The sequence below is a fragment of the Rhinolophus sinicus genome, linkage group LG06, assembly GCF_036562045.2.
Source record: "Rhinolophus sinicus isolate RSC01 linkage group LG06, ASM3656204v1, whole genome shotgun sequence".
NCBI lineage: Eukaryota > Metazoa > Chordata > Mammalia > Chiroptera > Rhinolophidae > Rhinolophus > Rhinolophus sinicus.
In genome coordinates this window covers 73,544,439-73,832,796 of record NC_133756.1, presented here as the reverse complement: position 1 = coordinate 73,832,796, position 288,358 = coordinate 73,544,439, and the positions used below count along the sequence as shown (strand labels likewise).

Genomic DNA, 288,358 nt, shown 5'->3' with positions numbered 1-288,358 from the left:
CATCAGACTATACATTCTTTTCTAGTGTACACGGAACATTCTCAAGGATAGACCATATATTGGGACATAAAATCAGCCTCAGCAAATTTAAGAAGATTGAAATCATACCAAGCATATTCTCTGATCACAAGGCTTTGAAATGGATATCAACTGCAAAAAAAAGTGGGAAAAAACACAAATACATGGAGATTAAACAACATACTTTTAAAGAATGACTGGGTCAAAGAAGAAGTTAGAGGAGAGATCAAAAGACACATAGAAACAAATGACAATGAAACTACATCCTACCAAAATTTTTGGGATGCAGCAAAAGCAGTTTTAAGAGGGAAATTTATCTCATTACAGGCCTATCTCAAGAAACAAGGAAACTCCCAAATAACTAACCTCACGTTACACCTTAAAGAACTAGAAAAAGAACAAGTAAAACCCAAGGTCAGCAGAAGAAAGGAAATAACAAAAATTAGAGCAGAACTAAATGAAATAGAGAACAAAAAGACAATAGAAAAAATTAATGTGACAAAGAGCTGGTTCTTTGAAAAGATTAACAAAATTGACAAACCCTTGGCTAGACTTACTAAGATAAAAAGAGAGAAGACACTGATTAACAAAATCAGAAACGAAAAAGGGGAAGTTATCACGGACACCACAGAAATACAAAGGATCATCCAAGAATACTATGAAGGACTATATGCCACCAAATTCAACAACCTAGAAGAAATGGACAAGTTCTTAGAAACATATAGCCTTCCAAGGCTGAACCATGAAGAACTGGAAAATCTAAACAGACTGATCACCAGTAACGAAATTGAATCAGTCATCCAAAACCTTCCCAAAAGCAAAAGTCCGGGACCAGATGGCTTCACTAGTGAATTCTACCAAACCTTCAAAGAGGATCTAATACCAATCCTGCACAAACTCTTCCAAAAAATTGAAGAAGAGACAGTACTCCCTAACTCATTTTATGAGGCCAACATTACCCTGATACCAAAACCTGGTAAGGACAGCACAAAAAAAGAAAACTACAGACCAATATCTCTGATGAATACAGATGCAAAAATCCTAAATAAAATTCTAGCAAATCGAATACAACAATGCATTAAAAAGATTATTCATCACGACCAAGTGGGGTTCATCCCCGGGGCACAAGGATGGTTCAACATCCACAAATCCATCAATGTGATACATCACATAAACAAAATAAAGGACAAAAATCATATGATTATATCAATTGATGCAGAAAAAGCATTTGACAAGATACAGCATCCATTTATGATTAAAACACTTAATAAAATAGGTATAGAAGGAAAATACCTTAACATAATAAAGGCCATATATGACAAGCCCTCTGCTAATCTCATAATTAATGGAGAAAAACTGAAGCCATCTGCTCTATGTTCAGGAACACGACAGGGCTGTCCCCTATCACCTCTGCTTTTCAACATAGTGTTGGAAGTCCTTGCCAGAGCAATCAGGCAAGAGAAATAAATAAGAGGCATCCAAATTAGGAATGAAGAAATTAAATTATCACTCTTTGCAGATGACATGATGCTATATATAGAAAATCCGAAAGACTCCACCAAAAAGCTATTAGAAACAATCAACGAATACAGTAAAGTTGCTGGCTACAAAATCAACGTACAAAAGTCCATTGCCTTCCTATATACTAACAATGAAATCTCAGAAAAAGAAATACAAAAAACAATTTCTTTTGCAATTGCAACAAAAAGAATAAAATACCTAGGAATAAACTTAACCAAGGATGTGAAAGACCTATATGCTGAAAACTATAAGACATTTTTGAAAGAAATTGAAGAAGACACAAAGAAATGGAAAGACATTCCGTGCTCATGGATTGGAAGAATCAACATAGTTAAAATGGCCATATTACCCAAAGCAATACACAGATTTAATGCAATCCCCATCAAAATCCCAATGGCATATTTTAAAGAAATAGAACAAAAAATCATCAGATTTGTTTGGAACCACAAAAGACCCCGAATAGCCAAAGCAATCTTAAGAAAAAAGAACAATAATGGAGGTATCACACTTCCTGACTTTGGCTTGTACTACAGGGCTACAATAATCAAAACAGCATGGTATTGGCAGAAAAACAGACACATAGACCAATGGAATAGAATTGAGAACCCAGAAATAAAACCACATAAATATGGACAGATAATTTTTGACAAAGAAGCAAAAAACATACAATGGAGCAAAGACAGCCTCTTCAATAAATGGTGCTGGGAGAATTGGATAGCCACGTGCAAAAGAATGAAACTGGACTGCTATTTGTCACCATGTACCAAAGTTAATTCAAAATGGATCAAAGACTTAAGCATAAGACCTGACACAATAAACTGCATAGAAGAAAACATAGGTACTAAACTTATGGACCTTGGGTTCAAAGAGCATTTTATGAACTTGACTCCAAAGGCAATGGAAGTAAAAGCTAAAATAAACGAATGGGACTATATGAAACTTAAAAGCTTCTGCACAGCAAAAGAAACCATTGACAAAATAAAGAGGCCACCAACTGAATGGGAGAAGATTTTTGCAAACAGTGCCTCTGATAAGGGCATAATATCCAAAATATACAAGGAACTCATGCAACTCAACCACAAAAAACAAACAACGCAATTGAAAAATGGGCAGAGGACCTGAAGAGACATTTCTTCTAAGAGGACACACAAATGGCAAATAGACATATGAAAAAATGCTCAACATCACTAATCATCAGAGAAATGCAAATCAAAACCACAATGAGATATCACCTTACCCCAGTTAGAATGGCTCTCATCAACAAGACAAATAGTAACAAGTGTTGGAGAGGCTGTGGAGAAAAAGGAACCCTCATACACTGTTGGTGGGAATGCAGACTGGTGCAGCCACTATGGAAGGCAGTGTGGAGGTTCCTCAAAAAATGAAGCATAGAATTACCATATGACCCAGAAATCCCTCTCCTGGGTATCTACCCAAAAAATCTGAAAACATTTATCCATAAAGACATGTGTGCTCCAATGTTCATTGCAGCTTTGTTTACGGTGGCCAAGACATGGAAACAACCAAAATGTCCTTCGATAGATGAATGGATAAAGAAGTTGTGGTATATATACACAATGGAATACTATTCGGCGGTAAGAAAAGATGATATAGGAACATTTGTGACAACATGGATGGATCTTGAGAGTGTAATGCTGAGCGAAGTAAGTCAGACAGATAAAGTAGAGAACCATGTGATTTCACTGATATGTGGTATATAAACCAAAAACAACAAAAGAACAAGACAAACAAGTGAGAAACAGAAACTCATAGACACAGACAATAGTTTAGTGGTTACCAGAGGGTAAGGGGGGTGGTGGGTGGTGGGTGGGAGATGAGGGTAAGGGAGATCGAATATATGGTGATGGAAGGAGAACTGACTCTGGGTGATGAACACACAATGGGATTTATAGATGATGTAATACAGAATTGTACACCTGAAATCTATGTAATTTTACTAACAATTGTCACCCCAATAAATTTAATTAAAAAAAATGCCATCACAGCAACATCTAGACTGGTGTCTGACCAAACAACTAGATACTGTAGTCTGGCCAAGTTGACATGAAATTAACCATCACAGCCTACTGACATAGAAAAGTCCTTATCATTAAATAGATTATTGTTAAGCCCTTAATTGTGAGCACTGAAAGGAATACAAATCCTTGAGGATCTTGGTTGAAATTCCATCTATATAAACCTCTTCATGAGTTTATATAAACCCTATCTTCAGCTTTAAATTCTTTAGGGCAACTAAATAAGAAGTTTATAAACCTGACAGAATTCATGGAATAATGATGTTTTTTTAAATACCATTTTATTGAGGAAATTTTAAACTTATACAGAAGAGACTAGTATGAAGAATCCCCTTGTATCCAATTTTAACAACCATTAACTTACCACCTTATTGTTTTATCTCACCCCTCTCCACAAATATACATAGACACTTTCCTCTGGAGCTAAAAACAAATGTCAGCCATCATATCACTTCACCCATAAATATTTCAGTATGTATCGCTAACAGATAGGACTTTAAAAATGTAACTGTAACACCACTGCCCCACCCAACAAAACTAGTATCATCTAATATGTAGTCCATGTTAGGTTTTGCTCAATTGTCTCAAAAATATCCTTTTCCAGTTGGTGGCTGATACTCAAAGGAGTATTGCTATTCTGGAGAATCAAAGTACAGAAACAAAAGGGATTTTGCCTTTGGACTTCTCAGCTGGAATGTCCCTTCCTCCCTACCTCTACCTCACCTGTCATTCTCTAAGCGGAGCCCGGGGTCAAGGGGATACTTTCAGAGTGCTGGTGAGGCAGGTGTCCTAGAGCTGGGAGGTAGGACTTAGGGATGCATGGTCCTGACACCAGTTTCTCCTCCAGGAGATCCCTTCCTCATCAGAAAAGCAGCCCTTTCTACATCTGCATTCCACATAGGGCTAAGAGGCCAGAGAGAACATCTTCACTGAAGAGCCAGCAACACCTACTGTGGACCCTCCGTGACTCTAAGTGGGCCACAAAGTGCAGGATCTTAGGACATCCTTAGGATGGGCTCCCTGAAGAACTTGGGTGGAGGGAAGAGTCACACTCGGTTATTTACATATGCAAATACATAATACCTTACTCTGAAACACTTAGAGGGCTATGTGTATGTAAAATTATTCATGTATGTGTCATCAAGTAGAAGTCATGGGGAGACACCCCCACCCTGCCCAAGACATTGGGACTTTCCTGCAACAAATCAAGTCTAAGTATGACAGAGCCTACCCAACTTCCTTCCTAGAGTTCTGCACACTCAGTAATAGAATCTGTGTTCATGCTGCAGGTATTAATAGAAATAACATCATGTGTTAATTACAGGTTTAAATTGTAAAAAAGAAAAAATTTTGTTTACATCTGATCAGCACTGTTGATCAAAATAGCTTTTAACACTTTTAGTAAACTCAGTTTCCAGCATGTGTTTGCTTCCCCATGTATGAGAAGGTAACTCATCTGCTTACAGATATTGCAGGAATCCCTCCCCATTTTTATAAAATAAGTTCTCAATTCCAGAGGAATAGATCCTGAAGGCAGTATCATTGGGGACTAAAATCAAAGCTTCTGGAATCAGACTCCACACTTGAATTAATAGTTGTTTGACCTTGGACAAACTAATTAGCCTCTTTGATGTCGTTTCCTGACCTACAAACTCCAGAATATCTCTGTCACAGGGCCATTATAAAGGTGCAACAAGATAACATATTCCCATTCAGCAAACATTTATTGAGTGCCAGCACTATTCTAGGTGTCAAAGATACAACTGTAAACAAGTCCTATGAGGTTCTTGCTCTCTCAGAGTTTTTGTTCTGGTTGGTAAAGCAAAAATCAACAGTAAAAGGAAATATCAGATAGGAATGTGTTCTATTCTGAGTATTTGTTAAAACACTGTGCAATAGAGAAGGTCTAGGTAACTCCAGGGATGCTCCTTCAAGTAGTGGGTAATTAAGTGGAGGCCTGAATGATGAGGAGCCAGCTGTGCAAAGGTCTTGGAGGAAAAGCATTTTGGGTAGAGGGAACAGCAAATGCCACAATTCAAGGGCAGGTACAAATGTGGGGTCTGAGAGGCAGAAAATAAAGAGGAAGGGCGTATAAAATGTGGACAGTGAGGCAGGCGAAGCCTGAGTATGAAGCTTATAGGACTTGAGAAGGAGTTTGGATTCATTCTAATTGTAATCCAAAGCCACCTGAAGGTTTTAAGCACAGTGTATGCTGCTCTGAGTTATATTAACATTTCAAAGTGATCGCTCTGTCCACTTTGCAGAAACATGATTAGAAAAGGATAAGAGGAGGAGTGGGGGAGGGGGTCAGTTAGGAGACGTAGAGTGGCCCAGGGGAGAGAGGACAGTGGCATAGACTAGGATTTGAATGTTGACAATGGGTAAAGGTAGTGAGATTACATTTGGAATATATTTTCAAAACAAGTCTGCCAAGTCTAGGTGGATGAATGTAAGGAGCAAAAGAAAGATATATGGAGAATAACTCCTATGTTTGAGGTCCCAGAGAGTGGGTAAGATGGTGGTGCCACTTACTGAGACAGAAAAGACTTGGGAGAAGATGCCATCAGGAGGTAGAAAAGTAAGAGTCCTGTTTTGAGCACCTAAGTCTGAGATGCTTAATAAATATCTAAGCAGAGATGGCAGCTGAGCAGTTGGGTTTAGGAATCTAGAGACCCATGAGGAAATCAAGCTATTGGGAGTTTTCAGTATATACTAGATGGTATTGAAAGCCAAGGGTGCAAATGGGATCATTAGGGAGAAAATAGGGGAAAGGGAGGAATCCAGAGCTCAGTCTTAGAACATTCCAGCATCTAGAGGTCAGATATAGGTAGCAGATACGGAGAAGGAGCAGCTGGTGTGGTAGCAGGAAAACCAAAAGAATGAAATGGAATGAAAGCTCAGAGAAATGTCACCATAAGGGAAGGAGTGGTCGACTTTGCCAAATGTTGCTGAAAGGCACAGTAAAAGGAGGACAGCAGTGGACCATGGCACCTGGCAAGACAGAGGTCTTTGTTGACCTTGGTAGCAACAGTTTCAGTGGTATGGTGGGACTGAAAGCATGACTAAAAGGATTCAGGAGAGAAGGAAATGTGGAAAAGTGGAGCAGACAATATGGTATCGTTTTTCTAGGAAGGAGAATGGAAAAATGAATTAGTAACTAGATAGGCACAGAGCACAAACAAGTGTCAAGGACATTTCATTGTGCCCTTTGGAAGAATGGGGTAGAGAGGGAGAAATTGATAATGCTGAACAGAAAGGTGATCTCTGTAAAAGTTCTCTTTTTGTTAATTCGTGTGTATGTGCATTTATTTATATTGTTTATTTCAGATAGGGATTCTTTAGCTTAGAGAATCTTTATTTCTCTGGTACTAAAATAGTATCAAAGATATATTAAAAGCTTAGACTTTTTAATAGGAATAATATCTAATCCTCCATTTGTGAGAAAATGTCCCAAAGGGCTGGTTTATTTGGATATATGAGATCCTTTGACATGCAAATTCTCATGGCCTTAAAATTATTCATTTCCAGGGTTCTCTATGTACACCAGATAACACGCGGTCACTCACGTTTACAACCTCAGCTCCTGCCAAGCTGAATTACTCACAGTTCCCCAAAGGCCACATTGTTTCAGGCAGATGGACCTTGTACCCTCACATCACCCCCAATATGTCTCCCTGCCATGTTCTCTGGGAAGCCTCCTTCTCTTGGGTATGCACTAGCCTCTGTAGGTTTCTTCTCCTTGTTTTCTTTTTATAAAGGTAATGTGGAACCCAAGAGAGTGTTATGAACCAAGGATTAGAGTGAAGTCAACTCTGAAACTGAAGTCCACTTAACAGAAACAATAATGATTTAAAAAAAAATAATAATAATGTTTATGCTTGTAGAAAATACAAGCAATACAGAAAAGAATACAGAAGAAATCAAAATTCAACTAAAATCACGGCCCGAGAAACAACCACCATTACCATTTTGTTCAATGTCCACCATGCTCTCTATAATCCTGACTTCCTGTGTCAAAGAGACCTGTCCTAGGATAGCAGAATTACTCCCCAACAACTCTGGTGTGGGTTTACTACAGAAACTATCACAGGGGCTTGCCTTATTATCTTTTGTATTTCTATGTTTAGCACAAACATTGGCACTGTAGAGGACCCATTTATGTCTGTGAAATTAATGAATAGGGGCATATCTGGCTGAAAAACAGTAACAGGAAGAGTAACGCAGTTCCCTGAAATCACTGGTGGATGAAGAAATTGAGATGCGAAGGAAAGACAAACCTGTTCTGAAGAGGGAGCCTGCAGTACTGGAAGGTTCATGGTCTTTGCTCTAAAACAGATCCAATAGAAGCAACATTTCAAATCAATGCGAAAATATGTTTTAAATGAATATTGCTGAGATAATTGGTGAATAATATAAGGAAAATAAAGTTAGAGCCGTATTTCATTCTTAATGAAACCATATAAGAACTAGAAGACTATGTTGGTAAGCATAGTCCTGAAATAAGAACAGCACAACAAATCCATGGGTATAAAATGAAGGATAAATTGCTTGACTACACAAAATGAAAAAGATCGTCAAAAAATTGAAAGTCAAATGGAAAGTTATTTTGGATAACCTTAAGTTCTTATGAATCAATATGAATCAATTCAAAATAGGCAAATAAGACATTTTTACTTTTTGCTTACAAGGTTGGCAAAAGATTATAAAGGATACTAACCATTGTTTATGACAATATAAAAAATAGGTTTTCTTGACTATGGGTGGTGAACACACAATGTGTTATATAGATGATGTATTATAGAATTGTACACATGAAACCTATATAATTTTACTAATCATTGTCACCCCAATAAATTTAATAAAGACAAAAAATAAAATAAAATGTATTAGAAAGAAAACAACAAGTATACTACAATGGTGTATACTTGTCATTATACAAATGTCTCCATAGAATGTACAACACCAAGAGTGAACCATAACGTAAGCTATGGACTTTGGGTGATAATGATGTGTCAGTGCAGGTTCAACAATTGTTTAACAAATGTGGCACTTTGGTGGGGGGATGTTGATAGTAGGGGAGGTTGTGTATATGTGGTGACTGGGGGTATAAAGGAGCTCTTTGTACTTTCTGCCCAATTTTGCTATGAACCTAAAACTACTCTAAAAAAATTAAGTTTATTAATATATTAGTTACCATATTTTACCATGTATAATGTGCACTTTTTTGTGCAAATTTGTGAGGGAAAAATAAGGATGCACATTATACATGGGTAGTGCTAATTTCGTATCTATATAAATGTTTTTAATTCTTTTATTTATGCTTATGAGTTAAAAGTATAACTCTAAAAATCACTACTGATATCTGTATGCAAAATAATAGCCTGGAATATGATAATTGGTTTTGTTGAACTTACAACGAGCTTGCAGCAACAAAGAGTTCTTGGCCTTCTATGATGCGTAAATATCGTACATTTTTTACCGGTACATAAAATTTCTTGTACCTTGTATCTGTTCTTGTGTTTTGTAATTATTTGTTACATAAAATTTATTGTACCATCATATGTTAAAAAATAAATGCTAAAATTTCTTTATAATACAAAAAACAAGTACCTAAGTGTGAACAAATACAAATTTGAATTAAAAAGTTAAAACGAAAGATTTTTCCCCTAAAAGTTTGGGGCAAAAACGTGGGTGCACATTATACACAAGAGTGCATTATACACGGCAAAATATGGTAATTAATTTAAAAAACAGATGTTCTACACTGCTGGTTGAATTATATATGGTAGTAACTCTTCTATGGATCAACTTGGCAACATATGTAAAAAATATTCAAAATGTGCATGCTCTCTCTTTGCGGCATCTACTGTGAGAATGAAGATCATTCTCAGCATTCAGACTTCGGACATTCCAGAAAACGTGGACGTCACTCTGAAGGGACCACAGTTATTGTGAAGGGCCCCAGAGGCACCCTGCGGAATGACTTCAATCACATCTGTGTAGAGCCCAATCCCCTTGGGAGGAAAAAGAAGAGGCTCCAGGCTGACAAATGGTGGGGAAGTAGAAAGGAACGGGCCACTCTTTGCACTGTCTGTAGTCAAGTACAGAACATGATCAAGGGGGTTACCCTGGGCTTCTGTTACAAGATGAGGTCTGTGAGTGCTCACTTCCCCATCAACGTTCAGGAGAATGGTTCTCTTGTTGAAATTCGAAATTTCTTGAGTGAAAAATACATCCACAGGGTTCAGATGAGGTCAGGTATTGCTTGTTCAGTATCCCAAGCCCAGAAAGATGGTTAATTCTTGAAGAAAATGATATTGAACTTGTATCAAATTCAGCTGCTTTGATTCAATAAGCCATGACAGTTAAAAACAAGGCTACCAGAAAATTTTGGGATGGTAACTATGTTTCTGAAAAAGGAACAGTTCAGCAGGCTGATGAATAAGATCTAAATTGTCCAACCACCACAACAGCAAGATGTCAGATGATTCCTCAGACTTATTTGTGATTTTAAAGATGCAATGAAAGTCATGTGTTGGGAAAAAACTGTTCATGCTAGTTTACTCATAATTTCCAAAATTAAGAATTTATCACAAAGAAGTATTTAGACTTATGTGCAGATGTTAACTGTGATAATTTCTGGTGATATGATTATGAGTTATGATTTTCCTTTGTACTTTTCATTATTTGCCAAGTGTTCTGAATTAAATTCAGATCTTTTAATTAGAGATAAATAATAAGTGAGGACCTTCCATTAAAGATGGCAGATTGAACATCAATACTTACCTTTATTTCCTTCCCAAACCAAACTAAAGCAATAATAAAATGATTTTTACAACACAGACCCAAAACAACAGTGAGAATGGGAAAAGAAAATTTTGGAACTAGAAAGTAAAGGAAGAGAAACAACTGATTTAGCAAAACTGAACCCAAAGTAAGGAAAGCCAAGATGCAACCTGATTCACATCATAGACTTTCAAAGGTCTCCAGAGTTTTTACCACCAGATTCCTTTGACAGTGGAGAAAAAGATGGGGCTGAAAACAGAAGATTTCGTTAACAGTTTGTTTGAAAAGCAGACCTTTCCTTCCCAACTCCACAAAGGAAAGAAGCCTGGAGGTTTTTACCCCCACTGGAGAGGGATAACACAATATCTCTGGACTAGATAACAGGGAGGGCAGGAGTACTGTATGAAGAGAAGGACGAAGGAGAAGTATACACATTGATTATCTGGGTCCCCAGCTTTCCTTCCCGTCCTGACTCTAAGAAGGCTGGTAGCCAGGTTCACATCCTCCGGGAATAGGATTCAAAAATTTTTCTCTTGAGACTCCAACCATCCCAAGAGAAAATAATCATCACAGGGTTACCTAATGAAACAGTCAAGTCAAATCACCTTACAACAAAGTCTACTGTCAGTAAAGCCTTCCACCCACCACCACCACCATCATACAGAGAGAGCTTCAGATTTTCAGTATACAACTCTTAAACTATGAGCAGAGTGGTAAGGATGTTTGAAGATGTTAGAATAAAATATTTACCTGTTTCACTGATCCTAAGATACAAGTGTCTGATATCTTTGAATGAACATTTCTGAAATCCAGATATACCTTACAACTGTATGATATTGTAAAATCATTTTCAACCAGGAGACATTACAACACAGCTGTGCCAAGTAATTCATAGAGACCTTCTTATAAGGTCAAGAAAGCACTAATGTCAAAGTGTTTTTGAGTCCATAAAATACATTAATTTGAAAACCAAAGACCAAAACAAACTGGAAAAAGATGTACGAAAGAGAAAACATTCTCCCAAACCATCATTAATGTCCTTAGAGAGGTAATAGAAGACATTACATTCAGTTTTTTTTATCTATGAAACAAAAACGTTCAAATAATTCTTGGGAATTAAAATAAAATAGCTTAAAATAGAAGATTAGGTTGATAAAATTTCTCAGACAGAAGAACAAAAGGACAAAGAAATAGAAAATAGAGAAGAAAAAAATATATAGCATTGGTCCAACAGTTTCATAAAAACAAAACAGAGAAGTTATTAGCAAAATAATTAGCACTTTTCAGATGATGTTATAAGAATGATGGTGTGAGGTGAGCCTCTTGAAATCTCCCCTGGAATTTACAACAAGTTGAACAACTATAGCTCCACAAAGGACTCCCTGCACAGCAGACAGGCAAGACTAAGAGGCGCACTACTGAAAGGTGGGCAAACTGTGTGAGCGGGGGAGGAGGGACGGGAGAAGTGCGGAGACAGAGCCACGCAGGTGCAGGATGCAAACCTAGCTCAGTGCTCCAAAGTCGCTGCATCCCGGAACTACCGCAGCTGCGGGAGAGGGAAGAACTCGGACTGCTAGGGCTCCGCTTACAGCCCACAGGGCTGAGGGGGCAGCATATAACACGGCTGAACCCAACGCTCACGGCAGAGACCTCAGAGAAAAGACTGAGGGAAGAAGGCTGAAAACGGTGGTTTAAGCCCTCACTGCCGAGCAGAGAATGGAATCCTTAGGCACAGAGCCTCGCCATGCCCTCCTTACCCTCCCAGAGCTTGCCCCGCCCCCAACTCCCAAGTGCTAGAAGCAGAAAAATAGCAGTGTCAAATTAAAAGAACAGAATATTTGCAGTTCTGAAAACTGTGTTCTGCAGACACGGACTTGCAGCCCAACTAGTTCCCGCAAAGGGAAGGGAGCTATGGAAGCAGGACTGGCTGTGGTGGTGGTCACCGCCATTGCTGTGGGTCACCTCTCACAACACACCCCGCCCCGTACCCAACTATCTGGGCAGCTTCCTGCAGGAGTAAACAGAGATGCTGAAACACACTGGCTCTGAATCTGATGCAGGAAGAGCTTTGGAACTTCAAAAACTCTCAGGATCCCCACACGGATGCAGTGTCCTATGACCAGGGGAACTATTAACAAAGGAGAGCCTGCTTTCCAGGGAATCTCCCCATTGTGTGAGAAGCTGGAATAGTGCAGACAAAACATAACACTACAGTGTGAGACAGGAAAAAAAGGGTGCAGTCAGACAGAAAATAAAATATTCTACAAACACGTACTGTGAAACAAAAGAAAGACCTCTTTCTATCAACCTCTTGCAGAAGCCACTCCTGTAGATGTCTAGGAAGAGAAATAATAAGTCAGTAATTGCCATGAATAACCAAGGCAACAAGACAGCTCAGAAAGAAAGTGAAAAGTCTCCAGAAAAGGAACTTAAAGATATGGAAATATGTGACTTAAATGACAGAGAATTCAAGATTGCAGTTCTGAAAAAACCCAACGAGATGCAAGAAAACACAAAAGGCAGTGTAATGAACTCAAAAACACAATCAAAGAAAAATACGAACATATTACGAAACAGATTAAAATTTTAAAAAAGAACCAAATAGAATTTCTGGAGATTAAGAACTCAATAGAAGAAATTAAGAATGGAATAGCCAGTTTAGGTAGTAGAGTTGACCAGATGAAGGAAAGAATCAGTGACATTGAAGATAGAAACCTGGAAATTACACGGATGGAAGAAGAAAGAGACTTGAGAATTAAAACAAATGAAAGAACTTATGAGAACTTTCTGACTCCATCAGAAAGAGCAATATAAGAATAATGGCATACCAGAAGGAGAAGAAAGAGAGAAAGGAACAGAGACTATATTCTCACAAATAGTTGATGAGAACTTCCCAAACTTGTGGAAAGAACTGGATCCTAGAATCCAAGAAGCAAACAGAACACCTAATTACCTAAACATCAAAAGGCCTTCTTCAAGGCACATTGTATTGAAGCTGTCTAAAATCGATGACAAAGAAAGAATCCTCAAGGCAGCAGGGAAACGAAGACTGTAACCTACAAAGGAAAGCCCATTAGAATAGCATCAGATTTCTTAGCAGAAACGCTACAAGCCAGGAGTGAATGGAAACAAATATTCAAACTATTTAAGGAGAGAAATTATGAGCCAACAATAATATACCCAGCAAAGATATCCTTCAGATATGAAGGAGGAATAAAGACCTTTCCAGACATACAGAAGCTGAGGGAATTTTATAATACATGACCTGCACTACAAGAAATACTAAAGGAGGCTATTCGACCACCATCAACAGGGACAATTTGTGGCAACCAAAACATAAAAAGGGGGAGAGTAAAGGCCTGAACTGGAATATGGGAATGGAGAAAGTAGGAATGCTGAAGAAAACGGAATACTCTAAGTATCAAACTTTCTTTTACATAAACTTAAGGGTAACCACTCAAAAAAAATCCAGAACTGAAATATATACTGAAATAAAAAAAGAAACAGAGGGAAACATCATAGAATACCACCACACAGAAATAATAGACAACAACAAAAAGGCAAAGAAACAATGGAGACACAGCCTTACCAGAAAACTAAAGATAGAATGACAGGAAATCCTCACATATCAATAATCACCCTAAATGTAAATGGACTGAACTCACCAATAAAAAGGCACAGAGTAGCAGATTGGATCAAAAAACTAAACCCAACCATATGCTGTCTCCAAGAGACACATCTCAGCTACAAGGACAAGCATAGACTCAAAGTGAAAGGGTGGAAATTGACACTCCAAGCAAATGGTACCCAGAGAAAATCAGGTGTAGCCATAATGATATCAGATGAAACAGACTTCAAGGTGAAAAAGATAACAAGAGACAAAGATGGACATTTCATAATGGTGAAGATGGACTGCACAACAAGAAGACATAACAGTCATCAATATTTATGCCCCCAATCAGGGAGCACCAAAATACACCAAGCAACTACTAACAGAACTAAAGGGAGAAATTGACCAAAACACAATTATACTAGGGGACTTAAATACATCATTGACAGCTATGGATAGATCATCCAAACAGAAAATAAATAACGAAATAGTAGCCCTAAATGACACATTAGATGAAATGGACATAATTGACATTTATAGAGCACTTCATCCTAAAACATCAGACTATACATTCTTTTCTAGTGTACATGGAACATTCTCAAGGATAGACCATATATTGGGACATAAAATCAGTCTCAACAAATTTAAGAAGATTGAAATCATACCATGCATATTCTCTGATCACAAGGCTTTGAAATTGGATATCAACTGTAAAAAGAAAACCGGAAAAACTACAAATACATGGAGATTAAACAACATACTTTTAAAGAAGGACTGGGTCAAAGAAGAAATTAGAGGAGAGATCAAAAGATACATAGAAACAAATGACAATGAAAATACATCCTACCAAAATTTTTGGGATGCAGCGAAAGCAGTTTTAAGAGCGAAATTTATCTCATTACAGGCCTATCTCAAGAAACAAGAAAACTCCCAAATAAATAACCTCATGTTACACCTTAAAGAACTAGAAAAAGAAGAACAAGTAAAACCCAAGGTCAGCAGAAGAAAGGAAATAACAAAAATTAGAGCAGAACTAAATGAAATAGAGAACAAAAAGACAATAGAAAAAATTAATGTGACAAAGAGCTGGTTCTTTGAAAAGATTAACAAAATTGACAAACCCTTGGCTAGACTTACTAAGATAAAAAGAGAGAAGACACTGATTAACAAAATCAGAAACGTAAAAGGGGAAGTTATCACGGACACCACAGAAATACAAAGGATCATCCAAGAATACTATGAAGGACTATATGCCACCAAATTCAACAACCTAGAAGAAATGGACAAGTTCTTAGAAACATATAGCCTTCCAAGGCTGAACCATGAAGAACTGGAAAATCTAAACAGACCGATCACCAGTAACGAAATTGAATCAGTCATCCAAAACCTTCCCAAAAGCAAAAGTCCGGGACCAGATGGCTTCACTAGTGAATTCTACCAAACCTTCAAAGAGGATCTAATACCAATTCTGCACAAACTCTTCCAAAAAATTGAAGAAGAGACAGTACTCCCTAACTCATTTTATGAGGCCAACATTACCCTGATACCAAAACCTGGTAAGGACAGCACAAAAAAAGAAAACTACAGACCAATATCTCTGATGAATACCGATGCAAAAATCCTAAATAAAATTCTAGCAAATCGAATACAACAATGCATTAAAAGATTATTCATCACGACCAAGTGGGGTTCATCCCCGGGGCACAAGGATGGTTCAACATACACAAATCCATCAATGTGATACATCACATAAACAAAATAAAGGACAAAAATCATATGATTATATCAATTGATGCAGAAAAAGCATTTGACAAGATACAACATCCATTTATGATTAAAACACTTAATAAAATGGGTATAGAAGGAAAATACCTTAACATAATAAAGGCCATATATGACAAGCCCTCTGCTAATCTCATAATTAATGGAGAAAAACTGAAGCCCTTTGCTCTACGTTCAGGAACACGACAGGGATGTCCCCTATCACCTCTGCTTTTCAACATCGTGTTGGAATTCCTTGCCAGAGCAATCAGGCAAGAGAAAGAAATAAAAGGCATCCAAATTGGGAATGAAGAAGTTGAATTATCACTCTTTGCAGATGACATGATGCTATATATAGAAAATCCGAAAGACTCCACCAAAAAGCTATTAGAAACAATCAACGAATACAGTAAAGTTGCTGGCTACAAAATGAACGCACAAAAGTCCATTGCCTTCCTATATACTAACAATGAAATCTCAGAAAAAGAAATACAAAAAACAATTCCTTTCGCAATTGCAACAAAAAGAATAAAATACCTAGGAATAAACTTAACCAAGGATGTGAAAGACCTGTATGCTGAAAACTATAAGACATTTTTGAAAGAAATTGAAGAAGACACAAAGAAATGGAAAGACATTCCGTGCTCATGGATTGGAAGAATCAACATAGTTAAAATGGCCATATTACCCAAAGCAATATACAGATTCAATGCAATCCCCATCAAAATACCAATGGCATATTTTAAAGAAATAGAACAAAAAATCATCAGATTTGTTTGGAACCACAAAAGACCCGAATAGCCAAAGCAATCTTAAGGAAAAAGAACAATAATGGAGGTATCACACTTCCTGACTTTGGCTTGTACTACAGGGCTACAATAATCAAAACAGCATGGTATTGGCAGAAAAACAGACACATAGACCAATGGAATAGAATTGAGAACCCAGAAATAAAACCACATAAATATGGACAGATAATTTTTGACAAAGAAGCTAAAAACATACAATGGAGCAAAGACAGCCTCTTCAATAAATGGTGCTGGGAGAATTGGATAGCCACATGCAAAAGAATGAAACTGGACTGCTATTTGTCACCATGTACCAAAGTTAATTCAAAATGGATCAAAGACTTAAGCATAAGACCTGACACAATAAACTGCATAGAAGAAAACATAGGTACTAAACTTATGGACCTTGGGTTCAAAGAGCATTTTATGAATTTGACTCCAAAGGCAATGGAAGTAAAAGCTAAAATAAACGAATGGGACTATATGAAACTTAAAAGCTTCTGCACAGCAAAAGAAACCATTGACAAAATAAAGAGGCCACCAACTGAATGGGAGAAGATTTTCGCAAACAGTGCCTCTGATAAGGGGCTATTATCCAAAATATCCAAGGAACTCATGCAACTCAACCACAAAAAACAAACAACCCAATTGAAAAATAGGCAGAGGACCTGAAGAGACATTTCTTGAAAGAGGACATACAAATGGCAAATAGACATATGAAAAAATGCTCAACATCACTAATCATCAGAGAAATGCAAATCAAAACCACAATGAGATATCACCTCACCCCAGTCAGAATGGCTATCATCAACAAGACAAATAGTAACAAATGTTGGAGAGGCTGTGGAGAAAAAGGAACCCTCATACACTGTTGGTGGGAATGCAGACTGGTGCAGCCGTTATGGAAGGCAGTGTGGAGGTTCCTCAAAAAATTACGAATAGAATTGCCATATGACCCAGCAATCCCTCTCCTGGGTATCTACCCAAAAATCTGAAAACATTTAGAGATAAAGACACGTGTGCTCCAATGTTCATTGCAGCTTTGTTTACTGTGGCCAAGACATGGAAACAACCAAAATGTCCTTCGATAGATGAATGGATAAAGAAGTTGTGGTATATATACACAATGGAATACTATTCGCAGTAAGAAAAGATGATATAGGAACATTTGTGACAACATGGATGGATCTTGAGAGTGTAATGCTGAGCGAAATAAATCAGACAGAAAAAGCAGAGAACCATGTGATTTCACTGATATGTGGTATATAAACCAAAAACAACAAACGAACAAGACAAACAAATGAGAAACAGAAACTCATAGACACAGACAATAGTTTAGTGGTTACCAGAGGGTAAGGGCGGTGGGGGGTGGGGGGTGAGAGATGAAGGTAAGGGGGATCAAATATATGGTGATGGAAGGAGAACTGACTCTGGGTGATGAACACACAATGAGATTTATAGATGATGTAATACAGAATTGTACACCTGAAATCTATGTAATTTTACTAACAATTGTCACCCCAATAAATTTAATAAATAAAAGAAATAGATAAAAATAAATAAATAAATAAAGGTAAGTATTTGCAATATGCTGTTCCTCTTCTGAAGCCATTCTTTCTGCTGGTTTTTATTTTGTTTTGTTTTGAGGGTTTTCTTCTCCTTCAAGAACCTGGGTTAGTTAACTTAGGGTCTCATTTTCTTCTCTAGTTTTGCAATTGGTTTTCACTGAACACATATTTATATTATCTTAATATTATAAATTCTGGATACTGGCTTTCACTTTTTAGAATCAACCTATAGGCAAAGAATGAAGAACATATATGGTTATAGAACAGAATATATTTTATAAATCAAGACTTTGAAATGTGACAATATGGATGGCAGGAGTTAGGAGATAGATTGAGATGGAACAGTGAAGGGAAATGTAGAGGAACCAATTCCCTCATTTTACATAATGAGAGTTCAAAGGAAACTCTAAAATTAATAGGTCAAGATATAAAAGTTCAAAAATATTATTTAAAGTTATAGTGGTAACCTAGAGAGGAATTAAAAATAAAATGTGACTAGCAGAAAACAAAGAGGAGTAAAGAAAAGAAAGATAAATTCATCATTGTTTGGAGGGGAAATGAAAAAACATATAGATCAAGGAATGAAGTTCAATTCATATCATTTAGAATCATGGCACTATCAGAAAGACTGAAAAAGATTTTTTAAAGTTATCTCTAAGAGAATCCATTGAGGTAGCTAGGGAAGAAGGAAAACTGATTTTTTATTAATAAAAATTCATTCATTTTCTCATACGAGTATCATTTAAAATATTTCTTGTACCATTACCCTGAAAATGTATTATTTTTATAATTTAAAACACACGTGCAAAAATTAACATTTAAAATAAGATCATAAATCCCTAAATATAGGTTAAATACCTTCTTGGCTGAAGTCCCCCATTGATTAGATGATCTGTGAGACCTCTGCAGTCTAACATTCAATGATTCAGTAACCTGGGCACCCTCCAAGGCTCTGACAGAAAGACTACATATTCTCTGACGCCAAGCTTATAAGCAGAGGAAGTCTCCAAGAGCATTTCTGCTCCTTTCATCTGAAATACAATATCAGAGATAGAAAGTGTGTTGAAAACAATCGAGAGGACAATGTTTTCCCTAAGACCTGCTTTGACAGAGATTATCTTTCTTATAGGATTTATACCGCACTTTTACATAAAGTATCCCATTTAATGTTCACAGTACTGCAACGCCCTTCGAGATGAGAAGAGCATGTATTACTACTCCCATTTAACTGAAGAGAAAACTGAGTCCCAGAAATGTAAGTTTGACAGCTCAGAGCTCAAACATGTCTCTTACCCCAAGGACTGGTCTCTCCACTAACCTGGCTGCCTCCAGTATCTGTAAAAACTCAATGCTTCAACCTTCTACAGACTTTTTAGAGAACAGAAAAAGAAAGAACACTTATCAGACTCATTTTATGATCTATTGTAAGTTTGGTACAAAAACTGAGACAATATTAGAAAGGAAAATTAAAGATCAATCTCATTCATGAACATGAGTATAGCAATCCCAAACAAAACATTCGCAAAGTGAATCCAGAAATTTAAAACAAAACAAAAAACATCATGACCTAATTGGGTTTATTCTAGGAATGAAGGTTAAGTTAACATTAGAACACATGGTAATGTAATTTAGATTATTATTGGTAGGAGAAAAAATTTTGTTGTGATCTAAATTGATGTAGGTAAGCATTTTGATAAAATTCTAAGGAGTATTTATGAGACAAAAAACAAAACAAAAAATTTTAAAAATTTTTTTACAAACTGGAAAGAGAAAGAAATGTCCTTAATATGATAAAGGGTATCTTCAAACTAACAAGAGCAAACCTTCTTCTCAATTGTGAAATATTAACACAGCCTCTTTAAAATCAGGAAATAAAAAGTTACACACTATGCCCACTTCTACTCAGCACTGTAGTTGAATCCCACCTATAAGACAAGAAATAAGAAAAAGGATGAGGATTTTTTTAAAAACCACAAAATCAAACTGTCATTATTTGCAGATATTATGTTCTCCATAGAAAACTTCCAATTACCTAAAAATTCTTAGAATTAATAAAATAATTTAGTAAAACCAACGCATGAGTCAACTGTATTTCTATATACCAGCAAAAATAAAATTTAAAAATGCAATTTAAAAAAATATTGTTTACAGTAGCAACAACAAAATAAGGTACAAGGAATAAGTCCAACAAAAGATGTGCAAGACCTTTTGGGAGAAAGTTATAAAACTTTGCTGAAAGATATTAAATAAGACCTAAATAAACAGAATGACATAATTTGTCCATGGATACAAAGATTGAATATCTTAAAGATCTCATTTCTCTCCAAACTGTTCTATAGATTCAGTAAAAACCGCAATAAGATGTTTTATGGAACTTGATAACCTAAGGGTCAAGAAGAGCTGAGACAGGCGAATGTGTTCTACCAGAATGAAGACATATTACAAAGCTTCAGTAATTAGGATATGTTATTAACATGAGGATGAAAAACACGCCAATGGAACAAAAAGAGAACCTAGAAACTGATCCACACTTAAATCAAAACAGGATATATAATAGATATGGCCTTTCAGATCAGAGAGGTTATCCATATAGAAAAAAATTATACATAAAAACCAAACCCAGGTAGATCAGGAACTAAACAAGGAAAGTAAGACTTTAAAACTTTTTTAAAAAAAAATACCAAAGAATATTCTAATGATCTGTGGATAGGGAAAGATTTTTAAACAAGCAAGAAAAGCACATACTATAAAGAAAAAATTAATAAAATTGACTAATAATAAAGACTTCTGTTCAATAAAATCACCACCTGGAAAGTGAAAAGACAAGTTTCAATCTGAGAAGATATGTGTAAAATATAAACAACAAAGAATCATTACACACAATATGTGGAGCATACCAGTGAATAAGAAAGAAAAAGAACAGGAATTATACAGAAGACAGAATATGGATCCTTTTTCTGGTTGGATCCTTTTCTCCTTGTCCGAGGAAAGGAAATATGAATGGCCGCTATATAGGCATATGTATATAAAGATACAGTCAACATCATCGTTAATTATAGAATTGCAAATTAAGATGACAACAAAATAGCTTTTCAAAAACAGAAACTCAACAAAACCCAGCATTGGCAAGGGTATAGAACCACAAATTCTCATTCACTGCTGGCAGGAGTACAGACGTTGGCTCAACCACATTAGAAAGCAATTTGACATTACTGTGAACTGGTATGCTGAGCTTTTATTGCAAACTCCTTCTAGTGTGCCATCCTATATTTCAAAAGGCAGAAAACTAATACATTTCCAAGACATCCCTATAGCTAGGGTTCTGGATGTGATTAAGGGTTGACCTGTCCAATGCACTCAGTGAGTCTTGAACTGAGTTAAGTAGGGAGAGAGGCAGGGCTCAGAGCATTCACTTTGTTGACAGAGATTGTAATGGTGGCTTCCCAGTTTTAAAAGGTGGTTTCAGAGCAGAGGCAGTTTGGTTCTGGAGCCAGCAGGTCTAACAGTGGCTTCCTGATTTAGCTGAAGTGGCTTCCTAATTGTACCTAACACTGTGTGGTTTTGGCGCCAGAACTGTATTGGCAGCTTTCCAGTTCAAAACACAGCGTCATGATAAAGGGAAAAGTGGTAGCTTTCTTGGTGGCCTCATCCTTTGGTGTGGCTTGAGAATCATTCTTAGAGTCATTCTCAGCCTAAAGTCTGTGCCTTCAACCCTCCCAACAATTCTGTAGAGAAGTGATAGCCTATGATAAATCCCTTTCTGCTTTAATGAGCTAAGATGTATTGCATTCTTTGTAACTGCACCTTGATTGCACCTAGCAAAGTTGCACTTGCATATCCCATACCTCCCTGCAATTACATTCCTAGCTATCTTCCCTAGAGAAACTCTTAGATATGTAGACCACAAATATATACAAGGGTATCACAGCACTGTTCGTAATAACAGAACACTGGAAGCAACCCCATGTCTACCAAGCATAGAATGGATAGCTAAGTCATGGTCAATGCAAGAGAATACTATACAGATATGAAAATGAATGACCTCAAGTTTCACATATCAACAAGGATAAATTGCAAAAATAGTGTTGAGTGAAAATAACTCACTAAATAATACATAAAATATGATTTCATTCACACAGTTTAAAACTAAGAAATATATTATTTGCAGATTATTATCACAGGTAAGTGAGAAAATTGTCAAGAAAATACAGGAGCCTCTGGTAGGAATAGGCTGGGGCATTATCAGAAAGGGACACCCCGGAGGCTCCCAGTAACACACTGGGGATGTGTTATACTAAAGCGAGGAACAATGTCAATGTGAAGTGTTCTTGCTAAATATGTCTCATTGAAATCTAATCAAGCATTTAGTTCTTTCTAATTCCCAGATACAGGAAATAAAGAGGACAGAGGAACAAGCCAAGCAATACTATAAGGACTATCAGACAAATCCAGAATCCAGAAGTGGCCCAGGCACTTCAACAAGTCAGTATCATTGGAAGATGGGGAAGGGAAGGAACAGTTAGTCTCAAAAAAGAGGGATGTTCTTGGTTGGATCCTGTTTTGAACAAACCAGATATATAAGATATTTGGGGATAATTGAAGAAATTTAAATATAAACTGGAGAACTGTTAGTTTAGTGGTGTGATATTGGTGTTGTGGTATTGGTAAAATGACATGTGTAGGAGAATGTCATTTTTAGAGAGGTATTGCTGAAGTATTTAGAGGTGAAGCTTCTGGATTATGTAATTTAACTTTTAAATAGTTTAGAAAATATTCTACAAATACATATATATAATTACATGTGAAGCAAATATGACAGAATATTAAAACTGGTAAATTTTGGCATAGGCTTCATGTGTCCTCGTTGTACTCTTTTTTCTACTTTTCTGTATTATTGTGGTATTGGTAAAATGTATTATTTGAAATTTTTGTAATAAAAGACAAAATCAAAAACAAAGAGTACGAATGCAAAAACAAAATAATCAGAATGCTAAATAACACAATCAACAATTGTTCAATTCAACCACTATTGACACATACAGGTACACAGTATTTTCAATGTGAAAATAGAATTTGTCCTAGAAAGAGGGTTCTCAGAATAAATATATGTACTAACTAAAGAAAGAAAGGGAAAATAGCAGGGTATCAACAGATGTTAGAAAATGGCATCAACTCCTAAACAGATCTGTTTTCACATTTCCATCACAGAGCTGCCTCACTCGGAAACCATTGTTTCTAGCCTTTCTAGACCAGATTCTGAGCTTCCTGAACGCTCCTTCTGCCAGAAAGCATACATTGAATGAGATGGCACTTTAAAGATAGCTGTTCAAAGGTTCAGTAGTAAATTCCTCATGATAATTTAGGATTCTGAATATCAATTACATACAAGGGTTTAAAAGGTTGAAAAAATATTTTCTTCAAGGTAAAATCTTTCCCCAAAGAGGGAGCTAAGTTTCACCTTTAAAGGATCTCAACTCTCAGAATTACAACTCCATAATAATCAGTGTTTCTGGGTTTAATCAATCTTTGTTGGATAATTGGATTCCTTCAAAAATATTTTCTTTATAAAACAAGAGTAGGACTGTGGTCAGGAGGCTTTTAGATTGAAATTATCTCTAAGGAGTCCCTGGAGAGAAAAGAGGACCTCTCATTTGCCATTCAGGTCTCAGGCCCATGAAAAACAAATCTCCACCCGCCCCCAACACACATACCCCTACAAAAATTGCAAGGTAATCCTGAATTCCAAAGTCACTGGCCTTTTCCGACCTTTTATCCTCCTCGGTAACTGCAGTGAATGATATTAGCCCTGTTGACCATCCTCTCCATCCTTCTTAAAACACTTCCCTCCCTGGACAATGAGACTGCTCTTGAGCTTCTGCTAGTTTCTGGCTACATCGGCCATCTCCTGTACTCTACTTTCTTCCTCTGAAGACTAAATGTAGGCATTTCACAAAGACTCACTCTTCTCTCATCCTTAAAAATTCACTCCCTTTCACAGCTTCAACTATCTCCTCCATACAGATGACTCTCAAACTTACATCAGTCTGACCCTAACTTCACTCTTGAGTCCCAGACCCAAATTTCCAACTACCTGTGGGAAATCTGTACTCGTCGAACCATAAGTATTTCAAATTCCATCTGCTCAAAATTGAAAGCAAGGGGATCCCCTGCAAACCTACTTCTTCTTTTGAACTTTCAAGTCTTCTGTTTCCTCATGAGAAAAATAAAATATTGTAAATTATGATATCCACATAGAGCACTATCATATTATTATTATTGAGTATCGCTATCCTTTCAGCTCCCCTGGAGCTCAACTTAATATCTCCATCCTCCTTTAACTGTTTCATAGTCCTCATTTTCCTAGCTCTGAACTCAGAGGGCTATTTCATACACACAAGTTCCAGAGCCCCATCCTCAGCTTTGAAAACCACTGCTCTGGCCATAACATTTTCTACACCAAATCAGACTGAGGGGGGACACTGGACAGCCCTGAAAAACTGCTTTTGCTGTGTTGTGATTTATTGTGATGCCCTTAGTTTCTCAGAGGTGCTCCATGAAGCAATACCATTAACCACAAGATTGCCACAGGGATATGAAGTACAGTTTGTGGAATATAATCAATAATGTTGTAAAGATTATGTAGGGTGCCAGATGGGCACTGGATTTATCAGGAAGACCACTTCCTGGATGGTGTAGATGCCTGACCACCACAGTGTATACCTGAAGCTGAAGCTGAATAATGAAATGTCTTAGCCCATTTGGGCGCTATAACAGAATACCATAGACTGGGTGGTTTAAACAACAAGTGTTTATTATTATAGTCACAGGATATATATAATTATATATATGTATATATATACATATATATACATATATGTATATAGTCACAGGATGTGGAGTACAGCATAGGGAATACAGTCAATGGAATTGTAACAGCTATATACGATGTCAGAGGGGTAATAGATTGGAGGAGCAGGGTTATCACCTTGTGAGGGGTGTAAATGTCTAACTATTACATTTGTTTTGTACACCTAAAACTAAGAAGAGGAAGAAGGAGAAGGAGGAGAGGAGAAGGAGAAGAGCAGCACCATTAAAAGTGCTGATTACTTACCACAGAGGTGTGGTAAGGATGATGCCATTACATCACAGAGGGGGCCTATTATGAGTCAGAGTCCCTGCGTGTTGAGGTAACAACCTGAGGAGAGGCAGACCAGAGGCCCCCCTGGAGGGAAGCACAGATTGGGGTTAATGACTCACTTGTTCCTTGAAGAGAACACTTATTTTTACCTGAGGACATTCCTGGAGGCCGATGGATCTCAAACAACATTCTGAAGAGTCTCATCTCAGGCAACAGAGCAGGTAGGGGTGGAAAGGAGGCACTAGGAAGGGAGAGGAAATCAATCCCTACCCTGCCTCAACCAAAAACTCCTCTCTTATATGCTTTTCTTAAGAAGTTGCCATGTTTTATCACAAAAGATTCCATTTGAACAAAGCATTCTGTATCTTTAAGAGAGTTTTAAAACTACTATGAGAGGGGAGCCGAGACTGACAAAGTAGATTGGAGACAAACTGCAAAAGGCCTTGAATTCTAAATCAAGGCATTCAGATTTTCAATTCAGATCAGTGAGGAATCACTGCAAGCCTTAGTGGAAGGAAGAGAATGATGGAAGCAATATTTGAGAGAGACCGACTTGGTTACAGTGTCCAGGATGGAGACCAAAGTTGGGAGATAAAATGTAGGCACCAACTGCCAGGTATTTTATATAATAAGCACCTGAATTATAATAAATAGGAAAAAAAGATGCAAGAGACATTTCAAAAGGAGAAAATTCTGGACTTTGTGATTAATTAGACTTGGGTATAAAAGAAAATCCAAAATTATGTCCAGATTTTGGATGCAATGACTGCAAAATGATTGTATCATTAACAGATATAGGCCATGTCTTAGCCCATTTTGGCGCTATAACAGAATACCATAGACTGGGTGGTTTAAAGAACAAGTGTTTATTTTCACAGTGCCAGAGACTGGGAAGTCCAAATCAAGGCACCAGCAGATAGCTTTACTCTGCTTTCTCTTCAGATCTCATAAACCTTTTGCCTTTTACTAATGTATAACAACTCTAATCATGCTGTTCCCTGCCATGGCCCCCATACACCATGACCCCACATGACCCCACATGACCCCCATGACCCCACATACACCAATGATTCAAAATTTTAGCTCTACATCAGAACTACCTAGGGTGGTTTTCAAACATGCAGAGACGATGGTCCCACCCTTGAAGATTCTGATGAGTAAAATGGAAAGTGAATTAATACCACTTATTTTTGTATTATGTTCCAAGCATTTTATGTATAATATTTTATCCTTTTCACGTGCCCTTTGGGGTATAGTCCTATCACCATTGAAGATGAGGAAATGAGTCCCTTAGACTCAAGTAATTTGTCGAAGGCCACATAATTAGCATATGATGGAACTGTAATCAATACCAAGCCTGTTTAACCTTTACTACAGCACATGACTTCTGGCTATCAAAATCCCATACCTAGGCATTAAAAAAATCTACCTTCCAAATGGGTGCATTTTCCTGTACACAAACAATAACTTAATTTAAAAGTTAACATTATCCTCACAACACTTATTATTTGCCTTTTTTTTATAGTAGTTGTTCTAATGGGTGTGAAGTCGTATCATTTTGGCAGCTCATTTGTTTTTAACATTTGTTTTCTTATTCATTAGTGTATTTAAAGTTATAAGTTTGCCTTTAAGTACTGCTTTAGCTGTATTTCACAAATTCTATCATGGAGTGTTTTATTTAGCTCTAAATATTTATATTTTTAAACCAACTGTTATTTAATAATGTTATCTAGTTGCTAAATATGTGGGATTTTATTTTAGCTATCTTTTTAAAAACATTAATTCCATGATTGCATTGTAGTTGGAAAAAATTGAATGGAATTCATTCTTTGGAATTTAGTGAAGCTTCTTTTATGGCCTAATAAATGGTCTATTATCGTAAATGTTTCATGTATGTTCAAAAAGAATGTCATTTTGTTCATTTTGGATCTACATGTTCTACATGTTTTCCGTAAATTGTATTTTCAGCTCATTCATATCCATACTATTTTTATCTCTGTTTGATCTACAGTTCTTAGTGATGTGTGTTAAAACATTTCCAACTACAATTGCTGATTCGTGTATTTTTTTCCTATTTACTTATTAGATGTAGTTCAATGTTATATTGTCAGGTATATGTATATTATAATGATTATATCAATTTTGTACTGTTCTTTAAACATTTTAAAGCTATAAAATAATATACATACAGAAAGTTGATAAGCTTATATGTGTATTTAAAGAAATACTTATAAAGTGAAGACTCATAGAACTGCTACTAAGGTCAAGAAATAAAACACTGCCAACAATTAAAAAACAAAAAATAACATTTAAAAACAAAAGAGGAAACCTCTGACTTCAATTCACCTTTCTAGCCTTTTCTAATAGTAACCTGCCTTCCCCACCAAGCCTTTCATATAGCACATGCTTCTTAGGGATCCGGCTGCTCAGCGCCCTGTGTTAACTCTGCCATTCATTACACCTGCCATCTCTACACTTCTTCTTTCACTGTGGTTCCCACTGGAGGACCCCTTCCCCCATTCTCACCTGGTGAAAACCTGCCAAGGCTTCAAAGTGCCACAAAAACGATACCTCTGTGGAGCTTTCCTGCATTCTATCCATAAGAAGGAATCTCTGCCCCTCTCCTCTTCTTATCTCTACAAGTTAAAAAAAATTGCCCTCAGCCAGTTCCCACATTCTCCTTGTGTTGTAGTTACTTTCTCTGTCATCTACTAGACATAGGCTCCTTGAAGGCAGGATGTGGGTCTTGCAATCTAAATTTCTCACAGCTTCTGATTCAGCATGAGGCATGTGATAAGTGCTCAACAAATATTTCTGCATGCTTTACTCTTAAATCTCCTCAGCCAAAGACTCTAGATGACTTACATGATAAATAATCAGAACTAGATGAATAAATGAATGACTGAAGAAAGGAAGGAATCAAATAGCTTTCAAGGCTTGCATAATGGGCCCCATCTGGATAACATATTCAGCTACTTCTTCTAACAGGCATCTCTGCTCCACTTCAAAGGGTCCCTTCCCTGGTGTGTCTCTCTCTCTCTCTCTCTCTCTCTCTCTCTCTCTCTCTCTCACACACACACACACACACACACACACACACACACACACACACTGTGCTCCAGTCTTTAGTCTTTGTTCCTCTCACCTGGAAGATTCCTTTCTCCCTTCTTCTACTTATCTCTTACATCCTAACCATCCTTCGAGGGCTTTCCCATGTTTTACCTCCTCCACAAGGCTTCCCAGACTTCTTCACTCAAGTGTCCTGAGCCTCTTAGCTCTTATTGTCTGGTCGCTTAATCATGGCTGTCTGATTATCTTGACTATCCTCATGAGTTCTTTCATACCCTGTGTCTGTCACACTGGGATAGCCTCAGATTTCTGTCCTCAATGGGAGAAGAACCTCTCCTCACCTCTCTGATTTTGCCCCCTGAGCTATATCTTTCTCAGTGATAGGTCACTCACCTGGTGTATTTGGTGACAGAGTCTAGAGAACAGAACTGATCCACAGTGCTCTGGGTAAATCAGATATTGAGGGTGCTTTCTGAAAATCATCCATGAATAACCATTCTTTGTGTGGATATGAGTTTGTCATCTGGGTTGGACAGAGGAAGTATGTATCAAAATTGGCCAGTGAGAGGCTTCTACTGAGGATACAGGAGGGCAGGCCATCACTGCAATGTAAAAGAAAAAATAACAGCTATGTGGAAGCAGACCCTGCTGCCACCAATTTGAGGAGTGTCAGGTTAGGTGCACGTGGCAGCAAGAGAATCAGAATTCTGCACTCAAGCAGTGATGACTGTTACCCCAAGTCATGGGCAGACACTGAAGTAACTCATTCCTGTGGGTGGAGAAGTGTCAGAAATTCCCCTAAATGTCTTCCAGAGCAAGGCTATCGGCAGGGTCTCAAGTGAAGGTAGAAGTGGTGACCAAGGCAAGAAGAATGAAGCAGACAGAAAGGACTGGGCCCATCAAGGTGGTTGCTATCTCCATTCCTAGCAATTGTGTCTTTGACTAGAAGCCCAGGATGGGCCACCCTCACAAGTACAGCTGAAGGTCACTTGTGACCAGGACAGCTGCTGACACTGGGTTCTCTCAAGCCGTGTGTCCTGTCACACTGGGATCCTCCAAGCCAGGGTAGAAAGAGGCTTTACTCCCTTTATTTATACTCATTGGCGACTAGAAAAGCTCTGCTAGTCTCCCAAGAGGGAGAAGATTTAGAATGTTAGAGCCAGAGAATTTTAGAGCTTAAATGGCTCCCATTTATGGGAAATTGGATGTGAGAGAAAAGAAAAGCATTCACAACACATTTGTTACAGATATCCAAGCCACGAGAACTGATGGAGAAAGTTTCTTTCTAGTCTTAGATCTACAACTTACTAAGTATGTGACCTTGGGAAATGCACTTAGTGCAGATGTGGTTCATCATTTCTGCATCTAACAAGTGAGAGGGTTGAGTGAAACGGCCCTGAAAAAGGGCCTGACAATTCAACCCCTTATTCTACTACAATCAGGAAGTGAGGGCTAAGATCATACAGCCAATTAGGGGCAGAGCAGGTGTCATGCAGGGCAGCCTGTGGGGTCTCAGCTCCTGCTCCCCACATAAGAATGCAGGACATGGTGAGGCCAAAAAGGAACACCCACGGAGCCATAGATGGGGGAGTCATACTACTATATTCTCGCTGTCGGCACTATAGTCTCACTGGAGGCTGGATCCACACTGTCCGCAACCCGCCTTCCTAACTGCAATCTGTGCTTGCCAGCCACCATCTTCTTGCTAGCCTCCACCTTCTGCTAGCGTAGCCACAGCAGTTGTATTCGTGGCCAATGGCTCACTGGTTACAGCTGACGACCAACTAGCCACAGCTGATGGCCATCCAATCACAGTTGATGGCCATTTACTAGCTGAGCCAGCACCTTTCTATGTGAGGCCAAGAGCCTGGAAACTGCTCTCTGGGGCTCTGTCCCCAAAGCAGGGCTGTAACCTGTCTCCCCAAATCCGGTGCTTCTCTGCCTACCAGGCACCTCCATCCCTTGCAATCATGATTCCCAGCCCTGCTTTTAATAGGAGCAGTGAGAGGAGGATCCTTGAGCTAAAAGGCTAGAAGAAAACTGGCCCCCAAGATGGCAGCCTGCATGGTGTCACTTTCAGATGCCAAGAAAGGACCTCTCTGCTCCTTTAATGGGGCTCCCTCACAGATTGACAATGAGTCAAATTCCACAAAGTGGGTGATTAAAGGCAACTTGGCTATCTGTACTGATTGAGCTTCTTACAATCAAATAGGCATTCATGGGTTACTTAATTAAAAATTTATTGAGTATAGATTCCTAAAGATTCTACCATTAGATTCATTTATTTTGACTTAACTACTTGATTGATAAAATGCAAAGATCCCAGTGGTAGAGAGTTCACACCTAACTCCTATGGATAACAATAACAGCTAACATTTACTGAGAGGGTTGTATTGTCTGTCATTTCATTTTACATTCAAGACAATCTACGAGGTACGTATGTGTGGTATGTGTACCAGCATCTTATAGATGCGGACCCTGCAGGTTGGAGAGTTAGGTCATTTGTATGGTCATAGAGAGAAGGTATGAAGCCAGTATGCAAACTCATGTCAGACTGAGTAAGCGGTCCACATCCCTAACCCCTACACCCTACTGCCTCTCTGAATATTTATACCTGCCATCGATTTATCTCTAATGCCTTTTCTGAAGTCAGGTTGTGACTGCGAAAAAGGGGATAAGAGAGTAAGAAAGTCAGAGTGCCTGGGTTCAAGTCCCAGCTTCACCACTTACTGGCATTACTTTGGGGAAATTCTATGAACTACGATTCCTCATCAGTCAAATAAGAATTATGGAATCTTGCCCAGAGCATTCTTGTGAAGATCCAATTAGAGAATACATGTACCAATCTGAGTGCAATGCCTGGTGTATAACAAGCGCTCAATAAACATAAGATATTGTCGCTATGGTTCAGAGGGACAAAGGCCAACCCAGGCCCCTTCAGAGCACTGCTGCTGGTCAGCCCCTGGGTGAAGGGGCCGTGCTCCCCCAGCTGCTGCAGCTTTCAGCTACCTGAACATTCCCTGACTTAAAGCAGGAAGGCAGCTTCCAACAAAAGCACATTTGGTCTCAAATTAAACTATGAGATCTGTTGCTATTCATAAAGAGCCCAGTGAGGACACATGGACAAGTGAGGGGTTGTTATCAGCCCTTTGGGGTCATATCACACGTCCCCCACCAAACTCCATAGCAGTCAGGAAAGCTGTCCTATGCCAACTACCAGAATTCCATACTGATCTGACTGGGTCAGAGAGACCTCAGTTCTCCCAGGGCCCTGTGTTGACAACAGTGACCTTGAAGTGCCATGCGAGTTAGGGTTCTGCTTAGCTCATGCATGAGTTAAGTTCTCGAGACAAGTGTCTTAAAACCAAGGGAAACGACCTCAGTGTTTTTATTCATCCAAAATGAATTCCAAAATGTATAGGCTTTCTGGCACCATTTCCGACTCCGTATTTCTATGAACCCTCTGGCACAGTCATGCCCATCCACTCCCTGATCTGAAGACACCCCCATGACCAGGCCTTTGTGCATTGGTTCCCACTCTCCTTCGCTCAGAATGAATCATTCCCTAGTCTCTGTTTGAGTGCCTCGTGACATTTTCCTCATTTTTAGACTTTCTGTATAAGATGCTGTCATGCGTTTGTCTCCCTACTAGACTGCAGGTCACTCGAGGACAAGGACCATCTCCTTGTCATCTTTCCATCGGCCAGTCGATTAGAAAAGGCAGAGAGGAACTGAGTTGGTCCTTAAGGCGTGATGCAAACACGTTTTTAGGACCTCAAATGGCAGCCTTCCAACCCTCAAGATATTTATGTGGCCTACTTACTCTTTAACATACTGTAATACTTTGTTATACATTGCAGGGGAGCAAGAGATTGACATCTATTGTGGTGAGGGAAAGTAAGTTTGACAACTTTAAAAATTGTTTTTTATTCCTTATCATTTTAAATGTGTTGCCACTTTTGATGCAGTGCTTGATGATACTTTTTGCTGGCTCACTCTCAGACTCAGTATGGACTTGGAAATTAGTTAAACGCTGAGTCTTCTTTTTTCCATTTACTTTATTAAATTTCTCTTGCTGGGGTTGTAATTGCAGGTAAACGCAGAGACCAGAGAAGAATTTCATGGCATTCCACGCCGGCCGTGGACCAGGCTGAGGAAAAAGCAGGAATAAGAACTGGCAATACAGGGAGTACTACCGGAAGTTATTTCTGAAGAGAAATAATGGTGAGACCCTCCAGCACCTAAATTGGTTCTGATGTAGTAAGGGTAGGATCTTTAGAGAGATGCCTTTTACTTAAAAATAATGCTTTCACTGCTATGCGTTCATAAATTGTTCTACATAAGCATTCTGGCATTCCACAGTCATCACGCTGTAGCTGTTCTGACACTTTCTGTCTTGCAAGCTCTCCTCTCCTTCCATTTTCTTTAAATCTTCTCTCATCTGGGTTCTCTAAATTAATATTTTTGTAGCCAGAGCTTTCGTTTTATTGCAATGATTACTTTCGTGTCTCTTACTGCTTTCTTTAATAACTTTTAATGACCTAAGAAATAGTTGGCTGAGTTCCATTTTCCACTTCCTCCAAGTCAAATGATAGCACACCCTCCACCCTGTGTTTACAAATATCAGAGGACAGAACTAATTCTTTCTGCCTTATCTTCACTGAGGCATTGGATCCCTGACAGGGCAAAATGGAATGGGAAGGTGGTTTTTCACATTGCTAAGAAACTACAACAAGAAAGTCCAGATGTCATGAGAGCTACACCTACAGAACTCATCTGTCTGTCCTTTCGTTTATTTATTATATATGTTTTTAGGTGTCTCCTCTAAAAAAAGCACAGGGCTAGGTGCTTCGGGGTACTTAAAAGACAGGATAGCCATGAGTGAGACAAAGACTGCCTCAAGAAGCTTCTACTCTGCAAGGGAAATAAGACAGGTGTTCAAATCAACATGATCCAGGTATCAGGAGAAAGGTGGCTCAAGAGAAGCACGAAGAGCTATGGAAGCTCAGTGTGATGCAAACACGAGGGAAAGATGACATCCCATCAGGAAGGACTTGGTGGAAGTCCGAGTCAGTTTTGGGAATGAGTTTGAAATCAGTGAGGTGTTCAAGTGTAAGTGCTAGCGGGCAGTGTGAACTTGGGACAAAAATTGGGATGAGCAGGGGAGTACTGAGTTCAAAGTCATGTTTCAAAGAGTTTGTGCTCAGTCCCCTGACTGTGTTTGGACTACTGAGATGCTTTCACTGCTACACCTTCCAGAGCCAATGTGCAGCTGGGGCTTTTAATTTCCCAGCGAAGACACTTCCTGCTGCAGCTGAGACATCCAGGATCAATGGTCAAGGACTTCTGCTCAGGCAAAGTTTCATTTCAGGTCTTCAAATGAAAGGGGTTTTTTGTTTTGGTCACTTTTCTGATTTTTAAGGTAATACCGATACATACTGTTTTTTATCTTAAAAGTATTAAAAAGTTTTTTAAAAATCATCCATATTCCTACTACCCAGAGATGATATACTTTATAGTGCCACACTTCTCAATTTAATGCAATTCATGCAAATTGATATCTGCATATTTATTTATTTACTTGCATATTTTAAAAAAACAAAAAGTGGATGATGTTAAATGCAACTTTTGGTATTAATCTCTCTTTAACTATAAATAATATGTCGGCTTTTTCAACATACACATCTACGTCATCATTTTGGGTTCCTACAGAAATATTCCATTCCTTATTGACAGATATTCAGGTTACTTCCATTTTTGTACTGCTTTTATATAACACTGTGATCAGTATTCTTGTATGTATAACCTTGTGCATATAGCCTGGGTTCTTTCCTTTATACATATACCTTTATACATTTCATATATATATATATATATATATATATATATATATATACACACATATATATATATATGTGTGTGTGTGTGTGTGTGTGTGTGTGTGTGTATGTATATTTTAGAAGTGGAATTACAGAGCCAAAAGATGTGTTTAACTGTTTTAATCCATATTGTTTGCCTTTAGACAAAATTAACATCAAGTGGTTTAAACTTTGGCCTCATCTTACCTGTCATTTAAGTACTTCTCACCTGTCATGTGATACTCCCTCTCCATCCATACACCTGTCGACCCTCATTCTTGCAGAGCCTGAGCTAAGTAGTGGTTAATCACTTTAATCAATAAGATATTCACTTTTCAAGACCCTTTATTATGAACATTAATATGACTTCTAGAGCCAAATGACTGAAGGTATAATGAAGACCGTAAAGACAGAACTATTATGAGGCGACTCTTGAATGACGTACCTCAAAGCAGACAATTACTGAGGAGGCATTTTGAGTTAAAATCAGATAATCTGTCCATTTGCAATGTGAAATTTCCTTGATCTTTAATAGCACAATCTCTTCACTAAAATGATCACCAGAATTTTCATTTTGAAGATCTCCTGCCACTTTCCCCAATATATCTTTTATTGCCATTACGGAGAAAGAAAATGGTCTCTGCTACCAAGGAAAACTTAGATTTGGACCAAATCCTCCCCTCTGTATTCAACAGAGTCAGAGATGCTTTGGCCTCTGTATTCCTTTCTGCACTCCATTGCAATGGTAATAGCAACTCAGGATTATGACCCAGTAATTACTAAATCCATTAAACTTAAAGTCTACTGCATTTTCCATCACAAATGTCACATCTAAACTTGCAAAGTACATCTGTGGGAAAGCCACAGAAGCCAGGGACTTTTACTGTGGGGCTCTAGGATCTTATCTTTGTTATTGTCTATTATTTCTGTGTGGTGGTATTCTACGATGTTTCCCTCTGTTTCTTCTTTTATTACAGTAAATATTTCAGTTCTGGTTTTTTTTTTGAGTGGTTACCCTTAAGTTTATGTAAAAGAAAGTTTGATATTTAGAGTATTCCATTTTCTTCAGCGCACTTACTTTCTCCATTGCCATATTCCAGTTCAGGCCTTTACTCTCCCCTTTTTATGTTTTGCTTGCCATAAATTGTCCCTGTTGATGGTGGTCGAATAGCCTCCTTTAGTATTTCTTGTAGTGCAGGTCGTGTATTAGAAAATTCCCTCAGCTTCTGTATGTCTGGAAAGGTCTTTATTCCTCCTTCATATCTAAAGATATCTTTGCTGGATATATTATTCTTGGCTCATGATTTCTCTCTTTCAATAGTTTGAATATTTGGTTCCACTCCCTCCTGGCTTGTAGAGTTTCTGCTGAAAAATCTGATGATAATCTAATGGGCTTTCCTTTGTAGGTTACCATCTTCTTTTACCTGGCTGCCTTGAGGATTCTTTCTTTGTCGTTGATTTTAGACAGCTTCAATACAATGTGCCTTGGAGAAGGTCTGTTGGGATTGAGGTAATTATGTGTTCTGTTTGCTTCTTGGATTCGAGGATCCAGTTCTATCCACAAGTTTGGGAAGTTCTCATCGACAATTTGTTTGCATATATTCTCTGTTCCCTTCTCCTTTCTTCTCCTTCTTGTATGCCCATTATTCTTATGTTGCTCTTTCTGATGGAGTCAGAAAGTTCTTGTAGAGTTCTTTCATTTCTTTTAAGTCTGAAGACTGTTTCTTCTTCCATCTGTGTCATTTCCACGTTTCTATCTTCAATGTCACTGATTCTTTCCTCCATCTGGTCAATTCTACTTCCTAAGCTGGTTATTTCATTCTTAGTTTCTTCTATTAAGTTCTTAATCTCCAGAAATTCTATTTGGTTCTTTTTTAAAATTTCAATCTCTTTCATAAAATGCTCGTGTTGTTCTTTGATTGTTTTTCTGAGTTCATTAAACTGCCTTTTGTGTTTTCTTGCATCTCGTTGAGTTTTTTCAGAACTGCAATCTTGAATTCTCTGTCATTTAAGTCACATATTTCCATATCTTTAAGTTCCTTTTCTGGAGACTTTTCACTTTCTTTCTGAGCTGTCTTGTTGCCTTGGTTATTCATGGCAATTACCGATTTACTATTTCTCTTCCTAGACATCTACTGGAGTGGCTTCTGCAACAGGTTGATCGGAAGAGGTCTTTCTTTTGGTTTCCAGTACTTGTTGGTATAATGTTTTATTTTCTCTCTGGCTGCAGCCTTTTTTCTCTCTCACACAGTAGTGCTATGTTTTCTCTGCACTATTCCCGCTTCTCACACAATGGGGGGATTCCCTGGGAGACGGGCTTCTCCTCTGTTAATAGTTCGCCTGGGTCACAGGGCGCAGTGTCCGTGTGGGTATGCAGAGAGCTTTTGTAGTTCCAAAGCTCTTCCTGCCCCAGATTCAGAGCCCATGTGTTTCTGCAGTTCTGTTTACTCCTGCAGGGATCCGCCCAGATAGGTGGGGCCAAGGGCGGGGTGAGTTGTGAGAGGCGGCCCATAGCAATGGTGGCTACCACCACCACAGCCGGGCCTGCTTCCACAGCTCCCTCCCATTTGCCGGAACTAGTTGGGTTGCAAATCTGTGCCTGCGGTCCACAGTTCTCAGAACAGCAAATATGCTGTTCTTTTGATCTTACACTGGTACTGTTCCACTTCTAGCACCGGGCAGTTGGGAGCGGGTCAAGCTCTGGGAGGGAGGGGGCGGCTAGTGTCAGTGCCTAAGGTTCTCTGCTCTGCAGTGAAGGCTGAAACCACCGTTTTCTGCTCTGCTCGGCAGTTCTTTGCTCGGCAGTGAGGGCTTAAACCACCGTTTTCAGCCTTCTTCGCTCAGTCTTTTCTCCGAGGTCTCTGCCGTGAGCGTTGGGTTCAGTCGTGTTATATTCTGCTCCCTCAGCCCTGTGGGCCATAAACGGAGCCCTAGCAGTCAGAGTTCTTCCCTCTCCCGCAGCTGTGGTAGTTCCGGGATGCAGTGAGCTCGGAGCACTGAGCTAGGTCTGTGTCCTGTGCCCGCGTGGCTTCCTCTCTGCACTTCTCCCTTCCCTCCTCCCCCGCTCGCGCGATTCGCCCACCTTTAGGTGAATTCAGTAGTGGGCCTCTTCGTCTTGCCTGTCTGCTGTGCATGGAGTCCTTTGTGGTGTTATTGTTGTTCGATTAGTTGTAAATTCCAGGGAAGCTTTACAGAGGCTCACTTCATGCCGCCATTTTGATGATGTCCTTGGAAAATAATATTAACAACAGCTATTTCAGTGTAGGGATATTACCAAACGGAGCTTTCTTGAGATACCTGAGGTGAGTTATTAAATTCTAATTTAACCACAGTCAATATTACCAACTTGTTTTAAATAATTTGTCCAACTCTTAGAAGTAGTCTTACTTCTACTTACAGAAGTAAATCAAGAAAATTGGCATTGAATGGCAGGGGTACAGGGATACATATTTGAAATTTTGGCTTCCTGCAATGTATAGTCAAAAGCTCTCCTACTAGAAAATATTATCTTGAATTGAAAAACATTCAGATCATGGTAGATTTCTAACCGAATTAAATTTTCCCCTCCCAGGTAGCCTATTTACTAAAACAGTATTATAACTGTTAATATTGTCATTTAATAAACATCTCTAAAGGAAAAAATAAAATAATCAAACTGCATTCCAACATGTAAAAGAAGAAGTCTTCTCAAAATGTTAGCTATGTTTGAGGTTGTTGCTTTTCTGTTCCAACTGATCTATCTCTTACAAATTAAAATATACCAATACATGTGATTGGTAACACAAAGTAATAAAATATTTATAATATATAATATTTTTCATAATATGTAAATATTTCCCCATATTCTCAGGATAACAGCACACTGGAAAGACAGGAAAATGCCTAGAAGTGTTTTGTAAAATCAGGAACCATATTCAAGCAGCCTCATTTTTCACTGCGATGCACTTTGTCATTCTATTCGTTCGAAAATTCCTCATATGCACTTACATCGCTTTTTGAAGTCTTACAAGTTCCTTGGGTTACTACCCCTGGAGAGTAGATTTGAACAAACAAAACACAATAATGCATGCACTGTTCACATTACAACAATTTGCCTCAAGAAAAGTATTTCAGACACAGATTTTCTCATGTGGGAAATATTCTATTGTTTAATAAAACAACTTTAGCTTAAATATGATCATAGAAATCTTTTGAAAGATAACGTTCTTCAAAAATCATTTAAAAATTTTTGAAAGTACATGCTATAGTGACCAACTCATCTGGTTTGCCCAAAACTGTCCTGATTTTAAGACTAAAAGTCCTGAGCTCTGGGAACTGCCCTCAAATCCAAACAAATGGGGACAACTTGTTACCCTAGTATAAGCAATTTTTGAATGGAAATATTAGAATGGTCTGACTACTCTGTTTAATTGAATTTAAAAGGCTTTTATTGAATGCCCTGCTATGCATAAAGCATTGTGCTGAACAGGAATCAGTCAGGGTCCAAGCAGGAGACAGATGGCACAGCCAAACTGCGTAATTTGAGGAGTGTCCCAAACAGCCTATTTACAGAGATGTGGGTAGAGTTATGGAAAACCAACAAGATGTTGTTCAGTATCCTAGGCTAGCAGCAATGGTGAAACACTGCTACCTGAAGATATAGGGGAGGGAAAGACTATTGGAACCTAGAGAAGGCAACTGTTCAATCCGGGGGGGGGGGGGGGGGCGGGACGGGGGGGGCACTTGAATTTACCACAACCGGTCAGGGAGGTAGCCCAGACTTCCCTCTCCTCCCACCCTCCAGCCTGAATCCAACTGGAAGGCAGAGGAAGGGAGCCTGTTGATGGAATCCTCATCTGTCAGCATCCTAGACCATAAAGCAGAGCAGAGTGGGTCTGACAGACCCAAAGAGACTCAAGCCTGGTCTCTGCTCTTAGCAATTTAAAATACAGGAGAAATTTTAAAGCATTATTTTAGGCACATACATACAATTTTCCTGGGACAACTTGTTAGTACCAAACACTGAGTGTTGAAATCTAACTAGTCCTTTCAAAAGTAACTAGAAATCAAGTTATTAGTTCTTGATGCCTCCTGACTTGTCTATATTTAGTTACTTTAAAATGAATAAACCACGAGGATTAAAAAGATATTTGTGTAAATATGAAATTATTTACCTACACTAATTTCACGATTGAGCCTTAGCTTGAGTCCTACACCTATTCCCTCCCTTTGTAATTCCAACAAAATAATTTGAGAGGATCTTTAGTTTACCCTACAGTATTTTGCCAACATTTTACCCTGAAGCAGCCTGCTCTTATTGAAGGTGAGCATCTGCATGCTTTTCCAAAGTGTATCCACTCTTGTCAAAGCCAGAAACAAATGAGCAAATTGCCAATTAATGCAACTAACCGTATGTATGTACTGTCGACAATTTCTGATTTGCTAAGTGGCAATTTCAGTTTACAGAAGAAAAATTATAGGAATTCATCACTGATATGAACCCCAGAATGGTTTCCAATTTAGCCCAATGGTTTCCACTATTAGTCCAATTTTTAGAGGGTCCAATAAATGTATCATAAAATTAGGTTTCATTTTCGTAGCATTCATACTGCTGAAATTCCTCACACAATCACAGTATCATGGCAGCTAATGTCAAAAAAATCACAAGTTTTCATTTGAAAGGTGCTCATTATCTTTAGAGTGATTTTTGAATGAGTTACTCTGAGACTCCATTTTTCTTTGTAAAATTAAGGAAATGGTGGATAACTCACCATTTCTAAGGATTGCTCTAAGGATTGAATAATATAATTTTGAAACAATACCTGACACTAAGTAGGCCCTAAATTAATGTTGTTTTGCACCCTTGTACTCCACCTTACCCTAGTATATACAGGCATACCTTGGAGATATTCCAGGTTCGGTTCCAGACCACCAAAATAAAGCAAGTCACATGAATTTTATGGTTTTCCAGTGCCTATAAAAGTTAGGCTTACACTATAGTAAAATCTATTAAGTGTGTAATAGCATTATGTCTTAAAAAACAATGTACATACCTTAATTAAAACATATTTTATTGCTAAAAATGTTAACCATAATCTGAGCCTTCAACGAGTCATAATCTTTTTGCAATAAAGCGAAACACAACCAGGTATGACTGTATACATTTAGATAACTCAGTTTTAGTAACTTTATATTTTAGTAACTTAAGAAATGTGTGTCACAGAATCTCTAAACGTATCTGCTCATCTCTGCTCCTTGACACAGAGTAGTCATTCACAGGTATGTGGAACGAGGTGAGACAGATACAACACTGCATTGAACAAAGGGGTTTCCAGAAGGGTGCGAATTTCCTCTGTTTGAACCCACTTGATGTAATCCAAATCAATAAGTAATGAAGTTTATCTCAGTGACACACATCCAAGTGAGGGAAAAAGTTAGATGTCTTGCATACTTCTGGGAGCGGGGAACTTAAGGGCTCCTCTGAGACACATCAGAAAGAACTTTGTGTCCATATGCAGGGTAGACTGGCAATGCACAGCCCTTCATATGCTCAAGCCCACCTGTTGTGAGACGCATGAATTAGTAGAGAACACGACTTGGGAAATGATCAAGTCATTCCCTCTTTGCACAATTCGAACCAAGTATTATTTGCTTTTTTAGAGCCTAGTGTTTCTTTTCTCCTCCCCTCTCTCCAGTCCATCCTTATCCCCCACCCCCACCAAAAGAAATGAAAAATCTCAAGTACCTCTATTTGATATTATGTTTAACATAGGCCTTGAGTAGTCCTGGTTTCTCTTTCTAGAATGCTCGCTGACAAACTGCTTCCAGCTGCCCTCTGGGTGGGACACCACCACAATAAAATGCAGTGTTTGCTGAGGATTTCAGCTGCCACCTGGGGGCTCAGTGTATTCAATGAATGCTATTTAGCAAAGCTAGTGGCGAAATAGTGACAAATGGTATATTGACTTTTTTCTGGTGTTTGTGGTTTAGGACTAGTTGGTTTCAATCTTGCTGGCTCTTTTTTTCTGTGTTAACAACCTTTTCCACATTTAAAATGTTACTGCCTCTCTTTCAGGGTTATGGCAACAAGCTTTGCATTGTTGATAGAAGCCACTTTTTGGTTAGAAGTTTCATATTTTAGACTGCTGGCAAATACTGATTTTCTAGTTAGTCCATACGTCAGAATTTGGTTATTTTTTAAAGTATTTTTTTCAACTAACTAAACAATTTTTCTTTAGTTGAGTTATCACTCCACTCACATGAAATGACCTAGACTGTTACTTCTTTTATCTCTGGTCACACCCGGTAAAATTAGGCTTGTTTGCATATGATTAGCCATAAACTGGCCCACATCTGAACCAGTTTGCACTCCAAACCTCTCTGGTGACGCTGCTGGTTAGTCAGACCTTGCCTCTGGCTCAGCCCCTGACATGTCACCTTTTCCATTCCTGGAGTCCCTTCCCTTTCCTTGGCTCTGGCTTTCACAGGCTCTCGTCTTCACATAGGTCTCATTAGTCTCAGCTTCCTCCCGTCCACTTCCCTCTTTTCGCAGTGTCTTCCTCCTCTATCCCTCTTGTTTCTAGAACACTTCCAATTATTTCTGCTTCACGGTCCTAAGCTGACTACTGGTTGAACTAAAAAAAATGGAAAAGATGAAGAGAGCTGAGCAGAGAGGCCGTTTAATTATTTGTCCAAACGTCCTGAGAAAGGACAGTTTCCACTCCACTTGGACTCCTGCTTAGTGAAGGGAAAGGAAGTAAATTTCACCAAGGAATTGTCAAGGAATTCTAGCAAGCCCTTGGACAGAAGGCTTTGTCTTCTGGGATAGCTTTTTGCTTCCAGCTGTAGAAATCTGAGACTATTTCTCCTTTAAAGAGACACCATGTGTTCAGGGCCCTTTCCATGCACTTTATATATGGCCCACTTCAGTACAACAAGGTCAGGTGGCCATTTGAAGTAGAAAAATAATTTTTCTACAATCCAAAGCAAGCTTGGGGTACAATCCATAGGCAACTTCAACTATTTCCACAGTTCCACACTATCCCATTAATTTAGAACAAAGATGCATGTACCCAGGCTTTGACTTGGTCTCAGTTCTATTTTCCAAGCCCAATTCCAGTACTGTACCTTCTCAGAGCTTTTATTTCCTCCTAAGTTCTAATTTACATCTTAGTATCAAATAAATTCAAATTAAACTTCAATGTCTTTTGTGTGCCTACTCAGACCACCATGGTAGTCAGCCACATAAACGCATAAATTACAACACAGAGTGATCAGGACAACTGCAGTGGGATAAAATTCCCTCCACTCCAAACACATGATCCCTACCTCCGCAGCATGCTTGTGCAAGCAAGCACACACGCGCACACGCGCGCACACACACACACACACACACACCCTAGAATCAACAAGTTGTTATTTACAATAAATAATAATTTCCAAGTCATGGAAGTGTTCATCAATGGCTCAATGGATTGATGATGTATATATGTGTGCATATATATATATATATATATATTTCATGACAAACAAGGAAATCCTGCTTTTTGACAACATGGATAGACCTTGAGGGCATTACGCTAAGTGAAATAAGTCAGACAAAGACAAATACTGTATGTACTCACTTATATGTGGAGTCTATAGAAACAGATAACAGATTGGTGATTGCTGTAGGCGGTGAGTGGGAGGTGAGCAAAATGGGTGAAGGTAGTCAAAGGTACGAACTTCCAGTTATAAAATAAATAAGTCCTGGGGATGTAATGCACAGCATGGTGACTATAGTTAATAATACAGTATTGTATATTTGAAACTTGCTAACAGAGTAGATCTTAAAAATTATTATCACAAGAAAAAAATTGTAACTCTGCATGATGAGGGATGTTAACTAGACTTATTGGGGTGATCATTTCTCAATATATACGTATACTGAATTATTACATTGTACACCTGAAACAATATTATATGTCAATTATATCTCAATTTTTTAAGAAAAGTCATGTCACACCTGTATTTCCAGACCATTTTACCTTCTCAGACCTCTTGCATATCCAAAGCTCAGACATGTTGGGATTACTGCCAGGTTACTCACTGTTATAAAAAAGGTGACACACCTTGACATGGATCTGACATGTCCTCTAGGTCTACATGGAGAAAGCTCAGTCCCTAAGTAATTATGAATTCATGACCAAAAAAAGTGAGTGCCCCAAGCTTCTTTCAATTATTAGGATTGTTAAAGAATAAAATTTAAAAAGTAAATTTGAAGATCTAATTGAAATTATTAAGCAATTCATGAATCGGGCAGCATCCCACCTAGCAACTAGCAGGGAGTTCTGATGAATTAGAAAGATTTTGTAGGCAAAATGGAAAGATTTTATAGGCAAAAAGAGGGTGGGACTAAGAAGTTAAAAGACTGGATCATTTCAGGCAAGGTTGCCTTCCCGAGGGAAGACAGGAGGTCTTATCAGCCAGATGACCTCACTAGTGCTGACCAAAAAATTCCAGACTGAGTGGTTTAAAATTCCACTCCTAGGAGAGAGGCTGGAACTGCAATTAGTTTAGTTATTAAGTTTTGGTTTAGTGACTTGGCTCAGCAAAAATGACTCCATTTTGGCCTGTTTTTTGTTTGTTTGTTTTGTTTTTGTTTTAAACAAGATCAAAGGGTGGAGACAGTAGTGCAGGTAACTTGAAACACTCAAAAAATCTAAAAGCTTTTCTAATCTGAGAGCATCAGGTGATTTTCTTCCCCCAAAATATATTTTCCTGATGATGGTTTGAGTGAGATGTTATTAGAATAAGTATCTGCAACCACTGGTAGTCTGGAAAATGGATCATAGTAGTTCTGGGTGGTACAGTGAAACCAGCCTGAGAAAAAAGCATCAGCTGAAGGTAAACTGAAGAACTGCTAATGGAGACTTAATTCTGTGTTTTTCTGAGATTCTATGACCCAATAACGTAACTTACATGCTCCCAAGTGAGGGAAGGAAGTTCTTTGGTAGACAAAGCTTAATGGCTTCAGTAGTGGCACCAAGTGTCTTCTTGCTTAGCAAGTCAATTTTAAAATCTTCTTCATGAACTAAACTGGATTGGATACAGGGGCAAAAGTGAAGAATCAATGAAACATCTAGATCATATGTATTTTATAGGCACTTTTCTGTAACAGGTAATCACATCAGCCAACACGCATTTATAGTGTCTGTTCTGAAATGGAGAAAGGTTACCAAAAAAACAGACTCAGGCTCCCTAACCTCAAGCAGCTAGACAGATGTGTAAATCTAATACCTTCATTGAAACAGACTTCTGGGAGAGTGCAGAGAAAAGATTGATCAACTGAGCCAGAGGACTGTGGGAAGGAAGGTTCCACAGAGGCAGTATCATTTGAATGTTGAAGAATGAAAAAAAAACAAAAACAATTCAGTAGAGAAAGAATGCAAGGAAAGTTAGTCTAGTCACAGGGCGCTCGCTGTAAGGGCAAGAACTGTGAAATGCACGCTCCACAGAGCGGAAGAAAAGTAGGCTCTGTCATTGGGCTCCTGTGCGCCTGAGACGTCACCGGAGTCATTGGGCTCCTGTGTGCATGAAATGTCACCGGAGTTGAGGCGAGAATGAAACCTGATACCAGGCCAGGCAGGACTTCTCATGCCATGCTAAGAAATTTAATTGTTTTCCTGAGGACAATGAAACCACCACCTGTTCTTCAGGAGAATGACATGATTCAATCTGCTTCAGGAAGAAAAACCTGGTGATGGTATCACAAAAGGATGGGACTGGAGAAGTGCTAAAAGTGAGGAGACCACTCTGAACACAGGACTTAGGCAAAGTCCAGGGAATGTAGGCACACAACTTTCAGCCTCCTTCCCTCTGAAAGCACACAGAGGGTTGAGCTCCCTCCCTAATAAGCCCTCCCTGACACCCTCACCCCACACCCTACTCCAGTTGTGTTTCCCTGTGTGTTGTTGCCCCTCGTAATTATTCGCTCCTAGTATTTGGTACACATACTGGAAGGACATATATTTCAAAAATGAGTTACATGTGTTTATTTGAAGCAGTGCCATTACTGGTTACACGTGTATATTCTTCCTCATTGTGTTGTCAATATTTAGGCATTGGCCAAATGTTACTTTGGTAATTTCATCATGATGTTTAACGTTGCGTATGCTATTCTGGCCAGAGTGTGACAATGCATTGCTGGTATCCTTGTGTTTGGAACACTGCACTTTTGGTAATACAATCAATGATGTGCTCATCTTTCAAAGCCACTTAACACTTTTGTCTTAGATCAGTCTTGCAGTTAAAAACAGCCTGAGGTCTTTCTAACATGAAGTGCTGCTAAATCATGAATCTCCTATCCTAACTTCATCTTTATGAGTCATTAAGATGTAAATCCTTTCTACGGCTAGTACAGAGTGCTAGTATACTAGACTGCTTAACTAACCAGCATGCTTTTTAAAGGGGGTGGTCACGATCTCATGCAAATCTGGGAATCCTAGAGACTGTGCCGAGGCACCTGATTTGTGAGCAGAAGGAGCCTTTGACCCCGGCCCCTTTTCCCTCCCACTCTTCCACCACGAATCTACAAAATGTTTCATGGAATATTTCCTCCTGCAAAAATTAATCTGTAAGAAGACTCAAGATAGTATAACCTGTGGAAGGAAGGGGAGGAGCTGGTAATGTTTCTTTCTTTTGGGTGTCACATACAAGGGAATCATTTTGTTTTGTATCCTCTTATGTGTATGAAGTTACATAATAAAAATTGAAAATATATAATAATGTTTCAAGTAATATGTAGGGTTGGTTTAAAGTGGGAAGAAAAGTCTCAGTATTCCTTGAGTTTTGAGTAAAAAAAAAGGTAATGGAGAAAAATGAGAAGAAAGAAGGCATTAAATAAGCAAAATGAAAGGAAGGAAAAAAGATTTAAGATGGAAAAGGAAAATGAAAGAATGAAAGTAAGAAAAAAGATATAGGCCAAGATGATGGGCAGGAAAAGTGGGCTTAGAAGGAGGATTTGGTTGGCTGGGGAGTGCAGACTTAGGCAGGAGATGGTACATTCCCACAGCACTGCAGAGTGAGGGGAAGATGGAAAGTTGCCTCCTACCCTCCAAAAGGTCTCAACAGATTCATCCTGTTCTTTGGCCATCTGCCTCAGCACTGACACCAGCATCCCTGGTATGTGTCCCGGCAGGCATTCTCGCACAGCTTTGGTCCAGATTCTCCGTAAACATTAGGTGTCTCCCCTGTGACTCAGCGAGCTGTTCTTCCTTCCTTCCTCCAGGGCCTGAGCAGCAGCCTGCCTAACTCTGATCAACAAGAGCCCCACAAGCCTCAGGGGGAATGGCCACAGCTTTCCCATGAAAACTTGCAGGTAGGTGTGCAGTGCCATCCAGGGCCTTCTGGGTCACACTGGGTCCTAACTGCAAGGTAAAAGTCATGTTGCCCTCTCCCACCACTCAGCACGGCAAAATTCCACTTTGGTGAAAGAGTTACATGGTTTTAAAAAACAAAATTTTAAAAATATGCGTGACAGATAAGTACAGTAAAAATAAGTAAGTTGTATTTGAGGGGGAGAAAGGAGAACAAAAGGATAAACAAGGACAGAAGACCAGTATAATGGATGGTGTAAACTGCGTGGCACCCACCACGCAAAGGATTTACCTTTTCTTCAACTTCTGCCTTCAAATCTTCTTTCCAGTCTTTTCTAGATTCCTTGGGCTGAACACACAGCTCTTAGTCACTCAGTTTTAGAGCAGCCTCATTCTGGCCGTTAAGATTCCACTTCAGGTATTAAGGAGTCAGGCCAAGCTAGCAAAGATTAGTTTCACATCTATTCAGAGACTTTTCCTCTCCCTCCATCTCAGGCAGGACATATGACCCGTGGGTCCGTTTGGGAAGGAGGGGGCAGTGCTCCTTTTGCATGGTGCTCCTCTTCTCCCTCTCTTTGTGCTGCTTCTAACCCTTCCAAGTCCAGGGGAATGAGGGCAAAATCAATAGGGCAAAAGTACTTTTACTTAAGTCCTGCAGCCTAGTCCTCCTATCTCAGCCAGGCACCTCAAAGGTCCACATATGTGGGTTCTTTCAGAGACCTTCGGAGTGTCAACATGGCACTGTTCTCTGCTCCAGGAGATGCACTCGGGGTAATCTCTTCTCACAAGCCCCTCCCAGCTACGCCCATCACAGCCTGAGGGTGGGGGAGAGGGGACCTCCTCACCAACCAGCAAGATGGCAAGACTCCATGACAACCTTGGAGCCCCTCATTTGGCTGTGAGGGGCCAGTAGGAGAAGCACTCTAAACCACACACTCCCTCTAGATTTTTCTTATACGTGGATCCCTTTGGCAGTCTGGCAAAATTTAAGGACCCCCCCTCTCAGAATAATATTTTTAAATTTATAAAATAAAATATGCAGTCCTACAAAGAAAACTAATTATTTTAAAATGCAGGTATCAAAAACATTTTTTGAATTTTGTATTCTAGCATACGTGCTGCTTTAGTGACACATTATATTACAACTTCTAGGAGTAATTTCTAAGTAGTGGCGAGTATAAACGCTATTGTGAGATACCTTCACCAACTGTATGTGATGTGAAAACATCTGTGGTTTCTATTGGTGACAAAATTACAGTTGTTGCTAATACTGCTGTGCTTTGTTCCCTACATTTATAATGGAAGGAAATGCTAAGTTTCAGCTAGAAGATACTGAAAATAAGGATGGACTATTTTTGTCATACATGTTCATGGACCCCCTCAATTCTATCCACAAATCCCTGAGGACTCTAGATCAAGAACCCTTACCGTAGATTGAGGATCCCCTGATGCATGGAACCCTCCTCCCACAGCTTTCCTGCTTCTGCTTATATAGGTCAGCAAGGGCACAGGAGGTGGCTGCAGGTCCAGTTTGGTGGCCTCTTGTGAGGCTTCCTGTAAGACTGGAGAGAAATTAAAGCTAATATTCCTCAGCTTTAGGACATGCAAGTCTGAGACACAGAAAGTCCACTAAATGACATGTTGCTGCGAATTCAGTTTATGATCTAGATTCATGAAAATATTCTAGGATTGATACCCAAAAAACTCTTAGCAGTGATTAATTCTGGGGAGTGGAGATACGGTGGATGGGATGAGTGGAAGGGAATTACTTTTCATTTGAAACTCCTTCTACTGTCTGAAAAAAATTAATTTAAAAAGAGTATTTTGTTTATGTGATGAAAAATTAGTTTTAAAAAACATTTCTAAAGTTTTTCTAAAGGAAACTGTATGTGACTTTAACTGATCTACCATAAGGCTGGTAAGGGCTCTCTAAGCATAAAGGTAGCAGAAGAAATGATGGGGGAAATTGATAGATTTGATTACACAAAAAGATATGTCAAAACATAATTATATCACAGAAAAACACTAAAAAGAAAAATAATAAACTTGAAGAAATATTTTCAGCAAAAATTACAGAAAAGGAGCCAATAGTCTTCTATTACGAAGCAACGAGAAAAAATAGTAATGTGCTATAAATAGCTGGTTTGGACTCCTCGGTACCTTTCCTTTTTCTTGGTGCCCTGATTCCACCATATTTTCCTCCAGAGAACAGTAGAGCAGCAAAAGAAAGAGAATCCTAAACATGTTTAATCCCAGGAATCAGTGGTGGATTATGCCACACCCACTCCTCTTTTATTCCCAGTGAGCTGTAAGATTCAGTTACTGACCACTGGTGCTTCAAGCCAGATAAGGCGTGAACTTCTACACTGGAAGGAAAATGAATTAACCTCAGAATCTCCATTCTAGGATATACAAAATTAAGTGATATGTTCACAATAAGGATGCAAGGAAATTTCTTTAGAAATAACATATTATGTTCATTTGTACCTGGCCTTGTGGAACAGTGTCATGCCATATGGAGGATAGCAAAGACTTTGGAAACCAAATAAACTGAGAGTCAAGTCCTGGCTCTGCTGCCTTTTACTATCTGTGAAACTTGAGCAAGTCGCTTATCCAAATCGTGGTTTTCCTATCTGTGAAATGGGAATAATGCCTTCCTCATAGAGTTGTTGTGAGGTTGAGAGATAATATATAAGATCCTTACCTCACACCATACACACAAAAACACTCCAGAAGGTTTAAAGAAATAAATGCTTAAATAAAATATTACAACTATTAGAAATATAACATAATATCTTTATGACCTCAGAGTAGGAAAGAATTTCTTGAATAAGGCCCAAAAAGGATAAATGGTAAAAGAAAACATATATGAATTAGAAAAAGTGGAGACAAACAAAAACCTGGAAGAAGATATTTGTACTATATAAAATAAACAAAACAAGTTTACGGAACGTACTAAAATTCTTTTAAACAAAATTTTTAAAGAAAAACCCATAGAAAAATTAATAAAGGATATGAACAATAAATCACTGAAAAAAATCGCTACAACCAACACATCTAGGAAAGATGTTCAACTTCACTAAAAACATGGAAATGCAAATAAATTCAGAGTGAGACATTCCACTCCCATAAGATTAGAAAAACTTTAAATTTCTGATAAAACCAAGTGTTGGAGAGGATTGTGGGCAATCCAGGAATTCTCATGTGCTCTAATGGGACTATAAACTGATTCAGTCACCTAGGAGAACAATTTGGCATTCTCCAGGAAAGTTAAAAATAGGCACAGCCTCTGATCCAACGACTCTACTTCTGAAGAAATGCTTGTAATGTATGTACAAAGAGACATATAAAAATGTTTACTGTAGTGTTGTTTTATAATGGAGATTAACTGGAACCAACACAAATGTTCACCTGTAAGAGGATAAACAAACTGCAGCACATTCATGCAACAGAATACTATGCACACATTAAAGTGAATTAACCAGGTTTATATGTAACAACGTGGAAGAACCACAAAAACATAACTTTAAGTTAAAAACTGAGGTTAATAGTTTCACATACTATGATACCATGTATGTAAATAAACCTAAATACCCAAAGCAACACTGTATATTATTTACAGAGGTATATCTATGTAGTAAACGTGTAAAACATGGCTGGATACATACCTTATTTCTGATGGGAAGGAAATATAGGAGAATTGTTATTATACTTTCCTATACTTTTAGAAAACTTTTTCCCAAACAGTGGTAAATATGAAGTACTGAGGAGAGTCCATGACCTTTATCAGCTACTTATTAAAGTATAGTGGTTTTGTAAACTTTCCTATCAAATATAGGTAACTAACATGTACTTAGGTCCTGTGTACCAGCTACAGCAAATTGGTAGCTTCTCCCCGCCCAGCACATCAGCTAACGGCAGATTCTACATATTGTAGAACAACAAAAATTACTGTCGAGCATCAGGTTAAGTCAATGGTCCTCAATGGGGGCAATTTTGACCCCCAAGGGACACCTGGTGATGTCTGGAGACATGTTGGCTGTCACACCTGGGAGGGGGTGTTGCTACTAGAATGTAAAGCTTGGAGAAGCCAGGCAGGGATCTGGTGGCCATCCTATAATGCACAGGACAACCCCCACAAAGACGAATTACCTGGTACAAACTACCAGTCATGCTGATGTTGAGAAACCCTATGTGCACTCATAGTAGTAAAATAAATATCCATTGAACTGAATTTAATATACTAAACTTGACTGCTTTTCTAATGAGTCCTTTCTCTAAATTACCAGACAAATAAAACCACCCTTTCTTTCTAACACCAGGTACTGAAGCTAGATCAGAGACTGTGGGTGACAGAGCTGCCCCACCCAAACCATTCTTTCTCTATATCACAGCTTGCAGGATGCTATCTGCCAGAGAAAGTGCACACTCTATAATCATTTCAGTTGGGCAAAACATTATGGAATTTTTCCAATCCTGAAAGTGTATCAGGCTTGCATCTTAGTTCAGTCTAATGCTGGCTGTTTCCAAAGCTAGAGGAGGCAACATAGGTATTTCTTTTCAACCACCCAGGAAATAATAGCTCAGCTGTTCAGTGAACCAGATCTCAAATCCACACCACTAAATCAACTGCTTCATATTCTTAAAGTTCAATTGGCCAAATCGTGCATAGAGAATCTATCAATCATGATTAGATTCAGTTTCATATCACAAAACCCCAAAACACAGTGGCTTAAGTAAGATAGCACTTCATTGCTTTCTCAGTTAAAAGTAATCTAGAGATAGGCAATCATGGCTGGTTTGGTAGCTCCATGACGTCATCACACTTCTTTGCGCTCTCCGTGTCCCTCATTCTCATAGTCTAAGATGGCGGCTAAAGTTCCAACTAGAACATCCATGTTCAAATCAGCAGGAGGGAGGAGGACGAAGAAGGGCATGGCTTTGCCCTTTTAAGGTGACTTCCAGGATGTTTCTTGCAACACAATAGAATTGCCTGGTCATACCTAAATGGTAAGGGAGGCAGGGAAATACAGATTTCTAGCTGGGCAACAATGTCCCTGCATAAAAATCAAGATTCTTTTATTAAAAGAGAAGAGAAGAGGGATTTTGGGAAGGCACCTAGCAGTTTCTGCTTTAGTCTGTCCCTTTAGCTCCCCCAAATGTCTATGCATACCCTTTTACCCCCTACAGAGACCCATGCACTTCACACTGCAAAGATGACGACCCCAAATCTCATTCAGTTATTGCATCTCACTCAAAGTCCAGTATCTCTAGGTGATGTGCAGCCATTTCCTTCATATCCAGATGTGGCTTCCCATGGTCTGGTCATTTATACACCAAAAATGATTTATCTGCGTTTGTATGCAATATAATTGCTGGAGTAGGAACAGAATAACCACAACAAAAACTTCCATCAGGAAAGGGAGGGAGGGAAAGGAAATACTGCCGGTCTGGAACTGTAGCAGTTATCAAGTCCTGCTGGATAGCACTGGCAAAGACTCCCTTTCCTGGCAGTGGAGTCTATTCCCCTATTGACCCCTCTGGCTGCTGCTTCCTTGGAGGAACTCCTTTGTCCATTGTCCCCTATCCCTTCTGGCTTTGCCCTCTAGAAGTTTCTTCCTTGCTGTCCATTTCCTCTATGGCTATATCTGAGCCATGCAGATCTGAAGATAGGATCTTCTTGGGAGCTGCATCATTTCCACAGCCAACTTCTTGCTTGCACAGGTGCAAGGACCCAGGGATTCTTTGGAGAGTCGAATAATCAGAAGTTTTTGTAGGCCAAGCTGGAGATTTCTGTCCAAATGTATTAAGCTTCCAAGGTATTTACTTCTAGTCAGTCCCAAGTGTGAGTTACCACAGCCTAAAACCCTACAAACACTCTTTAAGCCTGAAGACTGATATTTTCTTTATAGCTCTTAATGCTCTGCCCCTCCTTTCATTATTGGCTATTCTTGAGATCATTTGAAACAAAGAAAGTTGGGTGGGATAGTAACGCCCTTCATCTGATTTTTACAGCTGAGCTTGTTTCCGTTGTCTGGCAGTGGATACCTAGGGAAGATGCTTAAAAAGGACTTGCAACCACATTCTTATCTCCTTCCAAGGCTGGATGGCCTTGCAGTCACTCTTACTACTGCTTCAGTCTGGGTAAAGAAGTAGTTGGATTTTTCACCCCTGCAAGACTCCCAATTATAGGACCCATAGTTGATATACATCACAGGCAGAGACAATCTGTAGCAAAGCTGTGTTCCCTTCCATCGCTGCTGGCAGCTGGATAGCTCCAGCCCAAGTTCATATCTTTATACTAGTACTTGACTACAAGCCCCAAGAAATAACCAATACACACCATACTTTTACATTTCTTAGCTTTTCCCCCTAGCTATGCCCTCAGTTTGCATATGAGTCTTGACATGATTCAGTAAGTGACAGTTGGATCAAATATTTTGCTACAGCCTAACAAGGGTCACTAACTCTCCAACCAACAATATCTATTTCACCACTGCTCAATACCTGACCTCCACTGAGCCAAGGACAATATTGGATTCTATTATTTATTTCACCCAACTCCCAGGGGTCAAATTTCATATTGATAAGGATGAGGTTTAGCTGCATAAAACATGAAAATGCAAAATAATAATGGTTTAAACACAGAACAAGGTGCTACACCCAATGATGTGACTAGTCAGATGTAGACTATAAGAAACATATTTGTTTAATTCTAAGAGTTCCTAGTAATAACGTAAACCTGAGAGTTTATGACTTAGATAAAACACCCATGAGTGAGTGCGATAACAGCTCATTTTCCTGTATAGTTTGTAAGTCTTTTCTCAAATTGGAACTGGATTTGAGGTTATGTTTTTCATAAGGAGAGCTTTACAATTACATCGAATAATTCCTGACTCAGAAGAACAGTAGAGGTTGGCGACAGGGGTGTACGGGTGTATGTTGGAGGGGGGGTGTTAATCACCACTGAGCAGGACACAGATCAATGGGAGTTGGGAAGGAGAACATGAAGGGGAAAGGAAAGAGGTGGCTGGGGCCCATCAGTCCAGAATCTAACTGCAAATTGCTAAATTGTGAGGAAAAGAGGAAGAGAGATGCATGCTGAAATCAGAGTTGTCCAGAGTCCTGCTGCCACTTATTATAATAATCAACATTTCTGACACTAAGTACTAAATGGCAATGTACTAAATTCTTTGCATACTAAGTCAATCTTCAAAAACCTTATGAGGTAGATACCACTATCATTACCATTTTACAGATAAAGAAACTGAGATTTAAAGAGGTTAAATAATTTACCCAAGGTCATATAGCAAGTGGCAGAGTCAAGATGTGAACTCAGGTCTCTCAGAGACGAAAGCTAATCTCTTAACCACTTGTTCATGATTGATTTCTGGGTTTTGTTTTTTCCTCAGAGGAATGACTCATCATCAGGTTAACTATTCGGTATTAACCAACCATGCATCACCTGCATAATCAGTCTGGTTTCATCAAAAGGAAAGTCACTCCAGCTGTAGATTATTGATTGATAGTTTTAAACCATTTATTTTGGTCTTTAATGAGCAGAAGGGGAGGAAGGAAGAGATTAGCGTTTAGAAAAATGAGTGAACAGACCAAGTATGATTTGAAGACCTTGCATCCTACTCTTAGAAACCCTTTTCCTTTTCTCACTTCTTCCTTCTTTCATCAAATACAGGGTACCCACTCTCTGCCAGTTACTGCACTCATAACTGGAAATGTCACAAGGCTCAAAGCTCAGGTCTGTACTCAAAGAACAGGATGTGACGTGCTAGTCGGGATAAGGCCAGGTGCTGTGTAAGCACCTAACAGGCATGTCGCACCCAGTCTTGTGAGGAAATGAGATAGAAAAGGCTGCCTTTAGGACTTGATGCCCAAGCAGAGACCTAGAAGGATAAACAGAGGTTAGCCAAGCATAGGCAGGAAGGCCACCTTGGCAGAGGAGACAAAATGTGCAAAAGCCTAGAAGCAAGAGAAAGCCAACATTCAGGGGACTGACAAGGTAGAACTGTAATTTGAGGGCCACAGGTAGGGGCGCAAGAGTCAGTCTAAAGGCTGGGTTCAAACTCTGAAGGTTCTGGCACACCACACTAACCCATTTGGATTTTATCCTAAGGATAATGGGTGTTAAACACAAGAGGGACACATCAGGTTTGTGCTTTAGAGAGTTTACTTTAGCTTCAGGGTAGAGGACGGTCTGAAAGATGCCTTTAAACGGAGAAAGCATTGTGTAGTCTGTCTAGTTGATGCAGTCTCGACATGGCAATAGCCAGAACTCAGGTGCAACAACCAGAATGACAGACCGGAATGCCACTGATTGGGTGGAGACGGCAGGACTTGGCGCTTAAGATGGCAGATGGGAGAAGGATGAGTCAAGCTCAACACTGGTTTCTGCTTTACAAAATTAGGTGAGTGGGGAATTAGGAAGAGAGGAGCAGGTTTGGGAACAGGTTGATATCAAACAGAGGTCATAAGAGTCTAGAGTTCACCAGAGATGTAGCCTAGAAAAGAAGGTGTGCCGTTGTTGGCATACAGAGTAGTTGGAGCCAGGGAAAGGATGAGATTATCCAGAGAGAAAGTTGACCTTTGTCCCTTCACAAATGTTCCAGGCCTTCCTCATCCTCGTGCTGTACTTATGCTGGCCAGGTCTTCCCACTGTCGTGGACCCTAACCCAGTCCACTCTCTGGGGTCTTACCCCATGCTAGGAGACTTGTCCTGGTCTCCATCTAAAATTAGGATTCAAATCCATAGGCATATCAGAAGATTTTTCTTTCTTTCTTCCTGTCTTCCTTCTTTCCTCCCTTCCTGTCTCCATCCGTCCATCACTCCCTCCCTCCCTTCTTTCCTTCCTTTCTGGATAGGTGGTTATTACAGAGGTAAACTGCCCCTCAGGACTCCACCCCTAACACTATAACTCAAATTTCCTCAACCATGGACTTCCCAAAAATTGAGTATTTAGTTTTTAGCTTTGGAAACACAGGTATAAGTTACCTTTCTGAATCCTGACCCTCTGGGTCAGAGAGAACCTGTACAAGCTACTTTCATGTCTGACACAAGACGTTTTGAATTCGAACATGTGTCTTTTTCCCAACAATGTAAGGCGCCTAAGTTAGGGACACCTGGCTGAGGGTGGCAAAGAAGTCGCTGTGGTTTGGAAGTCAAACGTCAATACTTCAGGGAAGACTTTGCACAGGAGCCATTAGGGGCTTCTCCCCCGTGCGCCGATAGCAGTACGGTGTTTGTCATACCGCATCATAATTCTTTTGTTCACAAGTTCTGCCTTTCCTCCCTCCTATATTTTAAGTTCTAAGAAGAGAAATATCATATCTTATCTATCTTTTTATTCCTTGTCCCTGTGTCTTGACACAAGGCTGGGTAGAGCAGGTGTTTAATAAACATCGGTTGAGCAAATGAATAAATCAATCTGTAGAGATTCATACCATTCACAGATCAGGTCATGTAACTTCTTGATACACCAAGTCACATGGGCATATTTTCCAGGAGATAGAAAATTTCTACTACTCCATCTTCTGCCAGGAAAAAAGCATAAAGAATATGTATTAACACAGGCTATGTGGCAAATGTCTAATTGACTTCTGGTGGAGTGTAAGAAAGAGAATTTTGAATGAATAAAAATGCAAATGGAGGGGTGGATGAGTGGCTCGGTTGGTTAGAGCGTGAGCTCTGGGCAATGGGGCTGCCAGTTCGATTCCCACATGGGCCAGCAAGCTGTGCTCTCCTCAACTAGAACGATGTCAATGAGCTGCCACTTAGCTCCTGGGGGGCCAGATGGCTCAGTTGGTTGGAACGCGGGCTCTGAACCACAAGGTTGCTGGATTCGACTCCCCGACTCCCGCAAGGGATGGTGGGCTGAGCCGCCCGCCCCCATCCCCCACAACTAAGATTGAACACAGCACCTTGAGCTGAGCTGACACTGAGCTCCCAGATGGCTCAGTTGGTCTGAGCTGCGCTCTCCACAACAAAGATTGAAAGGACAACAACTTGATTTGGAAAAGTCCTGGCCCCAATAAAAAAATCTTAAAATAAAAATGCAAATGGATAGCAAGATTTGAGATAGGGGCAAAAGTGAAGCACTGGGAGAAGAGAGGGAAGAAAGTCAAAGGATACATGGAACCATGAGGAGGGAACCAGGAAAGGAAGAAGTGTCTGATTGGATGGAGAAATTGATGGCAAAGACATGGAAAGCAAATTTTAATGAAAGAAAAACTAAAGAACAGAAGTCTTGGTAAACTGTAAAACTGATGATGGAGGAAAGAAATATAAAAACAGAAAATGTTCCAAAAGCCTAGGAGTCTCTTGGTTTATAATTAACCATCCCAGAAGTCTTCTACAATCTTATTCCCTCTGCTATTCAAAGCTTTCCTAAAATTTTTCTCTTCCTAGAAGTTTCACAGGAGAGAAGAAACATCTTAATTCCTATCATAGAAATGTAAGACTAGAAGGAATCTTAACAATCATCGAGCTCCTTCATTTTACAGATGAGGAGGTCAAGGCCCAGAGGATGGAAGCTACTTCCCTGTAGACACATGGGGAGATGATTTTGGAGCCTGACCCCAAATCATGGTCTCTATATTTCCAGACTCGTGTTCATTCCAATAGATAGTTACTCCCTGCTCCTATTTCTCTGTACAGATGATGTCTCTGTCATCTGAGTAAACTGAAAAACAAAAGTTGTGTTTTGTTTTTTTTAATGAGCCAATAAATGTTTTGATGTGAAGCAAGAGGCCTAGGAAACAGAGGTTGGTCTTTGATTGTTGTCATAGTGCTAGGACCTAGCACAGCATCTGGCACACAGCGGTTTACAATAAGGTTTTGTTTGTTTGTTTGGATGGATGGATGGATGGATGTGCTCTACCAGGGCTGCCACTGCTACTCAGATATTGATTGAATAGACTTACATTTTTTGACTTATGTTTAGATGTTTTCTGATAAGAGCTATCTGAATCCAACTTGCAATTTCATATGGACAGTGATCCCAGATTGTTGAAAGAACACTTAGTAGATATTGACCAAATGAATGAATGAGATTATTGACATCCTAAAACAAGTTATAATCTCATTGGAAACCTAGGACATGGACACAAGCAGAAATAATTAGCAATACAGGACAACAATGTATTAAATGACCATACAGTCAGTATGGGGTATATGGAAAGTGATCCTATGATTTCTTTTCTAAACTGGGACCCCTTTGAGAGTGAAAGCATACCTTATTAACAAGTAAATTATAAAGGCTAGAGAAAGAAAAGGAGATTATGTACATGCTGTAAGTATGTAGAGATGAGTTTGCTATCTCATAAAAAAAATCAGACATGTCTTTCTAGACTTTTTAATTACAGATATTTGGCTTTGAGCAAAATGTGTTTTTAATGGTCTGATGAGGGTAGCCCAGAAATTTTTTTTCTAATGATGGGAATGTTGCAAATAAGGTCAGGTTTATACCCTTCCTGTGTAAAGTGTGGTCCATGGACTAGCAACATCAGTCTCACCTGGTAATGCAGACAGGCCAGCAGAGTCAGAATCTGCGTTCATGAGGTCCTGGGGTGAGCTCTAGGCACTTTAACATTGAAGAAGCATTGGTCTATACCGCATTAATTATTCCAAAAAAGTAACGTTTATTTAAACATTTAAATATGCTTTTTCTACTTTGCTTCTGCTCCCCTTTATAAAATGCATTCAAAGTTTGCATGCTTTTGATTTTAAGCCATTTCAGTATCTAGAACTTCAATGACGATAGCGAAGACTGTTTTACAAAGACAACAGTGAAAATAGGGATGAAATACCCTATATTCCCACAATGCACTCTCCATTCATGGGTAAGGATGGAAAACAAACTCAAAGTCACATGACAAGCTGCTCCACTCTGGCACAGACCAGTTTTAACTGTACCCAACCAAGTTTGGTTTTAAAACTTCTTTTGGTGGGAGGAAAACAAATGATAGAAGAAATCATACTTGAAAATGCAAACTAATCCAGGAAACCTTCACTTTCACTTTACATTTCATTGTAAATGCTTAACAAAAGGCTTTATCTTTTACAAGTTGAAGGAATATTAACATGCTATGGGGGTGCCTTACTCATCTTTCCCGCAACTTATTTGCTGGCTCCAGGCCAGCATGAATTTGGTAAAACTGGGCAAGGTCACAGTGTGGAATATCTGTTTTTGCAGCCATTAAATAGCTTTTCCAATCTCCAGCATGTGTTGCTGCTCATGTGACCTGATGAGTCCCCTGTAGAACGAAGCAACAATATGTGTGGGACGATTAGCCGGGAACACCACCAGGGCTTCCCAGCAGCCTCTCACCATGTTAATAGTTGCAACACATCCTGGGTACTCCTGGGAATTCTGCTAATGCCCCTTACCATCCCTGAGGCCGAGAATCCTGAGGATAGAGATCGTTCCCTTCCTTCCCAAGAAGCATGTTGTGAAGGGCAATGAGGGGATTGTGAGTGCCACCAAATAAAGCTCTTTTATGGCTCTCTCAAAGCTGTACGTCATTCGGGCATAGTTTCTTTTGCCTGCTGGCATGACAACTTGAAAAATTTACACTTCTGAACTTGTGGTTTAATAGGCTTTCATTCAAACTTCCGGCAAGAAAAATTAGAACAGGGAAGATCTAAGTGCGCAGCGTGGCTGGAATCAGGATAATATTGACTAAGCACCCTGATGGTGCTCTCCTAACATAAACCATTACCGGCCTCCGAGGATTTTACATTCCAAAAGCATAGGTGAATGCCAAAGCAATCGAGGCTGTGTTCCTGAAAGACCACGTAGACAAGATATTTCATAGGGAAAATCATGGAATCTTAGCCCTCAAAGAGATCTTTAGATCTCTGTCACGCAGGGCCGGCATGCAGGTTCTGTGGTCCCGCTCCCCACATAAGAACGCAGGACATGGTGAGGCCAAAAAGGAACACCCACAGAGCCATAGATAAGGAAGCCATACCACTATAGTCTCGCTGGCGGCTGGGTTGAAGACACAGGAAGCAGGAGACAAGCGATGCACAAACTGCCGTCCACTTCTCTCTGCCAACCCACCTCACTTGCTAGCTGCAACCCGCCGTGCTAACTGCAATCCGCTCTTGCTAACTCAGCCCCCATCTTCTTGCAAGCCACAACAGTTATATTAGTGGCCAATGTCTCACTGGTTACAGCTGACGGCCAACAAGCTACAGCTGATGGCCATTCAATCACAGTTGATGGCCATTTGCTACCTGAGCCGGCACCTTTCCACGTGAGGCTGAGAGCTTGGAAACTGCACTCCTAGCTCTGTCTTCCTTTTTGGGTTATTGTCTATAAAATGAGGATTATAGCTGCCATGCTTCATCATATTGCAGTAAGGACCAAATCAGACAATATGAGAGAGATTGTATTTGAAACTCTGCAAACCAAACTAACATATATTTTGAATTATCTTCATTATTATTTTAAACTGAGAAAATGCTCAGAGGTGTCAAATGGTGACTTGTTCACACCTGACTGTGAGTGCCCTATGAGGTGATTGCCCATGTGTGAGCTCAGCTGAATTAGGTCATTTTTACAAACACACCTTATTCTCCTCCCTGCTCTGCCAGGGGTCCCTGTGCCCTCGATCATACAGAACACCTGCACTCCAGGTTCTCAATTCAGAATACAAACTTGAACACCCTGCTGTCCAGACCTTTGGCAAATACTGATTTTTGAGAAATAACATTTGTGGGAATTCCCTGAAGGGTATGCAAATAAATTATCCATTCTGCTAGATACCTTAAAATTTACCTTTGGATCAAACCTGATCATCACGGCACTGTGTGTTTAGATCACAGGTATATGTCCTTTTAGAACAAACTTGACTAACTTGTGCGTACATAGAGGGGTGCTGTCAGATCTAACCCTAAGGAATGCGTCATTATTTTTAACACAGGAGTTTTATTGATAGCCCAATCTGCTGCATTGCAGATTCCTTTCTATAAGAGCCCATAGGAGAAATACCCCTAGGGTTGCAGTTTCAGGAGAACTGGCTTTTACTGAACAATTTTTTGTGTCTTATGAACAAAAGCACTAACCTCAGAACTGGGAGTGCTTTCCTCTTTGCTCTGGCCACTAGGAAACTTAGAGCCAACTTTGTTTCCCAAATGAAATATATTACTCTATAATAATTTTATTCTTGTTTTAATTTACTTACCTCTTATTCCCTTTGACAATTTCTTTTACCTCTTTGTATTGCCTATATTTTGTAAACCAACTCGATTTTATAAGTCAATTGTAGCAATTTCATGAATTTCAGTTGAATTGAATGGAGTCCCTGCCATCACTGGCCGGTAAAGCCCATTTGTAGCGGCTAGACCTTGGGGATGATTCTTCATAGGCATATGGAAGTCATGAATGTAAACCAATCACATTTCCAACCCCATAAAGTTGACAGATTTTCATTGCAGAAGATGTATTTTACTCCATAAGTTCTCTTAAACTTATAGTCAGATATTGAAGTGTAGGTAAGGTACTTGATCTTTGACATTTAGCTCTTGGACTCACTCATCAACATGCAAAATAGTAAAATCTCAATCAGTTGAACTGTATCATTTGGCTTTTGTGACAATTTGGACCAAGTGAAGTTTACTCTTTATTCTCTGAGTATATTAAACAAATGACAAGTATGATTTGTAAGAAGGAGTATTCGAATATTAGAGTTATTTCCTAACAACTTTTACGCTTATGTGCATAATAAAATGCCATTACATTACCTTCATAATCCAGCACTACTGTCAAGTACTTTGATATGCTGATTATAAACCCCTCTTATTTTTTAAATTAATACTTGATTACTCTAATTAGAAAGTCTATCCTTGAAGGTGATAAATATGTACTCCTGAAAAACATCCTACTAGTAAATCTTTTGTAATTGTATGTTTCTAACAATCATGCCAAATTCTTGAAATTGTTCTAAAATTTAAATAATTCGTGGTACGTGCTTTTCTACAGCATTTGGAATGTTCACTACTTCATTGCTGAACTCATCGCCCTTGAATTCTGTAATATCGCATCCTCTTTTTCCTCTTGCTCCCTCTCTGCTTAAGCCTTTGTCTTATCAAACATTTTCACTTCTTACAGCATAGAAAATGTAGTCAATAATGTTGCTACAACTATGTATGGTGCCAGGTGGGTACTAGACTAATCAGGGGTATCACTGCATAAGTTATGTAAATGTCTAACCACTGTGCTGTACACCTGAAAGTAACATAAAATAATATTGAATGTCAAGTGTAACTGAAAAATATATATATTTTTTAAATGAAAAAAAACAACAACATTTTTACCCCTGTCTCACACTCCCTAACTGTGACGTTCCCCAAGTTTGGCACTCAGTCCGGCTGCTTCTCCCTTCACGCTTGCTAGGATAACTAATCCTTCCTAAAGCATCCACAATCACTCTTAACAGATGACTCTCCAGTCTGAATATTCACTTGAGTCCCAACCTCTCAGCTCAGATTACCTACCGGATACTTGCACTGAAACCTCAGATTTATCGTGTCAGCCATTTATTACTGTCAACGTTATTTGTCAGTGCTATCATAAGACTTAGCAATAAAAAAAACTCCTTCTTATTGATGGTACGTACTGTGTGTTACAAACAGATGCTTTAAAAACAAACCTAATTTAATCCTCTGAACCATCATAGAGGTGAGTTTTACCAACTTCACTTTACCTATTAGGAAACCTAAGAATGACTGAGGTATAGAAATTTGCCCTGGTATTTCAGCAAGTACATTGCAAAAATAAAATTTGAACTCAAGTTTGTCATAACAAGCTGCTTTTGTCTGAACGATAATATTGACTAGGTATTCTGTCACCAAAAAGGATTTATTCAGGGAAAAAAAGTAAAAGGAAAAAGGGCAACAACCCAGCACCAACATGTGCAGAGCCAGCAAGCCACATGCGCATCCTGGCTTGTGTGCTAAGATGGAGGGTATTTAAGGCAGGGAGATGGGAAGTTAGAACCATGGAGTCTATGAAAAGGAAGTTAGGACCACAGAGTTCGACTAGGTGTTCTCATGAACTTCCATGAGCCCAGCTCCTCACATAGGCCTCCCGGCCTGATCAGTTTCCTTAAAGTCTAGTTCATCTTTATCATTTCCTTAAAGTCTTAGTTCACCCTTATAATTCCCCCCTTTTGATTGAGATCTTTCTCTGAAAGCATCACTGATCAACAGTCAGGTCTTCTGACCTCAGCTAGTATGTCCCTCCGTGTCAGAAAGGACCTCTTCTAAGTGTCATCTCTCACATCAGAGGGAAAGTGTATGGACCAGGAACAACTTGTGTCCAGGGTTAACAGGCAACAGGTGCAGAGCTTAATAACAAAAAGAATGCAAAACAGAATTAGAACAACATAACAACCTAGTCTATATGATGAATTTAAACCAGGAGCTCAAACCTGTAGCTAATGAAACAAAGACCATTATTATCTTAGATAGATCAAAGTTCTTGATGACAGATTCAACAACCAAAAAGTTTCCCCCTTCCACTACAACTTAGGAAATGAAAACAATGGCATGTTCCTTCCAAGGAAAAGAGAAGGTGAAATAAGAATCAATAGTAAGAAATGAGTTGTACAGGTCTGATTCAGTTGTTTTGGCAATTCGTCTCCTTCAGAGGTGACCTGTTTTAATTTTGACAGCTGCCGTTTCAGGTCACCAGACTGTGTGCTTTTCCAGTCAGGGTTTGGTGCCTTCTTTAGGTGTGAGACATGTATCCAAGCATCTACTCCCTGCAGTCTGGCAGCACAGGGGTTAGCCAACTATACCTGGCAAGATCTCTTCCAGCAAGGCTAGAGGGAATCCTTTTTGAGGTGTCTTTTCCAGTAAATCAAATCTCCAGGTTGTTTCTCATTTCCCTGGAGTGTACTGTGAAAAGATTCTTCTCCCCAAGCATGAATATTGTCAATAGAAGAAATTAAGTCCTTACAATATTGTAGCATGTCTCCTTTTACCAACTGTGGATCAAAAGAGGCAGGAGCCAAATGCATAGGACGTCCTGTAATTATCTCAAAAGGTGAAAGCTTATGTATCCCAAAAGGGGTAGACCTGAGATTTAAAAGGACTAATGGCAATGCTTTTGGCCAAGGTATTTGAAGAGTTTCTACAAATTTTGACAATTGAATCTTAATAATCCCATTAGTGCATTCAACTAGACCTGAAGATTAAGGATGATAAGCACAGTGAAAATGTGGTAGAAATGGTCAAATAGCACACAATTGCTTTAGCACCTGACCAGTGAAATGGGTTCCTTGATCACTGTAGAGTTTGAGATGAGTTCCCATGAAGGAGTAATCTTCCCTAAAAGTGCTTTAGCCACTGCAGACACATTAGCTACTCTATAAGGAAAAGCTTCAGTCCAGTAAGAACACATACATATCATGACTAAAACATATTTGTATCCATGAGATGAGAGAAGCTGTACAAAATCTATTTGCCAGACCTGAAATGGTCCATTTGGCAATTTAAACTGTCCAGGAACAGTGAGAACAGCTTCCTTGGGTTGTAGTTTGGACAGGTGGGACACCTAAGGTGGGCACTGTTTGCACCCTTGTTAATATCTCCTAACAAATATTGGTTCATGAATGCTACCATTTTGTCAGTGGACCAATGGTTTAATGCATGTACAATAATCAGGAGTAGAAATTTTAGAGTTTCTGGTAGGACTGGGTTTTTATTTGGTCTGAACCAGAGCTTTTTCTTCTTATCAAACCAGCAATTGTTGGATTTCCAATTTTGTTTCTCTTCTTCTGAAGCCAATTGTTGGGTTTCTCTGGCCAGTTTTTCTAAGTTATCAACTAGAGAAACATCTCTTTGGAATATGACAGGGATTTGACTGCTGCTGATGCCTTAAAGGGCAGCATTCTTAGCAGAAATGTAAGCAGGGTGATTTCCTTTAACTTTCAGGGAATCAAGTTTAGAATGTCCTGGAATCTTAGTAATAGCTAAAGCATTCGGTAAAAAGTGTAGCATCAAATAATTCCTGAACATATGTACCATCTGAAAAATAATTTTTGGGGGAGGTAATATTGGGGGACTGTGTGTTTTTTCAGGACCCATCAGTTCCTCGTCAAGTCGTTGTTTTCAGTGTAGTTGTGGAGGGTGCAGCTCAGCTCCAAGTCAAGTCCTTGCTTTCAATTTAGTTGTGGAGGGCGAAGATCACTGGCCTTTGTGGGAATCGAACCAGCAACCTTGGTGTTATGAGCTCCGCGCTCTAACCACTGTGCCAACTGACCGGCCCCATATGGACCATTTTTAATTCTATCTCCATTGGAGGTAAGGAAGCCATGTTTCCATAAAATTCCAAAGTCATGAACTACACCAAAGGCATATCTGCTGTCGGTATAAATGTTGATAGTTTTACCCTTTGCTAAAGTATAAGCTCGAGTGAGGGCATATCATTTAGCCTGCTGTGCTGAAGTGGCCAGGGGCAAAGGTGCTGCCTTGATGACTTCAAAAGGTGTTACAATAGTACAACCAGCACAGCACTTATCATTTTTTGTTTTTTAAGTATGAACCATCTGTAAACCATGAGAAATCAGCTTTATCTAGAGGAGTCGCCTGCAAATCGTCAGGAGGAGTCAGGAGGTGATCTATCAGTGTCAGGCAGTCGTGAGGGGCTTCTTAAGATTCAGAAGGGAGAAGAGTAGCTGGATTAAGGTTATTACAATGTGAAAGGGTTATATGAGAAGCGATTAACAAAAAGATTTCATAGGATGTAAAGTGACTGACTGATGCTGGGTGTGATGAGAATTCAGGAGAGCTTCTACTGCATGAGGCACAAAGATGTTTAGAAGGGATCCCACAGCAATTTCCTCTGTGGCCTTAACTAAGAGGACAGTAGCAGCAATGGCTGTAAGGCAAGGGGGTTATTGTCAAGCCACAGGGTCCAGTTGTTGACTATAGTATCCTTGGGGTCTATGTTGAACCCCATGTTTTTAAGTCAGTACCCCAAGGGCATTTCCTTCCTTTTCATGCACAAAAAGGATAAAGGGAATCTATAGTTAGGATGTACAAGAGAGGATGGATTTATTAAACACTCTTTTAAGACTTTAAAGGCTATGATGTGTAATCAAAACACGTGGTGAATGCTGCTGCCGAGTGCCATTCAATGGAAAGGCAGAGATCTTCAATACAGGAAGCAGTGCATTGAACTTTAGTAACAATGCGTGACAAGTTTCAGCTTGCTCTATGCAGTCAGTCAGGTGTGAGATACAGTTGAGAGAAGGTGTGCTTTCAAGTGTGCTATAAATCATCCTCCATCAATACAATGCTCCATGTCACACATCGCTTCTGGTACGGCAATTTCTGTCAAATAAAAACATTATGGTGTGTCCTCATCCACCTTAGTCACCAGATCTGGCATCATGGGACTTCTGGCTCTTCCCCAAAGTCAAAATGATTCAGGACACTGAAGCAGCCATGACAGCTCAACTAAAGATACTCATGAAAGAGGACTTCCAGAACTGCTTCAGAAAGTAGCAAGAACGATGGGATAAGTGTGTTCAAAGTGAGGCAGGGTATTTTGAGGGAGATTAATGGCAATGTGTCTTTTACTGTAATAAGTTTATTTTTTATTTAAACATTCACCATATTGTTCAATCACACCTCATATGTCATCCTGTTCTTCCCATAAAATTTTGTCAGGACTGTCATTCGTTAGTAAAACATATAGAGGTTTTGCCATAAGAGAGAGATTTGGGGTCCAATTTCAGCAATTGCTGACTAGCCCCAGAAAAACCTCACAACTGGCATTTAGTTTTGGGCCTTGGGAAGTTTAGGATACCACGAAGCCTATCTGGATCTAGGTGTAGTTCTATAGTTCTGATATCAGATATCCCAAATACCGAAATTGAATTTGGACAAATTGTAGTTTTTCTTTAGAGACCTTATCCCCCTTTAAGGCCAAAAGTTTCAACAGATGGATGCTGTCTTCCCGTGAGGAAACCTGAGAAGTGCAAAGAAGTAAATCATCCACATATTGCAACAAGATGGAACCTTTGGGAAAATTATATCTTCCAAGTCAGTCTTCAGAATTTGTGAGAAGTAAGAAGGACTTTCAGTATAACCCTGAGGCATTGTTGTCCAGGTAAATTGCTTTCATTCCCAAGTGAAGGCAAAATGTATTGGCTAGCTTCATCAACTGGGATGCTAAAGAATGCACTGCATAAATCAATTACTGTAAAGAATTTGCTTCCCATTAGAATGGATGCTGTCAGTGTATGAGGGTCAGGACTGACAGGGTGTTGAGGGATAATAAAGTGGTTTATTTCTCGAAGGCCCTGGACAAACCTCCACCCTCATTCTTCTGGCTTCCGCATGGGTATAAAAGGAACGTTACAAGGACTAGTGCAAGGAATAATAAGGCCCTGAGTTATGTCATCTTCTAATATGAGCTTTATACCTTGAAGGGCCTCTTCAAATATAGGATATTGAATAACTCTGGGCAGAGGTTTTGAAGGATCAGTATGACTCTCAATGGGAGGTACACTGTGAATTCTGCCAACATCAGTTCAAGAATTTGCCAGTAAAGAAGATGGCCATGGGTCCAATAGGGACATGACCAGTGCTCTCAGATTCAACTACGGTACCATCAGGGACAGCACAAATAAAAGATGCTGAAAAGTCATGTAATTCACCTACTTGGTCATTCTGACATTATTTCTCCCTTTCAAGAAAAGGATATTTCAGCACGATACTTTTCAAAAGCTTTGGCGGCAAAAATGGGTAGGAGCAGAAGAACTGAGGAGAAAACAATGCGTACCTTTTAAGGGGCCTAAGCAAAAAAGAATAGGTTCAGAGATGTGAACCTCTTGAGGCTTAGCTGAAATCCCCACTATTCAAAGTGTTTCATTTCTCTGAGGCAGGGGCTGTTCTAGGACAGTGGGCTTGATCACCAAGAGTGTAGCACCAGTATCAATAAGAATAGAAATAGTTTCCTTACCAATTTGAAGAGAAGTTTCTCCCAGCTGATTAAGAGGAAAAATTGGAAAAAAGCCCCTGTAGTTCCTTGGAGCCCCATCACTGGGGATTAGGAGAACCTTGGAAAAGCAGGTCCCTTTTACATTGTCCTGGCTCTTTTCAGTAGTGGCAAAAATTTGGAGTCGTTCAGTTTTGCATAGGGCCTCTCATTTGCCAAGGCTGAGAATTAAAAACCTTGGCAATCTTACATTTAGGTGACTAATCTAGCATATGGGCAAGCTGATTGGCCAAATTCACCAAATCTAGGGTGGCCATCATCTCCCATTCCATCCTGGCTCTCTTAACTAGGAGGGAAAGATTTCTGTTCAGCCCATTAACAAACAAGGAATTAAAAGTTACCCACGTGGAGTCAACATCTGAAGGAAGACCAGAATTTTCCTTAAAAACGACCTGAAGTCTATTACAGTTATCATGAGCAGATTTGTCAGACTTTTGTGAGCAAGTCTGAATTTTCCTCCAATCAGTAGACACTGGGAAAGCCTTAGGAATTGTTTGATGTAGTTTTTGAGCAAATTCTCTATCTTCCTCCCAAAATTGGAGGTTTGCTTTTCTAAGCATCCAGCAGTTCTCATCCAGTGTCAAGCCTGGCCTTCGCCAACTATCATTTTGATTAGCTGATACAAATCAGAAAACCCTGATAGGCCTGAATAGTATTATCAAATTCCTCAGCAAACTTGTGAGGATGCCTCAGTTACCTCAGGGAATTGCTTTACAATGGCTTGTAACTCAGCTTTGGTCCAGGGGACATAGGAGACTTGGGGTGTCTTAGGATCCCCAGAAGATTTAATCCTAAATGGAAAAGTACTGATAAATTCAGAGGAAGAAAAGGTGGGAGAGGATTCAAGGGAAAGTGCTGCCAGGGTTGGAGTTGAAAACAAGGGAGGTCGAGAGGAAAGAAAGATGGCGGTTGGAGGTGGAAAAGTTTGAGACAAAGTATGCATAGAACAGAACGAACCAGAGGATGGACCAGAGTAGTGGGGGAAGGGCAAGGCAGAGCTGCAGAGGGAGAACATGTGGCTTCAGACACCATTTCCTCTCTTGTTGAATTTTTAGCAGCCTCTATTTACTTTAAGACTTTATTTTGCAAAATGGCAACTTCAGATTCATGGTCTCGTTTGGAAGCTTCAATATACCATTCAACATTGGTATTTCATTCAGCTCTATCAATTTTAGTGCTATTAGTGTCCAATGTGGTTTTAAGAAAATTAAGTTTAGGGATCTCAAAAGTTACCCACAGTGGCCACTGACTTTTTTGAATCATTTTTTGTTAGATCTGTCCATTTAGTTAAATATGCACATAAAAAGTCCCCACAGCTTTTAACCAAGTACTTGGCCCTTGGCCCTGGTGGAAGAGGGACAGTCAAAAAATTTAAATAGTTGAGATCCCATTTTTTTCCCATTGGGCTGGAGACAATTTACAACTTGAACAACCTGCAGGTCAGATGCCAGCCAGCCTCACTCTAGAACAGTCTGATCACAGAGGACCAGGCTGAAGGCTAAAAGCCAGTTCTAGGGAAATAATTGACCCTCGGAGAGTCCAGTTATAGTTTGGGCTGGGTGGCACTCCTCTCATGAGATGCACAGTCTAACACTGGGCCAAACTGACTAATTTCAGTAGAAATAACCTCTGTCCCCACAGGGACAGAGGAGAAAACCAGTTTTGTCTCAAAGGACAACTAGTTTCTGAAGAAATCAGGCTGACATTCCAAATTGAGTACTTACAGACAATAGATAGACAAACAAACAAGCAAACCCTTTTTAACACACACACACACACACACACACACACACACACAGCTCTAAACAATTCCTGAATAAAGCTCAGAGAGCTTCAAATGCAAAAAGAGAAAGCTCAAATCCAGGAGAGAACTTGCCCTATGCTTCTGACTCAGAGAGCAAACAGTGAGCCAAAATGGCGTTATGTGATGCTCCAGGAGCCTATTGCTCACCTGCTCTGAAGTTGTCGGGTTGTTCTTCTCTGTATCCTGGAAAAGCCTCCAAAATGTCAACTGAACAATATCGACAAGGTATTGCATCACCAAAAAGGATTTATTTGGGGTAAAGAAAAAGGGAAAATGGCTGCAACCCAGCATGTGCACATTCTGGCTTGTGTGCTAAGATGGAGAATATTTAAGGCAATGAGACAGGAAGTTAGTACCATAGAGTATTATGTAAAAGGAAATTAGGACCATACAGCTCGACTACGTGTTCTCATGAACTTCCATGAGCCAAGCTCCTCTCATAGACCTCCCAACCTGATTAGTTTCCTTAAAGTCCCCGTTCATCTTTATCACTGCCTCCACAAATTTATGTCTAAAACTAAATTCTCTTTATTTTCTCCACAACAAAATTTTCTGTGTTCCTATTTTAGCCTGTTACCATAATTCTCCTACTAAACATAGATGCTTAAAACTGAATACTCATATTAAATCCATCACCAGGTCCTGTAATGTTGCTTCTTCTTAATTTTCCTCTTTTCCTTCCTCTATTTCACACTCTTATTCATTAATGTCTCCAATAAACTGCTGTCCTCTCTTTCTGGCTCCAGCTCCTGTGCACCCTTCCAGAAGGCAGTAATTGCCCTGTTGGTTAGCTGATCAGGAGCCTCAGCGGACCACAGTGTCTTAAGGTCCTTAGCCTGACAGTCTAGGCTTTCCACAATTCGACCCAACCTATTTTTCCAATTTTATGAGTCACTGCAGCCCAGCATATGCTTCACTCCAATCTTCTCCTCTCCTTATTCTCCCTGGAATAGACATTTTATTTTCCTTCTAAACTACTGTTCACACAGTCCTTCCTCTTTTGAAATAAATATTCTTCTCCCATTTCTTACCCTTGAAATGCCCAAACCAAGTCTCTGAGTTGGTTCTGTGGTTTTCACCTTCTTCTAAAGTTTGCCTACTGTATTTATTATTTACATTCTCATTCAACACAATTATATATTGCCTTGTTTGTAAAGAAAAGTTGTGTGTGTGTGTGTGTGTGTGTGTGTGTGTGTGTGTGTCTTGCCTCCTTGGTTAGAGTTTAAATTTCTAAATGGCAAGGATGGATTTCAAACATCTTTTATGTTCCTCAGAGGTTGGGAATGAGTTACCATGTAAATCACCTACAAACAACATAATTATTCAAAGAAAGCGAATTACTTTGACAGAAGAAATGGAAAAGACATGGGTTTTGGAATTAGGAATATCTGAATTCCAGTCCAATCAACTGTGCAGATTCAGTTACTTTCAAATTCTGTAAGAACATGGAGTTACTTTTGTCTACCTCATAGATTGTTGTGATAGTGAAGTATAGAGCATGACCTGTCATCAATGTGTACTGAAAAATGAAACTACTATGGTTATTTGCTAACTTAAACTCTATGGGAGCATAAATGAGTGGTTTGGGCCACCATTGTAACCATAATTGATTGACATGATAAGTATACAGAATATAAGCTCAGAGTATTTAAAATAGTTCTGTATCATACGAGGTGGGACAATTAAGTTCACGAACTCATCCTAGAAAAATTTCTACATACCTCACTGCTGAATATCACTGTGGTCACCTTTGAAGTACTCCCCTTGGGAAGCTATGCACTGATGCCAGCGCCTGGTCCACCCTTCAAAGCAATTTTGAAACTCTTTTTCTGGAGTGGCCATCAGAGCTGTCGTCGTATTTACCCTTGATGTCCTGAATGTCATCAAAATATTTTCCTTTCAATATGTCCTTTATCTTTGGGTAACGAAAGAAGTCATTGGGGGCCAGATCAGGTGAGTAGGGAGGGTGTTCCAATACAGTTATTGGTTTACTGGTTAAAACTCCCTGACAGACAGTGCTGTGTGAGCTGGTGCATTGTTGTGATGCAAGAGCCATGAGTTATTGGTGAAAAATTCAGGTCGTCTAGCTTTTTCACGCAGCCTTTTCAGCACTTCCAAATAGTGAACTTCGTTAACTGTTTGTCCAATTGGTACAAATTGATAATGAATAATCCCTCTGAGATCAAAAAAGATTAGCAACATCATTGCAACAAGTTCACAAACTTAATTGTCAGACTCATATTTCTATATTTAGAATCATACTATTTTAGAGTTGAAATGGTCTTCATCTAAATGGATGAATCCAAAATACAGGTGTGCAAGAAAATGAGAAATACATTTTTATAATGATTTTTTGGTAAAACTAAATAATACAATTTAAAGGATTACCCCATATGTTGCAGTTGTGACTCTCCTACTTTGTGTGTGTGTTAAAATTCCTTTTTTTTTTTTAATGAAACAATGGTAATAACATATGGTAGAGGGTAGCTGTTATAGGTTTTGTTGTTGCTGTAATGGCTTTCCTTAATAAAACAGAAAGTTGGCTAAATAATGTTGATTTCCACAATATTTTTGAAAATGTTACAGGTCCATGTTACCCCCAATATTTAGAAACTCAAAGAACCCAAGCTGTTTATTGCAGAATTGAAAATTATCTGACTTACAGAAGTTTAAGTTACTTGTCCAAGGTCACATAACTACTGCAGACCCACTGTGAGAATTCAACTCTCTTAATTCAGAATATGTCTTATTCTTCAAGTGAAAAATTACCTTTTCTACTAATAGAAAGAGGAATCTATTTTGCAGATGACTTTTGAAGAAAAGGTATTTTATACATTTTATTCATTTATAATAAACATTAAAATCTTCCCAAAGGATAACTTTATCACTACGTGGAAAAAACTTGGTTGTAACCTATAAATACTTAACAGATTTTAAAAATAAGTTTCCTAAATTTTTTAAATCGTATATTTTCCATTCATTTTTAAATAAAATTTATTTTCTTTAAAAGTAACTCTACTTACATAAAAGCTCTGGAAAATACAAAGATACAGGAAGAAGGAATAAAAACCTTATAATTCCAGGAAAGAATTGTGTTAATATTTTAGCTTAATAATGCTAGATATTTTTCTATGTATATCTTTGCATAATTGAAATTATACTGCATATGCCTTTATATTTCTTGATTTTTCATTCTACTTGTTTATTTTAGCTTTTAAAAAATAAGTAATACATTCACACAAAATTCAGAAAGTACAAACAGATATAGAATGAATAGTCTCCTCTGACTTCTGTCCCTCAGTCACCCAGTTTTAGTCTCTAATGAGAATCAACATTTCCATTTTAAAAGTTTTTTGATATGTGTATTCTTTCAGAGATATTTTATGCATTGTGTCCTTTTGCTTAATATTAAGACACGTGCATTTCCCCATCTTTTAAAAGATCTTATTTTTAAGGGCTATATAATATTTTATTCTGCAGATATACCATAATTTACTTAGTTATGCATACATATTTGACATTAAAATTGTTTTCAATTTTTCATTTGTAGTAACTTTGCAAATCTTAGTTCTTAAACTAAAGAATTCATTGATCTCTTTATTTTAGAAAGCATAAGACTTTGACAACTTTTCTTGAGCAGATTAGTTTCATTTTACTTCTAATCCCCAAAACAAGTCTATTGTTTCTTCTGCTGAAGCTTGTCAATCAACCTGGGGTTGAAACAATGTTTTATCCACCAGTGAACTGACCTCGGTTGGATACAATAATATCCTCTCATATTCAAGAAAAAATATGTCCTTGCTCAGTGCTCCATTAACAATTTATTGTAAGAATGCACCAGTAGAACAAACTTTCCACTATAAGATGAATAAGGTCTGAGGATCTAATGTAAAACATGGTGACTATAGTTGGTAACACTGTATTGTATAATTGAAATCTGCTAAAAGAGAACTTAAATTTTCTCACACACAAAAAAAAGATAAATATGTAAAATGATGACTTGTTAATTAACTAGATGAGGGGAATCTTTTTACAATGTATACATATATCAAAACACCACAATGTACACTTTAAATCTCTTATAATTTTGTATGTCAATTATACCTCAATAAAGATGAAATTCACAGAGAGACAGAGAGAATTCACCTGTAGAGTGGATGGCATTTTGACATTACCATCATCACTGAACCCTCTATACTGGGAGCTCATGTGTTCACAGCACTGTTGGCTAAAACTCGTTTTGGAGCTCTCTCTCTCTAAAGCAGAGAATGGCGATGCATTCAAACATACACACGGAAAAAGACAGAAAACTTCTTGGCAATTAAAAAAAAATGATGATCCAAGTAGTAAATATACCCAAGGATAAATAAATGCTTTCTGAGAACTGTGCATTGTTTATGGGCTTAGTGTTCAATGCTGATGACATTAGTTATTGGTGGATTGGTCAGAAAGAAAGCTTGCTTTATTTAGAGGAATATTCTTGGAGTTGGCCATGAATAGAGAAAGGAGAAGAAGTTTCAGCAAAGTAAAGGACAGGCCGTCTATTTCCAGCATAGAGGAAGGTACCTATGAAATTGAGCTATTCAGAGCAAGAAATCTGAACCTACACTATGAGGAAATTAGCAGAAAGGGACCAAGAAGAAGCCTGGAAGGAAAGGAAAATACTTGGTTGAAAGATTTGTAGTAAAGAGGGAGAAACATGAACTTAATACAGATGGAACTATCAAATATAAGCCTAATTTTCAGAAAAACAAAAACAGGTATATCAGCGAGGCTTCATTTCATGCATTTTTTTCTGTAATTATCTCCCAACCAACCCAACTCCTAGCCTCTTCCTATTCTTAATAAATAAAGTCGATTGACCTTGCCCCATTTTTTTGATATGGAAATGTAACATGCTCTCAATTTGATATGAAGTGTTATGCAACTGCTGTGTCTAGCTCGTGCCTCTGACTGTGTTTCCAAATATATGTTATAATATTAAGTTAAAACTCTGTTTTATAGAAATTTTCAAAGTAACCTTAGGAAAGAGGGTAATTCAGAAGTAAGCAGTAAACACTCCTAGACACTACAGTTCAGGTTTAAATTATCTCCATCTCTGAAATGAGGTTTAGATGACCTTTGAGTGTTTGAGCACCTAGGTAGCTGGCAGAAACAAACATGAATCCTCTTTGAAGAAAGATAGTGTTATCCCAGACTTTAAATGTTTGTACAATTTTACAAATACTAACCAGCCATGTAAAAAAAAATAATCACACACACAAAGAGTAAAATAACATATAATAAAATCAATAGAAACAGCAGACAATAGAGACAGACCCATAGAGGCTACAAATAATGGGGGTGCCAAAAAAATGTATACAAGTGGACACTTTGGTCAGTGTTGCTCAAGCAGTAGTTCGCCGTAATCAGAAGTTTCTGGACGCTGATGGTAACCACTCTGAGCACCTCTTGTAATTGCAGAAGTCAAACATGACTTGTATTCATCTTGTTATTGGTATATATTGAGTATTACAATTTTAATACAGTTTTCCTTTCTTAAAATGTGTATACTTTTTTTTGGCACCCTCTGTATTAGAGTTTGAGACACCACCTTCAAAATATTATTAAGGTCAAGGCAATAAAGAAAATCAAATATGTTTGGAAACTTCAACCAAGAACAAACAAAAATTAATATATCAGACAGATAGTGTTGATTAAAGAACACAACAACAAAAATAAGTATGAGAACACATCTGACACAACTAAAGAGAGAATTAGTAAACTGAAAGATAAATCTGAAGCAAGTACCTAAAAATGAAGTGGAAAAACAAAAGAATAGAAAAAACTCAGAAAAGATAGCCAGACATGTAGGACTACAGTGAAAAGCTCTAACATCTGTTCATTGGCTCTCAAGAAGGGAAGAAGAGACTGAGGCAGCAGCAACATTAAGAAATAATGGCTGAGAAAATTTCCCAACCTGGTGAAAGATTAATACATAGATTCAATGAGTCCTACGAATCCAAGAAGGATAAATACACAAAACTTAGACACTTTACAGTAAAACTGGTGAAAACCAAAGACAAAGAGAGAATCTTAAAAATAACAAGCGAGGACAGATTGCCTTTTAAGGACCAAAAACATAGTAGATGTCTCAATGGAAACAATGAAAATCTGAAGACAAAATATATTAAAAATACTGAGAGAAAATAACAACTTCTCAAACAACCAATCCAGGAAGCCAAACCATGTTTTCTGCAGCAATTGTCCCAGAATAGGCAGATCCTTGTTTTGCCGCCACTTCCAACACAGGAACAAACAGAACAAGTGTAATATACTTCCAAACCAACCATGTGAGACACCCTGCATCTAGTTAGCCAATTTCTGGCTTCCCTATGCCTACAACGTCCAATCAGAACACACCTGACTACTTCCATTTTTCTCACTGTAAGCTTTCATGCTCCTCTGACTGCCTTTGAGTCTCTTCACAGCCATGTAATTGTGGCTGACTTCCTTGCTATACAGCAAGCTCTGAACTGTTCTCATTTAGGTGGTTTTTAATGTATTCCCACACTTGCACAAACAAAGCCCCCAAAGCAATCTGAGATGTTTTTGTTGTTGTTAACTTGGCTCCAATTAATCAATTTCTTATTATACTTTAACGTATCCTTTAGTAATTTAAAAGGAACCATTTAAGACAAGTAATACACTAATTACATCATTCTAATGTGTCCAGTAAATCAGGTCTCCTAAGGAGCTCTACTATATAACAATAGTTAGACCAAAATGTAAGAAATGTATTTTACATTATGACCTAGTACATAATATACATGTGTGTGTGTGTATATATATATGCTTGTGTGTATAATGGAAACAACAGTCACCCTAGTGGAGTGATGGGTACACACTGATTCTTTTTCCAAGTTTATTCCATTCTATCATTCCATCATGTCTCAATTAAAAAATGCTTGTCAGGATCTACTAAAATAATCCAAAGATGCATCCAAAGATGGTTTGAAATCTGTAGCTTGATTTTAAAACAACAGCAATAACAAACAAACGAAAGTGTTCTAAACCAGTGCTCTCAAAGTTTAGCATGCACCAGAATCACCTGGAGGACTTGTTTAACAGAGTCCTGGGTGCCACTAGATGGGTGGTGCATGGAGAATTTATACTTCTAATAAGTTTCAAAGTGAATCTGTTGCTACTCATCTGGGAAACACAAATAGAGGACCTCTGCACTAGATAACATTAGTGATTGAAAAAATCAAGCCCTACACATCTGTCCATGTGCTCGTGTGGCCACAGCTTTATTTTCAGATTCATTTGCTCTTCACATTCAACTTCTACCTGCTCTGGTCCTGTGCTAATTCTGGGTTCCACATCTTTTGTTGGACCTGGTGTTCCTGTTTTCCTTACCAGCCAGATTGTCCACACTCATCTTCTGCCTAGTTTACCGGGATGTCTCACTTGAAGGACAATGTAAATATCCATCACAGTAATTCAAGGGACATTTACATTTGATGTTTTTTTCAGGAATCCAAAATGAATTAGTTACTACTGCCCTGGTGTAAAATCGACCAGAATGTTATGGCAGTACCTCGAGGCTGTTTACTTTTTATGACTTTTGATTATTTTCTCTTTACAGAAGGTGGGGTAACGCATAAAGTTAAAAGTGAAAAACTTCTTCCGTCTTGATAAATAACTTCAATCAAAAGAAAATACAACAAATACATATTACATGGATTCTTTCAGTAGAATCATCTTAGATAAATAAAAAAAGAACTACAGTTAAATTCTAAATGTAGTTAGAAAGAAAATTACCCTTAATTGTAAATAGATGAGGTTTTGCCAATGGTGGAACCTCAGTTTAAGAGGAAATTGGTGAAATCAAATGTGAAGAAGTCTCAGAATTGATCTCTAGGGCAAAGAGATTAAATACATGGTGGCATTTGGCCAGGAAACAGCAGTGTGGCAGCTGGATTAGGTACTAACTTCCACAGAAAAGAGAGAATAATAGCAGTGACCAAGATGCAGTGTCTGCTAGTTGAAATGGGAAATTGACTATTTGGCCGTGGAAAGAAGCAGCAGATGAAACCAGGAATCAGAGGTTATTGGTTGTCCAGAAAAGAAAAGGGCACGGGTATGCAATTTAAACTTTCAGGGAAGGAAAAACTGGGTGGTTTTAAGTTCAGAAAAGGGCCTACCATTTGAATTCATCTTTTGCTTCTCAGGCTTGACATTTTCTTACTTTCTTCTGAGTAGGTGATGAGATAGGAATTTCCCCAAGTCTTGTGGAGTGGATACTCTATAACAAGAATGATATTTTAATTTATCTTTGGCCACAGTGTGAACAAACAAACATCGGTCACTTCTTCATAAAAACCACAGTTAAATTTTGGGTTTTGGAGGAGGTAGCCAAAATAGATTAAGCTTTCGGGGTGCAAAATTGATGAAGGGAATCATTATTGGCAGCTTTTCCAGTCACCCCAACCCAAAATGCCTTTGGTTCTGAGGGTAGTAGTTGATAGATTTTGGATTCTTTTGTCTTTCCAGTCCCATCCCCCTTCTCCTCACCAGGGCCTTGGAATTCAAATGTAGATGGAATGCAAATTCTTGGGAGAATGGAAGATGTGACCAGTTGGGCTGTTGAATGGGAAAAAGGGTGAACCTCTAATTTAATATATCAGTCTTTGTTCTGTGAGTGAGAAACAGCTTTTGCTCCTGATTTCGAGTCTTACCTTGACTCGTACTGAGTGTCTATTACCAACTGTTCAGATAAATTTGGAAAAGGAGTAAACTGGTTTATGTTGGTCTCCACCACGGGCTCACACAGAAGGTAAGAGTTGAACCTTATTGCCCATAGATGTGTAGTATTTCAATCGCATGTGTACGTCCTCTCGATGTTGACTACTTCTACAATCATTATGATTTATGTATTTTACTAGTATATATTATTGTGTTGCATGTATTTTTGGTACAATGCAGATACCTTGATGTGTTTAGAAAATGTGATTTCACTTTTATTCTTAAATTTACTGAGAAAGTACTTTCACAGCACCCACACATGTGGTCATGGTAACTACTGCAAATTTTCACTCTTTCATAAAAGGTATAAATTCACAGCCATTAAAGAATCTTGGACATATTTACTTCTATTATGAACACTGATAAAATGTTGTTTATATAAAAAAGTGAGAGAAGAAAGCAGAATTTGCTTAAAAGTAAGACAAATTGAACTAATGAGGTAACATATAAACATAAACAAAATAGCATTCAATAAACTAGTAGGTGTTTTCGGTGGAGGGCAGATGAGAGGAACAAAGTGGACAGTTGAAGACTTGCTTAATATCTCAGTCACTAGTTGGCTACCTTAGTACCAGTCTCCTCTGCCGCGTTCTTAATTAAGATGGAAACCAACTAATTGTTGGAGGAGAGAGGTAGTTGGAACTGAACTTAGGAGAATGGCTTACTCCTGCTTTGTTATGGCGGTGATCTCTACCCAGTGGATACTCTTTTAAAGTTGACGAATAATCATAGCATCATAAATAAGCCAGGTCATCAGGATTAAAGGTCCATCCATGTAAATTGACTTTTTGGAGTTAACCTTTTTAGGCTGTAATTTGCCCTCCTCCCTTTTTTCTCACAATGGGGAAAGTCATTTTACCCTTTGATTGAATATACCCTCAAATGTACTAGCTTAATAAGCATGGTTGTTGTGGATATTTTTCTATCCTTGTTTCTTTCTCCCTTCCCTTGGTAACAGTGGTAGTATTGGAGACTTCAAGGACAATATATTTAATATCACAGCCATTAAGCATACGGTGGAACAACTTGTGAATGTATAACAAATTCTGTACTTACGATGGCAATGAGAAAAAATTGTTTATATCAGTCTAGTATCATTGTATATAGGTTTGTATGTGAGATATGTCTGTTCATTTCATATTGAGGATTCCTTTTTTCTTATATATATTTGATTATGCTTGTGATTTTTAAGCATCTCCTGCAAGTATTTGAGCACTTTTTTTGAGTAGTATGCACTAATTGACTTGAGACTTCGCAGTTAAAGTCTTGGTCCTTGCCTTCAAGGAGCTTACAACTTACGTTGATGAATTTGTGTGCCTAGAGAGACAATAATCAAATGCAGCAAATAATGAAATTGCTAAGTGAGAGGAAAGTGGCACTGATATTTGGAGGAGGGAAAGAGAATTGGCTTGGCCGTCAGGGAAAAAAGGCAGAACTTGGGAGAGCCTTGACAAAGGAGATGGGAACTTTAATGTAATTCTGCTGTTAAAGCATTTAATAGTGGGATTTGGATGTGTGCGTATCCGGCTTTATTTTGGACACTGGAATTCCAATTTATTGAACAAAAACTTATTTTGTATGTAGAGAATGGTGCCAGGGGCTGAAGAGTCAAATTTGAAGATGAGATCTGGGAAGTCATAGTCTTGAAATAGAAGTGGCAGAGAAGAGTGGACAAAACAGTTAAAATACACTGAAATACCTAAGTGCTGCAATGGAGCACTCCTGAGTGCTTCAGGCGCCACTGGAGAGGGAGTAACTTATTTTGCCCTGGAAGTTAGAAGGCTATGCTTTTGAGGTGACGTCGGAGCAGGAGATTGAAAAGGGCATTCCAAGGCAGAGGGAATTTCAGGTGGAGGCACCGGTATGGAGAGCATGGTAATTCGACTGGAAGGGAATTAACAGCAAGCGTTATGCTCGTTTTTTTGGGCGTGGGGAGGGCAGGAAACTCAGCGGGGTCTGTGAAAAGCCTTGTGGTTGTTAAACTGTATATTCCGGGCACACTCAAATGGGGTTTTAGGAAGAAAACTGGTGGGAGGAGCCTGGTGACTGGGAGGTCGGTTAGGAACTGGAGCTGGGTAGAGAACCAGGAACCGGTGGCAGGAGAGGATGCAATGGGAGGAATGTAGGATTTTGATGGTGGCTTCCAGGTGTAGGGAGTTGGAGTGAATGTGAAAAATGTCTCTGCAGTGCCCGGTGGAGAAGTTCCGCTGCATTCAGCAGGAAGGTTTGGAGTTGTCGACTGTTTGGGAGAGTCGGGCCAGGAAGCCCCTTCCTCACTCCGCACACTTGGGGGAACGTCCAGTCTCCTGGCAGGTGTGCCCTGGAAGCTAGTCATGCTGGCCGTCCCCACTTTGCCCATTTCCCCTGTGAAGTGGAGCCCATCGCTGTTCTGACCGAGAGACCCCGTGGTGTAGTTGTCCACACCGTTCTCCTCTAGGAGGACCACCACTGACAGCTTCGTTCCAGTAGAACCTAGACCTCCCTGGAGTCCAGATTGCGGCCCCTCCTCCCAGTTCCCCTTCGGAGGAGATGGATGCTCCAAGAGGAACAGGGAGGCCTGGCGTGGGGGAAGCTGCGGGCAGAGTGGAGGCAGCCGCGCCCTCGCGCCGCCCTCTCCTGCGCCGGGCTCCCGCCCCAGGCTCCCACCCCCAGCCTGCCGCGGAGCAAGCTTGCCGGAGCGCGCCGGGCCACATCGCGGGGCACGTGGTCCGGGCTCCGGGTGTTGGCGGTTGCCGCCAGGAGGCGGGCACGTGGTAGGGCGGGGGTGTTCCACCTGGCCACGCCGCCAGCCTTCTGAGGGCTGGCCTGGCCTGGGACCGGTGACTGCGGCGGGCGCTCGGTGGTGGGAGCTCTGCGCTCCCGAGGAGAAAAGCCACGCATTTGTCCGCACGGCCGCTGCCGTCGGGGCAGTGGACTCCAGACGCGGGCTGGCACACCTCCACGGTCCCCTGCTCAACTTCGGGCCAGCAGATGCCTTGCCCCACTGGGCACTGGGCTCCGGCACCCAGCACCCACGTCGAGGCGGGCAGGCGGGTGGCGCCTGGGCCGGCTCGGACCTCGCGGAGGGAACTTGGGGAAGTCAGAGCCCCGCCCACCGCTCTCTCGGCCCCGCCCTCATCTTGCCATGACCCCGCCCACCGATCCATGGCCACTCCCCTTCCTGCCGGATCCCTCACCGCGGTCACCCGCCTGCCTTCCCCGGGAGCGGAGCCCACTGCTCCTCTCGGCTGCCCCGCCCCACCGGCCTCTCCCGGGCGGGCGGCCCGAAAACCCGGAACGCGGGAGCGCGGCTCCGCCGGGCCGGGCGGCCTCACCGGGCTTGCTCAGTAGCCGGGGCAGGTTTCTTGGTCGCAAGTAGGAAGCTTTTTGCACTTCGCCGGAGAGGGGGAGCCACGGAGCCAGCCGCGCCGCCGTGCACCGCCGCCGCGCCCGCCCCAGCCTGGCCCCGCGGCGGGGCGCGATGAGCCCGAGCCCGAGCCGGTCCGCCGGGGAGTGAGCGGAGGGCACGTTGCGCAGCTGCTCCTGCGCACAACCCCGCCGCGGCCGCCGGCCCGCACTGGCAGTGAGTGTGAGAGGCTCGTCAGTGCTGAGCTCCCGGCGCCGGGAGCGGGAGCAGGAAGCGCAGGCCACGCAGGGACCCAACTGAAACAAAGTGTCGGCCGCCCGGCGGCGACGGCGCCTCGCCCCAACCCTGCCCCTCCCGCCTGTCCGCAACTCCGCTGCCCACCATGGCTTCCGAGGAGCTGTACGAGGTACCTCCCCTCCCCCTCCCAGACCCTCGGGCCGCCCCCGCTCGCCGCCCGGGCCCGGCCCGACGGCCCGGCTCTGCCGCCGTCGCCAGCCTCGCCCCCTCCCCCTCCGCGGCCGCAGTTTGCTGGACGGGAAATGTGTGCGAGGGGAGCCCGAGCCACGCTGCCTTGGGGGCCCCGCGGGCGGAGGTGCTCTCCGGAGTTGTCGGGCTCCTGGGGGTGGGGGGGTCCCGGCCGTGGGGAAGTAGCGCTTGCACGAGTGACTTGCTCAGACTGAGTCCAAAGTGTTCTTGGCGAGGGTGATAGGTGTGAAGCCCCCGTTACCGCTTGGCGGGGTCTGTGGGCGTTGCGGGGGTGCTTTTCCTGTCCATTAATAGAGCATTTTGGAGAGGGTTTTGCCTCCGGCTTTGGGAAGGGGGGTTGGTGAGAGGAAGAGTGCAACTGTCTCTCGATTCTGCTGTTGGCCAAAGCAATGCAAAATATCGCACCGAAAATGCTAAACGTTGACCACATGCTTTAATTAGGTTAGCATTGTGGCTAGAGCCAGGAAATTTAAATTTAACGCCGATACACCGTCATTCATTTGCGCCGCAGCCTTGCAAGTGAGAAGGGGCATAATCAGAACTCTTAGTTATGGGCAGTGGTTTTGCCAGCTTCAACTTCAAGTTCTTGAGTTATCAGTCTGGATCTTTAAACATATTTTGTATCCCTCGATGTAACTTTTTGACGTATTTCAAAGTAGACTTCTTGGTAGCACAGAAACTTGGAAGGCTTTCTGTTCTTTTGAATAAGTGATTCTTGTGTTTCATAGATATTTGTAAGTGTATCTTAAGAAACTTAAAACTTCTGGATACTCTGGATTCACCTTTATGATGCGTTTAGGGACCTCAGGTTTAGGGACTTAAGTAAGCGTCTATAACAAGCAGAGTCCCTTCGTCCTTGTGAACGAACCCTTAATAAATACCAGGTGATCCCTTTGAGGTGTCTTCTCTTGTGGGTGTATTATTGCTTTTGGCACAGAATGGAACTCTGTTGCCAACAATGATAGCCTTCTAGCAGCTTTTTGTTGTTTTTTAAAAGCAAGTATTTGCAAAAGTTCTCAGGAGGAGGCTGCCTTCTGAAGGATTAATGGTAAGGTTGTTGTCTTCCCTTGAATTGTATGTGGTCAGTGTACCTTAGCTAGCACTGAAAATGTTCCATTCTATCAAACCATTTTACACAGTAGCAGTGCCCTACTGTAGTCAAGGTACTGTCTTGGATCATTTGGGCGTGTAAAGGGGAAAATAATCTCCTTGTTCTCAAGATTTCCCTTCTAGGAAGGAAAGTATATGGGGAAGACCCAGAGTAGAGGCTAAGATGCGCAAGGTCTTCCAGGCTAAGACACATGGTTGGGAAAGTACACAGCATGAGGATGTGAGGGGTTTTGGTTTCTCCATTAGATTATTCTGTGATAGTTTAGACTTGAGTATTCACTCTTCATTTTTGTGATCATAAATACATAATCAGTTAACCATTAGTGTTTGGGTGAGGGTAGCACCTTATACATAAGTTGTATCTTATGTGTATAAAAATGATCCTGAAAACAATACATTTACCACTAGTGTATAATGAACTAAATTTAGTTCTTTCTTTGCTTATTCTGTTATCTTCTATTCACTACTTTCTTGGCAGAATTAGTTTATAAGTCACGTTTTATACAATGTTTCTGTTTATTCAGCATGTTTATTGAATGCATGTCCTATGGAGGTTTCATAGGGAGAGATAGGGAGGTATGAGAATGGTTCATGGCCTCCAAGAGCATCTTTTGGGGAAAAAATAGGTACATTGCAAAGGAACAATACAACTGCACAATTGAACTTTTGATTCTGTGTTTTGTTATAGTTTTGAAAAAAAATATAGGAGTGCAGTTGAGGTGATAGTAAATAATATGGTGGGCGTTCAGAATAAGTTTTCAAATTCTCCTTTACTTGTAGGCAACACTATAACTATATTATGATTGAAAGTTGATATTTGAAAGTTCTGCATAGTGGTTGAGAGCCTGGCTTTGGAATCAGAAAACATTGAATTCCAACCCTGTCACCTTGGGTAGTAAATTAACCTTGAAGGCTCAGTTTCCTCATCTGTAAAATTGAGATCAATGCTTATGTCATAGAGCTGTGAAGTTTAAATGAAAAAATATGTAAAGCATACCCCATAATTCCCATTATGGGGACACTCACAGTAAGTGATGGTTATCTTTTATTTGAAGTGATCTAACATGCCTCCCTGAGGCCTGGTTTGTTTTCTAAAGATACAGAATTGTATTTTTTTTTTTTTTAACCAAGACAGTATTTGTGAGTCAGAAATGATACGCAGTTGTAAATGAACACTACATGCTGACAAGCTGTTTGGCAAGGATGCAGAGAGCACTTCAGTAGCCAGGTCCTGGGACATAAGTTGCCCAGTTTTGTCTAGTTCTGCCTAAATCGAAATAGGAGTTTCACATTTGGCTATATGTATTGACCAAAGAGGAAGTTCAAATTTTTGTTTTTTGAAGTAAAGTGATATGGAAAGAGCAGAGGTCTGCAGTAGCTACGTGAACTTGAGCAAGTTACCTGATTGCAAAGCCTTTGTTTTCTCACCTAAAAAGAAATGAGATCTCCAACACTTAGGATGGTGCCTGGTATGTGGTAATAGGTCCATAGTAAATGTTTAAATGGTTATTGTAATTATGCCTTGTGAATAAAAAATATGGGGTCAGAAACTAGATAAGATGGGATGAAGCATCAACCTTCCAAAGTTGGAAGAACTGTTAGTTGAGAAAGAGAATAGATTTACTCCCTGTATCTACAGCAGCTAGGAGTAGGGAAGGCAGATTTTTGACTTACCCATGCTAAGAACTTAATAGCTTTCATAAAAATACAAGCATCCCTTAGATGAGGGGTCCACAAACTTTACGTAAAGGACCAGATAGTTAATGTTTAGACCTTGCTGGCCATGCTGTCTTTGTTGCAAATACTCAGCTCTGATGCTGTAGTGCAAAAGCAACCATAAACAATACCTAAATGAATGAGCACTGTGCTCGAATAAAACTGTTAATGGTAAAATTCGAATTTCATATCATTTTTGCATGTCATGAAGTACTCCTTTTTAAAAATTACTTAAAAATGTAAAAACCCTTCTTAATCCTTGCGTTCTACCCAAACAAGCAGTGGGCTGGATTTGGATCGTAGTTTTCTGGACCTGTGCTGTATGTAGCTAATCTGTTCTGGAGCTGAGGTTTACCTGCGGTTGGGGCATGTGGAGGGTGGGGTGTGGAGTAATGCAAAGGCTTCCTCTCCAATGCCAGCGTTGGTTTTAGAGCCAGAAGTTTTGGATTCCACTCTTCCCTTCTGTCAATATAGGGAAGGGAATTAGCTGTGTATCTTGTTAAATAACTGTCTATCCTGGATTTATTTCCTCATCAGTAAAATGGGAATGATGACAATTGCTTCAAGGAATTGTGAAGCTTGTATGACGTTAGTATGTAAAAACAGTTTTTAGTTGATAAAATGTTATGTCCAAGTGTTAAGTGGTGACTTTATTGACCTTATTCTAGGAAATAGCTTTATCTTCTTCCATTCTTAATTACAAGAAGAAGAAGAAGAAAAACAAACAAACAAACAAAAAACCTCACCTAATTCGCAAACCCTAAAACCAAACCTGTTTCTCTTTGAGATTTGGGATTTCAAAGTGTCAAGTAAATTGATTATATCACCAAAGAAAACAGAGATCAAGAGGACCTTAATTTAGTGGTCAAATAACCACCCTAAGACTTTGTTCACATGGGACCAAATAAAGAATCAACACTGCAATGACATGGAAGAAGCATTCTCCTTATTTGTGTATCTTAATTCCTTTTTTCTCAGTGGATATGGGGTTTTCCCTCGAGAGCTACTATAATAGCTCATTTAAATTTCAGTGAGATCTCAATGTTCTAGTCTTCGCCTTCTGAGAAAATATTTACCCAACACATGCATGATTCAGTCAATCAAAAATGGAAGTAAGCTTTTAAGAGTGAAATTGTACCTGGCTTATAAAAATGTCTTTAAGTTGATTCGTTTGGAAGGACAATCAGTATTTGGGGGAAAGGGAAGTCTTTTGAGTCTTCTTTCTTTGGGATAAGATTGTCCCTTTCTCCTGTGCATCACAAGGATTTTCTGTACATTCACCAAAAGCACAGTTATAAATAAAATCTGCGTGTGTAGTTCAAATGGAAATCACAAAGATCAAGAGACCTGTGCATGTTGCTTAAGATAAACCAGCATCTGTTGTGTGTGGTGTAGCTGGCTCTTAAAAGATGGAGATCACCAAAATAAAAGGAAAAGTTATTTGACTCCTGAAGTTGATTGAGGATCATTGAAGTCAAATGTGTGTGTATTTTGAAAATGAACACACTATCTTAAATGGGAACTGCTGCTGATACCATTCATTTGCCAAAATGGGCCAGAGACAGTGCCTGTGTTTTTTCTTTGAATTTGTTTTCAGATCTTGTGTCCTACAGTTTTTCTTGTTCTTGCTGTGATAGCTAAGAATCGATGAATTTATCCTTATGCTGTATAATGATTTTAACCACAGACTATATTTTCATGGATTAAAGGAAATACTTTATTCATAGTGTTCTGATTCACAGTTTTGAATATCTGTGATGCACAAAGCCAATATGAGTCAAATTTTTGTGAATGAGGAATAATAGTTTTTATATTGTATGTTTGCAGGTACAACAGCATCATCTGGGGTACTTTTAAAATACAATTCTTCAGCTCAGACCACGAGATTGTAGTTTTCACTGCTTGGCCGGAGACAGGAATGTAGATTTCAAAAAGCTTCTTTCTAAGATGCAGGTAGATTTAGGAGCCTCTGGATTGGTCTGTATTTCTGACACTGGCTACAAGTTGAGGTCAGGAGGGATTGGGCTCTGCCTTTGCCGAAGAGGCCCTCTCAGTGCACCGGGCTAGTCCTTTTTTCAGGCTCTTTGACCACTGCTGGTTATTAACTGAGTCACTCCAGGGAGTATTAAAAACACTGGGTGGTTAGCTAAGGGTGTTGTCATTTCTATTTTCTATCTTCATTGTATGGCATACTTGTCCACCAGATTGTAAGATTGGTGTTTACAATCTGGTGGCATTTTTTTCCTGGTCATTATTTTCCACAGTTCATGTATTGCAATAGTTGCATAATGGTTGAATTACACTTTAATAAAAGTGAATTATAGGAATGACTCCATTCTTGCTTGACTTCTCACTTCGAGGTTCCTCCTTCTCCAAACATGATGCCTAATCTCTGCTGTTCCCTTTACATTTAATTCCTCATCTGAATAGGTAGATCGTTTCAACTCTAGGATGGGGAGAACTCACTTTACTGTTTTCCACACAGACATAATTCTCTTCAGCTTTTTAGCTGACCAAAGCCTTTGGGGATTCATTTTCTCTGAGGAGTCTGAGAACGGTCTTTTGTGTTTTATGAAAATTTGTATAACTACCTGTGAGCATTTTTCTGGGGGAGAGGACCAACACCTTTCATCTGTTTCTCAAAGGGGTCCATGACCCAAAACAAGTACTAGAATTGTTCTTGACACCTTTGAGCTAGATTGATTTGACTTCACCTGCCTTTCATTGACTGCTTTGACATTATTTTTGCCAAACTCAGCTCTGCTCCAGCCAGAGCCTGCGGTAAAACCATATTAAAACCTCACTGATTGGGTTTGGCAGTTCTATGCTATTTCCAGTCTTTAGATGGCTATTGTTGAATTTATACATACATAAAGTCTAAAGTTAATCATTGTTTTAGCTACTTCTGACAATGCAAGGAACTTAGAATCCTTTAACTCTGATCCACCCCTAAACTTACATACTATTATCTTCCAATATTTATTGTCCATGAAAAAAAAAAAAAAACCCTCACAGAATAGAACAGTACTATTCCATACAGGTAATATTTGTTTAGATTTACCTATGTCTTTACCAGTTTATTTGATCATCAGTCATATCTCAGAACTTCCTTCTGGGATTTTTTTTTTTTTTTTTTTTTTTTTTTTTTTTTTTTTACTATCTCAAGCATATCCTTTAGAGATTTCTTCATTGAAGGGTTGTGGGTGGAAAAGTCCCTAATTTTTTTATTATCTGGAAATGTCTTTATTTTGTCCTCATTTTTGAAAAACAGAATTGATTCCAAAATAATAACTAGTTAATTGGTTATTTCTTTCAGCATTTTGAAGGTAGTCCATTGTCTTTTGGCTTTCCCATTCTTGAGGAGGTTGTTGTCTGTCTAGATATAGTTTACAGGTGGTCTGTCTTCTATCTCTGGTTGTTTTTGAGATCCTCTCTTTGACTTTGGTGTTCTCTAGTTTTATTACATTTGTGGACATTATTATCTTATTAATAAGCTTAGTATGTGTTGTGCTTCTTTTGTGGATTTGTGTCTCATTAGTTCTAAAAAGTTGTTGGCCATTTTATCATCAAATACTGCTGCTCTTTTCTACTCTTCTGGAATTCCAAGTCATCATTTATTAGATCTTCTTATTCTCTCCGCTGTTTCTTACCCTCTCATTTCCATCTCCTTGTTTTTGTTTTGTTTGCATTCTGGCTATTTCCTTGGACCTAATTTCTGGTTCACTAATGAGCTGTGTCTCATCTGGTATTTTGGTCATCCATTGAATTTTTTAATTTCAACAATTAAATTTTTAATTTTGAATATTCTTGGTTCCTGTCTACGCTCCCCTCCAAATCTGTGGATTGCTTTCTTAGTCTTTGGTATTTGTTTGCTTTTATGACTGAATCTTACGGTTGCGTTGGGGGGTTACTGGGGTACTTGGATATTTCCTTGCTTCCTCCTGTAAGTCCAATAAAGTATTAAGAATTATATTTTATTGAAGATCTAGTTTTTTGGTAGTGAGAGTCTCCTTTGGAACTTACTTGCCTTTTTGTGTGTGTGTGTCAGAATCCAAAGAAACCTTACTGATTTGGAATTTATGTTATCATGAATAGGGATAGAGGGCTTGAGCCAACACTAGAGATTTACCTAAAGGTACTGAAAATGTAAATAAAGTATTAACTAGATTTCAAGGGAGCTGTTTATGAAAATGGATATAATAATTATAAAACCAGTGCTTCTGAAGCAAAATATTCAACATCTTTGTTCTATTTGCCTTGGTACATAAGCGTACCTTCTCACTTCTTTACCTGAGGTTGGCCTGGTCAGTTGGTCTGAGCTAGTGAAGCCCTAGTTGCTAGTTCTCTTTGTCCACACCCATCCCTCCCTCTATACCTTTGCGTTGACATTTTCCAGTAACGTGGATTCCTCCCACGTGCCCGCCTCAGTGTTGGTCCTCATTTGGGCCTCCTCAGAAATTCCTCTGGGCAGGAATCCTCCCTTGCAAACTCTGTGTGACTAATTTACTTTTTATTTTGCACTATTATGAATGTGCACTGCTTATGTATTATTCTGTGTAGGTATTAAGTAATATTGTACGTATTATTTTTTCTGGTTGGCTACATGTCTATTTTTTGGTTTATTGCAGTGCCTAATCTGAGGACATGAATGTGGTTTAACCTTTTAAACTGCAGTTACTTTTGCACCAACCTAATACAATGGGATATTACTCGACCATAGAAAAGAATGAAATCTTACCATTTGCAACAATGTGGACCTAGAGGGTATTAATGCTAAGAGAAATAAGTCAGAATGAGAAAGACAAATACCATATGATCTCACTTATTTGTGGGATCTAAAGAACACAATAAACAAAACAGAATCATAGATACAAGAACAAACTGATGGTTGCCAGAGGAGACGGGAATTGGGGGGCTGGGTGAAAAAGGTGAAGGGATTAAGAAATACAAATTGGTCGTTACAAAATAGTCCCAGGGATGTAAAGAACAGCATAGGGAATATAGTCAGTAATATTGTAATAATTATGTATAGCGCCAGGTGGACACTAGATTTATTGGGGGATCACTTCATAAGTTATATAAATATCTAACCACTATGCTGTACATCAGAAACTAATATAAAATAATATTGAATGTCAACTGTAATTGAAAAAGTAAAAAAAAAATATTAATTACCAAAGAGTTCATAAAAAAAGGGTTTCTAAAAAGTTTTGGCATGTGACAAAGTTAAGTTTATTTTTATGCTATGTTTTCCAAAGTTTTCACCCAACTGTTTCTAACAGCAGAAGAAAGAGAGTAAGTGTCCTCATAAGGAGATAGAGGTGGGAGGGGGGCATTTCAAGCCTGGCTTGTTTTTGAATTATCCTCAATCCTTTGTGAAGTTAACATTGCATTCCATAGAATATTTTTTAGGTTTGATATTAAATGTTTTAAAAGCACCTGCCAGTTAACTCTACTCCATGAATCTTTGGGGGATCAGATTGATGTTTCAGGGAGATGAGCCATGCGTTAGTGTCTTCGTACAGCTCTTCATCTCCTGTTATGTGTGTATTCCCTGGTTTAGGAACAGGGACTTAGCGGGGCGGGGGCGGGGGGCGGGGGGGCGGTGAGCTCAGTTGGTTAGAGCACGTGCTCTTTAACAACAAAATTGCCTGTTTGATTCCTGCATGGGATGGTGGGCTGCGCCCCCTGCAACTAGATTGGAAAAGAAAAAATAGCGACTGGACTTGGAGCTGAGCTGCGCCCTCCACAACTAGATTGAAGGACAACGACTTGACGTGGAGCTCATGGGCCCTGGAGAAACACACTGTCACCCAATCAAAACAAAACAAAACAAAAAACAAGGACTACTGTGTTGCCTTCCATGATGATGCTAGGTAAAGGAAATACTAACTGATAAGGTGATATGTAAATCAGAATATTTGAATTGATACTGAAAACATTGAAAAATTTTAACCATTGAAGTTAAAAGACAGTTATTTTCTATCTAAAGTCATCTTTTTTTTTTAATTTATTGGGGTAACAATTGTTAGTGAAATTACATAGATTTCAGGTGTGTACAATTCTGTATTACATCATCTATAAATCCCATTGTGCGTTCACCACCCAGAGTCAGTTCTCCTTTCCATCACCATATTTTTGATCCCCCTTACCCTCATCTCCTACCTCCCTCACCCCCCTTATCCTCTGGTAACCACTAAACTATTGTCTGTGTCTATGAGTTGGTTTCTCATTTATTTGTCTTGTTCTTTTGCTGTTTTTGGTTTATATACCACATAGTGAAATCATGTGGTTCTCTGCTTTTTTTGTCTAACTTGTTTCACTCAGCATTACACTCTCAAGATCCATCCATGTTGTCACAAATGCTCCTATAGCTCTTCTTACCGCTGAATAGTATTCCATTGTGTATATATAGCACAACTTCTTTATCCATTCATCTATTGAAGGACATCTATCCATGTCTTGGCCACCGTAAACAAAGCTTCAGTGAACATTGGAGCACATGTGTCTTTACGTATAAATGTTCTCAGATTTTTTGGGTAGATACCCAGGAGAGGGATTGCTGGGTCATATGGTAATTCTATCGTAATTTTTTGAGGAACCTCCACACTGCCTTCCATAACTGCTGCACCAGTCTGCATTCCCATCAACAGTGTGTAAGGGTTCCTTTTTCTCCACAGCCTCTCCAATACTTGTTACTATTTGTCTTGTTGATGAGAGCCATTCTGACTGGGGTGAGGTGATATCTCATTGTCGTTTTTATTTGCATTTCTCTGATGATTAGTGATGTTGAGCTTTTTTTCATATGTCTATTTGCCATTGTATGTCCTCTGCAGAAGTGTTTCTGCAGGTGCTCTGCCCATTTTTCAATTGGGTTGTTTGTTTTTTGTGGTTGAGTTTCATGAGTTCCTTGTATATTTTGGATATTAGCCTCTTATCGGAGGCACTGTTTGCAAAAATCTTCTATTCAGTTGGTTGCCTCTTATTTTGTCGATGGTTTCTTTTGCTGTGCAGAAGCTTTTAAGTTTCATATAGTCCCATTCGTTTATTTTAGCTTTGACTTCCATTGCCTTTGGAGTCAAATTCATAAAATGCTCTTTGAACCCAAGGTCTATAAGTTTAGTACCTATGTTTTTTCTTCTATACAGTTTATTGTGTCGGGCCTTATGCTTAAGTCTTTGATCCATTTTGAATTAACTTTGGTACATTGTGACAAATAGCAATCTAGTTTCATTCTTTTGCATGTGACTATCCAATTCTCCCAGCACCATTTATTGAAGAGGCTGTCTTTCCTCTATTGTATGTTTTTAGCTTCTTTGTCAAAAATTATCTGTCCATATTTATGTGGTTTTATTTCTGGGTTCTCAATTCTATTCCATTGGTCTATGTGTCTGTTATTCTGCCAGTACCATGCTGTTTTGATTATTGTAGGCCTGTAGTACAAGCTAAAGTCAGGGAGTGTGATACCTCCAGTATTGTTCTTTTTTCTTAAGAATGCTTTGGTTATTCGGGGTCTTTTGTGGTTCCAAACAAATCTGAAGATTTTTTGTTCTATTTCTTTAAAAAATGCCATTGGGATTTTGATGGGAATTGCATTAAATCTGTATATTGCTTTGGGTAATATGGCCATTTTAACTATGTTGATTCTTCTACTTCATGAGCACGGAATGTCTTTCCATTTCTTTGTGTCTTCTTCAATCTCTTTCAAAAATGTCTTATAGTTTTCAGCATATAGGTCTTTCACATCCTTGGTTAAGTTTATTCCTAGGTATTTTATTCTTTTTGCTGCAATTGCAAAAGGAATTGTTTTTTGTATTTCTTTTTCTGAGATTTCATTGTTAGTATATAGGAATGCAATGGACTTTGTACGTTGATTTTGTAGCCAGCAACTTTACTGTATTGGTTGATTCTTTCTAATAGCTTTTTGGTGGAGTGTTTAGGGTTTTCTATATATAGCATCATGTCAGCTGCAAAGAGTGACAGTTTAACTTCTTCATTCCCAATTTGGATGCCTTTTATTTCTTTCTCTTGCCTGAGTGCTCTGGCGAGGACTTCCAACACTATGTTGCAAAGCAGAGGTATAGGGACAGCCCTGTCGTGTTCCTGAATGTAGAGCAAAGGGCGTCAGTTTTTCACCATCTTTGTCTTGTTATCTTTTTCACCCTGGAGTCTGTTTCATCTGATATCAGTATGGATACACCTGATTTTCTCTGGGTACCATGTGCTTGGAGTGTCAATTTCCACCCTTTCACTTTGAGTCGATGCTTGTCCTTGTAGCTGTCTCTTGGAGACAACAAGCATAAGGTTGGGTTTAGTTTTTTGCTCCAATCTGCTACTCTGTGCCTTTTTATTGGTGAGTTCAGTCCATTTACATTTAGGGTGATTATTGATATGTGAGGATTTCCTGTCATTCTATCTTTAGTTTTCTGGTAAGGCTGTGTCTCCATTGTTTCTTTGCCTTTTAGTTGTTGTCTGTTATTTCTGTGTGGTGGTATTCTATGATGTTTCCCTCTGTTTCTTCTTTTATTACAGTATGTATTTCAGTTCTGGATTTTTTTTGAGTGGTTACCCTTAAGTTTATGTAAAAGAAAGTTTGATATTTAGAGTATTCCATTTTCTTCAGCACGCTTACTTTCTCCATTCCCATATTCCGGTTCAGGCCTTTACTCTCCCCCTTTTTGAGTTTTGGTTGCCACAAATTGTCCCTGTTGATGGTGGTCGAATAGCCTCCTTTAGTATTTCTTGTAGTGCAGGTCGTGTATTAGAAAATTCCCTCAGCTTCTGTATGTCTGGAAAGGTCTTTATTCCTCCTTCATATCTAAAGGATATCTTTGCTGGATATATTATTCTTGGCTCATGATTTCTCTCTTTCAATAGTTTGAATATTTGGTTCCACTCCCTCCTGGCTTGTAGAGTTTCTGCTGAAAAATCTGATGATAATCTAATGGGCTTTCCTTTGTAGGTTACCGTCTTCTTTTCCCTGGCTGCCTTGAGGATTCTTTCTTTGTCGTTGATTTTAGACAGCTTCAATACAATGTGCCTTGGAGAAGGCCTGTTGGGATTGAGGTAATTAGGTGTTCTATTTGCTTCTTGGATTCGTGGGTCCAGTTCTGTCCACAAGTTTGGGAAGTTCTCATCGACAATTTGTTTGAATATATTCTCTGTTCCCTTCTCTCTTTCTTCTCCTTCTGGTATGCCCATTATTCTTATATTGCTCTTTCTGATGGAGTCAGAAAGTTCTTGTAGAGTTCTTTCATTTCTTTAAGTCTCAAGTCTCTTCTTCCATCTGTATGATTTCCACGTTTCTATCTTCGATGTCACTGATTCTTTCTTACATCTGGTCAACTGCTACCTAAGCTGGCTATTTCATTCTTAATTTCCTCTATTGAGTTCTTAATAATCTGCAGAAATTCTATTTGGTTCTTTTTTAAAATTTCAATCTCTTTCATAAAATGCTCGTGTTGTTCTTTGATTGTGTTTCTGAGTTCATTAAACTGCCTTTTGTGTTTTCTTGCATCTCGTTGAATTTTTTCAGAACTGCAATCCTGAATTCTCTGTCATTTAAGTCACATATTTCCATATCTTTAAGTTCCTTTTCTGGAGACTTTTCACTTTCTGAGCTGTCTTGTTCCATTGGTTATTCATGGCAATTACTGATTTATTATTTCTCTTCCTAGACATTTAGAGGAGTGGCTTCTGCAACAGGTTGATAGGAAGAGGTCTTTCTTTTGTTTTCCAGTACTTGTTGGTAGAATGTTTTATTTTCTCTCCGACTGCAGCCCTTTTTTTTTTCTCTCACATGGTAGTGCTATGTTTTCTCTGCACCATTCCAGCTTCTCACACAATGTGGGGATTTCCTGGGAGACGGGCTTCTCCTCTGTTAATAGTTCGCCTGGGTCACAGGGCGCAGTGTCCGTGTGGGTATGCTGAGAGCTTTTGAAGTTCCAAAGCTCTTCCTGCACCAGATTCAGAGCCCGTATGTTTCAGCAGTTCTGTTTACTCCTACAGGGATCCACCCAGATAGGTGGGGCCAGGGGCGGGGTGAGTTGTGAGAGGTGGCCCAGAGCAATGGCAGCGACCACCACCACAGCTGGTCCTGCTTCCACAGCTCCCTCCCCTTTGCTGGAACTAATTCGGCTGCAAATCTGTGTCTGCGGTCCACAGTTCTCAGAACAGCAAATATTCTGTTCTTTTGATCTGACACTGCTACTGTTCCGCTTCTAGCACCGGGCAGGTGGGGGCAGGGCGAGCTCTGGGAGGGAGGGGGCAGCTAGTCTCAGTGCCTAAGGCTCCGTTCTCTGCTCGGCAGTGAGGGCTTAAACCACCGTTTTCAGCCTTCTTCCCTCAGTCTTTTCTCCGAGGTCTCTGCCGTGAGCGTTGGGTTCAGCCGTGTTATATGCTGCCCCCTCAGCCCTGTGGGCCATAAGCGGAGCCCTAGCAGTCCGAGTTCTTCCCTCTCCCGCAGCTGCGGTGGTTCCGGGAAGCAGCGAGCTCGGCGCACTGAGCTGGGTCTGCGTCCTGCGCCCGCGCGGCTCCGTCTCCGCACTTCTCCCTTCCCTCCTCCCCCTGCTCGCGCGAATCTCCCACCTGTAGGTGATTTCAGTAGTGGGCCTCTTCGTCTTGCCTGTCTGCTGTGCAGGGAGTCCTTTGTGGAGTTATTGTTGTTCGATTAGTTGTAAATTCCAGGGGAGCTTTACAGAGGCTCACCTCATGCCGCCATGTTGATCCGGATGTAAAGTCTTCTTAATGCTGAGTGTTCAAGAGAAAGTGCACTGGCTGTTTTTATCTCAAGTCTGCCCGCTGATTATCTACTAAAAGAGCAACAGTGCTGTTCCTTGGCCAGGCCTGGGAGCATTTGTAGGGTCCCTATTGGAATGGGGGCCTGTCTGCTTCATAACTCCTCCTTGCGCATGGACTAGGCCAAAGCCCCCTTAGAAATCTTCCTGTCTTTCAGGGCGTCTTTGTCCTTCACCTCTTCTCCCTGCTGAATTTTCTTGTTCCCATGTCTAGCTCTTTTCATCCCTCTCTGCCAGGTCCACTTTGAGTCGAGGCGTCATTCACACCGTTTTGACTCTTAACCCAGGTTCTGTACTTGCTTGTTGCCTTGTTCAAAGCCTCTGGCCTGGGAAGTAGGGGTCTGACTACCCACTTTTGCTTACCTTGCTTTTTATCTGGGCAGCCCAAAGGAAATCCTCTCCTGTTTTATATCTCAGACACCCGACTCTCGTTGAGTCAATTCTCCAGCTCTGGGCCAGCACAGCAGGCCCTCCAGTGTTAGTCCTCTGACTTCTCTCTTGTATGCAGAACAAGCTTTTGAGCTTTAAAGGTAAATGATTATTTTATTGTTTTTTAAGGATAGAGGTGTGTGTGTGTTCAGGTGCTATCTAGAATATTATTTGTAGTGCTGTCCTTTGGAGTGCACATGAGTAAAATTTCCTCCAGAATTCTTAATCGCCATCGTTTAGTACCACTAGCTTCAGCTCATAAATGAGCTTTTTGAGAATATCTTGATTGAATTGATAGATGCATATCTAAAGGTGTATTCCTTGGGGAAACAACCCTTCCTCAGTAGCTCTCATTTGGGACTGCTTAAAAATGATGAAGTTTCAAAGATTATGTAGAATTAATTTAAAAGACTGTGGAAATGAGATCTTTTCAAAGTCTGCCTGTACACCTTGGCAGGAGGAAGTTGTGTTAAGACTGGACACAATCAGCTTGCCCAGGAACCTGATCAATATCAACCGAAAAGAGATTGTGGTCATGAGTCGGTGACTTTACAGCAATGCCACCCTCCCATGTGTGTCGAGATGAGGCCTCAGAGAGAAAAGGAGGAAAAAGACCACAACCATGTGGTGGGGGTTGGGGGAAGGATTGTTCTAAAAATTAAATCTCTTATAGGCTTAATCCCACTAAAAGAAAGTGAAAACCTTAGGGTTCTTGTCTTGGCTAAATTCTTCTGTTGCAGTAGAGGGACCTGCCTTGGAGTTTGGGAAACCATTTAAAAAGCTTTTCCTGTAGTGGAACAGGTCTGCCCTTGAGGAAGAGTGCTTCCCTTAGAGTTCGAGAAGGAAACATTGGAGCAAGTAAGGGCATTAATGTGACTTAGGCTCAAAAGATGGGTCTGAGGACTCTGATTTTGCCTCTGAAGCAGTAGGCAAAAGATGGGACTGAATGCTCGTTGTATTCCCGAGTGCCTGATTTTGCCTGGTATGTGGGGTGGGAACTAAAAGTAAGATGGAGATTCCCATCCTTGTGTTTTACCACCACCTTCCACCACTCAATAGCGTGGCCTGCGTTTCTGTGGAATCTATCTGCATACCTAACAGGGAGCATCCACTTGTCAGGACCACCGCTGACTATCTGCTCTGCTCCCCTGGGAGGAGGGATGTCCTCCATTAAATCGGGAGGAACTGCTTCTTGCAGGTGATGTGAGGTGGGCTAGAGCCTTCATGTTCTCTGAAGCCCCATGGGGTCCAAGCAGAAATAAAGGCCTGCTTCTTCTTTGTTACAGGAATAGCAGAGCAGTTGGTACTGCTAGAAGCTGTTTCAGTTTTCTGTTGTGCTTCTCTCCCTAATAGAATCCCAGAAAGGGGAACGATCTAGGGGACAGACCTGGCTGTGCACTTAATCGGCTGCCCAGAAGGCTTTGCTGCTGGACCAGCTACATTTCTGGTTCCCCAGTCCTGGCAAGCTTCCCCTCTCCAGGCATCTCTCTCAGTCCCAGGCGACAGGAACTCCAGTGATTCAAACTAAAGCAGCTACTTACTACCTGAGTAGAAAGAATGGCTTAAGAGCCATATGCAGTTGTTTATCAGCTTGTGATGGGAGGTGTGTACCAGAAACTCCTGGGACTGAAAAATTATAAGATGAGTTATTGAACAGAGTAGTTCTTTTGTTTTCTCTAGCTTTCTTGTGTTTTTGACTTTTTCTCACTCTGGGTCAAGGGAAATGAGATTGAGTGTTGCTGTATTTTCCATCTACTTGGTCTCTCCTCTGTCACACTTCTCACCCCGCCCCATTTTAGAGCCCTACCCCTGCTGTACTTCATATAATACGAAATTAAACTATTCAGGAAAGTTTTGTTTCCTGTTCTTTATGAAAAAAATCAGGTGAAGTATAGAATCCTTACGTCTTTCTAAAATCAACTTTCAAACTAAGCTAAGGTAGTCTTTGTTTTCGCCCCTCCGTCCTTTTCCCTGTGTTTGTTTGTCCTTAGTAGAAAATAGATTTCTCACTCCTGCTTTTACATCATTATCAGTTTAGGATGGGTCACCCCGTCAGGTTCTTACTTGTCTATTATGTGTAAGACATCAATAATGATACAAAAAAGCAAGAAACATATTGAAATATTTACTTTTCTCCCTCGTTATCTATTTTGGATATAGCAATAAGCTATTTAGTAAACATCGTTAAATTGTTTATGTGTTGGTTAAATGTGGTATTTGAAAGCTTTCTTGAAAAGAGTTTATAAGTAATACTGATGAAACCTTTTAAACGTGAAGTCCTTAAATTAAAAAAATATTTTGAACAAATTTTAATGAGCAAGTAATAACATGACAATACTAAGTATACGTAGATGACCTTTTGCATGCTATATAAAAGCTTCTCAGAGTTCAGCAGGCATTACCTCTGTGGTTTAGGGTTTATCTTAAGGAGATGTTATTGTTCTATAAAACACATGGAATCGTCCCTGGGTATTTGTGGGGATTGGTTCCAGGAAACCTCCCACCAATACAGACACCAAAAGCCAGGGATGCTTAAGTCCCTCATACAAAATGGCTCAGTGTATGCATGCAACCTGTGCATATCCTCTGGTACACTATAAAGCATCTCTAGAGCACTTATGATATTAATACAGTATAAGTGCTATGTAAATAATTGTATTGTTTAGGGAATAATAACAAGAAAAGTCTTCAGATTCAGTACATAAGCAACCAACAACCATCCTAGGCGCCTAACTACGTAGTACGTGTCAGCAATAATGTAACTTCTACAACAGTATTTTTGATCCATGGTTGGTTGAATTTCTGGATGTGGATCCGGTTGATACAGAGAGCTGACTATACTAACAACTTAACCAAAAAAAACCCACTCATTTTTCTTTCCACAAGGACTAGCAAGCATTATAAGGGTTTCTTAAACCTTAAGCTCTTTGTAGCGTAAGTGAACAGGTGATAGTAGTTCCATTGTAAAAGATAAACAGGACCCCAATCAGCATTCTAATCTGCCCTGTCTCCCATGTTGGCCATATTTGGGGTCATGTAGCAGAACGTAGAGGAGATGTGACTGAAGCAATGACTTTGTCTAATGTAGCTTGTGGAAGCAGAATAGGAAGGTTCAGCTAATTACCTGAATTTCAAAGGTAGGTTTCCTGTGCACAGTAGCGTGGAAATCTTTTGTGTGGGCCTAAAAATGAGTGACTATAATGGTAGAAAAATGAATAAACTTTGTACAAGATAAAGCAGATTTGCAAGGAGAATGAACTTAATGCATCATCATGGGTAGCAATTTTTGTCTTCAAAGATTTTAAGTTAAACGGGTATCTATAATGAAGTACAAAACATTGATGAAAACAGAAAAGATCAGAGATTCCATTTGTCCAAAATTTTGTCCAAAGAAAATAAGCAAGTGCTCACTTTGGAAGAAAATTAGTAAGTTTCCACAAAGATGATAACTATAATGATGATTTAACATTTGTTATGATTTTTTTTAAAATAAAGTAACGTTTGGAGAATATATTAAAGGAAGACACGTCCAATATATACATTAAAAGACTCATGTACAGTGACGAGCATTAACATTCTTAAACACCAAGAAAACATCAACGTTAGATAAATCAGCATGTCAGTTTTATCACTAATAGCATTGTTCATTGTATAATTGATTCCATAGGGTCAAATAGATTTAGTTAGTATTGGAAATGAGAATCAATGAGATGCAGAGGAAACAAACCTGGGGCCTAGTGATGGGTTTTTTTATTAGGACACTTCATTGTTTGTGTGAGAAACCACTTTGGATTTACAACATACCAATTTAACTCACTAGACTTACAGTTATGAATTATTTTAGTTCATTCTAAAATTCATTTCTCCCTTACGGAGTGAAGATTTGGCACCATGGAAGATAGTCAAAAAACTCTGAGGGCAATCCTTAAAGAGGAGAAGGTTCTGAGAATGTTTTGTGTTGTCAACAGCCTCTTTGAAATAAGAGCTTGGCCTTTAAAGGTCAAGCTACTACTTGAAGCAGATGACGTTCAGATGACCAGGTAGTCTGGTCCTTTGAATTTCCAGAATTATTTACATAATCTCATCACCTTACTTGTGGTTTGTATGTAAAGGCTCTATGTGTGTTCACTGAGGAACGAAGGTGGAAATCAAAGAAGAAAGAAAAAAAATTATCCTAGCTCTACTACCCCAGATTACTCCAAACCTTCGAGGGCCATTCATTCCAGACATCTCTGTGCATAGGTACAGATAGAAAATGGATGCATATAAATAACAGTTTAGAAGTATATACATGCTATTTAAGAGAAGACAACAGGATGTTAACGTTAAGGAATTGTAGGATTTGATATGAAAACATTTTTATTTCATTGATCCATTTTTCTTTTGCCTTTTTCTTGGAGTTTCTTGTAATGGATGCTAATCTTTGTTTTGTAGCTTGCAAATAGCTTCTCACTGGTGTGTGTGTGTGTGTGTGTGTGTGTGTGTGTGTGTGTGTAAACCCGATCCATATAACGTGTTGATAAGCAACACTTATGGAGGGCTCTTGAGCTTTAGCTGGGGCTGTAGTCAGTTTCTCCAGGCCACGCGCACGCAGGTCACGCGCACGCAGGTCACGCGCATGCAGGTCAGGTACACGCAGGTCACGCGTACGCAAGTCACGCGCACGCAGATCCCGTCTGTCCTGTCCCCAGTCTCGCGATCATGAGTACGGCTGCGTAGCGATCCCAGCCTGCACCGCGGCCTCCCGGTTTTGCCACAGTCACGGTGACTCCACGATCTGCTTTCTCGGCTCCATTTTGACTGCTCAACTATACGTCCTGTCTGGTGACTTGCGTCTGCATTCTTCATTACAGTTTTTAAAATCTGTAATATATAGTTGACCCTCAATTGAACAACAGGGGTTTTGAAACTGTGCGGGCCAACTTACAGGCGGATTATTTTTTTCGGTAAGTACAGTAGGCCCTTCCGATTGCCTGGTTTCACAGCTGCAGATTCATCCAGCTGCGGATCGAAGAGTATTTTCGCATTACCAGCTGGCGATCGAAAAATACTGTTTTCCATCCAGTACTGTTTTTTATTCCCGGTCGGTTGAATCCTTGGATGCGAAGGGCCGACCATAGTTAAGTTCTGGGGGAGTTAAAAAGTTACCTGTGGATTTTGGGGGTAGCAACTCTAACACCTAGAGTTATTCAAGGGTCAAGTGTAGTTACATATTTCATCTGCTAAATTTACGAAGTTTTACATTTTAATGTAGTCAAATTTATTTTCCTCATTTTGTTTCTTGTTTAGGGAATCCTTCCTACTCCAAGATCAGTGTCTTCTTTCTTTTCATCTAAAAGTTTTGCCTTTTAAGGTATGAACTCTAATCCAGCTACAGTTTGTTTGTTTTGTGTATGGTGTAAAGTTGGGGCCTGATTTCTTTTTTAAATGTGGATAATCTGTTTTCACCATTTATTAAGTAGTCTTTCCCCCACTTATTTGCCACCTCTGCCATATATGAAGTTTCCATTTATGTGTGGGTCAGTTTCTACCTGTTTTTTGTTGTTGTTGTTTTAAATTTAAGGGAGGCGCAGCTCACAGCAGCCCATGCCCAGATGGACCCGGCAACCCTGGTGTAAACCGGCCACCCCCAGGGTCAGTTTCTTCTGATGGTGTTTGTCTTGATCAAGCCACATTGTTGTAACTGGCATGGCTTTGTAATACATTTTGTAAACTTGCCCTACCTGATACCTTTATCTTGTTCTCTTTTTCTAAAAATTTTTCAGATCTTGGTGGTGTGCTCTTCCATGTCCGCATTTGGAATCATCTTGTTGCATTACACAATAACTCAATCACGTTGGGGTTGGGATGCATGCTGCAGTGCGTTCAGGGATTGATTTGTGGCATTGGAGATACAGCAATGCACCAAACAGATAAAAAGTCCCTGCCGCAAGGAGCTTGTTTTCTAGTGGTGGCAGCAGGCCAATTAGGATACAGCTAGTAGCTTGGGGTTTGTGTCATTTTTTATGTAAGTTGTCAGAAAAAGCCGCCTGGATAAGGTGACATTTGAAACTTGAAAGCAAAGGAATGCCTCCTGAGGGTGTTGGCGAATATGAGCAGCAGCAAGGAGGCCAGTGTGTCTAGAGGTGGAGGGAGACACTGGAAGATGAGATTAGGGTGGCAGTGGGGTCCTTGTAGGCCCTTTGTATGCGTGCTCAGTACTTTGAGTTTTATTTTCGGTAAGATTGGACACCACTGGAAGAATAATGTAGTCAAATTGAAAAGTTTAAAAAGTTGTGCTGCATATATTTGGGGAAGAAACTTTTTGGGGGGGGGGCAAGAAGGAAATGGGGACTGATTGGAAGGCCGGCAGAAAATGATGGTAGTTTGAAACCTGGGTGGCATTGTGATGGAGGTAGTGAGGAGTGATTTGATTGCCTTTGGGGTATATAATAAAGGTGAAGCTGAGCAGGATTTACTAATGGATTGGGTATTGGGTCTGAGGGAATGAGCAGCAATGGAAAGAACCCAGGGTTTTTAGGGTTGAGTAACTGGAAAGCTGGATTTGCCATTTATCCAGCTAGGTGTTACTGCTTCAGGGGCTGGTTTGGTTTTATTTCAGGGGAGGGATCGTAGGTAGATAAATAGGGGTTGGATTTGAGACATGTTAAGCTTGAGATGCGTTTTAGACATCCACGTGGAGGTGTTGAACAACAGCAGGCTATATACGGTTATGTTTAGGGCATGTGCTTAGGCTGGAGATAATTTTGGGAGACAATCAGTATATACATGGTTTTTAAAGCGATGAGAGAATTAAATCATCCAGGGACTACGTATAGGGAGAGAGAAGATGTAAAGATTGAATCTTGGGGGCACGCTTAGATAGAAGTTAGGGAAGATAAAGACACAGTAAAGGAGACTAAGAGATGTGGTCAGAAAAGTAGGAGAAACGAGATAGTGATGCCCTGGAAGCCAGGTGAAGAAATTCTCAAGAAGTGGGGAATGGTCCACTGTTCTGTGCTATTGCTGAGGACTGAGAATTGACTATTAGATTTGGCAGCACAGAGGCCACTTGGCAGCAGCTGTTTTGATGGAATACTGGTGACTAGAGCGGGGCACTGACTCCTGAGAGAATGGGAAAAGAGGAACTGGAGGCGATGATTGTATGCAACTAGCAAGACCAGTGCTGTGGAAAGGGAAGCAGACAGGCGAGGTAGGCTTCAGAGTTTGTTTGCTTTAAGATAGGAGAAATTACAGTATGTTGTGTGATGATGGTAAAGAGCTATGGGAAGGGGAAATTAATGAATCAGGAGAGGGAGGGAGGGCTGTAGCTGAAATGATTTATCCAAGCTGGCGAGAGGGAATCGCATTTAAGATCATGGAGAAGTGTTCTCCTACTCATGTCTCCCTCTCTCTTCCTCTCTTTCACCCCACCCCCTGTTTTGGTCCTTCAAGTAATGAACTTTCTGAAAGTTTTGCACGTGTCTTAGATTTATTCCTAGACACTATAGTTTTTTGTTGCTCTTGTTAATGGAATTTCTTTAAATTTATGTTTTCTAATTGATTAATACTTGTGCATGGAAAGGCTATTTATGTCTGATTGTTATATCTAGCAACCTTGCTGAACTATCTTGTTATTTGAAAATTTGTGGATTCTTCTAGATTTATATATAGACATATCTTGTGCAGATAGAGATAATTATATATTTTTTTAACTCTTACCCATTCATTTTCTTTTTTATTACATTGGCTGGGACCATCCATTATGATGTTGAATGTAAGTTATAACAACAGCCGTTCTTGTTTTATTTCTAATTCGAAAAGTTCCATAAAATTTTACTATTAAGTAAAACCTATAGATATTTGCTAGATACATTGAAAAACCTGGGTAAAGTTTGTTTTTTTATTTTTGGCTTGTGAGGAGTTTTTAAATCATGAAACGTTATTGAATTGTACTGCATGTGTGTTTTGCATTTATTAGTGTAATTTTACCCTCTTTCCCTTTATTTTTAATGTATAGTATATTTTCTGATGTTGAGCCTTCCTTGCATTTCTGGGATAGACCTTGTTTAGTCACAGTATAGTATTTTATGTCCATTGTTCCGTTCTCCTCATAATCACTGTTATAGTCATTTGAAGAAGTAACCAACAGTATTTTATTTCTGTTCTCAACTTGTGGAATCTTTGGGTTTTCTTGTTTTTTGAAGATTTTCTTTTATTTGCCTGTAAAATTATTCAGATAAGCCTCTGTTGCCTTTTAAAGTAGGAGATGAGTTATTTGATTATCCATTAAAAAATTAGCTCTTGTTGACTTAGTGGTACTTTGTATTTCTTAAGTCAATAATAATGGCCTAAAGTTTTTTATATTAGCGTATTTTTGGGATATTTAAAAATCTATACTGTATCCTTTAATATAACTCATGTTTTTCTGTACCTTTTTTCTTACACATATTTTCTCTTACTTGATTCTTTTTTTAGAATCTGTTTTTTTATCTTATTGAGTCTTTGTGTTGTGTCTTTGTATCTTTGTTTTTTACTTTCTTATTGCTTGCTCTTTATTTCCTCTGCCTTCTTTAGTTTATTTGGTTCTTTTCCTAGCTTACTAATTTGAATACTTAACTCCTCTTGTTCTTTAATGAAGGCTGTAAAATTGCCCTATAAGTACAGCTTTAGCCATATCTTACAAGTTTGATTTATTTTTTCAATCTTAAGTAACTTTAGATTTTTCTTTTTATTTATTTAGCACATACTCATTTGTTTGTTTTGATTAGGGTATGTGTTCATCTATTTTAAAAGCTGAAAAGTATAAAAAATTTACAGCCACAAGAATTTTGTTTGTTTTTGAGTACTTAAATATTTTAAAGAGGAAAAGCTTTTCCTTCACTATTTTCTAGTTGAATTGCATCATGGTCAGAGAATGGTCTTTGTGAATCCCTGAAATTCATGGAGGTTTCTTTTTGTGATCTTGTAAAAGATTTTATTTTGGGATTAGAGTTCAGTTTGTCTGGTATGGGGTTCAGATTTGTAATAGGTAGTACCCTCCATTAGTGAATTTTTCTCTTAAAATTTGTTTTTGTATGTGGCTCTACTAACTTTTGGGTAGTGTTTGCTAATCATATCATTTTCCTTTTAATTTAAAAAAGTGTGGTTTTGTTTAGAAGTGTCTCTTGCAAGCAATATATAGCAAAATTTAAAAATCTCAATGTGATGTCTTTTATAAGTTTAATATATTACGTTATGATTTCTGAAATTGTTGGACTTGTTAATATTTATCATCCTTCTTTGCTTATTTGTTTTCCTTTCAGCTGTCTGTTGGTCTGAGAGATTTTTTTGTATGGATTGGCTATTTATTTTTTGCTAATGAAGATATAGATTCTTTGACCTTGTAGTCGCTATTAATTCTTTTAAATACTGCTTAACTGTTATTCTGAATAATGAGATTATTCAATAATTTCTCTACTTCTGAAATGTGACAAGGATATCAGCATTCTTTACCTTTTGAATATACCTACTTCCCATCTTAGGTTCTTCAATAATTTTTTTAATTCTTTTTAATGTACCATAAAAGGGGATATGTATTAAATAGTTAACTAGGTTATGTCTATCTTCCTTGAAGACACAGCAAGGATGTAGCTCACTATTAATTCTTCATTGAAATCTCCAACCTCACCCCCACTAGATGAAGATTATTGTCTATTATTTACTAATTTCAGAACATTTTCACCTCAGAAAGAAACTCCATACTCATTAGTTGTCAATCCCCGTCCCCACCCCTGCATCCCTGGCAATTACTAACCTTTCTGTTTCTCTGAATTTGTCAATACTGGACATTTCATATAAATAGGATCATACACTATGTGGTCTTTTGAGTCTGACTTCTTAATATGCTGCTAATTTAGCATAATGTTTTCAAGGATCATTTCATGTTGTAGAATGTATCAGTACATCATTTCTTTTTATGGCTGAATAATACTACACTTTATGGCTTTACCACATTTTGATATCCATCAGTTGATGCATGTTTTTCTATTTTTTTTTTTTTTTTTGTCTCATGAATAATGCTGCAGTGAACATTCATGTAGAAGTTTTTGTGTGGATATAATATTTTCAGTTTTCTTGTATATATCTAGGAATAGAGTGAATTACATCTTGATTATATTAGTAGGGATTTGGGATAGTAAATTCTTGATATTTGTGTGTCTAAAGATAGTCTTACTGTCGTTTTTTAATACTATGTAATTGCTTTAGCTGGGTATAAATTTTATTGGTTGACAATTAAGTTTTATTAGTTTTGTAGCTGATGAAAAATTTGCCCCTTTTTATAGGTCATCAGTGTTTCTGATGGTTTAAGATTTCTTACCCTGATAGTTCTGCTGTTTTATTACAGGGGATCTCAGGAATGGGTATGAGGTACTTTTGATCTGAGTATGAATGATCTGAGGATGTTTGGAACTCAGTATATGTTAATGCCTTGAGGAATTGTGTCTATGTTTATAAGGTACCTGGGTCTATAATTTTCTTGTTTCATGTCAGTTATGCTGGTGTCATGAAAAGAGTTAGGAAGCATTCCTCCTTATTTTCTGAAATGGGTTGTGTTATTTTCTGAAACTGATTTTGATTTTTCTATGAATGTTTACTAGAATTTATCAGTCAAATCATCTGGTATTGATTTTTTTGTGGTAAGTTAGATTATGAATTCATTCTTTTTAGATATAAAGCTATTCAGACTTTGTTTTTCTTCTGGAACTTTGGTGTTATGGCTTTAAAGGAATTTATTTAAAATATTGAATTGAACAAGTAATTGTTATTCGTCTTCCACTTTTGATTTACTTTTCTTTTTAGAGTCATAAGGGAATGTTTAGATCACTGGTTTAAAACTTTTCATTTTCTAGTATGAACGTTTAATGCTGTAAATTTCCTTCAAATCTTCCTTTAGTGTATCCTGCGAAGCTTGATATACTTTCATTTTAATGTAGTCTGAAATATTTTCTAATTTCCTTTTTTTGTTTTGTTTTAACCTATAGGTTGTTTAGAATCAGGTTGTTTAATTTTGTGGTATCTGAAATTTCAATAGATGTCTTACTTTTGATTTTTTAAATTACATTGTAGTCAGAGAACACTTCCTATAAAATTTGAGTTTTTTAGAATCTATTTAGACGACTTTTGTGGCCCAGTATACGGTCCATGTTGGTGAATGTTCTGTGTGCACTTAAAAAGGTTATATAATTCTTTAGTTGTTGGTGGACTGTTTCATGACTAACAGCTAACTTAAGGTTGATATTGTTACTTGTATCTCCTATATCTGTACTTTTTTTTGGTCCAGTTTTATCAATTACTGAGAGGTATGTTAGAATCTCCAACTGCAAGGATGTCTATTTTTCTCTTCTGTTCTTCACATATTCTGATGCTCTGTCATTAAATCATATATGTATATTTTATTATATTTACCTTTTAAAGTCATTATAAAATATCCCTTTTTTTGTTTGTAGTAATGCGCCTTGAAGTCTTCTTCTTTTTTTTTTTTTTTTTAATTAGTATAGTCTTTCCAGCCTTGGTATGTATTTATTCAGGCTTTTAGTTTGTTTGTACCTTTATATTTAAAGTGCTTCTTTTGATACTAGAATATAGTTCATTCTTGCTTTTGAAAAAATGTCAGTTTGACATTGTGAGGTACGTTGAGCTTTTGGGGGATTTTAAAAAAAATTTACTAGGGTAATGTTTGTTAATAACTATATAAATTTCAGGTGTACAACTTTATAATACAACATCTGTCTACTCTAGTGTGTGTTCACCACCCAAAGCCTAGTCTCCTGTCACCATGTATTTGACCATCTTTACCCTTTTCATCCTCACACCATCTCCCTTTTCGTCTGGTAACCACCATTCTGTTGTCTGTATCTATGAGTTTCTTTTTTGTTTTTGTTAGTTTGTTGCTTTTCCACATATGAGTGAAATCAGACAGTTCTTGTCCTTTTCCGGCTGACTTATGTCTCTTAGCGTAGTACTCTCATGATCCACCCATGATGTCACAAATGGCAATATTTCATCTTTTTTATGGCTGATTAGCATTCCATGGTATATATGTACCGTATCTTTAGCTAATCATCTATCGAAGGATGCTTAGGTTGTTTTCATGTATTCGTTATTGTGATTAATACTTCAGTGGACATAGGGTTACATATATCTTTATGAATAAAGGTTTTTAAATTTTTCAGATACTCAGAAGAGGGATTGCTGGATCATAAGATAGTTTTGTTCTTGATTTTTTGAGGAACCTCCATACTGTCTTCATTGGTGGTTGCATCAGTTTACATTCCCACCAACAGTGTACAAAGGTTTCCTTTCTCCATATCCTCTCCAGAACTTATTTCGTGTCTTATTGATAATATTCTAAAAGGTAAGGTGGTATCTCCTTGTGGTTTTTTTTCTTTTTTTTGCATTTCCATTATAACTAGTGATGTTGAGCCTCATATGTCTGTTGGCTATCTGTATGTGTTCTGGGAAAGAGTCTATTCAGGTCCTCTGCCCATCTTTTAATCAGATTTTTTTGTTGCTGAGTTGTATGAGTTCTTTACATTATTTTGGATATTAGCCCCTTATTGGAGGTATCTTTTGCAAATATCTTCTCCTGTTCAGTTGGTTACCTTTTTGTTTTGTTTTGCTGTGCACAAACCTTTTCATTTAATGTAGTCTCTCTCATTCATTAATTTTTTCTTTTATATGCTTTGCCTTTGGGGTCAAGTTCATAAAAATTCCTCGGAGACCAAAGTCGTTAAGTTTGGTGCCTATGTTTTCTTCTCTGTGTATTGTTTCAAGTCTTATATTTAAATCTTTAATCCATTTTCAGTTAATTTTTGTGTATGGTGTCAGATAGCAATCTGATTTCAGTCTTTTTGTATGTGGCTTTCCAGTTTTCCCAAAATCATTTATTGAAGAAACTTTCCTTTCACCATTGTGTGTTTTTGGAAAATTAGTTGTCCCTATATGTGTGGGTTTATTTATTTTTATTTTAATATAGTAAAGTTGTATCTTGCAACTTTACTCTATTTGTTTATTGTTTCTAATAGTCTTTTGGTGGCGTTATTAGGGTTTTCTACATGTAGACTTACATCATCTGATACTGAGAATTTTACCGTGTTTCCCCAAAAATAAGACCTAGCTGGATAATCAGTTCTAATGTGTCTTTTGGAGCAAAAATTAATATAAGGCTTGGTCTTATTTTACTATAAGACCTGGTGTAATATAATATAAGGCCATGTCTTATATTAATTTTTGCTCCAAAAGATGCATTAGAGCTGATTGTCCGGCTAGGTCTTATTTTCGGGGAAACAGGGTACTTCATTCCCAGTTTGGATGCCTTGTATTTCATTCTCTTGCCTGATTGCTCTGGCGAGGACTTCCAATACTGGGTTGAATAACTGGTGAGAGTGAGCGCCCTTGTCTTGTTCCTGATCATAGAGGAAAAGCTTTCAGTTTTGAGTATGATATTAGCTGAGGGTTTGTCATGTGACTTTTATTATGTTGAGGCAGTTTCTTCCTATATCCATTTTAGTGAGTATTTATATCATAAATGGATGTTGTATCTTGTCAAATGTTGTTTTCTGCATCTGTTCATAGGATCCTATGATTTTTATTTTTTGTTTTGTTAATGTGTGTCTCCTTGATTGATTTGCATATTTTGAGCCATCCTTGCATCCATGGAATGAACAGCACATGATGATTTGCTAGTATTCTGTTTAGGAGTTTTGCATCTATGTTTATTAGAGATAATGGCCTGTAAGTTTCTTTTTTTGAATTGTCCTTAGCTGGATTTGGTATCAGGATAATGTTGGCTTCGTAAAATGAATTGGCAAGTATTCCCTCTTAATATCTTTGGAAGTGTTTGAGAAGGACAGATATTGAGTCTTCTTTGAATGTTTAGTAGCATTCATCAGTGAAGCCATCTGGTCCTGGGCTTTTGTTTTTTTGAGAGAGTTTTTGGTTACTGTTTCAATGTCCTTACTAGTGGTGGGTCGATTTAGATTTTTCCAGTTCTTGGTTCAGTCTAGGAAGGTTGTGTTTTTAAGAATTTGTCCATTTCTCCTAGGTTACTGAATTTGGTGACATATAGCCTTTCATAGTATTCTTGTTTAATCCTTTGTATATCCCTGGTATCTGTTATAACTTCTCTTTTCATTTTTGATTGTATTTGAGTCTTTTCTCTTTTTTTCCTTAGTCCAGCTAGAGCTTTGTCAATTTTATTTATCTTTTCAAAGAACAAGCTCTTTGTTTCATTATTTTTTTCTATCGTCTGATATTTTTTCCTTTTACTGACTTTGGGCGTTGTACTTTATTTAGTTCTTTAAGGTGTAATGTTGTTTATTTGAGGTTTTTCTTGTTTCTTGAGGTAGGCCTGTAATGCTGTAAAGTACCCTTTTAGATGATTTTGCTGCATTCCCAAAATTTTGTTATGTTGTATTTTCATTTTATTTTTCTCTGTATCTTTTCATCTCTTATTTCTTCTTTGATCCAGTAAGTGACTCGGTTGTATGTTCTTTATTCTTTGTATATTCATGGTTTTCCCAGCTTTCTTCTTGTAGTTTATTTCATTTCATACTGTTACGGTTGGAAAATGTGCTTGGTATGATTTCAGTTCTTTTTAAGTTTATTGAGACTAGTTTTGTGCCCCAGCATATGGTTTATCCTTGAGAATGTTCCATGTGCTCTTGAGAAAAATGTATACTCTCGTTTGGGGGTGGAAAAGTCTGTAAATATCCTTTATGTCCATTTGGACTAATGCGTCATTTAAGGCCAATATTTCCTTGTTGACTTTCTGTTTGGATGATCTACCCATTGCTGTCAATGGGGTATTCAGGTCTCTTAACTATAATTGTACTTCCAGTTTTTCTCTTTAGGTCTGTTAGTAATTGCTTTGTATATTTTGGTGCTCTCAGGTTGGGTGCACATCTATTAAGTGTTCATGTCTTTTTGACGAATTGTCGCCTTTTATTACCAAGTGTCCATTTTTGTCTCTTGTTACCTTTGTCTTGAAATCTGTTTTGTCTGATATAAGTACAGCGACACCTGCTTCTCTCTGGATGTCATTTGCTTGGAGTATCACCTCCCCCCCTTCACTTTGAGCTTGTGTTTATCTTTACAGTTGAGATGTATCTCCTGAAGGCAGCATATAATTGGGTTTTGTTTTTTAACCCATCCCACTATGTGCCTTTTAATTGGTGAGTTCAGTCTATTTACATTTAGGGTGATTCTTGATATATAAAGATTTACTACAGCCATTTTACTTTTTGTTTTCTGGCGACTGTGTCTCCATTGTTTCTTCCCCCCTGTGTTTCTGTCTGCTCTTTTAGTTTGTTGGTTTTCTATGATTTTTTTTCTTTTATTATGTTGTATTTCAGCTCTAGATTGTGTTTTGTGGTTACCATTAGGTTTATGGGGGAAAAAATTTCATACATACAGTAAGTAGTCCTTGTTCTTCTGATTGCATCTTATCTTCATTCACCTATCTGTCCTTTTCCTCCTCCTCTTTGCTGTTTTTGTTGTCATAAATTATTCCTTTTTATTTTGTATGTTCATTTCCAAGTTACGGAAGTTATAGTCTTTTAAAATGCTTTCTTCCTCTTTAACCTTTATGTTACAATTGTTTATATTATGTGGTGATGGTTATGACTGTATTCTGAAATAAAGTTGCAGTTTCTGCTTCTGTTTGTTATTTTACTTAAACTTTTGTGTACTTTTATCATTTTGTTTGAGGTAGAAGAGCTCCTTTAAACATTTCTTGTAATGCACGTCTTGTGGTGGTAAGTTCTCGCTGCTTTTTGTCTGGGAATGCCTTTATTTGTCCTTTATATCCTAAGGATAACTTGGCTGGATATATTGTTTTTGTCTGTTGGATTTTCTCTTTCAGTATTTTGAATATTTTGTTGTACTCTTTCCTGGCCTGTAAGGTCTCTGCTGAATTATCTGATGATAATCTACTGGTGTTTCCTTTACATGTGACTTTTTCCCCCCTGCCTTGGGAATTCTTTCTTTGTCATTAACTTTTGACAGTTTTAATATAATGTGTCTTGGAGAAGGTCTTTTTGCATTGAGATAGGTGTTCTGTTAGCTTCTTGAACACAAGGGTCTAGCACTTTCCATAGGTATGGGAAATTCTTACCGATTATTGGTTTGAATATACTCTCTGTTCCCTTCTCATTTTGGTATACCTAGTATTTTTATGTTGCCCTTGCATGGAGTCAGGTAGTTCTCGTAGAGGTCTTTCATTCTTTTTCTTTTTATTTTTTAACTCTCAGTTGTCTCAGATTTCCATCTTTGAGCTCGCTACTTTTCTTTTCCATCTAGTCTGCTCTGTTTCCAGTTCTCTCTGATGCATTTTTCATCTCGTTTATTGAGTTCTTCAGCTCCAGAATTTCTGTTTGATTCTTTTTATGGTTTCAGTCTCTTTGGTAAAGGACTTCTGTTTGTTGATTTTATTCCTGAGCTCATTGAACTGTGTTTCTGAGTTTTCTTGTATCTTGTTTTGTTTTTTCCATAACTGCAATCTTGAATTGTGTCATTTAAATCACAGTTTTCCATGTCTTTGAGTTGGGTTTCTGGAGACTCTTCATTTTCTTACTGAGCTACCTTGATACCTTGGTTATTAATGGTACTTGATGAATTGTTTCTTTGCTTGGTCGTTTGAGGTAGTGAACTCTTTTTTAAGTACTGTTTTGCTCTTAGCAATTCAGCATGTTGTAAATAGTTTTTTTGTTTTCCAGTACATGGTGCTATAGTACAAGTTTTTGTTTTCTCTTACTTGCGTTACTGGCACTTCTGGAATCATGGTGTCACCTCGGTTATGGAAAAGACTTCGTATTCCGTGAGGTAGTAGGTGTTCCCTCTGTGTCCTGGTCGCTAGGTACCACCCCTGTGCTGTGATGTGGCAGGTGAGTTCCTGGTGGTGTCTCCTTGTAACCATAGGCCGCTAGCTGTGCTATCTGACACGTCTCCGCTGCCTCTACAAGGTTCTCTGTATATCTGGTTCTGCTATGATGGGTGATGAGCGGTGTGTGAGGGTAGGCGGGTTCATGGCTCCGCAGCTTTGACCCTTGCTAGTATTGGCAGCCACTAGGCCATGGCTGCCACACCACTATGCTGTGTCTGCATTCCATCACCGGGTTTAGCCACAGTGGGGGTCAGTTAATCAGGCTGAAATGTTGCTTCTGTCCCTCCTACCATTTTGTCTACTGTGTGAGGGCTGCAGCCTGTTCCTCTACTGCTACTGTGTCAGCTGTGGCCACAGTGGGTGCTGGACTGCCCCCATCTCTGTCCTCCCCCTGGTCCCAAATCTCCTGCTTGTTCTAATAAACCTACCTTCAGACGTCTCAATGTGTGGATCTCTCAGATGTGTTTGTGTATTGAGCAGGGGATCCCTTTTTGAATTATAGTTTCGTGACTTGAAACTTTAAGGGGAGAAACAAAGGCATCTTCTTTGCCATAATGTTTACATCCTGGGTGATTTTTAAGATGTTACGTTTTTAGAATTTTGTTCTCCTTTTTGAGTAGGATGTTCATTTACGTTTAAAGTAATTGGTGTGGTTGTCTTTAGGTCTGTCATTTTGTGCTTTTTTGGGGAGAGATTTTTGTCTTTATTCCTCCTCTTGGTTTTTGTTTCAGTCAAAAATTTTAAATTCCATTTTAATATTCTGTTTTCTAGCTGTTTTGTTTGTTTTTTGGGTGGTGGTGGTGGTGGTGGTGGTTGCTCTCTGGGGATTACAAGATCATTTTAGCTTTATCCCAATCTATTTAGCATTAGTATTGAATTGCCTTGGGTAAAACAGAATTTTTTCAATAGTGTATTTCTATTTCCTCTTTTTATCCGTAGTATTATTGTCATGTTATCGCATCTATGTGTTCAACAGTACCTTTCCATTTCTCCCTCATTCTCAGTGTTGTCATGTATTACATCTGTATACTTTGTAAACCCGTCAGTAGTGTTGTAATTTTTGCTTTAAGCTGCCGTCTTTTATAGAGACCATGATAAGAAATTATGTATTATGTATACTCACATAATTACCATTTCTGATTTTCTTTATTTCTTCTTGTACAATCAAGTGGCCATCTAGTATAATTTCCGTTTGGCCTAGAAAACTTGCTTTAGCATTTCTTATCCTACAGATCTGCTGGTGATAAATTTATTTTATTTGAAAATGCCTGTATTTCATCTTTATTTTTAAAGGATAGTTTTGCTGGATACTAGGATTCTTGGTTGACAGGTTCCCCTCCCCCCGAGTCCCAGCAGTTTGAGTATATGGTTCCAATGTCTTCAGACTTCCATAGTTTCAAATGAGAAATCAATCTATGTTCTTATTGTTGTCATTGTTTTCCTGTACGTAACAAGTTATTTGTCTTTGCTTTTAACATTTTCTTTATTTTTGGATTATAGTAGTGTGTCTAAGATATGTATTAGTAGTTTTATTTTTGTTATTCTACATGAAGTATGTTGAGTGTCGGGGGAATTTTTTCAGATGTTATGTCTTCAGAAATTTTTTTCTCCTTTGTTTCCTGAGATTGAAATTAGTGTGTTGCTTCCTGTCAGACATGTCTTTGTAGTCTACTCCTTTTTTGTACATCTTTTTTCTTTCTTCAGGTTCCACTATACTTAAGTTCATTACAAATGAGAAGATAGCATTAATTTATTGTTTAGCCAGTCTGGGGAGTTCATTTTAGTAAGTGTTTTGTTCATTTGTTTTTCTGTTGACATTGCCTCATCTGTTTACTCATTGATACCATATTTTCCTCCAATTCCTTGGGCATGTATTTCAAATTCTTTGAAATATTTATGGTAGCTCCTTTGAAGTCCAATATCCTTATGACTCCTTGCTGAGTTGGAGTCAGTTTCTAATTATCTTTTTACCTGCATATAGGTCACACTTTACTTTGCTTGTTTAGTTGAAAGTTGGACATGTTGTAGTGACTGAACCTCTTCTGTGATCTTCTGAGGATTGTCGGGTTTTTATTGTAACAGACAGTTAAATTGCTTGGAGTCAAACTCTAAACTTTGTTTTTGCTGTGATAGGCAGCTGCTTACATCGCTCTTCTGTCCTTATGTGTTTTCACTGATGTTTCTTTACTCGGCTGCCCTGTGGGTGGGTCTCCCCTGTGCCTATAAAATTCGGAAGTTAGCTAAGCATCTGGGTAGAAATGAACTTACTTTCTTTGTGGTTTTCTTTTTTCTGAGGATTTCCCTGGATTATAGCTGCTCTGCCAGCTTTGGACTTTGTACTCTGACATTTGTAGCTTTCTGCTACCCAAGCTGAGCACAATTAGGATAGAACATCACATTTACAGATTTGGCTCCATGTTGCTCTTTCAAACGATTTATTTCAGGTCCCCGACTGCTTTTTTCCCATGCTGCTTGTGGTTTCCTCTGAGCATATGTAGTTCAGCTGTCATCCAGAGATTTTAGCATTTTATGCTCTGAATTTGTTACTCGTACAGTTTTTGTGCCCTCAGAAACCTCCGAGTTTGTAGTTGCTTCCCCAGCTCAGAACTGTGATACCTGGCACCTTTTGCTGGTAAGGTTCTGGTTTTTCCTGCCACCATTTTTCTTGGCATAACTTTGGGGCCTGGGCACTGCCCTCAAGGCAAGAAATCACATAGTCACAATTCTTACCCCTTAGGGTTTTAAGTTTTGAGATTTAACCCTTTCCCAGGCTTTTGTAAACACTGTCTTTAGGTAGTTTTGTTTTTAATTTTTTTAGTTGGGGAATATTGGGGAACAGTGTGATTCTCCAGGGACCATCAGCTCCAAGTCGTTGTCCTTCAGTCTAGGTGTGGAGGGTGCAGCTCAGCTCCAAGTGCAGTTGCTGTTTTCAGTCTTCGTTGCAGGGGGTGCAGCCCACCATCCCATGAGGAAATTGAACCGGCAACCCTGTTGTTTAGAGCTCGTGCTCCAACCAACTGAGCCATGCGGCGGCCCTGTTTTTGTTTTTTGTTTTGTTTTTTAATGTTCAGTTTTCATAAATGTTATTTGTGGGTATTCATGTGACGTCTTCATTCTTCCTGCCATTACAGACTCTTAGTTTGTTTTGAAATGTTAGGGTACAGTTTGTTTTGTGCACACGTCTCCCTGTTGTGCTTGCATTGCTTGTAGTCATTCTAGTCTTTTTCCTCTTGTGATACGTTTGTGTAAAATTCAACCCCTATCCTTTTTATATTGTTGATTTTTATTTGAAATTAGTGTTTCTGCACTTTAGGGAGAGAGATGGATCAGGACAGGTTTTCTAAAATCACAGCTCCAAATTTCCCTCCCCTGTCTTATTTGAAAATATGTCTTGGTGCTTTCCAAGATACGGTTCTGTCCTGCCATCATTACTCTTCCAGTTTCATGTGGACCTCTTCTTTCCATTGCTCCTACTGCCTCTAGTCCTGCTCAATTTGTGATCTATTCCCAGCAATTTCCTTAGTAGAAGTAGTTTTAGCTGGTGGGTTTCAAGAGCTCTCAAGGCATGTGAACCTCCAGCCCCTTCAGACCTTACTGTGACTTCCTTGTGCTCACCTCTGAATTGAGTGTGCAAAAGTTCTTTTGATTTGGGCTGCTGTTCTCACATTGATTTCACTTTTCTAGTTGTTTAGTGATTACCTGTTGTTAGCATTGGGATTCTTCTGTTTCCATCCATCAGATGCTCTGTTGCTTCCCTCCTGCACAGATCCTTGGTATATCTGAGTTTTGTAGCTCTGGGTAGTTTGTCCCTTCTCAACAGTATTCCTTGGTTTTGATGGTACTTAGTTTCCTTTCAGCTATTATCTGAAGATTTTTTGTTTTTATTAGGGAATTCTCATTCTCCCATTATTCCTCCTGTCTTGATATGAAGAAGGGCTATTACACTGCTTTGAAGGCTGGAATGGAGGTGAGAATTCTCTCACCACTTTCCCCCTGTAACTAAGATTGATGAAGACAGATGTGTTTCCTTACTCTCCTCCCTAGTTACCCTTTTACTTGTGAGTGTAGCCTGGGATCTTGTCTGTATATGTGGGTCTCTGAGCTGGCTTCCACCTCACACGGGCTTTGTCTCTCACCTCCACATCACCAGGCATCAGTAGGTGCCTTTGGCTTTTCATCTTTAGATTCTTAAATTTTCCCCTTCTTGCCAGCTTGTGAGTGATGCATTTTAAAAAGTATTTTAAAAATACCTTAACCTAGCTTTGTGGTATATGTTTATTGTATTAAACGCACTTGTTAAGGTATCTTGTCCACCATATTGGTGAAAATGAAAAATTTAATTTTTTTATTGAAACATTTCTTTTTTGTATGCCTTATTTGCTTCATAACTTAGCGTGCATCTTTTAATCTTTTTGATTTTTGGAATACCTTTGTTTTCTGTGCACATTCTGAGTTTGCTATCTTCTCTTTAAGGAACCAGTGCAAGATCTATAATCTTTATGAAGCTTGGGTTTCTAGTCATTTAGAGACTAACCAGCATAGATAAAAGGGAGAGAAAAAGTTTACCACTCATCTTATTAGACCCAGGAAAACACACATCACTCCCTAGATTTCCTAGAATATTATAACAAGAGAGGTCCTTGGCAGTAATCTTGCCTAATCTACCCTCTTCCCATTTTATACACAAGGGTACTGTAACGAAGAGAAGGTAATTATTGAATTATGAGAAAGTACAAGACTAAGCTTCACTCATGTTTTTTACAGCACTGCAAGACAGGTGTTAATCATCCACTTTTAGAGCTAAAAAAAAGTGTTAAGTAGTGAAATAGGATTAGAATTCAGATCTCAAAAACCTTCCTCTCCCCCTTATGCTACTCGTGTCAGCAGTCTGGGAGCCAGACAAAACCCAGTTTCTCTGATCCCTAATACTTTGTTTTTCTTTACTAGTAGGAAATGATGGCTCAAGCTGTTTGAGTAACTCAGATTTTTAGGAAAATGAAAATGTTTCCTCCTATGATTAATCTTAGCAGGACCTACCCATCACTCTCTCCGCACCCTGTGAACAACAAAACAGCTTTCACCCTAATCTTTTTCTAGCCTTGTGTGGGGACAGAGCCCCAGAGACCAGTTTCCAGGCTCTCGGCCTCACGTGGAAAGGTGCTGGCTCAGGTAGTAAATGGCCATCAACTGTGATTGGATGGCCATCAGCTGTGGCTAGTTGGCTGTCAGCTGTAACCAGTGAGCCATGGGCCACTAATATAACTGCTGTGGCTACGCTAGCAGCAAATGGGGGCTAGCAAGAAGATGGTGGCTGAGCCTGCAAGCACAGATTGCAGATAGCAAGTGAGGTGGGTTGGCAGAGAGAAGCGGACGGCAGGTTGCGGATCATGTGGCTCCTGCCTCCTGTGTCTCCAACCCAGCCTCCAGCGAGACTATAGTGGTATGACTCCCCTATCTGTGGCTCCGTGGGTGTTCCTGTTTGGCCTCACCGTGTCCTGCGTTCTTATGTGGGGAGCGGGAGCTGAGAACCCGCAGGCTGCCCTGCACGACACATGGCGCAGTGAGCAGGGTCTCCCGCACGACACCTTGTTTCTCAGACTTGATGAACATACAGACAGAAAGCTGTTAAAGGCAGAAAGTTCCCATGCTCCTCCAGATACATTCTCCACCCCTACCAATTATAGAAATTCCTAATTCTTTGAGAAAAGTGTTTCAGTGGCAAATTAACCTTTAAGAAGATTAATCAGACTTAATAATTGGATATTTTCAGTTTACTTAAAACACAAAATTTGAAAATTTTGTAGAACTGTTGGACCATTTAGCGTAAATGTGTTATGTTTCTATACCTTCTCTATACTCACTTTTTCTACGTTTGTTTCCTCTTAGGAAAGAGAATACAGAGATTTCCCTTGACTCTTCGGGAGTTTCTGCATGTTTGACATTGTATTGCACGTTAAGCTTAGTTCTGTTTGTTTTGAATATGATAAAAGAGGGAGAAATTGTTTAGAGTAGTTCCACAGTTAATGGATTTAGCTAGAATAAAAGTTTAGGTCAAATTTTCAAATTACACAAAAATTAGACTAGATTAGAAGATGCTTTTGAATGGAAATTATGTATATTAAATGATTTCTGTATCAAGACACTAAATACTATTAATATGCTATCAATTAGTGAATTAGCATTTTTCTCTAAATGTATGAGTAAATTTTGCTTTACTTTATAAACGTCCCAAACCAAGCAGGCATGACTCATATTAACGCAGCTGTCTTGGCAACGAAGAGCTATATTCTGCTCCCATAGGGAGAAGGTATATGGTTGGTTAAGGAAGAAAGGACTGTAATTGGTGTAAACAGCCAGGAAGGCAGTGCTAGGACTTGTATCAATGAGTCCCAGTTCAAACAGGAGTCAGAAGCCACGCCATAATCTGAGGGGAATTTTGTAACAAGAATTGTTTAGTTGTAAGAGCTGGCGAAGCAGCACCTGCAGAAAGCAGATACCACTCAAGTTGAACAGGAGGGAGGAGGAAGGAACTTTGAGGCGGGGCAGCCACCCCAGGCCTGCTCCTGACCTCTGAGGAGTGGGTGCTCTGACCTGCCAGGAACGCAGACCTGCCAGCTGGGGCTGCTGGGGAAGTAACAGCAGGAGGGGGACAGAAGAGGAAGGATGCCTGTGGCAGTGTCCCTGCAGCACCCTCTGTTGGCAAAGCCTGACAGCAAGTTAGCAGGCACAGGACGTCTGTGTCTGCTCCAGTGTCACCACACAGGAAGAAGATAGTTTGGAACTGAGAGACAGCTCATTAATACCTCCTTCATGTTGCTCCCAGAGCCATCTTTCTAAAATTTAAAATGGTTCTTAGAATCTCCCTACCAAAATATTTTAATGGCTCTCAAAATTAAAAAAAAAAAATGTGTTTAACTTTTTATTTTAGAATGATTTTGGACTTAAAAGTTGCAAAATGGTAAAGTGTTCTTGTATACCCTTCACCCAAATTCCTGAATGGTAACATCCTCCATAATCGTAGCACTTATCAAAATTGGGAAATTAACATTGGGACAAACTACAGACTTTATTCAGTTTTCCCATTAATGTCCTTTTCTGTTCAGGATATACAGCATTGCATTTGGTTATTATGTCTTTGTACTTTAATCAGTGACAGTTTGTTAGTCTTTCTTTTTGTGACCATTACACTTTTGAAGAGTAGTTGTAAGTTACTTTGTTGAGTCCCTAAATTCGCATTTCTGTGTGGTTTTCATGATTGAATTCAGGGTAGTACATTTTTTGGCGAGAATCCCATAGAAGTGATGTGTCCTTCTGTATTAGTCTGCTATGGCTGCCATGACAGGGTACCACAGATGGAGGCTTGAACAACAGGCATTTTCTCGCAGTTCTGGAGGCTGAAAGTCTGAGATCAAGGTGTTGGAAGGTTTGCTATGTACTGAAGCCTCTCTCCTGAGCTTGCAGACGGCCCCACCTTCTCTGCTCTCACGTGCTCTTTCCTCTGTGCACATGTGTCCTGGTGTCGCTATGTGTGTCCACGTTTCCTCTTCTGAGGACACCAGTCAGATTGGATTAGGACTCACCCTGACAACCTCATTTTAACTTAATTACCTCTGTAAAGGTCCTACCTACAGATACAGACACTTTCTGAAGTTTTGGGGGTTAGGACTTTAACATACGCATTGTGTGTGTGTGTGTGTGTGGGGGGGGGGTTACAGTTCCGCCCGTAACATCTTCTCAGTGCATCACACCAGGAGGAGGTGTATGTAATGTCATCTGATTGCTGGTGATACTAACCTTGGTCACTTGGCTACGGCGGTGTCTGCCACCTTTCTCCACGTAAAGTTACAATTTCTCATTTTGTAATTAATACATATCTTGGGGGAGATATCTTTGAAACTGTGCAAATACATTCTTTTTCCTTCAACTTGAGCCCAGTAACTTTAGCATTCCATTGGTGAATCTTGCCTTCAGTAGTTATTTCTGTGAAATTTGCCTAATGGTGATTTTTCTGTTTCCCTTGCTTCTACTTTCTTTCCAATTTAGTAATTGGAATTTTTCTGTAAGGAAGAATTGTCACTTCTTCCCCCTGTATATATTCATTCATTTAATTATTTATGTCTTTACGGAATCACAAATTTGAAAAATTCTGTGGGTTATAATCTAATACTCTTGTTAATCAGATTGTTCTAATTTTAGCCACTGGAGGTCCTATGTATCCTATGTCCTTTTGTCATGCTCCCGCCCACCTTCCTTTTTGGAGCACTTTTCTTATTTTCACCACCACAAGATGCTCAGGCTTCATCTTGCGTTTTCTTTGTGGTAGAATCAACCATTTCTCCAAAAAGCCCTGTTTAGTTTTATTGGAGAATGGCATTTAAAAACCCAGATCTGAGAACAGTGCTTGTTGCTAAGACATCATTGTTTCTGGACCCTCCTAGTGGATAAAGCTATGGAAATACATGTATGTTTGTACCTTGCCCACAGAAACCTGCACATCTTTATATGGGTCTGGGTATGTATTGAAAGAACAAAAGTTAATATTATGATAACCTCCATTTTCAGTCCCACAGCATAGTATTCATTCTAACTCTCCTCTCCTCGTTTGTAATGTCTTTCTTCAACAGTTGAGAAACATGATTCTCACTATAATACATTTATTGAACTCTAGTATGCACATAAAAGTTTCAGAATTGCTATCTGGAATTCTGTGATAAACTTTACTAAACTAGATCAGGCATCAGTGGACTGGACCATCGGCCAAATCCAGCCCACTTCCTGTTTTTGTAAATAAAATTTTATTGGAACACAGCCTGCCTATTTCTCTATATGTTGTGTATGGTTCTTGCTCACAACAATGGCAGCTAAGTAGTTGTGATAGACCCTGTGACCTGCAAAACTAGAAATATTTACTGTCTGGCCTTTATAGAAAGTGTTTGCTGACTCCTAAACTCTAGAGTATAGATTTTATGTACGGTTCTTTTTGTCTTCAGTCTTACAGTGTTCTAGTAAAAATACTGTATTCCAAAGTTACTTTTTTCTTTCACCTCCTTCTGTGTAGTTATTCATTTGTAATAGAGCCAGGTTCATTTGTTACCGCTTGTCTTCTTTTTTGGGTTTCCCCACGTACTAGTTAATTGTAATTGTTTATTTTTAGGGTAAGTGAAATACTACTGTGGCTCTGCCAGCGGGAGCTGTATAAAGAGGTATACGGGGAAATTCCCCTCCTCCCCATTCCTACCACTCCGTTGTTTGTCTGCCATGCTGTTCACTCCTTTTCCATTCCCCTTTGTGGGTGACCGGGCTCCTTAGTTTCTGGTTCCTTCGTGTATGTCTTTTGTACAGATCAGCAGGTCCATGTATGATTTCTTAACCCTCTTCTTTCTTACCAAAAGAGTAGCAAGTTACAACTGTTGTGCTTTGCTTTTTTCACTTAGCAGTATATCTTGGAAATCACTCCAAATAGTTCCCAGAGATCATCTTCATTTTAAAAAATAGCTGCACACGAACTCCATTTTGTGGATGTATAGTAATTTATTCAACCACTCCCCTATGTATGGCATTTAGAATGTTTTTCCAGTACTTTGTAATTATAAACAGTGCTACAGTGATTAACTTGACTATGCCCGTGGAGTTTTATGCTGCCTCCAGTATCGCTTCCTGGAAGTGGGACTGCTCGGTCAGATGGTACGTACAAATGTCACTTCATTAGCTGGTGAAGAATTCTCCTCAAGAATGTTGTCCTCAAGAACATCCCCGGGGTTGTGATGTGAGATTATGTTTCCCCTCAGTTTCACCAGCAGAATGAATGTATTGTCATACTTTCTCCTAATTTGATAGATGTTATATCAGTGTTTTTAATTTGAATTTCTCTAATAGTGAGTTTTAATAATTTTTCATAATTGTGATCTTTTTTATTTTTTGGTGACATTTTAATATGTACGTTAATTTTTTGTGTGTGAATTGCCTGTTCATGTATTTTTCCCATTTTTCTATCAGATTTTGGTTGTATGTTACTACATTTTTAAGAGGTTTTTTGTGTGGGTGTTTGTTTTTTTACAGTGAAAAAATTGTGTATTTAGAATCAGCCAGCTGGACTCGGGTTAGATGACCCCAAGTTTGTTGGCAACTTCATAGTGGGGAGCCAGCTGAGCGTATACACGGTCTTCTGTCCATCAGGCCTGATCAGGGAATTGACCTTGGCCACGTCAGTGTCACAGAGCAGTCTTCCCAGCCTGTTTGAGCCGGTGCTTGTTGGCCTTGCCGTCCACAATGAACACACGTGTACTGTTGTCTTCTATCTTCTTCATGGCTGACTCGGTAGTTAGGGGGAATTTGCTGATGGCATAGTGGTCAGATTTATTTCTCCCTGGGGCTCTTGTGAGGTTAGTTAGGCTGCCTTCGGGGCCGCAGTGTCTTGGGCCCTCGGAAGGTGGGTGATGTCCGGATCTTCTTTCTTGTGTGGCTGTGGATGCCTTTCAGCTCTGCTTTCTTTAAAGCCTTTGCTTTGGCTTCGGCTTCGGGAGGGTCAGCGGCGTCCTTCTTTGCTTTCGGCGCCATTTTCATGAAAAGCAAGAGTTTCTTTAATATGGTACGGATATCAGCCCTTGGTAATATTTGTTGCACCCCCCACCCCTTTGTCTTCTGACTTTGATTATGACTGGTTTTTACTTTAGTGACTCCCTCTTACCTGCAGGATATCACCCTCATTAATCCACAGTTCTATAAACACTCAATTGCTCACCCTTTACTGCTCCGTTTGCAGTGCACTTGTAACATGTGTGAGGCAAGACTCAGCTCAGGTGTCCTTTCCCAAATGATTTCTCAGCTAGAATGAGTTCGTTTCAAGAAAGAAATTCTACCTTTTCAGAGGATACTGCTTTTAAAAGTTTGATCCGCATAGTATCCTTTGACGCTGTGATTATTTGACTAGTACCAGCTAAGTAAGTCAGAATTTCTTTCAGATTCCATCATGGCCATATGTCTCTACAGAATGATTCACCACCAGATAGATCTGAGCCTTTTCCCCTCTATTTGTTTATTATGATTTCATAAATGCATTTTCAAATTTACAAATCCCAGTATGAACTCCAGTGGCCACTTTTGGACATTAAATTATTGCCGACAGCTCTTTCAAAAAATAGTGAAATGGTTAGTGCACAGTATCTCATATCAGGTCAGCCACAGACGAGCCAATTCACTAGGAGTTAGTGGAGGTTAAGCTTCAGGTCCCCCCACTTGCAAGGGCCAGCCAGGCCTGGAATCTTTTTAATAGTTGTCATTATAGTAGGGACGTTTCTGTATGCTCATTAATTCTTTGGTAGTTAAGGATTTCCTCTGGAAGGATTAATTAGCAGGAATATGCGGTAGACAGGAAGCATAGTAGGCCATGTGAAAAACTGCTGAGTTATGTTACAAAGATACTACTTCAAATAGAAATAGTTTATTTTTAATAAGCTTACTAGATAGATTAAAAATGGCAGTAAAAATAGAACACTTGATTTAGAATAGTTTTTAAAAGTCCCTCTGCAATAGTGATGGGCTGTCACCACCAGTTTATCAGTTAATTTCCCTCAACTGCTGTTCTCTTCTGGCCAGTTACTGAGTAGTATTTGAGGAGCAGACTGGCTGTCGTTAATGCCCTCTATGTCCTTAACCACTACAAGAGTCCTAGAATTCAATAACTATACGCTCAAAAGTGGTCTATATAGGTTTTTTAAAACTACCTTTTACTTGCACAATATTTAACTACATTATTCCAAAAAGAAAAGAAAACGTTACAAATAAGGCTGAAGCCCCCTTTTACTTCTACTCAAGGTCTCACTTCTGTTGTCTCCCAACTCCACCCTCTTCACACTTCGGTGACCACTAGTATCAGTCTCCTGAAGCTTCCAGATCATCTGTGTGCCCTTGCTGCATTCAGTGTGGTTCATGGAGCAGCAGCAGCAGCATCTCTTGGGAGCTGGTTAGAAGTACAGAATCTCAGGCATCACTACAAACCTATTAAACCAGAATCTGCATTTCAACAGAATCCTTAGATTTTTGTGCTCACATGATTTTTTATACATGTATTAATGGGAGTAGAAAATGCTTCCAGGGTGTGTTTACAGTTTCATAAGTGGTCTAATACTGTAACTTTTTTCCATCAACAAGATGCCCTAGAGACTTCTAAATGTCTCTCCATGTTTGTGTGTGGTAGACCTGTCTCATGCTACTTCCTCACTTCCCCTGCTGTACTGTTGTTTAAATGACTAGCCATTTCCCCATTGAAGGACATTAAGGTTGTTTGCAGCTTTTTTTGAGACGCCCAGTGTTGGAGTGAACTCTCCAGGGTACATGTTGTGTGCATGGACCAGTGAAATAACTAGATGGAATAGCATGAACATTTTTCATTTAAAGATCTGTGCAATTGCCCTCTAAAGTGGTGATCAATTTGTATCTTATTTTGTTTCAGAGATTATTTTGCATATTCTTTATTCTTTGTAATATTGTTTTAATTACTGCAGCTTTGTATGTTTTCATATCATGTTGCCTAATTCCTCTCTTTGTTGTAATTAAGAATACATTGACTTTTTAAGAAATTTCACATTTTACTTTTAGAGGAAAGTGAAAGTCAGCTAGACAAGTTGTGTGAAAAATTCTATTGAGGTTTTCATGTTAGGAGATTGTCTTGAATTGCTAGATTAATTTGGGTGAGAAGTTGAGCCTTCTGATATTCATTCCTGAACATGGTATTTCAATTTATTTCAGCCTTAAGTCCTTCAGTAAAGCTTTAGAGCTGGTAATGTATGTATATATACATTTATATATGTGTAGGTTGTGTATTGTAATTTTGTTTATTTTCTGTTAAATATATTCTTAGCTTTTATGAATGAGATCTTAAAAAAAGATTGGTTTTTAGTTGATTGCCAGTGTATAGGAAAATCACTGGTTTCTTTTGTATATTAATCTTGTACCTGATTCTTTTGCTGGACACTAATAGTTTAATTATCACTTAAATCTCTAGGATTTTTTTGTAGGCAATCATATACCTCCTAATTGTTGTTTTATACTTTTTTTCTTAGTATTTATACATCAATTTTATTTTTTTCCATTTAATTTAGACTGAGAACTTCCAGGACAGTGTTGGATACTGGCATGACAGACACCATCGCTGTCGTCGTCTTCACTTTCTGGGAGTGCGGCTGATACTTCACCGTTCAAATAGGATAGTTTCTAAAAATATCTTGTAGTGGATAGTCTTCTATCCACATTTTTTGACTCAGAGGTCTTTTATTACTTTCAAAAATCATGAATGGATTTTAATTTGGTGGTATGCTTTCCCAGCATACATTGGTATTATGTTTCTCCTTTATCTGGTGGTAGTGACAGACTTTCTGATACTGAATTATCCTAGTAATTTTGGGACACACTCTACTTGCTCATCATTATTCTTTTGCCACTGATGGATTTAGTTTGCTAAATTATTTGTTTAGGAAATTTAAACCTCTGATGTAAATGAAATTAACCCACACATTTTTTTTTCTTCTTTCTGCTGTTCTGGTTTGGTTTTGGTATCAGTTGTTATTAAAATGTAATTATTTGTTTTTTGACATTTTGGTGGAATTTGCCTTAAAGTTTCTGTCTCAGACTTGTAAACAGTATGGTTGGTGCTGTTTATTTCTAATAACCATTATTCGCATTAACTTTTGGCAGGTTTGTGTAGCATTCAAGTTATTTTCATTTCCACATTTAGTTAAAATTATTTTTAGCAAACTTTTGGGAACAAAACATATTTCCTGAAAATGTTGGAGTAATAAATTTTCTCAGTGTAAACAATTGTTTTTATATTTTGTAAATTTTTTTAGAGTTGAAATCATGAAGGAAGAACCTTTAAGTAAATGATGTGACCCCATTAGAAAATGAAACTGAACAAAGAACTTTTACTGTGCTGTTGAGTATATACAAAGCTAACCAAAGAAATCAAAGGAACTTAAAATTCAAGGAAGTTCTACTTCAGATAATGTGAGGAGTTACTATCATAAGACTAGAGCTGGCAGACAAATAGAGGACTGAGAATAGATCCTAAAGATTTGCTGTGTGGACACCAAGCCAGATTGTTGTGCAGTTTAAGTGCAGTCTGTCCAAAGGAGAGAGCTGGCAGGCGCTGGGGAGACCCCTCTGTTTTGGGGCCGCACCGACATTCCCAGGGTCCCCTGTTGGTAACTGTCAGTGTGCCCTCTCTTCAGTCTCAAAGTCAGAGTTTTAAGCTTGCCAGTAGTAACTCTAATTTTGACAGTACATGCTTATATACTAGTAATAATAAATAATTATAGATGGAAAAGGGGGATATCTGTTTTCTCATTCTCCCCCTGAGCATGCGTGCACAAATATTTGAGTAATACATACGTGTGTGCATATATGTATGTATCATAGATAGGCTTTTATAATACAAGAAGGTCATAAATATAGCTATGTGGTTTTTATTTTAGAATTTAAATATGTTTTGTGTATGGTTACGTGGTCACTTGGTACATACCTCCTCTAAGAGCCTTACGGTTTTTATTCCTTAGTAAGGATATACTGTAATTGACTAGTTAATTCTTTGTTGGAAACTTAGATTATTTAGAGGACTACTGGGTCAACAAGTATATACATTTAAAAATTCTGTGTATCAGTAGTCTTTCAAATAATCTATTTGTTCACAGTCACGTTGAATGCCTGTTTTCCTGGATGTTATCAGCCTTTGTTTCATCAATGTAATAGACAAAAATTGGTGTATGGTGAGATTTAACATTAAAATCTTAATGGTGAGATTTAACATTTTTCTTTTTTCGGTCATTTAAATTTTTTTCTTTTCCAAAGCATGCCCATGTTAATGAATGTACTTATCAGTAGGCACTCTTCATGTTATAAATAGTAGTCCTATACTGACAGTGTTTTTTCCTAGTCTGCTACCTGTAATAACATTTTTTTAATGTGGCTTTATTTTTTATTGTTTTATTTTTCATTTAAAGTTGACATACAATGTTAATGTTAGTTCCAGGTGTACAATATAGTGGTTAGGCATTTATGTAACTTACAAAGTGCTCGCCCCAATAAATCCAGTACCCATCTGACACCATACGTAGTTATTACAGTACTATTGACTGTATTCCTTATGCTGTACCCTACATCCCCATGACTACTTTGTAGCTACCAATTTGTACCTTCTTTTTTTTTTTAAATATTGAGACATTTTATTTAAAAGGCTACCTCAAAGAAAATGAATCAAGTATCATCATGCTTTTCCTCTTTAACACCAACTACCAGAATACAGTGAAGTACTAATAGCCACAAAATTTAAGGGAAAAATTATTGTTATCTAAGAATCCTATACCCAGCTAAGCTGTTCTTCATATGCAATACAACAGAAAGTATTCTCCTACGTTCTTCCTTCTATCAAGGGCCCAGAAAATACACTATCTATGTACACTTTGTAGAACAATATTATTCAGAGAAGTGCTCTAACTGACCTCCAAATGATTTAGAGAACTCTCCTCCGCCCTTTTAAGATTTCTATTAAAATATAGCTAACATACAATACTGTGGTAGTTTCAGGTGTACATCATAGTTATTCAGCAGTGCCCGCCTGGCACTATACAGAGTTCTTACCGCATTATTGATCATATTCCCTGTGCTAAAGAAGTCATCACCATGATGAAGGTCCAGCTACCATCTGACACTACCACGCTATCACAATATTATTTATCTTTCCCCCTTTTTTAAAGTTTTCAACTAGAGTTGACATTCAATATTATTTCATTAGTTTTAAGTATATAACATGGTGGTTAGACATTTATATAATTTAGGAAGTGATGCCTTGACTAGTACCCACCTGACACTATACATAGTTATTACCATATCATATCATAGAATATATTCCCAGTAGTTTACATCCTCATGACTATTTTGTAACTATCAATTTGTGTTTCTTAATCCCTTTACCTTTTTCGTCTTGCCCATCTATCACCTTGATAGATCTAGTACCATCTGACACCATACCTAGTTTTTACAATATTACTGACTATACTCCTTATGCTATACCCTACATCCCCATGACTACTGTGTAACAACCAATTTGTGCTTCTTAATCCCTTCCCCTTTACACCCACTCCCAGACCCCCTCCCATCTGGCATCTATCAAATTGTTCTCTGTATCTATGAGTTTCTTTCTGTTTTTGTTTGTTTATTTTGTTCCTTAGACTCCACTTATAAGTGAAGTCATATTACACTTGACTTTCACTGACTTACTATATTCAGCACAGTACCCTCTAGGTCCATCCATGTTATTGGAGATGGCAAGATTTTCTTCTTTTTTTACAGCTGAGTAATATTCTGTATATATGTACCACCTCTTCTTTATCCTTTCATTGACACCCAAGTTGCTTTCTTATCTTGGTTTATGTAAATAACACTGCGATGAACATATGAATGAGCATGTTCCCTTGAAGTACCATTTTGGTTTTGTTTGGATAAATACCCAGAAGTGGGAATATGAGGCCATTCTTTGTCTCTCGTTAGTAGTCTTTGTTTTAAAGTCTACTTTGTGTGGTATCAGTATTGTTACCCCAGCTTTTTGTTTCTCTGTTTGTTTCCATTTTCATGAAATAATCTTGTGGAACCAGATTGGGTATTGAGACAGCAGGTATAAGCCAAGACAGTCGGTCTTATCTTAGGCAAAGCAGGACATACGGTTATCCTGTGTAAATCCATAAAGTTAAGCGTTTCTGTAACTGGCGTGGTTCTTCCCTTTCCTTTTCTCAATTTGGCCAGCAGAGTAGCTTCCTAATAGGTTTCAGTAACAGTCCACTTAGGTTACTCTCCTCATTTTTATTCCACACACTACATTTACATAACTCTGCAGTGTGAGCTACTAAGACCCAAGTCTGGCCAGGTATGTCCCATGTTTAAAACCCAACGTTGATCATCCATGAATGTCACTAATGGTCCTATAGTGATTGTGTGCACCAAAATCATTGGCATGTGAGGTAGTTGTAAATTCTGGTTTCTGTCTCAAAGATTTAGGGTCAGTAAGTCTTAGGGAAACCCTAGCACATAGCACATGGATTGAGGCACTTATCCATCTCATTAGTTCATTACCTACCTACCATTTCTCCCTCCAGTTTCACAATCTGATACCACCCAACTGTGGTAGTTCCCCAATGTCCTGTTTAGTGGACCTGAAAATCATTTTTCCACATTCTTCCATTGGCCAAGAAGGCTGTTACTGTAATCTTTGAGCTGAAATTATATTTATTGTTTTTTTATTCCATTTTTCTGTAGAGTGAGTATCTTGTGATAGCAGGAGCTAGGTCTCTAATAACTTTCGTATTCTAAACCTGATACCTGAAACTCACGGCAACTGTTTAGTGATGATTGTAGGTATAAAATTCAAGGCCAGGATCTTTCCATTGTTCCTGTTGTTGTGAGCTGAAAGTTAAGAGTGAATCAACATAGGATTTGTGTGTCACTTCATGGAGCTCATTGTCTATATATCAAGTTCTGCCTTTGAAACACCAGTGTTCTCCAAGATGCATTAGTGTTGTGATTTTTAATTTTAGGCTTTAAAAATTGTGCTATAAAGCAGATGAAAAACACCCCCTTTAACAACTGATTTATTTTAAAACACAATAGCAACTGTCTTTCTACAACCAGGACCGGGCTCAGCAGTGAAGGCTGGAAGATGCTGGAAGCCTCCAGCTCTCTGGGGATAGAATCAGAAACTGCCAGCAGGAGTTCTCAGGTTTTTCCTACATGTCAGGATTGCTCCAGGGATGGGTAGAAAAGATCTGCTAAATCTTTTCTGAGAGTTCAGTCCAGTTGGACATATCTTACACTTTTAAGTAAGATCTGGTAGAAGTCAGGTTAATGACCAGTGTTGAAACTGGACACTTTTTTATATTAAATTTATTGGGATAACATGGGTTATTAACATTATATTTCCTATAAATATTGAAGTTTGGTAAAATTTAACCATAATTACCTATTATTTGAAATATGGCAGGCTTTCTCCAGAATAAAAGTATAATCTCTGTAAGGCAGGATTTTTTTTGGGGGGGCAGGGGTGGAGAGGAGTTGGGGCCGTTGTATGATACCCCAAGTTCTAGAACAGTGTCTGCCAATTAGTAGGCACTCAGTATTTGTTTAAGAATGAATGAACTTTGTAGTAAAGTTTGAGTACAGCAAGGTGATTCTTGGATGCTTCAAATTTTTTTCTGTGGCAAATTTCTGCAGAAATTGGAGAGTTTTGTGAAAACCTTAAAATAGTCAGTTACCTCTGATACTCTTTCCCAAGCAATTAGTTTGGAATCAGTTGCTAATACCTAGAGTCAGATTTACGCCTCCTGTTACAGTTTTGAAAATGTACTCCTTTTGACAAATGCATAAATGAGCCTGCATGTGAGAACAATATACAGTTTCTTGTTTAGAATGACAACAATGAAGGGCTTCCAGACGGGAAAGAATCCTCATCGCAGGCTGCCAACCTGAATTTTTCATCCAGTCCGTGAAAAGGCAAATATTTTGATCAGGAGAGGAATTTGTTCTGGAGAATAATAAATAAATAGCACAGTACAATTTTAGTTGTATGGCTATTTATAGCTTCCTGGTGGTTTGCGTTTTAGTCTTTGATTTTTATAGTACAGTAAGCATTGAGACTCGTAGGCTTCAGTTGCATGGGTGACTGTTGGAGATGGTTGCTCGAGGCGTCTCTGTGATGCCCCTTGGGACTGTGCAGTTTGGCCTGTTCTGTTGTGAAGGTGATAGAGGCCAAGGGTAGAAGAATTGCATATGTAGGATGTTTGAAGGTTATTGTTTACTTTGTTAATAACATTGGACTAATTTTCCTAAACATTTCTTGCATAGCAGCAAAGATGAAAAAGATAGTACTTAACATTAAAAAAACCCAAATCTTACAATTTGCAACAAGATGGATGGACCTAGAGACTATTATGCTAAGTGAAATAAGTCAGAATGAGAAAGACAAATACCATATGATGTCGCTTACATGTGGAATCTAAAGAACAAAATAAACGAACAAACAAAACAGATAGGTACAGAGAACAAACTGATGGTTGCCTGGTAGAAGGCAGGGGTTGGAGGACTGGGTGGAAAAGGTGAAGGGATTCAGAAGTGCAAATTGGTAGTTACAAACAAGTTACAGGGATGTAAAGTACAGACAGCATAGAGAATATAGTCAATAATATGATAACTATGTATGTTGCCAGGTGGGTACTATTAATAGATTAGTCGGGAGGGTATCACTTATATAAATATCTAACCACTATGCTGTACACCTGAAACTAATATAAAACAATATTGAGTGTCAACTGTAATTGAAAAGAAAATAAGGTTAAAGAAAAAAAAGATAGTACTTTAATATATTAGGCCTAGTTATTAACTTGTGTCAATTCTTTTTCTTGATCAAATTTCAATCAGATTTACTTGTTTACCTTAGAAAAGTGTTATTTAAGTGTCCTGATCTATTTTGGGACATCTAGATAAAACTTTTTTTGCCTTTTCCGTAATCCTTTAAATTCCTCTAGTCAAGTATTAGTGTTTCTTAAAGTCACAGTTGTGTAAAGCACCATTTATGGGCGAGAGGGCTTTGTGAAATGGTATTGAAGCTTGTTAAAAATGTGGAGTGATAGGCCAATTATTAAAACAGATAATACAGATTTGGGGCAAACAGTCTATGGAAGCAAACATTAGTGATTATCTGCCAAGTGCAAAGGCTTTTAGGGTAACAGTATTATAAACAGGAAGCTATAGAAAGTAAGGTCAGTACTTTCTATATCATGAGCAGCATGGTATTTATGCAGTTGTGTGTTTTTTTTCAGAGATTCTTAAATATCTTAAGTGCTCTCTTCATGGTATGTTACTTACGAACTTATTTGGGGACACCATTTAAATAAGTTTCCATGTTACTTATTAAGTTTTTTTTTTTCACTTCAGTTCTTTTGAACATAAATTTCACTGTTCAAAGAACTTTGTCCATTTAATTTATTTTTAATTTTTAATGTAAAATGGTAAAATTGGTCATGCCAGAACAAAGCCCCTTTCCTCAAGTTTAAGCAATGAAATAATTCCTATTTGTTTTGTATCTGCGACGTGCCAGACACTTAAAAGTTCAAAGGATTGCAGCAGGAAACAAAACACATGAACTCTGCCCTCATGAAGCTCACATGGAGACTCAACTGAATCAAGAAGTAAACCATTCCATGATCGAGATGGTTCTAAGAGCTCAGGAGATCACAAAAGCAGGGAAAGGGGATCGGACTGGGGAGGCAGGGACGAGAGGCCGGTCCCCGATCTGCGAGGGTGAATTAGATGGGTGACTTCAGGTCAGTCATTTAACTCTCGAACCTGTGTTTTCATGAATAAATTGGTAAAAATGATACATGGTCAACCTACTGCATAGGATTGTGTGGGTAAAAGGAATATCATTAGTAAAACAGCCTTATAAATAGTGCACATAATAACAACCTTTTTTTTTTTTTTTTTTTTAACTATTAGCTTACTGAGTTTTCACAGTGGTGCTGCAAGTTAAGTGCCATTATCAGGATTCATTTCTTGAGTAATTGCGCAGATATTTATTGAGTGTGTGTGTGCCAGGCACTAGGGGAATAGCTAGGTTTTAAAGAGACAAAAAATCTCTTGCCTCATTCTAGTTGAGGTATGGTTGAAGAGATAGATGTAGGCTTAGTACCTCTCACAATTGCCATTTGTTATGTTTTATTAAACAGTTGTTTGGTGACCTGTTGTCAGTTAACCAGAAAAGTTTATATTTTAGTAAAAACAGTTCATATTTTAGTAAAGGTTGTCTAGAAAATGCAGTGTGATTTTATTTTCCCATTAATGGTTTTGGGGCCACTTATAATAGTAATTTGTTTTGTATGTATCAATTTTAAAAGTATTAGTGGAGTTCCGTTCCTTGTAAAAATTCTATAGCTCTAAATTTATAATAGTGTTTAGTGAGCACACTGAATATAATAAATTTTGTGGTGACAGTGTAGATCAGGAAATATAAATGAAATAATGTCATTTGATAATTGAAAACAGATTGTGAAAACTACACACTGGCATTTTGATACTTGATGAAATGCTGACTGGTAAATGAGGTAACTAGTTCTTCCTTTGGGAGAGTGGAGATGGAGGGATACAAATAATTTGGATACTTCATGAAAATTTTCAGTAGTTAAAACATTATTTGAATAAATGAGTAATTCATAGTACTAGGCAATATAGAGTTCTTTATTAAACTAACAAGTAGAAGATCCTGCTGATTTAGGGGGGAAAACACTTTTGCTTACCTGAGGAAAAATAATAGGTATCAAACATTGTTGTAATGACTAGTTAAGATTGAGTGCTTGGGTCTATGGTTAATGAAGACTGACTGACTAGAATTTGTGCTTTAATCTTATGGCCCTTAAAGGTTTTGGGCAGTAAGCATTGTGCCTTCACTGACTCAAACAAAATCCTGACACTCTGAGGGAAAGTAAATAACTCCATGGATAACGGTGACAACACTTAGATGGGTGGACTCATTCACTTTCAAAGCAAGAGGACGTCATACTTGGTAGGAAAGTAATTTGAACCCACCACTTGCAAGTTCTGTTGCTAATTCCATAACGTCAGGCAAGTCACTTAACTCTTGGTACCTTTTGTTTTCTCTGTAAAATGGATATAACAGGATTGTGAGGCTCAAGCGAGGTGATCCATATTAAAAATTTAACTTAATGCTTGGCACATACTGTGTTTCCCCGAAAATAAGATCTAGCCAGACAATCAACTCTAATGCGTCTTTCGGAGCAAAAATTTATATAAGACCCGGTATTATAGCATATATCATACATCGTATCATATCATATACCATACCAGGTCTTATATTAATTTTTGCTCTAAAAGACGCATTAGAGCTGATTGTCCGGCTAGGTCTTATTTTCGGGGAAACACGGTAGATATATGCAGTGCTTGATTGTTAGTTATCGTTACTGGTCTAGCTGAAGGTTTTTCTTAGAAGAAGCATGAGACTCTGCCTTTGGAAAGGCTTAGTTCTCCCTGTGGGTTAGGAGCGAGCCTTTGTAGTGTCTTCACTGTGGCAGGCGAGATTGACAGCACATCCTACCATTCTGTGCATGCAGGAAGCTAGAATTTGGGGGTTATCTCTGGGTAAGGGGTCTTTGAGTAGGTAGAAATGCAGAGATCATTTGCTTGCTTGTAGATGCGTGTGGGGACACGGACACACACACACACACACACACCCCATCTCTACCCCCTACTAGGTAGGACTGAGTAATTTCTATTTTCTGTTTAACTCTTCACTGCATCCACTTGCCTCTTGGTAAAAATTCTGGGCAGTCACTGATACTGACAGGCTTAAGAATGGGGCTCCACATGTTTTCAGGCTTTCTCAGTCTTGTTTCAATAGAAGCATGTAGTTGTCATTCTTCATATTTACCCATGAGAGACCAACTAACAGTCACATGTGGGAGATGATCTGCTACCTGGCAGAGGTGCTGAAACTACCAGCCAGCAGTTGAAATGAGGTTAGACTTCGGCTGTCGTGATAATGATATTAATGAACACAGTGTACTATTTTGTACCTTTTCGAGAACACTCCCCCTATTTTTCTTTATTTTTACGCTTACTTTTTGAAGTGACCAGGCCAGTTTCTAGTTGAAAGTCTTACATTCTGGATTGATCTAATTGTTTCCTGGTGTTTTGTAACTTATTCTCTACCTGTTGCACTTCCTGTAAATTGGAAGTTTGGGTTAATGTCTAGCTGTTCTGTGCTGTCTCATCCTGTGTCACCAGGTCCACTTTGGCAGGTTGTCTCACTGGTGCATGCCAAGTTTGGTGGCTTGGCCAAGTGGTGTCTCCATTGTGAAGGGATGCATTCCTCTCTGATCTTAGTAGATAATGTAGCACCAGGTGGAAATCTCGTTTCCATTAATGTTTCAGCATGTGAATTTAGCATCCACTGACGGTCCTTGCTGAATCTTCAGTGAATGTGACTACAGTATGATGTCTTCTAATTGTCATTTCTTCTATATTTAGTAGGTAGAATTATTTTGTAAAGCAGAACTTACTCTTAATCAATTGGAGTCAACTGCAGTTCCTAGAAAGGCAGAGCTTAATTAATTTTATCAATTTTCAAAGTATTTTCAAAGTTTGGATTTGGTATAAAAGTTACCTTTGTTGTTGATAAGTGAGGGCTTTAAATATTTGTGTATCATGGTGGGCTTTTGATTTTTACTCAGTGATTCCCATAGTTTGTTTGTTTGGCTTATCCTATTTTTAGCGAGTGGGAACCCTTTCTTATGGGTGACTTTGTTCTTTAGACATCTGTCCCACACCCACTCAGTCTTTGAGCTCTTCCTTGCATTTGGCTTGGTGAGATGGCCCAGACTCCTCTCTCATTCCTTCCCCATGTAATTGATGGGAGGATTAATTATAGATAACATTACTGAATGCTTTCTGTATGTCAGGTGCTGCTTTAAAAGCATTACCACATTCGAACTTCATACCAGCCCTGCCTATTTTTATTGTCTTCTGTAAAATGAGCACACCAAAAAGCTCAAAGTGAAGCGCAGGCAATGTGACTTCTCCAGAACTAGTGTTAAATGAGAAAGCCTGCATTTGGATCAGGGTTCCAACTCCAAAGCCTCCAAGCCCACGTTCCCGATCAAGGTCAGATCCTATCTACCCCCCTCCCTCGTAGTACCAAGGATAGCTCTAAAGGGGCCCTTGAATCCATTCTCTAAACGGCTTGCCTCCCTTCTTCCTTCAAACCCTTCTTCATTATTTCATTGATTCTGCCTCCTGCCTTTCTCCTTCCAATATCCCTATTCCTGTCAGAGGGATCTTTCTTTCTTTTTTTTTTTTTAAGACACATATCACTTGCTGACAGGCTGAAGTCCAGCCACTTCTCCATGGCACACTGCCTCTTCTATTTAGGTTTGTCCCCTGAGCCAACCCCTAGCCTCTCCTCACAACATCTGCAGGTACAGAACAGAAGAGCTTGTGGTTCCCAGAAGAACCCTTTTGATGTTCACTCCTGTGCCTTTAAAACAAACCATTCATTCATTTGTTGATTTTAGGTTTCAGGTGTAAAAAACAACATAATGATTAGACATTTACACCCCTCACAAAGTGGTAACCCCAACTAGTCTACTACCCATCTGACATGTACATATCTATTACAGTACTGTTGACTGTATTCCGTATGCTGTACTTTACATCCCGTGACTGTACATATTATAGTTGACATTTAGTGCTGTTTTATATTAGTTTTAGGAGTACAGCACAGCAGTTAGGCATTTATATAATATAGGAAGTTATTCCCCTGATAAGTCTAGTACCCATATGACATCATACATAGTTTTTAAAACATTATTGATGATTCCCCATACTGTACTTCACATCCCCGTGATTATTTTGTAACTACCAATTTGTATTTCCTACTTCCTAATCCCTTCACCTTTTTCCCCAAACCCCCTTCCATATAGCAACCATCAGTTTGTTCCCTATATCTGTGAGTCTATTTCTGTTTTGTTTGTTCCTTCATTCTGTTCTTTAGATTCCACATATAAGTGAGGTCATGTGATATTTGTCTGTCTCAGTCTTGACTTATTTCAATTAGCATAATATTCTCTGGGTCCATCCATGTTGTTGCAAATGGTAAGACTTCATTCCTTTATATGGCAGAGTAACACTCCATTGTATAAACGTACACAATTTCATTATCCAATTGTCTGTTGATGGGCATTTTGGTGGTTTCCGTATCATGGCTATTGTAATAGCTCTGCAGTAAACATAGGGGTGCATATATTTTTTCAAATTAATTTGTGTTTCTTTGGATAAATGCCCAAGAGTGGAATTGCTGGGCCATAAGGTAGTTCTATTTTTAATTTTTTGAGGAACCTCCATACTGTTTTCCACAGTGGCTATACCAATTTGCAGTCTCACCAACAGTGCATGAGGGTTCCTTTCTCCACATCCTCACCAGTACTGGTTGTTTGTTGATTTATTTTGGTGATTGCCATTCTGACAGGAGTGAGGTGGCAACTCATTGTGGTTTTATTGCATTTCTCTGATGACTTGTGATGTTGAGCATCTTTTCATATGTATATTGGCCATCTGTATGTCCTCTTTGGAGAAATGTCTCTTCATGGCCTCTGCCCATTTTTTAATTGGATTGTTTGGTTTTTTTTGGAGTTGAGTTATTTTAGTTTTTTATTTTTATTTTTATGAATTTGGATATTAATTCCTTATCAGATGTATCATTGGCAAATATCTTCTCCCATTCAGTAGGATGTCTTTTTGTTTGGTTGATGATTGCCTTTGTTGTGCAAAGACTTTTTAGTTTGATGTAGTCCCATTTGTTTGTTTTTTCTTTTGTTTCTCTTGCCTAAGGAGATATATCAGCAAAAATATTCTAAAGGGTAACGTCTGAGAGTTTACTTCCTATATTTTCTTCCACGAGTTTTATGGTTTTAGGACTTAACTATTAAGTCTTTAATTCATTTTGAGTTTATTCTTGTAAATGGTGTAAGAAGATGGTGCAGTTTCAGTTTTTTGCATGTATCTATCCAGTTTTCCCTGCATCATTTATTGAATAGACTGTCTTTACTCCAGTGTAAATTCTTGCTTCCTTTGTCATAGATTAAAGGGCCATATAGGCATGGGTTTATTTCTGTGCTCTCTGTTCTGTTCCTTTCATCTATGTGTCTGTTTTTATGCCAGTACCATGCTGTTTTGCTTACTATAGCCTTGTAGTATAGTTTGTTATCAGGTAGAGTGATGCCTTCAGCTTTGTTCTTCTTTCTCAGGATTGCCGTGGCTATCCAGGGTTCTTCATGGTTCCATAAAATTTTAGGATTATTTGTTCTAGTTCTGTGAAAGATGCCATTGGTATTTTGATAGGGATGCATTGACTCTATAGATTGCTTTGGGTAGAATGGACATATTAACTATATCAATGCTTCCTATTCCTTCATGAGCATGGTATATGTTTCCATTTATTTGTATCTTCTTTAATTTCTCTGTTCAGTCTTGTAATTTTCTGAGTATAGGTCTTTTACTTCCTTGGTTAAATTTATTTATTTATTGATGCAGTTGTAAATGGGATTGTTTTCTTACTTTCTCTTCCAGATAGTATGCTATTGATGTGTAAAAATGCAACCAATTTCTGAAATATTAATTTTGTACCCTGCTTCTTTATTAAATTTATCAGTTTTAATAGTATATAGTATCGTATCATCTTCCAATAATGAGTTTTACTTCTTCTTTTCCCATTTGGATGCCATTTATTTCTTTTCTTGTCTGATTGCTGTGGCTAGGACTTCTAGTACTATGTTGAATATAAGTGGTGAAAGTGGGCGTCCTTGTCTTATTCCTAATCTTGAGAATGCTTTTAGCTTTTCCCTGTTAAGTATATTAGCTGTGTGTTTGTGATATATGGCCTTTAATATGTTGAGGTATGTTCCCTCTGTTCCCACTTTGCTGAGAGTTTTTGTCATGAATGGATGCTGCATTTTATCAAATGCTTTTTCTGCATCAATTTATATGATCGCATGATTTTTATTTTTCATTTTCTTCATATGGTGTATCACATTGATTGATATGTGGATGTTGAGCCAACCTTGAATACGAGGAATGAATCCCACTTGATCATGGTATGTGTATGATCTTTTTAATGTATTGCTGAATTTCATTTGCTTATATTTTGTTGAGGATTTTTGCGTCTGTGTTCATCAGGGATATCATCCTATTCTTTTCTTTTTTTTTGTAATGTCTTTGGTTTTGGAATCAGGGTAACGTTGGCTTTTTAAAATCAGCTTGGGAGCCTTCCCTCCTCTTGGATTTTTTTGGAATAGTTTGAGAAGTATAGGTGTTAATTCTTTTTTGACTGTTTGGTAAAATTTACCTGTGAAGCCTTCTGGTCCAGGACTTTTGTTTGTTGATTCAGTTTCATTAGTCGTAATTGTTAGGTTCAGATTTTCTGTTTCTTCTTGATTCAGACTTGGAAGATTATATGCTTCTAGGAATTTATTCATTTCTTTCAGATTGTCCAGTTTATTGGCGTGCAGTTACTCTCAGTACATTCTTAAAATTTTTTGTATTTCTGTGGTGTCCCTTGTCATTTCTCCTCTTTCATTTCTGATTTTACTTATTTGGGTCTCTTTTTTTTTTTTTTTTGTCTTGGTAAGTCTGGTTAAAGGTTTGTCAATTTTGTTTATCTTTTCTAAAAACCACCTTAGTTTCATTGATCTTTTGTATTGTTTTTTTCAGTCTCTGTTTATTTCCATTCTGATCTTTATTATTTCCTTCCTTATACTCACTTGGGCTTTGTTTGCTGGGGTTTTTGTTTTGTTTTATATTTTCCTCCACCAGTTTCCTTAGGTGTAAATTAGACTGTTAATTTGAGATTTTTCTTGTTTCTTTAGGTAGGCCTGCATTGCTGTGAATGTCCTTAGGACTGCTTTTTGCTATGTTCCATAGATTTGGGGTCATTGTGTTTTCACTTTTGTTTGTCTCAAGGTATTAGGTTGGTGCAACAGTAATTGTCGTTTTTGCAATTATTGTTAACCTTTTAAACCAAAATTGCTTTTGCACCAACCTAATATCTTTTGATTTTTCCTTGACGTGATTGTTCACATGTTCATTATTTAGTAGCATGTTGTTTAGTCTTCATGTGTTTGTGTGTTTTTTCAATGTTTTCTGGTAATTCATTTCTAGTTTCATACCATTGAGGGCAGAGACGACACTTGGTATGATTTCAGCCTTTCTGAATTGATTTATATTTGTTTAGTGGCCTAACATGTAGTTTATTTTGGAAAATGTTCTACATGCACTTGAAAAGAATGTATATTTCTGCTGCTTTGGGGTGAAGTGTTCTAAAAATATCAATTAAATCCATCTGGTCTAGTGTGTCATGTAAGACTGCTGTTTCCATGTTTTCTGTCTGGAAGATCTGTACAGTGGTGTCAGTGGGGTGTTAAAGCCCCCTATTATGATTATGTTACTATTGATCTCTGTCTTTGCTTTATACAGAGTGTGCCAAAAAAAATCTATACACGTTTTAAGAAAGAAAAACTATTAAAATTGTAATACTCAATATATACTGATAACAAAAGATGAATACAAGTCACGTTTGACTTTTGCAATTATAAGAGGTGCTCAAAGTGGTTACCTAAATGTCCAGACACTTCTGATTACGGAAAACTACTGGTTGAGCAATGTTGACCATAGTGTCCACTTGTATACATTTTTTTGGCACCCCCGGTGTAGTAGGTGTTGTTATGTTGGGTGCATAAATGTTTACTAGGGTTAAGTCCTCTTGTTGGAATGATCCCTTTATTATTATGTAATGTTCTTTGTCTCTTATAATTTTGTGTTAAAGTCTATTTTGTCTGATACAAGTATTGCTACCCAGATTTTTTTCTGATTTGCATTTGCATGAAATATCTTTTACTATTCCTTTCAGTGTGTGTGTCTTGATCTGAGGTGGATCTTTTGTAGACAGCATATATATGAGTCTTGTTTTTTCACCCATTCAGCTACCCTATGTCTTTTGATTGGACTATTTATCCATTTACATTTAAAGTGATTATTGATAGGTACAGTTATTGCCGTTTTATTTATATTTTGATCTTTATTTGTTTGTTTTCTCCTTTCTTCTGCTTAAAGGAGTCCTTTTAACAGTTCCTACAATATTGGCTTGGTGGTAATGAATTTCTTTAGCTTTTGTTTTCTGAGAAGCTCTTTATCTCTCCTTCCATTTTCAATGATATCTTTGCTGGGTAGATTAGTCTTGGTTGTTGTAGGCCCTTGTTCTTTCATCACTTTTTAATACTTCCTGCCACTCCCTTTTGACTTACTAAGTTTCTCTTGAGAGATCAGCTGACAATCTTATGGGAGTCCCTTGAAAGTAGTATAGTTGTCTTTTTCTTGCTGCTTTTAGGACTCTCTTTGTCTTTATTCAATCTTTGCCATTTTAATTATGATGTGTCTTGCTGTGGGCCTGTTTGGGTTCATCTTGTTTGGAACTCTCTGCACTTACTGGAATTGTATGTCTACTTCCTTCGCCAGATTAGGGAAGTTTTCAGACATTATTTTCAAATAGGTTCTCAGTCCCTTGCTCCTTTTTTTCTCCTTCTGGTACTTCTGTGATGCGAATGTTGTTAAGCTTTATGTTGCCCCACAGGCCCCTTAAACTATCTTCATTTTTTTTGTTTTGTTTTGTTTTTTTTCTGATTTCTTTTCCTGCTACCTTCTAAATCGCTGATTTGATCCTCTGGTTCACCTAATCTGCTGTTAATTCCTTCTAGTGTAGTCTTCATTTCAGTTATTGTAGTCTTTGTTTCTGACTGGTTCTTTTTATGGCTTCTATGTCCTACTTTATGTTCACTATCTCTTTGTTAAAGTTCTCACTGCATCCCTTAAACATTCTTATAACCAGTGCTTTAAACTCTGTCTCTGGTAGATTGGAGTCTCCATTTTATTAAGTTCTTTTTCTAGAGGTTTCTCCTGTTCTTTAATTTGTTTTTTGTTGTTGTTGTCGTTTCTTCATTCTGGCTGCTTGTCTTTATTGTGTAGATCTCCTATGTTTCTGAGTCTTTGCTGGATGGCCTTATGTAGTATGTGTCCTGTTTGGTCCAATGGGGCGATCTTCCTGATTTTCCCTGAGTGTGTTTTAGGAGTGTTCCTTGAGTGTGTTGTGTGTGTTTTCCTGTTGTAGTTGAGCCTTGATTGCCTTTTGCATGTCAGTAAGTGGGATTGACCCTCAGGCTACTGGCTGTGAAGATTGGCTATGCCCACAGTGTATGAGCTGTGTGACACGATTCACCCAGCAGGTGCTTGTGCCTGTTGAGATCCCCCTTTGGGTGTGCTGTTTGTGGGGCTAAGCAGGTAGTGCTCTGCTGTGGTCTGAAGCTGGCCTCTGGGTGTGTTGTTTCTGGTGTCTCTTGGGAGGAGCTCCTGTGTAGGCCAATATCAGCCTTGGCGGCTACTGGCCTATGGCTCTCTGGTAGGACCACAAAGCTATATATGGTTGTCTGCCTGTGCTGGACCTGGAAGCATGTGGGGGTGGCCTCACTGTGAACTGAGGCTGGCTGCCCTCACTGTTGGGCCTGGGGCAGCTTAGCAAAAGGTCCAGGACCCTCTAGGCTTCTGGCCACCTGCCTGTAAGGCTCAGGTGCTGACAGAGCCTACGTAGGTCCCCAGGCCAGGCTGGTTGAGATGGTGTTGAGAGTGCCCTCAGTGATGCAGCACTAGCTGGGCGGGGTGGGGTCCCAGGGAGTCATGAGGTGTTGCCAGTGGTTTTTACAAGGTTAATGCAGATTCAGTTCTTGTGCCAGTGTCTGGTTTGTGACCACTTTGCAAAATGCCTTGAGAATACCATAGCCAGCCACCACTCACCTCAGGCTCACAGGTCCCTGTGAGCCCAAGAATGGTTCTCATGCAGGTTGTGGCTCACTGCCCACCTCCAGAAGTTCCCTGGGCTGCCTAGGGGCTAGCTGTTGCTCTAAAAAGTTTCTGCAGCTTACAGAACAGGTTGGGGCTGACAGCTCAGTAGCTGAGAGTGCCCCTGGCGATGCAGTATTAGCTATGTCAGGCGGGGACCCAGAGTGTCTCCAAGGTAGAGTGTGTACACGGATTTTACCAGACCATGCAGTCTCAGATTTGGCCCTTTGTGGGAGGGTTCAACATGGAAAAGCTGGTGCCCTCCTATAGGCTACATGTGAGGCAGGCTCCACACGGGGACAATGTCTGCTGTCCCTTCAGCCCTTGATCTGAAGCCATACAGCATAGTCTTTCCCAGTATGTCTCTGGAACCTGTCAAGTTGCCTCCCCTTCACCAGAGACCACATGATTGTTTACAAGTGAGTGAGTGTCTCTGTGGGCCCTTGAAGAGGGCGTCTGGGTTTCTAGCTGCCTTCCGTCTCACCGGGGTGGGCAGACAAGTCTTTGCAGATTTTCACTGCCACACGTTGTGAAGACTCCTCTTTTTGGTACAGGACCCCTCCTTCCAGGGGGCGGGGGGAACTCTACTGCCAAGGTGTCCTTCCTGGTATTTAACCAGTATCTCTGGGTTTGGGGTCAGCCCATTTCACATCTCCGCCTCTCCTACCAGTCTTTCCTCTTTGTAGCCTTAGTTTTAGGGATTCTATTCAGCTAGTCTTTGGATAATTCTTGAGGGGCTGATTGTTCCATAATTTATTTGTGATTCTCCTGTAATCCTGGAGTGCAGTAGGCATAGCATTTACCTCACCCGCCATCTTGGACCCTCTCTTTTCACTCCTATGCTTTTGCATACCTTATTTCTTTTCCCTAGAATTCTCCTCCACCCCCCCTTTTTTTTTTTAACAAAGCACAGATGGACATCTACTGGACATGTATGTTCCTGATTCTCGGTGTAAGTTGTCCCTGGCTCCCAATATGCCTCCCTGAAGTTTACCCTGGTCGCCGTCCACTGTGTGTACATGGCCCCCTGCATCAGGCCACTGGAGGGCAGAGCTGTGCCTTACCCGTCTCTGTAGCCCAGTTCTTCTAGCCAACAAACACGTTGTTAGTTGTTAACCCCCAGCACAGTGCTCAGCACTTATGACCCTTGATGTACACTTGAGCAGATTCATTTCTCCTCCTCACTGGATTTGTCGCTTGGACTCTTATTTAATCCAAGTAATAGCTATCTTGCATGGTGTAGCTCAGGGCTTGTCAGTGTCAAGATATTTCCCCCCATTACCCCAATTTTTCTAAAAACTAAGTGCCCCCAGTTCACATTATCCTGTTCATGAGATTTTATGCAATTTGATACTTAGTTACTTATTAACTTCACCAGATCTCACCGTTTTAACATGAAGGTTCTTCCCAGTACAAAAAACTGTGTACCCTGTAAGCCCTTAATGAATCATTTCTCTTGATGCCATGACATGGGTCCTTAATCACCTGTGAGCTCCATATGTGTGCTCTCATTTTAAAAGTGTTTATAGGGAAATAATAAATACGACAAGTCTTCTAATATGGTAAACGTTCTCAAATGGTGAGATGCTAAGCCATCTGGAATAAAATGCCAGGCAGTTTCATGGCCCTTTGTGAGTAGAAAAGTAGTTCCAAGCCTGGCAGGTGAAAGTTTGTCCCATTAGCAGTTATATAACTGCTTGAAAGTTTAGTTCTGACCTGTTAGTGACAGCCCAAGGAGGACTCAGTTCCAAGATGCTGTACCCCGCAAAGTTTGCACCCCTCGGGGTGTACGCAGCAGGGAGGCACATGAACCTGAAGCGCCCCTGCACTGATCTGTTTGATACTTTTCTGGTCACTTGTCCCAAGAGCAAGCTATGTTTAAGGGAAGGGCAGGTCTGGTGAGGCCCCTGATATTCATCAGCCAGGACTAGAATAGAGAGTTAGGGCTGCGGCTGGGGTTTGACAAGATCTGGCTGCAATCATTAAATTCATGGACAGGGTACACATGAGCTTGCTTACCAAATGCTGGAGTTCTAGGCCTAGTCTGTGCACACTCAAGGCTGGGTTAGGATTAAGTGAAAGAAAATTATTATTTCATGGATAAATTCAGAATTTTAGGTTGACTAGATGGATTGAAAGATAGTCTGTATCAATTAATTGATCTGTGATAGACTCTTAAGAAAATATCAGTGAAAGCCCAATATCTAACCCTTTGGTAAAGTAAAAGAGAATTGACCCTTTTATCTATTAATATCCCTTCTGAAATCTGCCAAAAAGCCACAGACTCTCCATCTAGAAAATTATACATGTGCACCCCTAAAAGTTTTCCATATAGCTTTTTTTCCCCTTTGGGGGAAGGACCAGAGAAGTCACAAAGCCTTCTGAAAATTATTTGTGGACAATTTTTCTCAAACGTTTTCTTGATCGCAGCCCATGGTTAAAAATATATTTTACATCACATATACTTTGCGCATATGTAAGAATATAAAACGAAAAGTTTTTGAAGAACATTAAGCCTACTATATGCAACATACAATGTTCTGTTCTAGTTCATTTTATAAAAGGTCATCAATAGAATTGATTCTATGACACACTAACGAGTCTCCACCTGCAATTAGAAAAATACAGCTCTCAGCTTGCAGTCGCCAAGTTTTAGAACCCTGGCTTCATCATGGTCAAGTTCAGTATTGGAGTGTCTTCTTTTCAGACAGTTTTTATGCTCATTGTCCATTTGGTGCTAAGAGGGACAGGTTGGGACTGGCTAAATGCTTACCTTGACAGTTAGAAGAGCAGAGTTACGGTTTCATTTCTGGCAGATTAAGAGTACTGAGATCTGAACCACAGTATTCCACAAGCCTGTAGGAATCGCACATGCGCAGTGAGCGTGCGTCCTTTGTGTTGACACACATTAGGGTACAGCAGTGAACAAAACAATTCCTGCCTTCTAGTAGAGGAGATAGGCAACAAACAAGATTATGAAATAAAATGCATAGTGTGTCAGATTGTGATAAATGCTAAGGAGAAAAAATAAAGGGGGGTATGAAGTATTGAGATATAGTTTGAAATTTTAGGTAACATAGCTTGGGTGTTAACCTTGTTGAGAATGTACCTTTTGAGTGAAGACCTAAAGGAAGTGAGGGAGTTATCCATCAGATAGATATTCAAGGAAAGGACTTTAGAGGCAGAGGCAAGAGGAAGTGCCTGATGTGTGGGAGGGCGTCCTGGCCCCCTGGGGTCAGGAGAGGAATGAGGGGACACCATTGGAGGCTTTAATCTGGGTACCCTAAAGGGTATCAAGGGCAGAAGCCGGGAGACAGATGGTGGCATAGACCAGGATGGTGGCTGTGGGAACATTGAGAGGTGCTTGGATCTGGAAAGACCGGATGTGGGTGTGAGAGAAAGAAAAGAGTAGAAAGTGGCACCAACCAGAAGAGGAGTTGATGACTGAGCTGAGAACTGGGTGGGGAACACTACAGGGGGGCTTGGTTGGGGGTTGGGGGAGCATCAGGAGCTCAGTTTGGGGCAGGTGAAAATTTGAGGTGCCTTTTACACTGGAATTGGAAAGGTCAAGAAGATAGTAGGATCCTTAACTGATGATTTTCACACATTTCCTCAGTAGAATTTGAAAGAGAAACCCCAAACCGTCTGACAAGTATAGATGTGATATTTTTGTCCATGGCAATTGTATATGATTTAATGTGGGGCTACATTCTCGGCAGTTCCTTTCTCAACCATCCTAGAGAAGTCTACTGGGTTGAGAAAAACACCTTTTCTCCACCTCACAGCAGTCCTGTGATTCATTATAATAATGCATGATCTTTTCCAATTAAAAAATTAGGGCAATTATCTAATATTTCTAACAAGTATAAAATAAATTGTACAATGCAAATAATAACATTTTGCTTTAATTTTAGTATAGCTTGTTGAATGACAACTCCAATAGTTCTTTGGTGGAGGGATCTATGTTAATAAGAAACTGTCCCTTTTTTTATAATTCAGTTCATAATTTGAATTTCTGTCATTGTTGGGATGCTTATGTTGTTTTCCATTGTACAATGATGAAGGCAGAACTTTATCCTGAAATCGATACTCTGTAGGGATAATAATGCTAGCAACTTCAAATGAAAAGAAACTTATATTAAGAAAAATAATAGTAAAAATTAAAACTTACGGCCAAAATATACATCATATGAGATTTGCCATCTTAACCATTTTTATGTGTGCAGTTCAGTGGCATTAAGTACATTTACAGTGTTGTGCAGCCATCACCACCATCCATCTCCAGAACTTAAGAAAAATAGAATTTTGTACTAAAAAAAAATGTCTTTCTCCCCAGTAGTATCTAAGAAGTAGCCAGTTTATCATGAAAAATTTTGATATGTATGAAATAGTTTCACATATATGAGATTAAATATTTAAAAGCCGCTGTAAATGTTACTCTAAGGGAGGACTTCTCTACTTGGGGCTAAACTAGCTAAAGATTCTTGAAACATAGGTCCGAAGGACTTGTGACAGACTCCACTTTTTTCTGGTAACTCCCTGTAGTAAACCTTAGACCTTCTTTGTAGCTTTGTTGGCCCTTGAAGTCTGTTTTAAATCAGGGTAGCATGTTTACAAAATTTTTGTTGCCTGTTTGATATGTCTGAATGCTTTCTAAAATCTCCTGATTGGTAAATCCTGGGAGATGATTTGTTCTCCACTCAGCCTAAAGATTTGTCCACTTCATGAATTGGCTTGTCCCATTTACTTATTCTTCTTATGGGTAGCACTTGCTCAAGGCTCCTTGTGTCATCCTTCACTGTTTTCCGTCCTTTCACGACTGTGTTTTATTTTTTAATGCAGTTAATTTCAGCTAGGAGCCTCATTCATTCCCTTTTTTTCCTGACTCCTATTATCTCAAAATACGCTTTTTGTCCAAAATGAGAGTTATTTCTTCCCTCAAATAAAATAGCTTTGGTTTTGTTTTTTTACACAATATATATATTTATATAGAAAATTCAAGCAGTAAAGTAAGTTACACCAAGGATGGAAAACTCATAAAATCTAAGAGTCAGCCTGGAACCACTGTTTGTTTCATTGATCATTCTTCCTGATTATCTCCTTATTCTTGGGTGTAATATTGGCTGACATAAATTCCGTCTCAGTAGGTGACAGGCATCAAAATGCTTTACACCTACACACATCAGTTACTTCTCACAGCAACCCTCCAAAGGTAGGTAACAGTTTCCTGTACCCAGCTGTGGACCTCAGTGGCCTGCCATGTGAATGCCAGGCCTGGGCAGACTCCGTTTGTGGAATCCCCCCTTTGTTGCGGTGTGTACGCAAATCATACTTGTTTTTCTGGGAGCTGCTTTTTTTAAAAAAATCCAGGATATGTTGGAATTCTTTGAATATTTGTATATAGACTTAAAACTGAAGGCCATCGGCATGAATGTAGAGAGTATAGACTTTGGAATTAGACTGACTAGGTTTTAACTAGGATTGTCTCAGTTCCTCCTCCGTAAAGAGGGCGTGATAGATGTGATTTATCTCAGAGGGTTTTGCAAGGATTAAATGTATTAATACTTCAAGACCTTAGAGCAGTGGTTGCCAAATAAGCTCGTGGTCAATGCTGATTACCTACTATGTTAATAGTATGTTAAGTGCCAGTTACTTGCTATGTCCTAAGGTCATTCTGGGCTTATTCACCAGTGATTCATTAGAGTACTTTCAGAGTAGTACAAGAGTTAGAGTACATTTGTACATATTTATGTTTATGGTAAGGTTTTGGTTTGGTTTGGTCGGTGGCTGGCAGTGTCTTGTTATGCTTTCCTTAATGAGTTCTATTTTGTGATGTTTTCAATGAGTCACACAATAGAAGTCACAATTGAAGGTGTGTTCTGTGGACTGCAACAACAGACACGGGTAAAAATGTGGGCTTAATTGTATGAGCTGTGTTCTTGTACTTGCAGTGTCTTTCCCCATAATTGTCACCTTGGATTACTTGCTGTCATGTTTAGCAGGTCTGGGTGCATTGCTTAATGTAGGACAGACGTCATTTAACCTTCTCAACCCGTCGAGTTGGTTCCCCTTGCTTTACAGATGAGGACATATAGGGCTGTGTATCTGCTACGGTCCCCTGGCAGAGCCAGTGTCAGTCTCCAGTCCTTTCTTCCTGCCCTTTTACCACACTCCTCTCTTTGAGGGGACATTGACTTAATGATGGCTGCTTTATCTATGACTCTTATCTAAAAGGACAGTTTGACTCTGAGTCTTGTTACGGAATAATTAGATTATTTTGATTAGTGGTAGTTCTCCAAACTTGCCATTTTAGGGACTCTGCCTTATTTAGGGGAGAGTTGTGTTTTTAGATACCCCATTTAAAGAGAGCTTTTTAAAATGTCAGTTAGTCAGTTGTTTGCTGAATAGAAGGGTATCTGTTTGCCAGTGCCACCCCTCTGTCTCCTGGTTCCTTGCTCCTCTCAACATCTCACTGAGTACAGAGAGCAAACTAAAGTTCTGCATCACTGTCTTGGGGCCAGACTGATAATCGGCCTTCCACAGACACAAGTAACACTCACAAGAATCTTAGTAAGTTTATACTTCCTGTGTTTTCTCTTGAACTACAGCTTTAGTGTTTTATGTATAATGCATATAATTGTTCCTGCCACTCTTGCCAACCGTATTCCCTCCCTCTATCCCTGTGCCCCTGATGTCGGTGCTGGCAGTGGCTCATGATGCTATAACATGCAGATGTCAGCATGTGGGTGATGAGTGTCCAGTGAGAGCCTGTCACTGACGGTCAGACTAGTATAGAGAGTGGGATTCATTCATTAACAGCAGTTATTTATTTCTCTGATGCAGAGGCTCTAAAAATAGAAAGCAATTGAAATATATAAATGTCAGTAGACAGCGTGATGCTGTGAGCAGAATGTTACAGAAGCACGTACACATTCCTCCTAGTGAATACCTGTTCATGGCTTCTACAGTGATGCTTTGATGAACGTCCTCTAGGACGTTCACCAGGCCTGAAGGACACAGTGTCTGAGGTGCAGCTGGGGTTCGCCTGGTAGAGTTGTCCCTGGGCCCGCCTAGTGGTTGGCCCCAGAATGCCTTTTGGAAGGTTGGTGTGTCACCCATCCCTAAGTGGCTTTTGTGGTCACCTGTATGACTGAGCTGGGGCAGTTGCCCAGACTGTGGCCGAGTTTGAGCTCCACTTCCCTGCAGCAGATTCCTTGGAGGACCAAGAGAGGCCCACCTTTTCTCAAGTAGTAGGAAGGGACTTGGAGGATAGGAAAACCTGCATCGTAAGACATAGCCCAGGCTCTGTGTAATATGTCCAAGAATATGTTTTCTTTAATAAAGCTACTTCTGTATTATGTTGAAGGTATTTTAATTTTATGGGCTTGCTCTTTAAAGAGTAGATAGGAAAGGTTGCTTCCTCGTACCCTTGAAAACTCTTGAGTTGGGTTTCTTGCCCTGGTGCTGTTCTAGATCTGTTGCTTTAAATGTGCTGGATACGAAGCGGCTCTCTGTGCTTATTGCCCCCACACAATTTTACTCCAGCGCTCAACAAACCTTTAAGCACCTGGATTACATGCGCGTGCGTCTGGTTTCTTGACCACCTCTTAAAGTCTAGCAGCCAACACAAAGTGTATATTCTCCGTTAAATCACAGACAATAAGGGAACCCCTAGGAACCAGAAACAAAAATAACTCAGAGTGCTCGATAGCCCTCCTTGAGTTCCCAAAAGATCTGTGTGTACCTGGTCTGTTTTGTTGTTGTTTTAACAATTCAAGTTAAACAAAACACTATACAGGGTGAAAAGTAAAAATTCCCTCTTCCCTGTAATTATATCTGATCCCCTGGTATAGTCTGTATATATTAGCTTTGAAAGAAATGTTAAGTGTCTTGTGCTCTTTTTTTTTAGGCGGGGAGTTTCTCTGATTTTGGTTTTAAGCCCATAAAGTAGGCGCTACTTCCATGACCAAGACACAGACTCCGCCTGGTGACAGCTTACTTACCCTAATTATTTGTGTTCCAGCCATATAAGTATAAACCCCCATAGTGAATAAGAAGTATTAAAATAAATATCTCAAAGTTCTCTACCTTTTGGGGGCAGGGCAGTTAATGCATTGGAGTGACTGCTGTCAGGCAGTGCTAACTATACAGTGTTTTCACTTCAGGCCAGTTATTTAACTTAGCTAATTCCTAGACCATTTCATCATTTGTAGCTTCAAAGAGAAGTTCTGTGTCAGTTCTCTTTGAGATTATCTGCAGCAACTCTCTGGTTTACCTTGGTGCTCAAGACCTGGCAATTCTCAGCTAGTCAAGTGTCTGTTGGTTTGAGCAAGAAATTGTTTCAGATGGACTACTTTATTAAGAACATCTTCCTACCTCATGGCAAATAGAAAAAGAGTCAACTGATCCCTTGTTTTTAGGGGGTTAGAAAAGTCAGTTTTATTTCCCTAAGGAATGATCCTCCCAGAGGACTTAGCAGCAGCGAGGTATTGCTTGCTATTTACATTTGGTGGCATTCTCCTACAAATGACCCTGGCTTTGTGATGCAACCCCTTCCTGTTGCCAAATGGTAATTCCCAGAAGTGTGAGGTTATGAAGGATAGTTCCCTAGAAAGCCGTTTTGTGTCTCAGACATCTAAATTAGTCAGGAAATTAATGCTTTTTCAAGTTTTCAGAGCTATATAAAACAAATATGTAACGCAGAAGTTGGTCTCAATCTGACTTGGTTTTTAATATCTATGTTGGGATAAACTCAGATCCTACTTCCTTGCCTCATGTTGACCCCAACGTCTGTGTCAAGCCAGAGAAGGCCCAACTTAAGTCAAATATGTTTCAGAAGAGAGAACAGATGGACTGGAGAATAATACTGGAAAAGGTAATGGCTAGGAAGATACCATTACTGATTTTTTTTTAAAGTCCTCAAATTGAAGCACACTAAAACCCAAGCAAAATTAAAACCAGAGCTAGATAAACTGCAGAACACCAAAGGCAAAGAAGAATATCTTGAAAGCACAGAGAAAGACAGATGACCTCTGAAGGACTAACAGTACCACTGACTACACCCTGTGACAGAAATCACTGAAGCCAGCGATGGAGCCGAGAAAGCAGCAGCCATCCCAGAGTTCTTGAACGCAAAGTATCATTCAAGAAACGAAATGGAATAGACACTTTCAGACGAACAAGTACTGAAAATTGTATCGCTGGTAGACTCTTGCTAAAAGGATCATCAAAAGGTGTTTTTTAAAAAGAAGAAATTGAACCCAGAAAGGCATGAATTATAAAAGATGGTTTATAAGCAAAGAAATTAGAAATAGCAGGTAAACACACATTAGTTGTATTACAGTCGTAATAATGTTGCTAATTTTGGTCGTAATAAATTAGGTACAACTAAAATTTGTAGCAACAATAAGAATATAGTTGACCAAGAGTAATGTTTTCTCTTTATTTGGGAGGGAGGAAATAACTAGATTTTAATAAAACATAAGCATGTTAAAGCTTTTAAGGGTAACTATTAAAAACGCAAATTATAAGAAAGAAGGGGTAAAAAAGAGGGTAAATAGATTGACATGCTCAAAATAAATACCAATACAAATATATTTGTAATTACAACAAATCAAAAAGGACTACATGTCAGTATTTCAGATAAAGTCACATTTTCAGGTTGAATAAGACACAGTTTTAAGACAAAAAAAGGAGCAGAATGGTCGTTATACAGTGATTTTTTTAATAAAAAAGAACAATTCTCCATGAAATTAATCTTAAACTTGTATGCCTTTGGTAACACAGTTTCAAAATATGGAAAACGAAGCTAATATAATTTTGTGTCTACAGTCAGTGAGGATTGTTAAATGAGTCCTCCATATATAACTTGTAGATTGAACCAGAGAGAAATTAGAAAGGTTAGAAGATTTGCATAGCTTGAATTTGTTTGAGCTAGTAAACATAAAGAACTTTGCCTTTAATACGTAGATAACATTATTTTAGAATACAAGAGATGCATTCAAAAGCTGCCCACACAGCCACAAAGCAGCAAATATTAATATCATGTCATATGATATTCTCTGATCATAATTTATTAAATTAGAAACTGAATTTCTAATTTTGTGCTTTTCAAAAATTTGAAAATTTTTATATAACATGTGGGTCAATGACGAAATCATAATGGAATTAAGAGAACATCTAGAAGTGAATGGTTACTAAAAATTTTTAAGTACCCAACTTACAAGTTAAAGGACAGCAGCATAAAGTAAAAAAAAAAGGGGGGGGGATGATAAAAAGAATAGAAAATAACCCCCAAACAAGGATGCAGTCCCAAACGTTATTTTTTTGAAAAGATGCAAAATGTGACAGAATTTATAAAGGATTTATAAAGAAAGATGATTAAAATAAATTGCAGTAGGAATTAGAAGGAGGATGTCATCTCTATCTGTACAACAAACATTTAAAAGGTAAGAAAACTGCAGATAATTGTGTACCAAAAGTGTGAGACACTGTAATACTTTTGTGAAACGAATTCATAGTCTGGAAGCTTTGGCTAGAAATAAATGACAGTTTATCCAAGGGCCTTGGAGTGTGCATACTAGGAATACAGCTAGGGAAAAACGCAGAAGCGTTCCAAAGAAGAAAGAAAAGTTAAAGGTTCTTCTAGTAAAAGAGGACATTCTTGAGAATCATCAGTCCTGATTGGTCAAGGACAGGTATTAGTCAGATGTCAGGTGCTCTGGATAATGGCTGTCAGGTGTATGTATATTTGAGTCCTACAGGGGATAATTAGGTGGTCTGGATATGTGAGTCCTTCGGGGGGTAATGAGAGGGTTATCTGGAATGTCAGATGTATATCCAAGCATTGGTGCAGGATTTGAAAGTTCAAATAAAGTTTAAGTTCCCAGGCCAGTAAAAACAAGAATGGAGTCTTTATCCTCATGTCTCAACATTCATAATGTTAATTTTTGCTGCTTGGTTAGAGTGACTCCATTTTATATATTCCCTATCTTCACTCTTTCCTCAATTTATGTATAAAACGATTTCCTAGGAAATAACTTACCTAGATTGACTCAAGAAGAGTAGGAAACCATTAAAGAAATTGAATCAGTTGTCTGTATACCCCCCAGCCTACCTTGGTACCAGGCCAAGAGAGCTCACTGATGTGTTCTACCAGAAATTAAAAGGAACGGGTTCTCTTAAATTTTATATACAGCCATGTGTTGCTTAACAATGGGGATAAAGTCTGAGAAATGCATTGTTAGGCAGTTGCATCCTTGTGCGAACATGATAGATGGACAGCCCACTACACACCCAGGCTCTGGGGTGTAGCTTGTTGCTCCTACCGTGTTTCCCCGAAAATCAGACCTAGCCAGACCATCAGCTCTAATGCGTCTTTTAGAGCAAAAATTAATATAAGACCCGGTCTTATTTTACTATAACACCCGGTCTTATTTTACTATAACACCCGGTCTTATTTTACTATAAGACCCAGTAATGATATGATATGATATATGATATGATATGATATAACATAATAAATAATTACCGGGTCTTATATTAATTTTTGCTCCAAAAGACACATTAGATCTGATTGTCCGGCTAGGGCTTATTTTCGGGGAAACACGGTACATAGGCTACAAGCCTGTATAGCCTGTTAGTGCACTGAATACTGTAGGCAAGTGTAACAGATGTATTTGTATATCAAAACATACCTAAACATAGAAAAATGTACAGTAAAATATGCTATAAAAGATGAAGTGCATATGTGCGTGTATTAGGGTGGGGGGCAGGGAAGGACTCTGGAGTGAACAAATAGGAGGAGGGAGAGAGGGAAGGAAGAGGAGGAGACAAGAGGGGAACAGAGACCCAGAGACAGAGCTTGAGAAGAGAGATAATAAAAGGGGGAGTAGGTGGAAAGGGAGAGAGAGAGAGGAAGGGAAGAAGGGAGGGAAGAAAGAGATAGAAATGGGAAGGAAAGGGAAGTGAGTCTGCACACAGGTGTGTGTGCAGAAGAGGGTGGGGGCCAGTTGGTGGTGGACTCTCAGGCTCGTCCCCTCCCTAACCCACTTCACTGCTCTCCCTTGCCAGCCCCTGGCCCCCTCAGCAGGACAGCATGCTGAGCCTCGTCTGTTTAAACCACCCAGAGCGAATGGTAAATTCAGCATTGTGGTCAGGTCCAGCCTTTTCTTAAGAATCGCAAACTTTCTGCTTATAATCCAATATAATTATATGGGACCACCGTCGTATATGTGGTCCCTCATTGATCAAAATGTCATTATGTGGCACATGACTGGAGGTACTTCCAGAGCAAAGAAAAAGAGAGACTGGGTTGATTTCTGGTTTGGTTTTCTTTTTAAATGATTTATTATAAAAAGTTTTAAATTGTATCACAAATAGAATAGTATAAACTCTCATGATCCCATCATCCAATCACCTAGAGTTAACAGTTAGATAATTTGCCATTCATGTTTCATCTATAACTTCTCACATTTATCTTTCTGGTTCATTTCGTTTATTGTTTCTGGGGTGTTTTAAAGCAAATTCAAGATTTGTCATTTCTTCCATCAACACTTCAGTATATATCTCTAACCTATAAGGATTTTAAGAACATAATTATAACACTATTATTATACCAGTAACATTGCAAATTGACTTAACAATGCAATTTTTATAGTTGGTTTGTTTTAATTAGAATCCAAATTTTGACTCTGCTTTGCATTTTGTCGACAGCTCTTAAATATTTTTCAATTTTCCCTTTATTTTTTCTTCATTCCACTCATCTATTGCAGGAAGCAAGTCATTTGCATTGTAGAATTTTCCAAGTTTGGTCCAGCCGATTGCATCCTTGTATCATTTAACTGTTTTTTCTATCCATTGTATTTACTGCAAATTGATAATTGCAGTCATATTTTGGTCAGCGACGGACTGCAGATATGACAGTGGTCCCCTAAGATTGTAGTGGAGCTGAAAAATTCCTATTGCCTGGTGACATTGTAGCCATCATAGTTGTCATTGCACCACACATCATTACTAACATGTTTGTGGTGATGATAGTATAAACAAACCTGGACTGCTGGTCATAAAAGTACAGTTCATAGCATGATGTGCTGTACATAATACTTGACATTGATAATAAACGATTGTTACTGGTTTATGTATTTATTATTTATCATTATTTTAGAGAGTACTCTTTCCACTTATAAAAAAAGTTCGCTGTTAAAGAGAATGCTGTGTTACAGCGGCCTCATACATTTTGTGTTTATGATGTCTCTTGATTGCATCGTTTTCTCTTGTACTTGATTTAAGTGCATGTTGTTTTGTGCAGACATATGCTGTACAGGCTTGTAGCCCAGGAGCAACAGGCTATACCAGGTCGCCTAGGTGTGTAGTGGGCTATGCCACCTCGGTTTGTGTAAGTGCCCTCTGTGATCGCACAATGACAAAATTGCCTTACAGTGCATTTCTCCAAACATATTTCCATTGTTAAGCACCACATGACTGTATCAGATGTAGTCTTGTTAGATTCAAGTTAATCATTTTGGCAAGAATATTTAAGAGATAGTACTGTGTCCATCCTATTGCTTCCTATCAGGAGGCACATAATGTCTGTAATGTTTAGGTTGACCAGTAGATTTAAGGTGTTATCATACATATGAACATAATCACAAAGTTTCCTAAAGTTTAAGCAAAAAAATTCAGTGTATTAAAAAGAAAAAATCATAACTAAATTAGGTATATTCCAGGTATACAAAGATCATTCAACACATGAAACTTTAATGTAATCTACAACATTAACATAACAGCATCTTAATAGGTTAAAGACATTGTTAAAATTTACCACTTTTCTAGGTAAAAAGTCTTTAAGAAATTAGTGTTGAGTCATCTACCCAAGCTTACTCCAAACATAATAGTAATGGAATGTTGAAAGTATTTTTTTTGAAATTGGGAACAATACAAGGTATAAACTCTGAAAAGTAAGCAAATTGGAAAAGATAACCCAAAGGATGTAAATGAGTTCACAGAAAAGAAAAGCAGGATAGGAAAAAAAGTTTTATAAGAATTCTCTTCTCACCAGTTATTGGGGTATTGCAAATTACAACAGAAGTTACCATTTCTTATCAGTTAGACTTAAAAATATTAGGTTGTTGATAAGAATGTGAAGAAACTGCTGCTGATTGGAGTGTAAATGGTTAAACACTTCGGGCAACAGTGTACTATCTAGGTAAGTTGAAGGTGCTTGTACCGTCTGACTTAGCAGTTTTTCTTCTAGATGTATACCTTATGGGAGTAGTCCACGTGCATAAAGAATTATAGACAAGGATATTTGTTGCATTGTTTATAATAGAGAAAAATTGGAAGCAACTCAAATGCCTATCAGCATGAGAACGGATAAATAGAGGAGTGTATTATTCATATTGTGGAATACTGTACAGCCTTTACAGTAAGTGAGCTAGATTTTCCTGTATGAATATGGATTAACTTCAAAAGCATTGGTGAAAATTATAAGAGTGTACAGTTTGAAACCATGCAAAACAATACTACAGCTGGCTCTTGAACAACATGGGGATTAGGGGCTCTGATCCCCCCACCCCGGGGAAGTTGAAAATACAAGTATAACTTTTGATTCCCTCCAAACTTAACATTGTCCCTTGCTATCTGTGGGGGATAGATTCCAGGAACCCCATTTGGTACCAAAACCCTTTGGTGTTCAAGTCCCCTATATAAAATGGCATAGGTCAATGCATACAGTTGGCCCTCGTATCTGCAGACTCCCAGCTGTGGATGGAAACTAGTACAGATATTTATTGGGGGGAAAATCCGCGTGTAAGTGGACCCATGCAGTTCAAACCCATGTTGTTCAAGGGTTAACGGTGTGTGTTATTTAGAGGTACACACACATAAGTAGTATACTTTTTCAAAGACCTGTTTGACAGGTAAGCATCAGATTTGGAATGGTGACTACCTCTGAGGAGTAGATGGGAGATGGAATCACGGAGGGGTGCTCAGTGGGTTTCAACTGTACCATCCTGCTGTTGTATTTAGCATGAATCAGGTATGATAATCACATACTGAATCAGGTATGACAGAATATTCGGGTTGATCACTAGGTGGACAATCAGAATATAAGTACCCCCCACCCATTTTTCCTCTGTGATTGAAATTTTCTTTTGGGAAGGCCAGCAAAAACATTGCTTTCAGAGGAAGTAAGGGTAATCTACCTGGTAGGAAATAACTCCTTATGAAATAGAGACTTTTTAAAGACATTATTTAAAAACAAGCCATGGGAATATATATATATATATATATATATATATATATATATATATATATAGAGAGAGAGAGAGAGAGAGAGAGAGAGAGAGATATCAATCAATCGATAGAGATATATATATATGGTTATATATATATATATATATCTGTTTGCAACTGGAGTATTACACCAGTGCATCAACTGTACGAGAGCTCAGGGATTGGTGATGGCACAGCAGGCGGGAGCTGCTCCTGAATATAAGCCAAAATGAAAATACTCAGACGGTCTTCTGGTCACATACAGAATATGTTCTCTGTGCTGTTGGAGTAAGAGTCAGTCTTAGGATGTGGTTGGCTTTGGTCCTGTAGGTGGGCAAATTAAGCAAAATCAGATTAATTCACCTCGAGTAGAGAATATGAGGCTGATGCACGGACAAGGCAAGCCTGTGTCAACATGCTGATTTTATAAAATCCAGTGGCGCTACCGTATTCTCCAGTTTTACTGCCAAGCTTGGTGGGGTTAACGCTTATCTTCCGAGCAACTGTAACTGTTAGTACTGCATTAGGCTGGTATTCTGCTCCAGAGTGTTACTTGTGGATCTGTCCCAAGAGAAGACAGCTAGAAACAAAGAATCTAAAGAAATGTTTCAAGGACACAAAGCCCAGTGGCCTGCTTACCCAGGACCTTGGCAGTTAGTGACTCATCACAAATTTCAAGCAACACCATGACCCCATACCACATTGTATGAGCATATACAGTATTTGAGATTCTTCCATATCCTTAGCCTTAAACTCCTTCCTCTCCCAGTTTCCACTCTTTGAAGACACACCCAGAGTACTGGTTGTCTCTTTACCACTGGGCACAGTAGGACCACCACGCCACATATCAGTGCAGCTCCCTCAAATGGAAGCCCATAGGCTGTTTATTTAGATCTTCTCTAATTTCTCTCAGTAATGTTTTGACGCTTTCGATGTAAAATTCTAGAACTAACTTCATTAAATTGATTCGTAAGTATTTTATATTTTTATATATATATATTTTAATTTTATTGGAGAATATTGGGGAACAGTGTGTTTCTCCAGGGCCTATCAGCTCCAAGTCGTCCTTCACTCTAGCTGTGGAGGGCGCAACTCGGCTCCAAGTCCAGTCACCATTTTCAATCTTTAGTTGCAGGAGGCACATCCCACCATCCCATGTGGGAATTGAACCGGCAACCTTGTTGTTAAGAGCTCGCCCTCTAACCAGCTGAGCCATTGGCTGCCCCTTCAGAAGCTCAGGAGAGGCTCATTGTCTTCAATCTAGTTGTGGAGGGTGCAGCTCACTGGCCTATGAGGGAATCAAACTGGCAACCCTGTTGTTCAGAGTTCGCACTCTAACCAACTGAGCCATCTGGCTGCCCCAGTTTTTTGTTTGTTTGTTTGTTTGTTTTTTTGAATGGGGTTGCTTTCTTATTTTCATTTTTGGATTGCCCATTGCTAGTATATAGAAATACAATTGACTTTTATGTACTGGTCTTGTATCTTCCAACCTTGCTAAACTCATTAGTTCACATGGTTATTTTGTAGATTCCTTACCTTTTTCCTGCATACTGAATCATATAATCTGCTAATACAGACAGTTTTACTTCTTTCCAGTCTATATGCGTTTGCCTTTTTGTGCTATGTAGAACCTACAGTATGATAGACAATAGGAGAACCAAGAACAAACATCTTGCTTCCATTTAAGGGAATATCTTCAGCCTTTCACGTTAAATGTAATAGTAGCTGTAGTGTTTTGTACATTTACTTATCATGTTGAGAAAATTTTCTTCTATTTCTAGATTGTTGAGAGTTTTGGTCATAAATTTGCATTTTGTCAAATGCTTTATCTGTGGCCATTGAGATGATCATGAGGCTTGTCTACGTAAGAATGTCCAAACCTTCAGAAAATTGTATAAGTTTATTTGAGCCAAACTGAGGACATGCCGGGAAGCAAACTCTCAACGATTGAGAAAATGCTCTGGAGAATGACAGTTTTGTAATTCTTTTTACGCATTTGGAATCAAAGGAGAGAACACAGGAAGATGGTATGAAATCTATTGGTGGTAAATTAAGAAGGCAGGGAAATCTTTATGATTGAATGAAAAGTAAAATGGAGAGAGACTTCTTTTCCATTGGTGGGTGCAGGATAGTTAATATTTAACATTTACAGTAATTAGGGATTGTGTACAGACAGTTGAGGGTGGTTTTGCCTCCAAGGGGTCATTGTTCTTGTGCATCTAGGTTACCACACCTCTGGCATTTCAAAGGTGTGTTAACCTAGATGCACAAGAACAATGAAGAGGTCTTGCTTAAGGAGTAGAGAAACCTTTTTACTAGGGAAGTTGTAGGCCTCAGGTGTGCCTACCCACCATGACCTGCCCAGTTAGGAATTTGTGGTCAGAGCACCCTGTGAGGTGACTTTTGATCACTGAGCTTGTCAGATTTATTATTTATTACTATTTTGTAATGTATTATTGCATAGCCTCTTTTTCGTTCACAGTCTTTTTTGTCCTATATTCCATTAATACGGTGTTTTATGTTAGTTGATTTTCAGGCGTGAAACTGACCTTCCATTTTTGGGATAAATCCTACTTGAACATTGTGTATAATCCTATTTATATGTTGGTGAATTTGTTTGGGATTTTTTGTGTCTATGTTTCTGAGAAATACTGTTCTGTAGGAGTTTTTTGTTTGTTACTTAGTTTTGGTTTTATGATATCTTTGTTTGGCTTTGCTCTAGGCTGGTTTTGCTTTACTATCCAGGTAATATTGGCCTCATAGAATGAGTTGGGTACTGGTCTTTCCTGTTTTCTGACAGTGTTTGTATACGATTTTTTTTCTTTAAACATTTTGTACAACTCATAAGTGAAGCCATATGAGCCTGTGCTTTTTTTCTTTGTGGGACGACTTTAAATTAGTATATTTATTTGTTTGTAAATCTGTATACGTATTCTTTTTTTTTCTGGAGTTAGTTTTGATAATTTATATTTTCCTAGGCATTTCTCCATTTCACGTAAATTGCCTAATTTGTTGACATAGAGTTGTTCATAGTACATTGTATTTACTTGTAGTCCTTTTAATTTTTGCCAGGTATATAGTGATATCATCTCTTTTATTTCTAATGCTAATAATTTGTGTTCTCCTTTTTCGGTCAGTCTAACTAAAAGGTTTATCAGTTTTGTTGATCTTTTCAAAATTTTTCTGAATTGTTGTTGCTGTGGCATTGAGTTTTCCTTGGATCTTTATTATTTGCTACCTTCTGCTTGCTTTGGGCTTTATTTGGTCTTATATTCTTGTTTCCCACAGTGGAAAGGTTAGATCAGTGGTGTGTGTGTGTGTGTACACGTATGCACGCATATGTGTAGGAGTTTAAAGATACAAGTTTCCTCCAAGTACTACATCAGTTTCATCTCATACATTTTGATGGTTCCATTTTATTTCATGTCCAAACACTTTCTAATTTTCCCTGTACTTTTTTTCTTTGACCAATGAGAGATTTTTAGAAGTATGTTGTTGTCAAATTTTGGGAAATTTCCAGAATTTTTCATTTCTAATTTAATTCCTTGTGGTCAGTGTACAAGATTTTCTTTGTCTTTAGCTTTCGATAGTTTGACTATTGTATGTGTTGGTAAAGATCACTATGTATGTCTTGAATCCGTTCAAATTTATAGAAACGTGTTTTATGGTCTAGAATATGATCTATTTGGTAAATGTCTTATGTGCATTTCAAAAGAATGTGCATTCTGCTGTTAATAGGATGGAGTGTTCTATAAATGTCAAATAGGGTGAGTTGGTTGATAGGGTTCAAGTTTTCCATATCATTGCTGACTTTCTGTTTTGTTCTATTAATTATTGTTAGGATATTGAAATCTCCAACTACAAGTGTAGAGTTGATTTTCTCCTTTCATTTCTGTTTTTGTTTAATATATTTTGAGACTCTTTAAGTATGTGCATATAGTTACTATATCTTCCTGAAATATCTTCCTAATATTATTTTATTATTATGAAATGTTCCTCCTTGTCTCTACTTATATTTCGTGTCTAAGAGGCTGTTTTGTCTAATGTGAATATAATTGCTGTCATGGTTATTGTGGACATGGTATATCTTTTTCTGTCCTTTTACTCCTAACCTATTTTTATCTTTGAATCTAAAGCAAGTTTCTTATAGGTAGCATATAGTTGCTTTTTAAAATCTGTTCTAACAACCTCTGTCTTTGTTGTGTTTAGTTCTTTAATATTTCATGTAATTATTGAGAAGGTTGAATTTAGTTTGTCAGTTTTCTGTTTATCTCATTTTTCTTTTTTCTTTCCTGCTTTCTCTTATGCTGAACCTTTTTTTGTTTTGCCTGCACCACATTAATTGCTATGATTTTTAAAACTATGTCTTTGAATTATTTTCTTAGTGATTGCTCTAAAGATTATAATACACATTTTAATTTATTGCCATCTACTTCAGGTTAATACTACTTTAATTCCAATTACTATATCATCTTTACTCCATTGTATCTCCATTTTCTCCCACTTTGTTTGTACTATTATAGTCATATATATTACATATAATATGTTAGGTGTTTACACTGTTGTAATTTTTGCTTTGTACAGTTTTGGTTTATTTAAAGAAATTGAAGTACACAACCAGTCTTTGATATTTTCCCACATATTTACTATTTCCAGTTCTCTTTTTTCTTCCTCTGGTTTTTGCATTACTGTCTGCAGTCTTTTCCTTTTCACCTGTAATACTTCCTTTAGTGTTTTTGTTAGGCAGCTCAGCGATCAATGGATTTTCTCAGTATCATTTATTTAGAAATACCTTTATTTTGCCTTCATTTTGAAGGATAATTCAGCTGGGTGTAGAATTCTTGGTTGGTTTCCTTTTGGTACTTTGATTATGTGATTTCCCTGCTTTTCATTTCTAATGAAAAGCCAACCATGCTAACTTATTTTCCCTACTGGTTTCAAGATTTTCTCTGTCTTTAGCCTGTAGTGCTTTAACTATTGTATCTCCACCTAAGGATCCTTTACTATTTATATTAAGTGATCTTTGTTGAGCTTCTTAATCTGAAAATAATCACTTTTCATCATATTTGAAATGTTTTCAGCCATTATATCTTAAAATGCATTTTCTATTCCTGTTGTGTTTTTCTTCCCCTTAATATTTCTCTCTGTTCTGCAGTTTAGGTAAAGTCTATTGATCTCTCAGAAATTCACTGATTCCTTCTTCTCTCATCTCAAATGCACTGTTGAGCCCATCTAGTAAATTCCTCATTTCAGTTAACTGTTTTTCAACTGTAGAATTTTTGTTGTCTATTTCTTAGTTCCCTATTTGAGTCATTGCCATCATGTTTGCCTTCAGTTCTTTAAACATGGCTTTTCCCATTTTTAAAAATGTATATGATAGTTTACTTGAAGTCTTTTTCTACCAAACTCAAATTATGGGTAACTTAGAGACAGTTTCCATTGATTGACTTTTTATTTCTGAGTATGATTAATATTTTACTGGTGTTTTCTGTGTGTTTCAGGATTTTGATTTTTTTTTTCCTGAGTTGTTATTTTTGTTTTGTGTTTGTGTTTTAAGTCACTTGTTTGGATGTAATTAATCCTAGGAATCTTGTCACCCTTGCTTTGTGTAGCCACTGATTTCTCTGCTTGGCTCCCTCCACCCTAGTTCTAATCTTTATTTTTTTGGCTTGACTTTTTAGGGGTCACTCCAGTAGTTTATTGTGAGCCAAGTTTTGGTCAGAGGTTGTAGTCAAACACCTCTGCATTGGATTTGTGTTTGTGTTGGGAGTTCATTCAGAGTTGAGTAGCTTTCAAGGCTGCCCCAGGTTTTACTCTGTGGTACTGCACTCAGTGTCCACTATATGTGGGGCATGTGGAATGTTCCTCAAACCCCTCAATTGCTATCTCATTTCCAGGATCTCCTTTTAAATGCCTACCTATGCCTCCATTCTGTCACTCACCATGGCCATGACCTCAACCTCTGGCTAAGAAAGCTGCAGCCTTTTCTTGGCATGGGTCTTCTGTTAATTGCCTCAAATCAAGTTAGTTCAACTTGACAGCTAAGCTGTAAGTTTTCCAGGCCAGCCCCACAGTGGTAGGACTATCACGCTGTCAGTGCTGTGGTGGGGAACAGCTCCAGGCAAGAAGGCCCACGGACTTTCGCTGTTCTTACCCAAAATTCAGGTTTTTAAAAATGAATATATGCTTCTCAATCTATTGTTTGCCTTTTTTGGTACTTTGTGGGATTTCCAGAGGCCTGAAATGGTTGCTCTTGACATCTTTGTCAAGTTTTAAGCTGTTTTTTTTTTTTTCCAGTGGAAAGGCTTTGTTAACATCTTTCATAGCTGAATTACCACTCTTTCGAATCTAATTTGATCTGTTAAGATCATCAGACATGATTAACTGACACACATACACACACACACCCAAAATGGTTGGCTTCTGGGGTATCATTTTCTTGGTTCTCCTCCAACATCACTCCTTATTCTTTCTCTACAATTATCTACTAAATTTTCCCACTCATTCTGTCTTCTAAATGTTTGAGTGTCTCAGGGCCACCCTCAAAATCCTTCCTTTTTTCTTTATCCTTACTTAACTCCCTTCATGATCTCATAGATTTAATGACTTTTAATGCCTATGAATTCCAAATGTCTGTCTTTAGCCCACATTCCGGATGTGTGAGTTAAATGGTCTATTCTGCTTCTCTTCTTAATGTGTTTCAAAACGAACTCATACATCTTCTCATATCCCAGTAAATGTCAACTCTGTCTTTTCAATTATCCGGCTAAATATCTTGGGTAGTCTTCATTCTTTGTTTTCTCTCATCTTGCGTTCAGTCTATCAGGACATCTTATTAGCACTCCTTTAAAAATAGAGTCCTTACCACCATCCGCCACAACACCACTCTGCTCCGAAGTGTTGCCGGAAGACGGGTTCTTGATGTTCATCGCAGGAAAGAATTCAAGGATGCCCCAGGTACGCCACGCACACAGTGGGTTTATTAGAGATGGATAGTACACTCTCAAGATGGAGAGAGCGGGCAGGTTGGGAGACGAGTACCTGCCCGGAAGAGGAGTGGTGGTTGGGAACTTATTGCCCTAAAAATGAAAAGGCGTAATATTCTGGACTTTAGTAGCATTGTAGGCATTCCTAAGCGAGTCCTTGCTGACCACTACTTCCTGTCGGAAGGGGGCGTTTTTGTCCTTATTTGGGTCTCGGAACTGTCGTGGCGGAATGGGTAGAGATTTTTCTTGGCTGCCATGCTAATAGCGTTATAATCAATTATAATCAGCTAAAATTCACCTTAAGGGACAAGATGGCATCTTGATTTGCCCTCTAGCTGCCAAAATCCAATTCTGGCTGGATTGTAGTGGACTTTTTCCTTAGCTGCTGACCTTGTCTCCTCCTTCCTTTTCTACCCCCTCCCCCTCCCTTGTGGTCCTATTCTTCCTGCCTACGGTAACACAAGTGGCATCTTCTCTCACTGGGATTATTACAGTAGCCTATCAATTGTTCTGCCTAATTCCACCAAGTAGGAGTTGTAATTCTGAAATGTAAAACAGATACAATTCTTCTTCCCAAATCCTTTCCATGGCTTATGTCTTATTGAGAGCAAACTCCAAATATAGTATGGCTACAAAGCACTAAATAATGCCTGCGCCACCCTCACCCCACCCCCCCCATCCCCCCTTTCAGACCTAGTGTTTTTCATTCTTCCCATTAACTCCACTTGAGCCTCCCTGGCCTTCTTGCTGTTTTTCACTCACACTCCAGGCACACTCCTGCCTCTTGTGTCTGCTGTTTCCCCCGACTGAATGTTCTTCTAGGTATGCACACGGCTTACCTCCTCCTGAGCCTTTTCCCTGTCCTGTTCCTATGGTTTTTCTCTTAACATCGTGTTATATAGTAAATATATTCCACATTTATTTTGTTTGATTCCTTTCACTTGAATGTAACTTCCAAAATGTAGAAATACTGTTTTTGTTTCCTCCTGTATCCTCAGCAAAAGCAGAAAGAAACCTGATGTGTTGTAGGAACTCCATATGTATTGGTGTAATTAATTGGATTGACTGTGGTTAGTGGAACTAGATTTTACTAGAATCCATCTGGTTCAAGGGCCTCCAGCCAGACTGGCATGGTCTCTAGATCAGAACCTCTTACATGCAGATCTCAAAACTAGGTTTCCAGATTTAGAGTCTGTAAATATTGACTACCACTTCCATGACAGTCTCTTGCTTGTTGGGGTTTTTTTGTTAAAATCATATGTGGTAGTGTTTCCTATATATTCTCCCCTAGAAGGGCTTTGGTGAAAATATAAAGAGGTGCTTTCTCACAAAAACTGCTCGATACCCCTGGTCTAGCTCACACTCTGCCTCTAATGTTCACGCTATGACAGAAGAAACTGAAGTTCCCATTACCCTCTGCGCTGACCCCTAGTGTTTCTCATTGGCGTTACGACAGGTGGCTGCTGGGAGCCTGCTTTGTGATACGGGAAGATGGTTTCTGTCACATCACCTAGGATCTCCATGCAGGAGTAGAGATTTTGCTTTCTGACCAAAGCAATTATATTCTGATTCCTAAATGCTGTATTTGTTTGTAATTGGTCTGAGTATGTGTGTGCAAGTGTATGTGTGTGTAGTTTTAATAGTCTTTTGTGGACTCGAGAACAGCTTTGCTGCATTTCACCCCAGAGTAGGTTTTATTCCTCTGGTTGGGTGTTCTCATTCCTGTTAGCAGAGGACTTAGCAGAGGTTTTCAACACAGAGATGCTCTCTCCATGAGTCAGCTTATAATCATGAGAAGGATTTTCATCAAATTGCTTCAGTGAAGCACTTCTACTAAGTGCTTACTGTGTGCCTGGTATGTACTTTGCTTACTTAATTTTGGCATGTCTTGGCATTTATGTTTGCCCTTTTTTTTTAACATTTAGGTTTGAAAGTGAACACTTTGACAAAGTTTTTATAATAGGATGCTTGCCAGTGGCACTGTAGTTTTTAACTTTGCTGTTTTATTATGAAAATAGAACTAGATAGAACATTTCCAACCTCAGAAATCCTAGTTTATCTATTTTCAGTTCCTGAACAGTTTCATCTTTGTCTATATCCATTTAATGAAACTAGACAGTAAAGCATAGTAGCAAGCATTCTGATTCAAAACAGGAATTTCTTTATTATTTCCTCAAGCTCTCTATTGAGCATTTTTGGTTTGTGTTGTCAATGAAAAATAACAAGTGTTTTATTCTACTTTGAGGTATCTGAAGAATAATACAATTGTTATGAACTATGTTTTTATAGTCTTTCAGTTGAGCAGCTGTGCAGTAGAAGTTCTGATTCACCCTTGTTTATACATGTATAGATTTCATTCACTTTGTGATTTGTTTGTCAAGTATGCAAGAAGCAAGTGGTTTCATTTGTACCAGATACCATCCTACTCTTATTCAGAACAAAACATCAGAGATGTGACTTACAAAATTTCTAAATGGCCTAGCCTTTAAAAAATTTTAATACATTTTTCCTTGTGTAAGTCATATAAGAAAATACGGATAGATATGATAAATGTTAAACTTTTGGCAAAAGGGATCCATTTAATCTGTATGCATATAGAATTCTTGGGCTCATACTGGGAAGGGGGAGGGTAACAACATACATAATCTCCATATACCTTCTTATGGACATACTGAGAGGCATTTCATCGTCCAGGTGTCTAGCGTTGGTTTGGGAGGAGGGAAAATGAGGGTAATGATAGTGCTGTTCTGTGCAGTTTTTGTGAAATGGATAGAAATTCACAGTAACTTACAGTCTAAATCATAGCATTTCTCCCTTGTTTTTGGTTAGAAAGTTAACCATTGAACACTTTGGAAAACATGGCTATTGAAAATTCCTATACCTTAATTCTACCAACCTGCTTCAAGGACATACTGATGAATGTATAATAATACAGAATTATGTTAACCATTCTTTGTTACACTGTGTTGGTTTAGCACACTTACATTTAATAAGGCTAGTTTTAGTTGTCATTGTTTTTATATAATTCAATTTTATTTATCATCTATTTATTTTTAAAATTCTCATCCCTTACCTTTCTCCCTTTTGGTAACCATCAGCTTGTTCTCTGTATCTGTTTGTTTTATTTTATTCTCCTTTTTTTTTAGATTCCATACATAAGTGAAATCATATGGTATTTGACTATAATATTTTACGTAGCATGATATCGTCTAGGTCCATCCATGTTGTCGCAAATGGCAAGATTTCATTCTGTTTCATTACTCAATCACACGCACGCGCACGCACGTACCACATCCTCTTACCCATTCATCTATTGATGGGCATCTGGGTTGCTCCCATATCTTGGCTATTACATAGTAATGCTGCCGTGAATATAGGGGCGTATCTATCTTTTCAAATTAATGCTTTTGTTTTCTTTGGGTAAATACCCAGAAGTGGAGTTGCTGGGTCGTATGGCAGCTCTACTTTTAATTTTTTGAGGACTCCCCAGACTGTTTTCCATAGTGGCTGCACCAGTTTACAATCCCACCCACAGTTCCCGTTCTCCACATCCTGGTCAACACGTGTTCTTTGTTGTCTTGTTGATGATAGCTGTTCCGACAGGTGTGAGGTGAAATCTCCTTGGTGTTTTGATTTGTATTTCCCTGATTGTTAGTGATGTTGAGCATCTTTTCGTGTCTGTGGCCATCTGTATGTCCTCTTTGGAGAAATGTCTATTTGGGTCCTTTGCCAATTTTTTAACTGGATTGTTTGTGAGGTGGTTTGGTTTGGTTTGGTTTGGTTTGGTGTTAAGTTGTATGAGTTACACATATAGCACTTATGTTGAGATATGTTCTTTTGAGACCTACTCTGCTGAGAGCTTTTATCATAAAAGGATGTTGAATTTTTCTAATGCTTTTTCTGCATCTATTGAGATAATCATATGGTTTTTATGCTTTATTTTGTTGATGTGTCATATTGATTGCAGTACGGGTGTTGAACCATCCTTGCATCCCTGAGACAAAGCCCACCTGGTTATGGTCTATCATCCTTTTAATGTATTGTTGAATTCAGTTTGCTAATATTATGTTGAGAATATTTGCATCTATATTCATTGAGGATACTGGCCAGTAATTTCCTTTTTCGCTAATGTTTTTGTTTGTTTTTTGTATCAGGATAATGCTGGCTTCATAGAATGAGTTGGAAGTGTTCCTTCATCTTCAATATTTTGAAATTGTTTAAGAAACATAGGTATTAATTCTTCTTTTAGTGTTTGGTAGAATACACTTGTGAAGGTGTCTGACTTTTATTTGTTGAGAGTTTTTTGATTACTGCTTCAATTTCATTGCTAGTAATTGGTCAGTTTAGATTTTGTATTTCTTCCTGGTTCAGCCTTGGAAAGTTACATACTTGTAGAAATTTGTCCAGTTCTTCTAGATTGTAGAATTTATTGGCATTTAATTATTTATAGTACTCTAATGATTCTTAGTATTTCTGTGGTGTTGGCTTTAACTTTTCTTTCATTTATGGTTTTATTTATTTGTGTCCTCTTCTCTTGATGAGTTTGGCTAAAGTTTTCTGAATTTTGTTTCATCTTTTTAATGAACCAGCTCTTAGTTTTATTGATCTTTTCTATTGTTTCTTAAATTTCTATTTTGTTTATTCCCACTCTGATCTTAGCTATTTCCATCCTTCTGTATACATGGGTTTGTTTCTTCTTTTTCTCATTCCTTTAGTTGTAGAGTGAGATTGTTTAGTTGGGAATTTTCTTGTTTCTTGAGATAGGATTGTATAGCTACAAACTTCCCTTTTTGAACTCCTTTTCCTGCATCCCATAAATTTTGAAGAGTTGTTTTCATTTTCATTTGTTTCAAAATAGTTTTTGATTTCCTGTTTGATCTATTGATTGCATAGTAGCATGTTATTTAGTTTCCATGTATTTGTGTTTTGTCTAGTTTTCTTCCTGTGGTTGACACTAGGTTTATACCATTGCATTTGGAAAAGATGCTAATATGATTTAAATTTTCTTGAATTTATTGAGGCTTGTTTTGTGGCCTAATATGTGATCTGTCCTGGAGAATGTTCTGTGTGCAGTTGAAAAATTATGCAGTTTTTGGATGCAACATTCTATAAATGTATTAAGTTACTCTCATCTAATTTGACATTTAAGGCCATTATTTTCTTACTAATTTTTTGTCTGGATGATCTGTCTATTGTATTCCTGTGGCTTTTTCCCTTTATGTCTATTAATATTAATAGTTATTGAAGGAATTCAAATCTGAAATTCAGTGTACCTATGGTTATATATCTGTTGTGCGGGGTAGCCTGCAGGGTCTCAGCTCCCGCTCCCCACATAAGAACGCAGGATATGGCTAGGCCAAAAAGGAACACCCACGGAGCCATAGATAGGGGAGTCATACCACTATATTCTCTCTGGCAGACGACGAGACACACGCAGTAGTAGCCACACGATCCTCAGTCCGCCATTCACTTCTCTGCCTGCCAACCAACCAACCAATCAATGCAGCCCCGCAGTTACATCAGTAGCCAATTGGCCAACCGGTTACAGCCGATGGCCAACCAGTTACAGCCGATGGTCATTCACTACCCGAGCCAGCACCTCCCCACGCGAGGCTGAGAGCCTGGAAACTGCTCTCTGGGACTCTGTCCCCACAATATCTTACGATGAAAGGCCGTGAGAGCCTGGTTAGAAGCAAGCAGCTGAGTAGGTACATTCTCAGGTGCAGTCACACATGCTGCAGCCACATGGATTTCCCCTTGTCTGCTCTTCTCTTTGGCCCCATGAGCATCTTTGAGCATTTGTTAAGTTATTTCCTAGAGTTTATGCCTCACTAAATTCTTAAATGTAGGATAAGATTATTTTAAACCCTTATGATGTTCATTGTTCAATTGCTCTCCCTAAAAATAACACAGCTCACACACCTTCACCAGTTAAAGTCGTTTCATCACACCCTTAAAGGCCTTACAGACAAAATGGCATCTCATTTTGGTGAAGTTAAACATTATTGATAGGTTTGTTGAGGTTTTTATTTTCTCTTATGAATTACTCACAGTTCAGGCTACTCTGTCGTAGTGTTGGCCTTACTGATTTGAAAGAGCTTCTTATGTGGTAAGATTAGTAGCCTCTTAATTCGTACTTTTCATAGCTTGTCAGTTTTGTTTCATGGTGGTTCCTTTTTTAAAAATACACTGTAACATCTTTTCAGTGTTTCTGTTGAAACCTATTACTCTCTCATCTTTGGCGTTAGACTTGGCAATGCTTTCCCCACCACTTTTGCCATAGGAACTTGTGCCCCCATTTTTATTAAATTGAGTCCTAGTTGGCCATGCGCTGTGCAGGAAGCTCCGTCTGTGAGAATAATACAGGTCTCTGAAAGCCCAGCAGCAGTTTAGATGTTACCTGCCAGAAGCAGCTCTTCTAAGAGCTGCCTTCGGTTTTTCCTGTTAAGTTTGTTAAGTGAGGTATGACTTACATACAATAAATGCATAGAACTTAAGTATACAGTTAGTAGAAGTTTTGACAAATGTACCTTGATAGAGATAGGACATTTCCACCACTTCAATTTTCTTGTACCCCCCGCATTCTCCCATTCTCACCCTCCACCGCCTTCCCCAAACACAGACAACCAGTGTTCTGATTTCTCTCACCACAGGTTGGTTATGCCTCTTCTGGGACCTCGTACTAATGGAATCATGCAGTATGTTTCGTTTGCTCGGCACTATGATTAATACATGTGACTTTGTAGTAGTACTCTCTTATTGTGAGCAGCAGTGCGTTCTGTGAATATACTTCATTTTATCTACTTTTCTGTAGCTGTGTTCCTGGGCTGGTTAAGTTTCTGGCTGTTAAGATAAAACTACAGAGAACATTGTTATACAGGTCTTTTTGTGGACATATGTTCTTGTTTCTCTTGGGTAAATACGTAGGAGCATAACTGCTATGGTAGGTGTACGTTTAGGGAACTGCCAAATAATTTTTGAGAGTGGTTGTGACACTCACCAGCAATTAGAGTTCTAGTCTTACATTCTCATCAGTGTTTACTATTGTCATATTCATTTTCATTATAGTTAAGTCTTGAATTTAGGTAATGTAAACCCACCAACTTTGTGCTTCTCTTTCAAGACTGTTTTGACCATTCTAGATTCTTAACTGTTAATATTTGAGAGTTAATTTGTCAATTTCTACTTTTAAAAGTTTTGGAGATTTTTGATGGGGATTTTGTTGCATCAGTTTAGGAAAAATTGACAACTAAATAATATTCAGTGTGCCAATTTATAAATAAGGAGTATCTTTCAATTTGTAGGTGTTCTTTAATTTCTCTCAGCCATGTTTTGTCATTTTCACTGTAGATGTTTTAGACCTTTTTTTACTGTATTAAATTTATTCCTAGCATTTTGCTTTTGATTATACTATAAAAAGGAGAGCAAAGTTTTTTCATCTTCTAATTGTTTACTACTGCTATATAAAAACTCACCTGACTTTTTAAAAATTTGACTTTCACTTGACTTTTAAAAATTTAACCACGTGACTTTGAATTCACTTATTTTTCCTAGTAGTTTTTGCAGACTCCTGTATTTCTGAGTTTTAAAAATCAAGGATGAATATTGACTTTTCCTCAGGATTTCTTAATTATAAAAAGTTTTAGAGGTGGCCGGGCGCGAGCTCTGAACAACAAGGTTGCCAGTTTGATTCCCACATGGGCCAGTGAGCTGCGCCCTTCACAACTAGATTGAAGACAACGAGCTGCCGCTGAGCTTCCAGAGGGACGGCTGGATGGCTCAGTTGGTTAGAGCATGGACTCTCAACAAGAAGGTTGCCAGTTCAATTCCCACATAGGATGGTGGGCTGTGCCCCCTGCAGCTAAGATTGAAAACCATGACTGGACTTGGAGCTGAGCTGTGGCCTCCACAGCTGGGTTGAAGGACAACGACTTGGAGCTGATGGGCCCTGGAGAAACACACTGTTCCCCAATATTCCCCAATTAAAAAAAAAAAAAAATTAAAAAAAATTTTAAACATGTGAGTTGAAAGAGTTCTACAGTTAACATTCATGTGCCCACTACATAGATTCTCCCATGAACATTTTACTGTTCTTCCCACTCTCCCCATTTATCAATACATCTTATTTGTTAACACATTTTAAAGTAAATGCCAACATCAGTACGCTTCCCCCTAAAAATTTTCATTCAGCATGCATTTCATTAGTCCACATTTGTTTATTGTCTTTTTTTCTTTTGATATAAAATTTTCTAACAGTGCAATGCACAGCTCTTAAATATTACACCAGTTGCTGGGCTTAACAAAGGTGTACACCTGTTCAACCCCAAAGCTTATTAAGTTAAAAAGCTATCACCCCAGAAATTTCACTGATGCCCCTTCCTAATCAATTCCCTACGAACCTTTGTATTTTTTTTGTTTGTTTTTGTGGAATAGGGTGTTTTTGTTTGGTTGGTTGGTTTGGGCTTGTTCAAGAATTTTTATTTAAGTGGAATCATACAGTAAATATTCTTTTGAGTAAGGTTTTTTCAGTCAGCTCAATGTTTTTGAGACTGAGCCATGCTCTTGCATGAATCACTAGATAATTTCTTTTTGTTGTTGAGTAGTGTTGTAAGTACTTACCACAGTGTTTCCAGTTACTTGTTGGAAACTTGGGCTGTTTTTGGTTTGGGCCATTGTGAACAGAGCTGCTAAGTAGCTTTATATTGACAAATCTTTTTGTAGAGGTATGTTTTCATTCCTTTGGGGTAAGTAATTAGGATTGAAAGTGCTGAGTCGTATGGCTGGTATTTGTTTAGGTTTATAAAATGCTGTCAAACCTTTTACCAAAGTGGCTGTACCGTTTTAAAATTCTACCAACAATGTGTGAGTGTCCCACGTGCTTGCTATTGGTGTTTCAGCCCTTCTAATGGATGTGTAGTGGTGTGTCATTGTAGTTTTAAATTGCATTTGCCTCATAAATGATTATTTTTTATTGAGTTTACTGGCCATTCATTTATCTTCTTTTGGGAGTGTATGCTCCAATCTTTTGTCCACTTTTTAATTATACTTGTCTTTTCATTATTGAATTCTTTATTAGTCTTAGGGACCAGTACTTGGACCTACTTGTTATGGATATTATATTCTAATCTATGGTTTGTTTACACATTTTCTCAGCATTGTATTTTGATGAAGTCTGGTTGAACAGTTTTCTTTCTTTCATGGTTATTGTTTTTTGTGACCTAAGGAACCCTTTCCACAGCCCCCAAGTGACAACGATTATGGGCTGTATTTTGCTCTAAATGCTTCATAGTTTTGACTTTTATAGTTAGGCCTATAATCGCGTATTAATTTCTGTGTATAAATGTTCTGGTTCACTTTTTTTTAAAACGTGGATTTCCAGTATTCCAGTACCATTTATTAGAAAGATTCAACCAAAAGAATTGTTTTGGAAGCCTATGTCACAATAAATAAATAAGTGAAGTAAATCATGTTGCCATATAAATGAGAGTCTATTGGGCTCATCTCTTTTGCTTGTTCCGTTGATCTCTACAGATCCTTTATAAATAACACTGTACTTGGTAGTAGGTTTTCATGTAAGGCTATATGAGTTTTCCAGTTCTTTTTCAAGATTGCTTTTGGCTGTTTTTCAGGTTCGTTGCATTTTCATGTAAATATTAAAATCATCATGGCACTTTCCATATCAAAGTTTGCTGGGATTATTGGGATTGTATTGTAGCTATAGGATACATTTAGGAAAACTTATTTTTTAATTCAGTAACATCTTTTTTCTTTCTGTTTTTTGTTTTTGAGATATAATTGACATATAATGTATAAATTTAAATTTTACAGTATAATGACATATATTACAAAATGATTGTCACAGTAAGTTTAGTTAACATCCATCATCTCATATAGATGCAAAAAGAAAAATGTTGCAAGAGAGAAAGAGAAAAAATGTTTTTTCCTTGTGATGGGAACTTTTAGGATCACTCTTAGTGACTTTCAGATAAGCCATACAGCCGTGGTAACTGTAGCCATCATGTGTCCATCACTTCCCAGTACTTGTTTATCTTATAACTGGGAGTTGATACATTCTCACCCCCTTCATCCAAGTTCCCCACCCTGTGTTGTGAACATCTTTTAAGAATGTTTGTGTAGAAGACAGCATAGTTTCTCCCACTAGAGGCTGAGGCAGGCATGCTCACTCTCCATAAAACAATCGGCTTCCTAAGCTTACCTCTCCTGTAAGGTAACCCATTGCATGCATAGATCTCACCTGGCACTCTTTGTGTCATCCTCTGGGAACTGGGTCTCAGAGAACTAGAGCAAGAAAATGCTGGTACTCTGGATGCTGTAACTGCTCTGAATAACGAGTCCTGTCAATGACTCAGGAGGCCAGAGATTTATGAAATAAATAGTGGCATGCTCACTTGGTAACTTGCAGATAGGGTATAATCACAGACCCATCACAGTTCTTGATAATTTTCGATGATGATGATGGGTATGGTTTTCTCAAAGGGGAGGAAGAAAGCCTGATGGGCCAATTGATGAGATCTGAGGAAAATCCATGGAGATCAGTAGCTTGGCATGTTGACCAAATCATCCCCCTGGCAGTGAATGTCCCCTGCTTTATTGCGGTAATGAGGAACTGGGAAATGATTGCAGACTAATTAATAGCCGTGTGGTCATGTTTGAACACAGCTGTCAGACACTGCCCTTTGTTGCCAGCTCTTCTCCGGGCAAGAGGACATCCACACCAGTTGGTGGGCAGATGGTTCTGACCCTTCTCAAAACAATTAAAGAAGCGAGAGTCACAAGCCCTATGGGCAGAAAGCAGGCAGCTTATTAGGACTTTGGCAGCTCTCTTGGGAAGTGAGGAGTTGGGGCTCGTTAAAGGAGAATGGGTAACAGCCTTATGAACTTTCTTTCTCCAACACTATCTGCCATGCCAACCTCAAGTCCGTTGGAAGATGACAGTAAAAGCCTAGGTGTGCTTTGTGGTGTGTCTTGGCTGCCATGGGGCAGGGGGCTCACCCCTCTTAGGGAGATTTCCTGAGATGGACAAACACCAATGGGAAAACATTGACGAGACATTGACTAGTATTCGGGCTCTTACTACCCCAGGTCGCATTTCCAGTGCTGATGAGCCGTGACCCACTAGAGAATGAGAAACCCAAGTACATTTGAGATCAGTTCTTTCAGTGAACCCCACTGCCTGGAAAATTCTCCCTTGACCCGTTTGTTAATACCACGTAAGATTTTTGTCATGACAGTGGGGCAGCAAATGCCCACAATTAAATTATACGCCTTAAAGTTACTGCTGAGCAAATCCAGCCCATGTCAGCCAAAATGGGCCAACTCTGTGACCCCATCTGGAAAACAGTGTGGCTGAGACAGCTGAAATGGGTGATGTCAGTAATGACCTTGTCACCTGATAAAAGGCTGCCTTCAGATGGACTGAAAACATGGAAGTTGGGTTGAGCTGTGAGTAGGCGCAACGCCACTCGAATGGAAGGTGAATGTGCTTGTTTACTGGTGTGGCACCATTCCTCCTGTCTGGTCCCGACCCTTTCTCCACCTCTACTTTGACCCCTTCTGCTTTACAAAAAAAATGTTTAGGGGTCAGGCTGAGCTCTCTCTATCCCCAAAGGGGACTCATACCCACCCGTCCAGGTATTCTAGGGAACTTTGGAGAGGGGAGTTGCTCAAACAATTTTTGGCTGTGTTGGATGCAGCCACCCAAATCAGCATACTACCACATCTTGTGGGAGCAGGTGCATCTGAATTCAGCTGATGGGGTTTGGCCAAGCTTCCTGCAACGGGAAAGAAATTAACGTGACCTTATGGACAGAGCCCATTGGGACAATTCAGTGTAATGCCATTGGTATACATCTGAATGTATAGTTGGAATTGATGTGTTACGTGTTTGGACCCTGTCCCCTAAGTTCCAGGAGCCTTCTCTCAATTGGAAAAAGCTGTGTGTCGATTGTAGTACGTACTCCTCTGGTAGTACTCGGATATAGGGTCCCCTGCTGTTTGCCAGTAGTGGCTGGGTGAGCTTTCAGAGTGAGTGCCCCTACACATGATGTCATAGCTGTCACTCTGTAGGTGAGGTCCTGTTGGCGGGGCACGTCAGAAGCTCCATCCCCAAAGCCCTGACTGCAGTGTCATCCCAGCAGCACTGGGAGGCCCCCTGCCCTGTCAGGGTCGTTCGGACTGTATGGGCAGGCTCAGGACCCACAAGCCTATGTATTCGACAGTCTTCTGTCTTGGGCCACCTCCTGGCAAAGGAGGCCCAGCCCCTTGTTGGAGTCTGGCCGTTGGAGACAGTCCGTGCCGTACTTGGGCGCATTATTCTGCTTGGTCTTTTGTACAGGCTGACTCGCATACTGTGTTTCCCTGAAAAGAAGACCTTACTGGAAAATAAGCCCGAGCATGATTTTTTAGGATGACACCCCCTGAACGTAAGCCCTAATATGTCTTTTGGAGCAAAGATTAATATAAGACCCAGTCTTATTTTCAGGGAAACATGATGGTATCTGCGTTCTTTGAGGCCAAATCGAGCAGGTTGTGTTGTTGGAAGCTGTGCAGCAGCCTCTGGCTGTCTTGGCTTTGAAAAGGGGCTCTGACTGGCATGCGTTTACCTTCTGCCTGGCTCTTGTCAAAATGGGTCCTGTCCCCTGGAGGTCTTGGCGCTCTCGAGCCTGAAACTCCCATTTTTGAGTGGTCAGTTTTGAATCAGTGACAAACTGGGGAGGACCCATCAAGCCCCGGTGGTTAAGTAGAAATGCCATATTGAAGAGCTAGGTGGCTGACCACCCCCTCCCCCCGGCATCTTGGCTTTTTGTGAAAAGTGGGAGGAATCTGTCTTCCCCATTCCTTCACCCTAATCAAAGCCACTGGCTCAGAGTGGGACCCTTGGTTCACAGAGTTCCCCCAAATGCCGGGTCCTGGTTCAGTGAAGCTGGAAACAGATGTATCCACTCAGCTTTCGTCAGGGTAGGGGATGATTGGTAACCAGGTGACAGTAGCGACTGTCCTGGGGACACCAGTTGTGTGATGGTGGAGGGAGGGCACCAGTACTGGCACCTGGTAGGGAGCACTGCTCCTCGGGGGGTGATGGGAAGGGAGGCCCATTAAGGTCCTCATCTTTCAGAGCCGCTCCTAGCTTCCTCTGTCAAGAAGAAGCCGTGGTGTAGTTCTCCCAAAGTTTTGCAAGGGTCTTAACTGGAGCTTTGCATCTGTCATTCCTGGCCGGAAGTCTGCCAGTTTTGGAGCATTCCTCCTAAGCATGCTGAGATGTGTGTCGGACAGTGTAGGATGGCCCCAGTGTCTGCCCCACGACACACCTGGTGACACTCCAGGTGTCTGCCTGCCCCCGTTCTCATAGCCATGGTGTGGATGAATGCCACCTGGATGGTCAGCCATGGTGTGGATGAATGCCACCTGGATGGTCGGCTGCACTCACTGCTTTGAGGAGGTCCCTCCAAAAACAAGCACAAGAACGTTCTTTGAACTGAGCTGTAGCTGGAAAGCTGTGTTGAGGCACTGTCAGCTGTGCCCCCACGATAGAGGGCCCGCTTAGGGGAACCCCTGGAGTGGTCAGCAACACTTTCCTGGACCGGCATGTGCACCGTTGGGACTGTACTTGTACGAAAGCCAGATGCTGACGTGTCTTCCTTCCACACACGTGATGGCTTGCACCTTAAGGGTGGTCATCGAAGACCTTGAAGTGTTTAAGGAAGAACAGCCATAGCCCTCGTAAGACTGTGGAGAGCTCTCCAAAATGAGGCACATCTCGATTTCTTTGGGCAAGTTCCCAGAGGGAAAATCGATTTACTGTGTGTATACATCCTGTAGGCCCTACAGTGAGAGCCATAGGAAAGAGGTGGTAGGAAGTTTGTCCCTGACATTCTCTGAAGTGAGCAATAAAAACGCCTCAGCTCTGTATTCACGGTTCACACAGTTACTAATGTATCCTTTTGTACATGCCCCAGAGTAAGGAAAAGTCAATTCAGAGACAAGGTTGAAAGCCATTTGGCTTTCTGAGGTAGACCGAGATGGTTTATGGGTTTGTTCAGCCAGCTGGTGCAGGACACTGGGAGGCATGGTAAAGGACAGGATGCAGGGTGGCGTAACCTAATGCTCGGAGTCCTGCTGGTAGCAGCTTTGGTTAAATGTTATATGAGACAAAGTTAATGGATTTGGCCATCTCTCTATTGGTCAGATTGATCAGAGTGGCTGATGAAGTGATGTACTCGGGAATTTTCCAGAAACCAAGACTATAGAAACGGGGCGGATGTTGTTGGGAGACAATTCTTGAGGGAGTTTTTACATTTTTTTATGTCTTGGGAGCAGAGACTCTTGGCTGCATTTGTTCTGCACTATCTTTTCAATAATGTTGGGGCAGCAAACAGTCCTGGCAACAAAGATCATGTCTGAGATCTTAGGGTCGGTTTGCTTCATGCTTTAGACAGTAGAGAGGACAGGCATGCCACCTGACCGTTGCAGAGATTTGGTTCGGCACGCTGACGGTGGTTCTCCTGTAATGCAAACCACTGCAGGAGCTGTTGTCACCTGGCCCTGCAGAAATTGGGACTCATTGGCCCAAGGAAATGCTGATACTCTGACAATTGCTACTGCAGTGAGTAATAAAGTATTATTTCTCTGATGAGGAGTCTTGTGTTTTACCAGTATCCATGAAAATGTTGAAAGCTAACTTTTGCCAATAGGTAAAATTTCAGACCCTTCCTGGTTCTTGAAGGTTTGTTGCAAAAAAGATTCTTCCAGCTCTTGTTCCTCTGAAAATGTTTATCTCTGCCTTTCTTTAAATAGCTTTTATGAGATTAATTCATATACCCAACAGTTAACCCATTTAAATTGTACAATTCAGTGGCTGTGTGTTTATACAGTGTTGCATCCATCACCACAGTCAATTTTAGAACATTTTCATCACCTCAAAAAGAAACCCCTTTCCATTAGGTATCACTTGCTTATGCCCCCCACCTCCATTGCCTTTCCTTCCCTCTTCTTCCTCCCCTCCCCCACAGCCCTAAGTAAGCACTGATTTGCTTTCTGTCTCTAAAATTGCCTCTTCTGGACATTTCCTAGAAATGGAATCACACATGGTTTTTATGACCAGCTTTCACTTAGCATAGTGTTTTATTTTCTTGGTTCATCTATGTTGTTGTAGGTGTCAGGACTTCAATGATTTTCGTACCTGAATAATGCTCCCTCACGTGGACGTAGAATGTTTTGTTAACCTATCAGTTTATGGACATTTGGGTTGTTTCTACCTTTTGACTATTGTAAATAATGCTGCTATAAACATTTACATACAAGTTTTGGTGGAGACAGAAGTTTCCTTTGTCTTGAGTAAATACCTAAAAGGGAAATTGTTGGGTCGTATGGCAGCTATATGTAACTGTTGGAGGATCTGCCAGACTGTTTCCCAAGTGGCTGTACCATTTTATATCCCCACAAGTAGCCTACTCGTGGGAGGGTTCCAGTTCCTCCACATACTTGCCAACACTTAATTGCAGCCATCTTAGTGGGTAACCAGGTGTCCCATGGCAGCAGTGATACGCATTTCCCTCGGGGCTAACGGCCTTTTCACGTTCTTACTGGCCTTTTGTATGTCTTCTTTAGAGCAATAGCTGTTCAGATCATTTGCCATGATTAAACTGTATTGCCTTTTTATTATTGTTATAAGCCTTTTTGTAGTCTCAGTACAAGTCTCTCATCAGATATAATTTGCAAATTTTCCCATTCTGTGGGTTGTCTTACCACTTTCTAGGTGGTGATCTTTGTAGCACAAAAGTTTTTAATTTTGATGTCCACTTATTTTTCTTTTGTTACTTTTGCGTTTGGTGTCATATCTAAGAAACCATTGCCTAATCTACTTAGGTGTTCTGAGAGTTTTATAGTTTTAATTTTTACATATGGATCTTTGATCCATTTTAGTTGAATTTTGATTCTTTTGCATGTGGATATCCAATTCCAGCATCATTTGTTTAAAAAACGTTTCTTTCCCCCATTGAATGGTCTTGGCACCCTTGTAGAAAATTAGTTTACCCTTTACGCAAGCGCTTACTTCTGGGCTTTCTATTCTGTTGGTCTGTACGTCTGTCTTTATGCCAGTTCCCCAGTGTTTTGATTGCTGTAGCTTTATAGTAAGTTTTGAAATCCAAAAATGTGAGTCTGTAACTTTATTCTTTTTTAAGATTGTTCTTCCTTTTGAAAGGGATGTTCTGAGTCCCTTGCATTTCCTGTGGATTTTAGGATTAGCATGCCAATGTCTACAAAGAAATCACCTGGAATTTTAGTAGAGATTACATGGAATCTTTAGATCAGTTTGGGAAATACCATATTAACACTGTTATATCTGATCAATGATTATGCCATGCCTTTCCATTTTGATTAGGTCTTTAATTTCTTTCAGTGATTTGTAGTTAACTTTCTGTGTAAGTCTTGGACCTCTTTTGTTAAATTTATTTTTATTAAAAGTGTATTTAACAAAAAATATTTTTTGTTAAAAGTATTTTTTCTTTTTGATGCTACAATAAATGGGACTGTTTTCTTAATTTTGTATTTAGTTTCATCATTGATACAGTATACTACTGTATACAGTTTATTTTTGTATATTGATTTTTGTGGCCTGTGATCTTTACCGAACTCGTTTGTTCTAATAGTATTTATTGGACTCCTTAACATGGTTCTATATTGATTGTATCATCTGCAGATAGAGGTAATTTTACTTCTTCGTTTTTAATCTGGATTCCTTTTTATTTATTGCTTAATTACCCAGATAGAACTCTTACTAACAACATTGCATAGAAGTGGAGAGAGTCTTCTTTCTGAGGGGGAGCATTCCATCTTTCACCACTGAGTATGATGTTAGCTGTGAGTTTTTTGTAGATGCTCTTTTTCAGGTTGAATAGTTCCCTCTTCCTAGTGTGTTGAGTGTTTTAATTGTGAAGAGGTGTTGTATTTTTCTCAAGTGGTCTTTCTGCATCTATTGAGATGATAATGTGATTTCCCCCCTTTTTTGATATAGTGCTATAGTAATTGATTTTTCAAATGTTAAACCAACCTTGCATTTCTAGGATAAAACCTTGGTCGTGGTCATTTTTATATATTACTAAGTTCAACTTGCTAGTATTTTGTTGAGGATTTCTGTGTCTATATTCATAAAAGATAATCTCTAGCTTTCTTTTCTTACGTCGTGGTTTTGGTACCAAGGTATTACTGGTCTCATAGAATGAGTTGTGAGGTGTGGTTTGTCTCTTCTAATTATTGGAAGAGTTTATAAAGAGTTGGTGTTAATTTTTCTTTAAAATTTTGTCATAAAGCCATCTGGTCCTATGCTTTGCTTTGTGGAAAGTTTTCTGATTATATATTTAATCTTTTTATTTGTTGTAGATCTGTTCAGATTTTCTTGAATGAAGTTCAGTAGTTTGTCTTTCTTGGAATTTGTTCACTCATCTGAGTTATCAAAATCATTGGCATGCAGTTGTTCATGGTCTTATAATTCTTTTTATTTCTGTACTGTTGGTAGTCTTTTGTTTATTATACCTGGTAGCTCCCTCTCACGAGCAGTTTCTGTTGCCTGTTTTATCCCCTATGTATGGGTCACTCGTTCCTGTTACTGGACATTTTAGGTTATATGTTGTAGCAGCTCTGGATACTGGTACCCCCCCCCCCCCCCCCCCCCCCGCCAGGATTTGTTTTCGTTTGTTTTGTATTCTGGCTAGACTATTTTAGTCGTCTGTTTCCCTTACTTGGTACAGCCTTTGGTGTGACTCCTACAGGGCCCAGCTTTGGGTGAATGCACATTGCCCTGGGCTGATGGTGGTTTGAGTAGGGCTGTCTTTAACTGACTTTCCCTGTTCTCGCTAAGCTTCTGGCTTTGTTTGGTATTACCCCAACCCATTAGACTCCACTAATTACTGGTTAATTATTGTTTTTGACAATGCCTAGTGCATAAATTGCTCAGCAGTCTGATCCAGTTAAATTTAGGCAGGCGTAGGTTTTAAGGCCAGTCTTTGAGATTTGTTCTTACCCCAGGAAGGCTTTTCTTAGCTGTCTCCTTCCCTGGTTCTCCCTGGAGAACTAGGTGAACTGTGGTTTCGCTTGTTGCTCTGTCACTTTCAAGAACATCTTTAGGTTTAAGCTTCCCCACACTATCTCAAACCTAGTTAGTTATTGTGGGAAACAGATCTCTTTTCTTATGGATTGCTGTTCCCCGCAGGCAAAATCTCTGAACCACCAGTTTGGGTGCCAGGTAAAGGGGTAGGTAGCCTCTGGTCTTCTCAGCTCGCCTCTCCCAGTGTGGAACCTGTCCCGTGAGTAACCTGAGGCAAGAGCAGCCCGAGTCCCCAGTATTGTTGCCCTCCCCCCCCCTCCCCCAGCCTCATTATGAATAGGGGCCAGGTGGAGGAAAGAGCTCTGACCTCTCTGTCATACTCACCCGGGGTTTGGCCGCCTCTGCTTTGCGTGGGAGAGAAGTAGTGCTGGTGGCCTGCCTTTGCTGGTGGTGAGAGATACTAAGCCTCATTGGGAGCAGAGGGGAGAGAGCTCAGATTCTTGGCTCTGCCACCCAGAGTGAGCTCTTGTCACTCTGAACTGGAGAATGGGGTAAGAAGGAAGCGGGTCATGGCTCAGACGTCACCAACTTTCTCTGTTCTTATTGCATGTTAGTAGATTTTCTTGAATACATGTTTCTTAATTTCTCTATGGCCTTAGGACAATTTTCAGAGACTTTAGTTTTTGTTTTTTAAAATAGTTTCACCAGCTTTGTTGTTTGATTGGGGAATGTGTCTGTAGAGCTCCTTGTATTACCATCCCAGAAATGGAACTCTAGCATTGCTTCTTCAATGTATTGTTTTTCTAGATACAGAAATCTGAATGGACAGTTTTTCCTTCGGTGGCTTGTCTACTGGTCTCCGTCGCTGTGGCTCTGTATGTAACGTCCTCTCCTCCCGTCCTCTACTCGGGTTGGTGTACGTTTTCCTTATCTTGGGTTTTTGAAGTTTGATACAGTGATCATTGGTATGGTTTGTGCTGGACACCTGCTTTCCTTCCAAGAATCTGAATTTTGATACCTGCTAGGCAGGAGGTGCCTGTGTGACCAGCAACGCATAAAAATCCTGGCACTGAGTCTCTAATGCGCTTCTCTGGTAGACAGCACTTTGCACGTGTTGTGACAACTCATTGCTAAAGGAATGAAGCACATCCTGTGTGTCTCCACTGGGAGAGGACCCTTGCCAGCTCATAGTCGGGTTCCCCTGGACGGCACCCCATGTGCTTTCTCCTTCCGCTGGTTTTGCGTAGTGTCCTTCCACTGTCCTAAATCTGAGCCACGACTGGGACTGTGTGCTGAGTCCTGTGATGCTTCATAGTGAAGCATTAGAGTTGGGGATCGCCCCCACTATACCAGCTGTTGCTTTCCCCTGCCCGGTGTAGTCCCGGAGTTGGCCCCCACCCCGCGCCTTGCTGTCTGGGACCTCCTCCTGTTAGAGCTGCCCTGTCCTCTCCTGACTGCCCTCTGAAACCCTGAAGCCCTAAGATTGCACTTGCTGCATGAATTTCACCAGCAGCAGACAGGGGAGTGCAGAAGCGATTTGGGTTCCCTGTTACAAAGTCCAGTCTCCTCAGTTTCAGGCTTTTGGTTTATTTCCAGTACCATCAAATAGTTATGTTTTTATTGTTCCTCTATTTCTTGCGATAGAACTATTGCCTGTTTTCCTTCCGGTTATGAACTGTTCTTAGTAAAGGCACCTTTTCCCATTCTTAACAGGTAACACAACTTTCGAATGGCTGGTGAAAATGGATCTTTCTCATCTAAAGAGCTGTTGCTTTCCCAAGGTCCACCAGAATTTTTTGATATAAGCAGGGTTTTTATTTACTCTTTTTTTCCATAATGATGTTTGGTTGTTCCAAATTATCCAGCCATTGGTGTAAGACCCAAACCTGAGAAAAGCTTTCATCTTTGCTTGTGGCTTCCAAGTTATCCTGGTAGCCTACTCCCATTGTTCCGGAGGAATCAGAGCAAGTATTAGCAATCAGTATGGCTGCTGACACAGTTATTTAGATAATGATACAATGTAACAAACTTTTTTACTATGACTGTGTTGCAACTTTGGTCTTTTTCTTGTAAACCAATATATTTACACATCTTGCCCTAAGGTTATTTATTTATCAGGTTGGTTGGTGTTTTAACTGCAACAATGGCAGAGTTTGTCTTTCTTCCTTCTCTTACTGAGCTCTTTAACCAGTTTGGGTTTTTCCATGGAGTTTTTTAATCTGTTAATGAACCTTTTGTCCATCCTTTTCTTTCTGTCTTCTGCAACCCTGTAGCACATTTCATCACCTTCCTGGGCCTAGAGATATGCTGGGAGTGTGCTCTGAGGTAGGTAAAGTAGGTGAGGTGTTTGCAGTGATCCTTTTTGATTAATTTCACTGCTCTGCAAACCATCGGAGGACTTTGTCATGTTAAAGAAAGCCTGGTTTTACTTGTTTCACATTTTGGTTTTTTAGATTGAGTTTTAGAAGGGAATCCTAACAAGAAGAACTTTGGTCTGTTTACTGTGCCACTGGTAGTCAAAGAAAGCTGTTTTCATTTGGATTTGCCAGAATTTTACCCTACATGTGATTGTGGGTAATGTTGCAAAACAGTACCTACTAGGTGATGCTGATGAGATTTTCCTGCCTCCCTCCCTCCCTCCCTCCCTCCTTTCCTTCCTTCCTTTTGTCTTGGTTTTTTAAAAATTTTAGTAGAACTTAATCTGCAATTTCATATACTTCTACAAAGTTTGTTTTGTATAAAATTCTTTGCACTTAAATTCTGTAACTAGAAATGGATACCTGCATATATATTTTGAGAGGGACAGTTCATTGCTACTGTTTTACAGAAACAGTTATGTTGGTGGGGAGAGGGAGAATGCAAGGGGAAGGGACTGAAAACCCGAAGAAAGATTTATGTGTCTGTCTTGTGGTTTTCCTCCCTCACCACTCTAAGAGTGCTCTGGAAATAATTTTAGGCTTAATATTCTAGTAAAAAAAAAATTGTTGAATCCATGTTACTGCCTTTTTGTGGGAGATTATTTCAGCCACTCAGACCAGGAATTGAGGAAGGACGTAGGTCCTTGAATGGGGGGTGGGGATGTCCCGCGTTTAGTCTGAAGTTGGTGTTAGAGGCCTGTGGTGGTTGTTGGCCCAACCTTCCCACCCTGTGTCTCGTGCCCATGTGACTCTCACCGACCTGCCACTTCAAAGACATGTTTGTTGTCTCCTTGTCAGCTGTGTATCTTGTCACCTTGCAAACCATGTCTCCCACAAGGTTTAGGAGGGCAGCACGTCTGCAGCCGAATGCCCTGCTGCTGCTTCAGTCTGGTGAGGGGTTAGCAAACTAATACCTGCAGGTCAACTTGAAGTATGATGTTAACGTTTTCAGTAGTTGAAAAAAAATCAAAGTATAGTATTTTATGACACATGAAAATTACAAAATCCTAATCTTTGTGTCCATAACTGGTTTTTTGTTTTCTTTTCAATGCTAACTCATTTTTGTGTTGTCTGTGGCTGCTTTCGTGCTGCAGTGGCAGAGTTGAGTGGCTGGCAGACCCGTGGCCCATTTGGCCCTTCACGTAAAGTTTGCCAACCCCTGATCTAATGTGTCTCCTGTTACTACCTTTTTTCAGTGTCTAAACAAAGTCTGGCCACTGAGTATACAGAAAACACAGCACATGCACCCACCACAGCTCTTGAGTTGCTTCCTGTTGTATAAATACCTCTTCTAGGGGTCGTGAGCGGGTACAACAGGGAACAGCTCAGCAGCTATGGTGGGGAACTGGTGTCTCTGTGTGTGTGTGTGTGTGTGTGTGTGTGTGTGTGTGTGTGTGTGGCGTGGCAAGTGAAGGAAGGTTCCAGGGGTATCCACCCTGGAGGGGAGGAACCAATGAGACAAGGAAAGGAAGAGAAAGACACTCGTGCTGCTTCACCAGACCCTGCTTCAGTTTTAAGGAAATGGAAGAAAGGAAAAAAGGGTGCTCTGGTTTACTGTACTTTGTTTCTGGAATGGAAATTGATTTAGAAAGAAAATAAATATTAAACACAGCTTTATCTTATGAGATAATTTATTTCCCCCTTGTAGTTAAAACTTTTATTAAATTACTTCTGCCATGAAATTGATTTGCATAGAATTTTCCAAAAGCACATCTTTTACCTAAATTGAAATGCTTCTCCCATGTACTTAACTCTTCACAAGTAAAGGAGGGGGCGGGGGGGGTCACTTTCAAAGCTTGACTATGCAGATCTCACGTTACTTACAACTCTGGAGATGTGTTAGGCATGATGTCTGCCATCTGCTGCAGCAAGGCCCTCTTTACCCTTAATCTTTTTTGAATGGGAGCAATAATGTGTATTTAATTTTACGCTGTTCTGTAGTTAAGGGCTCTAATTCTCTATGTCCCAGGTAGAGGTATTGGAGAGTTTGGGTTTTGTTTTGTTTTGTTTTGTGTAGGAGAAATGATGGGGCGAAATATTCCCCATTCTCCGAACGTGTCTACAGTTGTACTCAATTAGCCTCTGTTCTTTTGGAACTAGATACACTATTATGTCATCTGACCTAACCTTTAACTTTGCCAGAAATTTATTGATGTTCTTGATAATTGATGGGCTTAGACCTTTGTGTCCTTAATTAAGGAGCTTTATGCCTGTAGACCTCTAGTTAGGAGGTACGGAGGTGCATGCTACCATTGGGAAAGCAGTTAACTGGGGAGATAACAAATTCTAAGTATTTCTCCAATAACATGAGGGGCATTATGTGAAATATATTTTGTTCATGTGGGTCATAGATTTCCCATTTACACTTAGGATGTTAAGGTATTAGAATTTGTCACAGTAATAACGTTTCGTGGAAAGGTCGTGTGGATTCATAAATTTGATATGGGACGTATTAATCATCAAATTCAAAGATTAACATCTTTCTTTAAACATATTAGCGTAAAATTAGTTAAAACCGGATTTAAAAGTAGATAACCTGACCATTCTGGACTAGTTTATTACCAGTGAAGCATTACATTTTCTGTTGACCTTTTAATTTTAAGCGATTGCTTCTAAAGGATGCTTCCAGTACCGGCCATGTTTCCTCGGTGAACCCGTTCCACACCTCAGGAGGCGCTCAGCCCTGCGTAGCCTGCTGCACTTACCACACCCGAGCCATTGCTTGAGTGTCTGCTCCTGGTAACCCAAGGATGAGCAGGCACAGGGCTGGGGATGACCGTGGAAGCCAGCTCAGGTGGTCGGGTTAGTGTGAAAATAAGACAGGAGCCCCCTTGGAATCACAAAAACATACCCTACTTAATGCACATTTGTACACTGTGAACCTAACATGTTAGCATTTTGTTTGACTTAATTTCAAGGAAATTGCTAAAATCCCAAATGTTCTGTTACTGTTCTATTTTCAGATGATTTGACTTGGGGAAGAGAAGATCATTTTCATTATTTATTGTGGTTTTTATTATTTTTGATGTTTTGTTATTAAACTTGTATTTTTTTAAAGTTATTTATACTGTTTTACTTTCTTTTATAAACAGGTTGAAAGGATTGTTGACCGAAGGAAAAACAAAAAAGGGAGGACAGAATATTTGGTTCGGTGGAAAGGCTATGAGAGCGAGGACGACACTTGGGAACCAGAACAGCATCTTGTGAACTGTCAGGAATATGTTGGTGACTTTAATAGACGCCACCCTGAAAAGCAGAAAGAAAGCACATTAACCAGAACAAATAGGACCTCCCCAAACAATGCTAGCAACCAGATCTCCAGATCCCCCAACCGCAACTTTTCTAAGACCTCTCGCGAATCACTAGTGATCGGCAAAGACCACGAGTCCAAAAACAGTCAGTTACTTGCTGCCGGCCAGAAGTTCAGGAAAAACACAGCGCCATCTCTCTCAAAGCGGAAGAAGATGGACCTCGCAAAATCAGGTATAAAGATGCTTGTGCCTAAGAGTCCCATTAAGAGCGGGACCGCAGCGCACGGCTTTCAGAGTGAGAGCCGCGAGCAACTGGACCCTGTGGAGCAGGCTCAGGAGGACACGGTCGCACCAGAAGTGACAGCCGAAAAGCCTGTGGGAGCTTTACTGCGCCCTGGTGCAGAGCCAGCGAGAATGGGGAGCAGGCCCCCAATACACCCACCAGTGCCTCAGGTGCCCGGCCCCGCGACTGCAGCCACGGCCACGGGGTTAGCCCTTAGCGGGAAAGGTGAGTGTCCAGGTGAGTGGCTCCGTGGGCATTGTCTCCGTGGATGGCCACGGGCTGGTCCTTCGCATGCCTGGTGGTTTCTCGGGGCTGTGGGTGCTCCTTCCTACACGTCGGTCCTCTCGGGGGGGCAGGGAACCTGCAGTCTGTTCCCAGCGGTCGTCAGCTGTAAGCTCAGAGAGATTTCGCCAGCTTCTCCTTTCTTGGAGCCTTTGGGATTTATCAATTAAGTCAGCACTGGCTCTCTCTCTTTAATTTGCCTCCCACAACGGTACCACCAGGTTCACGTGATAGAAACCACGTCCCACTCTACATAGGTTATGGTTAGTGTGTTTTACAGGAAGTTTCTTTCTGAAGCCACCTGCCTTTAGACATCTTAGATACTGAGTCTCAAGTTGAGAATCCATCCGAATTTTCTGTGACCGGTATTGATTAGAAGTCATCATCCTTATTTTGCTAACCCATTTAAGTAACAAATGCCTTTCGATGAGGAAGGTTCACCTAGTAGAGCCTTCGGAACTTGGGTTTGTTTCTCTGCAAATAGTCAGCTGTTCAGATCCCATTGTCCCTTTTTCAGAGTGGGAGTCCGTTCCATATGGGTGGTATTTTCTGTTTTGTTCTCACCCCTGCTCCTGGAGTCCGCAGCCTAGTTGGTTGTGTCATGGCCTTTGCATCTCCTGGGACAGTGCACTTGGGAATTAGCACGGGCAGCTTCCTTTCCCCCACCGCTCCATGCCTCGCCAGCCACCAGTTTGTATGGATTCTGTTAGTGAGCACCACTCGCCGTCCCTCGCTATGGGCCCGCTGATTTCCTACCTGCCATGGCTTTTGGATTGCTCTCCCTGCTTCCTGCCTTTTGACAGCTCCCATCCATTCTCCAACCGGAGGGGCAGCCCAGTGGCCGGTGTCATGGCACACCATCCCCTTAGAGGCGTGCTCCTGAGCGTGTCTGCTCGCCCTCACCTGCCCCTCTGGCAAGTGTGATTACCCCTGCTGGCCCCTCTGTCCCCAGTGCCAGGAGCAGCGTGCCTTCCTGTCAGCACTCCTGCTGTCCCCTCTCCCCAGTGCCAGGAGCAGCGTGCCTACCCTGCTTCTCCTCGTTCACCTCATCAGCTCTGAGCCTGCCTTCCTTATGGTCTCCTTGCCCTCCGTGTTGCAGTTTTGTAATTGTCTCTAACTGTGTATGTCTCCCTCAACTAATGCTTACTAGACTAACATAAAACAATAAAATGATGGTGGTTTGTTTGGAGGAGTTGTTTCCCTCTGAAGAAAAATATTCACCTAAGACACTAGCCATCTGGCTGTGGTGCCTCCAGCAGGTCCTGGCTTAGGCCTGTAGCTGTGCAGAGGGACCTAAGCTGAAATACGGGGTTCCCTTTGGGCAGTAAGTTGCCATCTTCTGGATACTTGCTTTACCCAAATGCTGCTCTTCTTCCTGTACCCCACACATTTCACCCTCAACCTGTGTGAGCTCCTTTACATAGTTGGCTTTCTGTGTTGATGACCTGCTCATGAGTACACTTTTCTCCTACCTTGTTGTAAATGAAGGACCATAGCGGTTCACAGGTAGAAGGGACTGTAAATCTAGTAGCACGCCCTGTTCTGCACACATGGAAGTCGAGTCCAGTGTTCACGCAGAACTGAAAGCAGAGGTGGGATCAGAACATTTCTTACCGACTACTCCCACCTTCTTCTCAACATTGCTTGTTGCCTCCACTAGACAAATACCTACTTATTTATTGATTATTTCAAGCCAGGCCCTGTGCTGGGCTCTGGTGCTACAAACAAGGCCTGGGCCCACACTGCCACTTGGGGGCAAACTATGTAGCCTGTGGGCCAAACCCAGCCCCCCATCTGGTTCCGTAGGGCCTGCAAGCCAAGGGCGGGTTTACGTTTTCTAATGTTTGAAAAAAGGCAAGAGATTTCATAACATGTGAAAATATAAGAAATTCATATTTCTATGTTCATAAATCAGGTTTTATTGGAACACAGCCATGGCCATTCATTCACTTAGGGACTGTGGCTGCTTTCCAGCTACAAGGACAGAGTTGAGTCATTGTGACAGAAACTATAGCCTGCAGAGCTGGAAAAATTGACAGTCTGGCTCTTCAGGAAGAAGTTTGCTAACCTCTGCTCTAGGAAGTCATAACCCTGGGGCAGTAAGGCGGGTGGGCAAGGGGACACAAAAGGCTTCAGCACATCTGTGGTTCCACTTTGTCTACAAAAGTACTGGAATGTACCTACCTTTTTAGGGGGTGAGGTGCACGATTTTCAAAACCTTTTTGACACTTAAGTAAGTTTCTGCATTCTTTTATCACACTTATGCCTTCAGTTTTGTATTTAAGGAGGGTAATGACTTCCATTTAAATAAGTGACTTCCTTTTTTTATTACTCTTCCCATTTCAAAAAATTTTTTTAATGTCCACAGTGTGGCTTTGGTTAAAACCACAAGGGACGTGCAAGCATAAAATCGTATTTTATCTTGTGCTATGGAGTTAGGTAGATGGGGAGTAGAATAAGCCTGTATTTCTAAGGCCCCCGGGACTGCCTTTCTCTGCTGGCCTTGAGTCCCGTATACTGTCCACTTAGATGAGAGGAAAGCATAGCAGCCACTGGGAACGTGTTCAGGACCGTGGTGAATGACATCCCCTAGGTAATGATCCACATCAGGCTTACAGAGAGATTAAGAAGGAAAAGAACCAGCACCTCCATCCACAGGAGCCTGCAGTTTAAAGAAATGTGATGGCGTTAGGAAGTGGTGTCTTAGGTGACTGGCCACCTACCAAATGCTTTGTGCCTCTGCTTCCCTCATCCTTTCCCTTTGCAGAAAGATGCTTTTGTTGTTCCCTCGACTGGAATGCAAGCTCCAAGGATGATGGGTTTGTTTCAACAAGGCTGAATCTTACTGTTTCCAGAGGGGTGCCTGCGCATAGTAGGTACTCTGCAAATGTTTGTGGAAGGAGTGATTCCAGTGCTTTCTAAAGGCAAGGATGGTAATGAGTCTTTGTAGCCCCATCACTGGGTCACACTAAACGGTGGGGTGGGGTGAAGGGGGCGTGCTATTGAATGATGAGGTATATGGGCCAGAAGCATGGAAACATTCCAGAAAACCTCTTACTCCTCTCAGGTGTATCTTTCCTGAATGAAGACATTCAGTACTGAAACCGTGTTAGGCTGGTGGTCCACACTAGGACATTTTTAAAGCAGTTGTTTGTTTTTACTTTCTATGTTAATTTTAGAGCTACGTAAGAAAACTAATTCATTTTCTGAAACTAATCGAAGCAGATACTAAATGGCATCATTGGAAAATGAACCATCTCCTCTTCAAAACATTAATCGTGTGTGAGGGATATTTTTGCCACCAAACACAACAGATATTTAAATATCTGTTAATCAAAAAAGTAAATGTTTCTGGAGAATTTTAACACACATTATTACTTTTATAGAATAACCATATGTGTGTTTAGTTTTTAACTGTTTTATTATGAAAAAAAGATGTAAAAGATGAATATATTGCTTCACTGAGAAATAGGAGAAAATTTAAAATTTAGGCAATACAGCAGTCTTATGTCTGTTCTTTATTAATAAGTTGATGATGTTTTCTTGCTCTTTTAATTGCCTAATGAATTAATCCTATGAAAGAAACGATCGCTTTTAAAAACTGGATTATCTTACTTTCTTCTCTCGTGAGTTCAAATCTATAGTTGATCATTCAACAAGCGTAACATTTGAGAAAATACTATTAACAAACTTTTTGAAAATAAGGCCCAAACCTTACCGGTGTTATCCTATGGGGTTGGCTGCTGGATCCTAAGTCAAAGCCAGCAGATTGGGGAGGAAAATGACTCAGGAAATGACCTTAACACACTACAGGTGACCACCTGCTTCCCATCCCATGAGCCATTCAATCGAACAAAGGTCTCAGGAGAAATTGTTCAGGAAAATGTGGTTCCTTCTGAGGAAGGAGCTGGAGTATAAATTCCTCTCAGTAAGAATTGAAAACAGATGATCTGTCTGCCTTGTTTGTGATGACCAGGGAAGCTAAAGTGTCAGATGAGCAGCCTCATCTAGGAAGAGGCCCATTTATTAGTTAGGTGCTGAAATTAGAATTTCACCCCAAAGAAGGTTAGGAAGCCAGGAGACCAGTGCCCAGAGGGTGTGGTGTTCAGCATGGCCGCAGCAGGACATGTCTCCTTGAGAAGAGAGGACATTTGAAGCCAGGCTATGTAATGCGTATGTATGTGAGGATTTGATCAAAAAAGATTGAAATTTGAAACCAACAGACATTTGTTGGCACCTCCTGTATATCAAGCCCTGTGTTAGAGGCTTCCACATGTATTATCTCAACAAGGAACAAACCTCCTTACACATAGAAAGATCACAGACTCTAAAAGTGAACCCAAGTGGAGTAAACCTTTGAAGAAAGCAAATGGATAGCCTCTGTCCACCTGCTTCCTAAGCGTTCACTAGGTAGCCTCGGGCTGAATGATGCCATTGCCCAGAGTAAACTGTTCCTCGTTCCTCCCTGGAGGTGAGCTCAGCAGGCCTAGCACCTGGGTGTGCTCCAGATTCTAGTGCAGTTTCAGGCAGCAAGCCCCCTGGAGAAAATGCTCTTGTCTGGCGGCAGCAGTCCCCTAAAGACTTGGTCACCCCCAGGGCGTTTATTTCAAAACTGAAATGTGCAGTTATGTGCCAATCATTGATGTAGAGCCAGGACCTTTAAAGGGGGTATTTCATTCGCCACTTTTTTGAAAAGCCCAGCCTCCTTTTTTTGGAGTATGGATCTGATTGGAGTTCATTTTGTTTGAAGCACAACCATAAAGCATCATCTACTAATTCCAGTTTGTGTTTCTTTAAAGTGGACACTTACACATCTAAGTGCACAGTCCTCGAATTTTTCATTCTTTCCATTTCCCACTTCTGTCTAACTTGACAACTACTTTTTAACTTTAAAACCTTTCCAGAGCATTTAAAACAGTTTTCACTAAGGTATCAGCTTGCCTTGTGTAATCGGACCTCCTATTTTATGTAAAAGTGAATTAAATCTGAAGAACCAGCCAGCTCTTGGCCATCGTAAGTCCCAGCAGGAGGACCCATGTAGGCTCTGGAGTCCATGCCTGACTGCTGAGCTCTGTGCTGTGCTCCCTCGGGGAGATCCCCCCCCCTCCCCGACACACACACACACACACACACACACACACACAGTTCCAGGGCTTCATGATCTGTTCAAGGACTATTAGGACTTGGCATGCTGTTCACCCACTGAGCCCATTTCAGAACCCTTGTGAGTGATTGATTCGTTTTTACTTTTCATTTCCACTTTTTTTTTTTTAACCCCCTACCTATGGTTCTCAAAGTGTGGTACCCAAGCCAACAGCATCAGCGGCATCTGGGGACATATACAACCGCAGGCCCCACTCACACCTCCTGACCTGCAGTCTCAGTGGGCCTGGCAGACTGTGTAACAGTCCTACCCAGTGGCTCTGAGGTTCACTGAAGTTCAACAGCTACCATCCTGTGTTGTGTTAAGTGGCTTCATAGACCAAGTACAGTTACATTTTTGTCCTAGGATATTTTAGATTCTTAGAGTTAGGTACATTTAGTTCCTGTTCTCTCATGAGATTGTTTAGCCTTAGCATATCTTGATTAAAAATTGTCTCCAGGCATTTGTATTGTTTTTAATAAATATTTTAATAATTAAATAACAGGAAAATATTAGAAAATGTTTAAAACATCTCAAAGAAAAAAGAAAAGTAACTCCCATTTCTACAAGCTCCACTTCCTCCTACTCTCCAGAGATAACCACTACTAACAGCTTTTTCCTTCCAGAAATTGGATATACATGCACGTCTTTTAAATGTATCAATGGGCTCATACTTGTTGTGTGGTTCAACTTAGCTTTTTATTTTGTTTGTTTTTTGTTTTTTATTTTATGGATACATCTTGGATATATTTTCATAGTCACAGAAATAGCTCTGTTTCATTCTCCTAAAAGACTTTGTGGCTATGTAGTGTATGAACACATCATATAAACCTGCCGTTGGAGACTTAGTGTCTGTTTCTCAGCAGAGGGAGCCTGTGGCATTTGGGCTTGGACACTTCCTGGTTTAGCATTCCTGGTCCTGCCCTTAAGATGCTAGTGGTGGCTTCAGGCATCGTGACAAATCAGTGTCCCTGGTTCCTGTCTGCACACCCACATTCCCACAAGGGACCTGTGTCTGGGTGTATCCATTAGGTGAGAACCACAGCTGTAGACATTGAGTTTTTCCTCATAAATAAATATAGTTGACCTCTGAACAACACAGGTTTGAACTGTGCGGGTCCACTTACATATGGATTTTTTCCAATAAGTAAACTGGAAATTTAATCATATCGATTACATTACGCTGCCATAAAACGATCTTATTGCTGCTGCTTTGTTATCAATGCATGAATCACAATACCTATAAATACGAGTTTCTTTTTCACATTCATTTTATTTTTGATGTCTAGTGTTAGTAACACATGTAACATCTACAGTGTTGTATCATATAAGACAATATTGATGTAGGAACTGAGAGACGATTCAACTTGTGAACAGCTGACGTAACTTACAGTATCTATACAGTACTGTAACGTGTTTTCTCTTTTATGATTCTTAACATTTCCTTTTCTCTAGCTTACTGGACTGTAAGAATACACTAATACATACATAACATACAACATGTGTTAACTTTACAAGTATGTTATTGATAAGGCTTCTGGCCAACTGGCTGTTAGTAGTTAAGTCTTTAGGGAGTCAAAAGTTAGATGTAGAGTTTTGACTGCGCAGGGGTTGGTGCCCCAAACCACCTCATTGTTCAAAGGTCAACTGTATATTTTATTGATGTTACAATGACAGAAATGCTAACATACCTCTCTGTCTTTAGTGCAAGTAATCCATAAATTCTGCGAATCTTTACGCAAGTAATTTAGAAGTACATTAACTGAAATAGGAAAGTTTACCATTACCTCTTCCCCTCAGAATATAATTTCCTTCCCCGGAGGGAACATTAATAGTTTAACGTGTCATTTCAGATCTTCTTCTGTGTATTTATGCTCTCTGAAATGGAGTTATACTACATAAATTGTTCAGGCATTTGCCCTTTTCATTTATCATCATGCCTTAGAGAATTTCCATTTTAAGACTCAAATCGCTGCCTTCTTTTGAAATTTTAAATTTGATTTTTGATATTTTGATATGACTTCAAACTTACAGAGCAATTGCAAGACAAGTGCAAGAATAACCCATATACTCTTTATCCACATTCACTAGTAGCTTACATTTTGCCTCATTTACTTTCCTCTCTTCTCCCCACCCCATGTATGTATATTTATACACACTCATATACATACACACATAACATGCATATACATTTTTTTCTGAATCGTTTGAGTTACTTAGAGACTTGCTTTTGTGAACAAGAGTAAAGTGCCAGGGCTGTAATTGATTAAAATTTTGATAGACGCTGCCAATTGCTCTTTTAAACAAGCTGTAAGATTGAGAGTGCCCATTCACTTGTTCTTCATCAACTTACATGTCTGCCAGATGAGAAGGTAGAAAACTTGTTTCTCATTCTTTTAATTTTAAAACATGAAAACTCTCTTTTCACAGGTTGTATTTGGATGTTTGCATTTATTTTTCTGTTAATTCCTTTATAGATCCTTTGCCTTTTTTTTAATGGGGGATAGTGTAACTTTTTCAAAATGGGAATCCTTCGTGAATGTGCATGGAACCCTCGCCCGGGGACCACACTGAGCTCTTCCTGTGTGAGCTTCAGTGTGCAAACTGCTAAAAGGGAGTGTTTCAGGAGAGGGCAGTGATCTTCGGCCCTCCTGGCACCACTCAAGGACCGATACTTCCATGCCAGGGTCAGAATGAACAGAGCTATCTAATCTCTGCCTTAAGGGATTTACAGCAGAAAACCTCTCATTAATTTGCATTAATTTTATGGTTCCTGCTCAGTTTTGAATATACCAAAGTGCATTTTATTGGAGTTTTATGATTTAAAAGGAATTTGGATTCCTTGGGTCATATGTCTAAGGGGACTCTGTCTGACTTCAAGTTCCGGCTCCTCTGAAACTTTATAATTGACTTGTGCAAGAGCAGAGGAAAGAAAATCGTATTTAAGTGAAGTTCCTTTTTGTTGCTGCCTAGCAGTGGGGACTGGACACCTGTTACAAATTCTGCTTGTCTTCTGTATTCCCATTTTTACTGCTATAATCTGCAACACAGTAGTGGCCTTCTAGAATGTTCCTGCAGTGACAGCCTGTGTTTTGGGGGTAAGAGCAAGACACACACACACACACACACACACACACAGTACAGGCAGGCCCTTCGGTCTGAGTTCTGAGCATGTTCTATTGCCTTTGTTTTGTTTCAGGTCCCTTCAACATCCTTCTCCCTGTTTCAGAGAAGGCTTATTTTGTAGGTGAAAGAGAATGTGATTAGATAACAGTCACTCAGCGGAGTTGGTGAGAGAATAGGGTCCATGTTAGAACCTACTCCTGACTTCTGTTTAGTTATTCTGTATTACAGTGTTGACAAGGGCCTTTTTATTTATAAGCATAATTCACAATATTGATAGCACTGTAGTAGTTGAGACTTCTGTCTCACGTGAATGAAACTGAACTCAAAGTGGCTTAAACAAACAAAAATGGCGTCTATTGGCTCTCCCAACTCCTGGGCTCTCGCTTCATTCGGGCAGACCCTTCCCTCATAGAAGCAAGGTGCTGTCAGCAGTTCTAGCAGGCATTTTAACCTCTCTGCAAAACAGGCAGAAAACAGTCTTTCCCAGAACTTCCAAGGGGTGAGACATTAACTTCATCTAAACTGGTTCCCCAAGGGAAATCCAGGGCTGTTAACAATAGAAATGGAAATAGCAACTGCTGTCAATAGTCTTGACCCAATTGAAGTTAACAAGTACATCTAAAATACAGTACGACTTTCCTAAATTACAGAATATTGTGAGTATTAAATATTAATAGTTTGGATGATTATTTCATTTAACGTCCTGTTTCAGCTTTTCTGTGGTCCTCTCACACTGGACATAATCCTCCTCTCCCTCCATACTTGTGCACCGGATGTTGCTCACCATGAGATTGAACTCTGTTTATCTTTTCACTTTCTATTTTTGAATCTAAATGTGGTGCTCTTCCATTCATAGTCCTTACAGTCTTATCTTGGGGGGAGGGGGAGCTAAGTGCTGCATTTATCTCCTAATTTAATATGTCACCTTTTGTAAGTCTGTCACATTTTTAATTACAAATGAACAAAGGCTATTTTAAAACTCAGTTTATCAGAAACCTCTTGAAGGAAGACATTAAATCAGATTCTCCAAGATGCTTTTATTTAGGGTGAAGAAGTCTTAACCAGAGTAGTTTAGACACCTGAACTGGAGGGATGAGAGCTAATTTCCTAGAAGAGTCTCTGAGAAAGTAAAATCTGGTGGAAAAGATGCAGAGAAAGATCCAGAATGGATGAACAAACTCAGTACTTTACATAGGAAAATGGGAAAGCACTCTGGCAAACATTTTAATCTTCTTGAGAATCTTTTGCATTGTCTAATCCAATTGTTTATATGTTTGGTGCTTAATTAACATTTGTATGGCAGTGAATGAATTGTTGGAGGAATTTCTGTCACTTCTACTTTCATTACTAGTTTTTGTCTTCTAAAAAGAATAAGAGTAAAAAGAAACAGAAGATTTGTTGGGGTGGTTGGGAGAAGTTGCCAAGTCAGTTTCAATTTAGAAAGAGCCAGAGCAAGCTTGCATACAAATATGGAACGATGATAGGTGGTTCTTTGAACGGGAGAAACTGAAGAAAACATCTGTAGGTTAATGGCGCAGAAAATCTTTTTAAAATATCAGTGAATGATTTTTCTTGTGTGACAGCATCCAAGAGGCACCTTTATAGATAATAACTCTGACCCTCACCCAGACTTACTCACCTTAGAGCTCACTGTCAATGTGTTTCAGAGCAGTGGAACCTTTCCACTGCCTTGGGCTCCTGGTCATTTGAGAAGGAAATGACCTCAGTGTGTGATGCTGTGCATTTCCTCATTGTTATCCCCAAGCTACAGCCTCCAACAAAGCCCGGAATTCTTTTCCCGTAATTTTTCCCAGTTGGGTTGGCTTCCTCCCCCTTCACTTCTGTTCCCCTCCCCCCGACTTAGTAGTGCACCTGTAGCGTTTACACGCAGGTGTGTCTTTATCAAATTCCCCAGCATTCTCAACCTCCTGAAGGAGGATTTCCCATCCACCTTCCTGGCCTCACTGAAATGGGAAACCTCCTGCAAGGACCCCCTTCCCTCTGCCCTCTGCGTCTGGAGGAATGCCCATCTAGCAGCGTTTCCAGGCCTGGGGCAGGGCTAGGGTTAGGGCGGTGAGAGGCAGTCTTGTCCAGTCCCACAAGAAGAGCCTTCCTGGTGGAGGCCTGTGTTCTGACTCTCTCTCCTTCCCTGTTCCTGATTGACCAGCCTCTTGGGCCTATTTCTGCATTCCTTCATTCCCAACCCCAGTTGTAGCTGTTTTACCTCAGAGGACTCAGCCTCCAAATGGAAGCCGTGGTACCCTCATCTCTAATCTTAGTGATGGTGTTGATTGTGTCCTTGCAGTGTGCTAGCTTCATTACATCCCTCTGTTGCTGGTCACCGCAGCTGGTACTGATAAGTAAGGAGCACTAGGACAGAAAGAAGTGAAGGGACTAAAATTCATTAGCCCCTTTTCCTCACAATTCTATTGTTATTAAAATCTTGTTTCCATCTTGATTTTCACTTTCTTTTAGGCCAAACAGCTGGAGAAGTGATCCCCAGGTGCTTGTTCTCTTCCTTTCCCACTCTGCCTTCAGTCTGGCTCCTGTTCTGGCACCCTACAGGCATTCAGTACCCGGGCCGCTGGTCACCTCCCAGTTACTGAATTTGGTGCTTTAGCCTTCATCAGAACGGTCACTCGCTGCCACATTTATTTTGATTCACTATTTTTTTGTTTATTTTTCATGTTTAACTGTGGTAATAAACACATAAACATTAAGGGTACCATCTTACACATTTGAAATGTATAATTCAGAATGTTAAGTACGTTCACTTTGTTGTGCAACAGATCTCCAGAACCTTCTCATTTTACAAAGCTGACGCTCTGTGTCCAGTAAACACTGGTGTCCTCCCTGCCCCGCCCTTGGCAACCACTATTCTACTTTGTTTCTGTTTTAGATACCTTGAATGAGTAGAATTATGCAGTATTTGTCCTTTTGTGACTGGCTCGTTTCACTTAGCGAATGTCCTTGAGGTTCATCCATGTTGTAGCATAGGACAGGATTTCCTTCTTTTTTAAGGCTGCATAATATTTTATGATATATATATATATATATCACAGTTTTTTAATCCATTCATCTTGCGATGGACATTTGGGTTGCATCCACGTCTTGGCTGTTATGAATAATGCTGCAGTGAATATGAGCATACAGATATCTCTTTGAGCTCTTGCTTTGAATGCTTTTGGATAAGTACCCAGAAGTGGAATGGCTGGGTCACTTGGTAGTTCTATGTCTAATTTTTTTGAGGAACCTCCGTACTGTTTTCCATAACAGCTGTGTCATTTTATACTCCCACCCAGGGTTCCAATTTCTCCACATCATCACCAACACTTGTTGTTTTCATCTTTATTTTTGAATTCTTGTTTGTGGAACAGTGCTATTTTTGGTTCATCTTTTATCTCTCTGGCTGTTTCTTTTACTTTTTTTTTTTTTTTTTTAATTGGGGAAGGGAACAGGACTTTATTGGGGAACAGTGTGTACTTCCAGGGCTTTTTTCCAAGTCAAGTTGTTGTCCTTTCAATCTTAGTTGTGGAGGGTGCAGCTCAGCTCCAGGTCCAGTTGCCGTTTCTAGTTGCAGGGGGCACAGCCCACCATCCCTTGCGGGAGTCGAACCAGCAACCTTGTGGTTGAGAGGATGCGCTCCAACCATCTGAGCCATCCGGGAGCTCAGCGGCAGCTCAGCTCAAGGTGCCGTGTTCAATCTTAGTTGCAGGGGGCGCTGCCCACCATCCCTTGCGGGAGTCAAGGAATTGAACTGGCAACCTTGTGGTTGAGAGCCCGTGCTCCAACCATCTGAGCCATCCGGGAGCTCAGCGGCCGCTCAGCTCAAGGTGCCGTGTTCAATCTTAGTTGCAGGGGGCGCTGCCCACCATCCCTTGCGGGAGTCAAGGAATTGAACTGGCAACCTTGTGGTTGAGAGCCCGTGCTCCAACCATCTGAGCCATCCGGGAGGTAGCTCAGCTTAAGGTGCCGTGTTCAATCTTAGTTGCAGGGGGCAGAGCCCACCATCCCTTGCGGGACTCGAGGAATCGAACTGGCAGCCTTGTGGTTGAGAGCCCACTGGCCCATGTGGGAATCGAACCAGCAGCCTTCGGAGTTAGGAGCATGGAGCTCTAACCACCTGAGCCACCGGGCCGGCCCTGTTTCTTTTATTTTTTTTCTTCAGCTAAAGCAGCAAAAGAGATGATTTATTGTACATGTGTTACATTCAGCCATAACCGAGAAAAAAACTAGTCCAGAATGTTGTAGGTCCAGGACAAAGGACCAAAAGGCACTGTTTTTGTATGAGCAAGGTGGGTCTCAGCAGTGGTCACAGTGATCAGTGGCGATGGATGTTCCCGATGCACCGTGCAGTCCCACGCTTTGTCCCAGCGTCCTGGCCTCTGGCTTCCCTCATTTCCTCTCCTGTGGCTTCCACAGGTGTTCAGGCTAGCGGTTTACTTGGGCCTCTGCCTCACCGTTCTTGTGCTTCTGCCTGTGCATTCATTTCTTCCTCCACTTGGCTCTCATGGCGTGGAGGTTTCTAGGAACATGGTGCTACGGCTGAGATAGCGTTTCTTTTCCATTGCCTTTGCCGGTTGTCCTGCACCCCTGAAGTGGCACAGTTCCTCAGACTGCTTGCCGTGGCACCCATACACAGGAGGACATTTGGTTGGTGAACTGGGCCAGCAAGGGAACCCTATCGGAGCTGACGCTGGGTCGGGGGGCTACCACATGGGGATCCAGCTGCCCTGTGCCACTCTCCTTGCTGCCTACGCACCAGGGCCTTCTTCCAAAGCATTGAGTCATCAGGCTGTGCTCCTGGGCCCAGGCCCCTGCTCTCCTTGCACACACCTTTAAGTGGGGTCGACACCGCCCTCTCACAGCTGGATCCCCAGTGTGCAGGGCACTTCTTCAGGGTAAGAACCAAGACTTTCATCCTAGTGGTTCTACTACCTACCTCATGGTGGACGACCCCTACATGTGTAGCGTGGGTAAAACCATTTTCTCTTTTCATAGTTCATCTTGACAGGTATTTTCATAATTACCCTTTTATTGAAAATTAATACAGTATTGTTTTATGTGGGCAAAATCTAGTAAACAATTCAACTTCAACAAACAAATCCAATGATAAAAGAGAACTCATCCAACTGTAAAATGTGCACAGCTGCTTGCCATTATCTGGGCATTAAGGAGAGAAGAATTCTTCTGTTTGCTCTCTCCCAAGGAGTCTGCTTCCTGTGGGGACTTGGCTCACCTCACTGCTCCCACCTTCCACGGCTTTGGCCTCTGCATCTCCAGTGGGCTGTGCTTGATTGTCACTTGGCTTCAAGCTGTCTCGGTTCCTGAAACGGTTTCTCCTCTGGTTTTAAGGCGTGTTTTAAACCTTGCTTTTAGTTTCTGATCATTTTAGTATGTGTTCCATGCCATACACCAACAATCAGCCACCTCTGCACAAGGAAGTTTCTGGAAGTTCCATGCCTCTTTATCATACACTTAGTGAACATTTACCGTGTGCCAGACTCAGTGCTGGATGCTGAGATTTCAGAGCTCAGTAAAATACAGCCCCTGACGTGTTGGGGCTCATAGCCTGGTAGGACAGGGGTTCAGGAACGTGCCCTGGTCTCTGACTGGAGAGGTCCATTGGAATGGCACTGTGGTTGACAGCGAGAGTACCTAGCTGCTTTGGTATCGCTGCCTTCCTGTGAGTCAGGGGGAGATGGTTCAGAACGGGTGGAGCCATCCCACACTCCTGGCCAGGCCTGTTGAAAATTCAGCCCTGGGGCTAGCAGCAGCATTCCTTAAGGCAAGAGCAGACTGTTGGTGAGATTATAATAAACTAATCCTTGTGCAGACTTACTCTTGCTGAAGTGATGACATCTAATGAGGTAAACTAAACTATTTCTATAAAAAAAAGTAATCACGCACATCTGGTAAATACCCATCTCCCCCAGTGATAAGGATCTAATGCAATTGCCTCTCAATCTAGGACCATAAACAGGATCTGCCAAAACATTTAAAAGATGAAATATTAAGAAAGAATTTTAACTTTGTTTTGTGTTTGTGTTTGCTGGCTGCTTATTTCTCTGCCACTTGCAAGGCACATGGTTACAGGCTGTCAGGAGGCTCACCTGTGGCCTGGATAGTAAAGGGTGAGGATTTCTCAGTTCCATTTTGGTGTAAAAGAATTGCTGCTGCTTGCCGCAGCCTGCCTAGTTGATGGGGTGGCATGGGGTAGGGATGGAGGGCTCGAAAGAGCCTAGCACGTCCGGAAGTCTGGTGGCTGGTGGTGGCCACTCAGGATGGGGCCCGGCCTTGGCTTTGCTAGGCTGGCCACCAGGCTGCTTCCTGGTGGCTTCCCGAGCCAGGTCACACAGATGGTCATGCTGCTGGAGGCCTAGGGGATTGCAAGCGCACTGGGGACTCCAGCACTGTGGCCACGAATGGGACAGTGGACTTCCTGAAAAAGCAGCTGGCCCACCAGTGACCCAGGTCAGCCCTGGGGAGATCGAGGTGGTGGGTGATGGCTTCCCCAGGGTACTCGGCACCTCCACAGGAACTGTTACCGGAAGTGACAGGCGGCGCCAGTGGTTGTCGTGGGGACCACGAGCGAGCCGTGGAGGGGATGGCTGCCCAGCTCCCGCCTATGGGCTGGTGAAAACCTCGGCGGCGACCCCGTACCGGCCTCGGCCTGATCGCATGGCGGGCACAGGAGCGCTAGGCCACCACGGCGCCCATTTGCATAGGACACCGTGGGAGGCCACTCCACAACTGAGGAGCACAGGATGCACCTGCTTAAGAATTGTTTGTGCTTCATTTTTTTTTTTTTTAGTGGGAGTGTACCAGGTTCTTTCTCAAAATGCCTTAAAATAACCCCTTCTATCCATTTATCTCCACCATAGTCATCTTTAATTTCTGCCTGCAATTTAAGTTCTTATTTATGTATGGGTGGCAAGGGGAGGGAGTATGCTGTCAGGAGAAAAGACGACGTGAATTACTTTGTATGTCGTCATACAACTACAAGTTGTACTTAAGTAGCCTCTTGGAATGCAGCTGTGTATTGTGTGCAGCTCCCCCACCTCTGTGCTGAGACATGTCACAGAGTCCACTGAAATAGACGTTTAATCACTAGCAGGTCCCCTCAGTCCCTGTGTTAGCACCCGTCCGTCGGCGTGACTCCCTCCGTTCTCAGCTTTAAGGACTTAACTGCTGCCCGAGTTAATGACGAGCAGGGGAAAGGAGAAGGACGGGCACATGCTAGAATGGGGCTAATGAATTTATTTATTTAATATCTAATCAATTTATTTAGCAATTTGCAATAGCAAAAGACAAAGGCAATAGAATGTGCTAATGACGGGTAGTAAAGGTGGTTTAAGAATAAACTACATTGATAACAATGTCATGTCGGAGGAGTACACATACATGTAAGTTTAAGAGATCCCAACACATGTTTACTATTGATCAAAAATCACTTGGCTAAATACACAAATAACATCAGTAAGGAGTATCCCAAAGCAGTAATAAGCCTATAGGATAGTAACTATTACAGTAGATGTCAAAAGCTCACCAAATGTGGGGAGAACAGCACTGGAAGAGTCAGAAATCCAAACCTTGCCAGGTCTGTAGCTGAGAGAAACTCAGGTGTCTCCCACAGCGCTGCTTGCTAGTTCCCAAGATGCTGCTGTTGTTGGCGTTGTTGTTGTTGTTGTTAGAAGTCAAGGCGTCTTCTGAAGCTATAAGCTGCAAACTGCACATAAGTTTTTAAGGTATTAACGATCTGAAGAATGTTGCTGCTGTTGTCATTGTTGTTAGAAGTTAGGACGTCTTCTGATGCTGTAAGCTGCAAGCTGCACACAAGTTTTCTAGATGCTAACAAGTTCTCTAGAAGGCTAACCGTGGGAAACAACACTGGAGGGGCCGGGAACCAGCCAGCCCTCACCAGGTTGGTGGCTGGAAGTCAGGACATCCCCTGGTGGTGTAAGCTGCATGTTGCTGGAGGTCTTCAAAATGTTAGAATGATGAGAAATCACCAATGACAAATGACCAAATGATGAAATAATAATAATAATAATAATTGCACTGTCAACTGAGGTCTGCCTTATATATTTTTCTCAGATGTACCTTAGAGCCAAGTTTCTTGTTCCTGCCGCCCCCTCCGGGAATAGCCAGTTCCAGGAGGGTCCGGCGGTTACTGATATGAACATTGTCCATCCGGCCGCAGGGCCAATTCATCCAGACAAGCAATATCTACTACTGTTCTTGCTTGGGACCATCAGCCCAAGGTCTTCCAAAGCCTGGCAACATGCCTGTCACGTCGTCCTCATATAACTTAGCTACTTCTTTACTTCATCTGCTGGTGTGGGTGAAACAGACAGAACAAAGAGGGAATTCTCTCAACCCTGATCAAAAATGTCTTTAACCCTAAGCTAAGCATCACCTCACAACATGGACAGACCAATAAACACATCATCTCATGTCTCCCCTACTGGAGAGAATGAGACCAAACAGAAAACCTCATCTCACGTCTCCCCTGCTCGGGAGGATGAGACCAAAGAAGGAATTTATTCAACCCCTGATCACAGCACAGAAGTCACCTCACATGCAGGAACAGATAAAAGCTAATAGACAGAAGCTCACATCAACCAGTGAAGGCAAATTTTCTTCAACGTCTTACCTACACCCAGCCAGCCCAAGATGCAACTCCCCCAACCCATCCCCGGTATTAACCCGAATTTCAAAAGTAAAAGTGGGATGAGCACATAGTAAACCCATTAGCATGGTTATAAAAATAGTTGTGTGTCACAGTCTTACTGAAACTGGTTTAGATGATTAGGATACTAACATGAGTTTGCTGTTGGGTTCCGTCCTCTCCAACCCCCTCAAGTCTTGGTTTAGAATATTACTGATATGTTGTGATGAAACCACCAAGGAGTTCTGGTTGACCTAACAGACTGTCCTCTTTGGCCTGTGACAGCTTAGCGTCCCCAGGTGAGTGTCAGTCACAGGCCTGAGTACGTGGGATGTGCTGTGCGTGTGAACATTGCCTCTCCCGTGACACAAACCTGGGTTGTCTCCTGAACTGCTCAGCTGATTTTGAAAGACATCTTCTGTCACCAAGGAGAGCAGCGGGAGCAGTACCTCAGGCAGTGCCTTTTCTGCAGCCATGCCTAGTACTAGCAGGAGGCGTGTATTTAGAAGCAATCTGTGGAAAAGGGTGAATGAACTGAATTATTTTGAACTATGAAGGGAGAAGTCATTTGTTTTTGAGAATTAGATGAAGCCAGGGCTCCGTCTGGGTGAGAGTTGAGGATGTGGAGACCTGAACCACATTTCACGCCTAGAAGTTCCTGCTCCCCCAGTGCTGGCTGCTTATGTGTTGGACCCCTGAACAGTTAAGGCCTTCCATCTCCAGTTTCACAGGACCATTTCTAGTGTTAACTAATTATCGTGGGAATTCCTGTGTCTCTGCAGGGGCTGGAGCCTTAAAAAACAAAAACAAAACTTGGTTCTAATTAAATCTTAAAGTCGAATAGTGACATGATGTGGTATGTGAGGAGCTGTGCCCACAATTCTGATTGTTTTATGTTGGTAATGGAGAGCGGGTTTGCATTTTATCCAGTAAGTGAAGCTGCCTGTCATGTATGCTGTGACTTTTGTGAAAAATGTATGCTGTGACTTTTATGAAATGTAAGACATGTTATTACCTGAAGCTCTTAAACTGGGCAGAGATTATTTTTCATCTTGCTGGTAACAGTTTTAAATTATGTGTTGCGTGTTCGAATTATAATTGTAGCATTTTTTCTATGGGTAATACTTTCAGCAAAACTTGGTAGCTCTTTCCTATATAGTTGGCATTACCTCTAAAGGTTTAATGACATCTTGGTTTTGTAGGAATACTGAGAAAACAGCGTAATGTTCTCGACATGATTATGAAAGATCACGTTGTTTCACGACTGTGTGACAGAGTTGTGACAGCTCTGCCAGCATCGCCGCCTGTGTCTGTACTTGGGCAGTACAAGTGGAAAGGCTGTAGGGAAAGCATCGGGCGGGGCAGCCCACACCAGCCTTGGAATGTGGAGCATCCACAGAGTGTGCTTTGGATACAGCATTTCTGATTCCTGGGATGCAAACTATTTTATGGACTTCAAAGGGAAAGTAAAAAACACTCCCCTTTTCCTGTTGCAGGATTGACTTCTGTGCTTCGGGTTTTCAGATAAACCTCACTCGATGGGACAAAATTGCCACAGACAAGGAGGAGTGAGCGGTGTAAGGATGGTCTCCATCTGATCTGTGTTTTGGTTTGGTTTGGTTTGGGGAAAGAGTAGTTGCCCTGGTAAATGTTCCACTTGCAGAGTAATCCAGTTTTCACAAGGGATTTTCTAATATGCATTTAATGAGCAAGTTGCACACTGGGTTTTCTTGATTCTGTCATCTGTGTAACCCTGTGACAGCCTAGGGCGGCACTTTGTCACACTCTTCAGAATTGCACACATTACTGTGTAACGAGTCCACATTAGAAGCTGAGCTGTTACAAGTGTGATGGGTGCCCCCTGAGAGCTGCATTCCTAGAGGGACAGGATGTCACCAAGCTGTCCTTCAACGGAAAGCAAGGGACCTGTTGGAAATGCAGAAAAAGCCACTGTACTTTGGGTGTCTTGTTACCTCAATCTGTGGAAACATTAAAAGAAGAGTTGACTGTTGAACAGAGTTTGGCTCTGATACAGTTTTGAAGTAGTCTTACATGCTCAAAACTGGATTTTAAAATTACTGGCTTTTTTAATATTGTATTTATGTAACTTAGCAAGTGTGGCTTTTCGGTTTTTGCTTTATATTTTGAGCTTATTGTGCTGAGGTCAGTGTTCTATCTTGACCTTTAAGAAGCTTTTTTTCCTCATCTATAAAAGGATGTGTTAGATTAAATGTTCTCTGTTGATCCTTTGCTTTTCAGCATGTGATTCTCATCTTAAGCCAAAATGTCTTTGTAAGGTGAATAATCAGTTCTGTGGTTTGCTCTGCCTTGAGTTCTGTGTTCCCTGCCACCCTGCTAGGTGTCCATAACTAAAAAGACACATAAACGCCTTGCCTGCTGTTAGGGGGCTCATGGGCCACCATTCTTCCGTGTGCACCGTGTTGGGACTCCTTTAAAGGCCAATCCCTTGGAGTACCCTGACAAAATACCTCCCTTGCCCCGCTGGAAATTCGTGGTCCTGGCTGCATGCTGTGTGTACTTGGCCCAGTGGCAGAGATGGATGTGTCCCTCCTCAGTGGTGGTCATAGAAGGCAGGCTCAGTCCCAGCTGAAGGTGATTAAAGCTGGCAGAAAAGGACCAGAAAACCACACGCATGTCATCATCAGTCCTTGTAAATGATCACTAGGATGAAATCATGGGACTTCATCACCTCGTAGGCTTAGGGTAGATGTCCTTGGCCCTAGTTTGAGAAACAGTAATGTAAACTAAAGCTAGGTGTTTGTTTTAGAAACTTGCTTTAGGTGATAGTTAATTTCAATCTAGTTTTCTTATTAGTCTTTTATTAGGTTGATGCAAAAGTAATAGCGGTTTAAAGGGTTAATGATTACAAAAACCACAATTACTTTTGCACCAACCTCATAGCTTTGTAGGTTAAGCTAGCTATTTAAGACAGTACATCATCAAAACCCCGGAGGCAGCTTTTCACTATTGTCTTTTGCTGTGGTCCGTTGCCGCACAAACTTGAGAAGCTTCTCTCACTGTGGTTGTCGCTGTGAATGGCACACCCTGGAATTGTGGTCAGCTGGCCTTCATCCTCTGCCCGCCGAGGTTCTTTTCTTAAGCAATAAAACCCTCTACTTTCAAATTGACCCTTGAACATCACAGGGATTATGGGTGCCAACCCCTGTGCAGTCGAAAACCCACGTGTAACTTTTGACTCCCTGTAAACTTACCTACAAATAGCCTGCTTTTGAATGGAAGCCATACTGATAATAGTTCATTAACACATATTTTGTATGTTGTATGTATCATATACTGTATTCTTATAATAAAGGAAGCTAGAGAAAAAATGTTAAAATCATAAGGAAGAGAAAATACATTTACAGTACTGTACATATTTATTGAAAAAAATCCACATGTACGTGGATCCATGCAGTTCAAACCCATGTTGTTCAAGGGTCAAGTGTGTACAGTACTACCTAAAAGACAGTGTCTGACCTGTGAGCTTACCACAGTCTGTCATCAGTTTCTCACCTCCACCCATAAAAAAAAATGGAACTTTAATTCCAGTCACGTCCACCAGTAGCCCACGCATTGCCCTTTGGCATTTTGACCCCACTATACATCCTCCAACCAGCAGCTTTCTATTTACGTCCACATAGAAGTATGCTGTGATGCTTAATTTAGGTCAGCTCTCAGCACGTGGTCACCTTCTGTGCCTGTCAGATGCTCCTTGCTTTGCTGGGTTCTGCTTACCTGCTTAACCCACACAGGGTTCTAGGCTTAGACTAGATGTGGACTTGGATTTCCATGCCCATGCTCCGAGGTAGAGCGTTAAGGCACATGTGAGCAGTGATGATTCCAGACACGCCTCTCCTCGTGGCCCCAACCATGAGGTTGTGTTCTCCGTCATCTGAAAACATTCCATCTAAAAACATTTGTTGTTCCACAAGAGAGAAAGGAAAATCTTTTAAAGGAACCCATCAAGAAAGGGAGAGGAAGCAAGTATATAAGAAGATAAATTTATGTCACTACTTATGTCAGGCAATAAACTTTTTAGGGTAATAAATTTCATAATGAGCATTGTAAACACCAGGTAAATTTATCAGCCACTTGCATCCTGGTGTGGAGGGTGGGAGTTCCCATCTCTCATCTCATTGAGTGCAACCCCAGTCTATTAGTACCTCAGCCAAAGGCACGGATTGTCCACACCTGCCCTCTCCCTCATCCTTCCATCCACCTGTCCCCACGCCTGCTTCATTCCAACCAAAGTGCCTGTGGAGTGTTTCCGATGATTTATACATCTATTAGACCTCACTTGGAAAAGGATTTTTGGCAGTTTACAGTTTGGAACTCGAGGGGCTTATTTGTTTTTGTTTTTGTTTTGTTTTTTCCTAAGTGAAGACATCAAGAGAAATGGAAAGTAAAACATGCTGAAGCCAAGGGTATGAAATGTAGAGAACGTGTGCCGTGACAGTGAGTATTGCTGGTGGGCCACAGATGATTTGGTTCAGGATGTCGAGTACCATATTTTAAGAGTGAACCTGTGAATCAGATTCACAGTAATCCCACGCACGTGTACCTACACATGCACATGTGCACACATTGCATCCCTCCATCTGTCCATCTCACGTCTCCCTCCCCCTCTCCCTCCCTCACCCCGGCTCAGTAAAAGTACAAGGCCCAGTAATAAGACCTGCAAGAAAATTTTGCCCTGGGTCCTCATTAAGGAAGTTTTGCCTGATTCAATGAATAAAATGTGTTCATACCACCTTCTTCATAATACATAGAAGGTTCAAGGGCTGTTTCTCTAAAGAGGTTCTTTGTGACTGGAAGCGTAAACCCAAGCAGTTTGGTTATCTGTTTAAATGATAACTTAAGGCCTCGGTGTTCCATGTCATAGAGGATGGTGTTTCTAAAAACCCACCTTAGACATAAACAAAAATCTCATGAAGGAATCTATAACTTTTAAAATCCATTTAATTTTTTTTAATTAAAGTTTATTGGGGTGACAGTTGTTAATAAAGTTACATAGATTTCAGGTGTACAATTCTGTATTACATCATCTATAAATCCCATTGTGTGTTCACCACCCAGAGTCAGTTCTCCTTCCATCACCATGTATTTGATCCCCTTTACCCTCATCTCCCACCCCCCACCCCCCTTACCCTCTGGTTACCACTAAACTATTGTCTGTGTCTATGAGTTTTTGTTTTTCATTTGTTTGTCTTGTTCTTTTGTTGTTTTTGGTTCATATACCACATATCAGTGAAATCATATGGTTCTATGACTTATTTCGCTTAGCATTGTAATCTCAAGATCCATCCATGTTGTCACAAATGGTCCTATTTCATCTTTTCTTACCACCGAATAGTATTCCATTGTGTATATATACCACAACTTCTTGATCCATCTATCTATCGAAGGACATTTTGGTTGTTTCCATGTCTTGGCCACCGTAAATAAAGCTGCAATGAACATTGGAGCACATGTGTCTTTTTGGATAAATGTTTTCAGATTTTTTGGGTAGATACCCAGGAGAGAGATTGCCGGGTCATATGGTAATTCTATTCGTAATTTTCGAGGAACTTCCACACTGCCTTCCATAGCGGCTGCACCAGTCTGCATTCCCACCAACAGTGTATGAGGGTTCCTTTTTCTCCACAGCCTCTCCAACACTTGTTACTATTTGTCTTGTTGATGATAGCCATTCTGACTGGGGTGAGGTGATATCTCATTGTGGTTTTGATTTGCATTTCTCTGATGATTAGTGATGTTGAGCATTTTTTCATGTCTATTTGCCATTTGTATGTCCTCTTTGGAGAAATGTCTCTTCAAGTCCTCTACCCATTTTTCAATTGGGTTGTTTGTTTTTTTGTTGAGTTGCATGAGTTCCTTGTATATTTTGGATACTAGCCCCTTATCGGAGACAGTTTGCAAAAATCTTCTCCCATTCAGTTGGTGGCCTCTTTATTTTGCCGATGGTTTCTTTTGCTGTGCAGAAGCTTTTAAGTTTGATACAGTCCCATTCATTTATTTTAGCTTTTATTTCCCTTCCCTTTGGAGTCAAATTCATGAAATGATCCTTGGACCCAAGGTCCATAAGTTTAGTACCCATGTTTTCTTTTATGTAGTTTATTCAGGTCTTATGCTTCAGTCTTTGATCCATTTTGAATTAATCTTGGTACATGGTGACAGATAGCAGTCCAGTTTCATTCTTTTGCACGTGACTATCCAATTCTCCCAGCACCACTTATTGAAGAGGCTGTCTTTTCTCTATTGTATGTTTTTTGCTTCTTTGTCACAAATTATGTGTCCATATTTATGTGGGTTTATTTCTGGGTTCTCATTTCTATTCCATTGGTCTATGTGTCTGTTTTTCTGCCAATACCATGCTGTTTTGATTATTGTTGTCCTGTAGTACAAACTAAAGTCAGGGAGTGTGATACCGTGAGCATTGTTCTTTTTTCTTAAGATTGCTTTGGCTATTCGGGGTCTTTTGTGGTTCCAAACAAATCTGATGAAAACCCATTTAATTTTAAGTAATTTCTTATTATGTAGGGTTGTTAGTTTTAAACCTGTAGATGTTATGGGACATTTACTGTCAAATTATAATTTTCAAAAAGTAAAAACGTGACTTATAAATACAGAATGAATACTTGTCAAATATTTAATTCAATAAAGGAATCAAAAGCATTGTAGAAATTGGTTCAAAGAAAATTCAAGAGACTGAATATATATGGGCACTGAAAGAAGGCTGGAATAGTTACAAGGAAAATAGCAAAACCCATTAATGACCTACAGAGCCATAAAGTTAACCTTTGCTGTTGTTTTTTCTCTGGAACAGACTTCATTTGTGTCCCTACGCAGTGCTATTCATTTTTATCACTACGGGTATTTGAAAAATAACGTCTAGCCTTACCAAGTTATAAAATATCCTAGTCCATGCTAAGCAGTAAGTCAGGCAAAGGTGCATCACCCTAAAGCGTGATGTAATCCGTGGTGGGCACACCTGCCAGCATTCTAGCACGACACTGAAATGATATGTGGGCATGCTTTAGCCTGTTTCCAAGTTGGAGGTTTTTTTCCCTGACCATTAGAAAACATTGGCTTTGGTTTGGGAGAATCTAATCTGACCCATCTTTCTGGGAGTAAGCACTGCCGCTTCCCTTTTATTGGGACAACTTCAGGCCGTCATCACCTGTATGTGACCTTGAGGGTCACCCATTTCTGCAGGGGCTGTGCTTGTGAGAGGAGTAGCCTCCTGTCTGTCAGAGAACAGAACCAGAAGTGCTGGGTGAAGAGCTGGTGGTCAGGGCCAAGTCCCATAGGGCTTTGTAGGACAGCGTAAGGCGGTCGGATTTTTCTCCGTGTGATGAAGGGGTTGAAGTGGAAACATGACATGAAATGTTTGACATTTTGATATTTGATCGCTGGCTATAAATGAAAGAAAATCTCTTTAATGTGGTTATAATCATATTCTTTATTACTTTTCAGAAGTGTCTTTAAATGCTGTCTTTTAAAGCTTTCTGTTTAGCAAAGTGGCATATACAAAAGTACAGTGTTTATTATGCAAATAATATAAAAAGACACTAACGTTCCACATCATCAGAAGACCCTAAAGGGTCAGTTGTGGTGTAGGGTGGAGAGCTAGCAGAAGGAGTCCTTTTGGCGCTGACATGCTGTTCACATATTTGACTTCACACAGAGGGAACCAGCCTCCTGCAGGTTTTCTGTACTTAACCCCCAGGAAGCTGATGTAAGCCAGTCTCTGCCCTTCTGAGAAGCGCTTGGTAAGAGGTCAGGGACAGCCACTGTAAGAAGAACTTCTCTCCTGGGAGAAACAGCACAGGAAGTGCCCAGTAGGGCGTGTGCACTTCCACCCTCAGCATCATGCATTGTGGGAGGTTCCAAGAACACTTCCCAGATTGGCCTGGATCTGGAGGGAGGGCTCGTGGGGTGCTTCCACGTCCACCCAGGCCTGTTTTTCATTACACCTTTGGAAAAACTAAGCAACCGCTGCATCTAGGTTCCATTTCATTATGTCATGACATAAAGTCACTCTAGTGGAAAGCAGCAGATTCTAAACCCCAACCAGAGCAGCTTTCCAGGGTAGCAAAAGCAGTACCTTGTGCTGAGAATTCAGCAGTTACATCCATCACCAACTCAGCTGAATATTGGCAGGATGTCAGGTTTTGTCTCATTCATTGTTGGTTGTTTTCTAGGAGAGGCATTTATATCTTTTATCCGATTGCCATATTTGTATGTGCGTAAGTACATGGTGTTAAGGACTTTCGAAGCTCTTTAGTTTCTTTGCAGTGAACAGAGGAAGATGCATGGACGAGAAATACCCATGAATACCACAAATGGGCATACACAGAGTGGCTTCGGGGTCCAGTTATACTAACATAGATGTGTAACAGGTTAAAGAATTATTCCCAGAGAGGTCTCTAGTGAAAGGCGTCAAATTTCTGTCCTTTGCCTTGTTCTGTAGAAGAGCATATTTATCAATCATATTAGTAATATATTTGACAGTTACCCTGTGAAGCAAATGTTATACATATTACTGTCCCTCCTTACCGATAAGGTACAACAGATTGCTTAAGGTCACAGAGCTAGTAAATTACAGAACTAGGTCTTAAACCCAGGTCCCCTCACACCTCGGCTAAAGTGCTCTGAGCAAGCAGTTAGAGGGGTGCCTGCCATGGTGGTCCTGGACTTACAGCAAGCTGCGTGCAGAAGCTTCCCCCACCTCAGGATTCACAAGAATAAAATAAAAATCCTGTATTTCAGAGCAGTCCCTATTCCTAGGAGTAAAGAGTAGAGATACTATACTGACCTGCTCTGGAGAGTAAGGATACTGAACCCAGAGAAAGGCTACTTGTTAGAAAGCGGGGTTGGTTGGTAAAGCAAGACCGCATCCAAAGGCATTGCTTTAAATGTGTTGGGGGAGGTGGAGAGGAGCTGCATGGAGCTCTTTCTCCGACTACAAGGCTGTTCTCAGCTACAGTCTTGGGGGAGAACCATGTTGAAAGCGGGGGAGGCTACCTGCCCCAACCACCTGCCTGCCCACCTTCAGGTGAAGGAGAGAAGGTTTTCTCTAAATGAGTGAGAGGCCAAATATCCCAAGTCTGCAGCAAAGCCGGGGGAGGGTACAGGGTGATGGGCAGAGACAGACCCTCAAATTCTTAAATGAAGGGGAAGCGTTCCCACAGCCTTCACACTCCTGGCTCACATAGAACTTCTCGGGGCCTTATGCTGTGGAGAGGTGAGAAGTGCAGATTATTAGCAGTTTATCTCCGGGTGAGGGATGGGAAAGCCAGAAACTGGTGCTTCCCACAGTCATCCTGATGGGACGATAGTAGCATGTAAGAAACACAAGAAATAGAAGCATATTGGACTTGGATGGCCAAATTGAAACATTCAAAATTATTTTAAAAACACATTGGCACCACAAGAGATGGTGTATTTTAACACTACAAAAATCCTTCTTGGATTGGCATTCATAAAACCAGTGGCTGGGTGATGAGAAGGGAAATAGGGTACAAGCAAGGCTTGTCTTTATTTCTGTTTCCAAGCTCTTAGCATTATGCCCACCTCCTACTGCTGAGAGTTAAAAGTGAACTGTACTGCTGCTCTAGTTTATGAATGAAAAGCTGGTTTAACTGTAAGTATTCCCTCTTAACTACAGGACTTAGTAGGTTTGGAGAAACTGAAAAATAGAAATGATAGAATCCTTTCCAAAAATGTAGCAAAGCTAAAAATAGGGGAGAAGAAATGTGTATGGGGAGAGGCTTTGAGACTAGGAGATGGCCTTTGGAATCACATAAAAATGCTTGGTAGCCACCTGCCTTGCTGCTTAGTTTAAAGTTTGGCATAGTTTTAAATAGTATCATTTAGATTGTGCACTTTGAATGTAAGTATTCTTACATAAAAACGTAAATCTGCTTTTCAAATCTAACATTGACGTGTGTGTGTGTGTGTGTGTGTGTGTGTGTATCTCAAAATTGTTGATTTTAGAACTTCACCATCAAAGGACCCAGCGAGAGTGGGCTTTAGGGCCACCTCAGTGAATTATGTTGATTGTGCCCCATTGAGGATCACTTTCTAATCAGTGTGGCAGAGCCTCTGGTAAGGCTCCCGGTTTAGTTTTCAGGCAGCAGATTTGCATCTTTAGAGATGCGATGCCTGTTAATATGAAGAGCAGCAATTACTAATTTGATTTGCCTTGTATCTGTGTGTACAAAAAGGAGGCCTGCGTCTTTCAGTGAGTTTTGGTAAGGTGCAATACATGATAAGGTCGTTGGAATGGACATTAGGTGCCGAGGGCTCGACAGACAGATGTGATGTGGTAAAAAATTTGATGTTAAGAAAAAACGTTGAGAAGATTTATAGGAGTCTTGAAGAATATGAGGTTAGTCTTCTTTGTTCTGAGAGCACAGAAATTATTCTACTCCCAGGAAACAACATCAGAATCTTGTTGGGAGTTGGGTAGAAGAGAAGCAGCAAAAACACATTTGATTTTGAAAATTACCTGTGTAACGTCCTGTGAGCCAGGTGTTTTTTTTTTCTTTTTTATTTAAGTTTGTCAAAAACAGGTAGACCCAATATTCACACTGATACCATAAGAGCAAAGTCAAAATTACGTGGTTTTCAATGTAATTTTTTTTTCCTAAAATGACTGTTACTTCCATGTGTTTTTGATCATGATATTCATGTTGAAGTTTCAAATATAATTAACAAGGGGACAACACGGAGGGGAACCTAGGTTGTTTAAAAAAGAAAAGCATAAGAAAGGATAATAACTCAGTCGCTGCGGGACTGAAGATGACGGGGGATTGTTTGTAACAGGGACTTGATGCCTGTCCCTCCTTCAAACGGCGTGTGTGCTAAGTACAGAGGGCGGCATGTCAAAATATATGGTACTGCACTGCCTGTTGGGTTGGAGATGGTGCATCCCTCAGCAGTGTTACTAGCACCTGATTTTCTCTGCTTGCTTTGATTAAGAGATCAATTATAGACATCTATTTTGGAGCAGATGCGGTTTCTTTAAACCAGTCCTATAATCACTTTTGAAGTTAAGAGTTTTCAAATACAAGCCATGATTCTATGTCTAAGTTGATAGCTTTGGTGATTCTGACATTGCCATACATACTGTTTGCTCTTAACAGAAAGCAAAATCTGGTTACACAGCTGGCAAATTTAGACTTTAAAATATAATCCTTGGCTTTAAAATATTCCTGGCAGCTAAACGGTTACCTCCTTCGAGTCTTCCAGGGAATTCTCTCTTTAGTTCCTTGCCAGGGTGATGACACTGGACAGGAGAGGACAGCCTCAGGGTCAGCACACTCTCTCTGTGAAGAGCCAGATAATAAATACTTTAGCCTTTTGGGCCATACAGTCTCTGTTACAACTACTCAGCTCTATTGTTACAGCGTGAAAGTTGCCACAGGCAGTATGTAAACAGTTCTCTCCATGAACAGAAGTTCTTAATTTAATGTACTCCAATTTATCCAGTTTTTCTTTTGTTTTTTTGGGCTGTTCAACAAATCTTTCCCTAATCCCCAAACCCATTCTCTTCTGTTGCGTTCTAGAAGCTCTCACGCTGATATCTGTGATGTGCCTTGTGAATGTGTAGCGCTCAGGGTCATACCACTGTCACCACCGCTGCACTACCACCTCTGGCATAAAGCCAGGATGTCTGTGTACAGGGCAGTCTGTTCTGGATTTGTCCTGTTACCCTGATGCCAGTTCCACATTGCCCTAATTATGCGGTCTTTAAGTGTTGTTGTCTGGTACGGAAAGTCCCCTCCTTGTTTTTCTTTGGGTGTGCCTGGGTTACTCATGGCCCTTTCCACGTCCACATATAGTAGAATCAGCTTTTCAATTTCCACTCCCCAGGGGGAAACCTACTGGAATTCTGATTGAGAATTCATTGCATCTGATCATTTAGGGGAGTTGGCATCTTTACAGTTAATGAAGGTATTTTGCAATTTTCTTGCATGTCTTTCATTAGATTGATTCCTTGGGTTTTGTAAAATACTGTTTTTGATGTTGTTATAAGTGGCATCATTTAAATTTTGTTTTCATATTCCGTTTATTGCTGTCTTTTTATCCTAATCTCTGAAGAAAATTCTAAGCTTTCACCATTAAGAATAATATTTGCTGTAGAGTTTTAAAATACTGTGTATCAGGCATATCAGTTACCCATCACTATAATAATGCTGTGTAACAAATGATCTCAAACCTCAGTGGCATATTAGCATTTATTATTTACACATCTGTGATTGTTGGGTGGACAATTCGGATCTTGACTTCCTTTCAGGATATGGCTTTGGCTGACTGAGATCAACAAGACATTGAAGTATGAACTGGAAATTTCCACTGGACCGATTCTCTTAGACCCTCCGTTTTGTTTGTTTGTTTGTTTGTTTGTTTTTTTAATAGGGACATATCAGTATTGAATTTGATTCTGATTTCAGAAGGTATAATCCAAGGATAAAAAACAGTGATATTTTATTTAAAATAATTTTTATTTAGAATTATACAAGATGAACATACATGTTACTGAAAAATAGTCCAGAAGATGAGAAATAACATAAATTCCAAAGGAGATTTGAAAGTACCAAACTAAAATATTGTGCATGTAATAATTCTAGCATGTCTACATTGAGTGTTTGATGAGTGGCAGGGAGTGTTATAAGTGCTTACACACATCAATCATTTGATCACATGATAGCTGTGTGAGTTAGCTACTGTTATCCCCATTTGTTAATGAGAAAAGTTAAGCAACTTGCTCAAGGACACATAGCTAGTGAGTGCCAGAACCAGGCAAAGACCAAGACGATCTGCCTCAGGAGCCTGAGCTGTACTGCTTCAGATGAGGGAAAATATTTAAAATCCTCAGCAGGAACAGCTGGGCTGACTCAGATTGGTTCTTTCCTCCTTCAGTGGCTCATCTGCTCATTCTCTCACAGCAGTGACAGAGGCACGAGAGAGAGCAAGCTCCTGGTTCAAAGCCCACTTCAGATTCAAGGGCTGTGACAATCAGCCCATCCACAACAGCAGAAAAACGTAAAAGTTTCCATGGCAAAGGGGATGAATACAGAGGAGTTAAGAATTGGTACCCTCACTAGTTAAGTTTGTGGGAGAAAAAAAAGTTCTATCTAATTTCTGGGGGGGGGGTGGAAATTCTTTCATGAATGAATATTGAATTGTCTGCATCTACTGAGATTATTTTTTTGTTGTTTATTCCATGAAGCAAGTAAATTACATTGGGTCCCATCCCCCCAAAAAACAACAAGTCAACCTTGCATTCCCGAAACAAACCCAACTTGGTGACAGTGTTTTATCCTTTTTATGTATGGTTGGATTTCCTTCACTAAAATTATGTATTATAGATGCAAATCCTAGTTTATTGTTGACATTGACCTGTAATGTTCCCCTTTTTGTAAAAGTAATGTGTCTATTCAAATATTTTGAACTTTCACTATTTTTAATCTTATAATACTTTATGTAAGCTGAATGTAAACATTTGTATTAATTATTTATATTAACATCTATTGAGGTTCTGGTATTTGACAGGTGCTTATTTTCTTGCATTAAAAATGAGATATAAATCACATACCATAAAATTCACCCTTTGAAAAAGTATACAGTGGAGGCGATCGGTTTGCTCAGTGGTTAGAGCACGGTGTTCATGATAACAAGGTCGCTGGTTCAATTCCCACATGGGCCAGTGAGAAACAACGGCTTAAACTTGGAGCTGAGCCTCTAACGGGCAGCCAGTTGGCTCAGTGGTTGGAGCATGGTGTTCATAAGGCCAAGACCTCTGGTTTGATTCCCACATGGACCAGTGAGAGGCAATGGCTTAAGCTTGGAGCTGAGCCTCTGGTGGGCAGCTGGTTGGCTCAATGGTTAGAGCACGGTGCTCATAACACCAAGCTCGCCAGTTCGAATCCCACATGGGCCAGTGAACTGCACCTTCCACAACTAGATTGCAACAACAACTGGACTTGGAGCTGAGCTGCACCCCCTACAGCTAGATTGAAAAACAATGACTTGACATCCTGGAAAAACACTGTTCCCCAATATTCCCCAATAAATTAAAAACATAAAAATTAAAAATAAAAAAGTATACAATTCAAAGTTTTATATTCACGAAGTTATGCAGCCATCACTACTTAATTCCAGAACATTTTACTCACACCAAAAAGAAACCCCATTCCCATTAGTCGTCACGCTCCTTTCTACCTTCCTCCCAGCCCCTGGCACTGCTGACCTTTCTGCCTCTGGGTTTGCCAGTTCTGAGCAGTTCATATAAATGGAATCAAATGTGTAGATTTTGTACTGTGTTCTCTTAGCAGAATGGTTTCAAAGTTCATCCACATTGTAGCATGAATGAGTACTTCGTCCTTTTTTATGGCTGAATAATTTTCCTTTGTGTGGATATACCCCATTTTATGTATCCATTTGTCAGTTGATGGGTATGTGGGTTGCTTTCACATTTCAACTATTATGAATACTGCTGCTAATGAACATTTGTGTACATGCTTTTGAACATATTTTTCAGTTCTGTTGGGTATGTACGCAAGATGGGAATAGCTGGGATCACATAGTAACTGTTCAATATTTGAGGTACTACAAAACTTTTCCAAAGCATCTATACCCTATTACATCCCCACCAGCAGTGTAGGAGGGTTCTTCACATTCTCACCAACATATGTGTGTAATTGTTATTATAGCCATCTTGGTGTGAAGTGGTATTTCATTGTCCTTTTGATATGTGTTTCCCTAATGTCTAATGCTGTTGATCATCTTTTCATGTGCTTATTTGTCATTTGCATATCTTTGGAGATACGTCTATTCAGATCCTCTGCCAATTTTTAAGTTAGGTTGTCTTTTTATTGTTGTTATACAAAATCATATGTTCTGGGTATTACACTATTATAATCCATGTGATTTGCAAACATTTTTCTTACATTTCTGTTGGTTGTCTTTTCACTTTCTTAATAGTGTCCTTTGAAGCAAAAAGTTTTTGATTTTGATGATGTCTAATGTACTTACTTTTTTTTGTTTCTCATGCTTCTAGTGTCATAGCTAAGAAACCCTTGGTCTGATCCAAAGTCACGAAGATTTACACCTGTCTTACTCTTGAGTTTTACGGATTTTACACTTACATTTAAGTCTTTAATCCATTTCAAGTTAATTTTTATATATGGTGTACATTAGGGATCCAACTTTATTCTTTTGGCTATCCTGTTGTCCAGACAACATTTACTGGAAAAGAGTATTCTTTCTTGCACTGAATGGTCTTAGTACCCTTGTCAGAAATCAATTGACATAGACATATACGGGTTTATTTCTGACTCCCAGTTCTGTTCCTTTGATCTGTCTATCCACTTACCAGTACCACATTGCCGTGATTACTGTAGCTTTGTAGTTAAGTTTTGAAATTGGGAAGTGCGAGTCCTACTTGTTCTTTTTCCAAGATTATTTTCCTGTTCTGAGTTCTTTGTAATTCCGTATGAATTTTAGAATCAGCTTGTCCAATTCTGTAGATAGGCATTAAATTGATCAATTTTGGGAGAACTGTTACCATACCAATATTAAGTTTTCTAATACAAAGTCTTCCCATTTATTTAAGTCTGTAGTTTCTTCAGTGAGGTTTTGTTATTTCCAGTGTATATGTCTTGCACTTCTTTGGTTAAATTTATTCTACATATTTAATCTTTCCAGTGCAATTGTAAATTAAATTGTTTTCTTAATTTCAATTTCAGTTTCTTAGTGCTGCTGTATACAAGCACAGTTGATTTCTGTATATTGATCTTGTATCCTGCAACCTTGCGGACCTCACTCATCCATTAGTTCTAATAGCTATGTTCATGTATGTGAATTTCTTAGAATTTTCTGTGTTTACAGTTATATCATCTGTAAATAGATAGTTTATTTCTTCCTTTTTAATCTTGATTATTTCATTTTCTTACAGAATTGCCTTGGCCAGAACGTCTAGTACAATGTTGAATGTATAGAGTGGACATCTTTGTCTTGTTTTGTGATTTTAGGGGGAGAGTTTTCAGTCTTTCACTAAACGTTATGTTTGCTGTGGGTTTTTCATAGATATCCTTTATCAGTTAGAGGAAGTTCTCTTCTATTCCTAGCTTTTTGAATGTATTTATCATGAAAGGATTATTAGATTTTATCATAAGATTTTTCTGTATTTATTGAGATGATCATGTGGTTTTTGTCCTCTATTCTTTTCATGTGGTTTATTGCATTGATGTATTTTTATGTTGAACTAACCTTGCCTACCTGAGATAAATCCACTTGATGATGGTACATAAATTAACTGTATATGCTGCCGGATTCAATTTGCTAATATTTTGTTGACAATCTTGGATCTATATTCATAAAGAATATTGGGCCTGTGGTTTTCTTTTCTTGTGATACCCTTGTCTGGTTTTAGTATCAGGATAATACTGGCTTCATAGAATGAGTGTGGAGGTGTTTCCTCCTTCTCTTCTGTTTTTTGGAAGAGTTCTTGAAGGATTTAATTCTTTAAATGTTACAAGATTTTGCTATTTCTTCCTGAGTCAGTTTCAGTCATTTTCAGGAACTTGTCCATTTCATCTAGGTTATCTAAGTTCTTGATATACAGTTGTTCATAATATTCCCTTCCAGTCATTTTTATTTCTCTAAGCTCGTTGGTACTGCCCCTTCTTTCGCTCCTGATTATAGGAATTTGAATGTTCTCATTTTTTTCTTGGTCAATCTAAAACGGGTGTCCAAACTTTTTTCAAAGTTTTTTACCAAGGGCTATATGTGGTAAAATACACAAACAGCTGGGCCACTCACTCGAGGTGAACTACATATTGCCTGACCTGGTTTATTTAAGTAAAATAGATATATTTTTGGAATTTGCTGCGGGCCAATTAACAATGGATTGTGGACCGCAGTTGGCCTGCGGGCCGCACTTTTGACACCCCTGATCTAAAAGGTTGGTCAGTTTTTTTGATATTTTCAAAAAACCAACTTTTGGGGTTTTTTAATTTTATTTTTGCTCTTGTTTTTCTGGTCTGTATTTCATTAATTTTTGCTCTTATTTTTGTTCCTTCTTTCTGCTTGCTTTGAGTTTAATTTACCTTTTAATTTCTAGTTTCTTAGGGTGGATGCTTAGGTTAATAATTTGATATCTTGTTTTTTAATGTGGAATTTACCAATTTCTTTTTGTTTTTTATTTCTAACTTCATTCCACTGTGTTCAGAAGTTGTACTGTGTTTGAGTGGGTTTTTCTATAAATGTCTATTAGGTCTAGTTGGATTATAGTGCTGTTCAAGCTATGTTTCCTTGCTGATCTTCTGTCTAGTTCTGTGTATTCTCTGTCTAGTTAAGTATGCATATTAGAAATGGTGTTTTGAGGTCTTTGTTGTTGAATTGTCTGTCTCCTTTCAGTTCTGTCAGATTTGCTTCATTTTAGGGCTCTCTTGTTAGGTTCACGTATGTTTATAATTGTTATGTCTTCTTGATGGTTTAACACTTTTATTATAAGATGTTCTTTTTCTCTAGTAACTTTTGTTTTAAAGTCTGTTTTGCCTCATACGGTATAGCTATTCCAGGTCTATTTTGGGTTTTGTTTTGTACAGTGTATCTTTTTCTGTTCAGCCTGTTTGTATCTTCATATCTAAAGTGTCCCTCTTATAGGCAGTACAGAGTTGAACTAGATCTTTTTATCCTTTCTGCCAATCTCTGCTTTTTACATGGATTATTTGTAATTACTAATAAGGTAGGGTTTGTCGTCCATTTTGTTTCTTATTCTCCATTAACTCATGCCTGTTTTCTCCCTCTGTTACTCCATTACCATCATCATTCATGTCAAGTAGGTATTTTCTAATTACCATTTTAATTCCTTTGTTTTATTTCTGTTATATAGTTTTAGCTGTTTTCTTAGTTGTTGCCCTGAGGGTTACAATTAACATTTTAATCTATGATAATGTAGTGTAGATTAATACCTATTTAAGTTCAATAGTATATAAAAACTTTGCTCTTCGCTCCCCTAATCCTTTATGCTGTTGTCATATAAAATCCATCTTTTTACTTTACATTCCCATTAACACAGATTTGTAATTATTGCTTTTTGTATTTAAATCAGGTAAGAGTAAAAGTGTTGTGAACCAAAATACATTTACTCTGTCTTATATAATTAACCATATAGTTATCTTCCCAGTGCCTTTTTTTTTTTCCATGTGGATTTTGAGTTGCTGTCTAGTGTCTTTTCATTTTAGCCTAAAGGACTCCCTTTGGTATTCATTGTAAAAGCAAGTAAGCTAGCCACTAATTGTCTTTTTTTATCTGGGAATGTCTTAATTTCTCCTTCATTATCAAGGGATAGTTACGCTAGATATAGAATTCTTGGTTGACAGTCTTTTTCTTTCAGCACTTTATATATTGTATCCCATTACCTTCTGACCTCTACATGGTTTCTATTTGAGAACCATGTTAATCTTATCAAGGATCCTTGAATTTGACTTGTCAGTTCTCTTGCTGCTCTCAAGATTATCATCTTTGGCTTTCAATTTGATTATGTGTCTAGGTGAGGATCTCTTTAAGTTTATTTTGCTTGGAATTTCTTGTATGTGTGGATTAATGTTCTCCATCAAATTTTGGAAGTTTTTGACCATTATTTCTTCAAACATTTTTTCTGCCCCTTTCTTTCCTTTCCTTTTGAAACTCCCAAATGTGTGTTTTGGTATTATTGATGATGTCCCAGAAATCTCTGAGATTCTGTTCTTTTTCTTCATTCTTTTTGCTCTCTGTTCCTCAGACTAGATAATCTCTATTGACCTGTCTTCAGGTTTGGTGATTTCTTCTGCCAGTCCATATCTTCAGTTGAGCCATTGTAGTGAATTTTTCATTTCAGTTTTTATAGTTTCAACTCAAGGATTTTTTTTTTTAATAGTCTCTCTTTATTGATACTATTAGGTGAGTCATTTTTCTCATACTTTACTTCCTTTGACATTATTTCCTATCATTCTTGAACACACTTGAAATAGCTAATTAAAGTCTAATGTCTGGGCTTCCTTGGTGACAGTTTCTATTGATTAATTTTTTCCCTATGTGAGTCATTCTTTCCTCTGTCTTTGCATGTCTTGTGATTCGGTGGTGGTGTTAACAAGACATTTAAAATAATGTGGCAATTTGAAATTCAGATTCTTCCCCTCCCCAGGGTTTGTGATTTCTGACTTGCACATTTGGCTTTTTCTTAAAGTTTCTATGTCTTTACTGAAATGCCCCATCTGTTTATGCATGCTGTCTACTTTTTCTAGTAGATCCTTTTATATGTACCGTAGTTATTTTAATGTTTCTATATCAAAGTACCATTATCTGGGTCATCTCTGAGTCTGGTTTTGTTGATTGCTTTGTTTCTTGATAAATTGTAATTTTTTTTCTTGATTTTTGTATATTTCATAATTTTTATTTGAATACTGTGTATCTCATATAAAACAAGAGAGACAAATAATATTCATGCCTAGAAATGGGCATAGTTCTTAGGCAGCTAGTGTGGAAAACTGTATCGATCTAGTCAGGAGTTGAGCTGGATTTTGCTTTTGCTGTGGTTGCTGGAAGGTTTTTCTCAGTGTCTGTGCTGTCACCAGCTTTCAGCTGTCTCTGTATGCCTGATTCTTAGAGGACTTCTCTCTCCGTGATCTTGCCCTTTCCCTGGGAATAGACTGCTATTGATATTTTCACTCGGTTGTTTTTGTGTGTTTTTTTAATTTATTTTTTAAATTTATTGGGGTGACAATTGTTAGTAAAATCACATAGATTTCAGGTGTGCAATTCTGTATTACATCATCTATAAATCCCATTGTGTGTTCACCACCCAGAGTCAGTTCTCCTTCCATCACCATATATTTGATGCCCTTACCCTCATCTCCCATCCCCTCCCCTCTTACCCTCTGGTAACCACTAAACTATTGTCTGTGTCTATGAGTTTCTATTTCTCATTTGTTTGTCTTGTTCTTTTGTTGTTTTTGGTTTACATACCACGTATCAGTGAAATCACATGGTTCTCTGCTTTTTCTGTCTGACTTACTTTGCTCAGCATTACACTCTCAAGATCCATCCATGTTGTCACAAGTGTTCCTATATCATCTTTTCTTACCGCCAAATAGTATTCCATTGTGTATATATACCACAACTTCTTTATCCATTCATCTATCGAAGGACATTTTGGTTGTTTCCATGTCTTGGCCACCGTAAACAAAGATGCAATGAACATTGGAGCACACGTGTCTTTATGTATAAATGTTTTCAGATTTTTTGGGTAGATATCCAGGAGAGGGATTGCTAGGTCATATGGCAATTCTATTCGTAATTTTTTGAGGAACCTCCACACTGCCTTCCATAATGGCTGCACCAGTCTGCATTCCCACCAACAGTGTATGAGGGTTCCTTTTTCTCCACAGCCTCTCCAACACTTGTTACTATTTGTCTTGTTGATGATAGCCATTCTGACTGGGGTGAGGTGATAGCTCATTGTGGTTTTGATTTGCATTTCTCTGATGATTAGTGATGTTGAGCATTTTTTCATATGTCTATTTGCCATTTGTATGTCCTCTTTGGAGAAATGTCTCTTCAAGTCCTCTGCCCGTTTTTCAATTGGGTTGTTTGTTTTTTTGTTGTTGAGTTGCATGAGTTCCTTGTATATTCTCGATATTAGCCCCTTATCGGAGGCACTGTTCGCAAAAATCTTCTCCCATTCAGTTGGCGGCCTCTTTATTTTGTCGATGGTTTCTTTTGCTGTGCAGAAGCTTTTAAGTTTCATATAGTCCCATTCGTTTATTTTAGCTTTTACTTCCATTGCCTTTGGAGTCAAATTCATAAAATGCTCTTTGAACCCAAGGTCCATAAGTTTAGTACCTATGTTTTCTTCTATGCAGTTTATTGTGTCAGGTCTTATGCTTAAGTCTTTGATCCATTTTGAATTAACTTTGGTACATGGTGACAAATAGCAGTCCAGTTTAATTCTTTTGCACGTGGTTATCCAATTCTCCCAGCACCATCTATTGAAGAAGCTGTCTTTGCTCCATTGTATGTTTTTAGCTTCTTTGTCAAAAATGTTTATGTGGTTTTATTTCTGGGTTCTCAATTCTATTCCATTGGTCTATGTGTCTGTTTTTCTGCCAATACCATGCTGTTTTGATTATTGTAGCCCTGTAGTACAAGCCAAAGTCAGGAAGTGTGATACCTCCATTGTTGTTCTTTTTTCTTAAGATTGCTTTGGTTATTCGGGGTCTTTTGTGTTTCCAAATAAATCTGATGAGTTTTTGTTCTATTTCTTTAAAATATGACATTGGGATTTTGATGGGGATTGCATTAAATCTATATATTGCTTTGGGTAATATGGCCATTTTAACTATGTTGATTCTTCCAATCCATGTCACTCGGTTCTTGATAGGCTGGGATGGGAAGGTGGAAGGGAGAGTGGGAGCAGGGCAGTTACTTGTTTTGGTCCCATCTCAGGCTTAGGCCCTGTGCTCCTCAGCCTTGTAGATGGATCTTTACCAGGATTCTTTCTCCTGCCCATGGGGTAAAGGGTTTTTTCCTCACACTGTCCTTCCCTTGGTTTTAATGGAGTCAACAGGGTTTCCCTACCCTTCCCCTAGAGGCCTGAGAGAAAGATCAGAGTAGGCAGGTGGGTCTTCATAACCTTTCTCCTGAAAATGGCCAGACCCCCTCCTCTGTGGCTTGCTGAGAAAGTCTGTGTCTGATCTCCTGCCTTTCCCTGGTCTTTCTTACAAGTGAACTTTTATATATCATGCTAGCCTACACTCAGCCTTTAGCAGTTCTTTGGAGTTTAGCTGATCCCTTCTTATTCATTTGTAGAGGCCCTGCCTTCCACTTGTACTCTGCCACAGATGAGACAGTCTCCATGTCCCATCTTTCCTTGGATGGGCTGTCGTTCCTTGAATTTCAAGTCATTTGGTTGCCTTGCAACCTCAGCTCTCTGATGAGTTCAAGAAAAGTTGTCATTTTGTAGTTTGTCTAGCTCTTTAACCAGCCTTTTAGCTGTGGACAGGTCCATTCTTAATTCTGAACTATTGATCCTCTTTTCCCATTTAACTTTTGTTTGCAATAAAACACAGGGTTTACAGAATTGGTGTGTAACTGGAGTGGGTTCTCACATGGTTTCTTAGAGCTGGGTCCACAGATGGCGTCATCCATGATGAGCCAGCGCTGGATTTGGTTTTGCCTTTGCACCACCAGTCTCATGTCCTGCAAAACTTCTCTAGATGGTGCTCATGCTCAAGCGTAGAAGTATTTTGCTACAGCAATAAAAGCCTTGCAGCTGTACCACAGTATCTGTAGTGTGTGAGAAGAGGGTGAAGAGAGTAGATTGACCTTGGAGCTGAGAGACTAGGAAATAAACTACTAGGTGAGAGTGGGCGAGAGGAGGTGACAGAGCCAGCTTTTTATTCACTGTGCTCTGCATGTAAGTGTGTGTGTAAGAACATGTCTCACTGTTCCATGTTCCAGGCTTGACTTCTCATAGGTCAGCCATACTTTTCTGTGTCGTTAAGCATAATTACACATACCCTGTTTTCCCTGAAAATAAGACCTACCTAGACAATCAGCTGTAATATGTCTTTTGGAGCAAAAATTAGTATAAGACCCAGTCTTATTTTACTATAAGACAGGTCTATAATATAATGTAATGTAATGATAATCATAGTATAATACCAGGTCTTATATTAATTTTTGCTCCAAAAGATGCCTTAGAGCTGATTGTCCAGCCAGGTCTTGTTTTCGGGGAAACACAGTAGTCTTAATTACAGGAGCATCCTAACTGTAAATCACACTGCAAAGAACTTCCTATTAGTCAAATCCTAATAATATCTATGAATATTTCTCTAAGATAAAATTCCTAGATTTGGATTCATCATACATTTTTAGTTTTGTTTAATGTTTTTAATACAAGTTGTCAAGTCACCCTCCAAAAAACATTTTACGACTTTTCTCCCTTGAGAGTGTATAGTTTGTGTAGGGTTATTTGGGATTTTATGTTTTAGAGGTTAGTCTTGTATGTTTCTTTTAATATTAGAATGATTAACTTGATTGCTTCTGTATGTGGAAATTAATTTTAAATATTGAGAAAATAAAGCTGTGAACATGTTATGACTATATTTTTGGTACATACTGTGTACTTGTACCATTTGGTACTTGTACCAAATTTTTTTTAACTTTCAAGATATCCTTACTATAAAATCTATGTTCCTGTGAATAAATTTCCTTTAAGTAGCCATGAGATGAATCTTGACCGAAAAGAACTAAAAGTAAAAACTGAGTGAATGTCACAAATACTAGAACAGTTCCTGAAAGTTCATCATGGATTAAATCTTCACATGGTCTGAAAACGAATTGAAAAGCCAACCAAAGAAGGACTAGGATGGATGATGGTATCTAGATGGCAGTTCCTGTTCCCCAGGCCTTCTTCTGCCCCTTTTAGTGATTCTGGCCATTCGCCTTTTTCTGAGGCGCTCATGCCACGCAAACAGCTGAGCTCTGTGAGGGCAGAGCCATCTTCAATTCCTCACAGCTTGTTTCTTTTTAGAATGAAATCATGTATTTTCATTTTCTTGTGGTGCTTCGTAAATTCAAGGATGTTTTGGTGTTTCTCCATTGGCTGGCAGCCCTGGGAACTGAGGTTTGGCCTGCACCGCATCTCCCCCTTGCTGGTCTCAGAGGCTGACGAGGAGCCAGTGAGGTCCCCACCACCGGAGCACCTCTGCTTTCATCAGCTTTGGTTTTGAGGTTCTATTTTGTTTAGGGGGAAAAAATAGCTCTGTGTACGGGGAAAGGTTAGGAAAACCTTTGCTTTCATGTACTTGGGGATTCTCTTGAGTTTGTAATCTGCCATATCATGTCCTTGCTGGCTGTTACCATTTTTCATTCCTTCTGATTTGGGGATGGTGGAGTGTCTGTGTGTTGTTGGGCTCTTGTTTTTTTGAAGACCCTCAGGGAGAGATGTCTCTTGTGTCTTAGAAGTACCAGGTTATCTTCTTAAGGTAATAGGTTTGTTTATATCTTAGAATCTTTTTTTAATAAAGTTTCAAGCCTTGCTTTGCCCTCTAGAAAATCCAAAGCTAAATACGTGTTATGCTTTTAGCAACTAACTACAGGATGGCCTTTCTTCCTGTGGTGCTCTCACTTCCAGCTCTGTCTTGTTGAGTTGTGCTTTCAGCAAGCTTTGTCTTTGTAGCTTTAATGGTCTCAGTCCTTCAGGAGCTATAGCATACACTGATATGGAACCACAGATCTAGAGAGCCATTTTGATAGCATTTGAGAAATTAGTTAAAATTAATGTGTTATTCTAGTTTAAACTATTTCTAATTTGAAGATGAGGTGAAAGGTGGAAAGGAGGGGAGCTTTAACATGATAGTTTATATGGAAAGATAATAATATTATCCACTGATGTTTGAATGCTCAAGACACTGATTGAAATGGTAGCACTTGGAAAAGATTAAAAGTATAGGTGACAGGTTTTCATACTTACCCTGCTGCTGTTGACATTGCAGGTGGAAGGCCTAAGTAGACCTTACTGTGAATATCAGCAAACAACTTGACCCTCTCCTTACTCGGGGTAATAATGTTACTTCCAAAGGAGGTGTTTGAAGTCTTGCCCTCTGTGAGGTGTCTCTGTACCAGGAGTAGGAAATTAGCACATAGCCGCTATGGAAGGCAGTGTGGAGGTTCCTCAAAAAATTACGAATAGAATTACCATATGACCCAGCAATCCCTTTCCTAGGTATCTACCCAAAAAATCTGAAAACATTTATACATAAAGACAAGTGTGCGCCAGTGTTCATTGCAGCTTTGTTTACGGTGGCCAAGACATGGAAACAACCAAAATGTCCTTTGATAGATGAATGGATAAAGAAGTTGTGGTATATACACACAATGGAATACTATTCAGCAGTAAGAAAAGATGAAATAGGACCATTTGTGACAATATGGATATATCTTGAGAGTATAATGCTAAGCGAAGTAAGTCAGACAGAAAAAGCAGAGAACCATATGATTTCACTGATATGTGGTATGTAAACCAAAAACAACAAAAGAACAAGACAAACAAATGAAGAAACAAAAACTCATAGACACAGACAATAGTTTAGTGGTTACCAGAGGGTAAGGGGGGTGGGGGGTGGGAGATGAGGGTAAGGGGGATCGAATATATGGTGATGGAAGGAGAACTGACTCTGGGTGGTGAACACACAATGGGATTTATAGATGATGTAATACAGAATTGTACACACCTGAAATCTATGTAATTTTACTAACAATTGTCACCCCAATAAACTTTAATTAAAAAAAAAAGAAAATTAGCACATTTTGGCCTAGAATATACTAGATGCAATAAATACAGTTTGTGAATTAATTTAATTTGGAGTAGAAGTTTGGTTATACTCTACATGTACCTAATCAAGATAGTATATTCCTTTAATACCTGGGATTTGAAATTAATGGCCATGCACTATTAAAATGAAATAGGGAAATTAGACTGTAATTGAGTAACCATCTTAGTAAAGCAATAGTTGCAAGAACTGGTTGGTTCTAAAAGTCAAGACAAATATTACAAAGAAAAGTATTGAGAGACTTCAATCGTATGTCAAATAAGGTAGGATCATTTTTGCAGGAAATGAAATTTTTGTAGATGTGATAAATAATAAGATTCCACCACTGGAGAATTATACCATGTAGATAGTTACTGTTACCCTTCTTATATTTTTGGTTGTTGTTTTTGTTTTTGTTGTTAATTCTTCTTCTCAGCACTAAAAAGGAAGATGGGTCTGATTTCCTTCTGTTCCTTTTTTTTTGCTCTTTAAGGTGGCATTACAGTATACAGATTTTTGTGTGTGTTTTTCTCTAGTATTTGACTTATTTTTAAAGCCATTAATAAGGAAATACACTAAATTTAAAGTATCACCTGTTTTATTGGATTTACCTTAGAAACTTATACTGATGTGTTTAGTTAGAATGATAGGATTTATATTGCTAGTAATTTTTCTTTCTTTTTATTTTTGTTTTACTTTGTCATAAGTAAAATTAAACTTGGCCTGAATGTGCATCTGTAATAAAGATTGATCATGGCTGAATAAACTGTCATTAGCCTCTTCAAATAATGCACTTCACTTTTAAGGATTTCCGTTTCCTTGGTGTTCTTAACTTTGATTCTAAAATGTTGGTTGTCAATAGCTCTGTAACTGTATTTTTACCCTGTGTGTTGAAGAACTGAGTAAAGATGGATGCTTAAATTTCCTTTAGTTGACTAAGGACTTCGTTGCTTTTCTAGATTTAGGAATCTAAATCCCCTTAGGGCTTAATGCTCGCTGAGGAGCTCCACACAACTCAAAATAAAGATGAAACTGACCAAGGCGTCTACATAAAGTAATGCTGTGGAGTACTGACCTTTATACCATGAAACTTTAAACATGGGCAAGGATACTTGATCGTGTCTAGTTATACCCTGAACTGATGACAGATGTTTGCATAGTTTACAGTGACTTGCTAATTGGAGTGTTTCTGTTGAAGAAATATGTTCAAGTTCTTTTTATTCTCCTACTGTTAAAACGTCATTCAGCAAACTCTGTCTTTAAAAGGAAGGTTAGTACTCAGAACTAGAGGCACAAGCTTGGTGAAGCCCGGATCCTACCCTTGAAGTAGCGTGTGACCTGTATGTGTGCATTAAAACTGCAAGACTAGCTAGGAGGAGGCAGTTCCAGGACGTGAAAAGAAAAACAAGTATATAATGTATTTTCTAGAGTTTTGTGTCTGGACTAAGAGCCTCAGAATTGGCTATGGGTCCTTGTGCAAGTTACCTTTGATTATTTTAACCCTTTTCCAACATTTAAAGGATTTTATAGCCTTGTGTCCTCTGCTTCCCTATCCCAGGGAAACCAAAGAAGTTTAGCAAAGAAATGAAAGTAATCAAGTCCAGTCCATGATTTGGAACTTCTCAAAGAGTTGGATTATAGTTACTAATTAAACACATTCTAACTAATTTAGGAAAATATTAAATATAACTTCAAAAAAATAAACACAGAAGTACCATATGATCCGCTTCTATATCAACAGATACAGATGTTTTTATATAATCCACAAAGTTACCAATTTCACGTCTCTCGGTATATATATAAAGAATTGAAAGTAGAGACTCAGATATTTGTACACATGTTCATAGTAGCATTATTCACAATAGCCAAAGGTGGAAACACCTCAAATGTCCATCGATGGACAAAATGTGGTGTAGTCATACAATGGAATATTGTTCAGCTTTAGAAAGAATGGCATTCTAACACACCATATATATATATTATATATATACACACACATATATATATGTACGTAATAAAGCAGACATTACAGTAAGCTGTTTCTAAGGTACTAGGATGCCCCTTTCCCATGCCTCGCTGAGTTGTAGTAATTGGGTTAGAGTTCCTCTCTCTCTATGACAGGCAGATGGTGGGGGTGAGAGGGAGACTGCAAGTGGCCCTGGGGCCTGCTGCATAGGGGTTCCACAGGGGCGTCTGGCTGCGCTAGCCCTCGAGTCAGTGTGGCTTGTAGAAAAACGAAATGAGTTCTGCGGCAAGACAGACTTGACGCCACTGAACTATAGTTTTCCGTAGGACAAAGTCCACAGATGTCCTCTGGAGACAGGAAACTGCTTTGAGGTCTCATTGCTGAGCCTGTGACCGGTTGAGAGTGCTGCAGGAAAAGATCCTTCCTGGCAAAGCTGATGTCCCCTCAGTAGCTCTAAACAGTACTCTAGGTGTGCAAGCAGGAGTGGTTCAAGGGAAAGGTCAAAGCCAGTTTAGTAATCAAATTACATGTCAGTTTTTAAATTGTGTGTGTGGTTTGTTTTTTTCTTTTAATAATCATGCTAACGTGATAACATCCCTGAACATTCTCTGAAAAATGGTGAGCTTTATCCTGTTGTAGGCAAGTTAGTAGATAAAATGTGTTACAGCATTGAGGTGGATAGATACAAATACAGGATTTGGAGATGGATGTGTTTAAGCACAGCGAGGAAGCATGTGCATAGCATGTAGGGTGTTTCTTCCCGAGCTTTCTCCCTGCAGGACTAGGAATGCTAGTGGTAACTAAGTACTAACTCATCTCTGCCCAGGTAACTACACTGCCTTTCTTCCTGGATTAATAATGCCTGAAGTAACATGAAGACTCTTTGGAGCCCATAAAATGTAATAAGTGATTAGGTCTGTGTTGGGAATTATAGCAGCCCTTGATTTTCTTTCTTTTTTAAAATGCCTTATTATACATTTTCTGGCCCCTGGAAGATCTTTCACATCCCTCTTTTCCTAGGCTGAATTTTTAGTTGTTACAGACAGGTAGGTGAGCTGTTGATTCTTTTTAATCTTTCTCCTTTGCCTCCAACATTAAGTCCATATTCTTTTTAACTTGGTGTAACCCTTAAAAGGCTGATTTCAGCCTGTTCTTTTCCATCCTGTTTTTTTTTAATCATTAACCTTCATCAGAGTCCCCTGACTATAGCTATCTCCATTTCTTTGCTAATGGCATAGTAACAATTATCTTCAACAAATATTTATTGAGCACCTACTGTGTGCAAAAGTACTTGCGCACCAGTTAAAATCGAACTCTATGAAGTCTTAAGCAGCGTTACCTGGAAATGTTCCTAACCTTCTTGAAGATATTTCTTACCGTTGATCACTCATTTACTTACCTTTTGCTCTTTAACTTTCCACATGGATGGGTCTTTAGCATTGCAGCAGGCAGCTAGCTGTGTGTGATGGAGGGAGCATTTGAGGAGAGCATCTGGTGGGCCTGGATGTGATCTGAGCATGTGCCCCCCTCGCCGCTCAGGAACCCCAGGCAGGCAGTGACACTGGCTGTTCCTTGGGTTTTCATCTTGCAAGATGAAAATTTCTTGAGATGCGGGGTGCCTCTCTGCCTCCATGTCTCTGACCTCTGATTACCCCCACTGAGAAACTAGTGTGATTGATCACTGAGATTTCCCCTCTTGCATTTGGTGAAGAATAAGAAAAAAAAAAGGAAAAGTATCAATGGGAAGTCTATTCTAAGGAAAGATTATTAACCAAAATGTGGAAATTTTTACTATCCTGAATGATATTAACTGAAAAATTACAAATACAAATAATACAAGAACCAACCATTAGACTGTTTCCACATGTTGCGAATATTTAAGTGACACTGAGCGTGGTTCTTCCCTTGAGTGCCCTGTTGTAAAAAGAGAAGCAGTGTGATCTTGTCAATGTCAGCCAGCACTCCAGGATCCCCTGCTGAGTCCCAGAGCCTGAGTTTTTACTGTCTTTGATTTACTCACTAACTTTGTTACTGGAGAAAAGCGATATTGTGTTGAACATCTGAGTATTTCTAATTTCTCTATATTTCTGATACTCTTCTTTATCTGATTTAGCATCTCCCTATATTCTTTCCAATGGTCTTTACTTCTTGTACTTACCACTGTTTTTCATTTATCTGTTTCAGTTATTTGGACTTTGATGACTCTGATTTGGAAGAAATGTTACTGCTCAGTTTTCTGACTTAAGCTTTTTCCTTTGGGTTACCCTGAATATCCTGTTTCAGACCACAAGTTTGCTGCATCGTGAAAGATACCAAACCCGTTTGCCCTAGAACAGTGTGTGTCAGAATCACGTGGGAAAGGCCCTGTGCTGCACTCCCAGAACCCAGGTAGCTGGGAATTGGCCCAGGAAACATTGTTTTAAAGCTGCCCGATGATTCTCTTGTGCAGTCAGGCTGAGAACCCCTGCTGCAGATGGCACTTAGCCATAAACATTGCACTTCACGTATCAAACATTACATTATTGTGTATCTCTTGGTTCATAAGTCTTTGGTTAAAGTGGACTTATATATGTTTTAGGAAATTATAATTAATTATCTAAAGTTTACTTAAAGTTACATAGTCTCATTAATTGCTACTTTTTATCAATAAAATTTTCTTTTTAAATCTCATTGTTTTTTTGTACTTAACATTTTTAGATTGGTTCTCTCTGAATAGTTAATTATTAAACAGAATAATTTTAATTGAAGAAGCCACAGCTTATGTTTTTCTGTTGATTTTCAAAATGCTCCCTAATTCTATGTACTCTCAAGTTTTTAATTCATTTCACAATTTTCCGTTCATCTACCTTCAGTATGAATCTAACATTCTGAATCATTTAATGGTTTCAAGGAATTATTCCTGTGCTTCATGGACTAAAATGGCTTTTATACAGCCTCCATTCTTAGGAATTCTTCTTCTTTTTAAAGTGAGTTGTTTGTAGTTTGTTTTCCCAAGTGCTAATACGGTGCCAGCCCCTGGCCCAGGCTTGACATGGCTCTAGCTCATGTTAGGTAGCTGGGATGCAAATGGTCGTGCCTGCAGCATGAGGCAGGGAGCCTGGTTAATTTTTAGGAGATGATGTCAGAGACGTGTGAGAGACCCAGTGTGGGGAAAACCTTAACAATTAACCTGACCATTTTGATTTAGGTTGGTTTGGGGTTCTAGTTTTATAAGGAAAACACTTGAATGAAAGGTTTGAGGAAAGCTATTGTGTGGCCATGGAGTTGGCTGCGGTCGGTGTGCAGTAGCAAAACCAGAAGCTAGAGAAGCAGTGAAGCTGACCGAGTAGTCAAGACGTAGAAAAGTTACTGTGGAAATCGGGCAAATTGAGAGATCAGTGCAGAAGGGCTGAGGAAGGGGGTATTTGGAGGTAAGTGCAGGGCAGCCATCATGCATCTGTCCTTTCCTGTTGTCACGTGAGGGGAAGGTGTGACCCCCAGGGCCTGTGACCCACAGATCTCTAGCCATAGAATCAGAGCAGTGACCCAGGGTCCTGCTCGCCCCTCAGACCACCCTCAACGGCAGGGAGTCAGGGAGGGGAAACCTTTACGCTGTTGAGAATGCAGCTCAGGTCCATGAGCTCCTGAACCTCAGGTTTACTCATCTGTCAGATGCATCCCGTGTCAGATGCTGTGCTGGGTCCGGCACAGAGGTGCGCTCTGCACACTCAGTGTGACGAGTCCAGGCTGGAGCAGGCATCTGTGGGCACTGCACATACAGTGTGTTCTCAGACTTCAGTGCAACCCACAGTCAGGGACATGTTTTATCTGGTGGCCCAGGGTACTGGTACACATGCGATGGTCTCTAGTTTCTCCTAGTCTATTCTGTTTTAAATAAATACTGATTGCTATCAACAAAATTGATTTTGTGTCCCAGAGTTTGACAAGCACCGTTGTGTTGGGAGAGAGAACAGCATTCATCCATGCCTAGACACAGAACTCCAGAGTTGATTTTCAGACTAGGTGGAAAAGACTAGAAGAAAAGGATCTAATCCAGACTAGGCATGGACGACAACTGCTCCAGCCGCTGGAGCAGGACGGAGAACCATTTACGTGCCTTGGAGCACACACACAGAATGCTTGGCTCTCACCTGTTGGAGAAGCTTAACTCAGTTTCAAGAAGCCTTGAGGGCCTTTGCTTTGGAAGCCCACTCTGTCCCTGACCCCTACCTGTCCAGTTCGGGTGGGGGGAGCCCATGCCTGACATTAGGAAGCTCCTCCTGGAAGGAGGTGGCTGATGAAAAACCAAGCGCTCTCTGAATGTGGGCCTTGATGGGAACATTTCCACCCTTATTCCCCATTGAGCAGTTGCTAGCTGGTTTATGTATTTCTCTTGAAGCAAATCGTTAGTTAGATGGCTTTTATTTTTAGGGCCAAGTCTAAAACATGGCTGTGAATAAATTCTTTGTTGAATCAGGTAAAAAGAATGACTTTGATACTGAGCAATGGAAAGAAAGCTTAGAGCCAGTTCTGTGTAATGCAACATAATACATTCCTTAAAATCATCACACTACGCAAAACCAGGCACTAAAAACCACAGGGCTTATGAGGGAAATGACTGAGAAACGTTGTCATTGGCACATTTAAGAATGAGATGGGACCCTAATAAAAACGGTAGCACAATGTGATGTGTTAAATAGCTAAGAAAAACATAAATACTATAATAAGTGTGGCATTTCATCTTGAAAAAGGCCTGCAGTTGTTGAAGGAGGTGAGTGTCAGGAGGGCTGCAGTTCTTGGATTGTTCTGAAGTGTGCTGGGAACTTGGATCTGAAATCACGTGGAAAGCTGTGCACCTGGTGTGGGTGGGGTAGCCGTGAGAGCCGTGGGTTTTGTGTATTCTTGCTCAGCTGGATTCACCTGTGTGGGGTTGATACCAACTTTCTCCAGACAAAATCAGGCATAAACAGGTGAAATTTGCAGTGGACTCTAATTGTTTGTAATATATCAGTCATGTTGAAGCAAAGCAGCACTGACAAATCTCTTGTCTTTTTGAACACAGCTGAAAATGAGCCTGTATAACCTTAAACACAGAGATGCCTGTGGACAGGGAACTAATTGAAGCAGTTGGAGCAAAGAGACTTTTATAATCATCTATAAAGGATTTGTTTACTATGTTACGGGAAAAAGGGACGCTGATATTTAAAGGCTACTTCCGTGTTCATTTGAAAATTTTCTTTTAATGAATTCAGTTCGCAGATTATATAATCTGAATAAAATGGTAGGCTTTTGTACAGTTAAATCGGATTAGGTTCAGTGGGTGTAAATAATATTTTGAAATGTTAAACTCTATAATAAAGGAGGGTTAATAATTCTGTAGACACTATAGTGCTTGCTGTCTTTGGGCTAAACAAAATAATGGCCATGAATATCTCAGATGGTTAAAAAACGGTTTTGAACTTTCCTTGAGGTTGAGACCCATACTGCTCTGACAACTTATTAAATTTACCAACTTTTGATTAAACAACCCTAAACTGAAATGCACTCAGAGAAATACCAATAAATCTTTACCTATTTAAAACTAATATCCCAGAATTCTTGTCTGGATTTTGGACTCAAAAGTCTGTTTTCAGGTGGTGTTTAACCCTAATTACATCAGTAGTATATTGTAGAAATTTACAAAATACCAATGATATAAGTTACCCATATGTCTGTCACTAAGAAACAGCCATTAAGACTAAATGAGATCCCAGTATCTTCTGACTTACATGATTGTATGCTGTGAGGGATCAAGTTCTAAGACCAGGGGGTGAACTGCAAGATTGTTATTTATTTCATCACAGTTCCTAGGTCCCAGCTCCCCAAACCCTTGGAATTTCCTAAGTGTACCTTGTTAGGTTAATGAGGTGACTTTTGGAAACACCTAAGGATGGCAGCTGGTTGACAGTGGAGCTAACCATGTGATTAGAGAATTGGACTTTCTGTGCCACCCCGCACACACACACACCTCAGGGAGGGGAGAGGGGCTGGCACTTGAATCAGTCACCAATGGCCCATGACTTATTCAATCCTGACTCTGTAATGAAGCCTCCATAAAAACCCAGGAGGGTAACACAGTGGTCCTGGGAGAACTTCCATGTTGGTGAACACAGGAAATGCAGGGAGAATGTCGCACCTGGACAGGCCGTGGAGGCCTGTTCCCTTTCCCTGGGCCTTGCCCTACACATCTCTTCTGTCTGGCAGTTCTCAGTCATTCTTTAATAAACCCGTGATCTGGTTGTTGTTGGGTTTGTTTGTTTTTTTAAGCCATTAACATTTTTATCTATTTACATTCCTAATAAACTCACATGTAAACACTGTTAATTACATTACATATACCTTTTATTATCTTTCATTTTCATTTCTTTAATGTATAATTTTGGGGGTAACAAAGTAAAGGAACACAAGTTTTGGAATCAGATCTGTAACACCCACTTTTTCAGGTGTGCTGAATGGGTTTAAATTAGATTATTTGTGTTAAGAGCTTGGCATGTGGAAAGTGTAATGTTAATTTGTTGGTAGTTGTCATGATACACTTACTGACTTGTATTTTAAAAACCTTCATAAACATCATAATAATGGCTGCTTAAGATGTGTGAGAGAGTTGTATACCTAAGTCATTTAAACATTTCTTTATTATTAAATTTAGGGCTCTTTACAATTTTTCCATTTTAAAAGTAAAGTTATTTGAAAACCTTTTGTCTGAAAACATCGTCATATGATTTCCTTTTGTTAGAATTCTGAAAGTGGAATTAATTACAAGAGCAGAGGTTGATTGACACATCTTATAAAATTGCTCTCTAGAAATATGCCACTTTATGTGTGTGTGCTCTTCACTGGCCCTGATAATTGCCATATTTAAAAAGTTTCCCTAATCTGAAGGTAGAGAAGATTGTTTCATTTTTACTTGTGAGATCAATTTTTCTTGTTTTTATTCCATCATACAAATTTTTCTGTGCACTTCCTTTGTTTTGTTTATCTTTGTGTTTTATTTTGGTATATGGTATAGTGTAAATACTTAAAGGGACTTTTTTTTTTTTTTAAGGAAAATTAGCTATCCAGTTTTCCTTACCACTTGTTGAATGACTTGTGTTGATTTTTAATGCAGATATTGTCATCTTTGGAGTATTTCTAGGCTAATTCTAGTTGGTAATTTTCCCTGTATTAGAACCATGCTCTTACTATAGCTATATAATATATAACTAGCAAGGTATATTTCACTCATTATTCTTTTCAGATTTTCTTAGCTCGTCTTCATCTAAATCTTAACCACTGAGATTGTGATTGGAAGTCTATGAGAATTAAAATTGAGAAAGACAGATAGCGTTACAGTATTTGGTGTTAATAGAATAGGATTGTGATGCCACGAGTAATAAGTAAAATTGGTATGTGGATTTGTTTTATGTCCTCTATTTCAAATTCTGACATCAGAGTTAAATTATCTTCACAAATGAGTTTGGTATATTTCCTTTCCTTGGTGCTCTGACACTGTTTGTTACTTTTATAGCTAGCTGTTCTTACCTTGCTTATCCCCAAAGTGGTTTTCAGAGCTAATTCTTTCATTACTTTACTTTTGTCTTTCCTTAGTAAGTTTTCTCTTTTTGTTTCTGCTGTGTCAGAGATCAGGCTTTAAAAATTCGTATTTTTCCAAAAAGTTGTCAATTTCTTGAAGATATCTAATGTATTTGCATAATGTATACAAACTGGTTTTATTCATTTTTGTTAGGTTGGTGTGAAAGCAGGGGAGGGTTTTTTTTGTTATTAAGCCAATCAATTATATTCCACTCTTAGTTAATTAAACTTGATATACAGTCTATGCAGGTTCATTTTTACCCATATATTTACCAGTTCTGGTGCTCTTTTTCCTTTATAAATATCCAAACTTCTGGTAACATTTTACCTTTAGAACTTCCTTTAACATTTCTTACAGTACAGGTCTGCTGGCTACAGATTCTCTCAGATTTTTTGTCTGGAAAAGTTTTTACTTCTTTGTTGTTTTGAAGGGTATTAATGCTGCATATATGCTAAGTTGACTTTTTTTTACTTCATGCACTTTAAAGATGCCTTTTTTTTCCTTCTGCTTTGTATACTTTTGAAGATAAATATACATTGTTCTTATGTTGCTGGATCTGTTAACATTTTTTATTTACTCTCCCTGCTTTGATGGTTTTCTATTTATCACTAGCTTTCAACAGATTGATTATGGTGTCTTGGTTTGGTTTTCATTGTGTTTATCCTGATTGGTATTTGTTAAGTTTCTTGGGTACGTAGGCTTCTGATTTTCACCAAATATGGAAAACTCAGCCATTATTTCTATAGATTTTTTTTTGCCCACAAACATGCACCTATGTTTGGACTCCAATTGCATGTATGCCAGACTGCGCAATATTACCCACAGGGCACTTTGGCTTTGCTCTTTTTTTCTCTTCTCTATGCTTCACTGTGGAGAGAGTCTATAGATATGTCTTCAAGTTCTCTGATCTTTTCTCCTGTCGTATCCAATCTATTAAACATATCCAATGAAATTTTTAATTCTAATCTTCCATTTCCTCAAATGTTCATGTTGTCCTTTCACTCCTTGAGCACATTGAGGTTATTTGTAACAGTTTTGGAAATGTCCTTTTCTGTTAATTCCATCATCTCTCATTTTTGCGTCTGTTTCTATTAACTGATTTAATCTTGGATCGTGGGTCCTATTTTTCTACTTCTTTGCATTGCATGTCTAGTAATTTTTGTTTGCTAAATGAACATTGTAAGTTTTACATTTTGGGATGCTGGATTTTGTTTGATGCTTTAAAAGTGTTAGGTTTGTTCTGGCAGCCTGTTGTTACAGATTGGTTTGGTCTTTTCAAGGCTTGTTTTTAGGCTTTGTTAGTGGAATTCTAGAGTATCCTTTATTCTAGATTAGTATTAGTGGAACTGATCTAGCTAGTACCTGTGCCACCAATCTAGTGCCTGTTCTGGGGCCTCTTCCCAGTACCCCAGGTATTCAGTGAAATCTTCCCACTCTGGCTGGTGAGGGCTCCCAGGCTTCTGTAAACTCTGGCGTTTACTCAATTTACGGGTAATTGTTTTCTGCCAAGCTTTGTGGATTTCACCCTGTCCATGCTCAGATTGGTGTTAACTCAGGAGGATCCCTAGGTAGTTCTGGAGCTGTCTGTGTAGCCCCCTCCTTTTCAGTACCCTGCCCCACAAAGTATAGCTTCCTGGGCCTCCATCTCCAATCTGTGTTCTCACTTCACATTTTTCTGGCTCTATCTGGGCTCACCTTGTTTGTTCCCCTTCATGCTGGGAGCATGGTCCTCCCCGCCTGTTGGCCAGTGTCTTGTACAGTTGTTTCCTGGTTGTCGTTCAGTTCTCACTGGCAACTCAGGACATCCAGATATTGTTTTTCTGTTGTGGTTGGAAGCAGAAGGTATAATTTATTTTTAGAGAGACATGCTTTTTTTTTTAACTTTTTAATTTATTTTAAGTGTGTTTTTCCAGGACCCCTCGGCTCCAAGTCAAGTAGTTGTTTCAATCTAGTTGTGGAGGGCACAGCTCACAGTGGCCCATGTGGGGATCGAACCAGCAACCTTGTTGTTAAGAGCATCGAGCTCTAAACAACTGAGCTAACCGGCCGCCCCCTAGAGAGACATGCCTTTGAAGCAGTGAATTCTAGCAGGTTAACAGTATATGTTTGAGGGTATCAATTTTGCTTTCAAGAATGTTAGAAAGGAACCATTTATTAGGAGAGACACTAATATGGTTATTTGTTTGTTTGTTTCCTAGGTGAATTTTTATGCCAATAAATCCTAGAAAAGCATCTCGTAGTCTTTCAGTTTAAATCCTTAGGGAACTATCAGTTCACTGAGGCAAGTTTTGCTTCTGTTTTCGCTGGAGCTGTTGGTGTAGTGAGTCACAATTCTCACACAGTTTACATTATGGAGGGTATTTTTTCCTGAATCTCGGTGTTTACTTTTTAGTTTAGTCATTAGCAGTTGATTGTGCTCTAAAGTGCAGCGCTTACCATCCCCGGATTGGCACAAGGCAATCAACTGTATGACGTTCAGAAGGCCACTTACCTTCTCAGCTCTAAGTGGAGGGAGCTGGACTAAAGGGACTTTCAAGTCCCTTCCATTCATTTACTCAGTAAATGCTGAGTGTTCTAAGCACTGAGGATACATTTGTGAACAAGACAGACAGGGAGGAGCGGTGTGGGGCACGACAACAATGTATATACTGTGAGTTAAAATCAAATGAGAAATAACTGTGATGAGTGCTACGAAGAAAATCAAACAGAGACGATGTGAAATCGCCATGGGGAGGGGCCCACATTTGATGGGGTGGTCCAAGGCGGCTTGTCTGAGGAGGTGACATTTGACCTGCCATCCAGATGAGCAGAAGAAACCAGTCATTTGACAGTCTAGGGAAAGGACATTCTAGTCAGAGGGAAGAGAAGGTACAGTGGCCCTGAGGTGAGCACACAACTAGATGGCAGAAGAGTGCTGTGGCTGGGTTGTCATGAATGGGGGGCCAAAGGGCATCAGTGACAGAGGTGGGGCGTGGGGGTCAGGACCTAGCTTGGTGTTGGCAGTCTGTGATTGTGAGACTCAGTCCTGCTTAAACACTTCTCTCTTTGAGTAGGCCAGTTAGATGTTACATGGCCCCATAGGTGGATAACAGAGGGTCTCGGATCATATTGGGGTGGGCGTGGCAAGATCACTGGGTCTGAAATCAGCAGGGACCGTAATGGCACCAGTGGGCCAATACAGTTTCAACAGGCAGATGAAGGCCAGGTTCAACATTCCTGGTCAGCATGAGCCAACATGAATCCATTTCTAATTTGCAGAACCATGGATAGCTCCATAGGCCCTAGTGCCTTAAAGAAAATGTTGGGCTTTTCCTGACTCACATTTGAAGGCTACATGGACCCCCGTAGCCTAGAAATCCTGCATCCGTGGGAGGGAACCACCAGGAAAACTTGGAGAATTAAGGAATGTGTGGCGTTGAAATATGAAAAGAAATGACACTGTGAGGAGCAAGAACAGTTTGGGGTGTAAGGGGCTGATCCAAAGCCAGCAGGCTTTGGCTCACCCTCTTCCCCTGTGTTGCTGGGATCATTCTTACTGTGCTTAGATAGAGCACCAGTTAAAGATTCAGTTCAGGATTAGTAACTCTTAAAGACCACAACAGCTCTCACTTGCTATTAGCACACTGGTATGTGTAGTCTATAAGAACCCCCCCCAACCCGCCCCAAGAAGGTCTGAGCCCCAGCCTATCTCGACTTATTTTGCTTTTGTGATGATAACCACGTTCACCCCCAAGTCCTGTGGTCTTCCAGCTTGTGTCTGCATGGGATTATTTCTGATTTCATCTCTTCTTTCTGCTCATCTTTCTGGGCAGGGAAATTATTATTGTCAGCCATTGCCTAAATATCAGTGTCCTCTTTCCTGCATTTGTATTTCTATATTTCTTAAAACAGCAAGAACTTAAAAAATTCTTGGTTTGGACATTTATGTTTCTTACTTAACAATTTTGCTCTGTCTTTCTTGAATCCTGTAGTCTGGCTTTCACCCGAAACGACTCGCCTGAGTTTATTAATGACTTCTGGTCTCTCCTCCATGACCTCATCCCCATTCTTTGCCTCTCTGTGGTATATGCCACTGTGGACATATCCCCGTTGCCATGGCATCCACGTCTGCCTTCTGGGAAGCCTACTGTTGCCTTCCTGCTTCTCTGCCGTCTCTGGGCCTTACATAGGGCTCTCCCAGCACACTCTTTGCTCACTCTTCCCTTTGGAGTTCCTACTCTCAGTTCAGCCATCGTTTCTGGGCACCAGATCCCAAGTGTTTATCTCCAACCCTGACTTCTCCTGCTCCTACTTCTGGGCTCAGTAGCATCTTCACCTGAATAACTGTGGATAAAGTCAAAATTCTTTCCCTCTCTTCCCCCCTTCACTACATCAGACTCCCTTTGGGTACCCCCTGTCTCTCGGGCACCTAGGCTCAATGGTTCAGGATCATCCATGAACCGTTTCTCGATACTTGAGAAATTGTGTGGTAATGTTGCCTCTAGCTCCAGACTGGAGTGGAGTGAGGAATGGTGGACAGAGGGAAAAGTGAGGGCAGTAAGACCTAGACCAGGTCAGGCTGTGATGGACATGAGAACAGAGGGCAGTGCTGAGAAGAGCAGTTTAGTGGGGGTATCCGAGAGTAGAAGAGAATGGAGAACATTTTTAAACATATATGAGGGAATGAGCTGATAGAGGAGAAGTTGGAGGCCAAAAGAAAGAGAACGGATTCTTGGTAGCTTCCTCAGAAGGATTCAGAAACACTGTCATACTGGTAATAGCGTATCAAATTCTCTTTCAGTTAGACATACTCTGGGTTACAAATCTTTTAGAAACTTATCCTATAGTTTTGCCAGCAGTGGAATGACAGAAGCCAAGGTTATGCATTGCAGCGTTGTTTGTAATATCAAAAAAAATTGTTGAATATTAGTGTTTATTAAAATGTGAATTGGTAAAATGAATTCTAGAACATTCATTCACTGGACTGCTGTATAGCCTTAGGGAAGAATAAGGAAACTGACCTGATAGGCAACAATTTCTAAGACACTGTCAAATGAATAAAAGCAAGGTATGACAAAAACACTGTCTGGTATACTGCCATTTGTGTTTTTAAACACGAGTTATGGAGGAGAAAAAATGTTTATAGTTTTATTTGCTTTTATATACTAGAAGCCAAAACCCAAAGAAGTGTGGGAATGGAGAGGCTTTATTCAGGTAAAACAGTTTGCAAACCAGGGAACTGCAGCCTCTGGTGGAAACCGAAAGTGTGCTCCACTGAGACTAGGAGAGGCTACCTTTTGTTGAGAAAGTTCCCACTGACGTTCCCAGTTGGTCCAATTATACGCAAATGAAGTTCTCAAATGTGTGCAGTTCTGATTGGTCAGTATAAATGTAAATGAGGATACAGTTGTCCAGTTCTGATTGGACGAGGCAAGTCTCAGTCTATTGGTGGAAAGACAAAACCAGGGCTTCCCTGCAGTGGTCGACTCAAGACAGCCTAAACCAGCAGGGCATAGTGCAGGAAAGAATTCAGTCTGAGCTGTCAGAGGGACAGATGGGGGAGGGGGATTATCACTGTGTGAGAGATATAAATGATAAATTTCTAACTATTACATTGTTTTGTACGCCTGAAACTAATTTAAAAAAAACACAGAAAAAAATAAAATTACAGTATCAAAGGTGCAAAAAAGAGTTCAGTGTGAGGTTCTTTCCGCGATACAGAGTACACGATGAGCCCCTGTCAGCAAATGACCACTAGACTCTTATTATTTGTAAAATTTGGACCCGCCATTGATCACTGCGAGCCCATCTCAGCAGATAAATTTCCTTCTCAGAATTCACATCAAATGACTCTTTCTTCTCCAGGGTCCATAATACATACAGACACTTTGAGAAGGACACCTGGAAACCAGACACGTTGGCTAACTGGAGTAGGGGGTCCTGGGCCGATGGGGAATATGGGTGGTTGCAGGTCTTTCACCATGTAGCTTTTTATATTTTTAGATTCTTGAACCATGTGCTATTATCTCTTCCAATTTTTAAAAGAAATTGGATTGATTTTAAAAAAAAAACCTCCAAAGTATTTCTACCAATTGAATGAAAGTCACATTTTTTTATCTAAGAGATTATGTTACTTCTCTAAATGTCCCTTTGTGAATCTTCTTTGATGGCCTTAGCTTATTTTCTTTCACTTTGGAGGAAATGTTTCTGACTCATAATTTATCATGTTCTTCCCCTCAGAGAACTTCTTTCATTACTAATTTTACTAGTACAGCCTGATCCAGTTTTCTTACATTTCTTTTTCTTTCTTCCGCTACCCAAAAGGCTGTATACACTCATTACCAGGTCAGATTATATGTAGACAATTCGTATAAATAGGAGGATAATGATTTACCTGATCCTTGAATTCTTACCTGACATTTCTTGGTAACGCTATGAAAGTATTGAGTAAAACTCTTGAGTTTATCATAATAAATATTAAATTCAAGAGACCATATCTTTAAGATAGATTGGAAAACTAACCAGGTTGATGGTGAAGAGATGACACAGGAGGGAAAAATAGTGGGAAAATTTTGTAGCAGGAAAGAGCAGCTGGGCATCAGAAGAAAGAAAGAACTGAGCACCTCATGCTCCGGCAGGCCGGGGGTGGTCTGCAGTGGTGGCCATGGCACCATGAGTAGGGTAGCCCATTAGAAATGTAGGATTGCATCGTGTGTCTGTACAAGTCGATCTTGTGTTCAGGAAAGGAAATGGCAGATAACCTCGACTCTGATAATAACGTATTTTCTTGAATCGATTTCCTTTTTTCAACTTCTCAGGCCTGGAATAGGTACTCTTCATGAGACCTATTCTCTTAATTCCATCCTTCAAAAGTCTCAAATTTTGTAGCTTCTTTTCAGCAAGTACCTTTCCATCTTTATTTTTTAGACAAGATAAGCAAGAGGGTGATTTCCTTGCCAGACTTGGATGGAAAACAGATGCCTTTAAAAGTAGACTTTACAAAGGTTCTGATTTTTAACTTCTTACATTGATACATTAATCCTTGAGTTTGTAATGAACACTTTTACCTAATTCAAAGACAGTGGGGAGTGAATTGGTAGCAGGACATCACAGACCACTGTGATTTCAAACTCTTGGCAGGTACATCTCCGTTCATGGATGCGCTAACAGCCAATGGAACAACCAACATACAGACATCTGTTACAGGAGTGACAGCTGGGAAAAGGAAATTTCTTGAGGAGAGAAGAGACCAGCCTTTTGACAAGCGGTTGCGTTTCAGTGTGAGACAAAGGCAAAGTGCCTACAGATACAGAGATATTGTCGTCAGGAAGCAGGATGGCTTCACCCACATCTTGTTATCAACAAAGTCATCAGAGAATAACTCACTAAATCCAGAGGTGAGAGATGTTCCTGGGGCTGATTTGTGCGTCCTGTTTCTCCAAGCCCTGGTTTTCCACGCCTGCTCTGCCAAGTTGGCACTCTTCTTTGTGCTTTTTCTCAATCTCCTGGGCCGTTTCCAAATAACCACCCAGAGGTAGGAAGCAGAGGAGAAGTGTGGTAGTCTTGCTCCTTGTAACACTTAGGACTGCAGTGAAGTTGGGACAGTATGTGTGTGTCGAGTGTCTGTCTTCCTTCTCAAGAGTGAGGGCAGTGACAGGACCAGAGTGCTGCACGGGGGAGGTGGTACTCGTGCCGCTGTCTTCTTCCAGGTTAGGAGCTCTTAACCTGGGAGCGGGGCGGGGTGAGCCTCAGGGACCTTCGGCCTTCCTGAAGTCACATGTAAGATGTGTGTGTTCACTGGCTTTTCTTTAGCTTTCATCAGATTCTCAAAGGGTTCTTTGTTCAGACAAGATTAAAATGCCCTGGGTCCCAGCCCCTTCAGAGTATTTTATCATCATTCCTAGTCAATCTTCAGTATTGCATGGAACTTACAGCTACAGCGATTTCGACATAATGTTGGTTGCTGCTAGTACCTGGTAAGGTAGCTTTCAAGGATCAAAGGAGACTAGTGCTTGCAAAGGTTCAAAAACTAATTCTATGAAGTATCCAAAATCAGAAGTATTTGAACCTGCACTGTACCTTACTTAAAATTTTAAGTTCTAGTAATCGTTTCTTTTCCACTTGTGAGCAGCAAGATCAAGTTTTTTTCCAGACAAGAAAACCAAACTACATCAAGTTTGTATGTCTGGCCTGGGTCACATGACAAACCAGTTCAGGGCTGGTCCCCAGTATGTTTTTAGATTGCAGAGCCCCTCATTGGTTACTTGTAAATGCTGATAGAGATCATTTGAAATAGTTTTGTGCCCTTCTAAAACGACTCTAAATGTGCTTGTACCAAATGCACCAAACTGTTAGGGTTTCTGTCTCAAGTGCAGCAGGCTGGTTTGAAAACAAAAAACAACAAACAAAACAGGAAACTGAACTAGTTTCTTTCAACTGGTTGAATGTGCCACCTGCTGTCCAAAGTGTAGAAATACCAAGTGGATGTAACATGTGACTTACCTACCGAGAGCCACAGTGACTAGAATAGTAAGATAACTTGAATTCACACATCTTTCTAATGATACTCTATTCATAATTAGCTACGTAATTATACTCTGTCCCCCGCATTTCCAGTCTCTGGCTATAGATATAAGAAATTTGTGAATTATTTTAAATTGTGGTAGCTACAGGGAACAATATCAGCCTGTAAAGGCAGTTTCTGTAGACCCAGATTTATTCCATAGTGAAATGCTTTTAGGATTCTGTGTGAAAACTATACTCTTTGCCACTTTAACTTTTGGTGACTTTCAGGTAATGAAAGAAGTCCAGAGTGCCCTAAGCACAGCTGCGGCCGACGACAGCAAGCTCGTGCTGCTCAGCGCAGTGGGCAGTGTCTTCTGCTGTGGTCTCGACTTTATTTATTTTATACGGCGTTTAACAGATGACAGAAAAAGAGAAAGCACTAAAATGGCAGAAGCTATCAGGTATGCAGAAATGGTATTTTTTAAATGTTGGTTTTAGTGTTTTGCTTTTAGTGCCTGATAGAACAGACTTAAGCAAGCCGTGTGAACGAAATGTACGTCTCCTTCCATTGAGAAACACAAGTAGCGAAATTAATTAAATCATCTGTTTTTTCTGTGGACCTGGCATAAATTACTGCTCGCCTTGAGCAAATAACTGATTTCAAGGCTGGCTCAAACCCAGTGAACGCTCAGGGAAAATTTAATGATTAGAGTATACAATAGCATCTGGCCAGAGTTGCCATTATTTGTAGTATGAGTATGTTCTGTCTTCACCCCTTACATAAAGATGCATTCTCTTTCACATAAGATGCACTCTTTCACATAATTTAAACCATTTACTTAACTCTAAAATAAATTGGCTAGGCTTTGTGACGAGCTAGTTTCATAATATCACATGCAAAGTTTTTTTTAGTAAAAGCAGTACGCATTCTTATTCAAGTTCATCCTGAATTTCAACTACACATAAAACTAGATAACAGAGTCCCCTTTCTTTCACCCCGCCCATGCATTGTTCATTTGTATGTCTTCCCCAACCCTTTCTAAACATTTTCAAATATGTATCCCATACACACACACAAATAATAAAGCTTTATTTTTAGTTCTGTTAAGTAAATGAAATTATACTGTTGTTTTGCAGCTTGCTTTTTGCGTTTAACAGTATGACTTTAGATATTTCCATTTCCTCTGTTTATGAATTTTTCCACTGCTGTACCATAACAGTGCAAAAAGCTTTTCGTAGAACCTCCTAATTTTGCTATAAGCACATCCAGGTACATATTTTGTTCATGTCCCTCACTTCTCATGCTAATCACTATATGCATAATTTAAAGTATCTAATTTTCAGGGCGGCCAATTAGCTCAGTTGGTTAGAGTGCGGTGCTCTTAACCACATGGGCCACTGTGAGCTGCGCCTTCCACAACCAGATTGAAACAGCTACTTGACTTGGAGCTGATGGGTCCTGGAAAAACACACTTTATTAAAAAAAAAAAGTATCTAATTTTCTAGATTAATTTTATTTGAAGTAAATGAAACCCAGTCACCAATGAGAAAGACTACGTACTTCCTACCCACTTCCTTAAAATGATGTATCCCTACATGACCCCTAAGGACTCTTCATAATTTATAGAAGGATGAAAACTTACAGACTCATAGACTTGCAGAATGGCAGTAAAGTTGGTTGGATCTTCTCCAAAACCCCCAGGTGTTTGGGGAGTTGAAGTTGAGCCTCTTTTGATAATTATTGGGCTCCAGGTAGCTGAGACCCTAGCACTGACTAGGGGCACAGGGCTTTGTGGTCCCCTAAACTATTATGGGGGTTCACATCAGGGTTAGTGGGGGCACTTGGTTCTCTTTGAGTGGGTCTGGAGTCAAGCAGGGCATTTCTATCTGACAGACCTCCCAGGGTGGCTCTGATGGGCTGGGCCCTCCCTGACACAGCGCACAGAGGGGTCCTAGAGCCCCGTATTGCCTGGACCTTTTACAGCATTTTTAATAATTTTCAAAATTAATATGTTTCCTCATACTATATACATATGCATACAGAGCATTATCTGTTCCTTAATCTTTTTGAACATTACCATTTTTTTTAGGCTATGATGTAGTAGTAGGTTTCAAAAAAATAGTTTGAAGTTTTATAATCTGATTGTAAGTATTATTTCTGGTCTCCTAAATAATACCAAACTTTTAGAATACTAGAAGGGACCATCTTGAAATTAAACTGCTTGACCATGCACGTAATTCCTTGACAGATTGTCAGTAGTACCTCTAAGACAGCTTGTAGATATTCCTAATTATTAACCCGTTCCATCCTTTCAGGATGAATTTAATTTTCATTTTTCTAGTACAAAACATTGTGCCTCAGGTGGTGACTATGTTTTCTGTAAGATCGCAGTGACTTTATACATAATACTGTGATTTGGGGAGATCTGCTGTGAAAAGAAAATATCACTTGTCAGCCATGCCTTCTATGTTCTGGCTCACTTCACTGTAGACATTTCCCTAAGCTCCACTTCTAAATCTTCTTGGTGCCTCAACCCTGCTCCCAGCCCACTCCTCCAGTGTTGGATTGCCCTTGACAATGGCTAACGCTTGTATTATTGAGATTAGAAAAAGAAGAAGAAAGATAGATCAAGAGAGAACTCATTTGTTGAACTTTCAGATAACTAAGTGTTTATTTTCATCAGCTACCCACTCCCATTTTTCTAACCCTCCCACTCCCATGCCACTCTCCTCTCTCCCCACAAAAAGCTGAATTAATATTCTAGGAAAAAGCCAGATACTCTTTTAGGGAAACTCACTTGGTTCTTCTTTAAATGAATATGTTTTTATCAATGTGAATTTTCCTAGTGTGCTTTGTCAGGATCCGAAAAATAATTAGTTACAGTAGATTCACTTAACCTTTACTCTTGCTCATTTGCATTTAAATTAATTTTTATATGTGTAAGATTGGCTTATACACATAACACTATTACTATGTATATATTTTTTCTGTGGTATCTTGTCTTGATTCCTTAAAACTTTGGGCAAAGAATATCATTGTAGCAAGTTTTCAGAAGAAAAGTAGGAAATAAGATTAGATTTACACACTAGATTTGTGAGGTATCTGTTGTAGCTAATTCTGTTATCAGAATTGTTGGTGATAACCAATTTGAAAATAAATTGCTATGATAATATTCAGCACATTAGTGATGAACTGATGCTGAATCAGTTTATAACATTAGGCTTTCGAAGGCTGCGGGAGCTAAAGGACTATGAGTGCCTCTCCCCAGAAGGGAGGGATCTGGGGAGAGAAAACCCACGAATAAATGTGCCCCGAGCACCTGACCTCTTCCCCATCCGGTCCTATTCCGTGTATTCAAAGTGAAGGGAGGACTCAGCTGAGACATGGCAACGAACTAGCTGTTAAAACTTCAGATCTGGGTTACCTCATTTTCCCCAAACAATTAGACTCTTAGACTCCACTCTTAGACTATTGTGATTTCCTAACTTTTTGGTGATGTTTGTGAAGTAGTAAATGTTCTTCAAAAGAATGGATAGAATTTTAATTTTGTTTAATTTTAAGCCTTTTAAAACTTCTTTTATGGCAAATACAGTCTTGTATAGTCTCTTTTCTTCCCTGTCATACTCTAATTCAATTTGTAGATAATTCAAAGGAAACTGAAATTTAAATTCAGTATGTTGCATTGAGCACATTTGAACATTCGTGCATTTTGATTTTAAGTTTCAAAATACACTTGCTTTACGGCAAAAGCAGTGACCAGCCCACCTTAATGTGGGGCTCCCGAGAGCTTCGTCCCCAGGCCTGAGGCAGCTCCTGTCTACCCACCTCTGAGCTGAGGGTGCAGCACCCCTGACTAAGCTTTTCTGGTGCTGGGAGGTTTGTACTAAACAGAAAAGCATTTCTGTGAAGTTTTATTTTTGTGTTTTTAAATAAAACCGAATTCTCTGTGGAGTGTGCTCATTTCTGGCATCTCAGAGCCCACTTGCCAGAATGGCCAGGTTGTGTCCTCTACAAAGGGAAAATGGTCTTCACTCCAGAGGGTGCCGGTTAATCCATACCTCTCTCCGAAACAGCTTGCATATCATTCCAGGCAAAAATAAAATAAAATCATCATTTTAGGGGGGAAAATTCAGTTCCAAAAATATTTCTCCAGCCTGTGATTTTACAATATCTGTTTTTAAAAGCAAACTTAATTATTTTATGCAAATATAACATGAGCGAAAACACCGTTACATGGAATAATTCATTCCTTTTACCATTTCTCTCTAGAATCATGATACTATTTTGATCATTTTTTCCCTGTTAATCTACCATCCCATCCATGGTTTCCAGATGTTTATATGAGGCAGGTATGAAAGTGAAGCTACTCCAGGGCACCTGGGGAGACACACTTTGAAAATGTCTGTTTATGTCACAGAGACAATTCAGCAGTTACTTTTTCAACAGTCGTCAGTAACTGAGCATAGAAAATGTATTTCCATCATGTGTCACCCAAAACCCTTAGAAGGTGGTGCAGCTGAAGTAGCTTCCTGTAGATTGTGTACAGTTATCTCAAGGGCCTATTTAAAAGGCTGTGTGGCTCTCTTTGTATCATTAAACCCATTGTGATCTTTCTAACAGTGCCGCAGGCTCTTTCATTTAGAAAGTCTTAGTATAACTCATTCATTTGAACCAGTTAATTTTCGCTCAGTGTAAAACTCCAGGCTGAGGTCTGCGAGCTGATAGGCACCTTTGAGAGCAGTCCGTGGAGCTAGGCTTGCCCTCTGCCAATTTCTGCAATCCCTGCTCTCCCCTGTTCTTCACACCCGCACACCTCTACATCTCCCCAACCTGCCTTCATGTCAGTTTTGGCAGGGTGATTATTAATCTAAGGTGTTGAATCGTGATTTTCAGCGATACTCTGAACAGATTGCTCTAGGTTTTAATTACTGAACTATAGAGTGAACCCAGATTATTTTCAGTACCAAAGAATAGGAGTCAGATTTAGAATTTAAAATTCTATGATTATAATCTAGAACTCCAAACTTCCTTCAAGGAATTATCTGGTATTGATTTTGGTATGTATTTGTCCCTTACTTCACCATGTTAAATCATCACAAAAAGCAACCTCTGAGCATAAAATGAGATTCTCGTGGTGAGAAGATGCATGTTCTCAGTATGCTGTGGCACCATCCTACCCTAAATTGAAAAGCACCCTATTATTCCAAGCTGACCCTAAAACACATCTAAAGAATAGCATTGGCTCAGTTTTGTAAAATTCCACATCCTCTGTGAAGGCTGCCGTACCCCTCCCTAGTCACACTCTCCTTTGAAATCCTGCTATAATCGTATTCCGTAGAACACGAATGGTGTCTCGTTTCTGCTGTTCTTGTTTGGATCTCATATTTTAAACAGCCTGTGAGCTTCTTGTCTCTGCACCCCACAAGCCATTCAGTCTCGTTCTGTATTAACTCAGGAAATATGTTTCCAAATAATGAGTGAGCTCTCTGAAATCACATCTCAAGCCCAGACCCCGGGCCCCATGGTTCCTGGCCCCAGTCCTCTTGTCTTTGCTCAACACCGGGCAGTGTTAATAGTTTGCCTCCTGCCAGGTTTTCTCTGGGAGAGCTTCAAGACTGGTCACCTGAAGCCCATGGTGTTTACGGGGGTGCCCTATGTTTTAAAGGGAAGGAAAAAGACATATTGATCATAGAACCAATGAGCCACTGCAAACACATTAGCAGTCTTTGGCTGTCTATTACCCATAATCTTCGCCTAGGTCCTTCACATTTCTGGCGTGGCAGCCAGGGTGAAGCCTTTGCAACCCACAGTAAATAAATCCATTGTCTACCACTTGTGAGGGAAGGCCCTCAGCAAAACTCATAATGATTTCCACAGAGTTTATTTACATCTTGGTAAATTGAATTCCATAATAGTAGATTTTTGTTGCTCAAATACACAATGTTTTGAGTAATTCCCCCATTTATTTTTTTTATTTTAGAAACTTCGTGAATACTTTCATTCAGTTTAAGAAGCCTATTATTGTAGCAGTAAATGGCCCAGCCATTGGACTAGGAGCATCCATATTGCCTCTTTGTGATGTGGTTTGGGCCAATGAAAAGGCTTGGTTTCAAACACCCTATACCACCTTCGGACAGAGTCCAGATGGCTGTTCCACCGTTATGTTTCCCAAGATTATGGGAGGAGCATCTGTGAGTACCTCTTTTTAAAAAATAATTCTAGAAAACTTCCTGAAGAAATCTAGTTTGGTTATGGTTTTCAAAATATATACAGGGTGTCTTCCTGTGGGGACATTCCATCAAAAGCACTTGTAATTCAATTCTTGTTCATTAACTCATTCTTAATTCATGAAATCATAGGATGTTTTCATATTTTGGTTCATAGAACATTTATTGACACTGTTTTGCATCATTTGTTAGAAAAGGACCTCATTGTCTGAGGAATCTGTCTCTGTGTAATTAACACTGATAGCCACTGGTAGTAAATACCCAATTTCTAAATCAGACAACAGAATTTGCAATCGAAAAGTTTTTGTTTTGTTTTTTAACCTAATAACCTAAAAGCTATACTGAAGTGAAAGGAAGAGTCACACATCTCTCTCTCTCTTTAAATCAAAAGGTAGAGATGATAAAGCTCAGTGAGGAAGGCTTGTCAAAGGCCAAGATAGGCCAAAAGCTAGGCCTCTGTGCCAAACAGCCAAGTTGTGAATACAAAGGAACAGTTCTTGAAGGAAATTAAAAGTGCCACTCCAGTGAGTCCACAAATAATAAGAATGCGAAAGAGCCTTATTGCTGGTTTAGAGGACGTTTTAGTGGTCTGGGTAGATGATCAAATCAGCCCTGACATTTCCTTAATAATAAAACCAAATCCAGAGCAAGGCCCAAACCCTCTTCAATTCTATAAAGGCTGAGATAGGTAAGGGTGCTACAGAAGAAAAGTTTGAAGCTAGCAGGGGCCAGTTCATGAGGTTTAAGGAAAGAAGCCACCTCTGCAGTGTAAAAGTGCGAGGTGAAGCAAGTGCTGATGGAGAAGCTGCAGCAAGTTATCCAGAAGATCTAGCTAAGACAATTAATGAAGGTGGCTCCACTAAATGACAGATATTCAATGTAGATGAAACAGCCTTATATTGGAGGAAGAAACCACGTAGGACTTTCATAGCTAGAGAGAAATCAGTGCCTGGCTTCAGAGCTTCTAAGGACAGGTTGGCTCTCTTGTTAGGGTCTAATGCAGCTGGTGAGTCTTAAGTTGAAGCCAGTCTTCATTTACCATTGAAGCAAAATCTTTGTGCCCCTTAATTATCCTAATTCTACTCTTCCTATGCTCTATAAGTGGAACAACAAAGCCTGGATGATGCACATTTGTTGACAACATGGTTTACTGAATATTTTAAGCCCACTGTTGAGACCTACTACTCAGAAAAAGATTCCCATCAAAATACTACTGCTCATTGACAATGTACCTGGTCACCCAAGAGCTCTGATGGAGATGTACAATGAGATTAATGTTGTTTTCATGCCTGATAACACAGATCCATTCTGCAGCTCATGGACCAGAAGTAATTTCTCTTCGAGTCTTATTATTTAAGAAATATGTTTTGTAAGGCGATAGCTGCCATAGAGAGTGATTCCTCTGATGGATCTGGGCAAAGTCAATTGAAAACCTTCTGGAAAGGATTCACCATTGTAGGTACCATTGGACTCATTTGTGATTCATGGGATGAAGTCAAAATATCAACATTAACAGGAGTTTGGAAGAAGCTGATTCCAGACCTCACAGATGACTGTGAGGGGTTCAAGACTTGAGTGGAGAAGTAACTGCAGATGTGGAAATAGCAAAAGAACAAGAATTAGAAGTGGAGCATGAAAATGGGACTGAACTGCGGCAGTCTCATCATAAAACTTTAATGGATGAAGAGTTGCTTCTTACAAATGAGCAGAGAAAATGGTTTCTTGTGATGGAATCTACTCCTGGTGAAGAAGCTGTGAAGATTGTTGAAATGACAGCAAAGGATTTAGAATATCACATAAACTTAGTTGAGAAAGCAGCAGGGTTTGAGGGGATTGGCTCCAATTTTGAAAGATGTTCTACTGTGGGTAAAATGTTGTCAGACAGCACTGCATGCTACAGAGAAATCGTTCATGGCAGGAAGGAAGGGTCAATCAATGTAGCAGCTGTCATAGTTGTCCTATTTTAAGAAACTACCACAGCCACCTCAGCCTTCAGCAGCCATCACCTTGATCAGACAGCAGCCATCAACACTGAGGCAAGAACTTCCAACGGGAAAAAGATACTGACTCGTGGAAGGGTTAGATGATGGTTAGCATCTTTGAGCAATAAAGTGTTTTTAAGGTATATACACTGGTTTTTTAGACATATGCTATTGCATGCTTAATATACTGCAGTGTAGTGTAAACAACTTTTCTCTGTACTGGGAAACCAAAAAATTCGTGTGAATCACTTTATTGTGATAATCGCTTTGTTGTGGTGGTCGGGAACCGAGTCCGCAGTCTCTCAGGTGGGTCTCCAGAAGCAGTAGGAAAACTATTAAAGTAGTCAACACATGTGGAAGGGACAGGGAAGAGATAGAGCTGGACAGAGGGAGAAGGCGAACTATAAGGCAGGCCCCACAAAGTTTTGGCCTCTGTGGGAGCCCCAGGCCGTACACGGCCCATCAGCAGTGGTTCCACAGTGGGCTGAGATGGCTGGTCCCTTTATGTCCGTTATCACTGAGTGTGGGCTGTTGGAGAAGAGCGTGGTACCTGTGAGTGAGGTGGCTTTGCAGCAGAGGGCATCCCCGCAGGAGCTGGTGGCTGTCTGCTGATGGCACTGCCAGCAGCAGGGGCAGTGAGACCTCCCTTGGGGGGGATCTCGACAGTACATCCCTGGGTCCCTTCAGATCCACCTCTTTGTACAGATCTGGGGGGGCAGCCCCTCCAGGCTCTGGAGGCCTCTCTTCCTGGGGGAGATGTGGAGGAAGAAGATTAAACAGTGATAACTGTTAAAATTGGTGGGTGAAAGTATGATGAGAAAAGATATTTGCATCCTCTCCTTACTTCTGTTGGAAAAATAGTAATTTTCAAGTGGAGGAGCGGGCAGGCAGCACCTTCCTATGTAACTGAAGTTCACCAGAAATAGACCTAACAGCCACAGCTTGCCCTGCTGTCCTGCACCGCCAGTGACAGCGCCGCCCTAGTGGAGTCCTGCCAAAGGCACGTGCTTCGGTCTACTCCTAGGACGTCAGGCATGCCCACATGTGGCACGTTCTGCAGAGACCGAGCTGCCCCCTTCTAAAGATTGCAGGACCCTCACACACTGGAAGGCCTAAGGGGACCTGACAGCTCAGTGCAGGGTGGCTTCCTTGGGTCCTGGGTCAGAGAAAGGACAGCAGTGGGAAACCTGGCAACACTTGTGCAGGGTTTGTAGTTCCATTGATGGTATTGTATTGTATCAGTGGTAGTAGTGTTAGGGTGTTGATCACTGTAAAGTGTTGCAGAAGATGGTAATGTGAGGGATTGCTGGGTGACAGGTTAGCAGGAATTCTTTATACTGCTTTTGTAATCTTTCAGTAAATCTAAATGTATTCCCAAAACAGAAAATTCAGAATAGTTTAAAGAAATGTAAAAGAAGAGGTATAGGACAAATGCAGCCGCTCACCCCTGCTGCTCTCAGCTGTCCTCCTCCCACCTCTGCTGGCCTTGGTGGGCCACTGGTCCCCCAGAGGCCTGCGGCCTGTCGTCATGCCCCACTCAGGCCAGAGTTGGGCAGGGGAGGAGTGAGCACTCCTGGCAGGTGGGTCCTGGGCTCCACACATCCCCTCCTTTCTGTGTCTGCTGGCAGACTGCGCCCCCTCTGGGAGCAGCAGAACCCAGAGATTTGAAGATGGAAAGCATAACGTCCCTGAGTAGGTCATTCCAAGGCATCGAAGTGTGGCTACTCCTGCTTGTACACTTCTGTCACAGGCCCATGCATCCTTCCTGTTGGGGACGTGGTACCTTAGCCAGGTCTTTGCACTGTGTGTGCTGTGAACAGGAACACTGCCCGTCCTCGGGGAGCAAGTGCCCTCGCAGACTGGTGCTCCATGCACATGTTGGGCCGGCAGCTTCTGAAGGTGACTAGGCCAGAAGACCCACCCCGCTCCTGCTGTGCGGTGAGAAGGATCTTCTGGTCTAGGGCCATGTGGTGGCGGCCAGCGGACCGGACACCCCACAGCCTCAGTGAGCATGCCCGAGGGCCTGCAGGCAGGGAAGCAAGCCCAGACCCAGAGGAAGTGCTGTGAAAACGGGCCGACCTGCTGGTCTCGTCAGGAAGGAGGCTGAGCAGCCGGCTTGGCATGGGTGTCCCCTGCTGGCAGGCCACATGGCCAGCCGCGACAGTGGCTGCATCCGCCTTGATAGATAAGGCAGAGCCCGTGCTGCTGAGCTCCGTCTCACACCAGAGCTCCTCCGTTCATGTGTCCATCATGCCAGCACCTGGGTGGCCAGCAGCCCAGACTGGCCGGTGTCACCGCTCTTGTGTGGCTGTTCAGTTCCTCTTCATGGTGGATGCTCTCTGACGGACACTGACGTGACACAGCAATCTGTACACTTGCCTGGTCACCCATCCACATGCCTCCACCCCAGACCTCTGTGTCTATTTTCCAGGCCCCTGACCAGCCAGCCAGGCCATTTACCACTGCCCAGGTCACTCTGGATTCTAACCCTGATCACCTCCTCCTACACCAGGTAGATGACTAGACACATCTGTCATTTCAGAGCATTCCCTCACCCACTGTCGTTTTGAGCCAGCACACCCATAAACCAAGCTTGCTCACAGGGAGTCCCCCATTCGGCCACAGGTGTGAGCTGAGGCGGGTGACTTTGGGTCTAAGCCACTTGCTTGTGCATCTCGCCTGTGCCCTCTGCTGTTTGTGCCTGATCCCAGCTGTGTGTCTGGCCCTCCCTGGCCTTACGCCTCGGGGGCCTGATAGAACTCAGCTCAGGACGGGCACTTCCGAGATGTGGTCTGTCCCTGGCCTGGTGTTCTGTCTCTTCCAGAATTGTTTTCTAAAAAGGCATGCACTTCTCTGCTGGCTGGCATCGTCTCGCTCTGGAACCCCAGGAGCCGGCATGAGGTCATCTTGCTGGCATTTGCCATAAGCTCCTCGTGGAATCTTGTCCCACCCTCTCCACTCTTGGCCACGGAAGTTCTGGCATTTCAGCTTCACTTAGCCTGAGCCATCACTTTCTCCATACTTCTAGAAGCCATCGCAGTAGCAAGGTCCCATCATTTCCTTGGGCACTTGCCAGGGTGTTAAATCTTGTAGTTCAGGAGAGCTCCCAAATCAGTGAACTCCCGTGTCCATCTCTGTGGTCTGCCCTCTGGTCAAGAACCCTTAGAATTTGGTCCCGTGTCTTCTCCCAGCTCCACAAGCACATTCTGCCTCTGTCATGCCGTTCTTGGCTGGAGGCGAGGTACAGGCCTGCCAGCCAAGAGGGAGGTGGGGCAGGGTGTAAGGGAAGTGATGCTGTCTGGTAAAGACTGATGCATCGCCTTCAAGCAAAGGGGCAGCCTTGTCCTTAATGGGGGTGGGTGGGCCGCTTTCGTGCAGGCTCAGGGGTCAGAAGAGTTGGGGATTCACAATTGGGGGCATCCACCCGGAAGTCCCCACACCAGGGTATGCCCCCCTCCCTTCCCCACACAGCCAGCCAGACCCTTCGCATGTGGGTGATTAACCTTGTCTGGAGCTTGGCCACTCTGGCTAATAAGTTGGTTCTGGGAATGGCTCTTTACTTTCTCTACCATCTTGCCCCTCTGCTTGTGTCAGTGGCAACTAGCAGTTACCCATCACCTGTGAGAGTTTCAGCCCTTGGACCGCCACCTATATGGGGCACTTGGGTGCTCCAGCTAGGGAGCAGTCCTGCTCCAAAATCACTTTCATCACTGCTTCCACTCCTACCTGTCACAAGTTAGTTCCTGTAGAAGCAGAGCCCAGGTGGGTTACGGCACGCAAGACGTGGCTTAGGTGTTAGGCTGTGGCAGGGCAGATGGGGCAGGGCAGAGGTGAGGTGTGGTGCAGCTCTGACAGCGCCCTCGCCAAGCCCGGGGGCTGCTCTGGGCCGAATGCAGTGATCCCAGTTGTTCAGGTGCCCTCTCCACACTCAGCCATTGGATGCAGCAGCCCCAACAAGGGCCACCCATGCATGAGGCTGCCCAGGGAGCTCTCGCCAGTTGTCTGCTGACAACATTCCCGACAGCTGAGCAGCAAGTATTCCCTGGGCCGGCGGGTCTGGGTGAAATATCTGGGTCTGCCCCAAGTAATCTCTACCTTTTGCAGGTGAAGTGCAGACATGTCTGGTTGTCTGTCTGGTAGTTTTCACTGCGCTGCACTCACCTAACAGTACCTGCATCTGGTGGTAAAGAGTCATTGTCGAGAAAACAAGTTCATTTTGAGCTATTCCTGTAAAATAGTTGTTTCCTAACAGTTACTACCTATTCTGCTAGTTAAAGAATCATCATCAGTAAAATTTTAAGCTCATTGAGTCATTACTTTAGAGGAGATTGAAATAATGGGGATTCTGCCCTCTCACTGTATATGATGTTTATGCAAATATACAGAAAGGGCAGATTTGGGGAAAATACTAAAGAAATTGGATGTTTAAACACATTTTGGGCAAAGGCAGTTTGGAAGGGGAGCCCTTGGGCAGATGCTGAGGGGCAGGGGTCTTAGAGCTCACTGCTCAGAAAGGTCTGTAAGTAGTCAAATGAGCACCCACCCTTCTGTCACTCGTCTTCCCCTCCCAACAAGTCTTGACAAATCAGTACTTTTTGCTTCTCCTTGATCCCTGGTGCCCCTTGGGCAGCAGTTCTTTGCCCCGTGCTCCACCCCTCGAGGGCACGTGGCAGTGTCTGAGACTTGGTGTCACCACTGAGGAGGTGCTGGTAGGTGAGGCCAGGTGTGCTGCCGGCGCCCGACCATGCACAGCAGTGTTGTTGGCCCAGGTTAGGAAGCGCTGCTCTACAGCAAGGGCCCGGAGCCTCAACGTCTGCACTTTGGGGGCAGTATTTGGTTAAAACCTCTACACAAAATGTGAAGAACGTTGAGGTAAGTTGTATTGTGACAACTTTTGTTGCCTGTGACTACCCAAATAATGCAGTTCCTTTCGTGAGCTTTTGGTGTATATGAGCTTTCAGTAGCCCAAGGCAAGACTAGAACAGTTTTGCTTTTCCCCATTTGCAGAAAAGGGGTGCAGAACTCTGCAGGAGAATAAGCCAAAGGAATCCTATTAATCAGGATGGAAAGAACACGCAGACAACACAAGCTGTGAGAGCTGTCCTTCTCTTCCAGTGTCTGCTGCAGGGAGCGCAAGCTTGCAGTTAAGCTGTTTATGTTAGGAGTGTAGCCTTCCACACTTTAGCCCTCTTTGTGCCCAGTAAACCTTCATGGAGTGCCCACTCTATGCCAGACACTGCAAAGTCACAGTCCTGTCTCAGGCACCAGCCCTGTGAAGCCTGGACCCTCACGAAAGTGTCAGTCAGGTGCTGTGACTGACAGCTGAAGGAACCTCAGCTGAGGGAGCACAAACACAAAAACTGTCAAACACATTCTGTCGTTTGTGAACCTGGCAGCTCTTGGTCCTGAGGTCCTTACCTTGAATCTGCAGGGCGGAGCTGCCCTCTGGGGACTTTAGAGACTGGTTCAAAGCCACTGCCATGCTGCCTCCGTGGGATTTGAAGCTCCCTGATCCACCCAAGCCCATCAAGTTTCCTCATGACACCTCTTAATGTGATCTTTCTGGCTGAACAATAAGAGGTCTCTACCTCACGTGCCTTCGGCATTTATCATTTAAACAGTTGAACAATTTAGACCACAATGGATATTTTTGTGGGCTGTCTACGTTTAGTCCCTTGTTCAGTCAGCCATCTTGGAAGAAAATGGCAGCTGATAAATTTCCCAGTGACCGTATCTGCATATCTGTTATTTGGGTATTAGTTAGAAACCTATTTGCATTTCTATACAATGAAAATTTAAAACTACTGGAAATTATATGTTTGAGAACATGCCCATTCAACTTGTGTGTATTTAATCCTACTAATCTTACCAAGGGAATTTTTCTTACTGCTTTTACTTGATAACTATGTTTTAAACCAACTCCCTGTCTGTGCTTACATGAGAGCATTAACAACCTTGAGTCAGTCCCACCATTCATACTTGTGGGTGAACTCAGAAATGCCCCGCCCATCCAACCACCTGGGATACAGAAAACTAAGCAGGGAAACAGCCTCCAGTGACAGCCAGGACGAACTTAGCCCAGATCTGAAGGGAGGAGGAGGATGGGCGCCAAGGACCGCCCTCTGACTAGAGGAGAAGAGTGTTCTGATTGGCGGTCGGCCCTACAGGCTGGCACCAGACCTGCGAAAGAATCAAGAAAAGGGGAGGGAAGAGAACAGTGGTAGGTGGGGCTGTAACTTGTCCTCCAGATGGCAAAAAAAAAAAAAAAAAAAACAGAGAAGTGATGGGAGAACAGAGGGCCCCATGGAGACGATGGAGGAGAAGTACGTGAAGGGTGCTGGCTGCTCGTCACCCCACTCTCAGCTTGCACTTGGGGTCCGGTGGGGTCGTTCGTGTCCACCATCTGAGCTAAGACCCTGTACTTCATGTTTGTCTTGAAAACTTACTTCACACTTAAACCTAAGTGATTTACTTGTGGTGTTATCTTCATTGTATAGAAATGCAAACAGGGAAGTGAAAAAGTCTGTTACTAGAGAGCACTTCCCACTAAGTCTTTTGATCAGGGACTCCTGTTCTGTTCTCTTTTCTCATTGGATCTGCCTTTAGAACTATCTTAACAGCTAACAGTAAGGTTAAGTCAGATTTTTAAATCCATTTTTTATTTGAGACCTTTTCACTGAGAAGACACTGCTCGGGGATTTTGTAGAATACCTCCAAACTCTTAACACTCATAACTTGTCCAAAACTTAGCTCAGATAACAGGCTCCATTTTGGGACTAACGGGAGTCGTGCAATCCTTGTGAAGACATTGTTCTGCAGCCTGTGTTGAAAGGGTGGTGAATCGACCAGACATTTGCCTTCCCGACTCTTGTGCATTCTCCAAGCTGTGAGTTTCACATGCAGTCAGCCTTCTAGATGCACTTACAGAAAAGGTCACAGGTACTGTCAGCTGCGAGAGGGACTTAACACTTTAAGGCCTTTGCATAGCAGTGATTTTTGCCTCTTTGTAGAAAGGGAAATCACCTACTAGAAGTATGTTTTCCCTGAGCTCAGAAGCTTCTGCGTGACCATCAGAATCTTCAGGAAGAATAATCATGCAAGATAAACTACAGATAGGAAATTGTCACATTAAAATAGTGCAAAGTTTCTTTGTCAGCTATATACTGGTATTCTCCCCTTTCAGCTTATTTCAGCTTCTGTGAGCCTATCATTTGAATACCTTAAAAGTGCTGTAGAATCCAGGGCAAAGGTAAAAGCGCTTTTATATTTTACTGACACACAAATGCTAACTTCCTCCACTGAGTCGTCTGAAGTCGCTACCTTCAGACCCACCATAGTGGGCACTTTGACGCGTTCAGGTCCTGGGTAGTTTTCTTGTTTTAACGTTCAAGCAATAAGCTGGCCTCCCAAGTTACGCTGCAGCAGCACATTCAGTGCCCTTAGAACACTGTACTGAGAACAGGTCACCATTGGCCTCTGCTGCTACATCGGGTAGTAGTTCTGTGACTGGCTCAGACCCTAAAATTGCAAATTTCCTAGCTTTGCTTATGCCTCAGTTTCCCAGGAAACTGCTTGTGTATTAAATGAGTTCAAAGATTGGGAGGAGTAGGCAGGCGGAGAGGGACATGCCAGTAACTTCAAATTAAGAACAAATAGATCTTCTCTAACTTAGATTTCTTGGTTAAGTCCATTTGGTTCTCCATTACACCGTAAAGTAAGTTTTTTCTGTTCTTCTATTTTCTTAATGGCTGGCTGGTCTGTTACTTGCCATCTGGTGGTTGATTGCGCCTTGCGGGTTTCTCAGTGCATGCTCAGAAAGCTGTACTTTGAGTGGAGCTCTGGAGCATGTGCAGCGAGTCCCCCCATTCAAATGCCCATGTTCAGTTTGAATTTTTAAGGGGTGAATTTTGGGTTTGGGTCTAATGTGCCTGCCTGCCCCGCACACTTCATAGCAGTTTCAACTCTTCTGTTCAGGCAAATGAAATGTTGCTTAGTGGCCGGAAGCTGACGGCGCAGGAGGCATGCGGCAAAGGCCTGGTCTCACAGGTGTTCTGGCCCGGGACCTTCACCCAGGAAGTCATGGTTCGCATTAAGGAGCTTGCCTCGTGTAATCCAGTGGTACGTCGAATTCGTTTTCTTACATGTGTGACTTCTTCTTTGCCACGACCTTTTCTGCTCCCTGCACAGTCACCTTCATGGGAAACACTGATGAAAGCCATAATGGGTGCCACTGCTCCAGATTGGCTTACCTTGCCCTCCCTCTACAAATACCCAGGAATTAAAGGAATGCATTTCGATCTCAGATTTAGTAATTTTAAATGACCTGTAAAAGTCTACAAAAAACATTTATATAGTTCTTTACTGTTTCCATAGCCCTTTCATATCATCACATTTCTTTTATTTACCCCCACAATGAATCTAAGTTTTTGTTTCATAAATGTGCTGGATAATATTTAACCTTCTAACAAAATTGCATTTAGCAAATTATAAGGTGAAATGTTATGTGATATTAACTGACCTAACTCCCATGTAAGCTGTCCCAGACGTACGAACAGTTCTCATTATTAAAATTAAATTTTGGTTAGAACTTTCCCTCAGCAGGCATTCTCAGGAGTTTTCATTGAGTATCAGAAGAGTTGATGTCCAGTTCAGGCCCATCCACACTGGCCCGAGCAGCAGCATGGGCCAAGGCTGGTCCTCACGTTGGGAGAATGCCAGGGTGCAAATAGCACAGCTCTCTTTTGAAATAGCTTTACCTCCACTTCGAAGTTGAGAATTTATCCACTACCTAATGTGAAACACTTCATACATATATTAGGCCTGATGTATATTGTGAAAAAATGTCTGGTAGCCTTTTTAGCAGTTTGCTCATTGCCTCCATAAACTTGGGGCGCAGTGAAGCCAGAGCCCGCCGGCACACCCTGCTGCCTCACTAACTAACCAACTGCATGTTGTCTGGTCCAGGTCCTTGAGGAGTCCAAAGCCCTTGTGCGCTGTAACATGAAGGTGGAGTTGGAGCAGGCCAATGAGAGGGAGTGTGAAGTGCTCAAGAAAATCTGGGGCTCTGCCCAGGGGATGGACTCCATGCTGAAATACCTGCAGAGGAAGATCGATGAGTTTTGATGGGCAGGCTGCCTGCCGATGACACTGGAATTGGAGCAGGACGCCTGTGGCTCCGAGCTGCCCTAATCCACCCTCACAGCCTAAAACAAGTTCACTCTTAGCTCACGCTTGGAAGCTAGAGTTGAAACATCCAAGCTATTTATTATCGAGGAGTTTTTAAGTACTGTAACTTTAAAATAAATACAAAACTCCTTTGTCCAAACAAAATTATTTTATACTTAATATACACATAAACATGAAAGTATAATGGTGAGCTCTAGACTGCTCTTTAAAGCTCTCATTTTTGTTATGTTTGGTTTGTACCGCATAAAAAAGAAAAGTGTGTTTTACTGGTTTGGGGTGGCAGAAAAGTCTGGAATAATGTTTGTTTTCCTTATTTTTTCCTTTTAGAACAGACTCTAAAGAGGTACTAGCTGGCCTCACCTCCCCTGTCCCTAACAGATACAGAAAGATCTGAGATGTGCCTTTGTCTCCAAGAAGGTACAAATACCTCAGAGGTGGAAAATTCTAAATCAAAAGTAAGACTTATCTTTTAAGATAAGTATTTCTGATGAAAAATCCACTGATGAACATGACCCCAAACTAAAGTACGTTTAGGATTCATGCTGAAAAATCACCTGATTCTTCATTCTTTTTTAATATGTCTGGTTCTTACCCAGTTAACATGAAGAAACCACTGTCTCTCTAGAACAAAGCTTGTTTTGCAGTATTAGTGAATCACTGAATAGCTTAAGTATGAGTATCTAAGTTATAAGTTAGTTTTAGTGGGTTTTAATAGTTTTTCTGACCTTTTTGAAAAAATAACTACAATGCTTCTTGTTGCTGGGTGAGAATTACTACTTTATATACAGTTTTGGTTTTCTATTTGCAGATGTGATTGATGTATTACACCAAAAAAAGTATTTTTATGTTTATAAAGTGTAATTTTTAGGTTCACTTAGAATATATTTTATTTAATAAGTTAAAATTCTTTTGGCACACTATTAAATGCAGAAACTCCTTTTTAAAAAAAAGAACTACCTTATATTCGACATTTAATGTTCTTGGTCTCTGCTTTCCTGTCCACACAATATATACTGAGTACCATATGGTGTCCGAGAGTGCCCTGTGTAAATAGACATTCGCATTCCTTTCAGGAGTGGGGACTGATTCTTGATTACAGATGCCTGTTGTTAGGCCTCTGAGCTTGCAATCATATTGAATGTATGGAGAATGAAATAAAATCAAAACCTTATTTTTGTACAGTTTTGAAGTTTATACTTAGAACCAACCACCTCCTGGCTATGTGGAGAGCTGTACAGTGTGTAAATCTGCCTTTACCTTGGATTGGTTGGTGCAGTATTTTTGCATCTGTGGGACCTACTTTTTTCGTTCAGTAGTTTGAACTATATATAAACTGTACAATCTGTAAAGTTTTTATAGAATAAATATTCAGCTGTGAAAACTGGTTAAATAAAACTAATATTTCTTAACACATTTGAAATGTTTCTCTGATAATTCACTTCTGAAGCTTCTCAGTGAATGTGTAATCTTTGTGAAATGTTCATACGGGCATTCAGCATCTGTATAGTCTGAAGCATAATGAACCACTGTAATGACACTTCGGATGGAACTAGAACATGACCAGTAACCTCCCCAGTCACGTCTACCTCACCCTTCCCCACGTTACTGTTTCCTGAATTTTGTGTCATTCATCCCATTGCTTCTCTTTCAAAGAAGCATGTTTCTAATACATATTAGCTAGTTCTGCCTATTTATATCGTATCATATATAAGCTGTGATTTACATCTTTGATTCAATATTAAGAGAGTTTAAGAAATTTTTTATCTGTATGTACAGTTTTAACTTATGCCTTGCCTTCTCTACTCAAACCTGCAGCATTAGATATTTTCATTCCTGTTTTATAGATAAGGACTCTGAGGCATAGAACACTGGGCCCAAGGTCACGTGGCACAACCTATATTCTGGCAACTCCCCTGTAATGTTGCTTTTCTAGAATTGACAAATAAGAGAACTAATACAGTATGTTCTCAAACTAGGTTGAATTCTGTCATTCTGGACTTTTCATTCTCCGGGGCCTTGATGGCCGCCACATTCCCTCTTTGAAATAAAAGTCCATCTTTCCAACTGTGGCTCGTGAATCAAGCCCAACCAGGAGGAAGGACTGGCAATGTGACATTTCTTATGTTCATGCCCAGTACTGGTGAGGGTGACAGGACAGGCAGCCTCTCGTATTGGTGTAAGTTACCATTAGTTCATCTTGGAAGGGAATCTGGCGGCAACTCAAAAAGTCTTAACAACCCGGACTCAGTGACTCCTATTTATAAGGATTCATCTTGAATGAATTGTAGGAAATAATGAAAATAAAGATACATGTGCAATTAAATTCATCTCGGGATAGTTCCTAACAGTGAAAAGCTGGAAACAGCATACATGTTCATCAGTAGGGTTTGGGTTAAATAAGCTAAAACCACACAGTGGGATACACACCTGTGCGAAAAGAAAAACAAAACCTTAGGTGAAAAAAGCGTGTTATGGAGCAACATGTCAGAAACACCCAGTGTATGCTTTCAAAGGATTAAAAGGATACGCACAAGTAAACCTTGTCTTCTGTTTATCAGGTCCTCTCCCTTAGTGCCGCCCACCTCGGGCTTCGGCCAGGGCCATCCCCTTGGCCTTGGTTCCTCAGCTGTGATGATGGTAATAGCAGCTAGCAGTTACTCACACTGCGGTGAGTGCCAGGTACTGTTCTAAACTGTTGGTGCGAGATTTTTTTTTTTTGAGAAGACTGTTTCCAGAGAATGTTTACTGATGTTACATATATATGTGTGTAATATTCCATGAAATGAGAGCTCTCAAGGAAATCTTTGTTAGCTGATTTAGTTTCTGACATACCTGGCAAGACAACTGGTGAAGACTAAAATCAGAAGAACGGGAACTTTGAAGGTCTTTGAGGCCATGCCCACGATGTAAATGGAGAGATGTGTGGAGGGCGCCTGGTGAGAGCTGCTCACATGGGTCCTCGGCCTGTTACTTGGTCAGGAGTGAACAAGTGTTCGCGTGGGGTTTACCCCAAGTCTCCTGGTAAAATGAGCCCAGAGGGTCAGGGGCAGCCTCCTGGATGGACTCCTGTGGCCACATTACAGGCTGCAACACACCCATACGTGACCTCTTCACTTACCGAGTATGAGCAAATGTCAGACCTTCTCCAAAGGAAGGAAATTGTGTATGTTGCAGGAGAATTGGCACCTATCCAATAATGACACATGAGAGGGACAGCCCAAGGATACTTGGCCAGGCCTGTCTGCTCAGGAAGCTCACTCAGTCTCATCTTTCTTCAAATCCCAGGCCAACTAGCCCATCTGGTGGCCTCTGGTACTGACCTTTCCTCCTATAACCAACTTTCCCAAGCTCGTACCCTTCTTGTCCTAAAGTGCCTTCAGGACACGCCAGGGGGAGCCCGAGCCTGCCCAGGAAGGGAGACTCGGCAAGTGACAACAGTCTCTCGAGGGGCCTTGGGCCTTGGGCCATGTAATAAAAGCCCAGAACTGAAGAATGGGAGAGGATCTGTCACATTTCGTGCACCTGTTCATACACTCAGAGGCGTCAGGTAACCTTTCCATGTCAGTGGCCTGGCACCAGGAAAGCTGTGGCTCCCCACACTGCTCCAGTGCCTGCCTTCCTCCATACCTGTACTTGCCGTAGTGTGAGCAATGGTGGTCAAATTTTGTTGCACATTAGATTGCTGTGAAAACCCTCCATGCTGTACATGAAGCCAATCAAATCACAGCCTCTGGGCTGAGATCCAAGCATCTGGGGTGTTTGACCAGGGCAAGTGGCTTGATACATCTGTGCCTGGAGTTGGGATGGGCAGGAGGTGGCCTGAAAAATCCAGTCCATTCTGGTTCCCCTGGGCCTGTGATTCTGTGTGTTGAAGTGGACAGTGGGCAAAATGGGTGATTTGAGGCTGCTTTGCGGCTCAGGATTTGGGGCTGTGTCCAGTGGAGGCTGGACCTACCAGAGAATTTTGACCATCTACAAACTGCATCTGGAGGAGCTGGACCAGTCCACTAAGTTCCCAGTCCTAACATTTAGAAATAAACACCCTTGCTGCTTAGCAAGAGGGGAAGGGCTAACTATATTCTGGGATACTCCTCCCTGTCCTATGGGGAACATTCGGACGTTGTCTTTCCTCTGTGTGTCTGTGTCCTGATCTCTTCTCATAAGGACATCAGTTATATAGGATTAGGACCCACCCCGATGACATTTTATCTTAATCACCTCTTTAAATGCTGTATCTCAAATGCCATCATGTTGAGGTACTGGGACTAAGCACTTCAACATATGAACTAGGGGGACGCAGTTTAGCTCATAACAGGCCAGTTGGATTGGCAGGTAGGAGACAGCTGATGAACTCAACAAGATCATTGGAAGGCAGGAGACCCAGGCTGCAGACATTGGAAGGAGAGAGAGCAGACTGGAGCTGACTGGGCAGGAGCTGGGTGGAGAACCTAGGTCAAGGCTAGGGGAAGACTTAACCACAATAAAGGATGAATGGAAACCAACAGAGGGAGGGAGCAAACAAAAGGTCAGGATCACAGGGTCACTGTGGGTGGAGTGGATGGGATCGCTCCGGCTGCCAGACACATCCACCTTGGGGCGAAGTTGGCCCACCACGAGCACACTGAGTTAAGTCCCCTTGAGACAAGAGCACGGAGCCTGCTCAGAAACATTCAAACCCCAATTCATTTTGACTCCCACCCCTCAGGAATAGTGACTTACCCAGACGACCAAAAGAAAAGCTGGTCACCTGGGGGAAGCGCCAGAGTCTTTCTCACTGACTTAATAGAACAGAAATTTTGACTTTGTGGGTGGAAAGATTATTTTCTCCTTAGCCTCAGTTTCTTTTCATTTACGTGAGAGTCCTAGAGGAGTCAAATTCATAGAGACTAAAAGGAGAATGGTGGTTGTCAGGGGCTGGGGGCAAGGAGGAGATGGGGTGTTCGAGTTTAATGGGGACCAAGTTTCACTTTGGGAAAACGAAAAGAGTCCTGGAGCTGAATAGTGGTGATGGTGGCACAACACTGTGACTGTATTTAATCCCGCTGAACTGTGCACTTAGAAATGGTTAGGATGGCAAATTTTATGTGAATATTGGAGACAAAATATTTCTAATGCACTTGATTAGCAAAATGTTTTTTAAGAAGACTCAGGCAGAAGACTAGTCTGGAGCTCAGTCTACAAGTACAAGCAGCTTAGCTTTTCCAGAGCATGAAAAAGTTAAGGAGTTTGTATGTCAGTGAAGCATTTTTTTGTTTTGTTTTGTTTTTGACAAATAATTCAATTCAACTGCCATTTATTGGTCACCTATTATGTGTCAGGCATGAAGGCGGGAGGAGACTTGTCTGTATTATTTGCATTTTTTGTGCTGTGGTTTTGCACAGATGCATTCTGTAAGGCAGATAGCTACAGTTACTATCTGCTGCTCTCAGATAGTAGTCAGCCTCCCCCTGAAGAAGCTGAGAATGGCTTTCCCTGCTGTCCCTTACTGTCTGGGATTTCCTTTAACTCTGGGGAAGCAGACCCAGTTCCCTCCCATGTCCTCACCACAGAGGTCCAAATGCCTTGCAAGTCCGAAGGCAACAAAACAAACCTACTGTGGGCTGGCCACTGGAATTCCAGAAAATTCTGAATGAAAACAGTTGCAAATTGAATGGCTTTGCAAGTTGCAGCTGATTATTTACTGGCTGTCTTGGGTTTTGGCAAGAATACTCAAAACTCGGCTGCTCAAGAATCCAAAGGGAGCAGTAGAAAGTGATGGGGAAGTTTGGGCCAAGTGGCTGGACCCCAGCTCGCCTGCAGCCCCTGCTCTGAGTGCACCCCTCGCTGCCTCAAGCCCCATTTCGCTGAGACTGACGACGTTCAGGCCCCAAAGCCAACATAAAGCAGTGGATGGGGGCAGCTCCAGTTTCACTAAACTTGACGATGTTATCCTGGGACCCCGATAATCTGATGTCTACTACTCAGAGCCAGTTCTGCCATTTGCTCCAAGGGTCCTGGGGAGCTGAGGCAACTTTTCAGGCACACCAGAGCGTTTGCGTAATTTCCCAGATAGGTCAGCAGACTGCTGTGGGTGCCAGAGTTTTGATGGAATGGGTTTTGGAAGCAAATCAAATATTTAAATGGATATATTCCCTCTCTGGCAGCACCATTCCAGCAGTCCTGCAGAGTTGTTTTTATTACATAAAACTCTGGCTCCTTTAAACATGCATTTTTTTCTTCTTGAATATGCCAGAGGCAGGAAAGTGGCTGCACTGGAAAGCCTGGAGGCTACTGGTCAGGTGCTCCAGAAGGGAGCAGGCCCTCAGCTACACTTCCTGGTGGAAAGTACACTATATTCACTTGCCTGCTGCTCGGCGTGTGGTTCTGTGCTGTTTAATCACACAGGCCTGGGGTTTATGCCAAGAGGCAGCGGGCTGTCTGCTATCTTTAAGGAAAGAAGAAGCAGGACAAAGTAATTCACTTCTGTCTCTTTTTCAGCTTCCTGAGCTAAGTGAAAAAGCAAGAGGGTGCTTATGAATATCCCAAGTGCTGTAAAATCTCCCTCCTGGTGAAGATACACATTCTACCTTGATAAGCCTAGGTATTTCAAATGGCACTCCTTCCTCCCCCCACTTCATATACACCGGATTTTGCTTTTGCCGTGTATAATGCACTCCCCTGTATAATGTGCACCCACGTTCGTTTTTTTATAATGATAAGCACAATAACATCTACTGAGCACTTACTATTTGTGAAACCCTGTGTTAAAAGCTTTTATACATATTATCTCATTTAATCTTTTTTTTCTTTAAATTACTGTTTGTTGGGATTTTGACATCATCAAAATGGCGGCGTGAGGTGAGTCTCTGTAAAGCTCCCCTGGAATTTACAACTAATCGAACAACAGTAACTCCACAAAGGACTCCCTGCACAGCAGACAGGCAAGACGAAGAGGCCCACTACCGAAATCACCTACAGGTGGGTGAATCACGCGGGTGGGTGAGGAGGGAAGGGAGAAATGCAAAGACGGAGCCACGTGGGCGCAGGATTCAGAACTAGCTCAGTGCGCTGAGCTCGCTGCTTCCCAGAACTACCGCAGCTGCGGGAGAGGGAAGAACTCGGACTACAAGGGCTCCACTTATGGCCCACAGGGCTGAGGGGACAGCATATAACACGGCTGATCCCAACGCTCACGGCAGAGACCTCAGAGAAAAGACTGAGGGAAGAAGGCTGAAAACGGTGGTTTAAGCCGCACTGCTGGGCAGAGAACGGAGCCTTAGGCACTGAGACTAGCCGCCCCCTCCCTCCCCTCCCAGAGCTCACCCTGCACCCACCTGCCCGGTGCTCGAAGAAGAACAGTAGCAGTGTCAGATCAAAAGAACAGAATATTTGCTGTTCTGAGAACTGTGAACCTCAGACACAGATTTGCAACCCAACTAGTTCCGGCAAAGAGGAGAGAGTTGTGGAAGCAGGACCGGCTGTGGTGGTGGTCACAGCCATTGCTCTGGGCCACCTCTCACAACTCACCCTGCCCCTAGCCCCACCTATCTGGGCGGATCCCTGCAGGAGTAAACAGAACTGCTGAAACACACGGGCTCCAAATCTGGTGCAGGAAGAGCTTTGGAACTTCAAAAGCTCTCTGCATACCCACAGGGACACTGCGCCTGTGACCCAGGCGAATTATTAACGGAGAAGCCCTTCTCCCAGGGAATCCCCCCATTGTGTGAGAGCTGGAATAGTGCAGAGAAAACATAGCACTACCGTGTGAGAGAGAAAAAAGGCTGCAGCCAGAGAGAAAATAAAACATTCTACCAACACCAACTGGAAAACAAAAGAAAGACCTGTTCCTATCAATGTGTTGCAGAAGCCACTTCTGTAGATGTCTAGGAGGAGAAATAATAAATCAGTAATTGCCATAAATAACAAACGAAACAAGACAGCTCAGAAAGAAAGTGAAAAGTCTCCAGAAAAGGAACTTAAAGATATAGAAATATGTGACTTAAATAACAGAGAATTGAAGATTGCAGTTCTGAAAAAACTCAATGAGATGCAAGAAAACACAGATAGGCAGTTTAATGAACTCAGAAACACAATCAAAGAACAACACGAGCATTTTATGAAAGAGATTGAAATTTTAAAAAAGAACCAAATAGAATTTCTAGAGATTAAGAACTCAGTAGAAGAAATTAAGAATGAAATAACCAGCTTAAGTAGTAGAGTTGACCAGAAGGAGGAAAGAATCAGTGACATCGAAGATAGAAACCTGGAAATGTCAAGATGGAAGAAGAAAGAGACGTGAGACTTAAAAGAAATGAAAGAACTCTACAAGAACTTTCTGACTCCATCAGAAAGAGCAATATAAGAATAATGGGCATACCAGAAGTAAAAGGAAGAGAGAAGGGAACAGAGAATATATTCAAACAAATTGTCGATGAGAACTTCCCAAACTTGTGGACAGAACTGGATCCTCGAATCCAAGAAGCAAATAGAACACCTAATTACCTCAATCCCAACAGGCCTTCTCCAAGGCACATTGTATTGAAGCTGTCTAAAATCAACGACAAAGAAAGAATCCTCAAGGCAGCCAGGGAAAAGAAGATGGTAACCTACAAAGGAAAGCCCATTAGATTATCATCAGATTTTTCAGCAGAAACTCTACAAGCAAGGAGGGAGTGGAACCAAATATTCAAACTATTGAAAGAGAGAAATTATGAGCCAAGAATAATATATCCAGCAAAGATATCCTTTAGATATGAAGGAGGAATAAAGACCTTTCCAGACATACAGAAGCTGAGGGAATTTTCTAATACACGACCTGCACTACAAAAAACACTAATGGAGGCAATTCGACCACCATCAACAGGGACAATTTGTGGCAACCAAAACATAAAAAGGGGGAGAGTAAAGGCCTGAACCGGAATATGGGAATGGAAAAAGTAAGCGTGCTGAAGAAAATGGAATACTCTAAATATCAAACTTTCTTTTACATAAACTTAAGGGTAACCACTCAAAAAAAATCCAGAACTGAAATATATACTGTAATAAAAGAAGAAACAGAGGGAAACATCATAGAATACCACCGCACAGAAATAACAAACAACAATAAGGCAAAGAAACAATGGAGACACAGCCTTACCAGAAAACTGAAGATAGAATGACAGGAAATCCTCACATATCAATAATCACCCTAAATGTAAATGGACTGAACTCAGCAATAAAAAGGCACAGAGTAGCAGATTGGAGCAAAAAACTAAACCCAACCATATGCTGTCTCCAAGAGACACATCTCAGCTACAAGGACAAGCATAGACTCAAAGTGAAAGGGTGGAAATTGACACTCCAAGCAAATGGTACCCAGAGAAAATCAGGTATAGCCATAATGATGTCAGATGAAACAGACTTCAGGGTGAAAAAGATACCAAGAGACAAAGATGGACATTTCATAATGGTAAAGGGGACTGTACAACAAGAAGACATAACACTCATCAATATTTATACCCCCAATCAGGGAGCACCGAAATATACCAAGCAACTACTAACAGAACTAAAGGGAGAAATTGACCAAAACACAATTATACTAGGGGACTTAAATACATCATTGACAGCTATGGATAGATCATCCAAACAGAAAATAAATAACGAAATAGCAGCCCTAAATGACACATTAGATGAAATGGACATAATTGACATTTATAGAGCACTTCATCCTAAAACATCAGACTATACATTCTTTTCTAGTGTACATGGAACATTCTCAAGGATAGACCATATATTGGGACATAAAATCAGCCTCAGCAAATTTAAGAAGATTGAAATCATACCAAGCATATTCTCTGATCACAAGGCTTTGAAATGGATATCAACTGCAAAAAGAAAGCAGGAAAAAACACAAATACATGGAGATTAAACACCATACTTTTAAAGAACGACTAGGTCAAATAAGAAATTGGAGGAGAGATCAAAAGACACATAGACACAAATGACAGTGAAAATACATCCTACCAAACTTTTTGGGATGCAGCGAAAGCAGTTTTAAGAGGGAAATTTATATCATTACAGGCCTAGCTCAAGAAACAAGAAAAATCCCAAATAAATAACCTCATGTTACACCTTAAAGAACTAGAGAAAGAAGAACAAGTGAAACCCAAGGTCAGCAGAAGAAAGGAAATAACAAAAATCAGAGCAGAACTAAATGAAATAGAGAACAAAAAGACAATAGAAAAAATTAATGTGACAAAGAGCTGGTTCTTTGAAAAGATTAACAAAATTGACAAACCCTTGGCTAGACTCACTAAGATAAAAAGAGAGAAGACACTAATTAACAAAATCAGACATGAAAAAGGGGAAGTTATCACGGACACCACAGAAATACAAAGGATCATCCAAGAATACTATGAAGGACTATATGCCACCAAATTCAATAACCTAGAAGAAATGGACAAGTTCTTAGAAACATATAGCCTGCCAAGGCTGAACCATGAGGAACTGGAAAATCTAAACAGACCGATCGCCAGTAACGAAATTGAATCAGTCATCCAAAACCTTCCCAAAGCAAAAGAACGGGACCAGATGGCTTCACTAGTGAATTCTACCAAACCTTTAAAGAGGATCTAATACCAATCCTGCTCAAACTCTTCCAAAAAATTGAAGAAGAGACAGTACTCCCTAACTCATTTTATGAGGCCAACATTACCCTGATACCAAAACCTGGTAAGGACAACACAAAGAAAACTACAGACCAATATTTCTTATGAATACAGATGCAAAAATCCTAAACAAAATTCTAGCAAATCGAATACAACAAAGCATTAAAAAGATTATTCATCACGACCAAGTGGGGTTCATCCCTGGGGTACAAGGACGTTCAACATCCGCAAATCCATCAATGTGATACATCACATAAACAAAATAAAGGACAAAAATCATATGATTATATCAATTGATGCAGAAAAAGCATTTGATAAGATACAATATCCGTTAATGATTAAAATACTCAATAAAATAGGTATAGAGGGAAAATACCTTAACATAATAAAGGCCATATATGACAAACACTCAGCTAATCTCATAACTAATGGTGAAAAACTGAAGCCCTTTGCTCTACGTTCAGGAACACAACAGGGCTGTCCCCTATTACCTCTGCTTTTCAACATAGTGTTGGAAGTCCTTGCCAGAGCAATCAGGCAAGAGAAAGAAATAAAAGGCATCCAAATTGGGACTGAAGAAATTAAATTATCACTCTTTGCAGACGACATGATGCTGTATATAAAAAACCCTAAAGATTCCACCAAAAAGCTATTAGAAACAGTCAATGAATACAGTAAAGTTGCTGGCTACAAAATGAACGTACAAAAGTCCATTGCTTTCCTATATACTAACAATGAAATCTCAGACAAAGAAATACAAAAAACAATTCCTTTTGCAATTGCAGCAAAAAGAATAAAATACCTAGGAATAAACTTAGCCAAGGATGTGAAGGACCTATATGCTGAAAACTATCAGACATTTTTGAAGGAATTAAAGAAGACACAAAGAAACGGAAAGACATTCCGTGCTCATGGATTGGAAGAATCAACATAGTTAAAATGGCCATATTACCCAAAGCAACATACAGATTCAATGCAATCCCCATCAAAATCCCAATGGCATTTTTAAAGAAATAGGACAAAAAATCATCAGATTTGTTTGGAACCACAAAAGACCCCGAATAGCCAAAGCAATCTTAAGAAAAAAGAACAATACTGGAGGTATCACACTCCCTGACTTTAGCTTGTACTACAGGGCTACAATAATCAAAACAGCATGGTATTGGCAGAAAAACAGACACATAGACCAATGGAATAGAATTGAGAACCCAGAAATAAAACCACATAAATATGGACAGATAATTTTTGACAAAGAAGCTAAAAACATACAATGGAGCAAAGACAGCCTCTTCAATAAATGGTGCTGGGAGAATTGGATAGCCACGTGCAAAAGAATGAAACTGGACTGCTATTTGTCACCATGTACCAAACTTAATTCAAAATGGATCAAAGACTTAAGCATAAGACCTGACACAATAAACTGCATAGGAGAAAACATAGGTGCTAAACTTATGGACCTTGGGTTCAAAGAGCATTTTATGAATTTGACTCGAACGGCAATGGAAGTAAAAGCTAAAATAAACGAATGGGACTATATGAAACTTAAAAGCTTCTGCACAGCAAAAGAAACCATCAACCAAATAAAGAGGCAACCAACTGAATGGGAGAAGATTTTTGCAAACAGTGCCTCCGATAAGGTGCTAATATCCAAAATACACAAGGAACTCATGCAACTCAACAACAAAAAAACAAACAACCCAATTGAAAAATGGGCAGAACACCTGCAGAGACATTTCTCCAAGGAGGACATACAAATGGCAAATAGACATATGAAACAATGCTCAACATCACTAATCATCAGAGAAATGCAAATCAAAACCACAATGAGATATCACCTCACCCCAGTCAGAATGGCTATCATCAACAAGACAAATAGTAACAAGTGTTGGAGAGGCTGTGGAGAAAAAGGAACCCTCATACACTGTTGGTGGGAATGCAGACTGGTGCAGCAGTTATGGAAGGCAGTGTGGAGGTTCCTCAAAAAATTACGAATAGAATTACCATATGACCCAGCAATTCCTCTCCTGGGTATCTACCCAAAAAATCTGAAAACATTTATACATAAAGACACGTGTGCTCCAATGTTCATTGCAGATTTGTTTACGGTGGCCAAGACATGGAAACAACCAAAATGTCCTTCGATAGATGAATGGATAAAGAAGTTGTGGTATATATACACAATGGAATACTACTCGGCGGTAAGAAAAGATGATATAAGAACATTTGTTATAACATGGATGGATCTTGAGAGTACAATGCTAAGCGAAATAAGTCAGACAGAAAAAGCAGAGAACCATGTGATTTCACTGATATGTGGTATATAAACCAAAAACAACAAAAGACCAAATTAATGTTTATTGGGGTGACAATTGTTAGTAAAGTTACCTAGATTTCAGGTGTACAATTCTGTAATACATTACCTGTATATCACATTGTGTGTTCACCACCCAGAGTCAGTTCTCTTTCCATCACCATGTATTAGACCCCGTTTACCCTCTTATAGAGCTCCGCTTCCTCCTCCCCCCTTACCCTCTGGTAACCCCTAAACTATTGTCTATGTCTGATTTTTTGTTCTTTCAGTTGTTTGTCTTGTTCTTTTGTTGTTTTCGGTTACTTTCTCCATTCCCATATTCCGGTTCAGGCCTTTACTCTCCCCCTTTTTATGTTTTGGTTGTCACAAATTGTCCCTGTTGATGGTGGTTGAATAGCCTCCTTTAGTATTTCTTGTAGTGCAGGTCGTGTATTAGAAAATTAACTCAGCTTCTGTATGTCTGGGAAGGTCTTTATTCCTCCTTTGTGTCTAAAGGATATCTTTGCTGGATATATTATTCTTGGCTCATAATTTCTCTCTTTCAATAGTTTGTATATTTGGTTCCACTCCCTCCTGGCTTGTAGAGTTTCTGCTGAAAAATCTGATGATAATCTAATGGGCTTTCCTTTGTAGGTTACCGTCTTCTTTTCCCTGGCTGTCTTGAGGATTCTTTCTTTGTTGTTGATTTTAGACAGCTTCAATGCAATGTGCCTTGGAGAAGGCCTGTTGGGATTGAGGTAATTGGGTGTTCTATTTGCTTCTTGGATTCGAGGATCCAGTTCTGTCCACAAGTTTGGGAAGTTCTCATCGACAATTTGTTTGAATATATTCTCTGTTCCCTTCTCTCTTTCTTCTCCTTCTGGTATGCCATTATTCTTATATTGCTCTTTCTGATGGAGTCAGAAAGTTCTTGTAGAGTTCTTTCATTTCTTTTAAGTCTCACGTCTCTTTCTTCTTCCATCTTGTCATTTCCAGGTTTCTATCTTCGATGTCACTGATTCTTTCCTCCATCTGGTCAACTCTACTACCTAAACTGGTTATTTCATTCTTAATTTCTTCTATTGAGTTGTTAATCTCCAGAAATTCTATTTGGTTCTTTTTTAAAATTTCAATCTCTTTCGTAAAATGCTCTTGTTGTTCTTTGATTGTGTTTCTGAGTTCATTTAACTGCCTATCTGTGTTTTCTTGTATCTCATTGAGTTTTTTCAGAACTGCAATCTTCAATTCTCTGTCATTTAAGTCACACATTTCCATATCTTTAAGTTCCTTTTCTGGAGACTTTTCACTTTCTTTCTGAGCTCTCTTGTTGCCTTGGTTATTCATGGCAATTAATGATTTATTATTTCTCTTCCCAGACATCTACAAGAGTCGGTTCTGCAACAGGTTGATAGAAAGAGGTCTTTCTTTTGTTTTCCAGTAGGTGTTGGTAGAATGTTTTATTTTCTGTCTGACTGCAGCCTTTTTTTCTCTCTTACATTGTAGTGTTGTGTTTTCTCTGCACTCTGCTGGCTTCTCACACAATGGGGTGGATTCCCTGGAAGGTGGGCTTCTCCTCTGTGAACAGTTCAACTGAGTCATACGGCGCTATCTCCGTGGGAGGATGTGGAGAGCTTCTGAAGTCCGAAGCTCTTCCTGTATCACATTCAGAGCCCGTGTGTTTCAGTGGCTTGTTTACTCCTTTAGGTGATTTCAGTAGTGTGCCTCTTCTTCTACTGTGCAGGGAGTCCTTTGTGTAGTTATAGTTGTTCGATTTGTTGTAAATTCCAGGGAAGATTTCAAGAGGTTCACCTCAGGCCACCATTTTTATGACATTACCACACCCACGTTTTTGTTCCATACTTTCAGGGGAAAGAATCTTTTGTTTTAATTTTTTAATTCAAATTTTTATTTGTTTACATTTAGGTACTTGGTTTTTGTATTATAAAGGAATTTTAGCATTTTTAAAACATATTATGGTAGAAGAAATTTTATGTGACAAATAATTACAAAACACAAGAACAGATACAAGGTATAAGAAATTTTATGTACCAGTAACAAACTTATGATATTTATGCATCATAGAAGGCCAATAACTCTTTGTCGTTGCAAGTTCATCGTAAGTTCAACAAAAACTATGATCATATTCCAGGATATTATTTTGCATAGTTGGATATTGTTATTGATTTCTAGAGTTACACTTTTAACTCATAAGGCTGCTCCTCTATTGCCCTTTGAGGGCGGGAGCTTCCCTCCCAAGCTGAGCCCAGGCTCTCACCCCTTGAGGGGCCCTAATCCAGAAGTTCTGACCCCTAACATGCTCTTTTTTTCCATCATCTTCCCACTCATGCAGCCCAGCAGGAGTTGCGTTTTCCAATGGCCACTCATTCTTGGCTTCATTTATTGCCAGGAATACACAATGTCAGTGTCCCCTTTACTTATACACTGCATCAGATGTGTAGCATGCATGTTAACTGTCAGCTCATGTCCACAGTCAACGTTCTATCTCGTCACAGCCCACACACATGTCTGACACCAAGTCAGGCTTCTCAGAGCAAAGTCCCAGAGTCAAGGAGCGCAGCACCGATGTGCACTTGCCAACTGTCTCGGTGATGAAGGGTCACTGCAACCTATGGCCATGGCAATAACAGCTGAAAAGAAGCTTGATACACAGATTTCCTGAAAAGGTATATCATTCGCGCCCCTACCTCATGCTGTCATTGGGAGAACCCAAAGAGTAATGCCTGCAGGGGCCTGGCATGGGTGACCTCTTGTTATTTTAATCTCCTTGTATCGCAGGCATTGGTCAGAATTTAGTCCTTAGATATTACATGTCCATCTGCACAAGGTACAGAAGAAAAGTCCAGAAAGACACTCAGCATGCTAAAGCCAAACCTCTCCAGACAGGGTGATTCATGGCGTTAACAGTTTCTCCCTTTAACATTTATGGTCACGGGGATGTAAAGTATAGCATGGGGAATATAGTCAATAATAATGTAATACTATAATATGTATCGTGTCAGATGGGCACTAGATTTGTCAGGGGAGGATCACTTCATAAGTTATATAAATGTCCAATCACTATGCTATACACCTGAAATTAATATTGTATGCCAACTGTAATTGAAATGTAAAACAAACAAATAAATAAAATAAAAATAAATAAAACCTGAGGGACTGGGAGAGGGGAAACTAGAGCTCTTATTTAATGGGTATAGAGTTTCAGGTTTGCAAGATGAGAAAGCTCTGGAAACCTATAGTTAACACTGGTTAACACTGGTTTAACTATAGTTAAAAATGGTTAAGATGGCAAATTTTATATTATGTGTTTTTTTCCATAATTTAAAAATTATTTTCAAAAAAACCCTGAGGGCTGCTGCTCAGCATGTAGAATCAGGGATGACAGGCACTGCTCCATCTTCCTATCTCTTGTCCCCAGAACTGCATTTCCCAGAATTGGCCCCACTCAGAAATCCATGGCCTACCAGGTCTGTGTTGAGGGTTTTGAAATCACATCCTGGCCTTTTAACTGAAAGCAAGTTTACTATTTTTACAAATTTACAAATTCCTAAATTTACATTTAGAAAATTACTTCCCTAAAACTACCGCTTACAAAGTGACCACCGGGCACCTTCTCGACTTAGCCAATTTCCCCACAGCTTTCCTGGCCCCTGGCTTAAGGGCCTTCACCACTGTATTAATCTGCTGGAGCAGCCATAACAAATACCACAGACAGTGTGGCTTAAACAACAGTGTATTCCCTTAAAATTCTGGATGCTAAAAGTCCAAGATCAAGGTGTCAGCAGGGTTGGTTTTCCTGGTTGGTTTCCCATGAGACCTCTTTCCTTGGTTTGTAGATGGCTGCCTTCTCCCTGTGTTTCCATCTGGTCTGCGCTCTGTGTGTGTCTATCCTAATTTCCTTTTTTCACCCATCTGCTACCCCCTCCCAGCTGGCAACCATCAGCTTGTTCTCTATTATCTATGGATCTGTTTCTGTTTTGTTTTGTGTATTCTTTTTTTTTTTTTTTTTTTTTTTAGATTCCACCTATAAATGAAATCATACAGTATTTATCTTTCTCTGTCAGACTTATTTCACTTAGCCTAATACCCTCTAGGTCCATCTATGTTGTTCTCCCTTTAATATTTATAGTCACGGGGACGTAAAGTATAGCATGGGGAATATAGTCAATAATAATGTAATAACTATAACTTGTCACAAATGGCAAGATTTCATTCTTTTCTATGACTGAGTAATATTCCATTACATGAGGTCTGACAATTACATTTGCAAACTAGTTGCAACAATGTTGCTAAACTTTTTTTGATATCAGAGGGATTACTCATTATGAATTTGTACCAACTGTTAACCAAGTTTACTATCTGGAAGTGCTGTAAAGACTGTGTGTAAAAGTTAGACGACCTGAACTTTTCACCAATAATTCATGGCTGTTGCATCACAACAATGCACTAGCTCACACGGCACTGTCTGTGAGGGAGTTTTTAGCCAGTAAACAAATAACTGTATTGGAACACCCTCCCTACTCACCTGATCTGGCCCCCAGTGACTTCTTTCTTCACCTAAAGGTGAAGGAAATATTGAAAGGAAGACATTTTGATGACATTCAGGACATCAGGGATAATACGATGACAGCTCTGATGGCCATTCCAGAAAAAGAGTTCCAAAATTGCCTTGAAGGGCACTGGCATCGGTGCATAGCTTCCCAAGGGGAGTGCTTCAAAGGTGACCGTAGTGATATTCAGCAATGAGGTATATAGTACTTTTCCTAGGATGAGTTCGCAAACTTAGTTATCAGACCTCGTATGTATGTGCCACATCTTTTTTATTCATTCATCTATCAATAGACACTTAGGTTGCTTCCATATCTTGGCTACTATAAACAATGCTGCAATGAACATAAGGGGAACATATTTCTTTTCGAATTAGTTTTTGTTTTCTTCAGATAAATACCAAGAAGTGGTATTGCTGATTTGTAGGCTAGCTCTAGTTTTAATTTTTTGAGGAATATCCACACTGTTTTCCATAGAGGCTGCACCAATTTATAATTCCACCAACAGTGTACAAGAGTTCCCTTTTCTCTGCATCCTCACCAACTCTTGTTATCTGTTGATTTTTGATGATAGCCATTCTGACAGAATGAGGTAGTTTTGATTTGCGTTTCTCTGATGATTAGTGATGTTGAGCATCTTTTCATATGTCTATTGGCCATCTGTATGTCCTCTTCGGAGAAATGTCTATTCAGGTCCCCTGCCCATTTTTTAATTGAATTGTGTTTTTTTATGTTAAGCTGTATGAGTTCCTTATATATTTTGGATATTAACCCCTTAACAGACATATCACTTGTGAATATCTTCTCCCATTCAGTAGGTTATCTTTTCATTTTGTTGATGGTTTCCTTTGCTGTGCTAAAAAACTAAAATAATCTTTAACTTGCTGTAGTCCTATTTGTTTATTTTTGCTTTTGTTGTCATTGTCTGAGGAGACATATCCAAAAATATATTGTTAAGAGCAATGTCAAAGAGTTTATTGCCTACATTTTCTTTTAGGAGTTTTATGGTTTCAGGTTTTACATTTAAGTCTTTAATCCATTTTTAGTTTATTCTTGTATATGGTGTAAGAAAGTGGTCCAGTTTTATTTTTTTGCACGTATCTGTCCAGTTTTTCCAATACAACTTATTGAAAAGACTGTCTTTACCCCATTGTATGTTCTTGCCTCCTTTGTCAAAGATTAATTGACAATATAAGCGAGGATTTATTTCTGGTCTATCTATTCTATTCCGTTGATCTATATATGTGGTTTTATGCCTCTACCCTTCTGTTTTCATTATTGTAGCTTTATAGTATAGTATGAAACCAGGGAGTATGATATATCCCACTTTGTTCTGTATCAAAATTCCTTTGGCTATTTGGGGGTCTTTTGTGGTTCCATATAAATTTTAGGTTTAGTTATTGCATTTCTGAGAAGCTGCCTTTGGTATTTTAATAGGGATTGCATTGAATCTGTATATTGCTTTGATAGTAAGGACACTTTAACAATATTAATCCATCCAATCCATGAGCATGCTATTTCCCTACATTTATTTGTATCCTTTTCAATTTCTTACTTCAGTGTCTTATAGTTTCCAGAGTATTGGTGTTTCACTTCTTTGGCTAAATTTATTCCTAGGTATTTTATGTTTTTGGTGCAATTGTAAATGGGATTGTTTTCTTAATTTCTCCTCCTGATCATTCGTAATTGGGGTATAGAAATACAACAGATTTCTGTATATTGATTTTCTATCCAGCAACTTTACTGATTTATTAGTTCTAATAGTTTTTTTTTTTTTTTTGGTGGAGTCTTTAGGGGCTTCTATATATATTATCAGATCATCTGCAAATAGTAACAATTTTACTTCTTCCTTTTGGATTTGAATACATTTTATTTCTTTTTCTTGCCTGATTGCTCTGGTTAGGACTTCCAATACTATGTGGAATAGAAGTGGTGAAGGTGGGCATCCTTGTCTTCTTCCTGACCTTACAGGAAAAGCTTTCAGCTTTTCAGCATTGAGTATTATATTAGCTGTAGGTCTGTCATGTGTAGCCTTTATTATGTTCAGATATGTTCCCTCTACACCCACTTTGTTGAGATTAACTTCCTTTTTTAATAAGAACATAATTATATTGGCAGAAGGCCCACCCATATGACTTCATTTTACCCTAGTTACATCTGTAAAGTCCTTACCTCCAAACACAGTCATCTTCTGAGGTATGGGGTTGAAGGGTGAAGAGTTAGGACTTTGACATAAGAATTTTTGGAGACGCAGTTCAGCCCACAACAGCCCATCTCCTTCCAGCAACCTCCTGATGACCTAGACTCTGGCTTCCTTTCATTGACTTTGTACACCAGTGGCACCTCTGAACTTTAGGAAAACTTCCAGAGGTAACCTGATGGAACTTTGAGATGTTCAGTCTTGACAAGCCCAGGGTTGCCAGATGAAGGACACTTAACTCAGCACTTCCCCTCCAAATAAAGTTTCAAAAGTCACCAATAATTCTTCTGTTCAGAAGCATTAGAGGGGGTTAAAGAGCTTCAGTCTGGAATACTGAAAGAGCTCTAGAGATGGATGGTAGTGATGGTCACACAACAATGTGAACCTGGGTAATATCACCAAACCGTACACTTAAAATGGTTATTCTGACAGTAAATTTTATGCTATGTATATATGACCACAGTTTTTTAAAAAGTGTTAAAGATGAAGAAGGTTAAGACCAGGCCCACTAGTGTAACGCAGCGGCAGGGATGAACCAAAGACCACGGACTGTTGCTGCTGCGAGCGTCCTGCTCAACGTGATTGCAATTTACTTTTTTTTTTTTTTTTTAAGAAAATCTTTACTCTTTCTTCCAAATATTTAAGTGTCCTATGTTGTTTATTCCTCAGCTCCCCACATTTGCAATCAGCACCAGAGGTGGACTGGGGAGGAGGAAGGAGCCTGGCTTTGGAGTCCTGTAGTAGTTCAAAACCAGATCTGCTGAGAAGCAGATGTGGGACCAGGGCCAACTTACTTCCCCTTCTCATCTGTAAAGCAGAGATGATAATGCCTATCACTAGGGTTTTGTGAATATTAAGCAAGCTAATAAGTGTGTTAACAAGCTATCTCTCACTAGACTGTAGTACCTGGAAAGCAGAGAATATCGAATTAATAAATGAATTCACCAATTATTGATTAGTTTAACAGCCTGAAC

General features: G+C 39.9%; 1 protein-coding gene and 1 pseudogene across 2 annotated transcripts; both read left to right on the top strand.

Moving 5' to 3' along the window:
• The first annotated feature begins 9,449 nt into the window (after nt 1–9,449).
• LOC141572411 (large ribosomal subunit protein uL6-like) lies at nt 9,450–10,020 on the top strand (annotated as a pseudogene).
• A 71,408-nt stretch (nt 10,021–81,428) lies between these two features.
• CDYL (chromodomain Y like) lies at nt 81,429–269,117 on the top strand. 2 transcript variants are annotated; one of them, XM_019710855.2, is made up of 7 exons: nt 81,429–81,860; nt 189,213–189,891; nt 248,944–249,200; nt 250,597–250,769; nt 256,290–256,500; nt 266,493–266,636; nt 267,483–269,117. In XM_019710855.2, the coding sequence occupies exons 1-7, from the start codon at nt 81,837–81,839 to the stop codon at nt 267,639–267,641; spliced, it is 1,647 nt and encodes a 548-aa protein (XP_019566414.2). In that variant the 5' UTR covers nt 81,429–81,836; the 3' UTR covers nt 267,642–269,117. The 2 variants fall into 2 exon arrangements, with proteins under 2 accessions (XP_019566414.2, XP_074191379.1); XM_074335278.1 differs by lacking the exons at nt 81,429–81,860; nt 189,213–189,891 and adding an exon at nt 218,724–218,858.
• Nucleotides 269,118–288,358: the final 19,241 nt, after the last annotated feature.

What these genes read in the sequence shown, in the direction of transcription:
- CDYL (XM_019710855.2), top strand. Translation starts at nt 81,837, where the DNA reads ATGGCTTCCGAGGAGCTGTACGAG. An exon ending in CGGGAAAGGTGAGTGTCCAG is followed by an intron (nt 189,892 to 248,943) that starts GTGAGTGGCTCC and finishes AACTCTTGGCAG; the next exon opens with GTACATCTCCGTTCATGGAT. An exon ending in ATAACTCACTAAATCCAGAG is followed by an intron (nt 249,201 to 250,596) that starts GTGAGAGATGTT and finishes GGTGACTTTCAG; the next exon opens with GTAATGAAAGAAGTCCAGAG.